This window comes from Asterias rubens, chromosome 10 (genome assembly GCF_902459465.1).
Source record: "Asterias rubens chromosome 10, eAstRub1.3, whole genome shotgun sequence".
In the NCBI taxonomy this organism is placed as follows: domain Eukaryota; kingdom Metazoa; phylum Echinodermata; class Asteroidea; order Forcipulatida; family Asteriidae; genus Asterias; species Asterias rubens.
This window is the reverse complement of record NC_047071.1, coordinates 4575771-4814401: the sequence shown is the minus strand read 5'-3', so window position 1 is coordinate 4814401 and position 238631 is coordinate 4575771. Positions and strand designations below refer to the sequence as shown.

The following is a 238631-nucleotide window of genomic DNA, read 5'->3' as shown; positions in this document are numbered from 1 at the left end:
TTTATCTGGGAACTGATCCTCCCCCAGTCCCGTGGAGCCAACATTAGTTAGGAATGATAAAAGCCCCTTTTTTATTATTTATAAATAAAGATTATATTTTGTGATGTGATACAAACAGCTCCCTAAAGGACTTAACTTTGTCGCTCATCAATTTTAATATTTCTTAAGATGGCAAGATTTCTATTTGTTGAACATTTGATCCATTATAAAGTTTGTCCACCCAGGAGATTATGAAAATAGACTTTAAGACGAGCTTCAAAACCCCGAATCTCTAGAGACTCCTATTTGGACCAATGGGTTAAGTGCACTTGAACTTCAACATTGAACAATGTACATAGTAGGTTATTTATGAGCATTTGACGGCAATGTTGAAAGGAAGCATCCTGCTCTCAAGGAGCTTGTCAACAACCTTGAGGAAACTGCTATAGATCAAAGTAGAATCTAAGCATTTAGTTTATTTTATTCCATGACAGGTGTTGAGTACGGATTAAGGGATTAATATGAAAGGTTCTAAGCGGTAGGTTAGGGAAGTCAACATAACTCATCGTAGATCATATCCATGGTTCAACCTCACAATAAGACAGCTCAACTTTCTGACCTAACTTTGATCATTAGCAAACAATATATCACAAGAAGCAAGACGACTACATACATTGGGAACAACTCAAACAAAGTTACTTTTAAGTGCACACAAAATATTGAAATATGGTGGGATGGCTAGGCCAATCACACAATGATTCAGCATCTTCAAATAAAACTCATATATTGTTACCCATTTTGGTGTTCCATTAGTAATTTACACTGTTGAGCCAACAGTGGTTTACAAAAGCATAATAAAGCATTCCTTCATAAATCTGCAAAAAGACAAACTTAAGTCCAGTTTGCAGAGGTGAAAGGACCTACTTTATTTTCTTATGAACAATCCACATATTCACATGCTCAAAGCTACATTCTTGAGACTCTAAGTTCAATAAACACCAATGTATTCTTTTCTACAATGATGCCATCATACAATCAGTACAATCAGTTTGAATCAGTTAAAGATGTTGTAATGACAACTCGTTTACTTACGTCTCAATTCAACTTGAGATTTCTCAAGTAATGTCCTCATCATCATCTTGAGTACTTGAGACAAAGTTCACCAGCTGGTCAAGGTATAGATGTCTTCTATTGATTCAATAACTCAGGGAAGCAAACACCTCTTCTGAAGTGCCTCCTATTGTGGTAAAATAAACACGTAATGTTTGGTCATCATTCAAAAAACTTCAATGGTAGTGAGGTTTGACCTTTCGAAAGGTCAGAGCCATTTCAAAAAGTGAGCTACAATGTTTCAACATTTCATTTGTTGATATCTCCTGCAAAACTAATAAAAAAGGGAAAGGGAACAAAATATTACAGATAAATGGTTTCTTTTCTGTATAACTTGACACCTTCACATCTTCTCATCAAAAAAGGCAGATACACTATAATGTTTTAAATGACCAACTTATCAATATTAAATGAGTTTAATTTGAATTCCTTATTACATTAACTGTTTAAAGTTGTTTTTCCCAAAAAAGGGGCTACTTCATAACATAAAAAACCACATTCATTGCCACTTCTTGTGTTTGATTTCAGTCTCAACCACAAACAGCCTGGAGTGCTGGGTCTGAACACTTAAACCACAAGTAGCAGGTGATAAGCTTCAAGACCACCAGGTTAGATGCCTCTCCTTTTGAGAAGTCTTGTATGGGCACCTTAGAAGATGTCCTCAAGATAGGTCATGTCTGTAGAGGATCATCTTAAGATTTGTGCATCATGCCTTAAGGGCAGCTGGAAGTAGGCGAGAGTAATTGGTTTAACAAGGTCATGGTCAGTGCGGTCACAGTAGCCATACTCAGGCCAGGGGTCAAGGATGATGGTCACTTAAAACTGCAAGTAATTTCACACAAGATATCTGAACTTTGACTAGTTTGGGTTTTGCAAAAATAGTAAGTGGCTGGACGGATGTTTTTACCTTAGCAGAGTCTCTCTCGAAAGGTTTTATTTCCAAATTTGAACAAAGGTTTCTAGCAATCAATCCTTAGAATACAGTTTCACAATTTGCTATGAAAAGTCGCCATCTTGTAGGGCAAGACGCATGTGCGTCATTCCCGGTTTGATTTCTAAGACACATGCACCCACACACGCACGCACACGCACCATCTTGTAGGTCAGATATTTGAGCCGCGTGACGTCATACTCAATACGGTCTATTAGTGTTTCTCGTGAAAGGTTTGTTTGTGTAAGTCATTAAGTAATAAGTTGAATACAAGTTATAGGCCTATAAGTTCTGCACAAAAATGTCACTTTGACAGTTTTATTGGTGCAAGTCTTTAAGTGATAAATTGAATCACAGTTTCCAGCCCTTGAACTTCTCTCTTGACTTGAAGGGGCACAGCAAATTTCCCTAAGGTAAGGGGCACCTCTATGAAGAAAATGTTAATTTGTACAGGACTCGTGGACAGGGCACCACAGCAAAAGCACAGGGCACCACATCAAAAGCACAGGGCACCACAGCAAAAGCACAGGGCACCTCAGCAAAAGCACAGGGCACCACAGCAAAAGCACAGGGCACCACAGCAAAAGCACAGGGCACCACAGCAAAAGCACAGGGCACCACAGCAAAAGCACAGGGCACCACAGCAAAAGCACAGGGCACCACAGCAAAAGCACAGGGCACCACAGCAAAAGCACAGGGCACCACAGCAAGTGGGCATTTTGAGGCCTTTTTGAAGGAAAAAAAGTTCTTTAAAGAGAATCTTACTTTAACATTGCATCTTTGAGCAAAATTAGATTACTGTTATAACTACATCATTTGAGGCACTTGAAAGGAAGCTGTGCAATCATTTTATACTTGACTCAACACAGCGATCTTACACAGGTGTTGGCATCAGTTGATCTCTTGCTAGGGGGCTCTTTACCCCATGTCACTTTCCCAAGAATCAGCAGTGGCGTGAAAATATCATATAGGCCTATTACACAAATACTCTATGTTTTGCTTAAATGGAATGAGTGGGGCTTGCATTGATAAGAGAAATAAACATTACAATGAATAAATAAATGTTGTCTCACCACATGATAGAGGTTTAAGGCTTTAAAAAAGAAGTTGGGTTTTGCTTTAATTGTTTCTGTTATTAATTTTTTATGTATATTGTTCACAAAATTTTGCAAGCTTCCACTTTCACCACTGATTTTGCCATTTTTTTAATAAAAATTCTTCTCTGTGAAATACTTTGGGAAAAATTTCTTCTCAATCAAAGGTGAACAAACGGTAAGATATGTGTTTTATTTTACTCAATAAAAGAGCTTCATTCCCGCATTTGTCTACAGTACGGTACAAAATTACACCTAGAATTTGAAAAATGTTTCTCAGTGAGTTCTTTGATAAAATTCCATCCATTTCTCCTCGTCCTTGGTGTAACTATTACCACTATGGGAGAGTATCTCAATATCTTGTAAGTGTTAAGTGGCAATCTTTTTGTCCGTTAGCAAAACAAGAGTTACTGCCTCCCATACAGGCACAGTGGGTAGTATCACGTCAACACATACCCCCAATTATAATGATTAAAAACAATTTCCACTTCTGTCCCAGTACCTTCCTGTTGAAAAAAATGCCCTATGAAAACAAACCAACTCAGTTCTTAAGTGGGTGCTTGTTGAAAAAAAAACGTGGTGCATGCGGGTAGAGTAAGCATGTCATGCAGTGCGGTCTTTAGTATGCCGTTGGGTACTTGGCAAAACGCGTCATTTGTTATTAGTGAATGTCATGTGACAGGTGGGGAACTGACTAGGGAGCTAATCTAAACAAAATTGAGCAACATTTCTGTTTAGGATGAGGCGAGAGTTAGAACGTGATAGCTCAGCTTCCTGTATTTTTCTTCAACTATTCTACAGGCTATAAACTGGTTGAGATGTATTTCTCCCTGAAACTTACGGCTCCCCCATGAGCCAGGAGCCTCAGGCCTGGAATTTCATCTTTAATAGGGCAAGGCCATTTTCAGTTTGCAAAGGGCACTTCCATTGGAAAATCTAACAGTCAAGGGAAACTTTGAAGGAGCACCAAGGCCAAGACTAGGGGCAATGGAGGCCATGGTCTGCGTAGACCTTTTCGCAAATATTGGGGCATGCGCATGAAGCTTGGAATTAGGTGCATTGTGGTCTAGCTGGTGATCAAATTTGATCCATATCTATCCCACAATGTACCTCATTCAACAGTCTGCGCTTGCGCAATGGTATTTGCGAAAAGGTCTATATATATAATTCCAGGCCTGGAGCCTTATTAAATAGTTTCTAGAAGTAGTTGAGATTTACCTACTAGGAAAGTACGTTTTGCCAAATGTCCCTCTCTGGGAAACTGCTCTTTAGCGGATAAATTCATATAATTAATATCAATTCAAAATTTCAAAAACTACATTTAAATTTTATTTATTGGGCAAGTTGTTTTGACAGTGCACACTTGACTTGCCTCTGTCAATGTCATGTCTGTCAACTGGCCTGTGCAAAATCAATAGATAAAACCTTTTTTATATTTTTATTAATAAGTAGATGGCAGTTTATTAGTAGCTTTTGACAGGACGTGCACAAATTAAATTCCCCCAAACCTTTATAATATTTTATGATTTGTCTGCCATTATTTCACTGGGTGCATCAAGCTAGGAGGAGCAACTCCAACTTGACACAAACATACGGGTAAACATTGCCCAGTTTTCGGACGCAAGTCTCCGACCCTCGCTTGGAAAACAAACTTCGTTTCTGTAGGTGACATTAATTTCGATTATGTCGACAACAATCATCTACTAACCTTCTTCAAGAGTTCAGCACCGATCTGAAACCTCAATATGAGGGGAAACTTTCTGACAATGTGTTCTTTCTTTCTTTCTTTCTCAATCAAGAATCGGAATTCCCAACACGGACGTCAACAGGAGAGTCAATTATCTGCGCGATGGACGATGGGCGGGGCTTTATTCGTTAGCCTAGGATCGAGACGTTTCGCTTGCGTATCAAGACGTTTGACATGAGTTCAAGCGTTATCTTTTGCTAACTGCGTGCAAAAACTAAACTGGATTCAATGCATAAACGTACATACGAAGACTATAATAGACTCTGCAAATTGACAGACTTTCGGCCAATCAAAATCCATTGTCAAGTTATAAAACACGTACGGATACACGCTTGAACAGGTTGATCTTGTTTTGGCGTAATTGAAAATAAAGGGTAAGGGAGAAATTGCACAATGGGAAATATTCATGAGTCATGCTTTATCACAAATTGCAATCTTTTAACTCGGGGTTTACCCAAACATCAGGGACAAACAATATCCCACGTTGGGCTCTCTTTCAGTCTTATCATAGTCACCATTAAATCGACGTTGAACAAGGCCTACCCAACTTTCATGAAACCATAACTTAAGAAGCTTTGAGACGTTGGTTGTTTTCCTGCCTAAATCACAAAATCGTAAGATCAAATGAATGTGGTCACTGACAGATAGAGGGCGCTATATCAAATGTTTGCCTGTATTGAGGATGGCTTTACTTCAGCCAATCTTGAATAAGCTTGTTAAATACGAACCAAGCTGTTTTATATAAGTGTTGTATTGCTCTTGAAAAGGTTAAAAGGAAAATTTAGAACAAACAGCTATAGTATACCTTAGTGCAAGTCCTATATTATGATTTATATCTCATATCTACGAATTAGCATGAGCCATCTACGACTAAATGCCACCAAGTCAATTAGCACAAGACGTGAATACTAGTGAATTCCTTTTTTCTTTCTCTTGTTATTGGTTTTGTGTAGATGTGTATATCCATAGAGCAAACTCACGAAAGTTCGTCCCTCCCGTTTCTATTTTTAGGACAGGGAGATTCATCAAGGAGGTTTAGCGCCATCTGTTGGTTTGAAAGTGTTAGTGCTTCAAGTGGAGTGTTATCAAAATGATCGGACTCCCACCCTAAAAACACCGGGGCAGACAAAGTCAACAAAATAAACTGTATTGTAAATGATTTAAAAAAAATTATAAATGTGTGCCAATAACAAGTATAAAAACGTATCAAACATGTGTACAGCCATTTTGCCCTTGATGTAGTCTCAATTCAAGCGTGATCTTATATGTTTAATACAGTTGCATCTAGAGTGCGCCTTGACTGTAGACTACGACAGACGTCAAAACTAGGGCAAATATTGAATTAGTGATTAACGAAGGACACTAATAGCCAGATCCGATATTGATATGTGATGTGAATGCTACTTTGGCCATGTAAACTACTACGACTAATACAAAACATGACATAACCTTTATACATTTTAAGGTGATTTTCGGATTTAATCAAGCTAGTCGAGCTAGTTGGTTGCTACTGCCGTTGAACGGCAACAAAAATTCATGCAAAAACTGTGAATGATCATATCAATTTAGACAAGGAAACCGAATACATAGATATGGTTTTGCCTCGGGGATAAGGATTGCGATAGCGATTGGCCTATTGAACAACAAAGTTATAGGTAACTCCGACTATAAAATGATGAGATGAACTTGAACTTGACCTTGTTCCTCGCCCATAGCCGTTGGTCAAGGTTCGCGGCTTCCTTGATGATACGTTAGAAAGCTCACCTCTGCCGCTTGCACCAGTCTATTTCGGCATACCAGTGGTATCCTGGAAGATGCCGTGGATGATAATAATATGGCGGCAATGGTATAGTGTTTGCTTGTCCCTGTTGCCATGAAGTCGGCGAGTACCACCTTATGCATAATAATTTTGGTCAATAAATCGTAACCATATACACGTACCATTATTGAGGCGAGTCATGCAGCTATTGCCATGTGCCTTGAGTATCCAATGCTTTTGTACAAGGTACAAGGCTAGCTTTTCAGTTTCATACACCTGTCATTGTTGACTGATTGACTTGTTGGGTTCGCACTTTACCTGGAATCTTTATTTTTATGGAACACTTTACTTTACATTCCTCAAGATATATTGTGAAATCTGTATTGCTGTGGTAAGTCTGACATTTTTATTGCCCAAATTTTCACTTCACAGTACGTGATATTTGAAAAATTATATGTTTACGATCTTGTTTCTAAAGGTCAATGGGTGGCTGTGGCGAGGGACGGGCTGGAAGTGTGGGAGGAAACTGGTGGGGATGTTGTATGTGTCGGGTGTTTTAAAGGCAGTGGACACTATTGGTAATTACTCAAAATAATTATTAGCATAAAACCTTTCTTGATGAAGATTAATGGGGAGAGGTTGATGGTATTAAACATCGTGAGAAACAGCTCCCTCTGAAGTGCCATAGTTTTCGAGAAAAAGTAATTTTCCACGAATTTGATTTCGAGACCTCAGATTTAGAACTTGAGGTCTCGAAATCAACCATCTAAACGCACACAACTTTGTGTGACAAGGGTGTTTTTTTCTTTCATTATTATCTCGCAAGTTTGATCCACCAACTGTGAAGGCTAGTCTTTACAATTAGTCTTTAAAGGCCACCTAGCAAGGCAGTGAATGAGAAAGTGTACGTTTGGTAGTGCTTCAGAAACCATCTTAAAGCCAGTGGACACTTTCGGTAAACATTATTGTCCAAGGCCCACACTTCGTGTATCACAACTTATATATAAAATAACAAACCTGTGAAAATTTAGGCTCAATCGGTCATGTGTGACAAGGGTGTTTTTGTCTTTCATTATTATCTCGCAAGTTCGATGACCGATTGAGCTCAAATTTTCAAAGGTTTGTTATTTTATGCATAATTATGTTGAGATACACTAACAGTAAAGGCTAATTTGTGACAATTACCAATAGTGTCCACTGCCTTTAAAGATGAGGAGAAGAGGTGGTGGTGGGTGCTACCGTGCATGATGTGGTGTTGGACACTTCAAGATACATCCAAAAATTATATTTGCATTTGAATAAGCAGTGAGTTGATGTTAGCTAATGGATCACATTTCCCCATGTCCTCAAAGCGTATAGCTACTTCGAGGTACACAAACTACCGACATGAGCAGTAAACCAAGACTTTAATGTCTCTGATGTTAAATTCCTAATCCTAAACTCTCTGCCAAGTTCAAAATTTCGTAGCTTAAATAGATTGGGTTTTTCTAATAAATTGTTGTACTTGGTTGATGAGCGTGTTTAATAGCGACTGTTTCGACCAAAATTGAACCGAAAGTAAATGACCAAGATCAACAGGAATTATCCACATCGAAAAAGCAATTATTAAAGAACCCAAGTTTCGGTTCCAGAGATAAGTCTTCCCGTTACACCTCTTGGTTTTCACGCATTGGATTTCCTCAATTTCTAGAATTGCTACCTATTTAGGTTCGAAACTATATTCAGCCTGGGAAGATACAATGGTAGTTAAAAAGTGTAAATAGAACACGATTGTGTTTGTGTGGTGTGCATGAAATGTTGGGGAAAACGGATGGGCAAGGTCACGCGAGTTTGTGGTCTGGTATACCCGTATCAAAACATAACTATTTCCTCAACTGAATGACGAATAGAAAATGTCCCCCAATCACCGACTATTGATAGGCTACCCGTGCACAGCCATTAGACCCACGGCGTGGACATCACACTCTCTATATACGTAATTTGTTATTTTGGGGGAATCAATTGCATAAAATATCGTATTTTCAGCAAAAATTAATTCAATTTCAAAAACACGCATTCAAATTATCCCCTAATAACTCAATCACATTTTGGTTTGTTTGTAAACATTCAGTTTCGTTTTTGTGAACACATGATGGTTTTGTTTTAGTCATCATATTCCAATAGGCATTCATACATCTTCACCTTTCTTCAGTTTAAGTTCTTTAATCAATTAAACATTTTAATAGAAGTGAATGGTTGACGCTGGCTTTCACAAAATTGAAAATCTTTGCCGCATAATTATGTTCTTAATTGACCAGTAAATTTTTAAATGTTAACCTAAGTAACGAATGAAGGCGATTATAAGTTGTTTTACATCAAGTTTTAAACTTTTCATTCCATCTGATTATTTCTACCTCCATGATCTGTTCTAAATTCATCCCTTAATCAAGCATTAATACTGCCTATAATAGTTGTGAGGTCAAGTTTGCTAAAGGCCCTGTTGGTGTTCCAAAGTAATCAAACCATGCCAAGGTGAATTCACTTCCGCATCTGATTGTAACTAAGGATATCTTGGTTGTGCATTTGACACTTTCATCAAAAGTACAATTCACCGCGGAAGTGTCTGTACAGGAACCCATATCAGCCATTCTTTCAGACAATCCAAATATTGCTGGTGAATCATCTTCGAATGTTCGTACCAAAATTGAGAGAAGAAAATTGTTCTTATCGGTGCCTAAGTGAGGAGTGTTTGCTGTGTTCATGTATGAGCAAATTTCGTGTTTCCAATTTCAGGCTCTGAAATAAAAAATGGAGGTAAACTTGTGAAGCGTGGAACCAGCAACTACTGACTGGTATTGAAGACTAGCGGTATACGGAGAATTTCCTTCAGTTAAAACACAAAGTAACGGCAACATGGCGAGCAAGAAGGAATTGGCCAAATTGATCAAAGCAGATCCAACGGCTATTGAGACTTACATGCCTCAAGTTCTGGAGATGATAAGAAATGATGAAGACGATCTCAAGAGGAGCGATGATTTAAGTGATGCACTTACAAGACCAATGCTGAAAGAAGTCAAAACAAAGTAAGAACCTTTTTAACGTACATCATTACTTTTTTTTTTAAGTGTGAAAATAGAAGTAGCTATGTCAAACTGCAGCCAAGAATAACCTACGCTTTAAAGTATGCCATAACTAATTCCATGTAAAATGTTGCTGAGCTATTGCAGGATTTTATTTGAAATGCCATTGCCCCTCTCTCTCTCTTTTAAACTCATTCCCCCCGCCCCCCCCCCCAATATTTTACCCCGGTTGGAGAGGACTTCAAATTGGAGCTTAACTTCAATGGATTTGGGAGTAAACAGTTTTCTAATATTTCACTTCTTTTTCAGGAAAAATAAATACGAGAACCAAATGGTGGAGTTATGTCAAGTTTGCTTTGAGAAAAGAACAACTAAGTATTACGAGCTTGCTGCTGAGATGTTTAAGGACAAAAAGATTATAAATTGGAAGGTATGTCTTAAGTTGGCCAAACAGGAAAGAAAAAGACAAGCCAGACAAACTTCGACTTTAACCATCTTTGAATTGAAAAACAAGATTTCTTAAGTGGGTAAAACCAAAATTTATAATTGTTATCCCCGATGCAAATTTCCATGATCTGTTAACCATTTTAAAATAAGAAGAAACTATAAATAAATAGTAAATTTGCGGGTACAACCATGTGTAAATCTCTTAGGGTGGGTGTTGGCTCTGAAAAGAGCCGGTTGTGTCTAGACGTTTCGAACAGTATACTCTGCTCGTCTTCAGGAGAATTTTAAAATGTTTGCAACTCGTGCTCAAGATTATTTCATCGAATATTATGACATTACATTACAATTTACATAAAGGCATATTTATAGCGCCCGTTCAAAGATCGGAGTGCTTTAAAACACTGACGTATGCCTATTTAAAGGCAGTGGACACTATTGGTAATTACTCAAAATAATTATTAGCATAAAACCTTTCTTGGTGACGAGTACATGTAATGGGGAGAGGTTGATGGTATAAATCATTGTGAGAAACGGCTCCCTCTGAAGTGCCCTAGTTTTCGAGAAAGAAGTAATTTTCCACGAATTTGATTTCAAGACCACAGATTTAGAACTTGAGGTCTCGAAATCAACCATCTAAACGCACACAACTTCGTGTGACATTGGTGTTTTTTTCTTTCATTATTATCTCGCAAGTTCGATGACCGATTGAGCTCAAATTTCCACAGGTTTGTTATTTTATGCATATGTTGGGATACACCAAATGTAAAGGCTATAGTCTTTGACAATTACCAATAGTGTCCACTGCCTTTAAAAGATCCAAACACAAAAGAACTATAGAAAGGTAAAGCACAAATTTGTCGATAACTTTCTTCGCAGGAACGCATCCCATTGGCTGAGAAACTGATCAAAACGTTTGAAGCTCCAGTGAAACTCATCAGAACTGAAAAGGACGATTGGTGGGGTAAAGACATCAAACCAAGTGACACCGAAATAGGCAAGGCAATGACGTCATGTATCGAGAAAATGATGGAAGCATTTGAGTAAGTTCTTAATAACAGCAGATAATTTCAAAAACATATTATGTCACTAAATTAAAGACTGGGCCCAATTTCATAGAGCTGCTTTAAGCAAAAAATGTTGCTTAAGCAAAAAAATCTTTGCTTTGTAAAATCAGATTACCGGCTAAGACTCCACTCAATTGTTATGCTAAGTAAACAACAGCTAAATATTAGTCACAAGCAGTGGACATGGCATGACATTTTTTGCCAGTAATATGTGTTAAATAAGCGAACTATTTTCGTGCTTAAGCAAATTTTTTGCTTAAGCAGCTCTATGAAATTGGGCCCTGATTATGCAGTTATTACACTTTACTTGTTAGCTTATAGACCCTCTCAATAATTTGTTTAAAGGCAAAGCATATCTTCAGTTTTTGGAACTTTTCAAGCGTTTTAATCCTGTATAGGCCGAAATGAAAATGTATACAATCATTTCAAAAGGTGGTCGCGTTCTATGTAAATAACTTTTACACAAAATTCTCTTTAACTATTTTTCAGCCGAGACAAGATTTTGAAGAAAGTGAGCAAATTCATGGTTGAGGTCATCGTGGTCTTCTTCAAGGCACCAGACGATTTACAAATTGTTAAAGCATTGGCGTTTGTTTCAAACTCATGGCATACCATAACCTGGGAGGTAAATATCTCAACAAACAAAACAACAAATAATATTTTGGTAACTTAGTTCATTGCTGACATGTGGTCATGATATTATTTTTTTTCTAAACAGGGGACAGAAAATAATCTTGCTGAGATTATACGTGCCATGTGTGTGTGGATTAAATCGGGAGACTTGGATTTGGAATCTTCATCTGGTGACAAAGTAAAAGCCATTAATAGTACATTAGAATCGTCATTAGCAGGTGCTGGGTAAGTAAGTAGATGTGGAGTGTGTATTAATTTGAAATATTACGGAAATGCTCTAATATTGCATGTATTTCTCCAAATTGATGTCATGTCACAAATGTGAGCACATTCCAATGGTATATTCAATCTTGTTCACATTAATTTGTATCATCATTTTGTGATTATTGCGTGTTAAAGTTGCTCCTTAGACAAAAAAAAATGCGACAAATGCCCTTGTAGAAGGCTCCAAAATAAACTGGAACTTACTTCTTTTGATTATTATTATATATCACTGTGTGTTTTATTTCTCCATTCTATGTGAATTATTGAATAAAGTTAACATACAATAAACAGCGACCTCTATTGAATTCCTTCTTTTTTTCTTTTTCAAAAGAGTTTAATCATGTTAGATGCGGAACACCACATGTACATTTCTTTTGAGTAGTGGTTGTTCTGGAAAGAGCCGATGGTTAACAACTCAAAATTTCTACCAGTATGATCTGATCACTTCATATAAGAGCTATTGGAAAGCTTGCAAACAGAGTTATGACTAAATCGAAATGGCACATCTGACATTTTCTTCAACTTTATACTTTTGTTTGATATTCAGAGCACCATCAAAATATGCGAAGGAGTTGAATGAAATATTCCAGTTTGTGCTGACACAGGAGTTGGACGGTGAACCGTACTCAGGATGGGGGCTCATAGCGTTGACTATCTGCTCTGCATTCGTTATTAAGGTGGGTCAGTCAATGGGATTTCAGGCATTGCTTGGTGAGGTATCAATTTTGGTTTACGGTTATAAGCAGGACAGTTCTTTTCTTGTCACCCGAATTCCGAAAATCTACCCCGTGGTAGTAGAATATAAAGGAATACAAGTTCTAAATAGAACACCGTCTCCCTGTTTTTTTTTCCCCTAAAAGGTAGTTACTACTGACGGTACATGTAAATCGCAAGAAACACTTCAATTCTTTACAGTAGAGGACCCTCCCATGATAAGATAAGATAGTCATCATTGATTCTGTAAATCACTTAATTCTGGAAGAGGAACAACAACTCTTTATCAATCATTCATTCTCTGTCCTCATCATCCAAACAGTTGATTCCTAATTATTTCCCCACAGCACTGTGGTAACGCAAGGGCCATCAAAGACTTCATCCCGGGAGTGATGACGATTCTTAAAGGAGACTGCGAGACGTTGGTTACCGTAGCATCTGGTTGTGTTACAAGGTTCTACCAACAAATAGATCTACTCGCACCATGTGCTGATGATGTTATAGAAGTATTCCTGGCTGGGAAAAGTGACATGATTGGCCGTATGTTGTCTCAATTTTACTTCAAACTGTTTACAACACAACACAATATTCTATAATATATTGAAGGACATCTTTCAGTGTTTAAAAAAAAACCTGCAAACTGCTTTCAAATAATGCTGTTATAATTATTGTGCCGATATAAGTCCTAATTGTATAAGTGCTAGCCACATCAGGTTTTTTATACAATCTCAAAATGACAATTTTAGATCAACACCAAATTAGTTTTTCAGACTTTATTTAAAGGAACATTACAGAATTGGTTTTTGCTAACAAAACTGTTGCTGGCAGTGTACTTTATGTAATCCACCCTATACATTAACTGACAAACCTGTCGAAGTTTGAGATCGATCGGCCATCTAGATCACGAGAGAATGGTGAACAACCGATTACAAATTTTGCTTTGCATCGATGCCAAAATAAAAATGAATAAAACGCTCACTGAGCGATCAACTCCAAACGCGAAGTAAGATTATTTATTTCTCATCAAATATGACATTTCAGACATAAATATTTCAAGGGATGTTTTCAACTAAATTTTTATCATCATCATTGGACCGTGTAAGTTTGATGTAAATCTGTGATCTTCAGGATTTTTGTTTCTTACCAATTCTGTAACGTTCCTTTAAGGTGGTGTTCTTGTAACTTTTCTTGCTCATTTGACAATCCTTGATGAATTAGTTTCAAGTTTATCTTTTACTTCTTAACCTTATCAGTAAGGGGCTTATACTTTCAATAATTGTTGGTTTTGCCACACACCATGACATTTTTAAAGTTCTCCTTGAGAATTATGGTCAATAGATGTTTATTTTACCTTATTTTACAGTTGTTTTGAAGCCTCTATATGCCGCAAGTCCAGAACCAATTCTGAGTAGGTTCGACAAATTAGCTGAGTATATGGAAGATATGAATCAATCCAACAAAACCTACATGTATATGTTATGGGATGACGTAGCCAAGGATAACGCCAAGGTATATATGATAAGCCTTTCTAAAAGTCATTATTGGTAAAGTTGTAAATTATTTGAATTGAAAGTGTAAAAATGTGTTACCATTTCAACGGGGTTAAGGTAAACAAACCGAGTGTAACCCAAGTAACGAAATACTTTTTAAAATCATCAACTAACCATTCGAAAGTTACTTGGTAATTTAAATGGAAGGTATAAGTTTGGTAGTTTAAAAATTAATGGCAATAAAAAACTTTTAGTTAGAAGTACATAAGCTTTTCATAGTTTTCAAACCCTCACTCCAGTTAAATTTGTCTTTTTTTCTAGTTATTAGTGCCTTACGTCGATCTGATGATGGGTGACGTAACAAATGGTCAGCTTTCTCATCAGGTTCTCATGGTCCTAGGAACTGTGTCGATCAAATTCCCAGAACTCTTTGTCGACAAGATCGACAAGTTGTTACGGGTGACTAAGCAGACACCACACACGATCCACGCTGTAGCCAAGGTAGTTGCAAGTGTCGGCCAAATTGATGAGGTAAGAGCGATACTGCTGCTACAAGTAGAACTCTAAAGCAGTTTGAACTTCCTGCGAATGCAACTACGAAGCGAATTTTGACGTCACAAGTCAAATTGAGCTGTTGGAGCTCAACTGATGCGACGCTGCGAATTTGTGACGTCAAAATTCGCATGAAGTATGAATCTGGCTTTTACGTTAGGTATGTCATTTGCTTTTATTGCTGTTAGCAAGACGACTTGACCTCTTTTGATACCCAGACTGTGTTCGAAAGCAAACTATAGTACAGCGATGGTAACTGAAAATTTCTCTCTGTGTTTGTACAGAAACAAGCTGACCGTTGCCTCAAAATATTCACAGACAAGCTGAAGACATCTGACGACATGTGGATTAGTACCATCTTAATGGAGATGAAGAGGGTTGGCCGAAAATACGTAGAAATCTTGAAGAAGTACAGAGCTGTTATTGAACCGTTTAAGACAAGTCAACAGATGGGTGTGCCTGATCTTATACAGAGTTTGATAGACTTTATGGAAGGTCGGAGGTAAGATTAATTCATTTCTATATTCGTAATTAAAACAAAGCCCCCCCCCTTCCATTATAACAGACGGTTTAGCACATAAAGCCAGCCTATGATAACTTGTCAAGAACAAATGACAGTGAGGCAGTTGAAAGTGTAATACATTTGTTTTCAAGAAGAAGCAATAAAACAATTTTTTCACAAGACTTTCATAAGTGTTTCAATCATGGCCACTTATAAACACATTGTAGTACCGTTGAGGTAAGGTTTTGTATCACAATATGGGTGCATTCCCTGGGTCGACCCCGGTGTGTGGCGGTTTTTTCTTCCAGGACGATCGTGGGTAATTATCTGCACACGTTCGTCCTGGGGAAAAAAAACGCCACACACCAGGACGGGTCGACCCAGGGAAGCTAAACGAACGCACCCTATGTTTTTCCAGCTTGGAAACTCTTGCTGATGAAGTGGACGAAGTCAAAGATGACGTCAAGACCTTGGATACCCGAGTAACCGTGACGGAGGAGAATGTGGATCGACTTGATAAGACTGTAACAGAGCAAAGCCAGGAGATCGACAATGTGAAGAACGAGGTTGTGGAACAAGGTGAAAGGCTGGACGAGCTTGAAGAAGTGGTTGACGACACGGTGTTAAAAGTTGACGAAATCGATCACAAAGTTAGTATTGTCAAAGACCTTTACAAGTTTATCAAACATGGCTACTTATAAAAGAGAAGACAATTTGTGTCAAAGTTAACTTTAGATCCAATGAACATCAACATTTTGTATCACATCTTTTAAATTCAGACGATCACCAATGCACCAAAGTGGTCACGAGACGTCTCCAAGCTTCTCAACCCCGAGCATGAACACGATTGGAGGTACCTGGCTATCCGTCTTGGCTTCACAGGAGAAGATGTCCGCAACTGGGCACTGTCTCCAGACCCTACGATGGCCCTACTGGCGGAATGGTACACTGTACATAAGAGTAGTGAAGCTACGTATGCTGTACTGACTGCATTACAGGATATGGGTAGAGAAGATGCGTCCGCCATTGTGGAGGAATCATTGCAATCTGCAGGTATGATGACGTAGATTGGTATCTCCAGTTAACACTGGTTACATTATGGTGTTTTCACGGCAGACGAATTATTCTATACATCAATACTTTTACAACGGTAACCAAATTAAGTTGCAGGTATGATGACGTCATAGTGATGACGTTTTAATAGTATCTCCGTTTTAATACTAGTCACTTTTTGGCGTTCTCACAGCAAACGTATAGTCTTCAATACATCAACATTTTAAAAACAGCAAACACATTTCTTTCCAAATAACTTGGCATACACTACAAGTTGTTTTAGGGTATTGTACCAAAGTAGTGATTAATCCAAAACACAAAAACGGAGTCGGGTAATTAAATTTTAACCGAAAATTGATCATGATATAAAAAAAAGCATTTGGCACATCAAAGCAATAATTTGAATTTTCCGTGTATGCTAGATGCTCTGGTACCAAAGGCTGCCCCTGACATGTCAGAGAAACCCCCTCGGGTCTTCATCAGCTACCAGTGGGATCATCAAGCAGAGGTGAAAGTCATCAAGGAACATCTTGAGAAAGCTGGCTTTGGTTGCTGGCTGGATATCGGTCAGATGGGAGGTGGTGATAGCCTTTTTGCTAAGATCAACGACGGCATGAGAGCTGCAAAGGTAGTCCTCTGCATGTGCACTGAGAAGTACTCCAAGTCGGAAAACTGCAATAAAGAGGTAAGCTCTAAACGGCACATGAAAGTCATTGAAGATTAAATGCCTGTTGAACTTGTTTTGTGTACTTCAGAGTAGTACACAGTACACTAAATAGAGCCCGGTGCTAAACAGAATTAAACTGTACAACGAGTCCTAGCGTTGTACGACAAAAATGGTGTCAGAAGTGGGATGTCATTTTTAATGTATGTTGCAGTATTCCTCGTTGACGTACCCCATAACATTCAATCCATGCTAACAATGAAGCCTTTTATTCTATAACAGGTAAATCTCGCCAACCTGTTGAACAAGCCAATCATTCCTGTACTCATTGAGAAGACAGCTTGGCCACCAGCTGGCTCTATGAGTATGTTGTTTGCTCAGCTTCTCTACATCCAGCTTTATAACGACAAGGAATACATCAGAGGAGACAAGTTTTGGGAAGATGCCAAGTTTGCCGAGCTACTTGGACAGATTAGTTACCATGCTGCTCCGGATGAAGACATGATCACTGACGGTAAGATTTCATGGAATTCCTTATAAATCAGCCTTTAATATTTAAAAGTTGGCAATAAAACCATCCATGATGCCTTCACAAAAATGAACGAAGTGCCATTCTTCATTGTCTTATTGTTGTTCCTTTGTCTCCTTCCTTATTTACAGAGTATCGCAACTGGGTGCCCCAGATTGATGATCTTCCTCAGGTTGTCAAGAAAGCGGATAGTACTCAACCATCAACCAATTCATCCACGCAGAATCCGGCAACACAGGATCAGGTAAAACTCAACTCTATAAATCTCTGTGGATTATAGTCATCACTATGCCACACCTTCTATACGATGCCCAGCCGTTGAGGAGCAGTGCTGACTTGAAGACCTGTTGACAGCAAAGAGAAGGCTGTAAGATGTGCCCAATCCTGACCAAGCATTTGAAGAGTAGATGATGGACTCGAAAGAAGAAGTCATCATCGAACCTATAATTATTTTGTACACAAACCGGGACAAAACCTTCCCAATTATTGTTTCTGATTTGTTCCTCGTGACAGGTGGATGAGTTGATCCCGCAGGTGTTTATCTCCTACCAATGGGACAAACAAACTGAGATTAAGAGACTTTACTCTCGATTGACATCACTGGGATTCAGCTGCTGGCTTGATATCCTCCAGATGGGTGGAGGAGATCCTCTCTACTCGAAGATCGATAAAGGAATAAGAAATGCAAAGGTATTCTAACATTCTGAAGTTAGTGTTGTTGCAACATTTTTATTTGTAAAATGTACTTTAGAGATATTCTAAAATGTTGAAGCTAAATATGAAGCTTTGTGTGACTTCAACATTTTAATGTTGTAAAATGTGCCTAAGAGATGAAACCTTAACATGAATGAGCAATATTTCGTTTCCACAGGTTGTGGTTTCAAGTGTGACCCCAAAGTACGCCCTCTCAGCAAACTGTCGTCGAGAGGTCAGCCTTTCCGATGCACTCAGAAAACCCGTTATCCCGATCCTCATGGAGCAGATGACGTGGCCTCCAGAAGGTCCAATGAGCATGCCCTTTGCGCAGCTTCTCTACATCGACTTCACCAAAGAGTCAACCCAGAAAGATTTCACCGATAACAAGTTTGATGAATTGCTAGAGAAGCTCAAAGAACACGCAACAGTTGAAGAATTGGTCATTCAGCAAAAGCTACCAGCAGAGGGCGGTCAAGAGGAAAAAACAGAAGAAGAACCTACAACTAAAAATCCCAGTCAGACCGTAGAACAAACGGGAGACAAACAACCCTTGAAACAAGTCCCGGATGTAAATCACAAGGAAGAAGCTGCAAAGTCTCCCGATAAACCTGAGCGGCCTAGATCAGCATCAAATGGCCCCCAGCATGCTCAGGTAGTTCAACCAGAAAGACCCAAATCTGCTCCTGCAAAACCAAAGAAATCTTCGTCTGTTTGTGCAATTATCTAAAAAATAAAATAAAAAATAAGACAAGAGTAGACACGAATAATTGTGTTTTTGTGACTATTACCTTTATCTTAACGTTTACAAATAGTACTACATTTACTATTTGAAGATATTGTTGGAACAAATACTATTTTTGTTTTGAAGATATGATATATTTTTGCTAATATACGGCACGAAGAAAATACAGAAAAGAGGCGTGGCGGACTCGTGCATATATTTCAGAACAAAATGTCTGTTTACGTGGCGTGGTTTCAACGGGCGGGCAGCCATTTTGTTTTCCCCCGCTATCGCATCAACGTATCATGACGTCACGGAGACTGAATGGGTACAGTAGCGTGACATAACTGATCAACTCCTAATTTCGCTCTTTTATTTCACACAAGATGACAAACTGTGAAAGAATTATCAAGTTTTGTACCAGTGATATTTAACTCTGTTGTTTTAAAACCGAGTCATATTTTTACGTTTATGGGCATGTTCGACAGAGCAAATATTAATTTGTTCACAATAAAAATTGAATTAAATTGAACTGAATGATTTACGAACAAAACATTACTGAAGGCAACACATTAATTAAGCATTCTGAATGTATTTCAATCATTAAAATTTTTAGTTTGTTATCATACTTATTTTAAAGTTCACCGCTGAAAGATGTTTATATATTTTGAATAGAATTTACACAAAAGTATTATGAGATTTAAAACATTTAAATCATAAAGGCACGTATGAGTTGCCCACACTTTCAGTCCGTTCTGTAGCCTATTTTATTTTACCCGTAAATTTACATTTCAATTTTAAATAGCTATTCTTTTTTAGATTCAAGAAAGTTGGGCTTCACTAAGTTTACCATCTACAGGTGGTAGTAAAAACAAAACAAAGGAAGTATTGTCGGGATCCTGAAAGTATATTCCCTTTATACAAGCCATACGAAAACATTTTTGACTGTCATATTGTCATATTGGCTTAAAAAGAAAGATTATTGTAGGTTTTTTTTTTTTTAATTAACATAATCTTTCAAACTGCTTGCAGAGAAAAAAAATTATAAAACGAAAATTCCTTTCGGCGAAAATCGGGCCATAGAACTTTTATATAGGAAAATATAGTAACGTAATGTAATGTGCGTGCGCACAACTTTGCACAGATGTATATAGACGTAAAATTTTAACTATCGTATTAGCAGATTAAATGCATATACGTCTAATTATTAACATAGTCTCATTTGCACAAGACTTCGTTCTATAACGGCATGACGCTACAATTGTGACTCGGGTATCTTTAACTTCAATATGGAAGTGGCAATATGGTAACATCGACTTACAAACTTGTGGGTAAAGCATGCAGCTTTTTCAGAACCTATCACACTGTATCTCGTCTGAGGTTTAACGGGAAAACAAGTGGTGTTTTGTCCTTATATGTGTAAAATAAAGAAAGTAAAGCCATCGGTCTATGAAAAGGGGCGTTTCTAAGTACAATGAGGCTGTTGAAAATAAAGTAAAAAAATATTTCAGACGATATTTGAGTAACTTGTGGTTATTAATTTCAGGTAAGATAAACCTCCAAGCTAATTGTTTATCTTGGTACCAGACTGTTCAGTTACGCAGCTTATCTCCAATACTGTAATATTAATCGAAACCAATAAATAGAGTTTACCTCAAACAAGGTCAATTAATCGGATCCAAACAATCCAATAATAGGCGTACGAAGCCTACCCTACAAAACAGTACGTTTCATTGCAATCAGTTCCTAACGTGAAAGCATATTTTTTGATGGACATTGATGGCCATTAAAAAAAAAAAAGTAACAACAAAAAACACAATTTTTAAGAATATCTTTGGAATAATTGACACGCCAGTCAGAAATGGTAGAGGCAATTCAATGCTCTTCTCCCCAGCCCCTCAAAAAGGGGGACTTTGAAAATGAAACTTTGAGAACAAAAATTTGAAAGTCTAAACTGTCTCAACGAACCTTACTTTCCACGGTAATACAATATTTGGAATCTAACTTCACTTTCACTTTGACCCGTGAATGGCAGAAATAAAGCCTAAAAAGCATTGAACCGTTTGGCGGTCTGAATGGGGGCGATTTGAGCAAACAAAATAAGCCACCGATTCGTCACTACTCGGGGAACACTCTCTACTTCTAGGTGACCCCCAAATACATAGTGTGGTAGCCTGCTTTGCATAAGAAAGCCATGAATAATAAGAAAGGGACAAAAGCCTTGAGTAGAAGGCTATACTTCATGACGGAGTCGACGGGCGTGGTGTATGCCCAACCGTATTATAATGAAGTCCACTCAACCATGACCAACACACCGAGGACTATTACACCATTTTCATGTATTGATGGAATAGACAGACGCCATTTTTCCCGTTTCGTTTAATCTGTGAACCTACATTGGTTGTTTACTATGAAGTTAAAGAGTCTCTGGTAATTACGTGTTCGCCATTGTTCAACGTTTATCACAAGATACCAACAATCACACGTCATATACGACTGTAGTTTTATAAAGAGATAAAAGAGGACATACCACTGATTGACGTCCGATTCGGCTCAAGCACCATCCGTAACACGGATTCTTAATTGTTTGATTTATGGTTTGGATGACATTTACCTTGGATGATGTTTGCTTCTGTTTAAATTTCGACCCTGAACCTCAAATGGTTGGCCAATTGTAAGGTTTTCCTCAAGGAGGAGCAGACAACAAGAAACCTGTCAAGGAAAGATAAACCACAGCAAGACATACAGTACAAGTCATCAACAGATGAAGACACCAACGGGTTCTGTGGTTCATCTCAGCCAAAACATTTAAATTGAAACATTTGGAATTATTATGGCGAATGCGGACAATATTAACGGGAATTCCCAACCAGAAGATGCGCCCCAAACATCCTCCCAAACATCAGCGGGTGCAGGTGGAAGGAGGTACCGTAAGAAGGACGATAAACGCGGCAGTGGGCAGTCTCAAGATTCATCAAATACACCGGTAAGTATATAGATGAACCAATTTGCAAAACTACATGCTCAACCGACTGTGGAACTAGTGGAAACATCAGAATGAACATCATTGATATGAAACTCCCTTCTATTATCTTGTTTTCCCAAAACGACCCGGTAATTTAAATTTTTTTGTTTTGTTATTTAGTCTCTAAATACACAGGTAAGTAAATCTCAAAAAAATTGACAACCATAGTAATGGAGATGTTATGGATTTGAAATATTTTGTTCCTATATTATAATTATATTTTAATTTCTTGTTTGCCAATATGTTCTGGGTATTTGAATCAATGAATAGCTGTTGTTTTTTGTCTCAAAAAGTCTTTGAATCCTTCATGCTAAACTAATATTTTAAGTTGAGTCCATGAATGAGTCATTATACATGTATTTCATTGGCAGTCGTGAGAGAAACTTTACCATCACCAATATCCCTCACCCAAAAATATGCATCCAAAATATTAAAGTCTATTATTAAAATATTAATGATAATTTCTGGATTTATATATTTATGGCGCCAAATTACCCAAAAAAACTAATAATAATTACCGTTATTTGTTGCTAGGAGATAAGATGTACAGTACGAAATAAAACCAATTAGCCCTCATCCATCTATAATACTGAACAAGTAAAAAGAGAAATGTTGCTTCAACCAACCAATTGGCCAAATAAATATTTGTCATCTTAAAAAAATGATTTTATTTTTTCATTTAAAATTTATTCTTTGAAGAAAAAAGTTCTTATCACAAAACAGTGAGTTGTACAGCGTCTCATTCTCACTCAAGTTAAGCAACCATAGTAAATATGAGAGTAAAGACATTATTTATCTGAGTAAAGAAATTATTTTGTAGATGATGCGGACAATTAATGATTTTATGTATGCATAAAAATTATCCCCCACATACATCATACCCACTACACAGGCAGCAAGCAGTTGCTATTATTGTTTACTTGTATGACCTTTGACCCCAAGGAGGTAATTTTGAACGGAAGTAAAGGCTGGTTGCCATGCAACCACTGCTGCATATCATCAACAGGCTGTGAAATAAAACGCGTTTAATTTTCAAGCTGGGCATAAGACATTACTATGCAAACAATGCTATTAAGATGACTCCACTCATAAATTATATTCATATTCATCTTTTGATAGCAGTTTATTCAGAATGATCACTTTAGGCAATTTGATTTTGTGGTCAACATTTTATCAAAAAAACAATTTTTTACTGCAAACAGGGAATTGATAAAACCAAATGACTACCATGAATATCCTAAACTAAGACAGTTTGCATCGGGACATTGACAATTAAGTTACTATGGTGATTTAAAGGATTCCATTTGAGATTGGATTTTTGTTTTCTGGTACAAAAATTGTACCCATGTTGGATTCTAGCCAGTACGATTTACAATGTATTTGTACCGGAAAACATGATCTTATTTAACACTGCTGACATTTCAATAACAATCTATAAAACCGACCTGTGAAATAAACAGTATTCACTGACCACACTGACCATGTTCTGAAGAATTACAAATGATTGATTTGTCTTTCTCAATTTTAAGGGAGGGTTTAAAATAACCATGTTCTGCGTGGGTAAAATTCATTATTGTTGAAAAGGAGACAAATATTGTAGAAAAGAGAAAGGATGAATATCCATATCTCATGCCTGAATTGTTGGATTATATTTAAAACTGAAATGCCTTCGGGTGATATCCATCAACATCTAACACCATGTAAAAACTCATCACCCAAACTGTTGGACTATCATTATGGTGGTGTGCAAGACCAAAATGTAAAGCAGAATCAGTTAGTCCTCAGTCCAAAACATAGAGCTATATATATTGACTAGAGCGCTAACTTGCTCTGCGTTTTGAAGCCACCCTGGGCGCAGACATGTTTGGTGTGTTGCGTGAATTCAGAATTTTAAGAGAACACACATTGCCGCGATTATTTTACATTCGGCGTGTGCATATGCGTACGCAACTGTCCACTCGCGTACGTCCGCGCTACGAAAACCGTAACTTCGACTTGGTTGCCGTACTAAAAAAAGGTAAACGCGCCTTTTAATCATGACGCTGCCAGTTTGTGCGCTGATCAGCAGATTGTGCGTTCACATTTACGCCATTTTTTGCTTCGCTGGCACATAGAAAAGAACAAACGCACTATCATGCAAATAGCCGTACAATTGCCGTACAAAATTTCAAGCTTTTGTATTGGTTTGTACATAAACATGGATGCGCCCACACGGCTTCAAAACCTTAGTGCGTGTATAACAGGGTGTTAGCGCTCTAGTCAATATATATAGCTCTATGGTCCAAAACCACTTTTAAACTCTGGTGGTTTTTCAGGATCCTGTAAAGTATTTGTCCTGATTCCAACAGAATCAAACAAAACATGCAGTTAGAATTCGATGAGTTTGTGACTGTAAGGGTTAAGAATAAAACAGTAAATTTGATTGGTTTTAAAACAATTTACACCAGACCAGGGGTTTTCCATAACTTTTTCGGTTACTAGCCAGCAGCAGGGCCAGTTTAGCTTGTTATTTCACTAGTCAACCAGCTTTTCACAAGTCAACAATATTTCAAGTAAACATTTTTTTCCCAACGCTGAATTAGCCAGCAGGAACACTTGAGATAAGGCCTGAAGACCAGTGTTTTAAGGAAGAGCCCTGACTGTCAAATGTTTAATGAATCACAGGACTCAAAGATTCAACACCGGGAAGCAAGGGTAATAAACCATAAAAGGACTGGGATAAGTCCACTCAATATATAATTCTGTAAAAAAATAACTACAACTTGTACACAACCATTGAAAAGAATTATAATTATGCATTCCAGGCATAGCTACGGTGTGAGAAAATCCATGCTCGCTGCTGCGTATCATTGCTGAACTTCCTGACAAAGACTCAATTCTACATGCAAGGTCATGGTCCATGGAAACTTTCAACAACACTATGCGCATTTAATATTCAACCCTTGTGTTGTGTTGTAAATGATACGCAAGCTATAGGTGTGTGACGCCTCCCCTAGATGCAGGTTCATTTGGACTTATTTATTTGTTAACACAGACTACCCGACACCATTGGGGCTCATTTTTTTTTGGGGGGGGGGGAATCTACATGACCTTCTGGCTTAAAATGTTTAATGGCCAGAATTGCTTTAAAAAAAAGACCAGAATCAGAATTTATTTGAGTACTAAACTAAAGGACATGATCTCATTAGCCATAAGGGGTCAAGTACACTTCGTACAAAAGAATTGAAAGTTATTTTAACAGACTCAATGCCAACATTTGAAGATGTCATTACACAGAGTGAGTGAGCTATTGTTATTCAATTGAAAAACACAAGACCACCAGAATCATGAACTTGTCAACTTCCTAAACAGGGTACAGTGTACTAAAAATGTAGTTTAAGGAACTCAGTTTTGGAATTTTTGTTAGTATTTGGCTTTTCCCCTCTGACAGAATTTGTGAAAATGTACTCACATAAAATTCTCTTTGTGTCTTTTTCTTTTCAGTCTCTGAGAGAAAAGGAAACAAATCAAAGTGATGCAGATATTCAGGTAGGACTTACATGGTCTCATGAGTAGAGAACAACAAACCAATTACCTGGGACCTGTCTCAAACCTCGGCTTGGGTTCAGGCTTGGTGGTTCAAACAACAGCAGACAAAGCTTAAGCCAGAGCCCAAGCGGAGGTTTCAATTGAAAAAGACCCCAAGTAGGATTGGTGTGAAAAAAAACAAATTAAATCATGTCAGTGTTATGTAAGGAAGATAAGTTAAAGACAAACAAAAATCAAATTTTCTAACAAAAAAATCTCAAAGTCAGTGTAATTTAGTTCAATTTGAACCACACAAAGCAAAGAATGTCCATTTTCCTACATATTCTAACACACTGATTTTCAATGTGTCAAACTTAATTTTTTTGTTTTAATATTGGCCTAAATTGTTGACCCTAGCAGAGTCTTCTACTCAAAACCTAATCTTACTATATACTCAATTCTCACCTTTTTTGTCTTCTTCATCCCAGAGGATCAAGCTTAACCGTCTTAGCAACTATGAAGTCGACGACGTTAAGATGGCCAACGTCTTTGGTTCCAAACCAACTGATAAGAAAGCAGTCAGTAGTTCAATGCGTCTTAACCCTCTCTATGACCAAGATGGTACAGTCGAAGTCTCCTCGGATCAAGCTCATGTTGCTAAGTCTTCAGATACTGCCAGTCAAGACTCTGGTATCGGCAACATGACTTCTGCTAAGAGTAAAAAAGGAACTTATAAGCGACCTAAGAAGGCTCAGGATGAGGACGAGGAGGAGCTTCCAGTCAATGATGCTGACGGGACTAAGATAAACTACAGCAAAAACTTTAGATTTGGGAGGCCAGCGGAGAATGGAGTTCAAAATGGAGCAGGAGTTAAGAAACTTGTGAGTATAAAATTTAAGTAAGATTTTAAGCTTTACATTGTGTAGAAAGAAAGAAATAACAACCCTGTAGACTATCTTTTGGAAAAAATTCTGACGTTTCAAGCAATGTACTCTACTTGTCTTCCGGAGAAAACTTGTTATTAACTGCACTGCATGAATTGTTATCAAAACTTTAGGGGCCGATTTCACAAAGAGCTAAGATTTACCTAAACTGTGTATCAATCTTAACTTCTAAGCAAAGTGATGTCACAATAGAAATATGGCAATACTAACCGGTCATCTTAACATGCATCTTCTTAGTGTTTTGTAAAACAAAGAGGAAGAATAAAGACATTTCCTTGATCAGTTAAACTAAATGTGTATACTTTGCCTTTGCACGACATACCTCTTAAGAGTTACATGAACAAACATGTCTTCTTAATTTGACATTTTAAAGGTTCAGAAATAGACATACATCTACAGTATTGATTAAGACTTTGTAAAATTCTTTCTTTGTATAGTATATTGTTTCCTTCAACAAGTTTAATAATGTTTTCTCTTTTCTGTTTGATTCAGACAACCTTTGGAGTTGTAATGCCTTCCAGAGTCAAGCAAGTAAGTAAACAGTTATTTTCTCAAAGATCCCTTGGGTTTTATCGCTTACTCCAGAGCAGGGGTAGCTATCCTCCGGGTATGCTCATTTATAATAGATGTTAAATTTGCATCGGGGATAAAGAATATTAATTTTGGTTTTTACCCATACACCGATGTGTGTTAGCACTGTATACTCAGTACTATGCTCATTTACTGAGGTATATCTGGGGTAAAGTGATTCAAGTGTGGAGATGAAGTCCGTTGATCCCAAGGATTGCCCCCGGGAATAGAGTACTTGTAAAATGTAGTGTGAAAAAGCCTAAAGAGTTTTGTCCTCTTGATGACATATAAAATTGCTTTGTCTCAAAGTTTAAGAGAAAATCTGGCGAAAACCTGACTCAACACACTTACCTTATTTTTAATGCCATCCCAATTTTTCCCGCTATTTTTTTTAGAACACCATCCCCAAGAATCAGCTGGTTGCCCCTGGTGACGGTGTTACCCAGTATGCACTGAGTGAACAAGACAAGAAAGCCAAGCCAGATATTGAGGCTGCAAGACGTCGACATGAGATTAGGAGAAGATGGAGATATGTCATCATTCTAATTCTCATCATCTTATTCTTTGGTCTCATTCTTACCGTTGTCTTGTACTTTGCCACAAGAGCACCTTGATGTATACACTGAAGTAAATCTGACCCTATTTGTTGCAAAAATATTTCCATGATTCCGAGTTAAGAACTTTCCTGTAACAAGCACTTAAACAAAATGTTTACAATAAAGGTCAAGAAAGGGCTATGTATTTTACCTTTCATTCGGTGACAAACTTAAGATGAAATAATTTGTTTGTTTGATAAAACATCCCAAAATCTTGAAGATTTATTGAGTAGGATCATTTTTCGTTTAGACATCTCAGTTTAATGTTTGTAATTTGTGTGTAATCACAATATATAGCCAAAGCACATTGTGTGATGTCACAAGAGTAAAGTCAAACCTCAGATCACTAATAGTAGTGTCTCAAACTAGAGAAACAAGACTCACGCTTACCAAGTACAAAAAAAATCTTACTTGGCAGGAGCTGGTAAACATCCTAATTCCTTGTTTACATTATTGCGATCTGCTGAGCAAAGAAATTTGCAAAAGTAGTTCTGCTTGACAGTTTTCAACGTTAACCTTTTCAAAAACAAATCAGGGCCCAATTTCATGGCTCTGCTTACCGCCGAATTCTGCGCTTACGATCGCGATTCCCCGCTTACGTGCAAGCGCCAAATTTCTGCGCTAGCCTTGTAAGCGTAGAATGCCTAGTAACATGGAGTACGCACGCGCAGAAGCCCAAATTCGCCGCTAACCCGTGAAACACGCTTGCCGTAAGCACAGAATTCCCTGCTTCCGTAAGCGCCGATTCTGTGCTTACGGTAAGCAGAGCCATGATATTGGGCCCTGTTGAACATTGTAATTTTGTTTGCCCTTTATATGCTATACATTCTTAAAATATGTGTGTCATTCAACATGAGAGTAATGTCTGCTGTAGTGTTTTATATTCTTGTTTCTCACTTTTTTTATATAAAGTCTATCTGTGTATAATGTTTTGTAAAATTTCAGAAAAAATACTTAAAGCCAGTGGACACTATTGGTAATTGTCAAAGACTAGTCTTCACAGTTGGTGTATCTAAACATATGCATAAAATAACAAACCTGTGAAAATTTGAGCTCAATCAGTCATCGAAGTTGCGAGATATTAATGAAAGAAAAAAACACCCTTGTCACACGAAGGTCTGTGCTTTCTGATTACGAGACCTCAAATTCTAAACTTGAGGTCTCTAAATCAAATTCGTGGAAAATTACTTCTTTCTCGAAAAATACGTCACTTCAGAGGGAGCCATTTCTCACATTGTTTTATACTATCAACCTCTCCCCATTACTCATTTCCAAGTGAGGTTTTATGATGATAATTATTTTGAGTAATTACCAATAGTGTCCACTGCCTTTAAAGTGACTTTTGGTATCTAGGTTATTAGATTTTTTTCATAATTGGCATTGTATTTCAAGATGGTGGTTATTAATGCTATGGTTGAACTCTCGTGGCCTAAACATATAATTTATAACATTCAACTATTGCAAGTTAAATGTTATGTCTATTTTGTTGCCAAGATACATGTATATTGTAATAATGTGCAAAGAAAACCACACATTTTTTACCAGCGGCTGAAACAATTTAAAGTTTATGTGTAAAAAAGAAATTGTTTAAATTTATTATTTTCTTGTAAATGTAAAAAATATATGGAAATGTGTTATGGATAGACTGAGTACTCGGCATTAAGAGTGCCAAAAAGCTCGGCGAATTTGAGGCTGCAAACAAAACATCAGATGAACAAGTAAGAATGGAAAAGAAAAATATATCAGTAACTGATTATACTACAAATATTTTATAATTCAATTGTACTCTTCCCCTGAGAGACGAAGTACAATGCTAGTGTAAAAAAAAAACCAATAATAACAACAACAACAAATTGAGAAGATTTCAATCTGACAGTTCACTGATTATCAAGTTTCTACTAGTATCAATCCTCAACAAAAAATGTCTTCATTCGAAAGAAAAATGAACGCAATGTATTAAAAAGATAGTGTTTGTTAATAACTGGAATATATTCATGCAATCTATACTCGTGTTTATAAATGCAAGTCAAGAATGGGCAGGGCAGGCCCCTGAGAAAGTTGTCAAAGATGTTTTATAATAATATTGTGTGGCATGGTTTTTTTTACATCTGTACATTTATAAAGATAAAAAACTTGATTGGCAGATCAAGTTTCTAGTGATCCAGGAAGCGATATCAAAAAACTAGAATAAAATAATGGATATTGCTTTTTATTACTCTCCTTAAAATATCAAACATATTAAAACATGATTGTTTAAGTTTCTATTTTAAGTCATTGTACAATTTAATATTTTTATTGTTAGTGGTCTGTACAATGGTTACTTATGAAATTTGTAAAGGAAATAAAACATATTTGTTATAAATTATACATGGCAACATTTTGTTTGAATCCTTGGTGAATTTTAAAAATATTTTATATAAAAAATAAGGATCTCAATTAGGCAATCAATAATCTATCAAAATAAAACTAATAATTAATGAGAAGCATTTTATATTTAAACTCAAAGAGCCAGTCCAAATCAACCAAGTTTAGTTGCAGATTATAGTAGATTTGGTTAAAGATAAAAAGTCTGTATAGTAGAGCTCCCTCCCAATATCCAAAAGGTCACATACCTATACATATACCAGCTATAAAAACCCATTTTAAAACTTACTTTGTGTTTTAAAATGTTCGTCCATGGAACTAATTTTAAGCCCACTTTCGCTTTTTGCAAAATGAAAGTGGCCTTGCCCTCTCAAACAGATTTCCGCTGTAACTAAAATATGTCTGCCCTCCATAAAAATAGTACTTTGAATACTATATTAAAATTACACGAATTTGCAAAGAAGTCGGCATTTAGTTAATCAAATGACCTCAAGATTCAAACTACAACCACTTCTTCAGCTCCAAAAGTCCCTATACAGTATCACTATACCTCATACATATTCATGACCGAGAGTCGAGTTCTCATTGGTCCATTCGTCACCACGCGCCAGGTGTTAATTTTGTTAATTACCAAGCGCGCACGTGAGTATTCTCGCGCGCAAGTGGTAAATGCGCATGACCCGGGAGCTATCCAACTTGTCATGCGCACAACCATTGTGCGACGTCATCCCTGGGTGCTGTTCTACTGGTCATGCGATGTACGATCGTGGTACTGTAAGTTTTGTATACACGCACGAACAGCGCTCTCTTAGCGACATCCAACACATGAACAAAATTTTGTTTCACAGTCATCATTTTCTCTTGCTCAAAACTCATGTTCCGGTAACTGCATATGTAAGAAGTATAGTCAAACAAATGTAACATGGTTTGTTTCGGGTGACTAGTCGATGAGCTCCCCTCAGTATTTGGCTTCCAATACCTTGGGGAGCTAATATCGACTAGTCACCCTCAAACCATGTTATATGTTTGTATATTATTCCATATCTCCAAAGACAACAAAGTCAATTTGCACATCCTCGTCTGTCACCGGTACACTGCCACATATCTGCTCTTTGAATGCCAATGCGATTGTTTTAGGCTTACCGATAGGATGCTGTGCACAACGTTCCTGGTACTTGTCATAATATCCTCTGCCTTTCCCAAGTCTGTCTCCGTTATGAGTAAAACCGAGACCTGGAACTATGATCAGATCAAGCCCTCCTAATTCAAACAAACAAAACAAACAATACAAGAAGGAATATTATTTATGTTGATGGAATGTTTTTCATTTCATTTATTAATTTTGGTTGTGAAGCCAAGTACTCTCAGAAAAGCAAAATTAATAACTGTACTAGCCAAGAACCAAATGGAGAGAAGTGTCGTGGCCGAGCGGTTAAGAGCACCGAATCCAAACTGTGGTGTTTCTGATCAGCAGAGTGTGGGTTTGAATCCCCAGCCGTGACACTTGTGTCCTTAAGCAAGACACTTTACCATTGCCTTGCCTTTGGATGGGACGCAAAGCCGTTGGTCCCATGTGGTTTGTAACGCATGTAAAAGAACCCAGTGCACCCAAAGAGAAGGGGTTCGCCCCGGTGTTCCTGGTTGTGGCTGCTTAATGCGCCGCAGCACCTTGTAAACCCTAATAAAAAGTGCTACATAATTGGGTCTCAGAATTCATCACTGTAATAACCTATCTTTCTGGAAGTTTGTACATGTATACTCATCGCCTTGAGTACCTTGTTTGGTAGATACGTGCGCTGTATAAGATTTTGATATTATTAAGACCAGTAAGAAAGTTTCAGTTTGAGATGTGGGGTAAAAACTCCAGAGAATTATTCCAGGGAAAACCCACACAATCATGCAAGTGGGAACTGAAAACTCAATCCACACAGTGCCCTGGTTTGAACTGGGACCCTATTTAAAATGTATAGAGGTTGGTGGAAAGTGAGGAAATATTCCACTTAAAGCCAAACCCCATCCTGTAGGTGTTGCGGTTCAATACATTCACTAAACTTTAAACTTGAATTTAATAGTGTCCATTAAACAGCTCAAAGCTTCCCTTGCCTTTGGTCTTTACTCCCTTCTCGTTTTGGTACCAGAGTATTCTTTGGGTATTACTTGGAATCAAATTTTGGAATTAAAGCCATTGGACACTTTCGGTAAACAGTATTGTCCAAATCCCACACTTCGTGTATCACAACTTATATATAAAATAACAAACCTGTGAAAATTTAGGCTCAATCGGTCATCGGAGTCGGGAGAAAATAACGGGAAAACCCACCCTTGGTTTCCGCACGTTTCGCCGTGTCATGACATGTGTTTAAAATAAATCCGTAATTCTTGCCATCGAGAATTTAAATTGTTTGAACGTTTTCTCAAAAAGTAAAGCATTTCATGGAATAATATTTCAAGAGATGTCTTTCACCATTACCTTCTGTAAACCCTGTAAATTATTTGTAAATCTGTGAACATTTTTTTATTTTTTTTCTGTACCGAAAGTGTCCAATGGCTTTAAAGAAACTTAATCCAACCTGTAGACAGAGCATCTTCTCTATCCTCCCCCTCCCCTGGTTGCTTTATCTTCCACTTGGTCAACGGCAACGTGGCATAATCATCCATGGAGTGAAGCTTCAGCATGTCCATCCTAGGCCCAATGTATTGAGGAACGAAACATTTCTTATTGTTTGCAAACATGTGTTCTAGAAGACCCTCTGTGTTTACTTCATCTGAGGTGCTGAGGTAGACCGAGATACGTTGGCTTTGTTGATATACTGGATGTGAAATAACCTAGGGATGAAATATACATTGTACACTCAGTCTTAAAGGCAGTGGACACTATTGGTAATTACTCAAAATAATTACTAGCATAAACCTCACTTGGTAATGAGTAATGGGGAGAGGTTGATGGTATAAAACATTGTGAGAAACGGCTCCCTCTGAAGTGACGTAGTTTTTTCAAGAACAAAGTAATTTTCCACGAATTTGACTTCGAGACCTCAGATCAGATTTAGAATTTGAGGTCTCAAAATCAACCATCTAAACGCACACAACTTCGTGTGACAAGGGTGTTTTTTCTTCCATTATTATCTCGCAACTTTGACAACCAATTGAGCTCAATAATTTTTCACAGGTTTGTTGTTTGTGCATATGTTGAGAAGATTCGTCTTTGACAATTACCAATAGTGTCCAGTGTCTGTAAGGAACGGGCTGATTTTAGAATACAATTTTTCAGAAATGTAACACTTAAATTCAAATCTTACTGCTGTCTTTACCACAATTCGCACGCCAGGCTTGGCTTGGAGTTGGACGCCTGTATACACAACCATGACAACACCTGTTCATTACCTGGTTTTATTTATATTTTTGATGAATTCATTCATAATCATATCATATAGGATTATAGAAATAAATTGATAACTTTCCGTATGGGTGCGACTATGGCGCCACCACTTTTTCAATTATTTTTACAAAGAAAAGAGGACATCTCATTCATTGAGGTAAATTAGATACTATATTATTTCATATCGAATGAAAAAGTGATGGCACCATACGGAAACTTTTCCCATGTGGTATTGTCAATATCACACATCACTCATCAGTCACTGCGATAGTTGCGATAACGTAACCCTCCTCCCGACGGCTGCACAGGCCGGAGGGTTACGAATTTTCGAATTTTCAACCTGGGACATTTTTTACTCTTTCGCTCGGGGATTTGGTAAGTTTTTGTCATTTTTCTTCAAACTATTTCCTTAATGGTGTTTTGAGTGATATGGTAGGATTCATTAGACATTTGAAGGTCATGATTTTCAAAGTGTTAAAAATGGAGCAAATCTGCTGACTAGCTGTCGAAATTGTATGTTTTTAACCATTTCGCCCTGCACACATTGCGGGAGCTTCGTAACCCTCCGGCCTGGCGGCCGTCGGGAGGGGGTTTGTCCTTACTCTATGGCTATCGTAACTATCACTGCGCGACTGCGAGCGAGTCGTCTGCAAACGGCATAAAATTAATCGTTGTATACTTTGAATTTGGACTTCATAGTATTTTAAACGAACCTATTCTTAATAACTATTACCTTCTGTGTAATGAAATCCGATTGCCGTTTCTTTTCTTCGCTTGACAATGAAGCTAACCGTTGTTTAATTTCACGACGAAGCAGACCTTTTGCTTCACGTATGGCGGCCGCCATCTTGGTTACTGATCTAACTACGCGTCGTTGGTGGCGCTATGTAGCTCTTCTAAAAATTACTGGCGGCAGAAGAATGAGAGGGGAGTTCGGAGGCGTCAAGCGGGTTGAGAGATGAATTTCTCTAAGAGAAAGAATAAAACACTCTAATTCAATTTATATTAAGTGCCAGCAATAGGCTTTATTTCCATGAGCGGTAATATTTCCTTGACGGGCATTATAGTATTAGCAAGATTGACCTGGTTCTCACAAAGTTCTTATTAATACTTAGCCGGCCCTATATGCCATTCTGTCAACCGACTCGACTCAAAGAGGAGCGGTTCGATTATGTGATCAAATCTAGATAATTTAATTCTTCTCGTAAAAAAAATTTGACATAAATTTACAACATGTATTTACATTAGCTTCATACTCTTGATTATGACAAAATATTGGTGCCAGCTTTTTCTTGGGGAGGGGGGGGGGTAACCAATGAACGACGCGAGTCATCTCAGACCCCATCGTCAATCATCCCCAAAGTAGTCGTGGGATATTGATTTTGGGATGAGTAAAAGACCTAATACACCCTAAAAGACAATATACCGCCACACCTGTGCACATTTTCGTAGAGCTGTCTAAGCATTAATGTTAATCACAAATAAATTATGCTTACAAGAAAAGGGTCCCCAGCTAAAATGCCATCATAAATGTACCAAAATAATGTAACTGGTAACCAGCTGTTTGGGTTTGCTTATCAGAAAAATGTTAAGCAAGTTTTGCTGCTTTAGCAGCTCTATAAAAAAAAAGGCTCTTACCCAGCCCAAATTTTATTCCGCTGCTTAAAGGCAGTGGACACTATTGGTAATTACTCAAAATAATTATTAGCATAAAACCTTACTTGGTAACGAGTAATGGGGAGAGGTTGATAGACAAATAAAACGTTGTGAAAAAAAAATGGCTCCCTCTGAAGTAACGTAGTTTTCGAGAAAGAAGTAATTTTCCACGAATTTAAGAGGTCTCGAAATCAAGCATCTGAAAGCACACAACTTCGTGTCACAAGGGCGTGACAACTTCGACGACCAATATTGAGCTCAAATTTTCACAGGTTTGTTATTTTATGCGTTGAGATACACTGAGTGAGAAGACTAGTCTTTTTAAAACAATTACCAATAGTGTCCCGTGTCTTTAAGCAAACCACCCTGCTTAAAGCCATTGGAAACTTTCGGTGCAGATTTACAAATAACTTACAGGGTTTACAGAAGGTAATGGTGAAAGACTTCTCTTGAAATATTATTCCATGAAATGCTTTACTTTTTGAGAAAACATAGAAATTGTGATACACGAAGTGTACGGGACTTGGACAATACTGTTTACCGAAAGAGTGGCTTTAACAATTTTCTGCTAAAAAGAGCAGGATGCGTGTACATGTGGCATGGTAGTTTGGCTGTAACCTTATTCTGGTAAGAACTTTGTTGTGCTTATAGCTACCTTTTGTGGTAAACGGCTTTATGGAATATAGGGCCCTACTGTTCTTTGAAGAAAACACACCCATATGGGCTGGAGACAAATAATAATGCCTGTAGATTTAGTCAATAGTACAACAACGATGAATCCTAAAATCATTACAAAATATTGAAACCACACCCCCAACAAAGACACTTTTCGTTTAAAAAAATTCTACTAATAAAATAAAACTATGTATTGATGATTACAGGAATTGTTTCCAATGTTGTATTAGAGTACGGCGACACCTTTCAGTCGCTATTGATTTGTGGGGCGTTTGGCCTCGCCTCTCCCCACTAAACGAGCCAGCTGCTCCAGCACAACATCCCAATTAAATCTCGGACAATTTTTTTAATCAACACATTGTTATTGTTCAGATTGTCATTGTTAGATTTATATTGTTTGGAAGTTGTAATAACAGTTCTGCCCTATTTACGAAATGAATCAATGAGTATAGGCCATAATTTATTCGCATCACCCCGGCCAAGTTTTGATGGGATGGGATTAACCTCGGATTTTCATCATCATTCAAAAAATAAAACTGTTCGACTTTAAAAACGAATAAAGAAAATCACATTAATGGAAATTATGGGTGGGTTAAAACGTCAGCCGTTCGCGTGTCACAAAAATGGAGGACAATCTATTTTTCCTGGCGTTAAAAAAAAATGGCTGCCGTAAAACTTTTGCGTGTATTATAGCAGGTCATCCGAAGTGGTCAAACAAGTATACTAAGTGGTCAAACCAGCTTGTTATTGAGAATAAACTATAAAATAACAGTAAACTTGCGGGTACAGCATAATTCTCTTTTGAGGGAGTGTTGGCTCTGAAGAGCCGCTTTGGTATCGACGTTTCGAACAGAACTATGTTCGTCTTCAGCAGAAAAGCTAAGTTAGTAACGATTTATATGGACTCAAATTGGATACGACCAGTAGGCCTACCATTCTCATATTTTTTACAAAACTCAGACTGGACAAGGTTAAACTCAGGTAGAAGGTAGAACTCAGACTGGATAAAAGCAGAACCATTCACATCACAATCGTGAGGGTATAGAAACTAGATGAAACCTGTTACATCCACATTATTGCAAACTAAACGTGCATCACCGCAATAATCTGAAGGACTTTTAATGCAATAAAACAAGCGCGAATGAAACCGCTCAATAATTTCACACTTCTGGACACTGTGCATTTATTGAGGCAGACACACCCAATGTATTTGGTTCACATCACGTCAGTAGTGCGCACACATACATTTGAGGTATCATCGCCGCCTTAGTGTCCACACATTTCTTATAATTTGGTGGACTCTAAATCCGAAGGAAATTATGAACTTCAAAGTAAAGATATCGAATTTGTTGTTGACGATATTACTGATTTTCTTGCTAGTCTTCTCGCCGTGTAATGGGCGGTCTACTGGAGCACCGACTGAAGCCTGCACAACCCTCCTACCACAGCATGATTCTACCCAACCCATGCCAACAACAAACCCATACATACTTCAAGTGGTTGGAGGGACTCAGATCGGGCCTGGAGGTACCGTAACAGGTGAGGTTTCAACTAATTTATTCAGATACACGGCAATGTTTCATGAGTGAGTATCTAGTACCAGTGAGAAACGAGTCGAACAAACACAAAAGCTTTACGTTTAAAATAACTGAAATGTTTCCGAACTTGTAAATAAATTGTGTTTTTTTTGTGTGTGTGTGCATATTATTGCAGGATGATGGTATACATGGTCACCCCTAGTTTTACAAACGTTAGAAAAGAATGTTGAAACATAGCGTAATGTTAGAAAAGAATGTTGAAACATAGGGTAATGTGTTTGGTGTCCCCAAAACATTTTCATTTCAGTTTATAAAAAAAAAACACTTTTTTTTACATTTTCCCCTACGCAAATTATTATTTACGGGCCAAGCCCCAACAGGCATCGACTGTGCATTACCAACCAACTCGAACGATCGAAGCTCTTAATTCTGACTTTATTGTGTTGATTGAAAACTAGAGGATAATAATTAATACTTTTCAAATGACACACATTATTAAAAGCAGACACGAGATTATTTTCGTTGGGGACAAAAACAAAAGATGAAGGCTAATCATATATATTGCTCTATTTCCACGGGTAATCCGACTGGCTGTATTTGGGCTTAAAGGCACTGGACACTATTGTTTTATGAGAGAGGTAATTTCTCACTCACATAATACAAGACTTCAAGCTTGAAGCATTTTTAGGAATCTGAAAGTACACAAATTTGTGCAACAATATTTTTTCTTTCTTTCATTATTTTCTTGCAACTTCGATGACCAATTGAGTCAAAATGTTCACTGATTTGTTATTTTATTCAGTTGGGACACGCCGCAAGTGATAATACTGGTCTTTGACATTACCAAACGTGTCTGGTGTTATTAAAGGAACACGTTGCCTTGGATCGGTCGAGTTGGTCTTTGAAAAGCGTTTGTAACCGTTTGTTATAAAATGTATATGATTAGAAAGATATTTTAAAAGTAGAATATAATGATCCACACAAGTATCACTCGAAATTGCGTGGTTTTCCTTTAACCTCGTCAACTAACACGGTCGGCCATTTATGGGAACACATTTTTGACTCCGATAAATGGCCGACCGTATTAGTTCGCAAAGTAAAAGGAACACCACGCAATTACGCGGCATATTTGTGTGGACCATTTTATTCTACTTTTACAACATCTCTCTCTAACCATATGCATTTTATAACAAACGGTTACAAACGCTTTTCAAAGACCAACTCGACCGATCCAAGGCAACGTGTTCCTTTAAAAAACAATCCCAACATTTGCCGCATCTATAAAGGCCTTCAATCTGCCTCATGTCAAACAATAACTGGAATTTCTTTGTTTGAATTACAATCTGTTGGCATTGACAATGTTGACAAACCCTTAGAACTCATGGTTTCCACGATGCAACAAACAATTGAACGCGCATAGTAATAATGAGAAATTATTGATTAGATTATCAATGACGACGTGTATAGATTTTGTACATGATGCAGGGCTGCACGCTATTTAATATTGAGAAAATGAAATTAAATCAACATTGTTTGATAGTTATTGTTGGATATCAACCATTTTGCAAAGAGGGAGGGCCTCTATATTGTAGGCGGGGGCGGGTCGGAGGCATGATATGCCCCCCCCCTCCCACCCATGTCCGTACCCCGGGTGCCACCATCGTCCCCTTATAAAATATTGACTTTGAGATTAAAATGTGGTGATAATTTCAATAATTTGAGATTTATTTGTGTTCATACAACACACGGACAACTTTAGGCATTACTTGTCTTCTTTACGTTCATCAGATTTACCTTTCAACATTGAAGCCCTCTTGCCTTTCTAATAAATCCAGAGAACTTTAAAACCTCTGAAGGAAAGTTATTGACCAAAGAATAGTTATACATTATAAGCTGATTTTTGGGTCGTCTTCTGAAAAATTGAATGTGATTGAAAGCTCTGGATAAACTGAAATATAATTCCTTTGGTGAAATATTGCGGTTGCACATGAGTACTTACTGACCATGGTATTATATATTTTTTCCCCTTCTCCTTTGTTTCAAATCGTTATTTCTCAATTCAAAGTAACCTTGAGGGCGTCTGGATCCCAAGTTTTCAAAGGTTTTCTTCTTCAAGCCCGTCGTGTTGGACAGACTGCACCGTACGGAACGTGGGTTGGCCTACCGGCAAACACAAGAGTCACGACTTGTCAGGTTGCTGGAGATACAGCAACTCATTTAAACACACGGTCTAAGACATCGCTAACATTTACATGGCAGGCCCCTAACACCAATACAGGAACAGTGGAATTTTAGTAAGTATGTTATTTTTTAGCTATGAGCTCATCAGAAGTTAACGTAAACCCAGAGATGTTAAGCAAAAACGAGTTATTTGAAAACACACTTTTATGACTTTAGCCAAACCCAAAATGGAAACATTGTTTTGTGAGTAGGCCTTCACTTTGTACAGATTTGTATTGGAATTGGTTATTAAAATTGGTTATAAAAATGCTTTCAAAATTGAGCCCACCCTTGTATAACATCAATATCTTTCACGTGGGGGTATCTTTTGGTTCTTTCGTTGTAACCATTTAGGCCTAATCATTATTTGAAAGAAGACAAAAATTGAATTGTTCAAAACTTTGTGAGAACAATTTCGGTGGCATTTTATGCTTTGGCATTTTTATGTACATTTTTTGTTCAGCTTTGCTTGATTCTTTCTATTCCCAACCTTGGTTTGCTTTTCTTACTTTAGCGCGACGGTAGTCCAGTCTTATACAATTTTCTGGGCCCCACTTAGATCGGCACAAATAACAGGTAAAGTAGAACTCGTATTATTAATTTCATTACAGTCTTTTCTTTCAATAGAGGGAGCTATATTTTGTAAGGGCGCCCTCTGTAGTTATACAAACAAACAGTTGTCATAAATCATCAAACAGGTGAGATTTATTTAGTTTGATCGGTGGGAAAGTACAATCCTTTCACTGTTTCCTGAGAGAGTGCTTTGTCTTCAATGTTTTCATGCATGTATTTCTTTATCTTATTAACTGTGTTGATCATCAGTGTAAAATAGAAATGACTAACATATTTAAAGTAAACAATTGAACATGAAATGCAAATGGCACTCCGTTTCACAACTTATTCAGTCCATACTACAGTACATGTACTACCTCCATGTTCAGTTTAAAGATTTGGCAACTTGCTAAAGGATGACCCACAAAATATGCTGTAATTGTTTTCTTTCTGAAATAGGTCACAACTTCAGTTGATCACAAAGCAAAATACTCCTTTACTAATTACTGAAACACAAATTTAATATAAGTTGTGATGAAAAACCCAATCCCACAAATAAAATTGTTGAGAAATCACTTCAATTTGATTTATTTGTAATACCAAATTGCATAGTTCTTAGTATTATTGAGCTTTGTTGGTCAATATTTCTCTATTGTTCATATTACTTTACTCCCTAATTTCAGTATCGGGTTCTTCATCTGGTGGTAATGCTTGCTCATCAAACCCTTGTCAGAATAATGGAGTTTGCAACCCGCTTGGAACAAGCGGGTTTCAATGTTCCTGTCAACAAGGATTCACTGGAAGTGTATGCACAACACCAACGAGTAAGATGAGATAGTTTGTTGGATTTGAAACTTTGCATGTTTTTCTGTATCCTTGTCATCCGTAGCCCACCTTGTTGGGTTGTAGTGGTATGGCTTTCTTTTAACATTAGTCTTATCATTTAGTTATATCATTATCATCATCATCTTTCTACTGTGCAGAAAACTCCTCTGGAGTATACTCGCAGTATAAGCGCGAATAGCAAAATTTCAAGAGAGGGCGCTGTTGAACCCACACAAAGGGCATGTGTGCGCACATCGTTCATGACAACATACACTACGGTAGCAAATGCCCCATCTACCTACCCATATTGCATTGTGGTTCGTAATCAAGATAAACTTTATTGGATGGAGTTAACTAGCAGGTGCAGACGATAGTCAATGGTGACTATGACTATAACAAAATAAGAAGACCAATGTCCATCCATATAACAGCCCACCAAGGTGTCCCATGGCATCCCTTACTTTGCTATGTATAAATTTACGTAATTTTTCAATAAGTGGTTGGTAGAATTGTTCAAGAAGAAGAAACAAAACTTAATTCCAAATGGCCATCATGTAATTATTTATCATTGTTTTCTGACAGCAGGTAGCGCAGTGTGTTCTCCCAATCCATGTCAGAATGGTGGCTCTTGTGTGGTTACCGGTGCAAGCTCATACAGATGTAACTGTTTAACTGGTTCATCGGGGAGTGTATGCCAGATTATAGCACAAGGTATAGGATTTAAAACTCTTGATCATTTCAAATGTTCTAATCTTTCTAGCACAAGGTATAATAATGACTTACTCTAATTTGTTTACATGTTTATTTGCTTTATATGTTTAGATTTGTTATTTATCTTCATATGGCATGTTCGTTTCAATGTTTTTGTTGTAGGAAATGCATGTTCATCTAATCCATGTCTGAACAGTGGGCGTTGTTCTGTGGTTGACTCGACATACGTGTGTTCATGTCAATCAGGTTATACAGGTCTGCAATGTCAAACTTCACCAGGTATTTAGATTTCAACCTTTTAAAACCATCTTTACAAATCATTCCCCATATTTTGTCCCAAAACAATTTAAAAGTTAAAATCTACACATAAAGCTTTCTTTAGCACAGAATTTTAAATAAACTGGGTGTCGACAGCTTTGTAGTAATCTGGCAAAACTTTATCTGCGGGAATCAGTCAATGCTTCATTGTTACTCAATTCTAAAGGCACCACAGTGCAACTTTGTTAGAAAAAAAGATGACAAGATTCACTTATAGTGAGAGTCAAAAAATCACAAAGACAAAATATTTTTAATTTAGGTCTAGGTTAAACCGGTCACCCTTACTCTCTGATAACTGAATGTTTACTTAATTCCAGTTCCAAGCCCAGTGTGTTCTCCCAATCCATGTCAAAATGGTGGCTCTTGTGTGGTTACTGGTGTAAGCTCATACAGATGCAACTGTTTAACTGGTACATCGGGGAGTGTATGCCAGACTATAGCACAAGGTTGGTATAACAAAGTCTTTAAAATCTTGAATAACAAGATTCCCGATGCCACCATCTCAATCCTAAGCCGGTTTTACACTTTGTCTTCCGATTCAAATTTTCACCGTCTTTTACAAACATCCCTGCCTCCAAGAAAACGTTGCAAGTGCACTCGAGTGTGAAAAAAATTCCAACAAAATGACTGGGATATTGAAACTGATTTTAAAACCAGTTAATAATTTCTGTTCTTTTAGGCAATGCATGTTCCTCCAGTCCTTGCTTTAATGGCGGGCAATGTTCAGTGACTGGAGGGGGATCATCCTATGTTTGTGCCTGCCAGGCAGGGTACACTGGTCTACAATGTCAAACACGAAGTGAGTACTCTTAACAATTATTTTATATCCGCTCAACCATGAACAAACTTTCACTTTAAGTTGTACATCATCTCAGATTCTGCTATTAAATGTAAAGCCTTTAGCTCCTGCCTTTGTAGATTGCAGTGACTATTACAAATAGTTAAAGACAAAGCGGTTGTCAACATTTTTGTGTCTTTGGATAGTTTTTTAAAACTGAAGTACCTTTGCACTGTTCTTTGTTGTGAAAATATGACCGTTTGAAATGCTGTAATCTTTGCCAAATATGTGTACCGGTCCAAGCTATTTTTCTGCCAGTGAGAAAACCATATGAATAACACTACAAAACATAGAATATTCTTTTGCTGAACTTTTTTGTAAATGAACTTCAAAGCGTTGACTTGTATAAAAAGACAGGAAAAGAAAAGAAAAATAAGTAAAAACATAATGGATATTTAAATGACAGGATTATGTCAGTTTTGGGTGAGTCGAGTATAAAGAATGTGAGTTGTGATTATGAGTGAATGATAGGACAGCATTTTGTTTATTCCACAAAAGATGCAAACCACATGAAACACTATGAAACATTGATAGTGTAGCTAAAGGAGAGACTAGAAACCCTCCCCCCCCCCCCCCCCCCACCCCTCTCCTTGATTGCAATTTTGGTCATTGATCACATTTTGGTGTAATTTTGTTCGGTTGGCACACTGGTGTTTCTGCATGTTTGTCATTTCTTAACCCTTCCACTATTAACCACTCACTATCATCACATCATTATGCATGCTTTTTGTTCTCATACGTTCACTCTTTATTTCTTGTCATGCCGTTGGATAATCTTCTATTGGTTGGTATTGGAAGAAGAAAGTTTGATTAAAAGTAGTAGAGAGTTGTGTCGAGGTAGAAAATGCATATGAAACAAGCTCAACTTTCAAAGGTTTTACGGAACTCATTCACGATTTGCTTTTCCCAGCCCCCAACTACGGTTCATGGTGAATACATTTTTGGGTTCTCTTGCAACCAGACATACTCTAAAAAAGCTGCATACATTTGGACACATTGTCTTCAAATTGATTGTGAAATTCCTGAAGTAATGTTGGTATAATTTCCTGCTGTCATAGCAAGCCAGTTGTGTAGCCCCAGTCCATGTCAGAACACGGGTTCGTGTGTAGTCAGGGGCACCTCATTCCGATGTTACTGCAGGCCTGGTACAGAAGGAAACAGATGCCAGACTGTAACACAAGGTACTTGACTATCTAGTACACTTATACCCTAGCAACTTGATACAGCATTGGTCTGAATGAACGAACTGCATTGTTTTCTACACTCTCATTGATGGAAATCTTAAACCTCTCATCTTCAAGCTGTAAGCTTTGCCAGCCACATCTTCAAGAAGAGACTCAGGGAGGCAAAAGACAACATCTAAATTAACTTTATTCTGAGCACGCACAAAGTTCATTAACAAAGAAATTTATCTGGTCAGTCTGCTGCCACCTTTTGCCCCAAAAAGTCGCCTTTTTCTTAAATAAAGCAAATTCATAAAATCATCCCAATCATTTTGCAAAATGCATCACTTGCTGAGAAGTTTAATCTGAGGAGAAATCGGTGAAATGGAGCATTAAAGTTAAAAGAATGAATCATGCATGTTTATGTCAGTCATTTGTTTCAATTAATGAATAAATTTTTATAGATTTAGTGACTTTCAGTGGATGTTTTGTGAGTGTCGTATTGATTTTTCTTGTGGTAGGTAGTCCATGTTCCTGTAATCCTTGTGGTAATGGTGGCCTGTGTGCACCAAGTGGAACATCGTTTCTCTGTACATGCATGCCAGGGTTCACCGGCGTACAATGTCAAACATCAAGTGAGTTTCAGTCGTTTTGGGCAAAGTACGATTGAGTGAATGCGCATGAATGTGAACACAGGTTTTCTTACAAATAAACACCCCAACCCACTCAAAACCCCCCAAATCAAAAAGACGTTACGAACAAACTAATTTTTAACAAGGCAATCACTAAATGCCCCTCTACGTCGCCGGTGGGGCATACAACAAGATTTTAAACTCTTTCACTTCTAGCTTGTGGTAAAGTAACAAATAAAGGGTTCCTTAGACATGATAAAAGTTAAATTAAGTGGAAACCACCCCAAACTTGCCTTGGTTGTTCTTTACAACCACATCATTGTTTTTGAGGAAGGTATAGTTTGGAGAAGATAAAATACATAATTGCAGTTCTTTGATCTGAAATATTTCACAATTTTAAACTAAAATGTGTGTAACCAGTGCTGTACCATGACTTGAAATGCTTATAAATGGTTCTACAACAAGGCCTATGAGAGAGTCTAGCCTTTGAAATGTTGAGCTTGTTTTGTTTCAAATCTATGTAAAAACAAAAAACCTGAACAAAATAAAACAAAAATCCTGCTGCAACTGCAACCGAGCCTTCGACGACCACCTACTAGATCTACCCCTCCCACCCCACCCTACAATTTATAGCTTGAATCAATGTATTACCAATCATTTTTAAGCACAAAGATTGATGACAATGATGGAAGACGGAAATATAAAAAAAGTATTCCAGGTGCTGGTGTATAAAGTCTAATACCCTTACAACTTTAATAATTGACACTTGTGTAGTTGTTTCCCTCCAAGAATGTAGGGCTACAGAAATGTTATATCAAAAATTTTGCAACTTTACACAAAGTTATTTACAAAGTTGAGTTTTATAGTATATTATTTCACAGTAAAGCTTTGCATCCAGCAAATGTTCATGTTTTGACATTACAATTTGGATTAAGTATGAAACTGAATTAGTGTGAGAACGATATGCATGAATGTGAGTACGACATCTCAGGAACCTGTCAAAATGACAATTTTTGATTTTTGTTCTCTCTAAGTTTGGGTTTTAAAGTCTCAAAACTAACTTGAAAGCAGACTTGTTTAGTTTAGGCTTTAAAGACCATCATTAGCAGAGATTTTTGTTTTCATTCGCCAGAGGTGTCTTTCTGTAAGACATGGCGCACTACAAATGTCCAATATGAGATCGTTATTTATGGTATAATGATTTGATGTTGATGGAGATCAATCAGGACGATCACGATTATCTGATTGCGAAATAATGTTGATCAATGTGTGTGGTGATTAAAATACTGACTGTTCATCTGGGCCTAATTTCATAGAGCTGCTAAGCATGACAATTTGCTTAGCATGAAATTTTCGTACTTGATAAAAATAGGATCACCAACCAAATTTCTTTGTAATTTTTAGGATAAGCAAACAACAGTTGAATACCAGTAATAAGCAACATGCAACAAATGGAAATTTGGTTGGTAATCCTACTTTTATCAAGGAAGATATTTCATGCTAAGCAAACTTTCATGCTTAGCAGCTCTATGAAATTGGGCCCTGATGTCAATCGTGATTTGACAAATAAATCTGTAACCAAAATGAACAAAAATTCTTCGTAGTTTGTTAAAATGTAGAGCGATGCAGTGAAAGTCAAAACATCATGACTGTAATTTATCTTTTCGGTAACGAATCTGATTTTACTTTCCAGATCCAGACCCAGTGTGTTCTCCCAATCCCTGTCAGAATGGTGGCTCTTGTGTGGTTACCGGTGCAAGCTCATACAGATGTAACTGTTTAACTGGTACATCGGGAACCGTATGTCAGACAATAGCACAAGGTATAGGATGTAAAACTCTTATTTCAAATCTGGTCAATACTCATGCTTTATTTTCACCCTCTTTAACTATCATCAATGAGAAACACATTTTTTAGAGACATTCTAGACACACGTCAAGTGGAAGAGTTCTCTTAATATTTCAGGGATATTTGCGAGAAGGTTAAAACTTCATTTCTTTAATAAAAAAGGTTAATATTCAGATTTTGTTTGGCGAGTTTTCTTTAAAAAATAATCCACTGATAACTGAACATTTACTTAATTCCAGGTTCAGTGTGTTCTCCCAATCCATGTCAGAATGGTGGCTCTTGTGTGGTTACCGGTGTAACCTCATACAGATGTAACTGTTTAACTGGTACCTCAGGAAGCGTATGCCAGACTATAACACAAGGTACAGGATTTAAAACTCTTTACTATTTAAAAATTTCTAAATATTCCTCTTCTTTCTAATCCACTTTTGCTTTCATGAATGAGTAAATACTTTTTAGTTAAAGACATTCTTGACACACACATGTCAAGAAATGTTGTCTTAATATTTTTGGGGAAAGTTGAATAGGTTAGAACTTTATTTAATTTTCTTTTTTTTCAGATTTCATAAGTTTTGCTCAATGAGTTTTCCTCCAATTGTCCCTCTGATAACTGAACATTTATTTAATTCCAGGTTCAGTGTGTTCTCCCAATCCCTGTCAGAATGGTGGCTCTTGTGTGGTTACCGGTGCAAGCTCACACAGATGTAACTGTTTAACTGGTACCTCAGGGAGCTTATGCCAGACTATAACACCAGGTACTAGACCAATGCATCTTCATTTTACTTTCATCAGTTAGAACATCATCAGTGAGATGCAGGGTCTAATTGCATGGCTCTGCTTACCGTATTTCACGGGTTAGCAGGGAGTTTTTGCCTCCACATTAATAAGCATTCTTTACTAACACAGCTAGTGTAGAAATTTTGCGCTTGCCAATCAGTAAACGGAGAATGGTGATTTTAAGCGCTGAATTCGGCGGTAAGCAAAGCTATGAAATAGGACCCTGTCATTTTATCTTCTGGTACACAATGACGGTTAATTTGTAAAAACCAATAAATAACCTTTACCATTGTTCAGTTCACATCGTTTAGCATTGACTTTTTTATGTAAGTTTTTCTGCCATTGGTCATATTATTTGAACTATTTATTAAAGTGTTTGTTTCCTTTTTTGTTTCTCAAATGTAAAGTTTTGTTTAATGTTTTTGAATTAGTAGTTTGATGTATTTTTGATTGTTTTGTTGTATTTGTCAAATTTGATTTCTGTGATTATTTTATTTGTTTTGTTTTGTGATATTATGGTTTTCTTTGTAGTAGGCAATGCATGCTCTTCCAGTCCTTGTTTAAATGGCGGGCAATGTGCAGTGAATGGAAATTCATATCAATGTGCCTGCCAGTCGGGGTACACTGGCTTACGATGTCAAACAACACAGAGTGAGTACCATTCTATTTGGTTGTATTTATTTTATGTTTATACCCAGGTTCATCAACTCCTTGCTCCCAAAACCTATGCCTGTATGGATCTACATGCCAACTTCTAAGTAGCAATTCTTTCCAATGTGTGTGTGTATACGGAACCAGTGGAACATTCTGTGGAAATCTTGGTAATAATAAATATTATTGACTATAATATAATAAAAAAGAAGACAATGGTTTTGTCTATCTCCTACATGTATGTACCCCGTGGTGGTGCAATTTTTGTGTATTTTATGTCTTCAGTTTTATCAATATTGTTATCTTGTAATGCCACATTATTCAGCTTCGTGCTGCCAGTTGCTTTTTTAAATAAAAATGAATGAATGAAAATGAATGAATACTCAAGAATACTCAATGTCACATACTGTTAAAATAATCAAAAAAGTAAATAAAAAAAAAAAATGTTTTAACATTTAGAGGATAAAATTGCATATCTATCATAACTCATACATTTCATGAAATCGAATTTAAACTTGGGTGAGCATGTCAGACTGTTATCACTTGTGACATTAATTGTGCAAGGAGCTCGATGGCTTTTAAAGCATTTTAGTCCAAAATATAATTAAAATTACTTCGGCAATCTATGCTTTTATGAACCACATTTTAAGGGTCAGCCTTTATAAACCGATATCATGAGTAACATTTGTCAAGGTTTCTTTGATTAATGCAAACAAATACTGACTATTATTGACCCTAGCAGAGTCTTTCTCTTTAGCCTTCAAGAAAAACTCTGCTAGGGTACAAAACCTCGGGCCATTAACTATTTATTGCACTTATACCATAGGTCCTTTTGACTGGTAAGCATTTTGTAACAGCTAATTCTATTTATAGCGTAGATCCTTTTGGTTGGTAAGCAGTTTGCTTCAGCGTATTCTATTTTCTTCTTTGATTAATGACAGACAATGCATGTGGATCCAGCCCCTGTCTGAATGGAGGCCAGTGTACTGTAGTGGGAACATCTTATCAATGTGGATGCCAAACAGGGTTCTTAGGACAACAATGTCAAATCAGAGGTATGTTAGTTGTAGGATTTGGTTTATCGCCATTGTAAACTTGAGGCAACTCGAGTGGAATTCGAACCAACAACTTTCGACATTTCATTTCATTTTTTTGTTTTCTATTTTTATTCGCCAGCAAACATAAACAAATTGTACAATCAAAGGATCTACAAGAATAAACAATACAAATTTTTGTCAAGAAGAACTCAAACATGTTAACACTAACAGTAAACAATGCAAAGCACTGAGGCAATCCCGCTGGGCGGACATATACAGTAACATGTTTTTTTTAACCAGCAAATTAACAAATTCAAATTCCTGATGCCTCTTAAATTGGTGAAAAATTCAGTTGTGACTATATGAGTCAGATGAGAAAGTTAGAACCACTTTTTAAAGATGAAACGATTCCTTGGAAAACACTAAACATAGTTATGAACCATAGAACCTTAACATGAAGAATTTTCTTCAACTTTTTATGACAGAGACTTCATGCAGCAGTAATCCATGTCAGAATGGTGGCCAATGCTCAGTGTCTGCAGGATCAGCATTTACTTGTACATGTCCAATTGAGTACAGAGGCTCAGTTTGCCAAAGTAAGTTCAGTTATTTATTTCACAGAATAGCCCCAAAGTAAGAGGTTAAAATAACACATCCTTTTTCGTCTTTACCAACTCACACCTGTTATCTTCATGTTATTTCCTTATTAAATTTGAATGATTTCTATTAGTGATTTCTATTTCAGCTATTCAATTTGTATTATATCTGCGTATATATAATGAGTAAGGTAGATGGCCTTTAGCTTTCGATCCAAACCGGACCTTCTTCAGAGGCATAAAACAAGTACCAACAAAGATATATCCATTTATATATCTGCGTATATATTGTATACATTTAGGAAATTAACTTTTCTACTCTAAACAACAATGTACCAGTTGATTGGCCTACCAGATGACCACTTTGGTCATTTTTCTGACTGCTCTTATATACAACTTGGCCCTTCCTTGGCCCTTCAATGGCAAAACGGGAAAGTTACATTTTGAGAAAAGCAAGTAAAGAGATAAGCTTTTTTGCCATAAAAACGTGGTGAAAGTGCAAAAAGAGGCTTCAATCTAACCCATGTTTGATTTATTCCCTTAGATACGGCTTGTTTCTCTAACCCATGTCAGAACGGTGGACAGTGTTCATCCCTCAGTGGGGCGTATTCTTATCAGTGTGTTTGTCTCTCTGGATACACGGGTACAAGAAAAAAGAGGCTTAACAATCTAACCCAATGTTTGATTTGTTTCATAGATACGGCTTGTTTCTCGAACCCATGTCAGAACGGTGGACAGTGTTCATCCCTCAGTGGGGCGTATTCTTATCAGTGTGTTTGTCTCTCTGGATACACGGTTACAAGAAAAAGAAGGCTTCAATCTAACCCATGTTTAATTTATTCCCTTAGATACGGCTTGTTTCTCCAACCCATGTCAGAACGGTGGACAGTGTTCATCACTCAGTGGGGGGTATTCCTATCAGTGTGTTTGTCTCTCTGGATACACGGGTACAAGATGTGAAGGTAAGTCATTCCAAGATGTTGAGATTCAATGTGACTCGGAAGTCAACTCTATTGATTGTTAAGATTAAAAATAGAGTAAACTTATTGCAAACTGCTTACCAGCTAAAAGAGCCTATGGTATAAATAGAATTAGTTGTTTGCAAACTGCTTACTAGCGTAAACGATCTGTGGTATGAATGCACAACAAATAGTTAATGGTCTGACGTTTCGACCGTAGCAGAGTTTTTCTCAAAGCCTTCAAGAAAGACTTTTTTAAGGTCGAAACATCAGGCCACTTACTTTTTTTTTTTTTTAAGATTAGCAAAGCTTTTAGATTTGTCATTGTACTTTAATTTTTGTTTGTAACAATGGCTTGAAAATATTGCATATTATTATTTATATGTTGTCAGGAAACAGCATGGCTTTAATAAAGTTCTTGCATTGCATGATCGCATTAACATTTTGCTGTCTTCATAGTGATTTTAATTTGGTTTGAACAAAGACGGAAACTAGAGCTGAAAATGAACCTGTGACCTCAAGATTACTTTGTCAATTTGCAGGATTTGCAGAGCTTTAGATTGTTTCATTGAAAAATTTAGATTTCATTTGTCGGTTTACTTCTCCTAAAAGTACCTATATTAAACATTCATTTTGTAAAGGTGTTCATTTATGAAAAATCAGGGCCCAATTTCATATCAAAACGCTTAACGTTTTTCTGCTAAGCAAAACAAAAAGAAATTGGTCATAAATGGCATGTATGATATGGTAAACTTTTTCTGGTGAGCACACATTGTGATCTACTTTGTTTATTTGTATGCTTCAGTATATCCCTGGTCTTCTCTTCATAAAAACGAAATATATTTCAGGAACGAACTATCACCCAAACTTTATTCCAATGGGTATATGAAACAATCTTAGTGTGCTAAGCAATGGGTATATGAAACAATCTTAGTGTGCTAAGCAATGGGTATATGAAACAATCTTAGTGTGCTAAGCAATGGGTATATGAAACAATCTTAGTGTGCTAAGCAATGGGTATATGAAACAATCTTAGTGTGCTAAGCAATGGGTATATGAAACAATCTTAGTGTGCTAAGCAATGGGTATATGAAACAATCTTAGTGTGCTAAGCAATGGGTATATGAAACAATCTTAGTGTGCTAAGCAATGGGTATATGAAACAATCTTAGTGTGCTAAGCAATGGGTATATGAAACAATCTTAGTGTGCTAAGCAATGGGTATATGAAACAATCTTAGTGTGCTAAGCAATGGGTATATGAAACAATCTTAGTGTGCTAAGCAATGGGTATATGAAACAATCTTAGTGTGCTAAGCAATGGGTATATGAAACAATCTTAGTGTGCTAAGCAATGGGTATATGAAACAATCTTAGTGTGCTAAGCTTGCTTTTTGTTTGCAATTTCGTTTATTTAACTTCTATAAAATGTTCTGCCCTATTTGAATCATGAATATTGCTAACAGTTTTGTTTAAATGTTGTTAACAGTTGTTCTTGCACAAGCTTTTATTTATCATATTTTGCTTCTCTTTTGTTATTTTGCTGTTATTTTGCTGTTTTTATTTTGATTTATAGCTCAGTTAACCGGAGGTTGTTCCCCAAATCCATGCCGCAATGGGGGCCAATGTCAAGTAGTCACTAGTGGCCTGGGGTATCTGTGCACTTGCCCCAATAACTTTATGGGATCCGATTGTTCCCAAAGTGAGTCTAAAGCAGTACTTTTTTGTTAACAAGTTATAATTTTTTTTACAAGTATTTCAATCATTCTCTAGCTTTACTCAAACAGTTTCTATTCAGCAAACAAATGAAGGATTGTGAATTTAAGTTCAAAGGTTAAACTGCCAAAACCGGTATTCTTGATAAAAGAATAAACTGTAATTTCAAGAACACAGTTTTTGTGTCACTCCCTAGAAAATATTTCTTTTAAGATTTTTGGGAGTGAATAAGATTTTTCTTATTTCAAGAATACCATTTTTAGCATTGTACAACTTTAAGTTTTCGGCATGCACGTCATTGTTTATTTTCTGAAACTAAACACCCCTTGCATGGAATGGCACTAGCCCAAACATCACCCCCTAACTGAGATCAATGAAGACCTATCATTGGCTGAAAGTTGTGTGCTGCATGTGAATGTGTGCACATTCCCATTGGTTGACCTCAGGGATGAAGCCAATGCAATGGGTCTAGTATTAAGCATGTTATTGTGCAGTGCTGTGGTTAATGTTCACTTGGTTAGCAAGAGTACTTCTTAATGTTAAGTTATAGTTACAATTAACACTCTGAACTTTTCAACTTGGAAGTTCTCATGAAAGTTTTATACTTCTGAGAATACAAACACTTCTAAGATTAATTGATTTACTTGTTTAATTTGCAGCCACCCAGCAATCCAAAAAGGTCCCATTTGGAGCCAGTTTGTGTGCAAAACATGTTTGGTTGAAATATCGTCAAATTAAAAAAAAAAAATTTGCTTGATATGCCTCAAGACCGAGGTCCTACTTATCCTCAACAATTATAATTCTTGTTTTCTGTTACAGTAAGGAATCCATGTTCCCCAAATCCCTGTATTAATGGAGGATCTTGTACAAGTCCAAATGTCAATACCTTCCAATGTGAATGTACTACTGGATGGACTGGTACTGATTGCTCTACTCGATCCGATGGTAATGTAGTACACAATGTCACCCCTTTGCCAACCCCTAAAGGCCCCCTATCCTACATCCATGTGCCTCCACCTCTTCTTAAAGCCATTATACACTTTCGGAACAGAACAAAAAAATGAAAGTTCACCGATTTACAAATAACTTACAGGGTTTACAGAAGGTAATGGTGAAAGACTTCTCTGGAAATATTATTCCATGAAATGCTTTACTTTTTGAAAAAAACATTAAAACAATTATCAATTCTCGACAACGAGAATTACGGATTATAGTAAACACATGTCATGACACGGCGAAACGTGCGGAAAAACAAAGGGTGGGTTCTCCCGTAATTATCTTCCAACTCCGATTGAGCCAAATTTTCACAGGTTTGTTATTTTATATATAAGTTGTGATACACGAAGTGTGGGACTTGGACAATACTGTTTACCGAAAGTGTCCAATGGCTTTAACTAACCCAAGTGATTCTTGCTTCACATTATGAAGTTCATGCCAGAACCATTTTTTTCATGTGATTTATTTCCCTCTGTGATAAAGTCACATTCAACAAACTGTATCTGTAACTTTTTATTTAATCAGCTGATTTTTGGTTGTTAAAACCAAATTTAAGAATAATGCAATTGCATTCTGATTTCTTTTCACTGTTTTGTCCTGACTTTACACGGGTTTATTCCAAATTGTCACAGGTTTGTTATTTCTTGTATTAACGGGCGATCACACAAAATATAAACACTATCCTGTGACTATATTGTCAGCTCTACCAATCCTGTACACCTTTAAAGACTATGGACACTATTGGTAATTGTCAAAGACTAGCCTTCAATGTTGATGTATCAACAAAATAACAAACCTATGAAAATTTGAGCTCAATCGGTCATCGAACTTGCGAGATAATAATGAAAGAAAAATAACTCTTGTCACACGAAGTTGTGTGCGATTAGATGGTTGATTTCGAGACCTGTTCTAAATCTGAGGTTTCATAATCAAATTCGCGGAAAATTACTTCTTTCTTGAAAACTATGGCACTTCAGAGGGAGCCGTTTCTCACAATGTTTTATACCATCAACCTCTCCCCAATACTCGTCACCAAGAAAGGTTTTATGCTAATAATTATTTTGAGAAATTACCAATAGTGTTCACTGCCTTTAAGCATCCTTTATGGTTTATTTAAGTCCTTAAGACATAAGTATTTAATTAAAAAAGACAACTCTTCTAATCAGGCCCATACAAAAATCTGCAAAACACTTAATGTAATGACTGATTTTGTCTCGTAGCTGTTTGTGCACAATCCAACCTATGTCTGAATGGTGGTACATGCCAGCCCAATAATGGAGGGAGTTTTATCTGCCAGTGTGCTCAAGGATTCGATGGCATCAATTGCGAAAGACGTAAGTTTAAAGCTCCTACAGAAAAAATATTTAATTTTGATTGAGAGGTGGCTTATCAGTTTTAATTTTAATTGTACTGAAGAGTGTGAAAGCATCTCCTGTCATTAAACATCGCAAAATATTTGTTTTTTTAACAATTGTTTTTGTAAAATCATTTTTGTGAATTATTTTTTATAAAATAAGTGGCAACTGATCGTTGCAAGAAACTTCACAACTATTTAGGAAATCTGCAGTTCACTGGGTGGCAGCCAATCAAACTTAAGCACCACAAATATTTGTGTTTATATTTATACCCGATGTACCTTTTTTAAGGAAACAACAAAATCTGTTTTTTAAAGGGTTTTTTTAATGAAAGGTATTGACTGTTTGCAAGACTAACAAGTTTGTTCACATAAATCTCTTTTTTGTTATAATAATTAATAATGATACATGTGTGACTGATTGGATCTTTAAGATGTTAATTACTACTATTTTAGATTCAGCAAACAGTTAGGTAGAAAATGACATTTGAGTTAATTTTGTTTTACGCAGAAATTTCCCGATGTTTGCCGAATCCCTGTGTAAATGGAGGAACATGTCGGATATCTGGATCAGCGTTTACTTGTAGCTGCCCAACTGGCTATGTTGGCATCACATGCCTCTTTCCAGGTAATAGTGGTAGTCTTAATGAGTTTTAATGCACAAAGAGAGCTATGCCACAGAATGGCTGAGAATTTTTTTTACAATAATTAATATTACAAATTTAATTTGTTCTTTTAATGATGGATATTTATGCTTTTTGTTTATCAGATTTATGCACCCCTAACCCCTGCAATAGAGGAGCATGTAGTCAAAGTCTTGGCCAATCAGCATACACCTGTACATGTAATGCTGGATACAAAGGAGAGCTGTGTAATGTACAAGGTAGGTGAATCCTATCTCATTGCTTTGTGGACTACTCTCTCGTAAAACACAAAAAAAGTAATTATATTGGCCCAATTTCATAAAGCTGCTCAGCAGAAAATACTACTTGACAAGTGTCTTTGCTAAGCCAAAATTGAGTAGGGCACCAGCCTCAACAATGCAAACTTAATGCAGTTTTGGCTTGTCACCAATTTCTGCTAAGCTATACCTTTCTATGCTTAGCACATTTTTGTGCTTACAGGTTTTATGAAATTGGGCCCTGGGGTGGATTTCACAAAGAGTTAGGACTAGTCTTATCTCGAGTTAGGACCAGTAATACTCGTCCTAACTTAGGACTATCCATGCAATTTGTATATCTCCTAACTCTTTGTGAAATCGACCCCTGGGCAGTCAGTATATTGACTTTCATTTAAAAGAAATAATAATTTGTTAAATAATTGTTTGTTTTTATTATTTCAGCACTGTGCAACCCCAATCCGTGTGTGAATGGTCAATGCACACAGAATGATCTAACGCTTTCGTTCTCCTGTCAGTGTAATCTTGGATTTCTTGGGACTACCTGTGCTCAAGAACGTATTGGTAAGAAATAGGGTGGGGTAAGACTAAGGTGTGTCTAATTTTGGGATGAGTCGGTTTGATTTGAAAAAAAAAAATAAGCCTCAAGTATTAAGGAACAGCACATCTCACAGTGCATTTTTAATGTTTATATTGCCAGTCGTTAAAATGTTATCAAACCAAAGTTTGTCAAAGCCCTTTATTGGTTCTTATACAAAACAGTCTGTAAAACATTGTTTCAGTTCCTACCCGATTGCGCGAGTTTCCCTGGAATAATTTTCTGGGGTTTTCCACCCACATTTATTAACTGAAACTTCCTTATAATAGATGTTAAATTTGCATCGGGGATAAAGAATATTAATTTTGGTTTTTACCCATACACGGATGCAGAGATACCAACATACACGATTTGGGCGTAGCAAATACGATTTCGAGCCGTGACTACGACGCTACGATAATACTCAATAAAACACGCTAAACAAGCCGCCCAATATAATTTTATTAAATCGTACAATACATGCAAACAACGCATGAACTATTAAGTGGAAATACAAATTAAGAAAAATATCAAAACAATTGTAACAGAAAAGAAAAACACACTTTTTATTTTAGAACGCAGTGTTGAATAATAGCGGCCAATTCACTCGAAGAATGTACGTGTCTCGACGTAATGATTGTTGCGTGCCCTCCCCCGCTGGCTGGCCGGCTGAGTGTGCATTTTTTACGCTAGTGATTGCTGCAAGATCGTACCCATTGATCTCTATTACATGATGGGGAATAGTGCACACGTGCGTGGGGAATGAGGTTGTGTGTGAGCTAAACGTGTCACAGTAACCTCATTCCTCATGTATCCACTATTCTTGTGCCCACGCTGTCTGTACATGTACTTCATCGAAGCTTGGCAAAAAAAGTACGAAATAATGGCGACAAAAAAAGGAGACCTTCTGAACAAAAATACCTTCAACTGAGTGGCCTGCGAGGTCTAAGCTAGACAGTTTTTCATGTTTTCCTACCAGTAATTGTAGCGCCGATGTCCAGACAATGCCCAAAATACGGACACGTATTTTTTGCCCAAAATCCGGACACTTTTTTTTTTTTTTTTTTTTCTCTCTCCCAATAGCTTGTTGTTGCATTTCTGATCATTAAAACAAAAACATTTAAGTAAGGCCACCCTTTTTTATGTTACATTTAAGTAAGGCCACCCTTTTTTATGTTACATTTATTTTTGAAACATAGTCAGAAGATGAGGGAAATCAGTTTTTTTTTTTCAAGTTTCTTTTCACTGGCCATTAGAAACATTTGTAGCTGTTCTGTTGATGCATACAGGTAATTGTTATTTCACAACAATGCCTGAAAATGAGCTAATTAGCATTGTAGAGAGTAAAAGAAAGATCGGTATAGGGAGCCCAAGCTGCGCTCGCCCTTAACATTTGGGAGATGCTACTCTTTTTTAAAATTCAATGTTGGCATCTCTGCGGATGTGTGTTAGCACTGTAGACACTCAGTACTTCTCCTGAGTCCTTTTTTTTTTTTCTTCTTTTTTTTCACAGGACTCGGGGGAAGTACTGAGTATACAGTGCTAACACACATTGGTGTATATGGGTAAAAACCAAAATTAATATGAAACTTCCCTCCTGGAGTTCTTGGCTTCACAACCAGAACAAATGAAATCAAAATCTAGATGAAAATTAGTTGTCTTCGGTTTTCATTCCAGGGCCTTGCGTTGCAGTACCGTGTCTCAATGGTGCCATGTGTCTGGAGAATCCAGATAAAATCAACTTTGAGTGTGCATGTGCTATCGGATACGGAGGAACGTTGTGTGAGGAAGGTAAGTTCAGCTTCGTCTTAAGCAAAATCTTATTTTTAAATTGTCCAATAAAAAGTTTGAAATCTTGAGAAATGAAGAGTTGGTACTAGAAAGTATCATTTTGACATATGATTGTTTGTTTTTTTGGGGTACACCGTGCATTTATCTTTTCTTTGAAGACATGCTGGAAAAGCAGTTAAGGGTATTAAAACCTAAGCGTTATTCCGTTATGTTTAAATATTTCTTGGTTAGTTTCAAACTTTTGTCTGCATCTTACTGGACTTCATCTTCTCCTTTTCATAGCTATACTTCCAGTCTTCCAGAACTGCCCAATGTTTGAAATTGTCATCGTCAAACTTGACGAAGCAGAGAATTACTCCACAGTAGACATGGGTATCACAGCGATTGTACCCGATAGTCCACCCCCAACGCTGGAGGTCATCACTGGACCGAGCATTCCTGGACGGGTCACATACAGTGAAGAGTTTAGAACTGGAGTAGAGGTGGTGATAAAAGCAACGAGCCAAGTTGGAATGACCGCAGAATGTCATTTCATTCTCATCTTATTTGGTATGTAATTCATGTTCTTCAAACTCGTTTGGCCAGTTACAGGCAGGGCCTTTTCCAACATAGCACCAAGACTCTGGAATTCACTTCGGGAAGACCTCAGACAAATGCACAACATCACTCTCTTCCAATAGAATTTTAAAACTCCCTTGTTCATGCTTGCTTTCCCAATAATTTGACAATACTTTTACTTAACTTCTACTAGAGCGGCCTCTTTGAATGGTCTACAGGAAAGTGCACTTTACAATTGCTGTATTATTATAATTGATTTGAAAAAGTTTTAAAGTGGAAGCAAATAAAATTTATATTCTATTCTTTAAAGGATTTTCATAGTATTGACTTGCACATCTTCTACCTACAAACTCAGATTTAAAAAATTTGAAACTGGAAATAATTTCCCATCATGTTTTTTTCCCCTCCCAGATGATCAAATGCCATCGGTGCAATGTCCAAATGATGTCATTAAAGTAACCTATGCAGCATCAGACATAGTTGAGTGGGAACCAGCCACTGCCACAGATAACCTAGCCCAACCATCGGAAATAACCCTGAGCTACAGTATGAACAGCGGCACAATCTTCTACTCCAATGTAGATCCATTACCAAGGACTGTGACAGTGACGGCTACAGACACTTTTGGGAATAAAGGAATATGCAAGTTCAATGTCACATTGATAAGACCACCAAGTGAGTTGTCATTAACCCATCACTATCGGTATACTCTCATGCCTAACTGGCCTTCACCACGAAATACCAGACTGTGGAGACTAAGTCCACAGTACACAAGCCAACATTGGTACTCTTATGCCCAGCTGGCCCTCACCACGAAATACCACAGAAGATTGTGGAGACTGAGTCCACAGTACACAAGCCAACATTGGTATACTCTTATGCCCAGCTGGCCCTCACCACGAAATACCACAGAAGATTGTGGAGACCGAGTCCACAGTACACAAGCCAACATTGGTATACTCTTATGCCCAACTTGCTCTCACCACAAAATACCACAGGAGAATGTTCAGACCGAATCCCAGACATAAGAATTATTTACTTCTGACTTTCTTAGGGCAGGCGGTAGAATTGAGCAAACCGGCAATAATTGTCAAGTGTTCTGGATCTAGAAGAAGCTGACTATTTTTTTAAAAGAAACTAACTCGAGTAAAAGTTTACAGAGAGTCACTATTTTGTATTTTTTTGGGAAATTAAATTTTGAGTAAATCTCGCATCATTTTACTATTAATACTCTCCTAGATTCCCCATCCCCAATCTTCCGTAACTGTGAAGATGGAGAGACCTTCACATACCATCTAAGAAGCAACACCAACGTAGCGTACGTCAGCATGGAGGCTATTGAGGCAGTGGACTTCTTGGGGAACCCTGCTTTCATCCGTCAGGTAGAGGGCCCACGGATCGATCTACCTGGTGACTTAACTTATAACAGCATCTATAGAGAGGGACAGAAGTTTGTCTATCAAGCAATAGACCCCGGGACCAACCAAACTAGGATTTGTACGTTTTATATCAAGCTACTAGGTAAGTGAAATTTACTGGTGAGTTATTTTGTAAGTGCTGATCTAAATAATGCATCTCTTAACAAGACTGTGTAGGCCTACTCTAGCACCTTCAAAAGTGTAGAATTCTGATGAGGCAAACTCCAATAACAACTGAGAAGAAAGTAAACCTGAATAAAAATCTTTCCAGAACAATTTCCTCTCTCACTCAAAGGTTGCTACTTGGTTCTTGTTTTTTACTAAAGGGCAGAATCTAGGTTGTCTGTTTAAAAGTGAAATATAGTTGTACATTCTTATTTTCTGTTGCTGGTGGTAAGTCTACATTCAACATTTCTTTCATTCAAATCCAGACAGCGAACCCCCCAAGCTAGACTGCCCTGCAAATATTGCCGACAGGACAACCGCTAGCACCAAGGCGATTTTCTGGAATCAAGCAGAAGTGACTGACAATCTAGGATTGCCCGAAGGTGCAACCATCTCGTATGCTCCTAAAAATGGCACAGCCTTTGAAGCTAATGAGAATGGTTGGTCTTATGTTGTAACAGCATCGACAACAGACACATTCAGTAATGTCGGGGAGTGCGAGTTTTCTGTAACATTGTACAAGTTTGGTAAGTGGATTATTACTGGACTAATTTTCTCTGTTCGTTTATGTTCACCAATTGAGTTATTGAAGATAATTGTATTTTAGGAAATGATAGGTTGACTTGCAGAATCTTATTGACTTCTGGATAACCAACCATTACTTCATTCTGTTTATCATCATTAAATTAGTTTGATAATTTAAATAAAGAATTATGTCAGGCCTTTTGCAGTAGTACAGCATGAGAGCTGATGAAAAACTTTTTAATAAAAATTGACGCCTTATAGTGAAATTATGAACCTTTTTCGTTTTTTACCCTAGTAAATTTCCAATTAATAATTGATTTTTCACTTTTGTTTGTTTTGTTTGCACACATTATAAGTTTGCTACAGAAAAAGATTAATAAAGAACCATTTATTATCTTTTGTTTACAGACATTGTTTGCGAGACATTTCCCGGCTTAGCCAATGGATCAAGTGACTGCTCCGTGGCCTTAGATGGTAGGATGGAATGCCGTGTGTCATGTGACGATGGATTCTTCTACGCACCAGCGGACAATCGCTTCAAATGTCTGATCACTTCAACTAAAGCTATCTGGAATCCGTCACCAAACATCTTTAATTTATGCTCTCGTAAGGATAAGCAGAGATATTTGTCTACTTTGTTAGTCGTACTAATTTAACCTAAAAATTTTTCTAAAATGCTGATCCAGTTTTACCAAAATTACACCCTCTGTTTACTTGTGTTCTCAGACTGAATTTTTCCTGATTTCAGGACTTTTATTTCAAAATTTTTGTTTTCGCCATCAAGTTGTCTCAATAGGCATGGAATTTCTATTTCGGTAAGAAAGACAGCATTAATTTGTCCAAGCCCCTATTTTGAGCAGAGATATTAATAATAATACGAGACATTCATATAGCCCGCCGCATAATGTAGGAGCCTCCATGTGCAACACAAACCATAAAACAATGACATCAAGTTTACAAGTATAATTTCAAAAAATAAAGATTCAAACAAAAGTGGCTTGAAAATGTTACTGGAGTCAGCTTGGCGAATCTGAAGATATAAGTCGTTCCATAACGAAGGTGCAGAAAAGTGGAAGGCTCTTTGACCATCATTTAGACTGATTAGTGGACAAAGTAGTCAAAAAGATAACAGAAGAAAGGAGATGACTGACAAAGAGGAGATAACAACTCTGTTAGGATTTTAGTTCTACAACCTCAACATGAATGTTTGTTTGTATGTTTATTCAGGTCCAACAGCTGGAAGCAGCATCAGTAAGACAGTTACAGCAGTGTACCCTTTCGACTCAAGCACTTGCGACGCAACCAACAAAGTCTTTGTTTCAAACATAGAAACCAGTATCCAAACAAGTCTTAGAGAATATCAGATGTGCGAGCGAGGTTACGCAAGAGCCTGTACCCCTGGAAGTGTGACGTCTCGTTGTGGTGTGGTGTCGTCTACGAGCCGGAAACGACGACGTCGTGCCTTCACTGATTTGACTGTAGATATTGAGATCGAGGCTCCGGCTGCTTTTACCGGTGGATCGTCTCTGAGTGAAGTCAAGAAAGACGTCGATGATCTTGCACGGGATATCATGAGGCTGATTGATGACAAGATTCTGACGTTGATGATCAACTCTGACATTGTGGCGAGGATTTCATCTCAAGTTTCATTGGAATACAAGTGGACGTGCCCTGATGGATACAGCAGTGTAACAGGAGGATGTGGTAAGGATTTTTAAAATCTACTTCACCTAACATTACATTTTTCAGAAATCCTGTTTAGGGTTTGCCCTTAATTTTTCCAATGACTGTGGCCAGGTAGGACCAGTTAGCTTTTCATTTTAAATGGTCCGTCAGCTTTTGCACTTGTCCATAATTGATATTCAATAGGAATGCTTTTCCACATTGAACTAGCCAGCCAGACCACTATTAACAATAAAGTGACTGGTCCTCATGTGTTTTAACTGGCATTTGAACACTGTAAAGGAAGAATGTTGGTGTTGATTGATAACAGCAAATTATGTTAGAATCCTGTTATACTCTATTTTGTTATTTGTTTCGTAAATGATTTAACCCTCTAGATCTTTGAAATGTCTTTTCAGTTGCATGTCCAGCTGGCACCTTCTTTAACTATACATCGAGAGAGTGTCTATTCTGTAGAAGAGGCTACTACCAAGATCAACCTAAGAAAGGAGGTTGTATCCCCTGTCCAAGTGGTCACAACACAGATCAGATGGGAAGTCAACAAGAAAGTGATTGTAAGTTGTATTGTGTCTTTACCCTCACACTGATGTGTAAAAAACTGACGGTGGCTCAGCTAGAGCAAACGAGTCAAAATGTTGAGACCAATTAAGAAATCACTCCGCTAAAGTAGCAGTCCCAGTCGATTTTCTACTTTCCGCCCAGGTAGTAGTTAAAATGCAGGACAATTCTTTTCAGAACTGAGAAGTTTCCCCCAAAAATCAGAAAAACAGCTCTCTAAAGAACAAACTCAACCTTAAGCAAGTAGATACACACATGGTTTTACCGCAAACCAAATATATATATTGTAGATCTTGTAGATCTTTATAGAAACTTCTCCAAATATGGAATGGATTGACAGTCCTCATATTAATCTCAAACGCTTTAAATTTATCCAATATCTGCTCATTGTTATAGACCAACTTAACACCAAGTTTCTGAGCAAAATCTAGTGCTTCAAATCATTTGTTTGATGTCATTCTTCTTTTCCAAATCAGGTGTTTCAAACACTGCACAGTTGGTACAAGAGTGGACGCCATTGCTGATCGCTGTGGTCGTCATAGCTATTTTATTATTCGTCATTCTTATCATTGGCATCATGTGCATCTGTACCTGTATCCCATCATCAAAGAAAAAACATTACAGAGAAAAAGATCTGGATGGTTCCCTCTCAAATCTCAAATACTTGAATAAAGCTTACGAGGAAGATTATGAGAAGAGTCGTTCAAGAGGTCTCCATAGATTAACGACGAAGCGTCAAACCTCACCCAGTAGGTCATCTACAGCGACCGGCTACATTACAATGTCCACATCCAGGGGATCCCATCATCAAGGTGATATGATATCAATAGACTCAGATGAATATCGGCAGGATGTCCATGACGGACAGACAACACATTATAATCATGGTAATAACCGCAAGAGGGATTCTGGGGAATCTTTTGGGCATGTGTCATTGGCAACGTTGGCAAGTAATAACAGGGGTGCTTTTAGACCGCCTTCTCCGCAGCAAAGCTCTGTTTCTGATTCACAGATGAGAAGAGAACTTCCTGATACTGGGCTGTAAACTTAGAACTTTGTCATGCAGTGGCCATTTTGACAGATACCCTGTCTCAGCCACTACAATTATGCCTAATGCATAACAAAGAGACCAGACTGCTTACTCTTTGAATCTGGTTTTAATTGTATGTATGTTAGTTGTTGAAGAAGAGAAAGAAAGATAGAGGTGCTGAGTTAAATGTGTATTTCAAATTCATAATATTTTGTGGTTCATAGTGTTTAATACGTAACTCAACACCACATCATTTGACATCTTAAAGTCACATGAAACGATTCACCAAATTTAAACTGTTATCAACTTGTGTTTTAATTGCTATCTTAACAGTCATCAAATGTGTGACTTTTCCCTTGGAATGAGTGTCTAACACAGACATTGTTCAAGTATTAAAATTGAAGTGTATTTTGGTGCAATGGTGGGACAAGCATTAATAAAATTGTTTTCTTTTGATTTTGCAGAAATTATCTAAATTGTGTCCCATCAGTTGAAGAGTGTACTTTGATTTGTCCCACATGGAACTAGAATGTACTCGGCTCTACCAAGCAGCACATATCAGGATAGATCCAGTGTTTCGTTTTGGCAGTCAAACCTTAAGGATTTATGGCAAAATTAAATTGACTTTTTTAAAGTAATTATCCTTGTGGGTGTTTTCTGGCTACTCCTTGTTGTTATCTTTGCCCGCCACTAGAGGGCCCCCAGACCTAGCCTTGGACTAGAAGGACACTTGGCTTAAAGCCATTGGACACTTTTGGAACAGAATTTTTTTTTTTAAGTTCACAGATTTACAAATAACTTACAGGGTTTACAGAAGGTAATGGTGAAAGACTTCTCTTGAAATATTGTTCCATGAAATGCTTTACTTTTTGAGATAACATTAAAACAATATCAATTCTCGATATTGAGATTTACGGATTTATTTTAAACACATGTCATGACACGGCAAAGCGTGCGGAAACAAGGGTGGGTTTTCCCGTTATTTTCTCCCGACTCTGATGACTGATTGAGCCTAAATTTTCACAGGTTTGTTATTTTATATATAAGTTGTGATACACGAAGTGTGGGCCTTGGACAATACTGTTTACCGAAAGTGTCCAATGGCTTTAATGTGCTGTATTTTATATTTTCTAAACATTGCTTCTTTGCATGCATTGTTGGTTGGTGCAAGGGAGCATTTTTACTCATTTTAATTTAATCTCAGCAATATTTGCTAGGCTTGATTAGTTATCATGGGCTTTGGTGGAAGTTATTTGTAAATGCTTACAGTAAGAAGGTTACCAACAAAAGTACAATCTTAAACCAGTGTGACTCGGGTATCTTGCTTATTATGTTTGCTTGGTGAAATTTGGCCCAGAAAATACATTTGATAAACCGAGTTGGATGGGACTACCTTTCATCGAGTGTTTCCCTTAAAATATTTCCATTTTAAATAAAAAAGTTAATTCTAGTATCTTAAATGCTTAGTTTAGGCGTAAAAAATTATGGATACATTCGTTCTGATGACATTTATTCCATTCTGTAAACTATTTTAAATAAATGATTCATGTTTAACTATCTTCTTGTTCTTTCAAACTGTTCTTCCGTTTTAAAGGGTGGCACCAAATAGTTTTCGTGGTTTATAATCTTAGAGAATATCTTCAGAGTTGCTATAATAATTAAAAGTGCATCAACATCTCCTTAATTTGTAGCATTGAATGATCTTGATGTAGTAACATTGTGTATTTGTAAATAGTTCTTCTTTTGTATTGACTTACTGAACATTCATTTTGTGATTTTGTTATTCTGAACATCGATTAAATTAAAATCTCTAAACTGACACATGAGCAAATCAGAAATTAGAGGCAGGTCATGTAAATTATCATAATGAGGATTTTTTTCCCGCTTCCCAAAAATATTCTCAATTTTGGCAAATACATAAACCTTGGCAAAATGTTAATCAATATTTAGGTTTTATTATCTCGAAAATGTAACAAGTAATGTTTTGCTAAATTGTTGGATGGTTGGTGTGCTTGAAGGAACTTGCTGTTCTCCAAACTAATGAATTCTCAACATTACACACCCTGGGAAATGTTAAAATTGTTGAAAGGGAAAACAAAATGACCAAATAATAATATACAAAAACCCTTAATTGTTTGCTATAAATGTTAATTTTTAGTTTTGAATTCCCATTAGAAGAAAGGAGTTTTTATATTTGATATATTCAAGTACTGGAAACTGTGTACATGCAAATATTTAATTTATCATTATAAGACTATCTTATGAGGGTCAATCAAAATATAAATATTCAGATATCATGTTATCATTTATTTCATCGGCATATTTATTTTATGATTACTTTTACTGTAATTTTTTAAAGGAAACTGTAAATTTTAGTCCAGTTAGTGATAAAGTACACCACCAAGGGATGGTACACGTTTGGTATTTACTCAAAACAAATATTAACTTAAAAACTGACTCGGTAACATGCATTGGAGAGCTGTTGATAGTATAAAACATTGTGGGAAACGACTCCCTCTGAAGTAACATAGTTTTTGAGGTAATTTCTCACTAAAATAATAAAAGACTTCTAGCTATAGAAGTCTTTTATTATTATCTGAAAGCACACACATTCGTCCAACAAGGGTGTTTTTTCTTTCATTATTTTCTCGTAACTTCGATGACCAATTGAGCCCGAATTTTCACAGGCTTGTTATTTTATGGTTATGATGGGATACACTAAGTAGGAAGACTGGTCTTTGACAATTACCGAACGTGTACCTTCCCTCTAAAGGCAGTGGACACTATTGGTAATTGTCAAAGACTAGCCTTCACAGTTGGTGTATCTCAACATATGCATGAAATAACAAACATGTGAAAATTTGAGCTCAATCGGTCATCGAAGTTGCGAGATAATAATGAAAGAAAAATAACCCTTGTCACACGAAGTTGTGTGCGTTTAGATGGTTGATTTCGAGACCTCGAGTTCTAAATCTGAGGTCTCGAAATCAAATTCGTGGAAAATTACTTCTTTCTCGAAAACTATGGCACTTCAGAGGGAGCTGTTTCTCACAATGTTTTATACCATTAACCTCTCTCCATTACTCGTCACCAAGAAAGGTTTTATGGCAATAATTATTTTGAGTAATTACCAATAGTGTCCACTGCCTTTAAGGGCTAATCCACTTAGTATCATTTATTGGCCCTATTTATGGGGCTAGTCAGCCGTGTATGGAGTTTTTATAGCTGTAATAAAATGCATTGTTTTGAACGAAATTATATAAAACATATTGTCAGTTTATCAATATTTGTATGTTCTGAAAATATTACAGTTAGTTTCTGTAAGCGTAATAAATCATCGATAAGCCACTGTACGTTTTCTTCTAGTCTTCTTCATTCTCTTTGGGAAAATGGGAAGGAAAATCTTGGAAACTTGCAAAAAATAGTTGTTTAAAAGGAAATTTAGTATTTTTGTCAACAATTCATGGGACAAAACAAGATGTATAGATAAAATGGAATATCTAAAACGACAATTATGATCATGAAACCTTTTAGCCCAACCTTTGGCTTGGGACTAGAAACCAATGTGTAGATTTAACATCTTCTGTCGATCTTTGCAGCACATTTGGATAATTTAATAGGTCACTTCCAACACACTAAAAAAGACAAACCATTTTATACGTATATGGTGAAGTAAAAGAAGCCTCTATAAAGTCAAAATTTAAAAGAAAAGAAAAAACACCTTCAAAACTTTGCGAGTCCATTATAAATAGCAGACTGCAATGGATGTGTAATTAAATTAGTGAACCGAATGTCCGGTGACTACATAACTGAAGGGTCGAGCTGTAGTTTTAAAACATGCGTTGAATATGCAAACCTCATAATGCAAACCTCACTGTAAGTCCATCTGCTAAGGCCCATATGTGGACAAATTATGCACTTGTAAAAAGCATGAAACTTCATACAATTGATCTTAAAATTTAGCCTACCATATTCCTCTTGGATGCCAACTGAATGGTACGGGGCGAGTCCAGTCTCAGTCTAGCAGAAGGGTGTCGCGTGCGGTGCGCGTGCCGAGGGCTGCCTTGACAGTACAACGTGCTAGACAGCGAAAGGCTGGATGCAAAATGCAGCCGCCGTCACACCATGTGGGTTTGTTACGTAATGACATTACATTTCTCTCTGTTTGTGGGCGAGGTCAATCACTTGCGGTGGTCCAACAACAATGTCAACAGCTCAAACAACAAAACAGAAAACAATCTTAAAATGTTTGTACAAACATACGCGGGGAAAGGCCCAACTTGTATTGACTGGAAACTTTATTGTATATAAAGTGATATAGTCAATTAGATTTGTTTTAATTAGAAATGAATAATGAATTACAAACATCTGCACCGTGTGCACATGGTTCTTTTGGAACCCGTTATAATCAATAAATTTGCATTCGGTGCAGAGGGTCGAGCGCAGCCCGCGATTTCTAATTCAATGCATTTCACTGCGATTTCTGTGATTTCTAATTCACTAATTCCCACCAAAATTCACGGCATCATTATTTTTCCGAAAATATCAAACGCAAAGTTCAACAACTAAGTCCATCCCCCAAGCGCAACTCGCCCCGCCCCTAGAGAGCCAGCCATTCGTCACACTTGAAAGTCCACGTGTCACAAAAGCAATGAATTTTAAAACAAGCTCCCCAAGTTTCTAAACAAAAAACATGTAATGTGTAGATTAAGTTTTTTGGTTTTGCTTTTTCCCCTCCATATGAATTAAACAGTTTTGAAAAAGGAGGAAAAAAGGAATTAGTTCATTGAATAGAACACGTATTAAAATGTTGAACCATATTGGAAGATCACATTATTTAGTTGTTATACAAAAATTTATTTATTGAACGAACCGTGTTGTTCTACCTTTTCTTAATAAGATAGAGGGTCTCTCTACTGTCGGAAAATAGTATGGTACCGCGTTTTAGAATAATATATTAAATTCCTTTTTATGTTGAGACGTCTAGGTACCTTGAAGCATTGGCGACGTGGACCAAACTGGTGCAAATTTTTAATCTTGCAGCCAAATAAACTATTGTGTTTTGCTGTGGAACGTTATTAATACATGTTTCACTACATCATCAAGAACATGAAAGTGATAGCGGTTATTTCAGTGGCCCTCGTGGCTCTTGTTTACCTCCTACTTCCGCAGACAACGGAAGCCGCGAAGGGACCAAAAGTTACGCAAAAAGTAAGTTCGTCAAAATGGCAAATGCCATTACTTTTTTGCACACACAGATAACTAAGAATAATACTAATAGTATACACATAATGAGTGTTTATGAGTGCAATGGTGCGAATATGTTCATGAGTTGAAAGATGGAATGTTCTATTCAACGAGGCGGAGCCGAGTTGAATGGAACATTCCAGCTTTCAACGAATGAACATATTCGCACCATTGCACGAATGAAAAACATTCATTATTTGTTTTATATAACAACCAAGTAGATCTTTGTCATTTTGATTGAAAGATACAACTTTCAAAACAAACAAAGCGTAGGCCTACAATTTTTAATTGTAGAATCCGAATGCTAGTATTAGTAATTTTACAAATATTATTCCTTGCAGTAACACTGCTGCGTTACAAACACACGCGCACGCAGTGATGTTTTTACTCAGCTTTTTCGTTCCATCCGAAAAGTACCATTGCACGCTGGCAGCGTGCAATGGTACTTTTCGGATGGAACGAAAAAGCACGGTGAGTGACTCAGCGTGCAATGGTACTTTTATTTGCTATCACGTGACGGACAATCCTCCAATCAAATGGCAAGGATCGGCTTGGGTGTTATATAATACTTAATAGCTAAGACTAATGGTAGGCGCTCATCATGGTATAATTAGTAGTAGGCAATTTACCCGATATTATCCTTGCCCTTGCTTTAATACAAATAGTTGTTTTGGTTTAAACTGTTGTGATCCTGCCACAACTTTTCATTCGTTTAGTTTAGATTTAATTTTAATAAATACTATAAATAGACGTCATTCGTTAGGTTAGGGAAAGATTTTCTTATCCCACTATTTTGTCACCAATTTTGTCACCATACCAATTTTTACCAAACAAAGAAATATCTTGGATAATCATTTGATATTATACAATATCCGGCAACCACTTTTCATTCATTATGAAATAAAAAAGTGTTTAATTTATTAATTTATTTAAATGAGCTAGGCCCTAGTCCTTTTTGTTTAAAATTAAACTTAATAAGTTAAAGGGATTGAAAAAGTGGTTTTACTTTGTATACTTTCATGAAATGGCAGTTTGGATAACAGCAGGATGCACTCATGCAATATGGTGTGGGGTCGTTAAACTTCATTGTGGATATATTTCTTACCATCAAATTCTGTCGGTTATTTTTTTAACAAACAAAAATGAAGATACACTGCAGCTGCACCTGCATACAAATTTAAAACAGTCAATATTAAATCAAAATAAAGCAACACAAAATACCAATATTTCATTGGATTATTTTCCAAATTGTATTTCAAAGGACTAAATGAATTTATATATTTATTTTCCAGGTCTTCTTTGACATGACAATCGGAAAGAAAGAGGTCGGTAGAATCGTCATCGGAGTTTTTGGCAAGATTGTCCCTAAAACTGTCAAGAACTTTGTAACATTGGCCAACTTACACAACCTTGAAAAGGATACGGTGAGTTAGTAATTTAGTTTTAGGGTATTGTTTACTCATGAACCTGATAAATCTGTTGATATTGTAAGTTTAGGCTCACATCTGTTTTATCATGGCTATGCACTTTGGTTCTTGTTTTAGTGTGGTGCTGTATCTAGGTCACCAGACCCAAGCTCTGGTGTTGGCATAAACGAAAAGAAAAAACAAAAAGTTATACTTATTGTGAATGTAAATACTTGTCGAACATTAATTAGTTGCAGTTTGTTCTCCACAGGATATAAAACTTGACCGCGGTTACAAAGGGAGCAAATTCCACAGAGTCATTAAAGATTTCATGATCCAAGGAGGAGACTTTACAAAGGGTGACGGGACTGGTGGTAAGTCTAATAAATGTCAAAGGTTATTGAAGCGGAGTTCCATTGTACATCTGTGTTTAAGCACCAATCGCAAGATCTGTTTGAATTCCACTAACTGTCAAACATGGTAACTTTCACCAAAAACAAAGTGTTAACTTACTTACAACATGTCTCAACTGTTACAAAATTTAAAAACAAGACTTCCAAATAGTTTACCTTTAACAATTTTACTTGAGAGTATTTTTCCTAAAACAATAAGGAGACTGTAACTTTCTACTAGACATTTCAAGGGGCACCAACACAAGGAGAAGGTGTACGAAGGCAACTGCCTCTTATTGTGAATTATTAGATTAGAAGATGATATCAGGGCACCCCTTTGATCAAGACAATGTCTGTGTTCCGATACCTGTGCACATTTGTTCACAAACATCTTTACCCTTTCAAATCTTTTCAGGCAAGAGCATTTATGGTGATCGCTTTAATGACGAGAACTTCAAGTTGAAGCATTATGGACCTGGATGGTTGAGCATGGCCAATGCTGGACAAGACACCAACGGCTCTCAGTTCTTTATTACAACTGTCAAGACTCAATGGCTTGATGGCAAACACGTCGTCTTTGGAAAAATCATAGAGGGAATGGTGAGAATGTGTTTACTGAACTAAATTACTCTCAATCCTGTATCATTAATTGTTAAAGGAACATGTTGCCTTGGATCGGTCGAGTTGGTTTATAAAAAGTGTTTGAAACTGTTTGTTATGAAATGCATATGGTTAGAAAGATGTTTTAAAAGTAGAATATAATGATCCACATAAGTATAACTCAAAATTGCAAGGTTTTCATTTTACGGCGTGAACTAACACGGTCAAAAATTTGACTCTGATAAATGGCCGACTGTGTTAGTCGACGAGGTAAAAAGAAAACCACGCAATTTCAAGGCATATTTGTGTGGATCATTGTATTATACTTTTACAACATCTTTCTAACCATATCGATTTTACAGAACGGTTACAGAACGCTTTTTAAAGACCAACTCGATCGATCTAAGGCAATGTGTTCCTTTAACATCAAATAAATAAAGTGAGCAAACCAATGATACTATACTACAACATATTACATTTGATACAGATACGTGTAAGAGATTCATTTGAAAATACGCAAAGAGTTACAATTTCTAATGGATACTGGGAGGTTGTTCCACATTTGGGGTGCAACATAGGTGAAAGTCCGGTTATATCGGAGTGGAGAAACATGCTGATCTTGCAAATATTGTAACATATTTATCATCTTTTCAACCCTTTCTTTAGGATGTTGTGAGAAAAATAGAAAATACCGAAGTGAACAACAGCGCTCCAAAACAGGAAGTCGTAATCGCAGACTGTGGCGTTATAGAAGTGGATAAACCATTTGCTGTAGCCAAGGAAGGAACACCATAAATCTATTTAATAGTATTTCTCTGTATCGCTCTCACTTTTTCCTTTGCCTTTGTTTGTCCTGTTTAGGATATTTTTTTCTTTTTCGATACCTTAGTGGTGAATAATACCATGTGACCAACTTAAATTCTGAAGATAAACACAAGCCTTAGTCTACACTGAGGCACTTGAACCAATTGTTTCCACGCCTTTGCCTTGCAACCAACTAAATGCTCTCAAACAGACCTCACAGTTTTGTAATCGCTGAATTTTTATACTATTCTTGAAATTACCAAGAGGATAGCGCAGTTAAATACCTTCTGTATCAGTATTTGGTTTTGCACTAATCTGGTAGTCGAGTTACTATTTCTCACTTTTCAGTTAAGATGGTTTTTGTAGTAGCATTTCCTACGTTTCATAAAACCGTTTGCAAAAAAGAAGAGATATTTGGCACAGAGAAATCTTGCTGAATATACATGCATGCAGTAGAAACGGGTAACCAGTCAAAATGTAATTTAAAGTTAATTTCGTATGGCTGGTTCCTTGCTTATTTTTCTTAGCAGAAACAAATACTTTTAGCACAGTTTACTGTCTATCAGCTTCTCGTCATATGTTTAGTGCAAACACTTTGTTTTATGTAAAGTAACAACAAGTAAAGTATTGAATGTTGAACATTTGTGCGCACCTTTTTAATAACTATTGGGAACAATTTAAGGGACCTCGTGTCTAGATCCTTGACTACAAAGAAAACACATGCTTAACTTTAAGCAAACATTCCACAATGTTTAATCAGGTCAATAAATGTAGCTAGAGAGAATTCTAGAACAAAACAACCCCGTTTAGATCTGTCATTTAAGTCACTTGAAACAAATTTAAGCTGAATCTCTTTTTCTCATAATAAAGTCTGTTAGCAATAAAGTGTTATTTAGAGGGGAAAATCAACAGTTACCTGCTGATAAAACCAAGTGGTACCCTACTTATCTTGTGTGCCTTATGATGTCATAATTAAAGGGTACCATATTGATGACTCTTGGCCCTTTGTTAACAATGTGTGATTAGATTAACAGGATGTCGTGGCCAGCTGGCCGTGGCTGAGTGGTCTAGGGTGGTGAACTTTAAGTTCTGTCATTTACAGAATGTGGGTATGAATCGTGGCCTGGTCAATCTGGACACTTTTCTTGAGCAAGGCACTTTATCATAATTGCTTCTCTCTACCCAGGAGTAAAAATGGGTACTGGAGAGAGGTGGGGATCCGGGATTAACCTGCCATAGACTGGCTTCCTGTCCAGGGGAAATATAAATATTTTCAGTCGTTTATTGTCAAGGAAACTGGATCTAAACATCCGCCTGATGAGCCATATTGGCTCAGGACAGACTTTGCTAAGTAACATCAATACTTGTGTCAAGCCGTATCCGAACTAGCGGCTACAGCTATTGCTACGACTGTTGGCATGGGTTGATCCAGCCAGCGCCGTAGCCCCCAGGTCAGACACAGCCTTACCCTCTTGTGATGAGGGGGAATGAAAAACATGCCAAATGGGGAATGAAAAACATTCCAAAACCAAAAAATCATATTGGAAAGCACAATCCTATTAAACTTGTGATTTTCCTCCTTACAACCTCAGTTTGCATCGTATTTGGTTACATAAAATGATGTAGCATTATCTAGTATGTTTTACTGATAAAAGTATTACTGTAGTTTGTGAGTAACAAAATCGTTTAGTGGCAGCGTTTATTGGATTTTCATTAGTAGAAGGTTATGCATACTATAATAAAAAAAATGTAAGACTAGAGTATTTTTCATTTCGAAATCATTTCTAAATTTTACTTGCCATGAGGATGCATAGCTTCATTTTACTGGTCACATTTTTTTGCCATACTTTCCTTTTAAAACTAATTCAGGTGAAATAAAAAGGACCAATGTTATTGTTGCTCTTTAGTCACTAGTCTGTTTGATTTTGAGAAAAATAAACTTCGTAAAAATATATTTAAAAAACATTTGTGTGTGCTTTTTAGTTACTGATATGTTTAATTTGGAGCAAATAATAAATGAAGATAAATAACATTTGTGCGATGTTTTCTTAATTTTAAATAAACTTCAGATGGGGGAAGTCCGTCTGAAGTTATTGCTGAAGACTTGAACACTCTTTGATTGGTTGGTTTTGTTTAAAACGTAACAAATTCATTTCGAACCATGTTTGTGTGCCATAATTAATTGTATCTGAAAGTTAATTATCGAGAGGTATTTCGCATGATGTATGCTACCATGGCATAACGTCACGGCATGAACTAGAGCGAAGCAAGATTGAACATTCTCTGGGGTTTGATAACTGAACAATGCCACACTTAAAGGCAGTGGACACTATTGGTAATTGTCAAAGACTAGCCTTCACAGTTGGTGTATATTAACAATATGCATAAAATAACAAACCTGTGAAAATTTGAGCTCAATCGGTCATCAAAGTTGCGAGATAATAATGAAAGAAGAAAACACCCTTGTCACACGAAGTTGTGTGCGTTTAGATGGTTGATTTCGAGACCTCAAGTTCTAAACTTGAGGTCTCGAAATCAAATTCGTGGAAAATTACTTCTTTCTCGAAAACTATGGCACTTCAGAGGGAGCCGTTTCTCACAATGTTTTATACCATCAACCTCTCCCCATTACTCGTCACCAAGAAAGGTTTTATGCTCATTATTATTTTGAGTAATTACCAATAGTGTCCACTGCCTTTATTATGTTAACTCATAGATCGTGCGTGATCCGATGCCATTCATCCATAGCTCGTGACTGGGCGTGGCTTTCTAAACTTTTAATGACCTCAGCCAATGGGAAGACAAGATACAAATTATAATAGTTCAGAAAACCCAAAACAACCACTGCAGCATGCATATGTGTCGTAGCGCCGCCGCGTACTCACAACGGTCTGTTGCGGTCGTCAGCACACAGACTACATAAAATACATCTTTTTCGGATTAACAACATAAGTTTTATCAGGGTTTCTATTTCTACCTCCATGGTTTTATTAACTACACTACAGCTGCTGTATCGAAACAGTGGTGAGTAGATGTTAGCTAAATCAATCAAGTCATTAAACAGTTTATAGTTCGTCCAGAAAATGAACGCTATCATCTGCAGGCTTGTTGACCGCAACCAGTCCAACTGTCATTTTATTTGTTGCCATAATTTATTGCCATAATTGTTTGCCTTATTCGTTTGTTGCATTTAAATTATTGTTGAACCACGGACATCGACTTTAGTAAAATGTTTTATTATTAGGTGAGGCCTTATAATTTTTAGTGAGTGGTATACAAATTACGTTTCCAGACAAGTGAATACTGTAGATGAGAAAAATGAAAGTCATATTAATATTATTACTAACTAACTGTAAAAAGTGTAAACAGTTTTAAACACTTACAGTTACACTAATTAATAATAGTAGGCCTATTATTAGAGAAGACTTTATTAGTAACGCTATCCTAATGCTACAAAGTTACATGGATATGAATGATGGCACAACACATTGATCCTAAATAAAATGAGTTAGATAGTCAGCAAAGCATTCCTACACGCCTACTAAAAATTCCTAAGAAACACAAACTAACTTTTGTAAAGAAGACAAAGAAAACATTTCAGTTTAAGGGAAACCCCTCGCGATCGGGTAGGAACTGACAACCCAATCCACATGCATGGCTAGGGTCCGGGAATCGAACCAGGGTCAAAGTGCGGTGAAAAGCAGGGAAGAATTTACTGATGAGCCATCCCGACATTAAAAATGTACCTTTATGATGAAAAACATGACTCCCTCATGTCCCATGATTTGGTTTTTTTGCAAACACTTTACTTCTAGATAATTAAAGAAGAGCAACAATGGACAAAATCAGAATGCCAGCATCCTTTGAGCAGTTTAAACGCTCAAGGTTTCCCACCGAAGATTCCTTATAATACTACAGACGCCAACTTAAACAACAGCAACAACCAGAAGGAGCTTTTGGAAAGGAACATATCAACCACCCTCACTATTCCTAGCCCGTTTTCTTCATCATCTCTGCCTGCTACGATGATCTCCTCAGCTACGACCCAACCAAACAGTATTCCTGTAATGTCATCTCTGCCCTCTAATCTGATTTTCTCCTCGGCCCCTACCCAACTAAAAAATATTCCAAATCCTAGCCCCTTAACTTCAGCTCTGCCCGCCTCAACGTTCTTTTCAGCTCCAACTGAACCAAATTTGACTCCTAAACTAAGCCCCTTAGCTTCATCTCTGCCCTATATCATACTCCCCACAGCCCCAACTGAACTGAATAATGATCCTAATCTTAGCCCCTTCCCTTCAGGTCTGCCCTCCACTATGTTCGCCTCAGCCCCTACTCCGCCCCCTCTTGCCAAACTCCCATACGCCAATTCCTTTGAACCATCTCTACACCCAATTACAAGGAAGAATCTTGGAAAGAACTCAACACAGTTCTTAAACCTCCACTGTGGACAAACATCAACAGACATCCCCTCATCTTCTAAGACAAATCCTGACCCATGTCCAGGACGATCACCGACCATAGACAAGCTGGACATTGATGGTCAACATGTTACTGATTTTATAATGGATGGACACAACGATGAGTGTTTGGTGCAGGATGATGCTGAGGTGAAAGGCATTAACCATCCTGCTGAGAATGCTGCAGAAGATCAATTTGCGACAAATTCCCCTCAAGGTAAACTTGGTGTGTTCAAATTTATTGTATTTTTTTGTCGTGATGTGTTCTGAAGCTTTTTGCATTTATAACGAAAGCCGTAAAAATGTGTGCTTAGATTGTTTGTCTTTGGAAGCTTGGGCGACTAGTGTGACTAGTGTCAAAGTCATGACTAATAAAAGCGCGACTATAACGCATCGCTTTACAAATAAATTGTACTTTTTGGGCAATGGTTAATATCTCGGTCTGTATTGTTCACTTAGAGTGTAACAATACTTCTCTGCCTGCCAGTCCAAGACACGGTTTTGCCTTCCAAGATCTTGACTGTTTGGAGAATTTACCAGACGTTGTGGAGAACTTGTCTCATGCACAGAAGCAGCAAGCTGCTGAGATTGACAAACAGCATCAGATTCTTGCTGACAAGAAGGTAAGACTGTGTGGCTTTCTTTACAGTACTTGTTTAATGTGTCTTCACAATGTCTTCAAAGAAGTCACCCAAATTGTACTACAAAACTAACAAGCAGCCGTAGCAGCCAATATTCTTCACAAGAAGACATTGTAACACAAATAAACAATCAGGAAAAGGGCATTTAATTTTGCTGTTGGGATTAAAAAGTTTACAATGTCTTTATTTCTGATGTAATTTCAATTAATCTTCAGTTCACAACCAGTCCCAGATCTAGTTCTCTTTTCTCAGTTTATTTAAACTGCAACACTAAAATTATTTTTCTTAAATTCTTTTCCCTTTAAACCTGTCTTACCACTGATGGAATCTCAAGGAGACACTGAAGAAAGGTATGTTTAATCTTGACAATTTCATCACAAGTATCTTTTCTTGTCAATATTTGTTTTGTTTGAAGGAGATGGGGTCAAGAAATCTTAAATTGTTAACCACCAGATTTAAGACGAGTGAAAAAATAAATAACTTAATTATTTCTTTTTGAAGTCCAAGATAAGTTGCAGGACATTTCCGATGAGCTGAGTCGATGCAAGAGACAAATATGCTTAGCAGAGGAGGAAACAACTGAGAGATCAAAGAACTGCAAGACGTTACAAACTGGTAAGCTTCTTCAGATGTGTGCAAAAAGAACTCCATCTGAAAAACAAGTTTCTTGTAAGAACATTTTGTAAGGAGAAAGATCTTATTTTGCATCTTTGGGATACACCATGTTTTAATCTCTTCTGGGAAGACTCGTGATAGGTCTCTGATAAAACAGTCAGTTTGTTTGTTCTCAACTTTTTGACTAGTGTTTTGTAGTTGGCATTAAGAGACAATTGTTTACATTATAAGGTCAACAAAAACATGTGTTATAAATTTTAAGTTGAAAGCCTTTTATTGAAATAATGATGGCTAATTTATTTACAACTGGATAAATGCTTACAGAAATGACCGTCAACAAGTAAAATTTAAATATAAATTCTGTTGTTTTTAGATATAGAAAACGCCTCTTTGGAAGATTTGCAAAATTCCAAAAGAATTCAAGAAGTGGAGCGGAAAATGCAAGAAAATGAAAGGTTTGTTATCACAAATTTTTGTAAAGTTAATTTTGACAAAATTTAGTAAGACAAGTTTGTGGAAAGATCTGCTTATATTCAGTGCATGAATTAAATTTTAAAAGGGTGCAACTGACTGGTCGGTTTCAATTCAATCCAATTGCTGTTAAAGACTGATTGGTCAGTTCCAATTTAATCCATTTCTGTTAATGACTGATTGGTCAGTTCCAATTCAATCCATTTCTGTTAATGACCGACTGGTCAGTTCCAATTCAATCTCTTGGTTACTAACAAGAATAACAATTTCTATTTCATGTTATCTTGTAGACTGTTTGCAGACTACCATACTAAGATGAAATCTCATAAACAACTCGTTAGTGAATTGGAGTCTGGGATGACTACTCATCTTGAAGTGAAGAAACAACTGGAGATTATTCAAACACTCCAAGCTGAAAGTAAGATACCAGGGGCAGATTTCACAAAGATGGTCCTAACTTAAGACTAGTCTTTAGGAGTCATTACAAAACACTAAGGCTTTGCCTAAGTTAGGCCGAGTAACTCGTCCTAACTCGAGATGGTGTAAGATGTCATTGTGACACAAAGAGAAAATTTACCAAGATTCAGCCTCGTAATTAGCGAAAGTCCAATCCTTTACTCCCTCAATAACAATTTCTTGGATTTACAAGTTCAAATAAGGAAGTCAAACAACTTGACAGCATAAACATTCAAAATGACAGCACTAAACAAAAATTAATAGCTTTGGAAAAGTTGTTTTAATACTCCTTTAAAATGTGTACCCGGGTTTATGATGAATTGTCCCGGGGGAATCAAAGTACATATGAACAGAGATTATGCCAATATTTATTTGTAAATCACTTTGTCATTTCACCAGAGACAATGATGGAGAGCGAGTTATTAAATGTCGGTAGAAGAAGCGTCGATCCGGAACTGGAACTGCATCAAGATCTCAAGACACTTAAAGAAGAGAATCAACATCTTACTACGAGTATTAACAAGACAAAAGCAGGGGTAAGAGAGTTCATGAGAAATACCAGAAAATTCAGAGGATTTGAAATACAAAGAAGCTTTTGTCACAAGAAGTTTTTTTGTGCAAGTCCAAATAGTAAAAAAAAACTTCAAAGCTTTTCAAACAAATATGAAAAGCTGTTTTGATTATTTCAGAATGTTTAAGTATGACCTTTGTCTATCTATTTATCTATCTAGCCTATGCCACTCCATAGCAAAAGGAAGGCCTCTTCATCACCATTCCACCTCAATCTTTTTTGTACATATCTGTACATAATGATTTATTACTACTACCATTCGCCAACAAAATCATTCCGATCTCTTATAGTATTGTTGTCTTATTGGTTTGTTTGTTGTGTTTCAGATACGAACTGAGAAGGCTAAGCATACGAGCTTAAAACAAGACACTGAAGTCCTTCGTGTAAGTGCATTTAATACTCTATAACATCTACTTTGTTATATCATACAAGGCTACATACACATTTGAAAAAATGTTTGAACAATAAATGTTGTTGATGTTAAACAATATTTTTGTCTAATAAACTCAGACTTGTCATCACAAAGCCTTTAGTTTGCTAATCCCCAAGAAATAATTATTTGTTTAAAGCCATTGGACACTTTCCGAACAGAAACAAAATTAAAAGTTCACAGATTTACAAATAACTTACAGGGTTTACAGAAGGTAATAGTGAAAGACTTCTCTTGAAATATTATTCCATGAAATGCTTTACTTTTTGAGAAAACATTAAAACAATATCAATTCTCGATATCAAGAATTATGGATTTCATGCTCCTTCGCTGCGCTCATACGCATGAAAAACAGTTTCACTTTATTGTAGGACACACAATAAACACACCTTGAAAACATTATTTAGTTTCAGAATTTATTAAATCATTGGAGTGGGCCGTTGTTAATTATGGATTTATTTTAAACACATGTCATGACACGGCGAAACTTGCGGAAACAATGGTGGGTTTTTCCGTTATTTTCTCCCTACTCCGATGACCGATTGAGACTAAATTTTCACAGGTTTGTTATTTTATATATAAGTTGTGATACACGAAGTGTGGGCCTTGGACAATACTGTTTACCGAAAGTGTCCAATGGCTTTAAGCAAGGTCGCCACAAACAAGGCTGAAAGCCAATCTTGGTAAGGAGTTAACACTTTAACATGTAAGCAACTCGAAAACCTAATGGTAGAAATTGATATTCCTCTCAAAACAGTCTAGAATTGGGATGGATACACCAGGCAAGGAGTTCCCAAAGAAATTCAGTATTTGGGGTAAAGCTGTAGATCAACAAAACCGAGATAGTTGAAGACAACTTCTTTGTGGACTGGTTTCTGGTTCATTAATCGTAATGGTGATATTTAAAGTTCCCTTCGTCATGTTTTACTTCTTCAGAAACGTGCCCATGCCCAGTTGACTCGTCTCAAGAAGCAGTTAAAGGAGGTACAACTAAGAAACAAACAGTGGCATGATGAAGCTTGCCAGCTTGAGGCAAACATCACTAGACTGCGGAAATTCACAGAAGAATAAAGTCTAGATGCAGGTCTTCCAAAGGTTTTGCCATCTTTGATTTATGTAAATAATTGCTGGAAAAAGTATGTAGAAAAGTATGTTTCAAAGAACAGGATTTGAAACTTTGCATGAAGAGTAATTAGGTGAGGTTCGATGTTTAGACTCGGAGCATACTCATCGACACACTAAGTTGTCAACACTGAAGAGAATCAGAGCATACTGATTGACACGTTAATTTGTCAACCACCGGTTCTTTTCAGAGCCAACAATACTCGAAAGGGAGATTTACCAATATGGTGCTATCGCAAACCTCTCACCTAAGCTGTCACTGTTTCCTACTGTTTCCTACAGTAACAAACGACAAAGTAACACACAGCAATAATTTCAAATACTTTTCAAAGCATCACAGTTATTTTATTAGTACTCTTAGTCTCCAAAATTAACATTCATTTACAGATTTAATTAATCTACCAATGAATCTGCCCAGCACCTGTACCAATTAAGTCCCTGTACAAAGCAATATTACATTCACTTAATGGACTAGTTTAATCTGCATCATAATTTACAAACATGGATAACTTCAGATTACAGGGCACAAACAAACCAAAAAACTCACAAAAATGTTTGTAAAATCTGGGGGGGGGGTTTTCTTGTTAAGGAATTACATTCTAATGATACAGAATCAGGGCCCAATATCATAGAGATGTTTAAGCACAAAAGGAAGCTAAGCACAACAACATTATGCTTACCGTAATATGGTTACCAGCCAAACAACAAAATCACTTTTACAATCTTTGACTGGTATCTTGCTCATACCTGCTCAGCAGAAATTTGTTAAGCAATATTTTGTTTTTAGGCAGCTCTATGAAATTGGGCACAGGAAACATGTTATACAGTGCCTTGATGGTTAAGACAATGGACACTATTGGTAATGGCCAAAATCCAGTCTTCTCACTTGGTGTATCATGCATTAAATAACAAACCTGTGAAAGTTTGAGCTCGATTGGTCATCGGAGTTGCAATATAACTATGAAAGAAAAAACAAACACCCTTGTCACACGAAGTTGTGTGCTTTCAGATGCTTGATTTCGAGACCTAAAATTCTAAACTTGAGGTCTCGAAATCAAATTCGTGGAGAATTACTTCTTTCTCGAAAACTACATCACTTCAGAGGGAGCCATTTCTCACAATGTTTTATACTATCAACCTCTCCCCATTACTCGTTACATAGTGAGGTTTTATGCCAATAATTATTTTGAGTAATTACCAATAGTGTCCACTGCCTTTAAGATGGGTTCGCAGTCAAGTTTAAGCCAGCATACACCAGGTAATCACACACCCTTGTCAGACAAAACTTGTGTAATTGAATTGGAAAACCTCCTTATTTGCATCCTTATTTTTGTGATGTATTTCAACTTAATTGTCACAGAACTGTTGCCTCTTGATTTTGTGATTACCAAATCCATCGACCTTGAACCTGCATCAAAACTTAGTTTTAGCACCAATTTTAATTTTAAACAGTATCCATTATAAGAATTGCAGAAAATTTGGTAAAGCAAAAATGTAAATACACTGCATTTAGTTTGAGTTGTTTCTTGGCATTGATGTTATACAAGAATTGAAAAGGAAATTCTAATACATAGCTTACATGGGAAAATATTTGTACATTTCTAACACAGATTGGAAAGTTAATGCCCCAGCATGACTTTTCTTGCCCCTTGTCTTTGCCTTGATGCCCCTTTAATACTTTCACTCATCAAAAGTTCTTCGGGATTCTTCCAAAAATGAAAATGCCCCTTCGAAGATGAAATTCCAGACTAGTAATAGAGCCATAAATCTGATCTGTAAATCATAACAAATGAAAATGAAAGACAAAGTTCTGCCAGTCTATTATTAGATAATTGTTGACCCAGAACAATGTTGGTAAATAAATATACCTAGACTATGACAATAGATTCATAACAGATTATTTACAATGGTAAAATAATAGACAATAAATACACCAAATACAGTGCAGTATCGTAATTTGTAATAATAATAATAATAAAACAAACGGAGCTGCCAACATTTTTATCTTACAATCAGATAGATAGGCCTACTTAGAATTATATTCAAAATAATAGGAAACAAGTTTCCATAATCAGGGAAATTTACAAATTTGATTAGTGGAAATATTGATTGATGTTCAGAAAACTCTCTGCAGAATGAGAAAGAGAGGGAGTGGGCAGCCCTGACCTAAGAGGAAAAATCAAGAAGCATAGGTCAATATCATCCTATAAATATATTGGATTTAGAATCAATAGGTGGATTAAATAATACTTACTCAAATTATAAACTATGATTAGGATTTCAAATATGTGTTTCCTCAACCTCTAAATAATTTGTGTCAGATTGCACTATAAATTTGAAAGAATATTCACAGAGATGAAGGAGGAAAAACAATGACACTATTGTTTCAATTTACACGACACACCTTCAAAGAAAAAATGCAGGAGATCATATATTTTACCTTTCATTCCAAGCATGGTTTCACAATCCCTACCCCACCCACAGACTCCTAATACAATATACTGCCCTCGCTTGACTATCCACCTCACTATTTATATGCAAATTTTTGTCTGTAGATACTGAAGAGGTTGTCAAGAGATACTTGAGTATATGTGACAAATCAAAACCTAGTACATGTACTCGGAAAGAGCCATACAGCAGTGATTAGTAGTCAATACATTTTGAATGGTTGATAAATCAATAATTTGTAAACAGATGATAATCAACACTTAATATAAATGGCAAATGATCATTACATCATAAATGGCTGATAAATCAATACATTACAAAGGACTGATAAATCAATGCAATATAAATGGCTGATAAATCAATACATCATAAATGACAGATTATCAATGAATTATAAATGTATGAGTATCAATGAATTATAAATGTCTGATAAATCAATACATTATAAATGGCAGATAAACAACACATATGGTTGATAAATCATTACATTGTAAATGGCAAAGAGTCAATACATTATAAATGGCCGTTGATCTATAGGATATAATGGCACATAATCAATGCATTATAAGTAGTTGACAAATCAAAACATTGTAAATGGCTAATAATCAATGCATTATCAATGGGTGATCAATATATCAATTTGTCATAATTAATGCTGATCACCACCTTCAAAAGCGATAAATTTATTCAACATTTATTTTGTAAGATTTGCGGTAAAAACATAGAGCTAATGCTATATAGCTCTCTGGGTAAAAACCATTTGAGCAGGATTTGAAACTTGACACGATTGAAAAACAATCTAGTAAGTTTAAAGGAACGTTACAGAATTGGTAAGAAACCCAAATCGTGAAGATCACAGATTGACATAAAACTTACAGTCTAATGATGATGATAAGTGAAAACATCCCTTGAAATCTTTCTGTCTGAAATGTCATATTTGATGCGAAATAAATAATCTAATTTCGCGTCTGGAGTTTATCGCTCAGTGAGCGTTTTATTCATTTTTTGTTTTGGCATCGATGCAATGCAGAATTTGTAATCGGTTTTTCAATACTCTTTGGAGACCCAGATGGCCAATCGATCTCAAACCTCCACAGGTTTGTCAGTTTATGTTCATGATGGATTAACATAAAGTGCTTACACTGCCAGCAACTGTTTTGTTAGCCAAACCAATTCTGTAATGTTCCTTGAACAGTAACACCTAAGAAATGAACTCTACAATGAGGATTTTCTGAGAATACTGATCAAAACGTTGATTTGTTACATCAACATCTTTACAGAACCACTATAACTCAAGAGAGATTATTGCCACGGTGCTACTGCAAACCCTACCAGACAGCATCAATTTAGTACCTTTATCTCTGGAATGTTCAACGTCAATCTGAAAATCAGACAAAAATAGCAATTAATGAACAGACTGTATAGAAATCTAAACCGAGCTGTACTCTTGCAGCGTGTTAGAGAAGTATTGATGTAAAGTTGCAGAGAAACACTTCCAACTGCTATCACATTAGTTTGGCATTGATTAAAACAGAGGAATAATAATAAGAAGTTAAGAGTGCACTCGTCTCTTGAAATATCGCTAAGTATACATACACCAAATGAAAGTCTGAAATGGTAAAACATGGTTTGTTAAAGGCAGTGGACACTCTTGGTAATTACTCAAAATAATAATGAGCATAAAGCCGTCTTGGTGACGAGTAATGGGGAGAGGTTGATGGTATAAAACATTGTGAGAAACGGCTCCCTCTGAAGTGGCATAGTTTTCGAGAAAGAAGTAATTTTCCACGAATTTGATTTCGAGACCTCAGATTTAGAACTTGAGGTCTCAAAATCAACCATCTAAACGCACACAACTTCGTGTGACAAGGGTGTTTTCTTCTTTCATTATTATCCCGCAACTTTGATGACCGATTGAGCTCAAATTTTCACAGGTCTGTTATTTTATGCATAATGTTGAGATACACCAACTGTGAAGGCCAGTCTTTGACAATTACCAATAGTGTCCACTGCCTTTAAGATAACTACATTCATGATGTACTAAGTACTTTACATTACCCCATCAACCATTAATATTCTAGTGTCTTTACACACACATTATATTACAAATGCTCACTTCAGATTTTACATTTAGTTTATTGCCAATGTGTTTTTAAAGGCGCATTAAACATTCAATATTAGAATGGAGTGATTAGTGTACAAGGTATAGCTACACTAACAAGTTAATTCTATACTAAACTAAATATGGTTAGAAAATGGAAGGGGGGGGGGAATTGTCTGTATGTCTGAAACAGTTTTCATTTGTATTTAATCATAAGAAATCCACTACATTGGTTTAGGAAAGTTACTCTACGTCATTTCAACCATCAAGTTTTCGGAAAATATAGTCTTAAAAAAAAAAATTCTTTCTGATGATTAAAATGTTTTGAAATAGATGTCAGAACTGTCACATGTTTTTGTTTGTTGATTTTGAAGGGAAAAGAATTCCAGTTTCTGGCAGCTCGATAGCCAAATTTTGGCTTCACTTTAAAGACAGGCCTCTACTGAATTAGCAACTACAGCTTCATCACCATGCCAACATTGGTTGAAGCATAGGCTGCTCTTAGCAACACCCATAGCAACAGCCAGAGCCACAGTCACCTCTTCAGACACAGCCTTAGCAATGATGCAGTCATCTTCATCTAGTTCCCTGTATGCATATAGTTTATAAACAACCACCATACTTTTTAACCTTCCAGCCTCGCTTTGGACTGCATATTATTGAGTGGAAGGAATACAAGATGGCCGTATGATGACTCCAGTCTTTCAAGTCGCAGCTAATGTTAGGACAATATGAGGCACTAAAATGGGCACTAAAAGAGAAACTACATAACATGCACTTTGAAATGTCGATTACATACTGGGTGTCAATTAAGCGTCTTTGGCTACACTGTCTTTGGCTACAATAGCGTCAACACTGAAGAATAGGACTTTTTAGCCATCTGGCTATAGCCAAAGCCCATGCTCAGACACAGCCCCAGTACATTTAACAATCTATATCCAACTATTATACTTTCTACCATGATGTTTTCATTTTGCACTTTTAAAGTTGTAGAAATTTTGTTCATCAAAGAAAAACAAAAAATACAATCCATGTTGATCTAAAACCAAATCCTTTAGGAATGGAACCACTAGGTAGGTGCAATATTTTTTTAACTATTATTGTGCAACAGTCATAGGTTTTATTAAAAATCCAGCTACTTCTAAATCTACTACAAATGCATTTCTGTTATTTCCGTTGCTCAATATCTGCTTGAACTTTACCTGAAACACAATCCACACTTGACAAATTGTGTCTATTTTGAGATTAGGCAGAAAAGATTTGATTGCTTCATAGACTGAAACGGAAAAGTCACACAATACTTTTTTCCCCCGCTGGCTGGAAAACTGATTTCAGAGAAGTCCGAAAGCAGTGTCAAATTTCATTGAGAGATAATTCAGCATTTTAACCCTCTTGGAAAAGTCATCCTTTTAAAAATAATTACTTAAACTGGCGTAATAATAAATATCTTACAAATTATAATATACAAAAAGACATTGATAATTAACTAACTTATTTCATAATAAAAAATATTATAGTAAACGCCGAAAAGCATTTTAGTAGTGTAATATACATACAGTATTATCTCAAATTATTGATGAGTTAAAGACAATTATACACGGAAGTTATATTTCTTGATGACAATCTGTTTATACAACCCTTTAGCCGATGAAACTTATCTTGAAATCACCCTAGTCAGAAAAACTACAAACAAAAGTTTCCCATTTCAACAAATTTTCATTTTTAAAAGCACAAGAATCCTACGATGTCTGTCTTTTTTCAACATGATAACATACCTATCATCAAACAAGTGAAACTATCAGAAATGCATTGTCGCTTTTCAAAAAAAAAGCTTAAATTTTAGTTTCCCTTCTTCCGAGAGGAAGCCAAGCAACCAGTCTCCGAAGTCTCCTTTAAAATCTTCCGATCCCAATCTAGAAGTAAAGCCTGAATCTACTGTCTCCAACAGGTAGGACAGATGGCACCAAGTCCCCCCTAAGGGAGTCTTAAATACCCTGTCAGTAAGAAACCAACGATGCTGATTGGTGATCACTACGTCCCAATCCATACACTCCAGGGGCCAGGTTAGGACCCCAGCATCCTCACATCCTCCAGCGTTAACCCTTTCAAGAAGATTTATCTCAACCAACCAGAAATCCCAATGAAAGACGCTGGCTGCGATCTACTTGATTCAGGAAAGATAGAGTTTTCTATTCTATGGATGTGAACTGGAGGCTGAGTTTTTGGATGTAGAGTTTACTAGTTCCATCTGTGATTGGGAAGCAGGTGGTCTATGTTTTCATTCAAACCCTTCATAAACATTTACAACTGGTTACAAAGCCAATATCCTGCAATAGATTGTTCCGATCCTTGATAACCTTTATCTATGCTTGTATTGTATTGTATTGTATTGTATTGTATTGTATTGTATATAAGAAAACAGCACCCAACTATTTTAGCGCATTACAAAAGAGCAATAGTAACACACTGAGGGGCACAGCTTCACAAAGCCGCTAAGCAACAGTAGTAAGAAGTATCTGCTAAATACAACTAAGCTGGAGGAACAGCTGTACTCAATTATGTGAAGCAAACATTTTCCGTTAAGTGCTAAGTAGTCCCAAACTATCTGACATTAATTTCTTATAAGAAAATAATACTCTGTGATCCCGACATGATAGAAGATCTAGAGGGCGCTCTGCAGCAATATGTACGACTCCGGCATCACCTGCCATGACCTACCAGCAATCAGACAGAAGATACCAAGACCCAATTTCACAAGCCTGTAACATGTGTAAGCACAAAAACTTGCTAAGCACAAAAAAAGATTACCAGCCAGAATACCACACAGTGACAAGCACAAAAAAAGATTACCAGCCAGAATACCACACAGTGACAATTGCTGCGACTGGTAATTTCTTTCCAAGTCAAGAAATTTGCTAAGCGGCATTTTCTGCTTAACAGCTTTATGAAATTGGGCCCAGTAAACCAGTCAGCAATGGACAAAGTTAGCTCAATTTGATAAACAAAAACTAAGTATTTGATAGATCCCCCAGGGTTCAAGGACGATTATGGACTGGGTTCAACTGGGTTCCCTCTCATATTTGAGCATCTATTCACATATGTAAGAATGTTATTTTCTATGAGCCAATATTTGGAAAAGCACAGAACATTTCATGCACACATAATTGTTAATATAATGCTTTGGTAGTTCAAGAACTTTCAGCTTATCGCAACACTGAAAGAATGCTTTGCAGTCGCACAAAGTTGAAATGGTGTACATTAATAAATATTAAATTTCCCACTTCAAGATCCAACAGAAACACCACCAGAGGCCTAGAATCCTGGTCCTCCGACTCGCTAAAATGCAGCATATAATTCCGGACCGATGGATGAGTTTCAATACTAAATGCATTAAGCAATACTACACTTTCATTGAGTAAAGTTTGTGAAACTAAATTCCAGAAATGGCTACATATCCTTCAGAACCAGCTAGTGGGTGCCTACCTACCCGGAGGCAGTCCCGATATTAAATCCTACATGCACATAGATATTGAAGTATATATTGCAGGATAAGTTTCAATAAAATGAGCTTAAATCGTGTATTTTCAGTCTTGAAAATAGACTTACATTGCTTTGCCTCTTGGCCACAGAACAGAAGTCGGAGGTTTTTGGGGGGAAGCAAATAGTCATCCAAGTCCAAATGTGTAAGTTGCACCACAAAATGAGTGCAAAGATTCCTTATTCAAAATGAAGATTGTGACATTACTTTGAGTTCTAGGAGAAGATATTTTCAAATAGCAACAATCATGCATTCTTCTTGACCAAATCTATAAAAAGTCCAAAGGATTTTTCCTCATTTTGTGGAAGCAAGGCCCACATGCAATACATGTACAACAAATTTGCTTATCACATTAAAATATTGCTAAGCAGAAAACGGTTAACCAGTCAAAATTAAATAAAGTTTGCATTATCTTGACTGGTGTGGACTGGTGCCCTTTTTTTTTTTTTTTTTATCACCCAATAAATTTGCTATCAATATTTTCTGCTTACAGCTTTTGGTTCCAGTTTGGTTTTAAATAGGTGAATGAATTTGTTACCAAACAGCGGATTTCTGTTAAGTGGCCATTAGTCACTGCATGTAATTGTATCAGAAAAAAAGGCTCAATTTAATTTATTACACAACATAAAAATTAATAGACATCGGGATAAGGGCAGTACAAATTGCAACAATATTGAGTTAGCTGGTAAACAAGCATGGCTACTAGTCACCACATGAAACTGGTACCAGTTCTAATACATGTATACAAACATAGTGTTATATATGGAATCATTATTCATACATACAGTACCTATTTATATAAAATGTTTTTATGATATACACAAAATGGCAGAGAGAGAATGGTCCCGCTGTCACTGAATACAGCACGTTACTTGGGTTGTTTGACAACAAATACATCGTTCATTCATTGGTCGAGGTGGTATGAGATCCAGCTCTTCATCGTCGGGTATTTCGTCCAATCGGAAGCCATCTTTCAGAAGCTGCTGTCTTAGATCTTGGGTTGTCTGTTGATTCAAAAGATAAAAAAGGTCACTGACTAAAGAGAGGGTAAACAAAATCAAAATTATAAAGAAACTGAAAAATAAATTCCTGAAAAACAATTTTTTTTATTTACTTCAACTTATAAAACGAAACTGTGGGCAATAACTCACAAATGTTTGTCAGCAAATAGTAAAAGTATTTCTCAAACTTAATTTCAAAATGTCAGTTTTTTTGGGGGGTGCAGCTTTATTCAAGAAACCAGTCAGCGATGTTTGTGATATTAATCTCATTAAGAAGTTATGGTAGTCCAACAGAATTGAGTCAACATTTAAGACTTTATCACCCAACAAAAGACGAGGTTTTTTCCTGAAGAGAAGATCTCGGAGAATATAATCACAAGAAAAAGACACAGAGACGTCATAGTTCATTCTCCCTCCGTGAGAAAAATGAGAGTAATCTCAGCCCCCACAAGGATCACACAAAAAACCTTCATGACAAATCTTACTGCTAGAGTTTTTATGTCACGACGCCAAGGCAATCTTGTCTTGTGATCTAAATTCCTTGAACCTTTCCTGGATTGGTATGGTTTATATGTGAGCTGTCCTTCTAGAGTGCAGCCAACCTGGAGAAGAGTGCTACAACCTATAGTGTATTTAACTGGGTTTTGGATACTACTTGCAATTTACAGGGGGTTTAACCCCCTTAATACCGAACGATTGAAAGTATCACACTGATCCATTCGACTGGATGAGAATTTAATATGGTTTACTTTGCTGTTTAATACGGTGCAGGTTTTTTTTCTAATTTATTTCTAACTGGAGAATACCATCCCTCCCCTGTAAAGAATTAAGGGGTGTGTCATCAAACAATTGACAATAGGTCTTTTACATGAAAACAATAAAATGGCTTTTGAAATCCAGTATAAAAGGAACAACTCTGCTTTTTAAAACATGTTTTTCTTCTGAAAGTTTCAAAATAGACTTAAGTTTTTGTTGACGCCACGGTCATCATCATGAAAAAGTTGCAATTACATCTATTTATCAAGTAAAGGTCTAACTACATGTAAAGGTAAAGGTTCAAGAACCTTTACTTCTTTAGACAAATTTGGAGACAAACTTCAGGGAAAAGGAAAAAAATGGGGGGGGGGAATAAAAGAAAAAACTAAAAATCAGCACATAATGCACAAACACTTAATTTAAAAAAACTACGGATATAAAAGTACAATAAAGTGCAGTTTTGCTGTTGGCCGAACACCTACAAAAATATCCCCTAGGGTTGTTTAAAATTTGGGTAGTAATGGCAAGATACAATCCAGGTAAAATGAACAAGGTATTTATAGACACTTTTTCATATCAACCACAAACACTCAGTGCTTTTCAGCATTTGATGTTTCAAAAATCTTTTATCCACTTCTTGCTTTTTCATTTTATACATTAAGCACAATCTTAAAACAGAATTGATTCCTTCAATGAAACACAATGTGACTCGACCTCCCCAGTGATTTCAGCCACATCTTTTTCTCATTTTGTTTGGGGGACGGAGACGATAGCAAAACATCATAAGAGACTATAGGGATTCTGTATACATTGAATGATGACACAATCAAAGATGACCAGGTTTAGAACCCACTGTTGTCATTGCAACGTTCAGCAAACTCTGACATTTCAAATATCCAGGTAGATTTTGATTCAACCTTGCTCTCTCGACGGATCAGGAGGGAGAGTGGGGAATATGAGAATGTAGGAACATAGAAAAACAGACATGAGCGAGCTGGAATGCAATTATGTTTGCCTGACGTGAGGAGTTGTAAACTCCACGCCAGTATGTCATAATTCCAAGAGGAAAATGAAATGATCATTCAATGTGGGATGGTAGAATGTTCCATATCGCTTCTCTTGGCCGTCGGACTCTCAGACATGGTGACATTTTTAGCGGAAGTAATAGTTTTGAGGATTGATTAAAGCCATTTGATGAGAATTTTCATGAGGTTGTGATAAAGTGAAAGGAATGAAACTAAATCAAGCTCTACTTTACATTAGGGTAATTCCATGTCAATTCAACCAAGAATTTCCATTTTGAAAGTTAGGGATCAATACAATAGGGACCCATGAGAAACGGTAAAAGAAACCAAATATAGGTGATGGTGCAGAAGCTATTGCCTCATGCAAATCATACACGCGTCTTTAAGATGATGAATTTTTTTCTGATTGTAAATAGAATTGGCTGGATTTCTAGATGAGATTGAAATCTGGTCTGGAGGCTGTCAGGGCTCCAGCATCTTGGGCAGAGGCAGGTCTCCAGCGTCTTGGGCCGAGGCAGGTCTCCAGCATCTTGGGCCGAGGCAGGTCTCCAAGGCGGGTCTCTAAGGCACAGCTAGGTCTCTCAGACTAGGCTCATTATGTCTTCAACTGAACAGTAGCAGCAAGGCTTCATGCTTAACACCCACTTCCACTCAACATTCTTAATAATGCAGAGTGGAGAGACTATTGTGCGTGCTGTATAACGCTGGAAAGTCATCCCATTTGAGATAAGTCCTTTAGAGATGGGAAGCATTTGAAAAAGGTCACACATTCATGTCTTAAATGTCTTATATTAACTGCAAAGTCCAATTTATTATGTAGTGTACCCGAGGAGCAGTAAAATTTGTTTTGCCCCCTCCCTCTTCCCGGTGAAATATGATTAACAACACAGCCCCAAGAGATACAAAGCCAAATAAATTTAAAACATGATTTACAGACCATCCATAAATATTTATCACTTCTGAAACTTATCCTTCATGTTCTGCATCTGGATAATCTCAAAGTTTTATTTTTTACATCTTCTTGATTCCTTTCTTGGTAGTAACATGATATCTCAAGATCAGCCATTTGTCATAATTTTGACTTTCTTATCTCCAAGAAAAGGTGACTAGGTACCTGCTAATTTATGCACATCATTCTGCCGTGGGGTGCGAACTTGTAATGTCAAGGTGTATGATTCATCTCCTGTACAGACGCCCGATGGCCATGAAATCATCACAGCATCCTTGGGCTCCCTTCCCTCGTCGACACCACAATCTCAAAGGTGCAACCTCGTCAAACCATCAGACCCAATCCTCAGCCAATATCCCCACATAGATATTCACAGGAGTGAAGGAATGAGACTGACTTATCTTTGCAGTGCATCAGTTTCTAACGAGGTTGTAATTTGATCTTAAATCGAGTTAAGCTGGTCTAGGAGGACACTTATACTCAGCCAAGCGCGGATCTTAAGATATAATTAGCTCGCTGTACGGATGTGTGCTCATGTGATTATAAAGATGTTTCTTACACAAAGCTTTAGATTAATTAACCTTTTCCTTCCGATAACTCACAGTTGAAGGAGCTTAGGGTTTTATAAGATGGGAGCAGTAACTTCTTCAGAATAAGGAGAGTTGTCATCTTCATCTTTATGCATATTGAATAGATCGCCTGACCCAGACGAAAAACTCATTACAGCACAACTCGTTACTAGGAAGTAATTAATGAAGCATCACAAACAATCCTCCACAGACGTTCACAGTAAACATGTATTCACAAATCAAATTGCCGAAGATACTTTCGTGTAAACATTTGTATGAAACATTAACGACTAACGCTTTAATGCACTAAAGAGAATTCACCTTAAAGGCAGTGGACACTATTGGTAATTACTCAAAATAATTATTGGCATAAAACCTTTCTTGGTGACGAGTAATGGGGAGAGGTTGATGGTATAAAACATTGTGAGAAACGGCTCCCTCTGAAGTACCATAGTTTTCGAGAAAGAAGTAATTTTCCACGAATTTGATTTCGAGACCTCAGATTTAGAACTTGAGGTCTCGAAATCAACCATCTAAACGCACACAACTTCGTGTGACAAGGGTGTTTTCTTCTTTCAATATTATCTCGCAACTTCGATGACCGATTGAGCTCAAATTTTCACAGGTTAGTTATTTTTACACATGTTGAGATACACCAACTGTGAAGGCTAGTCTTTGACAATTACCAATAGTGTCCACTGCCTTTAAGTAAGAGGAACGAGAGTTATTTTTATCATTGAGTATCAAATGACAGCAAATAGCAAACCAACGACAATTTTAAAATATGAATCAAGGATCAAAAGACTTATCTTCATCAGCCAAACCTTCTTTAAAGTCAAGAAATTTTCCTCCCGTATCAAGTTACAGTTTGAGTTTGTTAGTTCATAGTTCAAGCTGATCTTATGTATTGACTACCTTGCAATGTATTGACTATCTTGCAATGTGGGAGCATGGAGGTAAAGTAACCCTCAAAAGCCAAGGGTTTTCTTGTTCCAATCTATCAATTCTTTGACGGGAACACTCATGTAACTTAATCTTTAACTTTCTCTTTGTATCATCCTGATGCAGAGGTCCCCTAAGTATACACAGTTGCGTCTTGCCTTGGTCGTTCTTATTGACACAGGACGGGCCTGGGTCGAATAGAGGTGTTAGCTGTGTGCATCCCAATTGATGCAACCAACAGAAGTGTCGCAGGAGGAGAAAGTCTCAAGCTACATCGATGGTGGTCAAACGTCTGCAAGGAAGGAACTTGTAGACTACAAATCATGAAACACTTAGACAAGATAAGGGTTGGGAAATGATTAGTCTTGGTTTCAAGACCTTTGCATGGATCAATTCCAATAACAGATTGAGTCACTATCCATCATTGGTAGTTTGCATCAAATGGATCAATTCAAACAACAGAGGGCATCAGTATCCTTGGGTAAATATCCAGCTTTGTCACGCTGATGAATTCAAAAACAAAAAGTGCACCTTCTGTCGGGTTGACACAAGTATTTTGTAAGATAGTTACTTGTATAAGATAGTAACATCTTGGACCGAGACTAGGAGGTGATCAGACAATAGAGAAATTGATTGGGAAAGACTGCCCTCTTTTGTTCTCCTCATCAAATGAAAGGAATAAAAAAGAAAAACAGGAAAGATTGGAACTCTAAGAGACAGTATCCCTACCCCCAGCCACCCACGCAGAGAGAAACTGAAAAGACGAAACATTGATGTATGAAAGAGGAAACTCCAGAATCAAATCAGCAGCAACTATTCAATTCAATAAATCTATGCAATTTGCCTCCTCTCCCACACACAAAAATCGGTAAAGAAATAATCAAAGAAATTTTACAAAGCCCTGGGGGAAAAAAAAGGTGTCCATCCTCAAGAACAGAATAACCTAAGATACAGTGTGCCACACTCAACAGCAATTTTTGATTGGAACCCATGAATATCCTCTTACAAAAAAGGAGTTACTAAGACACTTTTTTCCCAGCCTGGAAAGTAAGATTATAGCAGTTGTAAGTTGAGACATATACATATAAGAGCTTTTCAGTGTAGCATTCAACATCTGCGCAGGGAAAACATCATCATAAGCTTTTAGGTCGGACTCAATAATCTCATGCCTCCTCTTATTCTGAAAGACTCTTATTCTGAAAGAGTCACTATGGTATAAGGTCGTCGTATCCAATTGGCGGCTACGGCTTAGAGCTATGACTGTGGCTAAGGGTGTTGCTAAGGATATCCTATACTAGATGATGAAGCAGTGATCCAGCCATAGCCATAGCCGCCAATTCAAACATGGCCATAAGATATCACAACCCCCCCAAAAAGCACAAACTGCAAGGAAAGAGAAACATCCCCGCCAAACATAGCAATTCGCTGAGGTCAATACAGCTGGTCTTTCGTGCCAGACTCTTTTAATGGGATCAAAAATCTACTCACTCGTCTTCTTTATCTTTAAGCTTGACCTGCTTCCCATCCTTTCCCCTGATTCCGTCCCGAGTACTGAGACCGTACTTTGAGTTCACAGAAAATGCTCCATTAAAGCCAAGTACGTGTACAATTTGAAAGGTGGCGCTAAAAGGACCATTTACTCAACTGGACTTTGGCTCCGGGAAAGTGAACCAAATCTGTTTAGTTTTGCCTTGTTTTCTAGAGAAACCTGTGGCCATCAATACATTGTAGGATTGGAGTGAGTGATAAACTAGCTGCTTTTATAAAGCTATAAGGAAGGGAATGAGTGATTGGAAAGGGGGGGGGGAATGAGAAGTGGACTCTTCCCAAGAGGGGTATTAATAATAATATTTAAAGTGCAACAACTGCTCCGACCTTCTAACATATTTGATAAATATCCCAGAAAGCACCAAGCAACACTAATTTGGATAGGAAAGTTGAAATAATCAGCAAAACCTCTTCATCAATAAAAACCTCAGCCTATAAAGCCTTACATCAAGAATCTTAGGGGAAACAATGCTGTACTTGAATACATGAAAAGCCGGTGAAGTGGTATCTTTCCTCGCCTTCCACCTCTAGGACCCTGGTTCAAATCACTCAATTTGTTTTCAGGCCCTACCTTACTGCGTGGGCTTTCCCTAGAATCATTCTCTGAGATTTTCCTCCCACATCTAAAATTGAAACTTCTTTCCTTGTCTTCTCTCCAGGGTCCTTGGCTAGTACAGTGATGAAGTTTGCTTTTCTGAGAGTCCTTGATTTCACAACCAGAATAAATTAAATGAAACAAATGATTCCAGGTAAAAGGGCCCTGGTGGAAGGGACAAGTTAAAAAGTCAGAGAGGTAAGGGGTAAGTCCTTGACGAGTAATGATGTGGTCAGGTTTTGAATGTGTAATGATGTGGTCGGGTTTTGAATGTGCAATGACAGAAATCAATCATTGTAGACGCAAGAGGAATTATACAGGGCTAGTATACACACTTAAAATGTGCAAAGTCAAAGGAAGCTTTGAACCTAGCAACTGTACTTGAATAATTTTCCTAGCAACTCTAAGAGATGCCATTGATATGAGACAAAATGACATCCCCAAATAGCCGAAGAATGACTTGATGAATAAATATCAAACTCTGATGTTTTCCAATCTTGCACTTTGTACCATGAAAAATGCATCAAAATAAATTCAACTTTCACTAATTGGGTTTCAGTGATGCATAACAGAACAAACAAAATAACTTGCAACGTGTATTTATTGTAGGTAATTAGATCTGTCAGATGATTCAAAAAAAAAAAAAAATAATGCAAGTTGTTGTCAGCCCTTACACAAGATTTGTGCCGCCATATTGACATTTAAACACAAGTACCACATTGAAATTGATACAGTCCGAGTAGTGCTGTACTAAAATACATTATGGAGGATCTATCTAATGAAAGCCATGTATAAAACATGATTTGCGTGGCAATATGAGCTTGCTAATTTAAGTGGTACGTGGTCACATTGTATGATTAGTAATGTATTAGGTAAGGTCAGAGTAAGACCTTTAGCATGCTACGACCAACCACTATACACAAACCTGAAGATTAAATAGAGAGTCGGCTGTAACAGAATTTAGAATGCTCCCACGCTAAGTATGAATGAGAATTAGTGACTATATTAACTCTGCATACCAAGGGAACATAACACGATATCTCTGCATATTACACTTAATGGCACTGCCGTCGATTTCACCAAACTCTTCCTAATTAAAGACTAATCTTAGGACTTAAGACGGGTCCCAACCCTGCACTGTAGCATGCAGACATTAAGATTAATCCTATTACTCGTCCTAACTCGAGATAGGATCAATCCTAGTGTTTCGTGAAGTCGGCTGCAGGACACGTCAAAGACCAGTTATCTCACTTGGTGTATCCCAACCAATGGATAAATTGACAACTCCGTGAAAAATTGGGCTCAATTGGTCATAGAAATTGCAAAAAAAAAAAAACACCCTTGTTGCACAAATTGCTGTGCTTTCAGATGCCAGAGTAAGGCTTCAGGCTTTGAGTCTTTCTCATATTCAAGTAAATATTTTAGTGAGAAATACTCTTTCTCGAATTCAGAGGGAGCCGTTTCTCACATTGTTTTATACTAGCAACAGCTCTCCCTTACTCGTTATCGAGTTAGTTTTCAAGCTACTATATATTTTGAGTAATTACCAAATGTGTCCAGTGCCTTTAAACACTAACCCAAAATTTTTTTTTAAATGCAATATGGTTTAACTAATTTGTCTTATCAACTCCTCTGAAGATTTTGTTAAAGAACTTTCTTCTAAACAAGCCATTTAACAGAAATCCTTTCCAGGTCTTACCAAACACCAGAACACCCAACACATGTTAAACAGACACTGCAGACCATTGGCACAATTATCCGATTAAGAAATGAACAAGTTAAATCAGGCATGGTCAACCAAGTTAGCAACTGTTCCAATTGAAAACAAAATCCCCTTCTTTCTCTTGATTGAACTCTTTCACTTTAACAAGATTTTCCCCGCCTTGCATTTCTGACTGATTCAACCGCCACAAACGTCCTCGCTTGAATGTAATAAAGAGCTAGACACATTCATGAAACGCAGACCAAGCCAGCTGGAAAATTCTCGGCCAAGAAATCGTGAGATAGCAAGTAGATAAGATTGACTCATTGCGGAAACGGCCGACTGTCTAAGATACACAGCCCGGAGAAGCCTTTGTTGTGTTTAGCATCCCCCCATCCCCCGGTACCTTTTATAAGGTTTATGGGAACATGGGTAGAGGCACAATATGATGAGAGTTTTCAATTAAACCAAACCTTTTTTCTTCGATGAAAACAGAGGATTGATATCATTGCAATCAAAAAGCTTTATTAAAGAGTCTTTTGAACAAAAAAACAATCTCCATTTTTTGCTACCGATATAAACTAATCCATTTATGTGAAATATGTCTTTATACTATTGAGGATAAATTAATATTATTGTCATCCCGGGGCTCTCATAAATATAACATTTTATTATCTGTAGTAATTTAGGTCTTATAGTTTATACAATTCAGAAACTATAAGCAATGACAGAACTACATAATTACTGTTTCCAATTAACAAATTCTTTCTTGAGCATGGTAGAAGGTAAACTCCAATCAATACATCAAAGCTTTGGGGAATGCTTGAATTTAAACCAAATGTATTGTTACATTTTGTTGAGTGTAGGCCTTCACAAAATCTTGCAGTAATTTAATAAATATGTCTATTTCACTGCAGAAAAGTAAGATAGCCGTTTAGGAATAATTTTCCTTTATTATACCAGAAAATAATATTAATTTAAATAGCTACACACTTGGTTGACTATGCTTAATAATTATTTCAAGCCAGTATCTTGATGCATCAAAATTATGGTAAATTTTATCAATTTAATCAACATGGTTTCTGGAAGGGTTTCGTTTACTTTTGTTTCTTTTATATTTGTATAAAATTTAGTCTATGGTGATGGAGGCCTAAGTTTACAAAAAAAAATTAAACATGGATTTTTCAATTTTTTTCTGATGAACTAAAGTATGTGATCAAATGATTCAAGTGGGAGAATTTGTTGTGAAAATGGCGTCCAATAGAAAAGGCTGTAAACACTAGACTGCAACCTGGTTCCCTTACTGCAATAACAATTATGAATACTGGTTTTAATTACACCCTAAAGGGGCCAGACTGGGCTAAATTTCATGGCTACAGTTAATATGGAATTCTATAGACGATGTGACCCACGTTTACATTCAAACCGCCCTCTGTTGAAAAAACACTGTACGCGTCATGTTTCGCCGGGCAAAAAGACGCGTAGTCATGGTAAGATTGCATACACTTTCTAGCCGGCTGCCAAAACACAAAGGTTTTGCCCGGCAGTATGCGCGCGAATCATGTTATGGTTTTTGAGTGACGTTAGAGGTCACATCGTCTATTTTACAGTCACATTTCTCAGCGTTTAGGAATAGGTGCCAAATTGATACGCTCATTGTGTAAGGGAGTAATGCTCACTAACCTGCTACCTGGGCCCATTTTCAAAGAGCTGCTAAGCAGAAACTATTGCTTTACAATTTTCTCCTCAGACAAAATATGCAGGATATCAGTTACATGTACGACACATGACATGGCATTTTGGCTGGTAACTTAGCAAGCAAGGTTTTGTTGTACTTAAAAGCTTGTTGTGCTTAAGCAACTCTATGAAATTGGGCCCAGAAATAGGCTTACATAAAGCGAAGAATTGTCTTCAACCCGTAATGACAATTCTTTTCTTACGGTAACCACAGCAATGCAACTAAAGGCTTTGTGTTTCCTCTCCAGTCTTGACTTATTTACATTGATTGCACAATATGGCATCAGTTAGATACAGATCTATTATTCTATCACTAATCAGCTGAACAGACGAGCCTCCTACAGGAATACATGGAGTCTCTGACTGATATCGAAGTGCGACAAGCCGTGATGGAAAACCATCTATGGGGAATTTCCCTGCAAAGTACAGTGCACCTAATCAGGAACGAACCCCCAGATGCAGATGCAGACGCTTTTTTACAAAACAGGCGCAGCCATGAAAATGATGTTTTACCCGTTTCCTATACAAGCAGATGTTTTGAATTGTTCAGTCCTATGATTTGTCTATTATTTCACTTTTTACAAGCTTGTGATAAATTGTAACGTCAACATTTGTACCGTTGCGCAAATTCCCATTTTCTCATTTCAAAAAAAAAAAAATAGTTTTTAGTATGACATATGTCTTTTGTTACGATAGCTAACCCACAATCATTAAAGCTCATACAATTTTACATGGTTTTGATAGGGTCAAAACTGCATGTTACATGTATAATTAACTTTTCAATTTTACGAGGTTTGTTGAAATATATAAAACTAATTATACAAAACTCAACAACACTTGTGAGAACAAAGAGCAATGTCATAAAGAGTTGCGATTGTCAAATTGGTAGTAAGATGTATTTCCAATGGCTCAATCTAAATCAATCAGCAAAATATGATGTCACAAACCACAAACTCACCTCTCAGTAAAAATTAAGACCAGAACAATTTGATTAAAAATTACAAGTTTGAAACAAGTTACGAGTAAAACTAACCCGAGGTGTTTTGTCTGGACCCACACAGACCTTAAAAGCAAAATTAACTGACAAAAAAGAAACGTCAATTTCAAAATGATCTCAGTTTAATGTTTGTGTATTTACCTAAAGGGATGCAAAACTCATTTTAAAAGAAATATACACATAGGGTTTGAATTAAGTTGATGTGAACAAAACTTGTAAACAGGAGTATCTTCAGAATAAGCTTTTAAAAGTTTGCCTTCGGACATAACAAATTCTGTCAGAAGAAAGATTGCGGACATTGAATGCTAAAATAGCCTTTGGGGGTCGTCACTCAATAGAATCTTTTGAATACACTTTATTTCTTGGAAACTTTCAACCGGGCAGTTTTATAGGTGTCAATATTTTCTTCAATTCTTTTCATTTTAGGCACTCTTTGAAAACCGTCAAGCTTTTAAAGCCATTGGAACCTTTCGGTACAGAAAAAAAAAAAAAAAAAAAGTTCGCAGATTTAGAAATAACTTACAGGGTTTACAGAAGGTAGTGGTGAAAGAGTTCTCTTAAAATATTATTCCATGAAATGCTTTACTTTTTGAGAAAACAGTAAAACAATATCAATTCTCGATAGCGAGAATTACAGATTTATTTTAAACACATGTCATGACACGGCGAAACGCGCGGATACAAGGGTGAGTTTTCCCGTTATTTTCTCCCGACTCCGATGACCGATTGAGCCTAAATTTTCACAGGTCTGTTATTTGATATAGAAGTTGTGATACACGAAGTGTGGGCCTTGGACAATACTGTTTACCGAAAGGGTCCAATGGCTTTAAAAAACGGAATGAAAATACAAAATGACAAAGGCAATGCCTCTTGATGTTTGTACAATGAATGTAGTCTACCCACACAAAATATGTAACATCCTCCAGCATTACCAATGTTACATCACAGACAAATTAAAGACAGTGGACACTATTGGTAATTGTCAAAGACTAGCCTTCACAGTTAGTGTATCTCAACATATGCATCAAATAACTAACATGTGAAAATTTGAGCTCAATCGGTCATCGAAGTTGCGAGATAATGATGAAAGAAAAATAACCCTTGTCACACGAAGTTGTGTGCGTGTAGATGGTTGATTTCGAGACCTCAAGTTCTAGATCTGAGGTCTCGAAATCAAATTCGTGGAAAATTACTTCTTTCTCGAAAAACTATGGCACTTCAGAGGGAGCCGTTTCTCACTATGTTTTATACCATCAACCTCTCCCCATTACTCGTCACCAAGAAAGGTTTTATGCCAATAATTATTTTTTAGTAATTACCAATAGTGTCCACTGCCTTTAACACAGATCCTAAAGAGGGAAATATAGATCTTTATTTTGACCTTTTGGTTCCCCCAAAGCCATAACTGCCTTGGGAACATTTTATCGCAGTTGTGCAAAAAGCAAAACATATAGCTCCATTCTTGTTTATTTATTTCCCAACTTCAAAGCAAATAGGCATCAGTCGGCATCTATGTATGCACACAGAAAAGTATAACATAGAAAGCTTCCACCGACGTCAGATGACGACCCTGGATTTATCCATTTTTAAATTTAAATCAAGCCGATTAAAGGAATAGGCCTCATACTTCAAAACGTAGCTCCACAAACCTTGTAGGAAAAAATACTGAGCGCTTTAATACGCCCCTCGTGTGATAGAGCACTATATAAGAACCTAATACACAATCTAGTATTACTTCTTGATGATGTGAAGAAAGTAGAATAAGATCACCCATATGAAAAAGAGCCTTTCTCAAGAATCAAAACAACCAACAGCAGTTGGGTCTGGTGTACTAAACAGCTAAACCCTTCAATTTTCAAAACTCATCCAAGTTAGGTTTGGGAGTAACCAACAATGCTTAAGGATTATGATAGATATAAGAGGGGTTATAAGACAAGGTGCTAAGCGCGTAATTGAGACTAATATCAATATTAATAAGGGTTATAAGTCAAACTGCTAAGCAAGGAATTGGAGCCTAACATCAATGAGATAGGGTTGTAAGTCAAAATGCTAAGCTCATCGCTGGAGCTTAATATCAATGAGAAGAGTTATAAAATTAAAATCACTAAGCGCATAATTTGAGCTTAGAATGTTTGTACTTACCTGTGATGGAGCAGAAGACAGGGCTACGATATCAAATTCATCTTCACTGTGGAGCAAACAAAAATCACAAATAATACAATGAGTTAAAGCCATTGGACAATTTCTGAGCAGAAAAAAAATAAATGAAAGTTCACAGATTTACAAATAACTTACATGGTTTACAGAAGGTAATGGTGAAAGACTTCTCTTGAAATATGAAATACTTTACTTTTTAAGAAAACATTAAAACAATATCGATTCTCGATATCGAGAATTACGGATTTATTTCAACACATGTCATGACACTGCGAAATGTGCGGAAACAAGGGTGGGTTTTCCCATTATTTTCTCCCGACTCCGATGACCGATTGAGCCGAAATTTTCACAGGTTTGTTATTTTATATAGAAGTTGTGATACACGAAGTGCGGGCCTTGGACAATAATGTTTACCGAAAGTGTCAAATGGCTTTAATAGAGTCATGTATGATGAAGATAGATTTTTTATTTTTATTTTATTTTACCAGAACATGGAAAGATTGGTAATGGTTTATGTTCAGGGACCTTTCTGCAGGTTCAGGGAACTTTCTGCAGAATCAGGGAGAGTCTGCAGCTCGAATAGATCATATCCTATTTCGCAATGGAGCAAAATATTACAGACACTAATTTTCTATATGGACGTTTCTAAGTAGATTTTATAAAAGATTTGCAATTTTGACATTTAAACAAAACATAACCATTGGGATTTTTAAAAGTATCCAAATAAACAGCAAATCAGGGGTGATGCCTGTGTGATATGTTGTTTCTTTACACCCCCCCCCCCCAAAAAAAGGGGGAGAAGCAAAGGAGCCGCAATTGATTTTAACCGCTGGGTAAAGATCTGGCAAGTTCACTTCCCAACAATCAATAGCAGATGAGATTGAATTAGCGTAACTAGAAACGACCCCTAGTTTAACTGAGCTTGCAGCTGGTCAACAATCACAACTTTAAAGCGGAAAATGTTTGCGTTTCATCTTATTGGCCCCCTTCTCTGCGAGGTGAAATTGTTCTCTTACATTATTTGAGTAAAAATGAGGCACAACTCTTTATTTTACATCTATTAAATTTGTTGATGTAGCCACTGCCTCTTCAGGCTGCCAGTCAAGCTAAGTGGTCCAGTGGCTCTAGAAATTACACTTGGGGCCCTTTTTCTGATTACATTAAAACAAAAAACTGTTCCAGGAAACAAAACAAATGCAATCAAGGGAAATAAACCAGTAAGAAATGTTTGAGGGCAGTGGACACTATTGGTAATTGTCAAAGACTAGCCTGTAGACAGGTCACAGGTGGTGTATCTCAACATATGCATAAAATAACAAACCTGTGAAAATTTGAGCTCAATCGGTCATCAAAGTTGCGAGATAATAATGAAAGAAGAAAACACCCTTGTCACACGAAGTTGTGTGCAATTAGATGGTTTATTCCGAGACCTCAAGTTTGTCTCGGAATCAAATTCGTGGAAAACTACTTCTTTCTCCAAAACTATGGCACTTCAGAGGGAGCTGTTTCTCACAATGTTTTATACCACCAACCTCTCCCCATTACTTGTCACCAAGAATGGTTTTATGCTAATAATTATTTTGAGTAATTAACAATAGTGTCCACTGCCTTTAAAGTGACAAAATAATTTGATGTGTTTAGAAAGAAGCCTAAGTCAATATTACATAAATTCTGTATCTTCTAAAAGCTAAAAAGCAACCCTGAAGTAGACTGCTTTCCCAGGGGTTAGGTATAATTGACTGTATGTACGTCACTAATACCTTCAATAAGATTAAAACCACTCTGCGGAACACAATCTCATTTCCCAAAGTTCGTAAACTCGTGGAAATTGCTTGTGTGAACATTTTTAGGGTGACAATTTGAAGACGACGGGAGATTAAGTCTGTAAGTTCAATGTCCTGCTGGACGGATATAGAGTGGACTGAAAACTCAATAATAATAATTATAATACTCAGTTTTTATATAGCGCTTTATACACCATGTCTCAACGCACTCCACTACCCCTGGTCATGGGGCCTTAAACCATCTCTGCTCCCTGAGGAGTATACAGCCTGCGCAGCCAAATATGTAGCGCACTAAGCTAATCAATAACATGAACCATCTCTGCCCTCACAGGTCCCCATTTACCCCTGGGTGGAGAGAAGCAATTATAGTTACAATGTAAGTGTCTTGCTCAAGTGTCATGACCGGGATTCGAACCCACACTCTGCTGAAGAAAAGCACCAGAGCTTGAGTTAGGTATTCTTATCCGCTCAGCCTAGACAGCCCACAATATAACATTAATGCATTTTTTTTTTATGGGGAAAAAAGAAGAACAAGAAAAAATTTTTATTGAAGGAAAACAAAAACTTTGAAACAAAAAAATTATTGACTGAATATTGTTGACTAATTTCACACGCTGAACGACCTCTTTCAAAACGAAAGACAAAAAAAACAACATCTTGCTTAACCCCTTTAAGTCGGATGATGTGTACATCCTCCAACTTAAGTTTTCTAAAATGGCTTGAAAACGGAAGCGTTTTTTCCTGCCAGGAAGTCAAATCCTTTGTGTACGCTTTGTATCCAGAAATAATGGATAGGATAGGCAGGCGTAAGCCCTCTGCGTGTCGTGCAAGGGGTCAATAGTGTAGGGCCACTGATTTTCCGTTTCAGAAAAGTGCAAATTCCGTTTGGCAAAAACATGAATTCCGTTTCAGGCACAAAAAATTCCGTTTCATGTTTTTTTAATTAGATAAAAGGTTGTTTAATACCCAGGGACACACTTATAAAAATCAATTTGAGATAAGTTGCACTGTTGACTTCGTAAAATGTTCATTTGAACTGACAAATTTTAAAAAAATACTTTTTTTTATAATTGTGGATTATTTTGTATACTGCTGTTCTAAAAAGGTTGCACTGTGACTGCAGTATCAATGCACATGATGTGATAGACTTGATTCCAAGTCTAAAACTGCAGTTGATTCTCTGCATCAGCCACATTGTAGGCTAATGACAGGAGTGTATCCACAAGAGGGCGCTGTTTCAGCATGATCAAAGACTTGGGAACAAGTCTATGGACGTGACCATTCTCCATCCACAAACAAAATGTCAGCCATTTTGTTTTCGCTTTGGCAACAGAATGTTGACAGTTTACAGTTTTATTTTAGACCTTTCCGAGATGAAAAAACATTGTATGTGTTCTTATAGATCATAGGTAAGCTAGTTTGTGTATTATTGTTGGTAAAAGAGAGGGAGAAAATGCAATTTGGGTGAACAAAAAATGTTTAAAACGTGCCGCGAATAATGCCCTTCGCTTAACCATGTTAACAACGTGTGTACATCATGTGTGTAAACATTGAGGATGGTGTGGTGTGAAGTAGAACAGAATGATCCACGGTTACGATCTGGTACTTTTTAATGGTCTGATTTCTGATGCCTTTTTAGTTTAACAAAAAGAATCTTAATAAAGAATGCAATTTCAATAGTTTTGGCGTCACGAAGAAAAAAAAAAAAAAAAAAAAAAAAATCAAATTTTCTGAAATCCCGTTTTCCGTTTCAAAGGGCGGATTCCGCGAATTCCGTCCGTTTTCCGCGATCGCGGAAAATCAGTGGCCCTAATAGTGAAGAAATACTTTTGAGACTGACAATGCATCTGAATACATGATGAACGGAGGGATCAAATAAGACAGAATCTTATCCAGGAATGGATACAGGGGTCGATTTCACAAAGATAGTCCTAACTTAGGACTAGCCCTAGGAGTTTAAAAAAAAAACTTAAGACTTGTCCTAAGTTAGGACATGGAGTCCTCCATGGTTAGGACAAGTAACTTGATTGTGAAATCCACCCAAATTCTTGAAATCATGTTCTTTTTTCTTCTCAATCATTCATAAATAAATAATCAAAAAAACTACAACCGAATTTGTTGATGAAAATTTCTAAAAGTTGTTGAGGGTTGATGGGATCTCACAATTGTGTTCATTGAATGCAGTTAATATGACTTTAAATATTTACTGGACAACGGAAGAGGGGAAAAAATATGAGTCACTACTTAAAGACAGTGTACACTTTTGGTAATTGTCAAAGACCAGTCTTCTCACTTGGTGTATCTCAACATATGCATAAAATAACAAACCTGTGAAAATTTTAGCTTGATTGGTCGTCGGAGTTGCGAGATAACTATGAAAGACAAAAACACCCTTGTCACAAGAAGTTGTGTGCTTTCAGATGCTTGATTTCGTGACCTCAAACTCTAAACTTGAGGTCTCAAAATCAAATTCGTGGAATATTACTTCTTTCTCAAAAACTATGTCACTTCAGAGGGAGCCGTTTCTTACAATGTTTAATACCATCAACCTCTCCCCATAACTCGTTACCAAGTAATGTTTTATGCTGATAATTATTTTGAGTAATTACCAATAGTGTCCACTGCCTTTAAAGAAAAATCAGCGTCTGTGGTTCTGGTTCAGGCCACTTGTCCACTCCGAGCAAAATGTAAAATGTCACAGCTTTGGGGACTCTATTACCCATGAAACCCCTGGGAAATATTCACTCAAATCCGGAGACAGAAATAAGAAAGGGACAATCTTTCATCTTTTATGTGTCTTTATAGCTTCGGGGAAGTAGATCGCTCGGGACTTGAGGTGATAGGCCCTCACTCGCATGCAATGCATTCCTAGAATCCAAGATGGAATACAGATGTACAATTGAGGCAAAATCTTGTTTGATATCTAAAGAAAGATTAATCATGGAATCGTTCAACATCTAAGATGGGATGAGGGCAGAAGGGAGATGACCGAAACGAAAAAGAAGATGAGATGTCACAAGGAACGGAGAATAAAAAGGAAGACAAAAGTTAGCGATATGGAAAGAGAAACATCCTGAAGGAATGACCATCTAGGAAGGATTCCCGAGAGAGGATTACCAATAAAGAAGACAAGGTTTCTAGGATTAAATCTTATAATCCGTCAAGTTATAATCATGTTTAAATGTCTCTCAGGCAAACAAAATAATTCATATCTTTTCTACTTGCAGCTGTGCTATATCCTAATAAAACCACACACAATTTGGGATAAAATCTTACGAGGTTTTAAAAAAGAAAAGATTAGTTCAGTTGCATGTGATGTCTAATCGGATTTCCTAACTCATAAATTATGCATTTGCGAAGTTCCATCAGGGCTTCAATGTGAAGATAAATAATTGATGAGGAAAATAAATCCCTAAATCATATCGTTTGCTGACTGCACACGCCTAATAAGAAGTTGATTTAAAAACCATTCTCCACCACAGACTTGCAATTTCAAATCATTTACACAGTTTTCAACACAGATTTACATTATTGATTAAAAATGCTCCCACACACAGATTTATTTAGTCTCTGTTTACAATCTCTGGAACTTTGTTATGATCATGTCCCCCTATTGCAGAGCTTGCATCTTGCAATCAGGGAGTTTTCAGACAACAATCAGGGAGATATTTATGAATTACATTCAACATTAAGGGGGAAGTTTTCATAATCAGGGAGATTGTCAAATTTAGTCATCAGAACATGAAAAGATTGGTTTATTTTCAGGAAACTTTCTGCAGAATCAGGGAGAGTCGGCTGCTCATGCTCAAAAACTGAATTTGGTTAAATATGTTTTTTTTTCCCTACCTAAGAAGTTGATAGAAAATGTCGAGCAGCAAGAATCCAACCAGTGGTCTACTTCTGCATCATCCCTCGGGTAATCTAATAGGCATTATAGCGTCTTGTACAGATTCTTTCCTAGGAAATGTCTTGGGACCTCATGAAATATTGTGACAACTCTAAAAAGCCCATTTGCAATTATGCTGTAAACTTCAGCTTGCTACATGTATGATTGCCAACGTCGTGTTTGAGGCACGCTCGGATGTTACTGGCAAAAAGATACATCAAATGTTGTGTCGTCTAAGCCCTTACTTTGAGAGATACTAAGGAATGTAAGAGAGAAGGTGGAGGAGATGAAGAGGTTGAAGTACAAAACTCGTATCAAATGTTGTTAAAATACTTTTCCAAGTCGTTTTTAGAATGTACGCGCTTCTGAAGTATCGGTGTCTATTGACCAACTTGCACGCACGTCACACACGCTGACTGTGCTACGCTCACTATTTAGGAAGTCAATGGGTAAGTAAGAAACACTGCAGTGCTTAAAATGAACACTAGACTGTATTTACGAGAGCAATGACTCCCAAAGTAGCGCAACCAAGATTGTGATGATAGTCAATGCCCTCTTAACAACAATATATTTATAACTGTAAAAAAATTACCACATACAATTGCAAACACACACACAGACAGAAATTGGAAAAGTAAATTGTAGCATTACAGAACAACATCCCGTTAACCTACATATCAGAGAGAGCAGATAGAACTTAGTCTACAAAAACAAGACTAACACACTCATGCAATCCACTAGCGATATTAAGTGCACTTAACTGACCAAGAACAAATAGGCCATTCGCCCCGAGGCAGGAACAAAATTTCGTACTTTGTTGCCGCCAAAAACGCTTTCATTACCCAGATTCCCCTTGTGGTTGTTGAACAACTGGGGACCTTAAACAAATTCATGATCCTGGATTGTTTCCTTGGTTCATGAGGAGATGGCAGCCTTTCAAACGTCTTGTGGAAAGAATTTTTGTTTTCTTAATTTTTAACACCAGACAGAAAAGGAATAGCATTGGTAATTTTATTTAATATACACATTCAAGAAACTTTCTTGCGATTCCCTCAGCAGAAAACCAGTCCCAAACCAATCTTGAGATGTACAGTACAATCCCCAAAAGTGCTTTAATTTAGAGAACAAATTCAACGGAAAGATACCCAAGAAAATCCAACCGAATCCTCCAGATGGTTTTTCTTGAACCGACCAAACTCATTTTCTTGTGGATATCCTATCCTATCTTGTTGCACATTAATTCTACTTTTCCTGATGTATGTTTTTATCAAACATTTCTGCCTTCTTTTCCAAGTAGCAATGTCAAGTATGTTTTACTTGAGCTATGACAGTTTCACAATTTCCTCTTGAGCATGAAAAGTTGTTCAAATAAATCAATAAAGACAAAGGCATCGTATTAAATCAGAAATAATGTTAACCCTAATAAAACAAAACAAAACTGAAACTTCTACATAAAAATAATAATTTGGTAGTGAATTGATTCAACCGTAAAATAATACAACAAGCCGCTGAAACATCATTTTTTTAATTTTGGGGGAATTTACAAACAGTAAAGCGTTTTCTGTTGGGTGATCAAGGGTCCCCATTTAGTGGGCATGTGTGCCTGTTGAGGGTTTCTCTTTGCACTAAGTTGTATTTTGATGTTTGTGCAAAAAACAGAAAACTAGAACCCTTCGCAATCCCACATTAACGTTGTCATTGAAGGAGAAAATATAAATCACAATTTAGAGGTCTAAATAGTCACAAGCAATCGGCACTATATAACGAATATTTACAGTCTAAATGTTAATGTCTGTCTGAAGGCAGCCGGGCATAATCAAGTCCGGTAAACATGAGCGTGTGCAGTAGGGGAAATGAGTGGGCACAAACTGCGTCACTCCAATTAAACCATCCGTATATCAAAATAACGTCTGTGTTAATTGGATTTTCACGCCACATTTCTGACCGAGGAGAGGGGGGCAGGAAGAGGGAAAAGAGGGGGGGGGGGGCAGGAAGAAGGAAAGGGGAATGAAAGAGGGTCGGGAAACTTGCGACTGTTTTGATAATTTCTGAGATGGTTTTCTGATAAGCATTGACATAAGGAACTGGAACGTACCCTAAGGCAGACTTCAGAGTTTCATATTGAGGCTGTGCTAGATTCATTATTAAAAAAAACAACTTTTATTGGGTGCGTTTTGTATCACGATAGAGCTGTCTTGAGATTCTTTTCTTAAGATTCTTTCTGGAGACTCTTTCTTGATTCTCTTTATTCAGAGGATTTAGGTCAATGCACACCAAGGAGGAGGCGACTTGACAGGAGAACTTTTATTTTAAAGATTCATAAAAGAGCTTTCAGGTCTGATACTTCACGGAGGCAACGAAGGCGATTGCCTCCGTTGCCCCTGGTCGTTGCCTTGGTGCCCATGAAATTCTCCAGTAGAAACTTACAATTTCCTCATAGGGTGCCCTTTACCTAGGAGAAAATGCCTCGGTGCCCTTGCCCTTTCAAAAATGAAGCATACAGGCCTGAGCTTTCATTGTTTAGAGCTTAATTACAAAGAGCTGCTTAAGCACAAAAAGCAGCTCAACCTAAAATAAGTTTGCTCAGTCAAATTTCATATGCCCCTGGTTCACAGCTTTGCTTTAATAGCAAAGAAATTGTTTAAGCAAAGAAATGGGTAAATAAATTGGTTAAAGGCAGTGGACACTATTGGTAATAGTCAAAGACCAGTCTTCTCACTGGGTGTATCTCAACATATGCATAAAATAACAAACCTGTAAAAATTTGAGCTCAATGGGTTGTCGAAGTTGCGAGATAATAATGAAAGAAAACACACCCTTGTCACACGAAGTTGTGTGCGTTTAGATGGTTGATTTCGAGACCTCAAGTTCTAAACTTGAGGTCTCGAAATCAAATTCGTGGAAAATTACTTCTTTCTCCAAAACTATGGCACTTCAGAGGGAGCTGTTTCTCACAATGTTTTATACCACCAACCTCTCCCCATTACTTGTCACCAAGAAAGGTTTTATGCTCATAATTACTTTGAGTAATTACCAATAGTGTCCACTGCCTTTAAGAGCCAACACTCACACAAAAAGATTTACACATGGTTGTACCCGCAAGTTTACTATTTATTTATAGTTTCTTCTTATTTATCGACACCATGCAAAGCTTCAAACAATACTTGGTTTAAGATTAATTCTGCTTAACATCTTTATACAATTTGACCCCGTTAACACCTGCTTAACAGCTTTATAAAATTGAGCCCTGTTAACACGCAGTTGAGACCGATACGGTTCTCACAAAACCCACACTGAATACTTCACACTCAGCAATAGTGAAAACCGAAACCCTATATCGATCCTACGCCGTGCAAAGCCTCAACTACTGAATTGATTCACACTGTTCAGAACATCATAAACCCGTTGTGACAATTTGTCAGGAGAGGCAGTTTATGGCAGTACAGCAATACTCCATAAAAATCACATGAGGTTTCACATGAGATTTCACATGAGGTTTCACATGAGGTTTCACATGAGGTTTCACATGAGGCTTCACATGAGGTTTCACATGAGGCTTCACATGAGGTTTCACGTACAGAGTAACTTTTGAGTCGACGTGACATACACATCATATCAGGCACATACTTCTTAAAAGAACATTACCTGTCAATAAAACACCTGCAGAAAGTGCCAAGGCCCCTGCCCGTAAATGATGCCACTTTTTCTATTGATTTATCAACAAACGAAATTGCAAAAACCATTCAGTCTTTAAAACCCGAGAAAAAAACTAAACATGTGAATATTTTTAAGTCAAGCAAAAGATATTGTCGAAACAGTGAGATTACACCAGTTGTTTTCAGAGCCAACACGCCTTCCAAAAGAGATTTACACAACCACAGCATCAGTGTATAATGGTTAGCATTTTTGTACCTGACAAAATGTTTCACATCCCTTTTTTTTCAAAGGATGACAGTATTTGGGACATTTCCGGCCAATTTGTTTTAATAGCATTTACCGTTTTTTTCTTCTTCTTCTACCTTGAAGGAGGAATATAAATTAAAGTCCAAACCGTGGACCTTGTGCAAGCCAATACGCTCGTCCTGCCCCGGGGCACCCAAACACACTTCTACTGTCAGTGATATCTTTATCACTTCATAGATTCATTTAGACATGATCCTGTATGGATTCTAAGGTCTTAGTGAAGCTAATAAGCTCTTGGTCAGTTCCGGTTTGAAGCTCGATTGGGGAAGGGGTCAGGTTCTGGAAGAGAGTTGTCACTGCAAGGTTTTTTAATCAAGGCACTGTAGTGTAAGGTTACTCATAAAGACACCACAGATATGATTTTCTGACAGATTTTTCTGTGACGTGTTTGTTTGTCTGTATATTTTGTGATTATTAGGCCTAGTTGTTCTTAATTAGGATTCTAGTGCAGCTGCATCAACCTGCCATGGTACCATTGGTACATGTATGAGCCATTGAGATCATGTTATTAGCCATGGTGATAGCTGTGTAAGCCATGGTGTTAGCCATGGTGATAGCTGTGTAAGCCATGGTGTTAGTCATGGTGATAGCTGTAGGCGATGTACAAGCCATTGTGATAGCTGTCTTAGACATAGTGTTAGCCATGCTGACAGCCATATAAGCCATTGTAATAGCTGCTAGCTTTGGTGATACCCTTGGTGTTACATTTAGCTGTGTTAGCCATGGTGTTATCCATGGTGACAGCCATGGTGACAGCCATGTTAGCCATTGTAATAGCTTCTAGCTTTGGTGTTACCCTTGGTGTTACATTTAGCTATGTTAGCCATGGTGTTAGCCATGTTGACAGCCATGTTAGCCATTGTAATAGCTGCTAGCTTTGGTGTTACCCTTGGTGTTACATTTAGCTATGTTAGCCATGGTGTTAGCCATGGTGACAGCCATGTTAGCCAATGTAATAGCTGCTAGCTTTGGTGTTACCCTTGGTGTTACATTTAGCTATGTTAGCCATGGTGTTAGCCATGGTGACAGCCATGTTAGCCATTGTAATAGCTGCTAGCTTTGGTGTTACCCTTGGTGTTACATTTAGCTATGTTAGCCATGGTGTTAGCCATGGTGACAGCCATGTTCCATGTTAGCTATTGTAATAGCTGCTAGCTTTGGTGTTACCCTTGGTGTTACATTTAGCTATGTTAGCCATGGTGTTAGCCATGGTGACAGCCATGTTAGCCATTGTAATAGCTTCTAGCTGTGGTGTTACCCTTGGTGTTACATGAAGCTGTGTTGGCTATGGTGTAAGCCATAGTGATAGCCATGTTAGCTATGGTGTTAGCCATTGTGATAGCTGTGTTAGCCATGGTGTTAGCCATGCTGACAGCAGTGATTATAATTGTGTTAGCCACAATGTTTTAGCTGTGATGACACATAAATGTAGTCTTAGAAGTTTCTCTTAATTTAGACAACTTGTTTTATTCATCTTATGTATTGGAAATGAATGATTTTGTAATCCTGTTTTTAAATTTCCAAAGTGTAAATCCGGGTTTACACCATGTCCTGTACTCTGTCACCATGCACCAAGTTTAAAATATTTTTAATTTTTTTATATATAATGACAAAATCTATTGAACACAGAAAGCATCAAGCATGATCCAAAATTAATTACTTTGATCCAAGTGGAGTTGACGATAATTAGTAAGGCGGATGTAACTGCCGAAACATCAATATCAAAAAGCACAAACTAATTGAGAACATATTCAGAATTTATGGGTTAACTCTTGAAAAACAAACATGTGAAGTATTTGAGAATTTAGCAGTTACCAGTAGCTGAAGTAAGTAACAGTCATGTAATTTCAAAGGATTGGACTATGGGTAAGGGCGGCATGGTTTAGCAAAAGGCTTGCTGTGATCAGACTGTTTCATTTATCTAACTCTTCATCCAATTTGCAATTAAATTCTCAACACAAAGATCTCCCTGCATCAACACTAAACATACGGTTCTTATTGAACTGGTTGAGGGAAAGGAAATAAACTAATCCATTTAAATATCGGAACAGTACCGACGCTATACCACTCGAATAATGTAAGCATGTATAGAGAGTCACAAGAGAGGAAAAGTCTACTTGAATATTCATGAATCAGATCACTTCTAACAAAGGAAACTGGGGACAACAGGCATGGATATAAAAAGGTTGTTTAAAGCCATTGGACCCTTTCGGTTCAGAAAAAAAAATAAAAGTTCACAGATTTACAAATAACTTACAGGGTTTACAGAAGGCAATGGTGAAAGACTTCTCTTGAAATATTATTCCATGAAATGCTTTACTTTTTGAGAAAACAGCAACGTTAACGAGAATTACGGATTTATTTAAACACATGTCATGACACGGCGAAACGCGCGGAAACAAGGGTGGGTTTTTCCGTTGCTTTCTCCCGACTCCGATGACCGATTGAGCCTAAATTTCCACAGGTTTGTTATTTGATATAGAAGTTGTGGTACACAAAGTGTGGGCCTTGGACAACACTGTTTACCGAAAGGGTCCAATGGCTTTAAACTTGAAAGAGGAAAATGACATTTGTAAAATCCAATATTAAAAAATTAAGGAAATACTGGTCTTATGAAACTCCATAGCATTGCTGAATGGTCTCAGATTATTTCCGCACAACACAATCGAGCCAACGCTTACTCAAATGTCACCTCCGCAAGCCAAAGAAGATGGCAAAATTAATTCCCAGCGCTGCTTTTCTCTGTTTGCTGATAATTCCCCGCCATAATGTGTGTGACAATAAGACCTGGGGATTTGGGTCATTCATAAACATACTTATCTAGGGGAAACTAAAGTAATTTGATACCTGGCGTGTGCTTGTGCATTTCTGTACAACCTGGATGAATCAGTGGTTAAAGAAGTAAAGAGAATGCATTGGACACCGATTTCTTGTCTATTCTGTTAAGATTTTTGCATCAATAGTCAATAAAAGCTTTTGATGATAGATGTTTTATTGATATTTTAAATTGAAAATGTTCCATTGAAGAGAAGGTGTTTGTACTTTGCTTTCACCAGTGATGAACAAACAGAGTCTTAGAGCTCCACTCAAAAAAAAAAAGGGGGAAAAAGAGAAAAAATTGAAAGTGTGTCTAAGATTTTAAAATCCTCTTAGTTATTTGTGAATCATGCACCGCATTAAATATTCTAAAAGGTCAGTTTTCAATAATAGAATATTTTACAATAACGAGAATGCGGACTGAAATCCAATAAGAGAGCAACAAAAGAACGACCAAAAATAACTCATATTATTGTACCAAATAGCACAGCACTTAATTAATAAACTAGAAGCAGTACAAAACACTCTTCTAAATTGACGTTTATAATTTCCAACAATAATAACGTTCCCGGTGGTCAATGTCTATGCCTCACCACAACAACCCTAAGATTGAAATGTCGACTATGAGGCCCTAATTTTTCCTTTCTTCCCCATGCCGCCAGAAGATGATTTTGTAATTTTTATGGAGTCATGCATCCGAAGAGCAGTTGAAGGCAGAGGAAAATCTCTGTGAGGATTGAATCACAGCTTTGCTATTCAGTAGCCTTTGGGAAAAACAGAAAAAATATCTCGTCACAGGAAACTAAATTAAAAAGTAGACATTCTTTTCATCAGCGGTTACTTCTGAAGAGGCATTTTCCGGTAACTAAAGTTCTTGTACTACAAATGTTTTTCATTCAGGTTGATAAATTAGAATTGTATGATTTACCAGGCAGACCTTTACGATACATTTTTCTTATATTATGACTTTTGTGGTGTTTTACAGCACTCCGCAACTGCTTCAACTTCAGACGAGAGACATGCTCAGATTTATGGGGGACGTACAATTTTGCAAATTGGAAAGCGATCCATTTTCTAAATTGCTCTTGTTCGGCAGCCTCTGCCTATCTGACTAAAAATAGAACATCTCCATCTCGTAGGAATGTGCATGCACGCACTGGCATTATTCTTCTCGCATTCTCTCTGGATATTAAGGGCAACTCATTCAGATGGTTTAGTTCCAGATAAAAACTTTGTACTGCATTACTTTCAGAGATTTCGCTCTTTGAGTTCTTCATTTTGGGAAGTGCATAATGTGGGATAAAATAGTTCAAATTCAAAAGTTTAGAATCTTTTTTTAATCTCTTTCATATACTTTGGGAAACAAAGTTTTTGAAAAACTGTCAATGATAAGAGGTGGCTAATTAAAAACTAGAAAATTAATCACTTGTCAATCCCAATTAAAAGTAAGGCCACATATTGCTTTCTATTCTACAGGCCAACAGCTGGGTGGAGCGGGAGCATAAATCTTGGGAAAAAATTACGCAAAGTTAATTTGTATGTCACCTAATACGTTGTTACGTCTGAGCTGAATCAACAATTAACGTTAATAACAACATCAGTGAGCAGGACTCTAATTAGTTTGAGCTACTCAAGACATTTTGAGGAAGTAACTCAAACACTTCAAAAAGCACAAGAAATGCGTGTTTAGACGTTCTTTATCTTTGTCAGGTGACCAGTTCAGAGAATATCTACTGCAAGTTGATCAAGAGATAAAAGAAAACAAATTTGAGCCCTCATTTAAAAAAAAAAGGGGGGGGGGAAAAACACCACTATTATAGGCAAATCGGGAACATGTGCATGCAACCATTACATCTTTATAACCTGTTCAGTAAATAAAACTGGGTCCAATTTCCTTATTTTTATCTGAGAAACTTTAATTGAATCATGTAACCAAATCACTACAGATGTCCATGAAAAATCCTTTTAAGGTATTCTTCAAATTCACTTAACTCACAAAAAATTGATGGCCAAGAGTAACTCTGACACAAATCGAATGACCAATAATTCTTAACTCTAGGACAAAAGCATTTGGTGTGAAAACTTGCTTCGCCACATAATTGCTTCCGATCACCCCCTCTAATTTTTTACACTCAGAGGTTTAAAATGAAATCTTATTGTCAAGAAATGTCCCTCAGCTTTCTACAGAAAAAAACCCATCAGCATGCGAGTCAACTTTTTCTGTGTCAGTGCAGGTTTTACGGTAAAAACAAACCCTCTAAATAAACCCTTCAAATCAGGAAATAAATAACAAACTTCAAAGAAGACTCTGTCCATAAATGCAAGGTGATGTGTAGTCTAACAACAAGCCAGCTGTTGGCTACATGTCTCAAAATGTGTTTGTATAACATCGGCACAACGTCGACTTAACACTCATCAATCCGCAAAACCAAACTCCTACCTCAGATCGGAAAAAAAAAGTTTGGGAAAAAAAAACACTTCTTAGCTATAAACCAAACCACTGCGAAATGCTGTGTTTACTCTCCAAACTGAAATCAATTTGGGTTTGACGCAGAGCTGCGGTGAAATGTTATATTAATTTATGGGTTCGGTGTCACAAGCGATATTCTGGTCACATATACAACTAAACAGTCTGAGTTCAAAATGTGGTTCACTACTCTCTGCACTGACAGCTACATGTAACTTTAAGAATCTTCTCAAGACAGTTCTCTAAGAACAAACTCTACCTGACAAGTAGATACACACATGGTGTTACCGCAAACCAAATAATACATTGATACCTCACCATGCAATGCCTCAAATCCTATTTAAGAATCTTGCAAAGTATTCATCATAATAATAATAATAAATGGCTTTTATATAGCGCCCTTAACCCCAAAGGGTCCTGAGGCGATTCACAGAGGTTAACAATATTAAGCAGATACAGACCAATTTAAGGAAAAACAAATTAAAGAAGAAAAAAAAACAGATTGAAAATGCTTAAGAAAATTACAAACGACCAATTATCATTGATAATGGAAGTAAAGGTTGAATGAAGCAAATAGTGTAACCAGCTCGGAGAGAATAATGCAGGACTGGAATTTCATCTTTGAGAGGGCACGGCCATTTTCATTTTACAAAAGGTACTTCCATTGACAAATCTTGAAGTCAATGGATACTTTGATAAGAGGCACCAAGGCCAAGACCAGGGGCTCATTGGCCTGCCTGTTATTCCATGCCTGTAATGATTGGATCTTAAAAATTAAAAATGTTTAAAAATAACAAAGTGAAACTGTGAAATTCTCATCACGTCACAAGTTGGATTGTATATATTTTGATAACTACTGGTTCAAAATGGATTCAATATTCCCTAATGATGTCAACACATTCAGACGTACATTACTCTGCACATATTCCTGCTGTCTGGCATCATCCTCAGACTCTTCATAGTTGGTGTATCTCAACATATGCATAAAATAACAAACCTGTGAAAATTTGAGCTCAATCGGTCATCAAACTTGCGAGATATAATGAAAGAAGAAAAAAACACTTGTCACACAAAGTTGTGTGCGTTTAAGATGGCTGATTTCGAGACCTCAAGTTCTAAACCTGAGGTCTCAAAATCAAATTCGTGGAAAATTACTTCTTTTCTCGAAAACTATGGCACTTCAGAGGGAGCCGTTTCTCACAATGTTTTATACCATCAACCTCTCCCCATTGCTTGTCCCCAAGAAAGGTTTTATGCTAATAAATATTTTGAGTAATTACCAGTAGTGTCCACTGCCTTTAAAGATCAAACATGTACATTACTTCGTTTTGGAGGTGACTAGAATTACAATAACATATTTACTTTCAGTATACATCAAGACACATTTGCAAGCTGATAAATTTGATATTATTGACTTCCACCTCAAACTTTCAAATTTTTAACTACTGCCATATTCATAAGCTATGATCATTCTCTCATTGATCAAATTATCATACAGTTAAAAATATTCATACATGCAAATTTCAACTTAGCATAATGCTCTTATTGGTCAATTCATCCTAAAAGTTAAAAACATTCAACTCAATGCCTTTTTTTTTTTTAAGTTCGAAATATTTTCTCAATTGAAACTATCCTAACATTGAAATATACCCATCTTATCCCTATTCATAAGCTATCGTCATTCTCTCATTGGTCAAACCATGAAGAACCTTTCTATTGGTCAAATGATCAACAAATCAAACTCCTCCAATGCACAAGTGCATCCCACTCATTCCCAGCCACACACTGCACAACCAAGGACTATATTTGTGTGCATCACAGGGCACTCAGTCCATTCAACAGCGAGATGAATTGGTTGTTGTGAAAACTGACAAAACAGCTAAGCAAACAGTTGAATATCAAAGTCCTGAATTATTACCTTATTGATTAGCACAAAATTCAAAACCACTTCTACTCACACCAATCAATGTCTGTCGTAAGTTTTCAAAGGGATTTGCGAGTTTCATGCATGACCATGGATTTCCCTTCGGACACTGTAAGTTTACAAACTCTGCTTTGCCATGGAGAATACCACGTCAACCCGCAATACCTCTGGGAAATAACGTGGCATATCCAGCCTCAATCCATCCTGTATTTGAACAATACTTTCTATGAACGGTTCTATTTCTATACTTTTACCGCCGGTCAGGAGTGAAAATCCGAAATCAGCCAAAGATTGAGCGAAACACATCCCTATCCTAATGCCTCGTTTACACAACCGGAATGACCAAACAGACAAAGTTTGCAATTACCTACTTATTTAGGACAAGTCATGCGTGACTTAGGCTGTATTCCCACACGGCTGACGTGACAATGTACACGCTTTCTGGCACTAGGCGTCCATTAAATGACTCCTGCAGCACGCAAACAGCAACACGTCTGTAGGATTGCGAGCTTCAAATGCATAATCAGTGCCATGATTCAGGAATGTTTTTATTCTTTTATTTGTCATCATATGCAAACTGTGTCCAGACAAATGCAAACAAGAACTACGGTTCTAATTAAAAAACACAGTTCATAATTTATAATCAACAATATTGAGTTTGCCAAACTTTTATATCTTCTGGATTATATACAAAGTTTTTATTTGGTTATATCATGGAGGTCTATTTCTACCTCCATGGTTATATGCAAAAACAATTTTCTAAGAGTTCAGATCCTACGAGCTTCCAGGGGCCTCAATAGCCTGGATTCAATTTCTACGACTTTTCACTCCAATCATGAGATGAACGCTTATGGCTTTAACTTGAGTTCAAACAAATGACAACACCCCCTCCCCCCCCCCCCCCATTATGACTGCATGTATGAAGACCCAGTGCTGAATGGGGTACACAATAGGTCAATATTATCATAAACTACAAACAAAGCCGCTTTAATTTATTCCAAATTAACTAACTTCATGACAACGAAAACCGAAAAACGGTCTTACGAAAGACTTTAAAATAAAATGAAAGGATTAAGACACTCCCATGCAGCATTAGAAGTCTGTAGCATTGACTTACACAGCAAGATTACCACAAGCATTCTAAATCTATTATGCACCGCGCTTGATGGGTTCGGTTAACATAGATGCGTTTCACACACTCGCATCATTGAAACCTGCGCTCCCTGAGCAGAACACCTACTTGTAATTTTGTATCACTTTCATCGCTACATCAAGTGGCTTTAATCCACACTGCCGGGGTACTTAGAGATGCCAATAAGGAGTATCTTGGAAACTACTGAACATGGATTTATGGAGGTGAAAAACCGCTCAAGTGTTCAGGAAGAAATAAAGGATCTCATTACACAACCCATGCTTTCGTAACTACTCTAGCGAGCTAAGAATCTTTTGAATTGGGTACGATGACCATCGACTTATAGGGGTGGTTTGAGAGATCGAAAACATCAAATGCATACTTTCTCTTGGAATTTATGAAATAGTCTATTTCTAATAATTCCCCAGGAACTTTTGGAGTCTTCATTGTTATTCAAGCATTTGTTATTTAAAAGTATCCTATCTTTTGTAAAGGGTTGTTTTTATGCTGCATCCCCCATGCCGTCGTCTCAGACGTTTGTTGATCATGAAAAATATGCACATTATACAAATATTTGATGATAATATGGTCCCGACTCCCAGGAGATTTCGCCCATCTTATCCATAAAATATTTATCCCAAAATTACTTTAAAACTCACAATTGCTTACAAATACTCAGTGTGAAAATGGTTGCTGGGCAAAAAGTAGTTTAAAATATCACATGTATAACTTAATTTAACAGTGTAACCAACTAAGAAAACAAATCTGCAAGTATTTGTTTTTTATGAGTTACTTATTATATTGTCTGACTATAGGCAATAATTAGTTATTATTTCGAACTGTCTAGACAATATCACAGATTATATTGACTGCAGAGGCAATGTAAGTTAATAATTTCCGGCTAGTCAATATAACTTATTATCACTGTTATTGACTGGATAGGCAGTAGCACTTATTATATTGACTGGCAAGGCAAAACCATTGTTTGTATTGACCGACTAGGCAATTTTAATAAGAGCAGAATAAGAAGAAAGTTTTCTTTGAAAATTGTCTTCTTCTTAAAACTACTCAAGAAAGCTTCCTAATAATTAAGAGACCATGCGTCTTACAAATCTCCATCACTACTTGTTAAGAAGAAACATGGCAGCTTTTTCACACTGCACCATATACTTAACCAAGGAAGGAATACTGTTCTGAAACAGAAGGTCCACTTTTATTTTAAGATTTTATCCCAGAAGATTCCTTAACACCAGTTCAGTCCCTTGCTATGATAATGTCGTCTTATAGCCTGCACGACCCCCCTAAGGGTGTGATTTGCCTCCCCCCCCCCCCCAACCGGTGAATATCATGAATTAAGCATTATCTCATAAAATTTAATAAAATATTCAATTGCTGCTGGGGGACTGAAACAGAAAACACTTACTGCTTATTGGAGTGTAACGTTATTGACTCTTTGACCCACATATAAATGTATTTTGTGTTCAATTATGCACATGATGCATGAAGAATTCGACCCATAATGGGGCACCAATAAGGAATTATGGATTTCTTAATAACTTTTCAGATTTCCAGTCTTCAGGAGAATTTGTCTACATATCTTCTTTCCTTTATCATTTCCTAGTCTTTCTGAATGGTTGATATCCTACAAAACAAATCCACACTACAGTAAGATTGTTCAAAACTGGCCAGACGGTGTTAGGCTCGAACAGTGTTTTAACTCTATCAATTTCAGATAAAAACCAAGAGATGACGACCAATGGAGTACCAAAGATTTGAAATGTTTTAAAAGGGTGAGAATTAGAGATGGAAACAAGTCATGCAATAAATACAATTAAGTAATTCCATACATTGCATCTTGAATTTTTGAAGACAGAAGTACAGTCTTAAAGGCAAGATAAAACTAGGCAGTCTTTTAATCTGTACATCCCATGAACTCTGCATTTACGTTTGTTCAAGAGTTATGACTTTTCAAATATTTAAGTTTGATTTAATGTCAAAAGACACCTTATGATGTCACCATGACGTCAATAAATTTGTGTTGTCTCTGTAGAGTCTTGGAAAAATCCTGAAATGAAATTGTCTGGTGAGCGCCATCTCACGTGGTCTCTGCTGACGTCATAATGGTGAGGTAAAACAAAACATAAACAAAAACTCTAACTTCGTCATGAATTCTATCCCCCTACTTAAAATCCTAATGGCATCAGGGTTGCTCAACTTAACTCCAATGAAGCATTCTAATTATCGGATATAACCTCCCCGTTTCTCTTTGATGCCAGTAATAAGCAATCCACTGTAACTCATTATCACAGAGTTCAGAATTATCAATAAAGGGAAAGGGACACCTGCAAGACAACAACTCATGCAAATTAATGGTTTGCTTTGATGCAAGCGTTATTTGTGAATTTGCTACTATTTTGCAGATGAAGACATATCATGCATAATAATGCGGATTTCATTATAGCACTGAATTACAAAACATGTTCAGAATGATATACTGTATCCTTAAAAAATGCACACTGAGCCTGGTTATTGCAATATTCTGATTAATAAAACAAAAATAATATAAAAAAAATCTTCCTGAGGGAAACTGATGGAGTAAACTAACTTTAAAATAATTTTGGGTTGAACAAACAAAAATTGACTTGAGGGAGACTCCTTAAGGTGATCCCTCTGCTGCCACTTCCTGGGTTGTACCGTAAATTTTGGTGCGATGGCTTCTGACTTTCACCCCTGAACAAAGATATTGACAAAATAGTGAGACTGCCAACATGACAGAGCTCAGTAGGATTTGAACCTTTGCATGGTGGAAACACGATATAGAAAGGTTTGCGGTAACACCATGTAATGATGATCTCTAATGAGTTGTGGTGGTTCTGAAAAGAACTGTTGGGTTCAACTCGACGTTTCGATCAGTATGCTCTGATCGTCTTCTGGAGAAAGCTTGACTCTGATGCTGCATGCTGCTTAAGTACTGTGGAGGCGGATTAGCTTGGTGATGCACGAAATAAAGCGGGAAATGGAGCTCGGTGATTACAGAGCTAGGACACAGTAAGAGTGCCTAACGTTAATCCGGATGTCGCAGGTTCGTCCCCTTAAAAATTCTCTAAAAATTTTTTGTCTGTTGAGCAGGGGGACATATCACTATTAGACAAATTTGGGATACCATACTCTGAAAGAGTCTGATGGAAGCAAGAGGGGTTTAATAAATAGCCAAAAATAATGCCATGGGGGTTTAGGGTTAAACTCCAGCATCCATCCCCTCCACAAATGATGTTTTAACAAAAAAAAAATATTATCCCAGAGTCTCTGAAAACACAATATTCCGGAATGTAAACTTTACATGAGAACTACATATTTAGCTATCCTGCCTGACCCTCACAGTAACAAGCTATAGGAGGAAGTAGTTAAATTCGCCCGTAACAAAATCCGCTTTTCCATTGACAGTGTAAACTGTAGACATCTCAGGTTGCCTAGCCGTTGACTGTCTTCAAGAAGGGTGAGGACGGAAGGGATACAGAGCAAGCGATGATGAGAGAAGATGTTATGATACTGTGACATCAGTAACGTGCTACCAATTTCATGAAATAGGTGGGCGATAAGGCGAGAATAAACTAGAGTGGCTACTGTACGATCGCTATCTCGGCAAGTCGTCCCTTATATCTGTCTTTGCCGCTGCAGTATCAGTGTTAATTGAGGAGTTTGTCTTGATTTTGAGATAAAATATTCAACCCAGGCAGAGCTGTAGTTTTTTATTAGGGCATGGAGGTAGAATTATTATTTTATAATTATTATTATATTATTTGCCATAACAGTACAAAACAAAATACATTGACAATAATACCCCGAGATGGGCAAGGGACAACAAAAGCAAATACATACTATGATCCATAGATCTGTTGCCCCACATCTGGGGTACACAATAAACATAATATTTATTTTACAAATATAGTACACAAAGCAATAATAAAAGCAGATAATTATACAACCGATAGGTGTCATTCCTAACAAGAAAGTCTGAAACTAAAAACTAAATTTTAGGAGGTATATTGACATTTTGGCATTTCCACCTTTTGATAAACCCCTGGAGTTCTAGATTCCAAGGAGCTTTTAAGAACAGTATCCTCAGTGCTAGAGAGGTAGATCAAAGAGCAGGATTTATTTATATCAGATTATAATGAGAGTCATTCTCGTCACCGATCGGACAAAAGCCTGAATTCGGATAAACGTCTGAAATTTCCCAAGCATGGTTTGTTCAATAGGAAAGTATAAAGAGATACAGAATTAGGTTGGGGTTGAGGGTGATTATGGGGTTTGGAATGAATTTGAAGACCTAGACAAAACCTACGTATACCATAACAGGGACTTCCAGCTTTTAAAAAAAACTTTAAAAAAACAACAAACATTCCCTTAACATTTCAAATGACACACAACAAAGCCTATAATGAAAGATGCAAAAAATAAATTATGAAACACATTTAAAGAAAGTGGACACTATTGGTAATTTTCAAAGACCAGTCTTTTCACTTGGTGTATCTCAACATACATAAAATAACAAACCTGTGAAAATTTGAGCCAATATTTGAGTAATTACCAATAGTGTCCACTACAATTAACGTGGAATTGTACTTGAAAGGTTACAAATATTAAGACACTGATTCAAGTCCAAGTCATCAAAATTTTCCAAGGTTTTTTGAAAGTTTCTTAAGACATTCTCTTACCTTTCACTGTCTATAGAGACCAGAGGTTGTTCACTAGGTTGTCTATCTAATGCTGTAGTTTTCCATGGTACGGCTAGTCTATCTATTGAGATCAAAGCTGAACGCTTTGGTTGCTGGTCAATCAATGCGGACGAGTTGTTACTCTGTTGTCGTGGTTTCTTTGGACTTTCTCTTTGTCTGCCCGCCTCCCGCTTTCTTGATACCTCTCTTTGTTTTTCTAAAAAATCAAAATGAAAATAAGAAAAACAGTTTGAGGTCCTTGTTTTTTTTAAAAGGTTCTGGTTTGTTTATCAGCATTTCTCATGTCTGGCCTGCAAATTCCCTTTGAGTAGACAAGGCGATTTTCTTTTTTTTTTCACTGGAAAATCTTCAAGTCTATGGGAATGTTTTTGAAGACCTTTATGTCTTAAAACTTGAGTCCTTCTTAAGAATTAGAAATGATCTAAATTGTCTTATTGGATGCAGTTACTTCAACACACTCACAAAATTTACAATGGCACAGAAATAAGGTATATCAAATCATATGTTTCAGATTAACTCGTCATAACTTTAAATAAATGTAATATAATGAATGTCTGCTTTAACATCACAGTAGCCTCTTGCACATAATTTTGATTTTTGCAATTTTAACTGAACCAAAGCTCCCTCAAGGCACACGACGAAGCATACTAACTCATGCATGAAACTTATTCCGTTAATAACCCCAACAAAAGATGAATAACACCTCAGATTTTTAAAATGAAACTATGGCACCAGATTGAAACAGCGTTTCATTGACAATTTTGTTCTTCTTCGGTAGTCTGTTTCCTGTGTTTCTAAGTATCAGGTGCTTGTTAATATCACGTTACGGAGTCCCTTTCACTCTCACTTGGGGAGTCAAATTTCAATAAAGAGAAGCCAACTCAATAAACGATTGCATCGGGGACGAGGCATGGCCCATGGCTACCCATAATGCCTTTGTGACGGAGAGAGCAATGCCGACAGGGAAGACATAGCAATTAAAAAAAAATCCCAACGTCAGTGAAGTGGTTTAACAATGAAGTAAGAAAATCAAAAAAGGAAAGAAAGGCAGGTTGGATTGAGTCGCGACACGAACCATGACTTAAATGTCAATTGGACTTTTTTTGACGAGCACCACGTTAATAATCTAAAACTATTTGAGGTCTACTCCTGGACATTTACTGTAAATGGTTGTTGGGTCCCAATTATTTACGCCTACTGCTGATACTTTTTATGATCTCTGTCATGAGGCAGAAGCATTGATCAAATTGGATGACCTATTAAACTAACCTGGGAACGAGTTATAACTGTTCATTTTTGTTAAATTTTCTTTTATGCAAGTCACCCAAAACAAGGCTAAAAGCCACTCTAGGTTAAGGGCTACAAGGAAGAAAACATAGACATGCAGAAACTCAGTGGAGCTGAAGGTAGGAATTGACATTCCTCTTGAAAGATGGAAGATTATAGGATGAAGGGAAACATGCACCAGGCAAGGAGTTCCAAAGAGATGCAGTACGAGGGAAAAAGCTACTGGAGTAGCTCTTTGTTCTACATCACGGCACAGCCACAGTATAAGGATGAGAACAAGCAGAAAGCCTGGTCTCACGCTTAAACACCATGACAGGAGGAACATTTTGGGTTTTGAATGTATACAGTCTATTTCATGAAGCTACAGTGGTTGTGAAGCTTTTACTGACCAGTGTCCTCTGTACTTTCTTAAATATTATTAGTTTGAGATTCAGTTCAAATTCTTCAAGAAAGTATACCACCTCTACTTTTTTATTATTATTATTTTTTTTCTTCAAAAAGAGAACTACATCAAACCTTATGGTTTCCCAAAAAAGTGAATACTGTTAGCTTTCAACTGCAGTGAACAATTTTGACTAGCAATTTTGCATATTTTGCTATAAAAATAGTTTTATGCATGCTGAATGCGAAAATTTAAAGTACCAAATGATGATTTGGGGTAGCAACTTATATAATTTGTGAACTATTTTGCTATGCTATACAAGGGAAATCAGTCACTGCACTTTAAACAAAAACGATAGCTACAAGAACGTGGGTATAGGCTTACTTTGGATCATGGGTAAAATACATTACTCAGTAAAAACACATTTCTTAAACAAATTGCGTGAAACCTCTATCCCATGACTCTATATTACTGGTATAATAGCGTACAATTTAATATTCCCTTCAGCTAAACACAACACACCATACTGCAATTAAACTACACTAGAGGTTTCCTGATCAGAGTAGAGTGTATTGCCCTGCACTAAGGGGAAATAACCTACAGGTCTCAGCCAATCAATCACTGTCACACAGACTTGGACATTGCCCCATATTGAAGAAAAGGGGAAAGAAATTAACTCTGACAAGTTCAAGAAAACATCACAAATACTTGTTCTGGAACAGGTAGGTAGGAAATTAAGCTGTGTAGTTTAAAGATGGATAATTGATCGAGGAAAGTAATGAATATTAATTTATTCAAACTTAGCCGAAGAGTTTTTACATGGACCTTTTAAGACATTTATGGAGTAAGTATTAACTTACATGAAAGGTCCCACAGCCAGTCAAATTGAGGCGCAGGAATGGACAAACAGTTAACAGACACGTTCAAGCACTTAAGATGTAATTGGCTTTTCAGTGCAAATAAAAAGGATACAAACACACTAGTGTATTGCACTTTTAATCTATTTTGATGGCACATAAAATAATGCCATAATCACTTTCCTGGGTTAAATTGGGTTTGATTTCTAACACTGAAAGTGTTTATCGTCCTTGGTGTTTGAATAGTTTGCATTCTAGCATAGATTTTGTATATAGTGTATGCACTGATTCATGGCTTACCATCGACTTGCACGCAATAATTTAGAGTGACAATCGTACGTGCTGCTACTTCGAATGCATAGAATGTACACATACTGTAGTAAGTACGTGCATGTTGCAAGTTTTATGAAGTTGAGCTCCATGAACAAAAATCAAACTCTGAGTAACCTGGGGTCGATTTCACAAAGAATTTCACTTAGGATAAGAGATATCAAAAATGTACAGCTAGCCCTAAGTTAGGACTAGTAACTCGAGATAAGACTAGTCCTAACTCTTTGTGAAATCCACCACTGGTTTATTGAATGAACTTACTGTTCAGTAATTATTGTCTCCCACCTTGTAAAAAAAATAAAAAAATGAGTAAGCACACCAATAAACATACGCACTGTCAAACTGAGAACAATTGAACACAGCGCCCCCGTTTGAAAGTTATGCATATCAGTTCCCGAAAGTAAAAACTCAATTTGAGATAACAATTATTTGAAATAACCTTTTCAAGTGATTTCTTAACTCAAACCAGGTGGAATGTACGTTTTGTTACCATACCAACCAAGTTAAATTGTCCAAAAAACTTTCCTGTAGCAATCGCGGTGCAGAATGTGCTCTTTAAAAAAAGAAAAAAAATCAGCGTTAACACGCTCAAAAATTAGCGGTTTAAAAATGTATAAAGTCACTCTCCAAGTTCCTGTATGAAAATGAGTCCCTGAAAGCCCTTTTCCCCCCTTATGCAATTAATGTACAGGTGAAGAATACACTAAAGCTAATGCATGTCCTTAAGCAGAGCTTGTGTCTCTAGTACAGACAAGTCATCCCATCTAAGACGCATACATCTCTTCCTCTTCCCACATCCATTTTTCATGGGCTGTATTTACGCCTTGCAGCAATAAATCCCAGACGTCAACCAAGGAATGAGGAGGCCTTATTGATTTTTCCTCGTCTTCTTTGAGTACCTACATCTGCAGTCTTACGTCCTGTATGGAAGACGAGAACATACAAATCAAGGGGTGATGTTTCCCCCCCCCCTCCCCTCTCCCCGACGAACCTTTTCTTAAGATGACAAAAAACTCAAAGTAGGTTGCCACTTCCAATCGTTGGAGATGAATAGATAGAATCATCGACAAGTAAGAAAATCGACGGTAGATGTTGCAACCCCTCGATTTCTACTCTCGAGTTGACATCAAAAGCCCGGATTTTCGCTACTTGTAAGAAATTAAAGGTTAAACCAATTGAGGCCTCAACCTTATATTGATGTTAGGAGACTTTTGTACCCAGTCTTGTTTTGTAGGAAAGGCCGGGTAAGGAATTGAATCTTTCTGCTAATATTCATTCTGACGAATAACATGATTGGGATAATTGTGAATTTATGCAGATTGTCCGGTCACGCATGGTTTGTCACGATGAAACTTTTTAGTGAGTTAGGTTTAATTCAAAGTTAATCAACTTGGGTAGTGTATTACTCATGCAGAGTGATGACGCATTGTATTAAATAAAGTGCAGACCCAAGTGCCTATTTCATAATTCTATCGAAGTTTCTGACACATGAATAAAGAAAACTGTTAATGGTTAAGTTACAAATGTGTGGCAAAGATGTTGTGATAATAGACAGTCAGTATTTCATCATGCCATCACGTGGAGTTTTATGCTTTTTAGCATTCATCTAGGCCTAAATAAGCAATTTTTTTGTAAAGCACCCATTCACAATTGACAACACTTTTAGGTTAAACATGTATATTTGAACATCAAAACATGCTTCTAGCGTCTGACCCTAAAAGCAAAATTTACAACCATGTACAGCAAGTAGGCAGTACTATTTCAAATACTCCCAAAGTGTTTGTAAACAATCAGAGTTGTTTTTCCACTGCCGTTCTTCGGCTCTAGCTGACGCACTTCCCTGCCAGCAGTGGAAATATTTCATAATAAATTAGTGATCGTGAGAGTGGAATTACACGTCTGCAAGACAAGATCTAATTGTTTTGATCGGTGCGAAACGCGGCCATCACTCGACCGACAGTCTACGAGTGTCAAAACAACCCTTATCCTTCCATGACATCACAGACGGGAAAGGAGTAAACGAAAACACAACGCAAGACGAAAGGAGCGTCCTTTAAACATTATGATACCCATTTCTCATCTGCTCCATGTACCCTGAGGCGAGCAAGATGGGAAGAGAGAGGAGGGGGGGGGGGAGTCATAATGTATTGATTTCTAAGATTAGGAATGAACGTCACCATCAGAGATCCACCAACACACAAGACGAGAAAATTACATTTGGACGAAAGCTGAAGGTACAACACTGACACTGTGTTCCGTATATTTTATACGTGAGGACTCATACATTTAACTGATTTTCAGATTCAGTCATGAAACAAATCTTGTGTATCAATGTCAGAAACTTAACGAAACTAGGCTAAACACTAACTCTTTCGTGGGAGGGAGTTCAATAATGGGAGGAAATCAGGTCGTTTTTACTATATCACTGAATGAAGATTCCTGAATGTGTTAAATTAAGAACCACATTTCACTTCTACTGTCTGCTTCCTAAATTTCATCTGTGCGTCTTCCCTAAGCTCCATCCCTAAGTCAGTAAATACATCCAAAACGGTTTCAAACCGTGCATTGTTGCATTGTTTGTATATTATTTTATAAATTTTTTTCGAATGCAAGTGTACCCTCAACTAAGCGAAATAATTATTTTGGTAAGTTCTTCATGAAGAAAACATTTTAGATGAAAATAACTCAGGGGAGATGAATGTGAGAATTTATATTCCTCTTAAAACAGTCTAAATTGTAGGATGGAGGGAACACATGCACCGGGCAAGGAGCTCATACATGTAAGAGATACAGTACATGTATGTGGAACGTACATTTAATATGAATAACTGAATACATCTGTAAATGTGTTAAATTGTACTGTCTGTATCCTAAAGTTCATCAGTTATTGGTAGAAATTATTTGAAACCATTTTGTAAGTGTTGACCGTCCTGTACTTTTAACAGGGTTGGTGGGGGGGGGGATATCCATTTAAAATTGTGCATTTAATTCCCCCAAGAGGTTAAGGGTTGGGTAAAGATGTCAACTTGAAACTCCTTGGATATAGTTGGCCCCCCTACGTACGTCATAAGTTGCCTGAGAGAATCTCACAGCTTACTCAAGACTAATTCCTCGTCATCCATCAAGGAGAAAACAGACTTCTGAATGTCCAGGTAATTACCTCCGAGACTGCAACCCTGATGCTCAGCTTGGTTAAAGCTTCTGGATTGAGTGGAAACGCAAACTCAAAGCTAGAGCGTTGTGATTATATATTATTATTATACTAAGAGGATTGAAAGAGGCTGATGCGGAAGGGAATTCTGACTGAGTTAAGTTGCTCATTATTGCGTGATTTAATTAGGGTACGGTGTTCGGTTTGTTATAATCAAGGGATAGAATAAGCATCAAGGTGAAATACATTAAATGTCGGTGAACCAATCAAAATGTAAATCTGGGTGGAGTGAGAATCTCCACAGGTTTGTCCTTAAAGGTAGGATTACAGATTGGAAATAACCCTGACCTTAAATACCATAACATCTATAATTGCTGTGGGTGCATGGGTTATTTAGAGGCCTGCTTTAACCAAAGAATGAACCCAAAACAAATGGACAATAAAGTTGCCCTTTTCTACAAAAAAAATCTTCATCCAGAACCCAACAATCCTTCCACTAAGAACCTTTTATAATGTCTTACTTCAGGCCTGGAATTTTATCTTTAAACATGTTGAAAGGGCAAGGCCATTTTGATTTTTGCAAAGGGCACTTCCATTAGAAAATCAAAGTCAATGGGAAACTTTTGAAGGGGCATGAAGGCCACGACCAGGGGCAACGGAGGCCATGGCCTCCGCAGCCTTCATGTAATTCCAGGCCTGAAAAGGTGTGATCGGAAATATCTATTAAGCTTCAATTCTCAACGACGGGATGAGAAGACGACCATCGGTAATCATGATCATCATCGTCATCAATCTTTTTCCGGCCTTGGCGTTGAGACTTTTGAGACCACTTGGAGCCTGGGTATAATAACCGTGCCTACAGAAGCCGGTAACGGATCAATCAAAGAAAGAAAAAAACAAAGGAATGGAATTTCACAATGAGGACCGATTCCTGAGGGTACTATCAAAGGTTAGACTTAAAGTCTCATTTCGATCTTGATTTCACACAATTACCGCAAGGCTTCTCCAGACCAATTTATTCCTGTCAATGATTTTAAAGAATGATGTGTGAATTATACAGGAATGCAAGAATGTTTTATTGGCCTCACATTTCAAGGATAGTGTGGAGTATTTCATATAAGAATGTTAAAGGAATGTTCAAAAATTAAGTGCCAATTAAAGAGTAAAGCAGAAAATGTCAAATCTTAATGTGGAATCCATTCATGTTACATTGACGATTGTATAAGTGGGTGAGGTTTTGTGAATGACACTTAAATGACGTCCCTCATTAGCAACTGCCTCCTCAAGACAATGAGATGAACTAGGCTAATGAACGTGTTGTTAATTGAAGCCAACTTGTCTGATGGGGTTTTGAAAGACTACAAGTACATTTACACGTTGATTTACACCAAAGTAGTAAGTTCCTAAAATAAAGTGCTACCTTAAAGAGTCAGTTTTCAATAGATGACCTTCATCAAATTTCATAACGCAGCTTCTAAAGCAAATGATCAAATGGTGCATAATATAAATAATAATAGTTACAACATTTATAGAGCGCTTAAATACACGTATGTTTCTAAGCGCTATAACCAGGCTCATCAGATTGACAAAACAGATGGGTTTTAAGGAACTATTTAAGCATCCAATGAAGGTGCTGCTTGAATGCGGGTGGGTAGCATGCTCCAAGTATTAGAGCTATGACTGAAAAAAGCATGATCGTCATAGCATGTCATGGTGCGGGATCCCAGTGAAATGGTGTTTTTGCTGATAGCCTTATTCCAATAAGCATAATTTTGTTGTTCTAGCTTTTGTAAGCAGCTGTACAATGTATGTAACTGGAACCTGGTTGGCTTCCAGAACTACACTGAATATGAGATCAAGTATCAACAACTTTTATTACAAGTTTGTAGTTTTTGGCATTATTACACTGTCAACAATATTATTGCCTCAAACCACCTTCTTATGGATGCAATTTAGATCAAATTCCTAAGAGAAATGCAGACTAAACCAATAGACCTAATCCGTTGTTTTGTAACAGTAGAATGGTAACCGTATCCGCTGGTGGGTCATTTTGCTCCATGACCACTGCCCTTCGCCAGGATCACGTGTCCATCCCTCACACTATCCCTCGATCCTCACACTACCATCTCTACACATCTCTACCTCAATCTAATGTAATATAATGTGTGACACGCAGGCATCCACACTCACACCGACCCTACTCTCCACTATTTCTTAGTAATTTCCTTTAAAGATTCATGCTTGAAGACGCCTGGCCATTTCACAGCCAGGATCCGCGGGGAGCGAGTATCAATTACAGCGCCTTCAGATCACTCAAGCGGAGGGCTCTCGTTCCAGGCTTCCCAAAACTTGGCACTCGCTTGTAATTAGATGGTCCCATGCGGGTACCAGCTTATGGTGAGGGTCAAATGATTCTCTGTTACAACTCCAGGCGAACCCTTCTAGCCCTTTCTGAACTTCAAACTGAAAATGTGACCAACTAAGATGTCATCATTTAAAGGGAAACTTGAGTTTGCTGAGGACTTCGTTTGATGTCGTCTCCAAAACCATCACTTGGAAAATTTTGCATTTATGCAACTACCTGACTACAGAACACAAAGAAGGGGCGTACAAGCAAATCTGATCCAATAGTATCCAAGACAAAGTTCTAACTTTCACATCATGACTCTAGTGATCAACTTGAAAAAGCATTCTGGAGGACCATGAATCATTAACAGTGGATGATCAGAGCATACTGATCGAAACGTTCTTTTCAGAACCACTCCAACTCATTTAGAGATTATCATTACATTGTGTTACCTCAAACCTTACTACATTTTCTTTTTCACCATGCAAAGTTTCAAATCCTACTTTGTGGATATTTTACCAAATAAAACTCCTAGTGCAGAGTCACATTGGTGCAGATTGAGAAACAGTGTTTGAATTACATTAAGAAACAAGTCCTTACCATTAGCAGTTTGACATTGACCGCGATGTGGAAATCCGTCGTGTGAAATCATTAATTGAATTTCAACTGGAAAGGGGCATTCGGCATCCATTAAATATTTTAAAAAAAATTCACTTCACTGTACATCATGTGAAATAAAATGTACAGTAATAAATTGAGTGGTATCATCAATAGACCCAAAGAGCCAGCCAATAGGTGATATTTTGAGGAGGCAACAGAAGCAATTGCCCCTATGCTCATTGTCACTGCCTTGGTGCCCTTTGAACTGATCCACTAAGGCATGGGTCCTAACACACAGGAGTTCCTATCAGAATTATTCTAGGTAATATTGACACAATTTATTAAGACCAGAATGCTTTACTGCAATCAGTCGAACGATCAGATAGTAAGTATTGTTTATTAATTGATTTATAGTAGCTTTGATTCTGTTTAAGTTCTTTATGGACTGCTCGGACCTTTGTGTATCTGTACAGGATTTTCAGCCCAGTATTAAAACCAACGTGTTCTATGATAAGCAGGAACCTTAAATTTATTCACATGAACAACCACTCAGTGTTATAATCCTTTAGAGATCATTTGTTTCTACACATAATCATCATCTTGCGCCCCGACATGCCAATTGTTTTTTATATTTTTGAGTAAATTTTTTCTCAGGAAGAATGTCTGGAAAAAAAAACAATAGAAGAAACATTGTCATGGTTTTTTTTTAAGTGGAAGCTATATCAACATGGGAATCATTTGGAAATGTTGTTTCAGGGCATGACCGTTACTTTTGACAGTTTGGTTGAGTGGAAGGTGGTCAAATCCTGCGACCATTTCCAGCTCAGCAATGAGCATTTTGGTACAAGTGGCTTGTAGCAATGAGCATTTTGGTACAAGTGGCTTGTAGCAATGAGCATTTTGGTACAAGTGGCTTGTAGCAATGAGCATTTTGGTACAAGTGGCTTGTAGCAATGAGCATTTTGGTACAAGTGGCTTGTAGCAATGAGCATTTTGGTACAAGTGGCTAGTAGCAATGAGCATTTTGGTACAAGTGGCTAGTAGCAATGAGCATTTTGGTACAAGTGGCTTGTAGCAATAAGCATTTTGGTACAAGTGGCTTGTGGCCACCATGGTCTCTTGTTGATATAAAAGAAGGTCAGTGCTGTACAACAATTTGAAAGATTTCCATTAAAACAATTGTTTACCTCATCACTTGGACTTGAAATCAATTAATATTAGTCAATTTTAATACTATATTATCAATTTTAATATTTGAAAATGAGGGTACCACATATAGCACCTCCGATCTCTCCCCCGTCCGAACCCATGAGATGTACATCAAATACAATAACGTCTTCACAGTATTCACTCTTGATCCAGGTCTTCAGTTTAAAGGAAGCCACTCCTTCCATTGAAATTGTTGGCCCTAAGAAATTGTTATCGATCGCAATGTCTTCTTCTTTCTCTCTGTGAAAATTGCTTTGCCTCTGCAATTCCAGGTATGTGATGAATCAAATTATCTATGAATTGAGTTAAAACAAAATCAACTTCCTAGACAGAAATTCTACATAATGTACAGTACCTTGATTGCAATTAACACAAGGCAGACCCGATATAGTTCATTTTCAATGGAGGCACCAGAGAAAATGAAAGCCTTGATGCTTCTGAAACGTCAGCTAGTAATGTTAAATTCCCTGATGGAAGTGCTATGCCCTTTCGTAAGGTAAAACTACCCAGCCCTTAAAAGACCAAAGTACCTGTCTAATCTGATTCAAGTACATCACATAACACTGCATCTGAAATAATTTATTTTGAAGTGAACAATGTGCTTTTAATGTGCAAGTAACAGAAGTGTTAGTATTTTTACCATGGTCGTGTATTAAATGTAGTGTGGTCGCACTGTTGGAAAGGATTGGTCGGGGTCATGGGTGGCTGGTCATGGGTGGCTACACGGGGGTCGGAGGACTGGGTTTTTTTTCCCAAGCCTGTTGGTGTTTTGATGTTCTTATGTGACCGGTTTTGGCTGGTGCATTTTTTTTTAGTGACAGGTCTTTTGTATTTTGTTGCTTTGTATTTCTAACTTAACTTACTTTGTAATTTTTAATAGTTTTGATATTGATTGTGTATACTTGTAATTGGCCAGTGGATGTCGAGTTTCTATGTTTTTTAGAAGGACCTTCCTGTCCTGATTGAGGATAAAACATAAATTATAAAAAGGGCAGCAAAAAGGATTTATTCACACTATCAGTGTATTGAACCTGTACTATGTCTCTAACCTCTAACTCTAAGCACTCTAATAAATAAAGTGCACATTATTTTTTATCTTATTTATTTCAATACCTGCCATGTTCATTTCACACAGCATCGACTACACCACATTGTATGAAGTGCTACTGAAAGCATGTAAGAACTGTCAATGTGTTAGGGGCCTCGTTCTTTGTAATATCTACACACTGTGTAGGGTTGACCTTCAGGCTTTAATTATTCTCAGCGGCGCCAAGACCATTCAGTAACACATGCAGTATTATATCAATCATTCTTTACAATCATTCTTTACAATCGTATAGTGCAATTGTACACCACACAATATGGATTAAAATCATAGTGAAAAAATGATATGTTGTTGCACAAGGGTACTAGCCTACTAAGCTTGGGCGATATCACGATTTTATCGAATATCGCGATATTAATTTGGAAACGATTTCGATATCGGATGGATTGGGTTTTAATCGAAATATCGATATATCGCGATAATCGCGATATATCGCGATATATCGCGATATATCGCGATATCGATTAAATATCGCGATGTATTTGCTAGCTGAGACATCTTGCACCCCATGGAATTGGAGTAAAACCAGAAGAATAGGTTATTAGAACACCTCTCTTATGCTAGGACTGTCTCTTCTACCAGTTTCACTTGGAGTTTGAAGACTGATGATGTCAAATTTGATTAATCGCGATTATATCGAATACCGCGATATAATGTCGGCGATATATCGTGAATAAAATAAATCGATATCGCCCAAGCTTAGGTACTACAAGTACAAGTCTATTTTAGTTCAATGTCCCAACCCAAATATTTAACTACTGCACCCCTGACCCTGCCCATGTACTGGGACAGCCCTATGGGTGATTATACGTGTAGGGCCTATTTTAGGTACAGATTTAAAGGGAAGGTACACTATTGGTAATTGTCAAAGACCAGTGTTCTAACTTGGTGTATCTCAACATGTGCATAAAATAACAAACCTGTGTAAATTTGAGCTCAATTGGAGTTGGGAGAAAATGATGAAAGAAAAAACACCCCTGTTGGACGAATTGTGTGCTTTCAGATAGGAATAAAAGACTTCTAGACTCGAAGTCTTTTTTTATTTTAGTGAAAAATTACCTCTACTTCAAAATCTATGCTACTTCAGAGGGAGTTGTTTCACACAATGTTTTATACTATCAACAGCTCTACAATGGTCACTACCGTCAGTTTTTAAGTTAATATTTGTTTTGAGTAATTACCAAACGTGTACCTTCCCTTTAACACAAATTTGGGAAGCTATGAAATTTCTAACTTCGCTTCTTCGTTTGGATATTGCATCAAGTAAAATTAATACCAGGGTTTTAGCCAGGATTTTTTTTTAAATAGTGTTGAAATTTGCTGGAAATTTAGAAACAAATGGTTCACTTACAATACATTTCTAAATGACAGATAGATCAGGGTGTCGACATTTAAAACACCCAGACACTCCTCTGGCTAACACTAAGCTTACAACATCTGATCAGCACTCAAATTAAAATCCCTACCGTTGAGTATCGGATGTCAGTAATATCATTACACAGTCGTAGCCAATGAAAAATATCAGAGGAAAATTATTGATGTATTCAACATTTTTTGCTTTGCAAAAGCCACAAATTGTGTGGGTGGCGAAATGAGATGGTGAATTGGGAGTTCCATACAAAGCTCGAGTTTCATACACGAGGGCATCTCAAGGTCACAATGCATTGCTGACATTGTTCATGTACAAATCATTATTGAGTAGATGAGTCAAATTACTCCTGTAAATCATAGTTACACTGTACATCAGGGCTGAGAGTCATTGCTGACAAAAAGGTCTGAAACTATGTTTCAAATTTACGGTATTTTGAAATTATAATGTTTGTCATTTCCACCTTTTTTGTAGCCCCTTCTAAGTACTATAGATGTAGATCTTAGTGCAGTGAGTTGTTTATAATTGTGTGAAAAACAGCTTATCCTCTTCACCAGTCAAACTTTTAAGTTTAAAAAATGTCTGAATTCAGATGTCAAAAGAGAGTATTCAGGCTGAGAGTAATTGCTGACAAAAAAGTCGGAAACTACGATCTAAATTTAAGGAGGTTTGTTGAAATGATGGCATTTCCACCTATTGGTAGCCCCTGGAGTTATAGATTTCCCAGAGATTTTAACCACAGTGTCTCAGCACTATAGCAATAGTGTAGCGCACAGTGAGTTGTTTATAATTGTGTGAAAAATAACGGTCTCTTCACCAGGTCGACTTAAAGCCATTGGACACTTTCGGTAAACAGTATTGCCCAAAGGCCCATACTTCGTGTATCACAACTTATATATAAAATAACAAACCTGTGAAAATTTAGGCTCAATTGGTCATCGGAGTCGGGAGAAAATAACGGGAAAACCTACCCTTGTTTCCGCACGTTTCGTCGTGTCATGACATGTGTTTACTATAAATCCGTTTATTCTCATTGTCGAGAGTTTATAATTGTTTCAATGTTTTCTCAAAAAGTAAAGCATTTCATTGAATAATATTTCAAGAGAAGTCTTTTACCTTTACCTTCTATAAACCCTATAAGTTATTTGTAAATTTGTGAACTTTTATTTTTTTTTCTGTTCCGAAAGTGTATAATGGCTTTAAAATGTCCGAATTCAGATATTGTACATGAATAGTCTGAAGCATCCCTGACATGTACGTATGGTATATAGTTTAACAGACAAGACATTTAAGATATATATCTTAAGATTCAAGTCTCATATGAAAGATGTGACTAATCCGTTTGAGGCAAGGGTACAGCAATATCATGTAACTAACACGTCTTCCTGAGGCTGGGCCGTACACTAAAAACATGTACAACTAGCTTGAGGTGAGGTTAGTAAGATTTTGCATCAAATTACATTCATGTATGGCTTCCTTTATTTGTGCAGGAAAGGAGATGAAATATGTAATATGTTTAGAACAGATGGGAAGGTGAACCCAATCAATTAGTACAAAAAAGCACTTACCATTGTATCATTTCAAATAGTACAAGTTTTTCAACCAATCCCCAGTTGGACCTTTTTCTTAAATTAAACTGGTTATTCTTTAAAAGAGACCAATTAAAAAATAATTGTGTAAACATGCAATTTGTTTAATTACATTTCTGTATAATAATTTTTTTTTTAAGGCATTGTAATATTTTTATTTCACTTACTTTTTTAAAACTATTTTAATTAGTTATGTTTGTCCCGCCTGAAATTATGCAAATTTAAACAACGAATCATAAAAATTTAAAAATAAAATTCCAACAGCCTGATATTATAAAATATTTTACTAGTTCAAGGGCAAAGTTCTTCTTTCATTCAAGTAAGCTTGAATTAAGGAGAATGAAAAGTACAAGAATTAAATTTATATTTCCACTGCCCGGGCGGGAAGGGAAAAGGAGGGGGTGGTGGTAATATTATCCCTTGAGCTTCAGGATTACTCCAATCTTCAAGACCCCTAATCCTCCACCCTCAGTCTCCCAAAAGACATCTTGAACTTACCCATTTTGATTTGTAGAGGAGATGGTCTCCTGTAGGTCTTCAGACCATTAGGGATTTTGTGTCCATTGATATCTCGCTCCAAGATTGCACCATTAGTTTGATTCTTTATATGAACCTGCAAGATAAAACAACTTATCTGAGTGAAATGCAACAAAAATTATGCTAAATACTTCAGAATTATACAAGTTTCTTGAAAATGTGCAAAATGGGTGTCCCTTACACTGCACACTATCACAATCTTAAGAATTTCATTACCTTTTTTGCAAAATAAAATTATATAAATTCCTTTAAAAATTTTTGAAGTTGTTTAACAGGCTGCTTTTTGAAATACATCATTATTATAAATCAGATGGCAACAATTTCATCACAACAAGCTTTCACTTTTGGAGAAAACAAAAAATGACAAATACAATATTTTTTGACCCCAAAAATGTAGGTGTTATGTGGTATAAGTTATGCCAACTATTATTGGGCTGTCGTTTCGACCTACATGTGTCCCATATGTTAAAAGCCTACAAACACAAGGTGGAACTATATTTAAAAAATACAGAAAGACTCTGCTAGCGCTGCTAGTGCTACACTAGGGTCATAACATCAGGCTGTTGACTACTTTTTAAAATAATATTTCACTCTCACAAACTTGGCCTTACAGCTTGAGCAAGATAGTCTTTTCATTTTCTCAATTTGTTTTGGCATTTCACACACTAAAAAATCATAGGGTGAGAATTCAGAATGAAGTTCAATTTTGAAAAATTTACAATCTTGACAACTCATCTACTAAATATTTCAATAAATAATAATACAAATTTATCAAAGACAACCTACCACTGAACACGTGCAGACAGGGGAGCTGCGGATTTTGGAGTTTTTCATCAAGGCTTTAGCTTGTTCCGCAAACATTGTCAGATATATGTGTACAAACTATTTCTGGAAACTGTCTTTAACTGATGCTCAATGACAAATGTCCGAAAACTTAAGATTTCCTGGCAATTATTATCATCAACGGTTTTTATGAAAACCTGTAATTTAAAAGTAAACCTCAAAGCATAACTCTATTTTGAACAAAAAACCTCTGCTGACACTATGAAACAGATTTCTGTAGTAAACGCTGTCATCACACACACAGTCATCACTCGTCATCGGATCCCTCGTCATCTAATCTATTTTATAAAGAGCAATATATTGACATAAATCCCAAGCATCCGATCACGACAAGTTCAAGATGGACCTGCTGAGTTGACGTAACAAGACACTGTGACATCACCTCCCTCCATGGTGACATGAAGAACAGTGGCTTCAAGTTTAGATGGTATTAGATCGACACGCATGTCATGGCCATTGGCAATGAGCATGTTCAGAGACTGGCAGTGACTTGGCCGGGGATGTTCAATGTTGACATATCAACTCCGCCGGAGTCGGACTCATGCCAAAAAAGTAATTGGTCAAACATTGTATTGGTTAAATAATTACACTAACCTTCACGTTGTCGTTTATACAAGTAGAATAACCACTGTCTGTTTCTTCCTCATCCATTTTCTTTCACAAAATATGGCATAAGGGGGCAGTAAACCTTGGTTCATCTCAGCTTTTTCGTGCCGTGTTCTGCCATCTGTTGTTTTGTGGATCTCCGGATTGTGAAATTTACAACCGCCCTCTGTCGTCAAATTTTGTCCAGTTCAGTTCCGTGTTCACGGCCGTTTGAGTTTTGTTTTGTCAGAAACTAGTAAGAATAGATAAAACAGCCGTCAATATTGTTTTCAGCTCGTTCTAATAGTTGTTTGGGTCAATGTAGATTATTATTATTACAATTAATATATTTTTATCAAAATTTACATTACATAAATTATATTTCAAATTATATAATTATTTTGCTACTTTATCTTTAACAATAATTTATTTTATATTGCCGTACTGTTAAATTGATTTGTATACGATAGTTTTTAAGACACAGCGCATGCTCAGTTACCTTAACAACAACCGACTCGACATCATCTTCGACCGATGCGAACCAGAACTTCCACAAAGATTGTGATTTCTTAAGAATTTGTTTCATTGAAAAGCCAAAATGCCGGTCAAAGGACCGGTAAAAACAAAACAGGTATGTTTCGTTCTATTATACTTTGCAGCAAAGCAGTAATTTGTTTATGATTCCATGTTTACATATTGTTTTCATTCAATCAACACCTTGAAATGAATTGATGAATTGAACTGACAACGTCGTCATCGAATCGACGAATGCAAAAGTTTAACTTGATTGATTGTTGACGGTCCTACTAAAAGCCGACAACTCGCCGACAACGCCGACAACAAGTCCAGAGCGCCGACAACTCGCCGCCAACAAGTTTTAATTACCTCAAAAATGGCCAATAAACCATAGATGTATTAGAACTATATGTGTTCTGTAATATAAACATAAAGTTAATGGAAAAACTTCACAAAAAGTGTGAATTTTTAACCAGAAAAAAAACTTCACTTGCACGAAAAGCGGTCAGACGCCATCTTGGCTTAAAAACCGTGTTTGGACCAGACCATTATGATACGGGTAGATTTAGCACTTGTCAACAAAAGAGGGCGGGCTTCATGTGAAGACCTTCACTGCAGTGTGCACAGTGCATGACGCCCGCCCTCTATTGCTAAGTCTGACTCACCCGCATCATAATGGACTGGTCCGAACACGATTTTAAGCCAAGATGGCGTCCGACCGTTTTCCGTGAACGTTCAGTTTTTTTTCTGGTTAAAAATTCACACTTTTCGTGAAGTTTTTCCATTAAATTTATGTTTATATTACAGAACACATATAGTTCTAATACATCTATGGTATATTGGCAATTTTCGAGGTAATTAAAACTTGTTGGCGGCGAGTTGTCGGCGCTCTGGACTTGTTGTCGGCGTTGTCGGCGAGTTGTCGGCTTTTAGTAGGACCCATTGTTGAGGAAGGATGATGAAGATGAAGCCGAGGGTATCCCAAGTTTGGATCTGGCTACATCCTCATGCCTTTTATTAAATTAATTACAGGAGCAATTTTGAAACTAAGGCCATCTTATAATAATCTTTTTCATTTCTTTAATTATTTGTACACTGGCACAGGCCCGATTGTGACTGTTTTATTTTTTATTTTGATCTATATTATTAATAAATTAATTAGTTAAATAAGGACTAAAAAGCCGAAGCTAGTCTTTCCCTTGGCTCTGTTAACATCTCAAGCAAGAAAGAGGGGCACCAAGTCCAAGGCAATGACCAGGGGCACGGAGGTGATTGCCCCTGTACCGAATGACGAAATATCAATTTTCACTGTCTTTACCGGTCCTACTAAAAGCCGACAAAACGCTGACAACGCCGACAACAAGTCCAGAGCGCCGCCAACACGCCGCCAACAAGTTTTAAATACCTCAAAAATTTCCAACAAACCATAGATATATTATAACTAAATGTGTTCTGTAATATAAACGTAAATTTAATGGAAAAACTTCACGAAAAGTGTGTATTTTTTAACCAGAAAAAAACTTCACTTGCACGGAAAGCGGTCAGACGCCATCTTGGCTTAAAAACCGTGTTTGGACCAGACCATTATGATACGGGTAGATTTAGCACTTGTCAACAACAGAGGACGGGCTTCATGTGAAGACCTTCACTGCAGTGTGCACAGTGCATGACGCCCGCCCTCTATTGCTAAATCTGACTTTCCCGCATCATAATGGACTGGTCTAAACACTATTTTAAGCCAAGATGGCGTCCAACCGTTTTCCGTGAAATATAAGTTTTTTTCTGGTTAAAAATTCACACTTTTCGTGAAGTGTTTTCCATTAAATTCATGTTTATATTACAGAACACACATAGTTCTAATATATCTATGGTTCATTGGTCATTTTTGAGGTATTTAAAACTTGTTGGCGGCGTGTTGGCGGCGCTCTGGACTTGTTGTCGGCTTGTTGTCGGCTTTTAGTAGGGCCCGTCTTTACTCATTGGTTCATCCATACTTACAATTCATGATTGCTTAAAAAAATAGATATATATATCCTCCACTTACCAGTTTTCACACTATTATGCCTTTTTCTTTGAATTGGGAAAAAATAATGATGCCATATATCAACCGATGCCCTAATTATCTTCAGTTGTTAAAATGAAGTATGCAAACATATATTAAAACTTGATGGACAATGAAATGTTCACACCACACACGGATCTTCACTGACTTCAACTGGCCCATTTGTTTTGAGTTTTTCCTGTTATCACGGCAAACAAGAAAGTATTGTTTCCCGGTGAAGCCATACAGGGAAGAAACATCTGCAGTGACTACAAGTGTTCTTTGAGACTCTGTGTATGACTCTATAGCCAGCAGTTGTCTTCATTTTATTCAAAATATTTTTTTATTAAATTTTAAAAATTACCATGGTAACTTGCAAAAAATAGAACAAATTTAAAAAAGTGTGAATAATTACTGGCTTTCCAATCTGATTTTTATTTATTTATTTTTATAATTTTTTTTCTTAATATTTATAAAAAAACGTATAAATAAACAGTGATATTTGGATCAACAAGCTGATGTTTAAATTTTAATATTAATAGTAATATTGATATGATGGTTAAAAAATAAAAATCATCAAAAATATTGGAAAATGATATAAGGCACATGGCTTCTTTAAGCCTCTGTATTTTTTTTCCTGAATGCTCAGCAAAATATTCAGTTCACATGATTTGATCATCGTGAATTGTGAATTGAAATAGTGTTTGATGAAATTTTTTCGGTGGGCAAATATTTTTGTATGGCCTCAACATTATGACATTATTTTCGTACCTTGTAGAAATGCCTAAAATACCAAACTTTTTGCATTTACAAGTGCAAATGACCAGTGGAGCCTTACGTGTTTCTAAGTTCTGGTCAAGTGAGAGGAGACTCTTTGCTTGGCAAATAAAACCACACAATTTTTATCTAGGGACTGTTTACATCGCGCACAGAGAGGTAAAAGATTTGCCACGATTTTAGGGACACCTCGAAAACAGGACCTCCTACGATATATATGGTTGTCATCAAAAAGATAAGCACTTCTGGACCAGCACCCCCCCAAAACACATAATCTCATGTTTCTGTCAGTTTCTTTAAAAAGTTCAAGTTATTCAATGTTGTTCTCTTTAGTTCTCTTAATAAAATAGTTTGTGAAATTAAATTATTCTGCTTGTTCTTCCTATCATAGGCTGGAGGGGGCACAAGTAGTCTCAAGGTTGGCAAAGGCCGCGTCCCTCGTGTCAGTATGGGCGGTGCCAAAGTAGCTCTCAAGGTAAGTCTGACAAGAGTAAGTCTCAAAAGATAAAAACTGCACAAATTCATCAAGGTAGCAAGATTAGCAACAGAACAAACGTTTGTTATCTTCATCTTGAGTCTGTTCCATAAATATTATTTTTTATGTTAGGTACATCACAAGCAATACTCGCAAAAAGTTGAATCAAAGTAAAATGTTAGGATATATTTTGCTCTTTCCTTGAATAAAACATGTATTTTATCATCTTTTTCTTCCTAGGATGATGTTAGAGATGACTTGACGGAAGTAGGAGAAGGAGCACATGGCGAGGAATGGATGCAGGTAAACTGAACGGAGTTGTCCTATTATTGAATGTACTAATCAAACAGATGATCCAAACAGGTGGCCATGTTACCACTCCCCCTTACAAAATACAATGCTTAGGTAATGGTGTCCTATGTTCCCTGCTGGTTCTCAATGTATGAATTCTAGAGAGTATCAATACGAAGGACGCATAAACACCAAGTCTGTCTTGTCTTCTAACTTGCAGCTCAGGGCCCAATTTCATAGAGCTGCTAAGCACGAATTTTCTTAGCATGAAATTTCTTCTTTGATAAAAACAGGATTACCAACCGTATTTCCATTTGTTGCATATTGATTGTTACTGGTATTCAGATGTTGTTTGCTTATCCTGAAAATCATGTGGAAATTTGGTTGGTAACCCTGGTTTTTTATCAAGGCAAAAATTTCATGCTAAGCAAATTTTTGTGCTTAGCAGCTCTATGAAATTGGGCCCAGATGGTATATCCAAAAGCATGTTTTAATTTTGAGTGTGGATTAGACCCTGAGAATTACAACTTACAATTTTATTATGTGAGTGGCTAATAAAACTAACGCAAGTCTTCAGCGTTTCTAATTGTTTGAGTTACTTCTTAGTTTGACTTGTTAATAACACACAAAAATGAATGAAATATAACAACAGAGCAATTTGTATTGATGTTCTTTACAGACAAAGAGTCTCATCAAACCAGATGACCAACTTGATCTGGATGAAGTGGTAAGTAATAAAACAAGTTGTAAAGCTTCCTTTCATGTACTTATTTAGTAAAATAGAGTTCAAGACACTAATAGTTTGGGCTAAATTTCCTGGTTCTGCTTATTTTAAAAGCAAAACAAATCAGTGCTCATTCTAACAGTTGATTATTAACTAGGAAACATTGTTTTGATGTACTTTTTGTCAAGGATTATATTTGTTTTTACTTTGTAGCAACTGAAGGAGGAATTCACTCGTATATTGACAGCAAACAACCCCCATGCTCCACAAAACATTGTCAGGTATAACTTCAAGGTAAGAGGATAACTCTGAGATTGAACATAGAGTAAAGTTTACTTCAAGTGATCCCTTGTGGTTTACTTGATCATTTTCACATCAGTGTAAAAAAAAGAAGAAGTTTTACTGCAAAAATGTGTTAATGGCTTATACTTCGACCCTGGTAACTGAGCTTGAAAACATGTTTGTAAACGCATTTGATTTTGTGCAATTGTACCTTACATCTTTGGTTGTTTGACAATATCTGGTAAGAAACATACAGCCTTGTCACAATTTATTAACTGGTTGTAACATGTTGGTATCTATACGCCTCTCTTAATACTTATGCATGACTTCATAATTCTTACCCAAAATGAGGCTATGGGCGCACTTCCCCATCACTTGCAGTGGCTGCGCCCATCGCCTCGTTTTGAGTTAGCATTGTGACGTACCTCATGCATTTATATTAAGAGAGGCGTATGACCTTGTTGAGCTCACATCATGGCATCTGCAGTGTTTTGAATTCATTTCACCAAACCGTTGTGTACAATCTTCCATACAGGATCGATCCTTCAAGCAAACATCTCATGTTGATCAGCTCGCTATCCACTTCTCATTGGATGGTAACATGATACATAAAGATTCAGATGAGGCCAGACGACAGAAAGCTAAATATGGAGCTGCTGAGAGTAAGTCATAGATTTATCATTTACAAAGTCATGCGTTCTCAAAAAAGCATCATTGTGGCGCATTGTCTCTGCACTTAACAGTTTCTCATAGACTTTGTACACAACTTTCTCTGTTGAGCACCCTAGTCTTTAGAATTCCCCTATGGAGTCCTTTTATTTTCCACTTTTTGTTTTGTCCTTGTTAAGATACCAACAATGAGCACACCAGACCACATTACTCACTGACCTATTGTACTCTATACGACAACACAACACAACATAAACCAAAGTGACAACTTAGTTTTAACTTTGTGGTAGGAAGTGAATTAAATCCTGTCACTTGATTTTGTTCAGAATGAGTTTTGAAATATCCCAAAATATTTTACATCATAGACGAAATTCAAAAGTCAGATGACCAAAATTTAATAACAGTTTGATGAGCCAATTTTTTTTTTTTAGCACAATGAAGTATAACATTTCTCAGATGTGTTTCAGGAGGCAATACAATATGTAATATATCTATTGAATATTATTGTAAAATTTCTCACGGTATCATGGTAGTTCATCAGTGTGTGAGTTTGATTACTAACGCAGTACACCAGCACGTGTGTGAATCTACTACTTTTTCTTCAAACCTTGTCAAATGAGGGCAATTTTTCATGTACCTTGGATGCAACCAATGAATTCTTTGCTCCCACAAGAGACATTTTTCTTTCTAAAAGTATTTTACTATCCCAGAAAAAAGTGTAACAATCGAAATGTGACCGAGTTTTTTCTTTGAGTTTGCCTGGAAATGGTTTCCTGTAAATTGCCTCATAAGACATGGGCCCAACTTCTTAAAGCTGTTTGGCAGAAAATTCTGCTCTGCGAAATTATTTGCTAAGCAAGAAGTAAGTGGGATACCAGTCACAGCAAAAGTAAATGTACAGTTTTTTGACTGGTAGCCTATTTTTGCTAAGCAAGAGTTTTCTGTGCTTAGCAAGTTTTTGTGCTTCCAGGCTTTATGAAATTGGACCCTGGTCCTTAGACACATTTTTGCATTCTTTGTGATCCATTGTCAACCAAATAAGTTGACAATACCTGTGGTATTTTAAGAAGAGTTCATATTAGAAGGGAGCTAAGTAAATTTGAACCAAGCGCAAGAATCAGCGGTACAATTGTCCATCATGTTGACTAGTCTTAGATCGTGTGACTGTGTAGACTAGCAAAGCTTTCACCATGTGTGTGCTCTCTTTATTTTATCAAGAGTACGTCTTCTTGAAAAGAAAAAAGAGCGGCGGTAGGTATTGACTTCATATTTACCCATCGGTTCATCCACAACCATGGTCATTGCTCATCTGTCTAGACTCTGATTCTCACAGCATGTGTGTAGCGTTATCAACACCTGATATAAAACAACAAGTTTCTGAACAAGAATCAGGAGAGGGGGCTGTGTAATTGCCCTCGTAAAGGGTCTATGTAACTTTTGTAGGACAAAAAAATACAATGTCCACAGATTTACACTAAACTTACACAGTTTGAAGATAATGATAGTAGAAAGCTTCCCTGAAAATATTACGTTCTGAGGAGCTGTAGTATTTGGGAAATGAGTAAAACAATGTCATGAAAATAATTTTCGTCTCATGAGACGAAAATTATTTTAAGCATTTACAAACGTATTTTCATGACATTTTGTTTTACTCATTTCTCAAAAACTACAGCACCTCAGTAAGTAATATTTGAAGGGAAGCTTTCCACTATCATTATCTTCAAACCCTGTAAGTTTAATGGAAATCTATGGACATTTTGAAAAAGTACCCCAATCCTTTAATACCACGCCCACTCTAGAGAAAGAACTAACCTATGAAGTATGCATTGCATGTTCAAGTATCTATCTGCAATGTGCATTTAACTATTTGTTCTCAAACTTACATTGGTAAAACCAACATTCCCTTTCAAATGTTCATTTCAAGTGCTTCATGATAAGAAGTAACTATTTTCAACACCATCCAAAGCTTCAAACACCACTTAATTCATGGTAAATACAAAGAATGAATAGGCATTATACTAAACACATTTTCTTTGAAAATTGTCCTTAAAGGTATGACTGGATATGTCTCCAAAAGCAATATATATTATTAAAGTTGGTAAAATTATCAAGAATTCTTTCAAGAATTCTTTCAAAAGAAAACAGAAAATGCTGTGTTGAGATATGAACCTGAAAATCCCTTTTTATCCCTACTAATTTTGGTCAGCCATAGTAAAACTTACTAAATTTCAATGTAGTAATGTAGTGATAACATTACAGCAATAGCTTAAAAAATATCGCCTTACTTAAAGCAATCATTTGATTGTGTATTTCTATTACAGATTAAGGGCTGCTCAAAGTTACCATAGGCCAGTGTATATGTACTTGAAAAACTACTTGTTTAACTCAGTATTTCAATGCCTAATTAAGCTAAATGATACTGCAAAGTAATAACACATTGTAACTGCTACTGAGGGACTTTGGGATGTTAAAGGTTGCAAACTAACTGGTCCATACCTTCCCAAACTTTTAAATATTCAAATGATAGAACAATGGACTCAGTGAATGTTTGCTGTCATTAGCGTCTTAAAGATCTCTTGTTTAACTCATTGCTTGCTTAGGGTAACAATACACAGTTTTACAATCAAACAGAAATATTTTTCTAAGATTTATGGTCTTTTAAAAAGTGACCAATCCAAGGCTTTCTTAAGAGCCAGTTTTAGTTTGTTTAGCTTATCACAGATGGAGCAATGTGGATATCATGTATTCTACATGTGGTTCAACTGGGCCCAAATTCATGCCCACTAAGTATTGCTTAACATTTTTCTGCTTAGCCGAAATGAGCAAGATACCAGTCACAAATATTGTACATGTAAACAATATTTTGACTTGTGCTTAGCTACTTTTTTTGCTCTAAGCAGCCTCCATAAAATTAGCCCCTGTTCAACTGTTCCTGTACTGAGCAATCCAAAGAAGGGAAATACACAACATGACATTCTGAATTACGAATTGCTTTACAATTGCCAACAGACAAAACCAACTCTACTTGTCTGTTTCTGAACAGTGTATTATTACCTTGATAAAATATACAACAAACAATAACAATTCTAACTGATGTCTCATTTTCATCCAGCAGAAAACTACATAAATAATCCATGTCAAACAAAAGTATATTTATTTCATGCAACTTTCCATCACCCAGACCATAATTAAATTGCCAATAACTCTGATTGAAGATGATCAAAATACAATTTTAGAGTCTTCTTCTTATATCGTGTCCACACAGTAGATGTTGTGTTTCAGCCAGGTCTGAACACAACTCCTTGCAATGTCATTGTACTATGCAAGGTCCTCAATTCTGCATTCTTGCACAAGTTGGGGGCATCTTAGGAGGTGATCCATAGTTTGTGGCTCTGTCCCACATATGCAGGTCACGTCTTCAGAGTCCAGATTTTATAGTGAAGATTGAGAAAATTAATTTTGTTTAATTTGTAAGCTTTCTTTAAGCTTTTAGTAATTTTCAATGTACCGACAAAAGAAACAGGTGACTTGGTTGCATCTTATTCATGACGATTTCAAACTAAAATCTTGATTTTGTTTTGAATTCAGCTGTAAGTGACCAAGCCATCAGCGAGGCTGAAGAAGAAAAGAAAGAAGAAGACGGAGAAGAGAAACCAGAGGTAGGACACCAGTGACTTACCGGGTACCAAGGGAATGCCAGGCCTTGAAATAACCCACAGCAATTGCTGTGGTGTCCTGTCATTTGGCTGCCAGTGCCCTTTGCAAAAACCCAATACAAAATTACATTACAGAGGAAAACAATATCATCCAAGTATTTACTGTCTTTGATTTAACCGAACGCTTACTTCACTATTCATATTTCAACCTCAAACTTTGCTAAGCAAAATTTGAATTTAGAGTGAAGTGTTGTTGCTTCATGATCTAAATGAACTTCTTTTTGATGATTCTTAGGGTGAGGAAGGAGCTGAGAAGAGAGATGAGGAGAGTACCCCAGCTCCTCCAAAAGGATCCGACCAGAAGTTAACCAACCAGTTTAACTTCAGTGAGAGAGCATCACAGACCTACAACAATCCATACAGAGTGAGTTATCTCAAAGATTATTGCTTTGTTCATAATAGGGAATTATTTGTGTTGCATTTGGTGGCATGTCTTGGGCGAGCAGTCAAGCGCACCAAACACAAGCTCTGGTGTTTCTGATCAGCAGAGTACGTGTGGGTTTGAGCCCCGGCCTTGGCACTTTTTAGCAACACACTTAACCATTTTTGCTTCCTCCTGGGGCGTAAAGCCGTAGGTCCTGTTGTGTAATGCATGTAAAAGAACCCAGTACACTTATTGTTAAGAGAAGGGCTTTTGCCCCTGTGTTTCTGGTATGGTTTGCTGCAGATTGTGCCACTTCACCTAGTAAACTGTTACATGGTGCTATGTAAATAAAAGTGTTGTATATATATGCACCATAAGTGTCTTCAAAGTAGGCAGCCGTCGATTTCACCAAACTCTTCCTAACTTAGGATTAATCTTAGGACTTAGGACGGGTTCAGTTCCGTTTCCAAATACGTAGGACGCATTGAACTCATCCTAAGTTAGGACGGGTTACTCGTCCTAACTCGAGATAGGATTGATCCTAGCGTTTCGTGAAATCGGCTGCAGGTACTTTAACAAGTTTATTTTATTGCATGTGTATTTCTTTGATCTACTTGTGTAGGAGCGTGCCACTCAAACTGAGCCACCACCAAGGGCTAACTTCTCCGCTACCGGCAACCAGTGGGAGATTTATGATGCATACAAAGAGGATCAAGAGAAACAGGTAAAGTCACATATTCTTTTAGAATTCCTAGATTTCTGTCAGATATGAGTCAGTTGTGATTCAAAATTATGACCTCATAGAGAACTCAGATTCTCACAAAGATTCTTACTATAAGTTTTATATCTTAGGAGTTGATACATTTTTTCCCCGTGGAAATATCTGGTTTATCTAAAAGCTATATCTTGCTCATTGTGCTACTATTATTTGTATTGATACAAAGCATTAACCAGATGAAATTTCTATTTTCGATTCCACACTCCACAATTTTCCTTATATTGCGCATAATAGAAAGCTATAAATTCATTTTAAGAACCATAAAGCATGATTTAAGAGTCATACTGTGGTGTTTTGAGAGCCATTAGTGGATGTTCATGTATGCTGGTACAACCCGATGCCGACCTAGGCATTGGAATGACAAAGTAGTATTAAAGGGAAGGTACACGTTTGGTAATTACTCAAAACAAATATTAACTTAAAACTGACTTGGTAACGAGCATTGGAGAGGTGTTGATAGTATAAAACATTGTGAGAAACGGCTCCCTCTGAAGTAGCATAGATTTTGAGAAAGAGGTAACTTCTCACTAAAATAATACAAGATTTCTAGCTAGAAGTCTTTTATTCCTATCTGAAAGCACATAACTTCGTCTAACAAGGGTGTTTTTTCTCTCATCATTTTCACGCAACTTTGATGACCAATTTAGTTCAAATTTTCAAAGGCTTGTTATTTTATGCTTATGTTGGGATACACCAAGTGAGAATATTGGTCTTTGACAATTACCAAACGTGTACATTCCCTTTAAACTATTTCAGTTGAATACTTAAAGGCAGTGGACACTATTGGTAATTGCTCAAAGTAATTATTAGCATCAAACCTTTCTTTGTGACGAGTAATGGGGAGAGGTTTATGGTATAAAGCATTGTGAGAAACGGCTCCCTCTAAAGTGCCATAGTTTTCAAGTAAGAAGTAATTTTCCACGATTTTGATTTCGAGACCTCAGATTTAGAACTTGAGGTCTCGAAATCAACCATCTAAATGCACACAACTTCGTGTGGCAGGGGTGGTTTTTTCTTTCATTATTATCTCGCAAGTTCGATGACCGATTGAGCTCAAATTTTCACAGGTTTGTTATTTTATGCATATGTTGAGATACACCAACTGTGAAGGCTAGTCTTTGACAGTTACCAATAGTGTCCAACATTCAACATCAAAATTAAGAAGTGTAGCAAATTTGATCTTTGTATTATGGTGACCTAAAAGCTTGTAACTGTATTGATTAATCTAATTTTTTTAAACAAACTTTTCTCCACCCCATGCTCTCGACTCTGCTTCTATCTCCTACATATTTAATTGCATGCAAATCCCCCCCTGGCTGACCCATGACCTTCAACCTCTGATGTTGACCTCTGTTGGATGTCTGCAACGATGAATCGCATAGGCTGAGGTTCGAAGACGAAAATCATTTACTAATTTAGTGATTGCCGTGGCTAACACTTGTTCTGTTTTTTTTTTAACCCATTTTTGGGTGCGTGTGTTACATAAGAATTAGAACTATTTGGATTTTTTTTGTTTTTAGTTTTTAGAGACCATCTTAGGGAGTTGCTAAAATGCAAGCTACATCTACTGTGGTTGCGGATCGTTCACTGCAAACACCCATTCCACATTTCAGCTGATCATATCATTACGCTTTGAAGTGTTTTATTTAGAAAACTCAAAATATCATACAAAAATCTGTCCTGTTTACAACAAAGTGGCATGTGATTCTTAAAGAATATTGCCAACAGCTCCATCAGCTTGTTGCAGTTGTGGTCATATGTTAAACACAAACAAGCCTTATAACTTTCTTAATAACAACTACTACCAATTCTAATGCTTTTTGTTCTATTTTAAAAAAGTTAACATTAAAATTTTTAATTGATCAAAGAATTTATTATGACTGTAAGTGGTGTTATCATGGGTTGGTTACCAAGAGTATCAAGCAATTTAGAATTCCTCAAATATATTTAATTTTATATAAGAACTTATTAGTCTTAGTTGAATCATATTTGTCGGTGTGTTCCACTGTGCTCTTAGTGGGTTTAGTCATGCAATACCCAAGCATTTTGTTAAATACTTATTTGCTTCTTTTTTTTATCATTGCTTAACCCTTAACAAGGTGTGCTTCTTGGTGTGTTTTTAAAAACAACTCACAAATTTTGTACTTTTGGTTTTCAAGTTTAGATGATGCTAAATTATAGTCCATAAATCTATTTGATTGGGGTTTTTTTCCCAAAAAGACAATTTTTTGTTTCTACTTTTTTAAATAAGTTTCACACAGCTAATAACAAAAATTATACCAATAATTTAATTACCAATAATTTTTTTGTTTTTTTGTTCATGAAAACATATTTTTGTTCTTTTCTTATGAGTTTGTTATCTTTTTCATGTTCACTAAAAAAAGCTTTGCCTTTAGAAAGTATGCAAGAACCATTTCAATAACAGCACACACCAAATTCAGTTCATAACCATTTGTAATACTCATTTATCCCTTAGGAAAAAGCCAAGGAAAAGAAGCAGAACATAACCAGCAAGAAAGACGAAGGAACGGCTAAGAAGAAGTTGACAGCCATGGAGACACAGACAGATGATATTTCTCGTATCAGTCATGCTGCTAAGATCGTTGAGCGAATGGTCAACCAGAATACGTTCGATGATGTATCACAGGGTGAGTAGAAAGCTGGAACAACATTTCAACCATGACACAATACTCCACTCTCCTGAAGACGAGCAGAGTAAATAATAATATTTAAATTTATATAGTGCTTTTTCACTCCCAAAGGGTGTCTCAAAGCGCTTCAAATTATTACCCCTGGTCACTGGGCCTTAATTCACTCCTTCAACCATCTCAGCTCCCTGGGGAGTATACAGCCTTGTGCAACAAATGCGCTACTCGGCTAAATCAATCACAAGAACCATCTCTGCCCTCACAGGTCCCCATTTACCCCTGGGTGGAGAGAGGCAATAATAGTTAAGTGTCTTGCTCAGGGACACAAGTGTCATGACCGGGATTCGAACCCACACTCAGCTGGACAGAATCAGCAGAGCTTGAATTCGGTGCTCTTAACCGCTCGACCACGATACCCCATAAACTGTTCCAGCCCTTAAACTTCACTCTTGATGGGGCACAGCAATTGTCCTCTACTAAGGGGCACTTTCTATGAGGAAAGTGTAAATTTGTATTGGAACTTTGCACAGGGCACCACAGCAATGTTTTCTTTTTTAGGCCCGTGACACTTCTCCACTCTTCCTGTAGCAGGCAGAGTAAACTGTTCACAACATTGAGACCACAACCGCTGTTCTCAGAGCCAACACTTCTCCCAAAAGAGATTGTTCCAATAAATATTTCATGGTAAAATATTCCTAAACCCAAACAATTACATGCTTTTCCCCTTTTACTATACAAGTTGCGGTACAGACTAGAGCATTCTATTGCATTGGTAGCAATCAAGTGTTCCAAAAAACATTTCATGATAATATATTCCTAATAACTGACTTCTTTCTTGGACAGATTTCAAATATTGGGAAGATGTGTCTGATGATTATCGAGATCAAGAGGGTACCTTACTACCCCTGTGGAAGTTCTGTCATGATAAATCCAAGAGACTGGCTGTGACATCACTCTGCTGGAATCCCAAGTACAGAGATCTCTTCGTGGCCACCCATGGATCATGTGAGTTGTTTAAATACATTGTGTCAGACAATCCAATAGTCCTTCCCTTCCTCCATGTGTACACATAGTAGAGCTGCCAGCTTCCCTTAATTCTGACAAAAGTTCCCTGAAAATAAACCAATCTTTCCATGTTCTGAAGAGAGATGTCAACTCTCCATGATTCTGCAGAAAGTTCCCTGAAAATAAACCAATCTTTCCGTGTTCTGATGAACAATTTTGGAAATGTCACCGATTATGGCAATTGTTTCTTATTATACTGAGTGTAATGCAAAATCTTCCTGATTGCAAGATTGAAATGTTGGCAGCTCTGACAGATTGACCCAATGCGCAGCGAAGCCAATGATTCTCAGAAAAGCAAACTTAATCACCGTACTAGCCAAGAACCTGATGGTAAGAAGACAAGGAAGGACGTTTCAGATTTAGATGTGGGAGGAAAACCCCAGAGAAATATTCCAGGTAAAATCCACAACGTCAGAGACAGGCACTGAAAACCCAATCTCCATAGTGCCCCTTGCAGGATTCAAACCAGGTTCCTACAGGTAGAAGGCTAGGAGTGATACCACTACGTTAACCCAACTGCACTTTTGATATCAAACAAATTCTAATAATTTCAATCCTATCTCCTACGTAGATGATTTCATGAAGCAGTCTCGTGGTATGCTACTCTGCTACACCCTCAAGAACCCGTCCTACCCTGAGTTTATCTACCCTACTACTAGTGGGGTCATGTGTGTGGATATACACCCAGAACACCCCTACCTAGTGGCTGTTGGGTTCTATGATGGTTCAGTGGGTGTCTTCAATGTGACAGACAAGGATAACAAGCCGATATACCAGAGTACAGCGAAGACTGGCAAGCACACAGATCCTGTCTGGCAGGTCAGTAATGTGTTCAAAAATGAATTTTACAAATGCACTGAATTTTTCAATATAGCAGCATTCTTCAGCGGTCATTTGAACAGTTTCCATTTACAATAAATACCAACATTTCTCAAATATATTGGAGTCACAATATTTCCCCCTATGGTCTTAAAAGGATGAATGAAAAAGAACAAATTAGTTAGTACTGCTTTTATGACTTTAAAGTTTCTTCATTTCAAGAGTTTCCATTTTGTTTTATACTATGCTTGACTTTTTTTGTGTGTCGTGATTTGCTTTTATCAAGTTAATTTCTTTTCCTGAATCTGTAGGTGGCTTGGCAAAAAGATGATTTGGACAACAATCTCAACTTCTTTTCTGTCTCGTCCGATGGTCGTGTTGTTGCTTGGACGCTTGTCAAGGTAAGTCATAAGTAGGATTTGAAACCTTACAAGTTGGAAGTATAATTAGGCGAGGTTTGCGTGACACCATGGATAATTCTCTTTTGAGTAGTGTACCCTGAAGACAATCCGACCATACGTTGAGTTGTCAACCATCGGTCCTTTTCAGAACCAACTCTACTCAATTGAGATTTACACACGGTGCAACCGCAAACCTGACCTAAGGTATGTTGTGATTTCAATTTAAGCCGTTCTAAGATCAATGAATGTAATTCTTTGCAAGTATTAATAACTTAATATTGATTGGTGGAGTTATTATTATTATTATTGATATGATTTATTTCAGAATGAGTTGACTTATACCGACGTGATTCAACTGAAGTTAGATGAAGCCCCTCAAGAGGGACCAGAAGGAACTCAGCTTACTCCACTTGGTATGCTTAACATTATTACGGCTTTAAACTTACAAGCAAGCTTTCATTCATGTGGTGGGGTGGTTCAGTATACAGTAAAAGCAGTATGGCAGTTTCCAAATCGTTATCACATAATATATGTAATTCTCACATCAACAACAGCTAGGAAGATCAGGATTAGTTAAAAACATGTCCAGAAGGTTGTACAACTTACAAGCATGTAAAAGTGAAAAAAAGAATCCACAAAAATATTATAAATAAGAAGATAAGAAGACAAAAACATTTGCAGAAAGTCTAGAGCTCGGTCTATGGGGCAACCTAGTGATTGCACACCAACCTGTGACAATCAATATTGTTCCAATGAAACCAAGTCGTAAAAATCAAATATTAAATATAAATCAGCGCTGGTGTACTGGTATCTTAATAGCAATGCTTCATGCCAAGTAAGAGCAACCATTCTTTGCAAACCTTGTGAGCAGACAACATTAAAATAATTCTTTACAACCTCCATCCCTCTCTCATCCTCCAGGTTGTGGCACATGCTTCGACTTCCACAAGCAGACTGACTATCTCTTCCTAGTCGGAACAGAGGAAGGCAAGATCCACAAATGCTCCAAGGCTTATTCCAGTCAATTCTTAGATACGTTTGACGCTCATCACATGGCCGTCTACAAGGTCCAATGGAATTACTTCCATCCTAAGATATTTATCTCTTGTAGCGCTGATTGGACGGTCAAGATATGGGATCACACCTACAAGTAAGTGTCCCTTTAGATACATACTTAATGGGATGACTGTGTTTTGACATTATTACTGGCTTTATTCCAGCTCTGTTGAATGACAAGCACTGTATGCTCGTTGCATTCCAATTCCTACAGTGTGGGTACAATCAAATAACTGCATAATTTGTATTTTTGTTATCATACATTGTTCACCATCCCTGATGAAATGATTTACAAGAGTGAAGTTTCTTCTTTTGTGTATATTGTGTTTAAGTGACCTTCTTTGTATCATAATTTTGTTTCCTTTTCTATTTGTTCAGGAATGGTGCGATGTTCACCTTTGACCTAGGTAGCTCTGTAGGGGATGTAGCCTGGGCTCCATACTCTTCTACTGTGTTTGCTGCAGTCACTGCTGATGGCAAGGTAAGGTTACATTCTACCAAACCATTGGGCTGTGTGCGAATAAATGGCTTCAGCTAACGGCCAGATCCCTGAAAACTCTTATTCTCTACTGTTGTTATTGCAGCCATAGCAGAAGCCAAAGGCGCTTGATTCCGATGCCTCCTCACAGCCACCCGATCAAATGTTTTAACAAGTTTTTGTTCCTCTTGTTCCAGGTACATGTATTTGACTTGACCATCAATAAGTATGAGCCGATATGTGAGCAAGCTGTGGTACAGAAGAAGAAGACAAAGTTGACTCATATAACCTTCAACCCAGATCATCCTATTGTCTTGGTTGGTGATGACAGGTAGGTCAAAGTTCAAACTTGTTTTAATTGGGTATTCATTAGACAAACAGTAAGGTGACCGAGCCTTCTCTAAATGCAGGCGTCGCCCTGTGGAATTCACTACCTGATAGCTGCAGAAAACCAAACTGACTTGTAACATTCAAGAAACTGCTGAAGACATACTTGCTTCGTGGACAGTGATTTATACTTTGGGCCATCTTTGGTTGAGATTTTTTTATCTGTGTTGGACACATCCTAGCGCTTTGCATCCTCTAGAAAAGGTGCTCTATAAGTGCCAGCGTGCTATTATTATTATTTAGCTCTACGGGAGGATTAAGAAAATGTGTTGAATTTGGAAAGGAACGGCAAAATATTCAAGAAAAAATTTGTTCAATTATCAAGAACTTGGATATTATATTCATGATGTTTTCCTTTTTTTGAATTTTGATTTGCTTTTCCTGAAATTTAAAGTAAAATTCACTTGTTAATTTATTGTTTGAATCCATGTTGTTTCAAACAGGGGTTACGTGACCAGTCTGAAGCTGTCACCAAATCTTAGGAAGGTTCCAAAGGTAAGAAACTCTGTCTAAAGGCTTACAATTTTTCCTTTATTTAAAGACACTTGACACTATTGGTAATTGTCACAGACTACTCTTCTCACTTGGTGTATCTCAACATATGCGTAAAATAACAAACCTGTGAAAATTTGCGCTCAACCGGTCGTCGAAGTTGGGAGATAATAATGAAAGAAAAAACACCCTTGTAACACAAAGTTGTGTGCTTTCAAATGCTTGATTTCGTGACCTCAAATTCTAAATCTGAGGTGTCAAAATCAAACTCGTGGAAAATAACTTCTTTCTCGAAAACTACATTACTTCAGAGGGAGTCGTTTCTCACAATGTTTTATACTACCAACCTCTCCCCATTACTCGTAATCAAGTAAGGTTTAATGCTAATAATTATTTTGAGTAATTACCAATAGTGTCCACTGTCTTTAAGAACTGAGGTTTTTATTTTAAGTAAGTATTTTTATTAGTCCATTCGTTTCGTTGAAAACACAAGGCTATACATGTACATAGACTAGGGCATGTCACAAACACTTTCTAAACATTTGTTTTTAAATGTGTGACATGTTTCTGTAAAATCGAAGGCAAGTGGGAGTTGGCAATTATTGTGAAAAATACCCTGTTAAATTTACTCTCTGAAAGCTACAAATAGCTCAAATTAATTCCATGTCAACCGATTCTGTTTGACCATTACATTAAATCTGACGGAACAGTTATGGGCTGTAACATTTGAAATTAAAGATGACTGGTTTCTATGTGATTAATCATGTCAACTAAACGTGCATTTTTGTCAACATTTCTAAACCCTCTCTCGACGAGAACAGACCATGAAAAAATTGGACTTGACGATGCATCAACAGGTATCCCTAAATACACAGGGTGACACTTATACACAGGCACACGGTCATATCATCCCCACCCACAAACCGAGGCTGTTTGCAAATGGCTTGATACACCCCACCCCCCCCTCCCCTAAAGACACAGTCATCACACACCACAAATCAGGACGGTTAATTGCAAAAAGGGTGACACAATCCCACATGCACATATGAACCAAGACTGTTTGCGAATAAACTCCCGAAATGTGTACTAATATTTTTAACCCCAACAATGTCACAAGATTTTGTCATATGAGCATATAATTTGGTTATTACAATTCAACAGGGACATCCCCAGCCACAGGCGGACTGCATGTAGTTGGTCATTGAAGCACAATGAATTGAAATCCCTACTTGGTTATGACCATAGATGAAAGATTAGACTTTTAACAAGATCCAAATCTTAATCACACACTGTGCAACATTCTTGAGATAAAAGAATAATGAAATTCTGTGTCTTGCAACGAGGGCACTTTGAACCGACTAGGCTATACACTTTGGGTTATAAAACTGTAATATCCTGCACAGGCACTTGGCACCAAGTTGTTTATCAAATAGGCACAATCATACTTTATAAATGACAACTATCAATAATAAAATAAACAGGCATTGTACTGCTGAGCACGATGTTGTAATTTGTGCACAGAAGTAAACCTCACGAACAAACACCATCACAAATCTCAAGTCATCAATGTGTTCACACAATACATGTATTACTTTGAAATTCTGCAATGCACAGTGAAGATGTGTTGATCATCACAAGTATAATGGTATTGTTGCACAGTCTAGAGTTCCTGGTACTGTGTTACATGTATCTCAACTTTTTATAAGATTGAAATAATTAGAGCTAGTGATAAGGGGTGTTTAAAAAATAACAAAAAGCTTTGCTTGAAAATTTGTCTTTAAAACAAAACTCCAACCAGCATGGTGTTAAAGGACATTTTTTTTTCTCCAAAACAATAAAAATTGTGAATGTTTATTTGTGAAGTTGCTCACAATATAAACGGGTCCACCATAGTACCCGACTTGTTTTTAAACTTAAATTTGGCACAAGAATTAACGTGTATTTAAAACCATTTATTTAACTTCTTCCTGAACAGGACAAGAAGGGCCAAGAGCTACAACGAGGGCCAGAGCAAGAGATTGCCAAAATGGATAAACTTCTTGCCTTGGTGCGGGAACCATCCAACAAAGACAAGAACTGAAGGAACTAAAGTCAACAGAGCCCAAATATTGTAGTAATCTTTGAACCTTATTACATCTTGGAACTGCTTCAGACCTACATCGACCATTTTCCCTAAATAAATCTTTTCAATCCGAATGTTGTTTATGTACTTTATTATGTCAATCAGAAGCTATTGACCCATTTCACCTGACGTCATCATCAGAAAAATCTTGAATGCGCCATACTGGTGGGCAATTTCACTGTGTGTTTTCATATATAACTCTATGCGAAGAGTAAGCTCTGCGTTATGCAGTCAAGTGCACATTTTAGACGACGCGGCGTTAATACAAATAAACCTAACTTGCCCACCAACATGGTGAGCGTGGCACCAGTCGCCGCATGTGACGCGCGTGCAAGGGGTCAATACATTTACCTGCAAATGTTCAAACATTGCATCCAAACCTCCGGCCTAATGGTTTTTGATTGATTGACAGCAGCAAACAACAGCAATTACACCAATTAAGTTGGCAATGATAGCATTGTCTTGGAGTTAAAACATTTTCCCACATGAAGAAACTCTGGTTTTGATCAGGGTTGTTTGAAACCAAACCTCTAAGTGACCATGGGAATACACATGTACAAATTTATGTATGCCCATATGAAGCATGTTTGTGTTACATTCACTTTGTAACTTTATATAAATGTTGAACCATCAGGTTTTCACTATGAACTTAATTCTTTTAAAAAATATTTCAAAAGAGATTTTGTTTTTGTGTAAAGATACTTGTACAAATATTTACATTTTGTTACAATTCTGTTTTGTAAAAAGTAACATGTTGGTTATTTTACCACAATAAACCTCAGTATTTCAGCTTGAACTTCATCTTAAAGCTATCAAGAGTTATTTTAAAAGCTTTTGTTAATTTGTGTACATACTCGCTTCCACTGTCTTTAGTATACTGTATTTTGTAATTTCAATAATTTTTCTTAGATGAAATACATCTATTTCTTCCGTCCATTTGACTTGCATCTAAAATTGTATTTTAATAATAGGTAATTAATTCAAAATATGCCGTCCACAATAAATTTGACGATTGGTACTCCAGCCATATGGCCATTTTAAAAACAGAACATGTTGAATTGGTATAATGACCGATATTTATGGTTTTGTACACATGTACTGCTTTCAACACACCGAAGTGGAAGCTGTTGTTTATCAACTGTAACATACCACAATTCCTTTGCCATTTTTAAATGAAAAATAAAATACTTTGTAATCTTACAGAGGTTCGGTTTTTCTTGAGTGATGGATTAAAAAATGAGAGATTCATGAAGCAAAATTGACTTTGTTAAGTTTGCTTTATTTTAGCTAAGTTTAATATAATAATAATAATAATAATAATAATAATAATAATAATAAGACTTGTAATGCGCACATATCCACCCTGCTGGGTGTTCAAGGCGCAGAAATAGTTCTTGCTTACAATGACTTGTGGCTCTTTATAATTTCAATACTGCTAAGGACAGATTTACATCCGAATCTTTGAAAATATAAATTATGTGAGGCAATCGAGTGTTTGACACCAATTACATCTATGTTTTTACGAATGAAATCAAGATATTTAGGGTTTTTTATCAAGTAATAAACCACAAGGGAAACTGAAGAATTCTGGGTTGAACAAAGCAAACTTGACTAGAGTGAGATTTAAACTGACTGGCATCCCTGAACAAAGATATTGACAAAATCAGGAGACCGCCAACTTTCGGTCTAGATAGCTCAGTTGGTAGCACCTGCACTTCAATCCGAAGGTCAAAGGTTCAAGTCCTGCTCTAGCGGATTTCTTTTTTTTAAGTACGTAATTCAAAAGATGTATCCAATATTTCTGCACGCGTATACATGTACACATTAAAAGGACTTCATGCACAATTTCAGCTGCATTATTTTCATTACACTAAATTAGTAATTTATGTGAATCTGCTTATCCATGTCCATAAAATCTGCTTCATTCTTCCTGACCAGGTTAGGGCTTGATTACATATTGTATTTAAACACACTCCTTAAGCAAGCTTAGCCTTAGCCAATACATGTACTTAACCCTCCTACGTGTGGACTCATTTTTTAGTGAATTAACTAACCATCTGAAACTTTCAACTGCACATGTATTGATGATGCAAAGGGTGCTCTAAAAAAATATTATAACTGAGAACAGCTCCCTCACTAGGTCAAAAATACGACAAATTGTTTTTTTCTGACTCCATCTCACAATGTACTACTATCCAACTTCTCCTTCTTCAGTCTATCCTTTTGCTTCATGTCTTCCAAGTATTCCTCAAACTCTTTATCTGTCTTCTGTAAGAAGTTGAGTGATCTAAAGTGATAAGTCTTCACTTCTGCAATCCTGTCTAATCTATTCTCCATGCTCTGGAGACTTCGGGCAAACGTTCTTGGGACTCGGACAAGATCCGACGTCTTGTAACCTTTCTCTAAAATCAAGTTTATCTTGGTGTCTATGGTTTCATCAGAGAAGTGAAGAAGTTTGGGCATCCGGTCGACCAGAACGAGCACGTCTTTGTAACTTATTGAGAGCTTGTCCTGCAACGACTGTATCCTATCTGTGATGAAGCTGGTGCCGATTCTAAGAACACTCGGACAGAATCGAATTATCTTAGTGAGGGTCACTCCAGTGAAGCCCAAGTCAATGAGGTTCTGCACCCTGTCATCTATCTCCTTTATAGAGCGACTAAACGTAAGCGGGTCACAGCGCAGCATATATCTCAGACATTTATCAGGATTAAGCATCGGGTCGTGCTTTAACAGTATCTTTCTCAAATGCTCTCCTGTGCTCTGGATACCATTTCGTGACCGGTAGAACAGGCTTGGAGTGAACTTCATCAAGATGTGCATGTTCTGAAGTGTGAGATTCAACGTCTGAGCATATTCCACATTCTCTTTGATCATCGAGAGCGGGGAAGCAAAGAATTTTGGAACCCGTTGAAGAATGTTCAGGATCAGTAAGCCATCCAAGCCAAGATCTTCTTGTAAGAATCTAACATGGCCTTGTATTCCAAACATGTTTACTTTAAGAAGCTCTGGCGACTTCTTCAAGATGGCGACTATCTCCTCATCACTTAGATTCAGACTCTGTAGGAACAGTACGTGGTGTTTAACGGTAGATACATTCTGTCGTAGAACGGTGGGTCTGAACTTCTGAAGATGGTCACAATCGATTCCGAATGAGGTCAGGTATTGCTTTGTTTCTTCATCTGGGGGACCTCGTTTTGCTGCTGTGACTGCCGTGGTCGTATCGCTACATAATCCCCTCGTCCCCAAAATAGAAAATTGTGCTGATTGGCAAAGTTGTCTAGGATATAACCTTCCATCACAAACTGTCTGGATTCGGATGCTTGGAATCGACCATAAAGCATTCTTGTGTTTAAAAAGACATTCCACAATGAATTTCATCTGCAATTTGACTGATTGAGCTACGGCCATGATGTTAGACAAACGGATGTAGAAGTCATCAGATCATTGTCTCAGAGTGATGGTCAATAGAAGACTCCTTATCATCAAGACTTGCGCAATATGGACATTCATTCAGTAACTGCAAAGCCACCTAGGATAAGTTTATGGACAGGCTCTCAAAGAAATCTGAAAATAAAAAGTACATTGAAATGGTTTTTAAATTTTAATTTTAACTTAACTTAATAATTTACTTACTTGAGAACTGAGCAGGAAGGGATTTTTTTTAATTCACTCATAGCGCACTAAGTTAATTTAAAGAAAAAGCTGGTTCATGTTTATCATTAACTCAATACTGAAACTAGAAATAACTAAGACACAATCGTTTTTAAATATGCGCTTAAACTCTTTAAAGTGTTGTATGTAAGCCTGCAATTATAAACTGATTAACATTATTGTAGTTTTAACATTATTAAAGGCAGTGGACAATATTGGTAATTACTCAAAATAATTATCATCATAAAACTTTTCTTGATTACGAGTATTGGGGAGAGGTTGATAGTATATAACATTGTGAGAAACAGCTCCCTCTAAAGTGACGTAGATTTCGAGAAAGAAGTAATTTTCAACGAATTTGATTTGGAGACTTCAAGTTTAGAATTTGAGGTCTCGAAATCAAGCATCAGAAAGCACACAACTTCGTATGACGATGGTGTTTTTTCTTTCATTATTATCTCGCAACTTCGACGACCGATTGAGCTCAAATTTTCACAGGTTCGCTATTTTATGCATATGTTGAGATACACCAACTGTGAAGACTAGTCTTTGACAATTACCAATAGTGTCCACTGCCTTTAAACTCTTTCAAGTGTTGTATGTAAGCCTGCAATTATTAAACGATCAACATTATTGTAGTTTTAAAATTATTAAGTTGAAACCCAAAAATGTAATTTGATATACAATAGGCCTACAGTTCCTGAGTTACATTATTTCTAGTGATACAATAGACCCAGTTACTTGGGCGCTGTACTCCTTTTTAAAAACAAAAGGAGTACAGCGCCCCAGTTACTGGGTCTACTTATAGTACAGACAAAGATTACAACCTGTGTTACTGCTTGGGCAAAAGGTAACCAAACAAATGTACACAGATGGTTTTTTTCATATGAGCATTGCATCAGTACATATTTCAAATAAACTAAAACTTTATAACAACGCATACGTAAACATGGATACTAATAAAAATGGGAAACACTGCAAAGAAAGAATAACAATACAACAGAAATTAATTTCTTCACCAACTCTTTAATCGACAACAACTCATAACTGAAAACATAAAAAAAAAACCCAAGATCTTGTTTGGGTTGAACTCAAAACCAAAAGTTGAAATCGGTTGAAACCTTTTCACGCTTAATGACCCCTAAACTTATTTAACCAAGTGAAAATAGACATTACACATTTTAAAAGTTTTAAAAAAGCATGTAAGTTTAGTAATAAAAAGCAAAATACACTTATATAGCGCTTTACCGAGAGCCTCAAATCGCTTTACACAAAAGTAAGCATATAATTAAAAGTAGGCCCGGCAAAGAATAAAAAAACCACAAGAATGTAAACAAGTAAGTAAAAGAAAACACTCTGTTATTCAATAAGATGTTAATTCCTTAATCTTGTTAAAAAAAAGTATCAAACCCTGTAAAATACCTTTCCAATTATACAAAGAACTCCATTTTATGACCATATACAAACACAAAGTTATGGCAATTTTAGTTTCATCGAATTTGAAATAATTTTGGCAATTTATTTAATGGTAAACTATACCTTAGGGTATATGATTTGAATTACGACTGCTCAGGCCCATTTTTCAACCATTTAACGCAGAAGTCTGTAACCTTCTTATCGATTGTGTCTAAAGGGTGTTAAGGACAATTTGGTTCATGAAGAGTCTTATCCAAATACTCATCCAACTTCTTTATGGTTTACTGCTACCCTGTCATTCATGGTATTACTATAATGTTTGACATAACTTTGGAAGGAAAATATTTCGGTAGTCCTGGAAATCGGAGTAAGTCTCAGCCAAATACATACATGTAATTTTTGGTTTATTTGTTTATTTATTTATTTCCACTCAAGCAAACAACCAGTCATAAGACATTGGCTTTGAAGAAAATAAACACATTGAGCGGTGAGCCATCTAGAAACCCATAGGGCTTGTATCGATGTAATTGACAATGGGAAAGTGGGTGTATTTATGCAAAACTAGGAATGAAAGTTTTATTTACAATATTTATTTTCCAAATGCTTTTCAGGGAAAGCAAAAAAAACCAAAAAACAATAACAAAAAATTGATAATAACCGTGAAGAACACTGGGCCGACGACCCCGACTCAACCTTTGGCAAACACAGGGTAATGTTTAGAAACAATTATGTAATATACTGTACTGAAAAGTTGATGCGATTATTGAAAATAGTCATTGGCAGTCAGTGCCTCCACTTGCAATTCATCTACTGCAATAACACTTCAGTATTTTTGTGTCGCACATGAATACATGAACCTTCCTGTTTTGTTGCAGCGAAGCCAAGTGTAAGACTGCCAGTTTTCGTCACCAACTTTAGTTTTCATCCCTAGGTCTGCGATGCTTTCAAGCACCCTTGCCATCTGCTTACAATTGTTCTATGTGATGTATAGGGGCCACTGATTCGCCTTGTTTCGCTGAACTCTGAATCAATGTTGGGACATTTTGCATTTGTACTGGTTCGTGGTTTACATATACAGCCGTGCGTGCTTCAACGCTGTATGTTTCGCAATCTGCTCTTGTTTTGTTCTCCTTCTCTATCTCAGCTAATTTCTCTTTAAGTTCACAAATTTCTTGTTTGCGTTGATTGATCAGTTCATCTGTTATTTTGAGTTCTGCCTTCACCTTCATATACTTTTTCTTTGGTACAAATTCAGTTGTAACTTTCTTGCGTTTGTTCTTGTTGGATAGTTTCAGGCACTTATGGCTACGGTTCAGTTTTTTCAAAGTCTCTATGCTTTGATCAGGGTCAGAATGCAAAGCAGGTTTTTGCTGCAATTTTTCCAACTCCTTGACCCGTTTCATTAGCAGCTTTATCTTTGCATCTTTTTGCTTCATGGAGTCTTGTTTTCTTTTGATATCTTGTTTGAGATACTTAATCTTATTTACTTTCTGAATATCCACTTTCTCTCGTAATTCTTTGAACCGTTTCTGATATCTCTTCTTTTCTGTGACCCATCTGTGCATCACAAAATTTACTCTTTTCTTCAACTTAAATTCTTGAGGCGTAAGTTTACCACGTCTGAGTCTTGGCAAAGGTTCTGAAACGCCTGAATGTCCTGGAGAAGAGTCTGTTGTCTGTTGGCTGGAAGGTCCAGATTCAAAGCTTTCATCTTGCACTGCCAGTTCAGGATCTGGTTTCCGAGGTTTTGGGGTTCTTTTCTTTGTTATTAGCTGCTCAGGAGATGCAAAGGCAGTGAATGGTTCGTCACAGAGTTTCACAAATTTAACTTTATCGGTCTCTCTTCCTAGATTCTTGCATGATTCAAATTTTTTAAGAATTGGTTTCAAAAGATTGGCAGTCGTGCATGTTGCTGCTGGAAGTAGTTCAACGAGAGCACGGATGGTCTTCACAACTGACTTCTCATGATCACAAAACAAAAGGAGCACATGTCCGATCTTCAAGTCTTCTCGCTCAGACGGGGCAGGACTATACAATTCCTTAAGATGTTGAAGGGCACGTCCTGGCTTTGCAGGGGATGGTGGGACTTTACGTTGTTTCCGCATGGTTGCATCAGCAAAGAAACCCTATGGATGAAAAGGGAATGAATAATGAATAAAACAAGCTGTTAAAGTTGCGTTTAGAAAATTACACATTGGAAGTTGAGAAAAATATTAACTTATTCTAGGCCTACATTCAGTCTTAATGAATTAAAACATATTTTGAAAGCTCTTACTAAAAGGATACCAGACATTTAAGCATTGTTTGTGAATCCCAAAAAGGGCTTATACTTGTCAAACCTCCATCAAAATTGGCCAAGAGATAGAAAACAATATTGTTCACAAAATTATTATTATTAAAGGTTTGATAAAGTTTTTTACTAACCTTTTGGTGAATTACTGAAGGTTTTGATGAACAAGAACGAACGCCAAACTTTGAGTATATTTTTACAACACTTCCAGATGCCGCATCCAGAAAATTAGAGAAAAAGGTTTAAGTTTAAAAAATATTATGTATTGTGTATTCTGTCTTTTAAAAAAAAGAGACTTGTCCTTCTATTCTTTATTATTTTAATCAACGTTTGACTCTGTTGTTTTTGTCACGTAAAGTATGCAATTAAATATGGCACATAATTATTATATAATACTTGTGTAGGGTAGATGGCCTTAGCTTACGATCAAAACCGGCCCTTCTTCCAGAGGCATAAACAAGTACAAACAAATACATACCAATTTATAGAAATAAGGAGCAAGGGATAAAGAAAGGGAAGGGATCCAGAAATAGCGGGAAAATTATAGCCAATCAAAGTTTCTATTTTAGAAACAATTAGTGGCTATGAATCAATAGGAGTAAAGTGGTGAGGACAAATGATGGTCAGTAAATGCATATTGTATGAATGTCAGGGAACCATGAAAAAGGGTAGAGCAAGCTGGCGCTGCATCGGGATGCAACTATTCTAACAATGGGCAATCAAAGAAAAACAAACAAGATCAAAGATAGGATGATATTGATAACAACAATAGGCAAGAGACACCTGTGTAGAGAACATAACAATAACATACTTCGGCTCTGCAAATGGATTAACCAAGATATTTTTTTTAAATAGCTTTAATAAACTTACATTCATTCACAAATGAAATCAATACATTTGATTTGACTTGTCTTACTCTTGGGACTTTTGTATCGACAGGAAATTTTATTTACCAATAAATACATCAAATAAATTATCAGGTAGAAGTGAATAAGAGGGTGGTGGTGGGAATAATATTTATACATTTATTATTGATATTTGTAATTTGTAATGCCACAAATGGGACATGCCCGGTTTCCGGACAAATCCAGCACAGCCAGTGTACTGTTAAAGCCGAACTGTCTGTTGTGGCACTGTCCACCCCTGTCCGACTGTGCATGGCCCGAAATTTCTAACCCCAATATCTTGTTAAATATTTCATGGCATTCAGTCAAATCTAAAATTCTTTAGCCTACCTTGAGCCTTGCAATTGCACATACTTCTAGAAGTTGATACTAATAATCTGTTTAAAAAAAAATCTTACCGTTTACTGTGCTGTGGACCGTTTTTCCCGACCGACTGCATGCAATTTTTTCCTTTTTCGTCATACCATGGAAGCTGCCATTTTTTAATTATATCTGTATAAAATGCTTTTAATTTTAAATCTTTTTACAATTGTCAATAGATCATTTTGTTTCAGCTAAAAATCAAAATAAAAAATTGAAAATATATTTAAATGTTAAAATGGGAAAAAATTATAACATTTTATAACAAATATTACTTAATAAAAAAATATTTTTGTACAAGGCTTGAGGTCAGCAGTCGCAGGTCATGCACTGTTGTCTGGTTCGTACAAAGTTCATTACATAGTACGCAGTCAAAACAGATGAGCCAGACTCACTTCAAGTTTTCGTCATTTCTGCTTGCGTTGCACACACACTCCACTTTTTCTGACACGACAGCTGTGATTAAACGTGTTGGTTTTGTGTGAATCTCATCATTGGTAAGTACCTTTCAAGGCTAGAATCCAGCCTCAACTTGAGACTCAGCTGAGGACATTTTAAGGTTTTCGTAGTTATTTTAATATTTGGGATCTGATTTTGAACACAGATATGAGTATGATGAGTAGAGATTTAGACTTAGTAGAGAATGTTTACTTTACTTTACAGTTTTTTTAGTATTTAATTTGTATTATTAGTTAAAAAAACACCACTCCAGGGAAACAGCCCTGGGTAAATGGCAGAACCAGTTACTGGGGTGCTGAACTCCTTTTTTTCTTCAAACTTGTCGTTACCGGTCGTATTTAGCCCTCTTTTCTTGGTAGGCCTAACCGACAATGACACATTTTTGGAGGGGGAGAGGGAGTACAGTACAGGGCCCCAGTAAAAACTGGGTCTAATTTAGAAAAACTAGAAAATAGCTCAGTTTGTTATGTTGGTAGAATGGCGGATCGTTAATTCAGATTTTTCTGTGTTCAACCCCAAAACAAATAGTAATAACTGCACTATATATATATATACACTTCAATGTAGGCTGCACAATACACCACTTGCTCACTACATGTTTTTCTTTAACTTTTGAATTATTATGGACATGATTATAAAACATGATTATCATACTATTCTTATGGTTTTTCTCAGATTTTTTTTTCTAAAACCTCCTGACTGTTTAAATCTGGCAATCATTTGCTGGAGACGATGTCGTCAAAATTGGAGATTAACCTTCAGAGGTTATTGTCAAGATGTGAATCGATGGCCGGAGAACAGAATCATGGTGATTGGAGGTTGGAGAAGGTACGGAAAACTAAGACCTCAAAGTCTGTCCTGAAATGGAAAGATGGAGGGTTGAGGATTGGGGGGGGGGGTGTCCCAGTTCGGTTAGAGTCTTTACTTGTACTTCTCAATCAAAGGATGTGGACAGATCATACTCGTAGAACTACATGTATGATGTTAGTTCTCAATGATAGATCTAGGGGTAGACATATGGCAGCCCTTGTTTTTAACACAAGTCAACACATATTTTAGGTGAAATATGTAGTAAAGTCTTTCTGTTAACAAAGTTAACAAATATGAATTAATATTTGTTCTGTATTTGATATTATAAAAACAAATTAAAAGTCGGTTATCAAAAAAAAAGTAAAATTATCAGAGTTATCTTTTATTTTATTAAAGTTTGTTGGTGCACTTCAAGAGAAACTTGCAGAGCTGAAAAGATCACCTAGGTAAGTTTGGTAATCAAGGAAGACAACCGTTTTGAAAATGGAAAGCTTTCGGTACTTAAGTACTACAAAATTCGCTTCATGAAGTTGACGGATGGCGGATAATTGAGGGCCGTAGGCCCGCATAACAAGCTTACTACTTGGTCCGGGTACAAATGAGTGGTAAAGTGGCACCCCCTGACCCAATAATCAAAACCCTTCTCTGTCCCCAAATGAGATAGAACAAAATCAGAATTGAGTTGAACATTAACTTGCCACCCAAAGAGTCTTTGCACCCCCACCCCCCCCCCCCCCCTGATGAAAGTGTCTGGATACGCTAGTGGAGTGGAGGATTGAGGTCACAAGTGAGCCTCTGGAGTTAAGGGGTGGCACAAGTTCCATCTCTCATGTTGACATTTAAGAGGATTTGTATCAAATGACCTTTAGAAAAAAAACTTGTTCATCCTTTTGTTTCATCAGTACATGGTCAACTCATCACTCATCGGATAAAACCTTGTGGCACTGACACTTCATTATTAATTGTTTATAATATTCTTTGTATTTTTCAGTTTGCCAAGTGAAGAAGCTCTGATTGAATATAATAAGAAGATTGAATTCTTGAAAGGACTTATTCAAACGCAGAAATTGGTAAATAACGATTTTTTTTTAAACTTAAAATCTGTGGGTTTTTTTTCAAGATTTTCAAATCGCAGCAATATCCCTTGCAAAACCTGCACAAAAGATTTGACTCCCAAAATGATGGAAGTTGTTGATGCGCATTGTTCGGAGGTGCATTCCACGGTGTGTAAGGGGTCTATAGAAATCAATAGAGCCTCTTGCATAATGCAAAAAGCTACCAGGTATGCTGAGGTCACGTGCACGTTTTTACGCCCAAAGGCTGCTATCGTCCAATGATCTACCTCCTTTTGGCCTCAGGGATGGGGCTTTTTGAAAGTGTGGCGTAGGCATTGGGTCTTTTCGGCTACGGTTTTATTTAACAGTATTCATACATTAAAGTACATTGAGATTTGTCATTTAATTGTGATTCCTATTTTTTGCATAGGTCAAATTCTTTCAAAATGATTGACTAAAATGACATCTTTTCCTATTATCCCCTAGTCTTCTGCCAGTGAGAAAGCCATGGCAACCCAACTCCTAGCTCCAGCCCTTCACTCATCAATCCTAACCTCATCAGAATCTAAGTCTAACGTCAATCCACCCTCAACATCCTCTAAAGAGCTACATCTACAAGCAACGTCAAGATATGCAAATGAGATGAGACGAGAACTCTTGGGAGAGGTATGCTTTCAAAACAGGAGTACATTGTTTTATGGTTATTATAATAACCCCATGCCACAGTTCCAATACAATTTACATTTTACAAGTGCCACCTAACCAGAGGGGAATGGCTGTGCCCCCTTCAAGGGCAATGTTGAAGGCATGTTATTGTTTTTTATTCGGCAAGAGATAAATAGAAAGGTACGAATTATTACAAATATGAAACCAGTGGAATGGAGGCAAGTGTCTTTGTTGCCTGAAAGAAGATTGTTACCTTTGTGCTGTGTAAATGAGTTGAGAAATGTTGACTATTCCTGAGGTGTTTTTTTGTGTGGTAAAGTTGAATGTTTAACTCCAGTTTTTTATCCTTTATTGTAGCCTGATGATGCGGCTGAGAATGGAGTTAGACATAGAAGGTAAACAGAAACAAAAAGAATATATTATCAATATTTGTCATAATTTACTTTTTTACCACAATTTTTTCAATTCACTATTACTCATATTCAGGAGATCAAGTTATGATTAAAATCTTCTTGAAATTCACTGTTTGTAAGCAATTAAGTTGATTGTTTTTTCTTTGAAATAAAAGATAAATTATCAGGTTGGCTCAGCGATTTTCTGTCCCTGCCTTTCACCTCTGTGGACCCCGGTTCAAATCTCACCTCAGACCAAAGCCTTGAATGTGATTTAGCTTTTCAGACCCCACCTGATTGCATGGGTTTTCACCGTTTGGGAGTTTCCTCCCAAATCTAAAACTGAACATTTTCTTCTCATTCCCTATTTATCCTGTTATTGGCTCCCTTCTTCTTCTTCTTCTTCCTATACGAGTACAAGCCTCACATGTGAGTAATATCGTACTATGAAGTGCAAAAGTAAGCAGGCCACAGGAACATGTCGGTAAAAAAAACTCGCAGAAATACATGAAATAAGGTGTATTTATACAGATGCAGGTAGGCTGCTAGTGCAAGTAAAAGAAAAACTGGTGGCTTAACGGAGCCGTAGGCTGGACAGCCGGCTCTGGAACTGGTCCAGTGATGGAGCTGTCACAACAGTGTCTGGTAGGTGGTTCCACAGACAGATGGCGCTTGGTATGAATGAGTGTTGGTATACAAGTAACCTGCAGTGGTGTTGGAGGAAGCCTGATCTTGATGGAATGAAGTAAGGTGGTCCACATGGTATGGCCACAAGCCCATTTACAATCCTATACACCATAGTTGCTTTGTTTTGAGCCCGTCTCTCACGAAGAGTTTGCCATTTGAGGTCTTCTAGCATCTTGGTGACGCTGTGCCGTTGATGGAAGTCGGCCTTGACAAAACGAGCAGCACATCTTTGTACCATGTCTACTTGGTCAGATAAGTCGGTTTGGTGGGGGTCCCAGACTGTAGAGGGATACTCGAGCGTTGGACGGACATAGGTCTTGTAAGCCTGCTCTTTGACTGTGGCTGGGCATCTTCTGAGGTTCCTTTGGAGAAAGCCTCTGGTGCTGTTAGCCTTCTTACAGATGTTATTAATTTGTGGCTTCCAGCTCAGTTTGCTCTGGATGGTGACGCCTAGATATTTTGCTTCATCTACAGTCTTGAGGGTGGTGCCATGGATGGAGTACTTGGCATTGATGATGTTTCTTTTGTTGGTGATTCGGAGGACCTCACACTTGTTAGTATTGAAGGACATCTGCCAAGTTTGTTCCCAGGCTTGTAGTTGGTTAAGGTCATCTTGGAGAGCAACAGCTTGTGCTGTTGGATGTGTGGTAAAATAAACAAATATTTTTAGCTCCTTTGTTTTTAAACTTAAAAAAAAAAGTGAAACTTTGACGTTAGTTTAAAACAAAAAGTTTGTTTTTCCACAATGATCCTCATGACTTTTCATCCCATCCTCAGATTACATGATCTTGAGGATAAGGCATCCTCAGAAGATCTTGACGTTGTCTTGCAACATCATCATAGCATGCAGGAGAAGTTAGCTGAGGAGATGTTATCACTTACAAGAAGTCTTAAACATAATACAGTAGTAGCCAGTAATATCATCAAAGATGATAACAGGGTAAGAAATAGTGTCCTGAACTTTTCTGTAGTTGTTAAGGGGGATCTGAACAAATCTTCCAAACGGGCATGGTTCTTCCTACTTCATACTTCAGTGCCATGGTTAGCACTTCAGTTAGCATTCTTTTGACTGTAGAGGGCGCTACATCATTTACCTATGAAAACATGAAATATCAGTTCTTTTCGGAACCAACATTACTCAAAAGAGATATTCTCATGATGTTGCTGCAAACCTTTCTTATAAACATACCCCCCCCCCAGAAGTTAATGTGGGAATTTGACTGGAAACTGAGTCATATAGAGTGTTTTTTCAACATTTTCTCCCTGATAAGATCTGGTACCTACTAATATTATAGAACGATCTAAGCTTACATCTCAAGAAACAGTGCATTGCCCACTTAACTAGAGGGCGTTTGAATGAATGGATCTACATCACCATAGAATGTAGTCAACATATTGTATCACAAATTGATGTTTTTTTTAGCGTCATGGACTTTCGCCAACGCCATATTTCAATCATTTCATGTTGTTTACCGCCATGAGCACTGGCCATGAGTGTCTAATAGTAACAATAACACTAAGTTCACATTTTACCCTAGCAACGAGGTCAAAGGTGAAGCCAAATACTATTAACCCCCTGGTCACTGGGTCAATATAAATCATGCCATGTAATAATCTCATTTCCGTTTGGAATAAACAAACTCCCCAAAATGAGTTATTTTCATTGGTTGTTCAGATGTAAAAACACTCATAAGTCCCGGAAATTGTTTGGATTGATTTCAAATTGTGGTCGAATCAATCTTGTTAGCGGACGTGCACGGATTGGACCGTGAGAACAAAACTGTGTACTTGATATAAGGTTGAGTTTGTTTTGTTGTGTACCTTCAACAATTGATAGGATCCTGGTTTGTGAATTCAGAACAGAATCATCATCATTCAAACCTTATACTGATGGATCAAACGATATTGAATAAAGTTCAGAGACATAAAACACAAGGTTGTGGGTTCAAATCCTACTAAGCTTACCGCTGATTTCACAATGACTAGAATAAGTATTGTCAGCTAGCGACTATCACAATTTCTTGATTTGTGCATTTCGTAATCATAGACGTTAAACCAATGTTTGTATGAGATATATTGGCTTTTGCTAGCTTGGTGTTTATGAGCCCCTTTTGCCGAGTTCCTTGATGTATTGTTGTAGTTACACTGCTAGTTACTGAATCACAATTCATGATTTGTGCAATTCATAATCATAGACGGTAAACCAATGTTTGTATGAGAGGGATTGGCTGTTGCCAGCTTGGTGTTTATATCCCCTTGTGGGAGTTTGCTGAGTTCCATTGATGGGAAGATCATACAAACAAACAAAATGTACTTCAAAACGAATACGACTTAATCATATTTGGTTTAACTTTTTTTCCAGAGGCTTGGTGAGACGGTTCAGCTAGCAGACAGTAACTACAGCAGACTGAAAGTAGAGAGTGAGCGATTACAGCAGCATACACAACGAGCTTGTAACTGGTGGTTATGGGCAAGTCTTCTCTGCGTTACTATCATCTTCTTATGGATGATCGTCTTTATAAGATTCTTCCCTAAGCTTAGGTAACCCCGCCTTGCCTACCAATGACTGCCATTTTATTCATGTTGAAGCTGGCCTGCTACTAGCAGCCATGTCCTCCAACTTGCGTTACCTCTGCCTCCAACTTCCTCAAGTGTTGCATTCTATGCGTGTACTACTCAAAAGCTTGGCTGAGATTTCAAACTTGGTACAATTTTCACAGCACTGATTATCATAAGCGCAAATTGTACACTTAGCAGAGGATTTCATTATTTTAAAACATATTTTACTAGTATGGAAGGAAAGTGTGCTAGTGTTTTCAATGTTGTAAAGATTCTTTGCTTATAGTTGGCCAAGAATGATGATTGTACAAGTAACTGTAACAGTGCTTTGAAATGGGGTCCAAGTCACATCTACCTGCCATTTCCTTATAGTGGGTGCGTTCGATTAGCTTCCCTGGGTCTACCCCGCGGTGCTCACTCGGGTGGGCCCCCTGACAAGAGCTAAACGAACGATCACTCAGCGCTCTCGCAGTGACGTCATGCACCTTGGGCCAGCCCCCAAGTGACCCACTCCACAAGCAGGGCACTGGGGGCTGACCCGGGTGAGCCCCTTGAATGACGTCAAAACTAATCGAACACACTGGGGCAGACCGGGGATGACCCAGGGGAAGCTAAACGAATGCACCCAGTCCAAGTAACCTTATGCCTGCCATTCTAAGAACAGGTGGCCAGCACTCCTAATAAGTTCAGGTAGCATGTAAAAAGTAACCCTAGCCTGAGGTCATCACTGTATAAGGTACAGCTCATGATCAATCACTTATACAAACTAACAACATTGAACACATTTCTTGATACTTTGACCCCATGGTCAATTGTGACCTACTTACAATGATACTGAAGTGACGAAAATGTTACAGGCAAAATCGGTTTTACAAACTAAAAGTTAAAGCATAATATCGACCTGTTTACAATCTAGCCAAATTGAAGCTAAAAGCTTTCTCTGTAATTGTAAAGAAAATATTCAGCTGGTAATTGTCCATAAATGTGATAATTCAGTTAAAAGGTAGTGGACACTGTTGGTAATTGTCAAAGACTAGCCTTCACAGTTGGTGTATCTCAACATATGCACAAAATAACAAACCTGTGAAAATTTGAGCTCAATCGGTCATCGAACTTGCGAGATAAAAATGAAAGAGAAAAACAACCTTGTCACACAAAGTTGTGTGCGTTTAGATGGTTGATTTCGAGACCTCAAGTTCTAAATCTGAGGTCTCGAAATCAAATTTGTTTGAAAATGACTTCTTTCTTGAAAACTATGGCACTTTCTCACAATGTTTTATACCATCAACCTCTCCCCATTACTCCTCACCAAGAAAGGTTTTATGCTAATATTTATTTTTGAGTAATTACCAATAGTGTCCACTGCCTTTAACACATACATACTATTATCCCAAGGGGATTGAATCATATTGATAGTTTTTGGTGACTTTTGAGTTTTGGTTAGGCCCTTTTAGTTATTTATTAATAAAAAAAACATTAATAATTAACATTATTAATAAATTACATTTGAATTTAATCTTCAGGGAGTGGAAACTTTATCAAAATAAATAACTTTAAAACTGGACATTTTGAGCTGTGATGAAAAATAGGATTTTGTTTGAGTGATTCTGAAGATTCAAATGATGTGTTTTTCAGACATGATAATATCAACTGGCTTTATCATGAAGCTTAGTACAAATCTTGGGAATATGTTAAAGGCAGTGGACACTATTGGTAATTGTCAAAGACAAGCCTTCACAGTTGGTGTATCTCAACATATGCATATAATAACAAACCTGTGAAAATTTGAGCTCAATCGGTCATCAAAGTTGCGTGATAATAATTAAAAAGGAAACACCCTTGTCACACGAAGTTGTGTGCGTTTAGATGGTTGATTCGAGACCTCGAGTTCTAAATCTGAGGTCTCAAAATCAAATTCGTGGAAAATGACTTCTTTCTCGAAAACAATGTCACTTCAGAGGGAGCCGTTTCTCACAATGTTTTATACCATCAACCTCTCCCCATTACTCATCACCAAGAACGGTTTTATGCTAATAATTATTTTGAGTAATTTACCAATAGTGTCCACTGCCTTTAAGGGAGATGGTCACAGTATGTTCAATCTTTTAAGACTGACCAATTGTAAATATGATACTATAATTAAATTAATTGTGAAAAGAAGTATGGTGTTTCTACTCTTCATTGTCTTTGATTACATTTCATAGAGTGACAATATCTCTTGTGATTAAAATCAAGATGGAATTCTTTCATGCTTTGAATAAACTCAGCAATTGAACTGCATAGCCCCCTCTATTGGTCATGAAATGCAATTTTATTCAAGTCCGAGGTTTTTTCATTATTATTAAATAAAAAGAATGTGCCACATTTTGAGTAATGATGGAGAAAAATTGTTTTGATAATTGGGAGCTTTGTAGTTACCGCATCTCTTAGAAAGCTACCTTTTGATTGATGGTCGAGGCATTACAGCATTCTGAGGGAAAAATACCTTCTTTGCCGTTTCTTCGGAAGAAGTAAATGAGAGTAAAATGTCATGTGACCTTGACATCATCAATCCAAGGAGACAAACACATTGTTTTAGTTTTGTCGCATTGGGCAATGTGCATAGGGCAATTTAATGGATCCGTCTGCATGACGGTTGTGCAATTATGACCGGAATCATTCATTTGTCGTCTGAGGTAGATGTGATGGTGTTTATACAATATGGATGAAGTTCTGCAGTAGGCGTATCAACAGATGCGAGTAATGTTGTGTGTGTTTGGGGTGTGGGGATGGGGGGGGGGGGGGTCCGTAGACTTCATCAACCTAGATATGACAGTCAGGGAAGCTTCCATTCCATGAGTCTGGGGTGACTTCTATTGTGTATTTTCGTTTCGGGGGCTGTCCAATAAATTGGAGAATTATGCTTTTAGTCTTGCGAGCGTTAAACCAGACACAAATCTTTGATGAATTGATCATTGGGAGCGTGGTAAATTTAGCTTCGTTAGCTGTTGCTTCTTCAAGCTAATAACAGCAACCCCCTCTCATTCAGATATTGGTTTAATGCCTACGCAAGAGTGAGCAGAATGACAAGTTAAAGGCAAGACTTAAGATGGACCAAGAACAATCAAAGTAACCAATGAGAGATAGGGAAAGAGGGAGACTAAACACAAAAGGAGACTTCGATTACGATCAACACTAACAGATCAGTTGAGAGACCAGACTTGTACAGGGCATTGTGATAGGAACCAGCTGGGGATTGGAACCTGTTACATTCCGATTGCAATTCAAGCACTGCATTCACCAATACATTGCGCTGATAACCCCCGGCCCCCCTTCTCAATCCTCAAAAATATTGGGGAAATAATACTTAAGAAAGTTTTAAAATAATATGAGAGGCTGTGTATCACCTTTGTCTGAGATGTAAACCATTGTTTGTTATTTGTAATGTTATCCTTTTATTCAAGTAGACATAGTACTTCATCATAATGCCCAATCTTTTAAATCTGCTAAGGAATACTGCTTAGCAGAAATCAGTTAGCAGTCATGATTTGTCTACTGATTGTGAATGGCTCCATGCTAATACTCGTCCAGACAACTATTTTGATGAACAATATTTCCTGAAGTTCTAAGAAAGTCAAGTCTCCAACAAGCCCTCTGATAAACATTTCTCACTCGGTTCTCCCGACCAATGTCGCCCATCAAATACCAGGGTATTGCTTTTGGTAAAGACTTAACTGTTACATGTGACAAGTACGAGGCTAGAGTACCCTTTTCCCTGCCCATCTGCTTGGCTTCAAATGGACCATTAATAGAGGCTTTATTCATCTTTCATCACCCTATTCATCATACCGCATATACACCAAGATCTTCCCAAACTTCCAAATTCCTGTTTACAATATCTCTGTTCCCACCAGTGGTCCATGGGTGACCCCGCTATGGTTAAGGTCACTGTACTGTATATACGATGGAGGTAAATTTAACAGCGAGCTTGCTACAATGTGTTGTGAATTTACAGGGATTTTTTCTTTTAACTACACATCATCCAAGGCCTGGTTTTGCATTTTGCAGTGCAAACATGAGCATGTATGGTGGTTAAAATTGGTCAATATTTTACTTTAATTGTACTCGTCCTTCCAGTAAGTAGTAACTTCTGTTTTTAATTTACTGAGAGCCATTGAAAATATTCTTGTTTACCAGGCCTTTTTTGATAGTTCATAAATGTTCACACCTCAGACTTTGATTCATCATGATTTTGATGTAGAATGATTATCAAAAACTTCAAAGGTCTAGAAATGTTCTCTCAGCCAATGACTCAAAAATGTGCACCATTAAATCAATTAAAAGGTCTCAGCATATCCTGCTTGAGATGTGTATCAGACTTCTATTTTTTACCACTTCAATTTGCTCCAGCACATTGGATTTCGGACCTAGCAATTTTCAAACCTGACTCGCAGAAATGGGCAGCCTTGGAGTCGAGCTGATGGGCTAGAACCAATTCCCGGTAAAGGTCAATTGAAAGACTAGGGATGAGATTTGCCAAATGTGAACAGACCAGGAAAATGACTTTCAATATGGGGTTCCCCTAATTCTAGACTCGGAACCTCCGCAATGTACAATTCAGGAGGTTCAAACATCAACAGAAACACAAAGCTACAGATTTGGGCAAAACTTGCTTAATTTCTTCTCCCCTTCTTTTGAGAAAAGAGAAGGCCACCAGAAAATCCTGAAATTGGAACAAATCCTGATAATGAAAACCCTCAACAGTATGTCCCATCTCAAGGAAAAAACCCGTTAAGCAGACACTTCAACATTTTATCAGTATGCTCTGATCATCTTCAAGAGACCTTTCCATCAACTTGTTGTAGTTTCAACCAAAATATTTCTCCTTCAAGAAATGGTGTGAAATATAGATGCATTCCACAGTGCCTTGGTGTATTGATCAACTGTAAGATAAATCTTAGTGACACCCGAGTTTTTGATTTATCAATTGAATAGTCACCAAACACCAAACTGATCTGTATAAATAGGGGACCTTTGGACATCTTGGGACCCAACAATCCTAATGACAGGTTTTTATTTCTTAGTTTTTCTTCTTATGAGAACTGTTTATCTTCAGCTCACATGGGGTATGTCAGAGTTTCAGCTGGTCACTGTCATGGGTTGGAGTTTTATGGTTGTTTGGAATGAAATAAGACAGGTTTTGTACACAATCTTGTCAGGATATGAGATGTATATAGAATAGTGTTGAGTGGGTGTTCCTATGAGGTAAGATTTACGACTTGTAGTTCTGTAAAGGAAGGTATGGTTGACAAATATGAAATAGCACATTCTAGAAGAAGAAAAAACGCTCTCTGAACTGGATTTGGTTGCTGAAGAACTGTTCTTTTGCTTTGGTAGTTTTAAGCAAACATTTTTCAGACTCATAAGCTGAAAAGTAAAAATTTGTATCTCTGGAAAATATTCGTTCAGATCTATGTTGACTATATATATTATTGAACAACCTAATAGTAATAATACAAACATGACAATTAAATCAGTTAAAAATAATGAAACTATAAAATAAAAAAATGTTAAAATAATCAAAAGCCACAACATAAAGAAAATGACAAAGAGATATTCACATGGTGTATACTGCAAACCTCTCTTAGTTATACTTCCACCATGCAATGAGTTTCAATCTTACTTAAACAGAAAATGGCAAGCGAATCTATTTTAAGATGGCTTGGTTTGGTTAAGGTGACCTAATTCAATATGAAAAATCTGTTGTCAAATTTCACCAAGTCTTTGAAAATTGTACTTAAACTACATGGGCCAATGTGCGACACTGTGACCCAGTTTACACTGAATGAGAAATCTCATCCTACAAATAGGTCCCTTGCCGCCTCAACCAAACAAGGAAATTCCATCTCTTCCTTAACTCTCACTAGACTTGAAGTCTCTCCTTTCCATCTAAGAATTAATGCATCAAATGCAGCCGCAGAGTACACTCAACAAGACCGATCATTAGTCTTGACAAATGCCCCGAGGTTTGTAAATTTACCTGCGACCAAACTATTAAATCATGTGAAAAAAATGTCTCTAGCTAAACAAATTTGTGGAGCTGACATTAAAATTACACTGTGGCTTGTGTACAAAGTGCAGCCCCTGCTCGTAGAGTCTGTAGGGTTTTGAAGTATGTTGACTGATTATAAATGCAAAACTCAATCTGTTTTCAATGATAGAAATGTTTATCGGTCACATTTTCAAGACTTCAAACGCAATGAATGTAAGACATCTAAGTACATTGCATTCTTTCTTGAACTTTAATTTGAAGTAATTAAAGTCTTCTCCAAGATGACAGCATTCAGCGGAACTTCATTCTATCATCGTGTATATATTTAAACTTGTTTCTCTGAATCATTGTTGCTAATTCTTATCTAAAGCCCCATCTGTTCAAAGAAGTGAAGTCTAACTTGTCCAAACTCTCACATTATGTCACTCACATTTTCAATGATTGGACAACACTTACAGGAAAAGTACAGAAGATCACAGATTTACATCAAACTTACAAGGTCTAAAAATTATGATAATAAAAAACATCCCTTGAAATATTTCTGTCTGAAATTGATGAGAAATAAATAATCTCATTTCGCACTTGGAGTTTATTGCTCAGTGAGCGCTTCATTCATTTTTGTTTGCATCCATGTCATGCAAAATGTGTATTCGGGTTTTCACTAGTTTCTCGTGACCGAGATGGCCGATCGATCTCAAACTTCTAAAGGTTTGTCAGTTTATGTTTATGGTGGATTACATAAAGTGCTTACACTGTCAGCAACTATTTTGTTAGCTAAACCAATTCTGTAATGTTCCTTTAACTCTCTGATGTTAGCTCTGATGGCTAGGACTCAGACAGCTTTTTTTGGAGGGCTTCCAAATGATGTCCAAAAATGGCTGCTTCAGTGCAAGTCTTCAGCCAGATCTGTTTACAAACTGAACATTCAACCTAGGGCCAATGTCATAGAGTGGGTAAGCATAGATCAATCTCGCTTAGTAGAAACAGGTTACCAGCCAAAATATCATACACTGTTATTATCTAATTGATAACAAGTTGGTTATCTAATTGCGAATGGTTCCCTTCCAAACTTTCGCTCTAAGCAGCTGGCGCCCTGCTCCTTCATGGAACATCTGAATGCAAGTCCTTCTAAAAGCCTGTAAAACTGTCAGAGAGAGATAATCCAATTAATCCAATTTAATCAAGAATAACTTGCTTGAAACAATCACAATATCTTTAAAGATGTAGCATTAATTTATTGTATTATTCGCCCATAACAATGTCATCTTAACAATAAATGCTATTTCAAAATTTTACATATCTTTTGCATTAATAGCACTCCATTTGGGCATCAATCATAGTAAAGGCTTTCTAGGCAAGAATGTACATTAGCAGCCGGTTCAATATAGTCCAAAATAGTTGCGGAATATAAGGGTAATACTTGGGATGCTCTTGCCATACCTACATATATTGATTAATGATAATACTTAAATAGTTACATAAAGCGTATATTTACAGAAATGCATGAACTTATACCTTGTGTCAGTCAACAAATATTTCAAAACTGGTCTTGTCTGATAAAATTCAAATAACTTTTACTTTTTGAGGATGTCAGTTTTTGATGAGTGGATAGTATCTTTTAGCTGATTAGCTGATCAACAATTTTCAAGTGGATCGTTAATATGTTAAGCCTGATGGATCAACAACTGCATGTGGATCAAATGAGATAAGGTATGGATTAAGGATTGATTTACTTAAAATTGAGTGCATTACAAAAATGCTCTAAATAAATATCCCCAATTATCCCTTGTCGTTTTAATGTTTCAAATTGCGCAAAGTCAGTTTTGAGAGGAAATCCAGTGGATTGCTTATTTAAGCAGAGAAAAGGTGTTGATTTTCTTTGAGGATACTAGGCATGAGCATTACTTTTTTTTTTCATGCACCAGCAGAAGTTCTGAAAACACCCATTTCAAAATCAACATTCAGCTTTTATATTGTCGACCAATCAGCAGCTATGTAGCTTATCACATGCAAGTATAAATTACTATTCATGAGCTCATTTGCATGAGATTAGCATAATTAATATCAGTGTGGTTTTACAAATGACTTTACAATTTACAAATTTATTCTGAAATGTCAAGGGACCACAAACGCAATTTCTGAAATCAGAATCCATGCATCTCTACAGCAACCCATTTTTTATACATGCTTGACAAATATTCATTATATTTACAATATTTTTAACAATTTAATTTGTATAATGAATACCAATCATAAAATAAAATACATATTTTTTATACCTATATACAAGTATGTGAGAGACGCCTATGGTTGAATACAGTATTGAAATAGGGTTAAACTATCGGGGAATGAATGTTTACTATCAGAACCAGTTAGTGGGATAACGAAAATGAGTTAATCTTAAAACCACCAAAAGGTTCGTTCAACTTTGAAAGAAAGCAATTTGTTCGACAAGAACAAACAACCGTATAATAATTTTCATCAAGGAGTGCCCATATTAAAACATATGCCAAAACACATTTCTAGCAAGTCACATTTTAAAGAATGTAAAAAACAAATACAGATCACCATATAGGCTACCATTAACTCAAAGTTTTATTTAAAAAAAAAATCACTGGACATTTTTAGTTGGAGTGAGAATCTTTAATTGGCCTTGAGATTTTCAGTTGGACCAGAGATTTTCTATTAGACTGGAGATTTTCAATTGGTCTTGATATTTTCAATTGGATTAAAGATTTTTCAATTGGGCTGAACATTCTGTTAACTGTTAGTAATGCAAGTTCTCAACTAAATTCCTTCTAGATCAACTTGGTCAGTAGTCTGTATTCCACACCACATGAAGATTATCCTCGAAGAAGAGATGTATCTCGGAAGAGATTATCTTAAAGGGAGGGATAATCTTACAGGAAGGGATTATCTTTTTTTTTTTTTTAAAGGGCTGAAGGCCAAAAGGGCTTCCAAGAGGTTGTTAAAATTAGGCTGAACATTTCTTTAAAAAAAAAAAAAAAAACTTTTTTGCAAACTTTTGCAAAGTTGTTACAAACTGACCAAACAAATTGACCTGTGGTTTTTATAAGCCAATTTAGCTTTAAATATACTACAGTTTCAACCCTCTCGGAGTTTACTAGATGTTAGTTTTGCCTGTCTTACCCACCGGACCACTGAGCTTGCTCGATGGCTGGAGGGAGTTCAAATCCTTCCGTGTTATATAGCAGCGGGTACCGTAATGATTTAATAGATGTTAGTTTTGCATCGGGGGATAAAGAATATAATTTATTTGTACACTTACACTGGATGTGTATAAAGCACTGTACACAGGGATATTCTCTAAGGCTTTAATAGGCCTGTAGTCTTTGAGACGAACTCTGTATTACAGTTGAATAATTATACCATAATGACTTCTTGCAAATTCCATAATAAATTCATTATTTCATCAAGCAGAATCCTTTTATAAGTCAAGAGTATTTGGGGAGGGGAAGCTATAACTGTTACTGATCATTCTGTAAGAAATTGTCCTTCCCAAGATTTATTAAAGTTTCCTTAAAAAAACATCAAAGTATAAAAATGACCAAGACTATATTTTAAGGTACAGACCATCGTTTGCTAAAATATTCCCAACCAAAATATCTTCAATCCATTTTGGTGTAAATACTGTGCCAAGTTACTTTTATAAAGTCTTGATATTTAATCTAACAATTTTTTTCAAAAGGCTATAAAGTCCTATATAAAACATAATATTTTCAGAAGTAAAACAAAAAAACATTTGATACCATACAACCCTCAAATATACCAAACAAAAAAAGTAAATATCATAAAAGTTATTCTGCTACTGTACCCTGATGAACTTAACTCTCACTAACGAAAATCCTCTACAACAAAAATGCTGTTGCGTTTGTTTCACAGTACCGGTAACCTTTTTAAGAATGACAGCTTAAAAATGACAGGAAAAATGGTTGAACAACTTTTCGATGTTTCAGTCTGTTGTTTTATTCACCTAGGACTACGCAAGACAACGCCACTGTCTATAGGATGGTATACAGGGAGGTTTAAAGTTTATTATATTCACTGAGTCAGCAGAAAACACACCAGGGGAGAAAACTGATCTTCGTCATCATTGTTTAGTAATGTTCTCGGTTAATGACCCATTGCAACCTCCCTGCCATGGGATGTAGCCACGCCCCTTAGGCAACCCCTTCACAGACACTACATATGGGGAGTATTTTACGCGATGCACATTTTGTAGCTGGAGCATGAATGTGCGTAAAGGGCTGTCTTGAAATGTGATCCCCCAACGCATGATTGTAGCATTGACACTTTGCTATATTTTGATTGGATCAGGACAGTCACATGCTGATGAGTCACTGGTGGTAATGACTTGTGATTGGTTACTTCTATTAAGCTTTGAATTGGTAAAGACAACAAAGCTGCAAGTCACCTCCAAATCAGACAACATTAATACAAATTAATATATATTCAGAAATATTTCAGCCCTACGTTGGGGTGAAATGCAATGCCTTCTCTTTGCATCTATTTCTCTCATAAACACTCTATCAAAAGTCTCATAAAAATAGATTTCCTATTACCTTGTTTTTTTGTGTTCAAAGTTGATGAAACTTGATTAGAAGGCACATAATTATGTTTATTTTAGACCACTTTTTAAGAAAGTCTCACTCATCTTGCATTAGTTTCCAGCAGTTGTTGTCACGTTTTACATATTATGGAGTCTTAGGCCTTAACACCTAAAATTGAATTAAAATTGGAGACTAACTTCCACACTGCAAAAGGGAAATTCTTGATTTGACTGGAGGTTTTTTTTTTCTCCACTCAAACACAGCATCATTCAATCCGAGTGCCCATAGGGAGTTATAATGTAATAGCAGCCCCAACCTTATCATCCAATCACTTGTATAAAGTGCATGCTGAATTACTGCAGTAGAAAGTATCTGTTTATTGATATCTCAAAGATATCTTTTTCCGCCACCTCTTCATTCCCATTTTCTCCAATCAGTCGTCACAGAGTTACATTATAAAGCTGTTGAGGATATACGTGCTGTATCAATCCATGTCAATTTCAGTCAGTAGGAGCTCATCAGTTACAAATATGGAGTTCTTCGCTCTTTTTGCAGGTTTCACACACTACTTCGCAGCACCACTCAAATCTGCAGTTACAGTTTCCTTTAGATGTACGCACCATAGTCTGGTAACCCCTACCGCAGCAGAGTAACGGACAGCCGTCTTCCTCTAGGCTGGTCTTATTGCAGAGTCTACCATGGGTCCCTACAGATCCATGTTTCTTGTTTGGTTCACAGTAATCCATGGCCCTCTGGAGGTAGACTAACTCGAGGTTAGAAGGCTTCTTGGGCTGATCCTTGCTCGGACGTAGCCGGCGGCGTTTCCTCGAGTACACCATGAACTTAGACTCCGTGTAGCGCTCAAAAACAATTTTTCCAATCTCGTTGAGTTTGGGCATTGTGTTCCAGCAGACTTTTGAAGTGCAGGAGCCAGACACGCCGTGGCATTTACATTTGACTTGCATGTTGGTGTCGATAGTCTGGGGGTGAAATTCAAACAAAACCGAAGATTACATCAATATTCTCTTTAATCTCATCTAAGATCACTTATAGAGATAGAGAGAAAGAATTGTTACAAGAGTCAAAAATTCAATGATACAGAAATAATTCAAAGGGAAATTGTATAGATCTTTTTTAGTTTTTTTTTTTTTTTAAGCCTTTGAGAAAGACTCTGCTAGGGTCGGAACGTCAGGCCATCAACTATTATTTGCATCTTTTTTTTTTTTTTTTACAAAAAAAAATTGAAATTAAAAGTACATTTTCACTTCTTATAACCAGACAGTGACCAAGATGACTACATCCTTCTAAAACTAAAAACGCGACGTAGGTATTCAAAATATTAGTATGCCAGGACACCTAGAGCATTTTCCAAGCCACGGCTTTGGGCTTAGACTCTGGCTAGGGCTCTAATAGTTTAATGGAAATGTGTGCTTTCAGTATGGGGCTTCAGACAGGCCAAGCCGCAGCCAAAGTCCTGATTCTGAAAAAGGCTGTAAGTTTTTAACTGATAGGCCTACATATTTTTGTTGTTGTGTTTACTCTACTGGTGAACTGACTCAATAACATTAACCTTAAATACTTTTATTATCATGTTATGCCTGTAGGTTGGCTATAAAGTACACAATTTGAAATTGGGAAGAGGGAATAAAAAGAAGCAATAAAAGGTGGTTATTTGTATGGACAAACGTGGAAATGAGGAATGTCCCCCAGTTTTGACCACAACCTATTCAGTCTTCGAGAACATTTACCTTCAATAATACAGAGAAATGTTGTACATTTATTATTATTAAATTATCGTCTCCTCATCCACTCCACCCCCACCTCCCATCTTTTCCCCCGCCCCCTTCCTAACCATCTCCTTCCAAAACCACCTGAAGTTGTAGAAATCTTTAAGAATATTTGAATCTTTGAAGAAAAGACTCGGTCCATGAATCACTCTTTGGCCTCTAGTTTGAGCCCCTAGTTTGAGCCCCTCGCCAAACCACCTTCATCCATGCTTCCTTGCATGTCAGACAGCTCAAAACTCGATCCCCCAATGGGCAGTGGTCAGGTAAATTATACAAACGGGAACTTGTTAAGCCAACCTAACAAGTGTTTCTTTTAATACATGACAAATCATAAGGTATGAACAGAGGAAACGTCTTAATTGGGAATGAATTATCTCCGTCGGGGTCAGCGAGGGTCAACTAGTCAAGACAGGTGGCTGGCCAGGTCTTAAGAGGGTACGATCTGTCTGCCAAGTCTGTCAGTTGTAATAGTTCATCTTACTTTTGAGACTAGATGGTTATTGGTTAAACCCCATTGAGTCTGTCAGATGGAGTTGACAGTAAGCAGAAACTAGGAGGCTAGTGGACCTAGGGTGAGTCAACTTCATTTTGGTGTATCAGGCCCCTCTATGAACGTCACTTAACAGAAACACTAATAAACAAGGAATCTCTGAAAATGCACCTTATTTTCAAGGATAAAAACGAGTTTCTTAATTAGCTAATGGGTACTTAAAGAAGAGGAGTTTAGTTTCAGCAGTGATTTTTCCCTTTTTTCAAGAAATTTTGTTTTATGGGCATCTGCTGAAGTTTAAAAATCAATGATTTTTCAAAAGTTTCTTCCAGACTTTGTCAATTTGACTCTGTTGGCCCCCATATAATAACCTCTGACTTAATATTTCCTGAGGGAGATGGTCAGATACCTGTTTATCACTCTAGAAGGAACTTTATTTGTCTGAGACTATAATTTCAAAGGAAATGACGTCTAATTGGGCAGATGACTACGGCCACACTTTGCCAGATGTAAAAGTCTTTCAAATTACCTCGTTAATAAGTGATAAAGCTCAGACACTTTGCCTTCTAAACTCATTAGGATAGAAACTGTTGATGGTTGATAAAGGGGGATTCCTACTAAGGCACAAGAGTAAATAACTTTGGAAACAATGGAGTTGTTTTTAAAGGTTTCACTTGTTTCAAGAAGAGATGATCATTGCGTGCCAACAGAAACTCTCATTAGGCCAGAAGTTGTTGATGGATTGCAAAAGGTGATTTTCTACAAAAGTAAGCAAGTTTAGAACAATTATTTGCACGGTTTTGACTTGTTCCAAGAAAATATCCTGTACATCGATGCTGATGGGTGGAGACAGAAAGAAATAATGAAAGTCTGCATGCTGCTAGAGGCCAGATGTAACTAATGTGAACAACTGTGTTTTAAAGACAATGGACATTATTGGTTATTGTCAAAGACCAGTATTCTCACTTGCTGTATCTCAACATATGCATAAAATAACAAACCTGTGAAAATTTGAGCTCAATCGGTCATCGAAGTTGGGAGATAATGATGAAAGAAAAATAACCTTTGTCACCTGAAATTGTGTGCGTTTAGATGGTTGATTTCGAGACCTCAAATTCTAAACTTGAGGTCTCAAAATCAAATTTGTGAAAAATTACCTCTTTCTCAAAAACTACGTCACTTCAGAGGGAGCCGTTTCTCACAATGTTTTATACTATCAACCTCTCCCCATTACTCATTTCCAAGTAAGGTTTTACGCTGATAATTATTTTGAGTAATTACCAATAGTGTCCACTGCCTTTAATAAAACAGAGTTTGAATGTATTATGCCGTTTATAAATCAATAAAGGAATCTACTGCATGAAAATGGAAATCCATGCATTCAAGCACTTCTGGCTACAAACTATTAACAGTCATGCCCAACATTTAACAAAAAACAAAATTTTTTGAGCTTTGGACTTCTCAGCTCCAAGGAAAATTGTTATATGCAAACTCAGCAGAAGGTTGAAGTGCCATGTAGATCAAAGAGTGTGATTTCTTAAGAAGAAAAAAAACAACTACTGCAAACCAAGGTCACATATAAAAAGGTCTGAATTCAGTTACAAATCTAAACATTCTCAACCTGAGTTAACCCCTCTAATTCCATCCACAAAAACATTGTACAAACTTCACATAAACAGCAAACAAGTCTCCAAGCAGATGATGAAATCAAAATAAAAAGTATTTTTCTCGTTGGCGCCATATTGTCGGGTGAGATGATGAATCGCAAATTAACCTGGCGACAATAAGTAATCCCTCTACATCTACAGCCTGACAACAGGTAAGTAGAAGAACAGTTGTTGTTGTTGTCTAATTATACACCCATTACGTGACTAGAAACAACTGTTGAGATCCTACACGAATGAAATGAGCAACTGAAGATCTGAAAGGTTGACGAGACTAAGAAGTGATTGATTAATACAGAGAGAATATTGAGCAGCCCAACACGCGACTGGATGGAAGGCGTTTTAGTATTGGATTCAAAATAACACAGGAAGTCATCTTTATAAGAGCCTTTCAATTCACACGAGAGCAATTTAGCAATACAAGGGTCTCTTGCTGAAATTGAGCCTGGTTGCACAATGTTACAGAACTTCTCCTCTTGGAAAAGAACAGCACTGTTTGAACTGTCCGAAGAACATACAATTTATAAGGTTTCACTATAGGGACCTGTGCTAAAATAAAGCAAAGAACCCCTGCAATCAATTGTATACATTTGGTAGAAGAAAGGTTGCAATAAAGTAAACAAAATCACTTAATAAGTTTTCAGTCTAATTCACTGAATGACAAAACTCTGATGAAGACAACACAAAATCATAAAAATGTTGCTGAAATCCAAAATCAACGGTTGTCACTACTTCTGTAAGGTTAACAACTTTTGATACCATAATCAGAAGAAACAGGAGTCCTGTTTGACTAGTCTCATGATCATCAGCAATCAGGTGGAGAGGATGCTATAACAACCTGTTAGGATGCTAGGATCTAAAACTAGTTTTAAAGCCATTGGAACCTTTCGGTACAGAAAAAAAAAAAAAAAGTTCACAGATTTACAAATAATTTACAGGGTTTACAGAAGGTAATGGTGAAAGACTTCTCTTGAAATATTAGTCCATGAAATGCTTTACTTTTTGAGAAAACGGTAAAACAATATAAATTCTCGTTAGCGAGAATTACGGATTTATTTTAAACACATGTCATGACACGGCGAAACGCGCGGAAACAAGAGTGGGTTTTCCCGTTATTTTCTCCCGACTCCGATGACCGATTGAGCCTAAATTTTCACAGGTTTGTCGTTTTGTATATAAGTTGTGATACACGAAGTGTGGGACTTGGACAATACTGTTAACCGAACGTGTCCAATGGCTTTAAACTAGAATGAGGGAAGTTACACCGGAGCAAAGTGTCAATTTATCATGAGAGTTTTCATTGGGTGTTTATCTAGCACCCCTTAGTACTACCCACTGAAGAGGTGTAGGTTATAGCATGGAGGAAGGAATAGAAGGAGCTCGAACGACCCGCAAAACCGCAGAGTAACAAAAGAATGCCCCCGTCTATAACCAGTGGAAAAAGATAGGAGACCTCCAGCTGGACGGCCGATTAACGAGCAGGATTAGATCTCTTTGTACAGAACGTGCGGTACCGCCAGTCTGCGCTCTTGCCTGCGTGTAAAGTTGAATCATTGGAGACAAGAATTGTGAATATACACGTTTTCATTTACAGTTTGTGGTGTTTCACTGAAACATCATGGCATATTTTTTCATTTTTTTTTACTTTCCGGTCACTAGCGGTGGTTCAAAATTTGGGTATTAGCACACGAGGGTGGTTGGTATTCAATTGTGTTTTTCGATTTGGTGAGCACAAGTGTACACAATTTTTATCAGGTCTCAAAAAAGTTGTTTTTCTGTATTATATCCATACGACATACGACACCATGGTTGAGTGAAGAACCAAGTGTGCACGCGCAAACTCACATACGCCAGGTCGCCCATTGTCTGTATAAGGTATGTCGGTGATTACGAGGTGTTGTTAAACGACCGCGGTACCGCAGGTTCGACTTCGTTCGAGCTCCTTCTATTCCTTCCTCCATGGTTATAGCACCACAGGAGTGACCCTTGAGGCACCCTAACCCACTCCCCTCTCCCCCATCACTGCCACCTATTGACCCTAATCATGTACAGGTGCACTGCATGTTTCTGTAACATTTTTGGTAGAGGTAAAACATTCCCTTAAACTAGGCCCATCACAGTATATTTCAGGTCATTTTCTCTAATAAACTAATAAATTACACAAGGAATTTATGAATATTTTCCAACCAAATTACAAGTGGAATACAGGAACCTACAGCTGAGTTGGATATGGGAGGAAGACCGTTTTGGTTTTGGGGTTTTTTTTTTTGGGGGGGGGGGGGGCGGGGGGTATTACGTACTGTCAAAAGAAATTCATCTTCTGTGAAATATTCAGAAAAAGAACTGTTCGATACAACAGGGTTTTATATGTGCCGTGCAATATATGCTTTTATCACACTCTTGTTGCTATGGATTGACCAATTTTTATTGAGGATTCAGGTTTACTTGAAGATAGAGACTGTATGTAAGAAAAAGGCCGAACAGGAAACATGGGTTAGCAAAGACAGGATTGTTGTCTTTTTATTTGTGGGTTTTACACCAGGATTTCTTTTCTTTGCAGGCACCTTTTTTACTTTTGAAAATTAAGCATAAAAAAACATCTCAATATACAAACTAATATTATTATTTAACCAGAACACCAGATGTCCTGTCCAATTGAAATGAAGGTATCAAACGACCTGTCCATAGTTATTAATTGTATGCGAAAAATATAGCGTTCTGTTTGAAGTCGCCGCAACCTTGAGGAACCCAAGTCCTAATGGTTTATCGCTACAATTTATCTCCAAACCCAACAAAACCTAAAAAGCAATTTAAATTTAATTGCACCGGACTGTTTATAATTGGAAATTTGTTTACAATAAACAATTTGGCAACAATGTTGCAACTTTTCAACAATTGGATGTAAGAGCCGTGCCTTTTTCATACCAAGCCATTCAATTTGGGTTTTTTTCTGTACTTTCAAAAGAAAAGTATCGACTGGTTTTCATCAACTTTAAGATGACAACTGTCTTTCAATGGACTGCTTGCATGTCCATGTTCTGCCGTCGATTTCACAAAGAGTTAGGACTCGTCTTATCTCGAGTTAAGACGAGTTAAGACGAGTAACTCGTCCTAAGTTAGGATTAATCTTAAGGTTTGCATGCTACAGTGCATGGTTGGGACTCGTCCTAAGTCCTAAAGATAAGTCTTAAGTTAGGAAGAGTTTTGTAAAATCGACGGCTGGGCTTGTATTTATTGTTTCTACATTGAATGGCAAGTATTTTATACAGTCACAGTTTAAGTTTTGTTAAATCCAAAACAGAAAAAATGAGATGGTTTGAGGGTTTGTATCGACAAAAATGTTGGTTTGCAGAATGCAGTGAAGATAATCTCACTGTCTCAAACGTCATTCATTGAGATCAAAATAACTCTGCCTTTTCTTCACATGTTAATTGCACCATTCTTGAAGATGACACAAACAAGGTCCACATCTCAGGATAAATAGAGGGGTATCGCGACAACACTGTCATCTCAAGAAAGCAAAGCTCAAGAAAGCAAAGAATGTTTCCTTCTTCAGATGAAGAGAAAAAAACCTCCAAAATGATTGATCATCTTAAATGCTGCAGATGGTCCGTTAAGCGGAGTTAAATAAAGTGAAAAATGGAATAGGAATTCATTCAAAGGGAAGCTTTGAATAGACAACCTGTTATGTCAACATCATTCAACTCTTGGTAGACCACAAGGACTTCAGACAATTGAGAAAACCGCTAGGGACAATCCAGAAAAACGGCTCAAACACTCGGACACTAACAAAACACCACCAATTGCCAATCATCCAATTAGACTGCTATTTCTATGAGCAGTCGCCCCTTGTGATATATCTCAAATTTATATCATCATGGATTTTGAGACATTACGTATCAGACCCGAATCCACCACAAGGACTGACATGGACTCACTGTCTAAAACCAGGGCTGTATTATCCACCATCATGGCCATCCAATAAGATCAGAAATCACAAATTCTTCAGAGGTGTTCAAGTGAATAAAATGATATTGTGGAATTGAAGCCCTACAGGTAGGTGGATCAGGATAAGGTTGTTTCAGGGTTTCATTAATTCATAGAAACCTCTAAATCTTCATGGACCCCCTACGGAGCTCCCTGTTTCGATATACCGTATACCCATTGTTCAGTTCACATTCTTGTCATCATTAAGAACCCCCGATATAAAAACCATTGTCAACCACCAGGGCCCAATTTCATAGAGCTGCTAAGTAGACAAATTTGCTTAGCATGAAATTTCTTCTTTGATAAAAACAGGATTACCAACCAAAATTTCAATTTGTTGCATACTGCTTGTTACTGGTATTCAGCTGTTGTTTGCTTATCCTGAAAATCACATGGAAATTCTGTTGGTAATCCTGTTTTTATCAAGGAAGAAATTTCATGCTAAGCAAATTTTTGTGCTTAGCAGCGCTATGGAATTAAGCCCAGTTCTTTCAGAACCACTACTCAAAAGCAATTTACACATGGTGCTATCACGAACCTCACCTAACTTAACATTGTAGCAACATTTTCTCAAACAAACAACCACCTTTGAAATTTGATTCTTAACTTTGAAATTTTCAAAGTACCACTAAAAGATTTTCAAACAATGCATTTTTTTCACTTCATCAAATGATCCTTGATGATATTCTGATTAAATTTTTTGTAACCTGTGCCAAAACATTCACAACCACGGACCTTCAAAAGGTTAAATGTTTTCCAAAATGTTGCTGAATCATTTTCACATTATGATCTTTATAATCGCCTCTCACCTCCAGGCAACTATGACGTTTTTTCATAGAATGTTTCGAAAGCCAAGTGCAGCGTTGAAGGAAGACAAAAGCTGAGTGACAAAACATATGTTTTCACAAAAGCCTAATCCTGCAATTACCGACCGCTTCCCCTCGCATCAGATATTTTTAGACTGGATCCTCCCCCAGAACAGACATCCCCCTCCCACCCAAAGCAAGACTGTCAACTTGGGTGTGTGTGTTTGGGAAACATCCACAATTGAACAAATCCACGTTTCCTGAGCGAAAAACACTGGCCGCTGAAGTACCCAAGATTAGATCGGCAGCAATTGTGTTTGTACGAGGGTAACCGTTAAATGTCATTATAATGTGTTTGTTTCGTTGTTAATCATCTTTTAACGCTGCCGCCCCTTTGAGTCAGCGACTAGACCTTCAAACTTATCAGGAGAAACATCATCAGTGAAAAAACCCACACTCATTGGTACCCTGCCATCAAAATGGCTACCTAGATTTTTAGGATTAAGGAACATTTACAGCGGAAAGCAGAGCTTTGATTCCTTTAATCCAAACAGAAAAACATTTCTTATGAAAACAGGATAAAAAGTGCACACCCACAAACCAGACAGGTCCGTCTAAAATGAACATCAATTGAGTTTGATTCAGAAAACATTCCATTCTTTAATCTCCTTTTGCTCTACATCATTTCTCAGGTTTCTTCATCCTTCCTCAAGAACCCCAAACAAAAGCTACCAGTGAAAAATATTGCCTTAACTTAAAGAGACAACCAGTGGATTACCAGAGTAGTGCCACGCTACCTATTATTGGCCATAGTTGACTCTCTTTTGAAGGATTACCGGGTACCGACTATTGACTGTACTGTGCTGCAGAGGTGCTATTGTTCCCTCAATGGCTCCCAGTAACCTCTACAAGTCAGTATCAGTTACAACTCAAGTGGGGGTCGATTCAGTTTGATGGTTCTTTAGTGCTAGGTGCATTCATTCTGCCCCCTCCGCCAATCCCCCCCCCCCACAACCACCACTAGAACTTACTGATTCCCACAAGAAAACTTCGGCCATGTTTAAAATCTGTCTGCTAAACAATCATTTTGATTATTGTTAGAATAAGAATGGGCAAACTAAACTTCTTTTGGAACCCTTTGAGTCAATGAGCTCATTCAATAATAGAAGCACCCTTTACAGTATAGGTTCCCCAAGGAACCGTACCTGGTCCCAATTCCTTTGTTGTCGCCTCCAGATTGATGCCTCTTAAAAAACAAAGAGTAAGGGAAGGAATGGTGATATGGAACAGATTCAAGACTTTTCTAGCCCAATAAAGACAATTTGTGTGGTCCCCCTCCCCATCACCCAGCATCACTTAGATGAAAGGAATAAAGTGCAGACCCCGTGAGTTCACTCACAAAACAGAAACACCCTTTACAGTGTAGGTTCCTCAAGGAACAGAACCTGGTCCTAATCCCTTTGTTGTCACCTCCAGATTAAAGGCAAGAATTAACGATGGTGACTATATTTAACAGATTCTAGATTTTCTACGTCATCACTCGAATCAACAAGAGGGGATGTGATCGACAAGTGAGGTAAAGAAAGACTGAAGGGAGGCTCATCTGGAACTTTCTTTCATCACAAGAAGAGGGCGAGACTGCTAGAAAGATAAGTACAAAGGCCACCGGAAAATTTCAATATTAATCAGTCAAATAGCTTGCCATCAATATCACCAGAAAAAGGACTGACCACTCCCTGAATGGACCAAATGCTGTCAAGTCAGGAATGAGTATGAGCAGAAATATCAAATTTTTATATCACAAGAGGGCAGTTTATTTGCAGGCCGGAAAGATAACAGCAATGAAAGATTCATACAATTGCAGAGTCAAACTCTTTGCCAAGAGAAGTAATCATCTCTCCTTACCACTCATTACATCATCAAGGACGAAGCATCATGGTTAAGGGTCTGGCTTAAAGACACAGGTGTCAGGACTGGGACTCGAACCAACAATCTGATGATCAGAAACACGGGAGCTTGAGTTTGGTGCTCTTCACAGCTTGGCCATACCACTCATTACATCATAATAGAGGGTGTGGCTTTCTAGGCTGAAATCTAAAGCAGAAGATGAGGAAACTGAAGATGACAGACTTCAATATCAACCATTGCAAGAGACGTCTTGGCTCAAAGAACATTACATTGTTCTCATTTCATGACCATCGTCACATCAGAAGGAGGAGTGGTTCACACGTCGGAAAGAGTCTTCAAAGGAAGCTAAGATACAGGAAACACCATCATTAATCTTTGTAGAAGTTCTCTCTAAGACTCGGTTGTAACAATACAGACAAATGAAGAGGTTCCTGTTTGCACAGAAATAAAGATCAGACAATTGTATCAAGAAAATAGCAAGACTCTTTACAAGATTGTTCTCACAAATAACAAGATTCTTGACTTGTACAACAGTTGTCTAGTATAAGTGCTTGAACTCCAGTGACTGTCTGGAAGTGGTACAAACAATTTGCACCATAAATTAAATGTCTCCTAAAGGATTTTGCTGATAAATTTAGAAGTACTTTCAGTGAAAGATATGTCAACCTGTTTGCACATTGTCTGGTCGTTGCCTTTTAAAATGTTTGTCGATATTTTTCTTCAGAAAGGCACAAGTAATTTTTTTCCTTTCAAAAATCAACCTATAATTTTTTAAGTTCAAACTACAAATGCACTGCTTCCAACATCAAAATGGCATTTTCTGCATTTTAAAAATATAAAAAGTACTGCAAATGTGTCAATGACAGAGAATTATTACATGGCTGTACCCACAAGTTTACTTTTATTTATAGTTTATTCTTGATCACACTGTGTTGCAATTGTGTGTTTAAAGATAAATTGTAATCTTTGTTTGAAGATTTGTCAACATGACATTGTCAAAGGATAAACATGCTGTGAATTGTAACAATAACTGACATGTGTCAATAACAATATCTTATTGATAATCGCATTATGAAGCATGTCACTCAAAATATGGCTAAGCAAACAGAGAATGGCAATTACATACAGTGCTGCTAATAGTGCACTTCTCTTTAATTCAGGCATAATATTTTGTCTAAGAAAACAAAAGCAGGAATATTTCATTAAGTACAAGGACTGAACTAGTACACATGGTATTTAGTCTGCTAAAGCTTACAAGCTCCAAAAGCTTACAAGCTTTAGCAGACTTTTTTTATCTAATCACCACATTGATGAAAATACTTCATAAAAATGGCACAATTTAAACCAAGACATGGTCTCCGAAGAAACTGTGTTAAGTAGACTCTTTGTATTGTTTGGACATGCCTACTTAACCCATGCCTAGCTAATAATCATTGGTCCAAGCAGAGGACGTGTATTGGTGTCATTGGGATGTCACTGACTAAACAACTTAATCAAAATAGTCTTAAGAAAACATTGGACTTCCCTGGAAAAAGCATCTTAATATAAAACAAAAAGCAACAATGGGACAAATGAAATAATGACAGAGCATTAGGAGCAATCCAATCTTGTTTTTTCTAGCAAGCAAAAGGTCAAACATCATATAACACAAGGTCAATATCACAATAGATATGAATTGGTGCGTTATGTGAAAGGGGACTCTACAGTCACCCATCCATGCACCGCCTAAAAACTCAGGGACATAAAAGACAATAAGATTCTTTTATCTCAAACCACTTCCTTAATCTCCACCTTGTGATGGGGAAGTAGATTTATCATCCAACCGAGATGATCCTATAGGCTCGGGAGATTAATGAGTCTCCGTTATATGGGATTAAGAATTATGTTCACATGTTGGATAAGAAAGGATACCTCTCCGTTGTCTCAGAGTCTTGTCCTCCATGGGAAAATGTTTAATGGAGAAGTCTCAGTAAGATACAGGACAATGACCCCCGGCCTTGGGGGGGGGGGGGGTCGGTATGGTTACCAGAGTTTGTAAATTGGTTCAACAACAAGAAAGCGAACTGTAGGCATTGGTAACTAATGCTGGTAAGGTTGTCTATTTAAATCTCAGGGCCAATTTGTATTTAAGCCAATGTTCAGTGAGGCTAAGATGTAATCTCAAACATAACTGTTCAAAAAGCTGAATAATGTTACACCCCTTCCAAGCTGGGCATTCCCACCCAGGCTAAGCACATCCAGCCTGGACACCCCAACCCAGCCTGGGCACCTCCACCCAGACTGGGCAATCCCACCCAGCCTGTGGTCCCCCAACCCAGCCTGGGCACCCACTCCACCCTCGGCACCTCCACCCAGACTGGGCAATCCCACCCAGCCTGTGGTCCCCCAACCCAGCCTGGGCACTCCATCCACCCTCGGCACCTCCACCCAGACTGGGCAATCCCACCCAGCCTGTGGTCCCCCAACCCAGCCTGGGCACCCCATCCACCCTCGGCACCTCCACCCAGACTGGGCAATCCCACCCAGCCTGTGGTCCCCCAACCCAGCCTGGGCACCCCATCCACCCTCGGCACCTCCACCCAGACTGGGCAATCCCACCCAGCCTGTGGTCCCCCAACCCAGCCTGGGCACCCCATCCACCCTCGGCACCTCCACCCAGACTGGGCAATCCCACCCAGCCTGTGGTCCCCCAACCCAGCCTGGGCACCCCATCCACCCTCGGCACCTCCACCCAGACTGGGCAATCCCACCCAGCCTGTGGTCCCCAAACCCAGCCTGGGCACCCCATCCACCCTCGGCACCTCCACCCAGACTGGGCAATCCCACCCAGCCTGTGGTCCCCCAACCCAGCCTGGACATGCCTAAAAAAATAAACAATAATATGTCAAGTTTAAAAACATAAAGCATGGTTAATATTCCAACATGTCAGAAGCAATTCAATATAAACAATTCGTGTAAAAAATATAGAAAAATACACATTTCAATAAGAAACAAAGAAAAATACACAATTCAATGTACAAAAATGGGAAAAAATACACAATTCAATGTACAAAATATTTAAAAAAGCAACATATTTCAATGTACAAAATATAGAAAAATACAGAAAATATTTCAAGTTTAAAAACATCATTCAAACAAATTATTTGCACTTCAATGCAATATGGAGAAATTTAAGAAAATCAAACAGAAAGATTAAATAGTCACCAGAAACTTTTGAGAAAATAGAATTAAATTGCAAACTGCTGACAAACCAAAAGGCATAAATGGAGAAAAAAATAGCTCATGACCTTACCTTACCTAGCAGAGTCTTTCTCGAAGCAGAGAAAGACTCAGATAGGGTCAAAACATCAGCCGTCGATTTCACAAAGAGTAAGGACTCGTCTTATCTCGAGTTAGGACGAGTAACTCGTCCCAACTTAGGATTAATCTTAAGGTCTGCATGCTACAGTGCAGGGTTGGGACTCGTCCTACGTCTTAAGATTAGTCTTAAGTTAGGAAGAGTTTTGTGAAAATCGACGGCAGGCCACTAACTCTTTTTTTTTTGAGAAGGAAATTATAAAATTAAATCTCACCCTCAGACCCGACTCGTAATTATGTTGCATCATCAGGTTGGCGCCGGAATTATCGCTTGCACCGTTGTCCGTCGTATCGATGAAATCTCTTGTGAAGTACATACCGTAGCGGATATTATCCGAGCAGCCACCCCATGCCCAGTCCTCTATGCCGCTATTCTTACTGTGTTTACGCCCTTTACTTTGGGCGCATCCACACTCTACCACCTCTCCGCTACCGCAGGCTCTGGTGACGTGGAAGGTTATACTGGCCGAGGTCATTCCTTGAAGAAACGCCATCTCGGGGTTTCCTAGTGGTAAAAAAAAGAATGGTAAAAAAAAAAAAAAGGAAAAGGAATTTATGTATTTCATCAGTAAACGAAAATCCAATAAATTGATAAGCCAAGTGTTACTACAAGAGGGCTTCACTCTTTAAACACCATGCTCCTCAACATCCCTCGATCTAGACACACTTGGGGAGACTTGGGTTCTTTTAAAAAAAGATTCACACAAAAACGTTTTTATAAAAAAGTTAATGGCCTGACATTTCAACCCTAGCAGAGTCTTTCTCAAAGGCTAATTGAAAAAAACAAAACATGGACAGGTAACTAAGTGTAACAAAAGCAGTGAAGTGGAAATACATAAATAGCGAGAGAGAGAGATTCAGAACGCGCCCAGAAAAAAGTCATGGGTACAGACAAATTGTGTTTCACACAGGGAGTCAGAACAAAAAAACAAGTTGTAAGATAAAGATTTCAATCCTGACATGATCAAAACCAAAAATTTTCCTGCTGTGCTAAAACAATATGTACTGCAAAACCACTTTTCATTGTTTGTGCAAAGAAAGGGTCAAGTGATAAACAGAAAGCTCAACAATTGGTCATTCTTTATAAATAGCATTCATTAATCAAAGGGAAATTCACAGCGTTTTCACCCAAAGTGGCTCCAGCAATGTATCTTGATCAAGGAAATTGCTAAAGTTGTCCGGTAGCGAGTCATTGCACAACGACTGTCCGACCCATCTCCCGAACGAACCCCGAACAGACTCTGACATGTCAGTAGAATGGCATTGAGACTGTTGATATGAGTATGAGATTGCTGATGTCCACAAGGGAGCTTCCTTCCCTTCAATAATTACAAGATTCAAGACAAGGATGACGGTGGTTTCCTTAATAAGGCGCGAAGGTGTTAAGCCACAAAGTGGAGACACGCGGCCACATCAACACGTTCTTCTGCGTTTTTATTACAACAAAATGTCAATGCGTCCTTGCGTTGGGGAGGAGTTCTGGTTACAGAACGCGGTACTCAGAAACAATTTGAGTTGATATACATCAGGATGGGTTAATCGTTAAATCCGAGCTATCGCCATGGTAATCCATGGGATTTATCATGGAACAATTTTAATCCTGGGAGCTTAAAACACAAAGAAGAAGATCAACTTGTTTATGAAGTAGTCACAACGTCTGAAAGATTTAAATAAGTAAACATGTTGTAATAGATGGAAACACTGTATACCTACTACTTTCCTGAGCTCTATTGTGACAAAAATCACAGGCATGTTACTCAGGTGGGATTCGAACCCACTAGGCCATCAAGATTGCCCGATAGCTAGAGTCAGTTATTTCAGGTCTTTGTACACTACACTTGAACGAACTACACATGATGATGGAATCACACTTAACAAAAACATTTTTTTAAAGTCAAAGTCGGACCCTAAGACGACTCTGATCATAGATTCTTTAAAATAAAACGGAAGACAGATCTTTTCTCAAAGGAGCTGATCAAATAATATCATGGAGACAGGTGGGGGAACACTACTATAATTGTACCCCTCTGACTTAATCGCTTCTTATTTCCCACTGTCTCCGACCCATTTATCTTTTGCAATGACGTGGAAATAAAAAATAAGTGCAAAAACAAAATAACATAGAAACAGGGATTTCAGAGCATTTGTCATCACCTTTTGAGACAAATTGAGGAAAACAGTTTAGAGATTTCAGGAAACTTATGATCCCAACAAAGTTGCGATGTTATTGGACTGACCGTTGAATGTTTGTTCCTACCCTACAGCCTGCGTCTTGAGGATCATAATACAGTCTCTACGGTCTTCAGATTAGACTGGGCAGGAATTACAGGCAGACAGACCAAATCTCCTGGATGGACCAGGCAGACTGAAGCCACTAGTGTTACCTCCTGGACTCGGGCTCAAGCTCATCGTCACATCTTTAAACAGTTTGTTGTTTTTTCCATTGTGCTGTCTTTGATTTAAAAATAATTTTACTATAAATTTACTTGCAATTCGGCTGATGCCGCAATTTGTAATTCTGTTAATAAACCATGAATGAAGTAATGAATGCATGAAAGGACATTACTTTTGTCACAGTATGACTTCTGTATATTCAGTTTGCGGTAACACCATGTGTATACATCTACACGTACTTTGATGTGTAGATTTGTTCTCAAGAAATTCATCATCTTCCGTTACTTTGCAGCAACCTCCTACGACGTGTACTCACACATAGCAACAAGCAGGTGCAGACAAAACTCAAGTCATAAACTTGTACATGACTTCTACACTCATTCATCTGGAATGTTTGTGAGAGAAACAGTCAAGTTTTAGACCAGAATGTTTTCTCAGAAATCGGCCTGTTTGCATCAGAATCAAGCATCAGATTTGTAAAAGTAAGTGTTCAGACGTTTTTAAATAGTAGGTCACTTGCTTTCACAAGTGTCACAATTTCGTATGCTTTGAGATAGCACCATGTGTAAATCTTTTTTCGATAAGAATAGTGTTGGTTCTCGAGATGAACCGTTGGTTGACAACTCAACGTTTTGATCGGTATACTCTGATCGCCTTCAGGAGGATGCTGGAGGTTGCTAGATGCTACTTTATCGTAAAGTTGATCAACAAAATTGAGTTGTCAACCACCAGTTCTTCACAAAACCAAAATTACTACTCAAAAGAGATTTACACATGGTGCTACCTCTCATATGATTATATCCCCAATAAATAGTCATTTTTACTTAAAATAGTTTAAGAAAAGACTCAGAAAAGTCTCATTAAATTTCTCAAGGACATTCTTCCGTCATCTGTTAGAAGCAACGAAACCTTGAACCTTACAAAAGCAAATAACCTCTTGTTATCAATGTTAAATTTAATTTTAGACAGCTTATAAAAAAGCTGTTTTTAATGTGAATCCCATTCACCCTCATCCCCCCCAACCCCCCCCCCCCCCCTCCCCCACCTGGATCCGGCTTTGCAATCCACCACGTCACCACAAACTAACCACACAACTGTCCAACTAATCAGCTCACCAAACATTCTCCCCGACAATTTAAAAGAGTTCCTCTTTTATTAACATTGTAAGTTTTCTCACCGACTCCCGCTGGAAATTCAGAGGAAATCAAAGAAAATCCTCTTGAAAAGTAAGTGAACTTTTCGTCCACACTACCGCTGCACTCACCCAGGTCATGAACTTGCCAAGTTGACTTTCCTTCAAACGTTGTGGTTTATATAAGTAATTGTCACACGACACTGATTTTATCAGAGAGGCATTATTAAACCTCCGCGGCTCCAAATTACAGAAAGTGCTCTTGCGGACTTTCCCAAGATTTTGCAACAATCACTTTTGTCCCCCCTCTGGATATTTTTGAAATTGATAAGATCTTAGATTTTGCCAGGAGAGGAAAATCAGTCTGAGATCGTTTCTCATGACTTGAGTTGGAATTCAAAAGTTTTAAAGCTTTACAAAAGTTTAACAACGCTTTCAAAAGTTTTAAAACGCTTTTGTTACTTTAAAAAAAGCTAAATTCAACTGTAAATCAATATTTTGAATAAAAAAAGGACAATTGATGATTGCCTTCAAAATAATAGACAACCAAAAGCTGAAATTCTAAGCGAGGAAACCGTTTTTACAAATTTGACGTCGGTCTTCTCCATGTCATCTCTTAAAAGCTGGGCCAAGGTCGCACCTCACATATTTGGGAACTAGAGTCTGAAATTAACTGATAGTCATCCTAAAAACATGTACTAGGTACCTGCAGGCAATATCTGCCTCAAGACTACAATTGGTCTGTGTGCAAACTTGGAACTTTGGTGAACATCTACTCCCGACTTTCTGGAGCACATATTATGACTGAGAGATATTAAGGGAGTTTTTAATTTAAAATCTACAAAATAAGTCTAAATTTTCACATTTTCTCATAATGAAGTGTTAAGACGTCTCTTTTTTTTTTACTGAAAGTCATATTATACAGTCTATATTGCAGCCAATATTTGTTTCTTCACTTTAAAAACCAATCAATAAATTTAGGTCATGTTTTGAGTTGACCCTTTTTTTTTTTTTTTTTTCATTAAACAATTTTCCCAACACTTTTTCTCACCGAAACCCGTTCCCACAAGCTGAAATAAAAACCCCTACAGATAGACATCCAGAAACTCTTTTCCCCCAATTATTAGTAAATAGTTACAAAGAAGAACTGACAAAGTAGTACTGACAGATACACTGTAACAAATACCCGACTGACAAAAACAGTTTTCAGACAAATGAAAATGTCAGACTCGGTCGAGTCAATCGAGTAAACCCCCGGACAGACTCGTACACCCCCGAAAAAAAATTGTAATTTGTTGCAAAATAGGGTTTCTGAATTCCGCCAAGGAAAAAGTTTCTGGCAAAGAAGTTATTTACAAGGCTGATAAGAGAAGGGTATTGATAAAATGAAGTTTTTCAAACTATTCTTTGCCGGTGACCCTTTTAAACCTCTGTTCAATACATCATGACTTACAGCCAGGGGGGCACAAACAGTTTATAAAGGGCCACAAACAATTTTCAAAAGTTTCACAAATTATGATATAATCTATCCCGCCCCGTTGCCAATGGCACAAAAGTACTTTTTTCTTCTTTTAAAAACCTGAAAGTAAAAGATCTTCGCCAGCGATACCGAATGTGGGTCAGTAGGCCAGAAAAAAGCGATGGAGACTTTACCTACTTGACTCTCTGTGGTTGATTTTCTGTAAAAGTCATTTTCCTTGCATTTAATTTTTGCTTCATCTATTACAATTAGTTTACGCACTTACAGCAAGACACATAGATACAAAGTAAACACATTTTGATTGTTGTATTCTAAATGTGATTGTCCTAGCTGTTTAAACTTTTGTAATAATTGCCAAGTGGTGAGAGATCAAACGCTTTGTGTAAGATAAAAAAGTTAAGGAGGTTTGGGGTGTCGGGGTAAACATTCCACCAGAGTGTAAAAGTAATGAAAGGAAAGTCACTGAATAAACAAAAAAGTTGGTACTTTCGATTATCAAAGACCAAGTGACAATTTGTGGTTATTGATGTTTTTTTCACAACTGTTTGATGATTTAAATGCAATTTTAGAACTTTAAAACTGTTGAAATTATTATCGGTTGAACCATCAGTACTGAAAAAAACAACTCCTCTGAAAAAAAGTTACAACAATGATGATCAGGAAATTCTTACAGAATGTGTTTTGGGTTAAAAGACAAAATAAATACAGGAGAGCAAGGTCACGAAAATGGGCAAAGGATCTTTTAAAAGCTTGTTTTGACATTCTATAATCAGTCCACTAATTATTTGTATAAAAAGTCCTTTTGGAAGAGGGAGAAACAGACAAGGGTCCACAAGAAACTCCAAGTACAGCCTTTTATTTTCACCATCCGTCATCCTTTGATGACAGCGATGACTTAAGCAAACCCCGTTCATTCGACACCACATTTAATCGAAACCGGCCCTGTGCCACCTTCGCAAATTCTCGCTAGCCAAATCGTAGATAATTCCTTCGTTAAGGGAGTGACAGGACTTGGTACTTTATCTGTTTGTGACACAGCGGCGAGGAGAGAAGATAGGTAATGACGGATCCAAGTAGGGTAGGAAAGAGGAATGACATAGTCATGTTCTCTGAAAAACAAGTTAGGGATTGGACTGGGTATTGTTTCACTCTGGGTGGACGATGAATGATATATTTTTATTTGGGTCTTGCCATCTCTTACTCCCTACAACATAAAGCTAAAGTTACTTTATCGTTTTAGACATGCAACTGATTTGATACTTTTCATCCCCTTGGTCTGATGAAGTAAGTTCAACAATACACCCACTGTTAACTGAGGTCTTCAATTGTGAAATGGTAATTATTTGTTACAATTTTTTAAAACAATACTTACAAAATGTACAATATAATCAGTCAGTTTAAAACATTTTGATCCCTTTCTCTAAAGTGTCTTGAATTAAACATCCCGAGTGTGTGAGAAATTTAGACGAGTTCAGAACAAACTCCTGTGAAGTTCTGGCTCACCCTGGCAAACTCAAGAGGCTGCCCCAGGAATTAGCCACCCCTGCTTAGTTAAGCGAGGTAATCCCTGGGTTACATGGGGTGTGGTGGGGTTGAAATCCCTCATGAGCTTTATGATTCCCTGGGAATTAGCTCTGGTGTGAACAATGCTTTATGAACTGAAGACCTAGAACTGACTACCCCTAGCTGCTCCGATAGGAATTCCACTTTCCAAGGATGATGGAAATATTTATCAACATGACCTCAAGACTTGTCCCGACTAATTTAAGGTGAGGTGACAAACTTACAAATAAACTTCCCCATAAAAATACATCATAATTACAAGTGTCACCCCAAACCCCCGTACCCTTACCCCTCTACAAGTCACTAATTAAATTTGTAACCGGATTATCAAGTCCAAGACCTACTTTCTTCTTCACACATCTTTGGCTCCTTGCCACGTCTTCCCGTTTCTACATTGCGTGCCTACAGAGCCTCAAGAATCTTACCAAACTGCTCTCTTCGATAATTGCCTAGAACCGGGTGAATCTCCCCCACACCCTGATGCTCTCCCCGGGGTCATTAATCCCCCTTAATCCCCCCCTTGAACTATCAAACCTGTTGGTCATCCCAGTCCCACAAACAATAAGTAAGATAGGTTCTCTAGGATGAGCCAATGGGATGTCAACTCAGGCAGGAAGTGGGATTTGATACGGTTTGCGATGCACAGTGCGGTGACTTAAGCTGCGGTGATAAGGCCAGGAGAGGGGGGGGGTGGGGATTTTTTCTTCTTCTAATTTTGTCTTTGATGTTTGTGTGCTGCCCCATTGGGGTGATGAGAGGTATCTCTAAGGAGGCTTTATCCTTGAATCTATAGCTGGATGGGGGACTGGGGGACTGGGGGACTAGGGGAAGGGGGCAATGCCATGGGTGATGCTTGCCCTTTATAAGCTGTGAACCCGTGTTCCTGTGTAATCGAGTCTGATTGACAATAACAACATGACCAGAAACACAAATTAGGGTTTGTCCTTCGTATTCTAAAATAGAAACCCACTTGTAAGAGTTTAAATTCACACCAAGACGAATCAATGTCTTCAAACTTAACGGCGTTCAAAATGTTTAACCGAGTGAACAAGAAAGTCTGTTGTTGCTTTTTTTTTTTTTTTTTTTTTTTTACATTTCTTCAGAATCCAACTTCCTCTTTCAAAATCTTCTTAAAACTTTCCTTCCTTTGAGTTTATCTATCCTCAGACAGTCTGTGTCGTTTATATTTATTTCAACCTCACAACTCTTATAATCAGGTCAGTGACACCCGTCTAAAAAAAAAAACCAAGGTTTCTCCAGAAAAGCTTTCTCCAGAAAATGTGTAATGTTTATTTCTCCCAGGGCTCAATAAATGAACTCACTGAGAAAATAAAGAGTCTGACGCTGGCTGAATTTCCATTGTCTGGAAAAGTTACTTGTTGGCTACAAGTTGGTAGCTCTGGGTCCAGTTTTATGGCACTGTCTGCTGTAGTATTTTGTGTTTACAGTTACCATTCTCATTCACAATGCTTGAGATGATTTTATTTGTATATGTCAAAGTTATGCAATAATTCTTGCTAACATGAGTTATGCTTACCGAAGAGTGGAATGTTCATCTAACATGTGTTTCGAAGCTATGGCTACATCTTTTGCTAAAAGGTACTATATTCAACACATGGTGATATGGAGATCTAGCCACAGCCGTAGCTGTCTGCCTTACAATAAACAAAGCAGTACCATAAAGTTGGGTTTATAATTAAGACCAGTTTGGAATCAACCTGAGGTCCTGCTTCAAAGAGCTTCCGAAAAAGAATATTGCTTATGAACTTACTAAGCACAACTTCTAGCAGGAAACCAGTAACACATAACATGACATTCATTACGATTGGTATCCTTAAGCAAATCTCCCATAATGGTAAGCAGCTGTTTGGTCTCTCGGCTGTACCTCGCCAAACTTAAAATGCTACAGTTAAAATTAAAACTTTCCAGGAATAACTATTCAGAACTTGTATTCGTAACACAGAATACATCCTGAATGCTACCAAACTCAACTTTACCTCAAAGTCACAATTGATATTAAGTTAATCCTCCAACAAAATGTAATTGTTAAAAGAAAACTTTATAATCATAGAAAGAAAGAAGTTTCAATATCTACTAAATTTTCAACAAGTTTAAAGGATCATTCCCAACACCCTTTCAAATAACGCAGTCATAACAAAAATCCCAGAAGGGTGCAACAAGATGAAACTTTGAAGCAATATAAACCTAACCTATTGGTATACCTTACGCAAGGTCAAAATGTGAGATATATGACCTTTGAATTTACCTAGCAGTCCAAGTTGATCCATCATACCATGATTACGCTATGCCCAAACATTGCTACCCTGTAACAAAATTACCCAAACAAATTCAGCTCACACGAAACACCTGTTCCCCTGAATACCAAATTCTTCATTGACCAATTAGAACCATTTGGCCTGTCTGGTAGGTGTTAACTGACCAATTAGGATCCAGGTGTAACCCGCAGTCACAAGGTGTTGTTATACCACTCCTGTGGGGTTATAGGGGGGGGGGGGGGGTGATATGAAAAATGTCTACCAATCTTTCTCCCTGATGCTAAGGAGTAAGGCTATCATGAAGGTGTGAAAAACTAAGTCTTCTGTAAAAATATGGACTTGAAATAAATCCCTCATCTGAAGGTAATCATTTTATAATTTATTTGGGAGACTTACTATCAAGATGCCACCTGTTTTCAGCTAAACCCTTTCAACAGAATCTAAAAGTACAGAGCAGTAAAAGTGACCCCAGCTCTAGATTCTGTCTGGCTTTGTTGGTCTTCTATATTTTCACAGGAGTATTTTTCAGCTTTTGACAGGTAAACCACATTATATTTGTCATGTTAAGAAAATGCAGGAATGTGAATTACACGTGTATTTCCTTAACAATCTGTCCTGTCCACATCTTTGTAACTTATTGTTCTTCCTTGATTATGGCAACGAGTCACGTTTCCCTGCCATTATATTTTCAGAACAGTGTTTCATAAAAAATCATATAGGGAGATTGTGTATCCGGGGATTCCACCTAAGTTTGAGATACAACCTGGGAGTGAATTTGTGTGTAGAACAAGAACATGATTTTCCCCAACCTTTCTCAACGACAATGAGTAAATCTCTCAAAACATAGAATGAAATGGCGACTGATAGAGTTAATCCCTCTGAAAAAAAAAGAACTCGAAAATTATTTTTCCCATCCCTTCTCAATTAACGATATCCTTAAAACCCTGGATGTAGTACCAGGGTAAAGCAAGACAACTTATCAAGACCTTATCATTCAATCGTTACTTAGACACGCTGGAGTTTTCAGTGTACTACAATCGCAAATCCCTTGGGTGTGCTTTGAAAGTTTTGTCCAAACCCCTAAGATCATCTCCATACCCCGCCCTCTGGGAAGGCTCCTGAGGATTAGCTTAATCCATCTGAGCTCATCATGCGTGGGGTCCAATGAACCAAGCTTACCCTAAACCCTTGATTAATGAGTCACTGTTTGTCAATAAAATGCAAGTTATCTTTCATCATTGCGAGTTAATTTGCTAGCTTAATTCTCAAGGTGTACTCATGGGCTTTTAAAATCTTTGGTTCACATCTATTAGTACAGCCTGAAAATTGAAAAGTTTTCCTTGGAATCAGGCTGAGATTTGTCATACAATCGACTAGTTATTTCAAAACATTTAACACCCACAACTCTGGTTACAGGCTGCCAACTGCCCTGATGTAACATTGACATACATGTAGCTCAGTCTATGGTTAAGATTCTCAGCAAGAAGAGGGAGTTGGGGTGAAGAATGAGGCAATGTTTTAAGGAGCAAGAAAGCAGACGTTTTATTTGAGAGAAAACAAATAAGGAATATGAAGGTCAGAGCCCCAACCCCTTTTAGTTCTATCTTTTAAACAAAGAGAAAAAATTTCAAATGAGAAAACGTTCATCTATTCAGGCCTGGAATTTCACAGAAGCAATTGAGGCCATGCCCTCTGTTGCCCTGGTCTTGGCCATGGTGCCCCATCAAGAGTTCACCATAGGCCTAGACTTATAAGATTTTCTAGTTAAAGTGCCCTGTGAAAATGAGAATGGCCTTGCCCTCGCAAGGATGAAATTCCAAGCCTGTCTATTCCTTCCTCGTTTTCCTTCCGCGTTTCGCAACTCGCCCCAAAAACCTCAAAATGCTCGAGGCCAGCAACCTTCTGCATGAATGTTTTCGCAGAGCTTCAAAGCATTTGCCAGATAACTTGTAAATTGTTGATTTAACAAAACCAGCACTCCTTGTCATTTGGAGTACATTCCATCCATTCATTTCAATCAAAACTCGTAAAGTTAGTTGTTTCACTCTCACAGATAAAATTGATAGGCGAGACAAAAACAACGTTAAAACTTCACTTAAGAATCTTTAGAATTATGCAAGAGTCCTTGGTCGGAATGGGTCATAAATTACATTTTGTAAACATGTTTTATTGATGCTTTGTCCTTCTAAATGGAACTTGGGTTTCAATGGTGGAGTCTGGCTGGCTCATGAATTCCTATATTACCCCCTAGTAGGCCTCTACATTACAATTATTTCATTATTTTTACCATTTTGCACAAATCCTGCTTTCGGCAGTGGTTTCTAGAAATAACTATTCCATAAATCTTGCAAGGAAACCACCATTATACAACTTGCAACATGGAAATACAGTGTTTCTTGCTAACCCAGGAAAAACTTAAAGTAGGGAACTGTTGTCTGGATCAAGGTAGTGAAATTAAACCCAGAGTAAGTTGTGGAAAATCTTGTATGTTCTGAGAAACCTCAAAAAGTACTTGATGCTTACTTGATTTAATATGATTAAAACATTTAACTTTTATATGTTTGCAAGTTTGTTATTATATTAAAATTTCTCTTTGTTTCTTTAGACATAACTTCACAAAGAAAAACACTCTCTTTAGATCATCACACAAGCAACTTTTTCATTTTCCTTATAAGAACTATAGACTTTCTATGTCCAAACTATTACCGGTGTGTAAAAGGAAAGGAAGAGTCGTTAACCACACGTTCTTTTCACAACCAACAGAACTCAAAAGAGATATTCACATCGTGTTACAGCAAACCTCTCTTAGTTATACTTCCATCATGCAAAGTTTTCAAATTCTACTTTAAGAAAAGGGAAGCAGACTTTAAAATTGATGTGAAGTATGCATGTAGATATCAGCCTTGCTGGAGTCTGATAAGTTATATTTTACATTGACATAATAAACACATCCATCAATGTCTGGACTGATCAACAGGTAGAAAACCTGACATCTTACTTCCTTGCAACGGTAGCTTCAAGAAGAAGAGGCAGATTTGTTTCATTGGAAGAAAAGGACACTGATATATTTTGAGTTTCTCACATACTTGGCGCAGATCTAGGATAACTGTACAAATGGAGAAAAGACGAATGACATTTTGGGGAAGGAGGCGGGGGGGGGGGTTTCAGTTTGCATCATAACACTAATCTTGTGTTGCGGCAAAACCTTGAACCCCATAGGTACTAGTTTAAAAAGTGGTTAGTGCAAAAATGATGTCATCAAATTGAAAACCACAGTACAAAATAAGAAACAAAAAGAAGCACCCTGTGAGTTTAATAGACAAAGGAATAGATCTGTTTCTAATAGAAGACAAGTTGAATACAACAGGTGCAAAACAAACAACGCTTAAGGGCCCTTACTCCAAATCATGTACAGCGGGCAGCAAAAATGATCTGCCAGTAAATATTTTCACCAAAATGGTTTAGACACTGGAGGAAACAAGTGTCTCGCAAATCTCTCTGCACTATCGGACTGTTTCGTAGTGTTACTATCCCCCAACACTCGGCCCAAGTCCCAAGGTGTTACAAAGGTGTAATGGGGTTGTTCATATTTTGCAAAAAAAATCAACAGAGCGTAAAGAAAGATGAAAGGATAGGTCTAATTCGTCTCAGGTGATGGTGAAAATTGGAGGAAATGAGAAAATAGGCGTGGGTCATAAACGAAATTTGATATTTTTGTTAGGAGAAGACGAGGGAGGGAAATGCGTGCGTTGGAGTCGTCTGTTGTGGTCGGGAGCAATGCCAGACAGTCAATGTACTGTTTGGGGAGAACTTTGGGATAAAGTCAGGCAATTTGACGACTTATGAAATATGCTTTTAAAATCTTGCATCAGTAACTTAAATTTCAATTTTTTTATCTGTATGATGTAGTGAGGAATAGTGAGAGATTTATTTGATTCATTTAATGATGGGGGAACTGTGTTATGCTCCAGGATATGTCTCCAAATTTGTTTAGCATAGAAAACTTTCGCTTAGCAATAAAAAAAATAGTGAGTCAATTTATGGTTGGATTTGTGACTTGTTTCCTGCTTAAATTCTAGGATTCGAGATAACATTCAGTGCGTTAGTATTTAGGAAAATACCATAGATCATAAATAAACAATTTTTGGGACTGTCTCACCGATCAAGGTACAATTCATAGTAATCCCTTCTATCTTATTTGTTTCTCTCCTGAAGACGATCAGAGCATACTGATCAAAACGTTGAGTTATCAACCACCAGTTCTTTTCAGAACCAACAATACTTAAAAAAAAGAGATTTTCACATGGCGTAATACCGCAAACCTCAACTAATTATTCGTTTTCAGTAAATTCACTATTAAAACACTCATCTGGAATCAACTTTTTGGGGAGTTTGGGGCTTTTACTTATCATAGCGGACACAGAAGATGATTCTTTTTTCCTTTTTTACTTTCAACACTCCATCAGTAGCACGTAGCCTTGTAGATTCATTTACGCATCTAGTTAAAAACATTCTGCCAAGTCTGATTAGTATGTTACTAAAAAAACTGAAAGCACAGGAAACTTTGCATGTTACCAATTAATTAATTGATTGCAGTTTGACATTTTGTCAGAGGGAAAAAACCCTGTATGAATTGCTCTCAATGTTATCAACCACCAACTCATGTGCTTAAAAATTAATAGTTCTCCATTTAAATTAAAGAGATCCTGTTGTGTGCTTTACATTTACAGCAACTTTATTTTAACTTGAAATTCCTTGGACTCAAGTCCCAAAATTGTCTCAGAATTAGCCCACAACTGACTTTTTGTTTATAAACATCAAGAATAATCACATCACTTTTATTAGATCCAACAGCAATGACTTTGTGATGTTGACAGACGACATCATCCTTCAAACTTTAATATTTCCAAAAACTTAAAAAAATGTATTTACTGCTTTCAGTCGACAATTTCATTCCCAACCTTTGCCTAAAATTGTAAATTTCTAGCCTAGATATTTATAAAAAGCTCCATACAACACCTGTATCAGGTTAAGACATACATAAAACTAAGAAATATTCAATATAATACTTTAATGAAACTGTTGACAGACAAATAAAACCACTTTGAAATAAGTATTAGTCACATTTGTTGTGGTTTTCTTGTCATTATCCGGCAAGCCTTATCATCAGGTGATGTTGGAATACTTTTTCTCCAGAGCCCTATATTGATCATAACTTTGACTATGAAGAGAGCAAGGTCATATCCGCGGCTCACTCAACATTTACGATCACCTTGAGCCCAAATTGTTTGATGTGTACAGAAGGTGTTGGAGTGTGACTGCAGTCATTTTGTGGGAAACTTAAAAAGGTTGAATATGAATATCGTTAGAATAGGACCACCATTCTTAACATCTCTGGTCAACTCTTCCTTAATGTACATACATTATCTTGTATTAATGTTCTCGTGGCAGACAACACATTTGAATAAAAAGCTACAACCAAAAAGCCTAAGACATGGTGGAAGAAAACGTACATGTATGTGGGCCTAGAGTTTTCTTAAAGGCAGTGGACACTATTGGTAATTGTCAAAGACTAGCCCTCACAGTTGATGTATCTCAACATATGCATAAAATAACAAACCTGTGAAAATTTGAGCTCAATTGGTCATCAAAGTTGCGAGATAATAATGAAAGAAGAAAACACCCTACCTCCATGGTCACACGAAGTTGTGTGCATTTAGATGGTTGATTTCGAGACCTCAAGTTCTAAACTTGAGGTCTCGAAATCAAATTCGTGGAAAATTACTTCTTTCTCCAAAACTATGGCACTTCAGAGGGAGCTGTTTCTCACAATGTTTTATACCACCAACCTCTCCCCATTGCTTGTCACCAAGAAAGGTTTTATGCTCATAATTATTTTGAGTAATTACCAATAGTGTCCACTGCCTTTAATGCCCTACCTTGGAATGTAAATAATCATTCTTGAACTTTGTGGTTCAAGACAAGAACGGATGGTTGAAATGTTGTGTTTGGAGAGAAAAGAGTTTTACAGCGCTTATGGGCACCTCTTTGCAGGAAATGTGTTCTTATTTCTAAGGGCACCACGGCAATGACCAGAGGCAACGGGGCAATTGGTGACATGAAGCCTCCGGCCTGAGCAAACTCCCAGCGACATTTCATCACCAAATCTATCAAGATCTCTTTCAGGAGTAACTCTCAGTTCCTGAACCCCTAACTTGCTGACAGCATCCCAAAATATTAACACTTTGAGCCCGGGGCAATAAAAATTCAACTTGAAAACAAATTTTCTCAGGGTGTGTGGTACCTCGTTGCAATACTAACAGCCGATCCCATGGGACAATATCGCCAAAGATTTATTACTTGAGAATATTTACAAACCTGACGTTCGTTTTGACTTCTTCGTCTTTTATTTCAAACTGAGAGCTGTGATATTTCTCATCAGCCCTCTGTATTTCAAATCAATCACATCTGAACTCGCAACAGTTTATTGACGATCTCCCATCAATTTTGTTTTAATGCCCAAACGATAGGTTTGCCTAGGTCAGGTTTTTCTACAAACGGGACTAATAAATTGGCAACGCTGGAATTTATAGGAAACTATAAACGGGGGAAAATATGTTGATAATTTGCTTTTTATAGGTAGGCTTGGTACGGTTTTAATATTCCGGTCACAAGGGTGTTATTCATACTATACCAGGGGAGTGGCGCTTGAAATATTTTTTTTAGTTTGGAGAACTTTATCTGGCAGGACTTATTTACAAATATCATAAGGCAGAGCTGCTTTGTAGGCTTATGAGGGGCAAGATACGTTATAGCTCCACTAATCGAATAACAAAAAATTGCTTTAAAGAAGTTTTTCATCTTCAGCATTTGTTGTGATTAAGGCAATTGGAATATTCAAATGTGTATAAACTAAAATAAAAAGAAGACTTTTCACACACGCCGGTACCATTCCATTTATCACCAGAAGGTGTCACACCTGCCATAAAATCTCAGGTTTTTCAATGCTACAATATTCATTTGTCATTTTGAAAGAAATTTGAGGTGAATGTCACCCATTGCACGATGCACCTGTCTCGACAATTATGACACATCAAGCCTGTCTGCAATCGGCCCTCAAAGCAACAAATGTTACCAGTCGCACACAAAATGGGAACAGTCAAAATGCAACCACCCCTTATGTCTCGACTGAACATTGTTTTACTCACATGGACCTGAAGAAAAATGCTTTGAAAATACACAAGCTCACACATCTTATGTAAACCGCCAATAGAACCTATCATCACAGCCTAAATACCACAATAAGTAGTCCTGTTACCTGACGATGACGACCACAGACGTTGGTGGTGTGTACCTCCACCATACCATGACCAGCTTGGTACATGTCTTTCAACTACGTGCCCTGTTCAAGTTATTAGAGTTTATGAATATGGAATGGGATTATAGCAAATGTCTTAAAATGTGTCTGGTAAATAGCCAATGTCTGGAAAATAGTTGGGAGAACCGTTGTGATGTTGTGGTAAGCTACACAGAGACAAAAGTTGTTGGTTTTCTCAAATTCTGCCATGTTCCTAGGCTTTCAAAAAGATAATCACTTACTGCCTGCCCCCCTCTCTTATAATAGCATTAAAAGGTTGTGTTGTTTTAGTAAAACACAGAGCGACAAACACATTATAAGGCGTTCACAAGAAATCTGCTTTTGGACAGATTTGTGTCACTATGAACCAACAAACCCAATACCCCCCTCCCACCCTAAAAAAAGAAGATTTTAAAAACCTATACAAAAAAAAACAAAGCTGAAATTCCGAAAGATACCGGTGAATGTCCAACAACTTTGCAGTTATGAAAACCCAACGTCTGTTCAGAATCTGAAATGAGAACACACATGTAGTTCTTTTCCTGTGACCAATGACCAAGCTTAATGCTCTTCCTAAAGTCAATAGTTTATCTATCCACCCTTACTCTTCAATACCTACCAATGATGATGTGAAAATCACTCATTGATACGTAAAACCAAACTACATCTGACTTGCTCCGGAATAAGATAAAAGCGTCGAGGGAAAGTCAACGTCAAGACATCAGTAACACTTCACTCAAATATCAATCAAAATGCAGACAACTAAAATGTGAAGTTAGAAATCTTTTTTTTTTTTTTTTTTCCCGGTGGCCTGTAGCTACACATGACTTAGTCAGCTTTCATCTTAGAACTTTACATAAATGTAGGTCAAAGATAAGAAAAGAGGGGACAAGACACGTTCAACTGAAACAGACATTTGTACAAGTGTGGGAGAGTCAATGGCAAATGAACCATGGGTTTATTGCACAAAGATAGCCCTAACTTTGGATCGCGTCCTGGCGTTATTAAAAACTTAAGGCTAGTCTTAACTCTTAGAGAAGTCCACCCCAGTTTCTCAAGTTCATCTTTTCTACTCTTGGTTTCTAGTTCCTAACCTAAAACCTTCTTAAAATCTCCTCATACGCATTTGTATGAGTGTGAGAGAAGCAATGGAGAACAAACCAGTTTCTTAAGTTCCTCTTTTCTAAATCCTTGATTTCTAGTTCCTAACCTGAATCCTTCTTAAAGTCTCCTCAAACCATAACTCTATCTCCGTCTGCTCACTCATCAACACAGTCTGTGTATCTTAAATTATACTCTTTTTATTTTTTCCTTTTTTTTAATGAAGTTCGGAGGTCAAATTACAAAACCACCTTCAAATTTAGCGCCATAAGCCACTCCTCCTGTAATCTTGACAAGAGATCGTTGCCGACGGGTTCAATGTGGAGAAGTTCCGTCAAAGGGAGGCATGTTCCTGTAAGCTGACAATGCATGCCCAACGGGATCTTACCGCTTGTACTGATAGATTAAAAACTTGGAAGCAAACCTGGGAATAATGTGGACCATACGAATGTTCCCCCCCAGCGCTCCATTGTGCAGGTAGCCATTATTTGTGGAAGGAAATCAGCGGTAATACGATCAATTATCGGTTTCAGGTGGGAAAACACCTGATCTAGACGGATTATTAACTATTGCATCACTTAAATTATATGTCGAGCATACTCTGAGAAACATGTCCTTAAAACCGAAAACCTTCTTCTCAACATTACCATACTATATGCAGGCCTCCAAATAACCCACGGCACCCACAGCAATTGCCGGGGTGCCCTGTGCTTTTGCTGTGGTGCCCTGTGCTTTTGCTGAGGTGCCCTTTGCAAAGTTCCAATACAAATTCACATTTTCCTCATAGAAATGCCCCTTACCAGAGGAAAATTGCTGTGCCCCTTCAAGAATGAAGTATAAGGCCTTCTATAAAATAGCTCTCTCTCTCTCTCTCTCATGTTTTTGCACAACTGAGAAGATACGTTTATAAACAGTTTACTCTGTTTGTTAAACATGAAAGCATCAAACTTTAATGACACCTGTAGGTCCAAGTACCCCTCCATGATCCACTACCCCCTCCCCCATCATCCTGTATGAGATCTCAGACATCTAATTGGTTAGTCCATGGGTTTCAGGTGTCTGCCTCTATCAGGAAACGCACCGGCTGATGATGACGTGAACCAGAACGGAACTTCTTCACAATTAAGCCGGCTGTGTCTCGTTTCCTCTGACATGGCTCTTAGAATGCCAAGTTGCTCATGGTTGGTTAGGTAACCGGGGGAAATTATGGACGTTGCGTTCCCTTGGGGGGTTCGTTTATTAAAATTGACTTGTGTACGATGCAAATCGGTGGAGATGTTAACTGGTACAACAACTCTGTTACCAGGAAATCAAACACCCCTTTGAGTAACCCTACTTTGTTCCAACTCGGTTTCTCAGAATTCATTGCAATTATGACATGGTAACAAATACGCTGTTAACAATTTGGAAAGAAGCAGGATTCAAAAGAAATACTTTGACCCCTGTATCTTGGGAATATGTTCTGGGTCCAATTTGACTTTGCTCTCCGTAAAAAGCAAAGAACCCGTGTTACGGAAGCAGGGAATTCCGTGTTTACAAGAAGCTAAAAGAGTTTTGTCAACTCCATCTTGGATTGTGAAAAGGAATGTCAGTAATACTCACAGTTTATACAATTACAACTACTAACGGTATATAAAACCGACAACCCTGACTCAAAAATCCCGATGACACCCTGGACTAAACACTTCCCCCACTGGTAAATATTCCAAGACTTTTTTGATACATTCAAACCCCAGACCAGGATATTGAGTCCAAAAGGGGATTTAGATCCTTCACTTTTCTTGTAATATAATACTTGAGATGATAGAAATACTTCAGCCAAGCCCACCGTTAAAGATTGATCGGGAAAAGCTTCCTGGCAATCCCAACAGAGCTTGAAAAAATGAGGAAAAAAATCCCGGCTTGGATCCATGGGAAATGTAATTTGGAACGTCCCAGTGGTTGTAATGATAGCCAAATCTATGTACAGTGTGAGCGATAACTGATTATGACTGAAGGATATGGGAGGTGGGGAGCTATCACTCCTTCCCTTTATTCCTCCTGAGATCTTTAAACAACAAACTCTCCAAAATGATAGGCAGAATACCCCAAAATACATGTCCCAATGCGCATGATTGGCGCACAAAGGATTCTAAATGAAATCTGATTCTAATCAAACGATCAACCAGTATGGCGCGCTGGTTTTAAAGCAGCGCTGTACGCAATTTTAAAATTTTGGCACAATTTCAAAAGCATGTTAGCACAATAACTTTCTAAGCACAGAAAATGCTTGCTTAGGAAAAATAGGTTACAAGCTAAACTATCGTACTTGATAACCATTGCCATGACTGGTACCCCACTCATTTCTTGCTAAGCAAAAATTTCTGCTAAACAGCTTAATGAAATTTCAAGCTGTTTAGCAGAACTGTATGTAAACTACAGCATGGTGTCAACCTTAGCAGCTTGATTTAAACGTTTTGTTGACTACCCGGCTTCCAAAGATGCACTGCAGTATCTTTCCAGACCATGCTTGTGCATTTAAGGCCAACCGATCGCGTGCAAACCAGTTCGTCCAGTTTCTTGAATGGAAGACGATGCCAAGTTGACGAACATACACACTCCTTCTCAGGATTAATGAGTTTCTGACTCTCAGTCTCCCAGGCATTCTCTCCTAAATCTTAAGGTTCAATAAATAAACACAGTGTAAAGAGATACCAGAGTTAATCATACGGCATATACAATGTGGTTAAAACTAGCATTAGACTGTCTGAGACTATTAAGAGCTTCAGAGAACTTTCCAACCATTGCTCATTTTTCACTTGATCTGCAGCAACTTGCACTTGACGTGACCCTAGATATAAGACCCTTACGGTACCCTTCTCTCCGAGACCCAAGCAGCCCTTAATTAGTCTCCATTCACTGTTTCCGCTCAGAGACTAACCCCCCCCCCCCCTGACCTGACCCACTTGCCCCTTTGTGACAAAGACTTTGAACCTGTTACACTCCAGATGAATAATGGACCCCCATTTCGAGAGGGAGTTTTAGGGGCAGGGGTGACCTGGGGGTCCCGCTGCTACTCCTCCCTAAAGATTCAGAGAATTTTATATCTTTACAGGAAAAAAATTCAAGCTACGTTTTTTTCCTTACATGTATGTCAAACTATATTTCCACAGCTTAGCTTCTGATCTTTGCAGGAAGGTATGGACAGTTGTTTTGTTTTTTTTTTCTTGGTTTTTTTTCTTCAAAAATATGATTTTGAGCAGCAATCTTTATTTTCTAATTGTGTATGAACGGAGACATTTAAAGGCAGTGGACACTATTGGTAACTGTCAAAGACTAGCCTTCACAGTTTCTGTATCTCAACATATGCATAAAATAACAAACCTGTGAAAATTTGAGCTCAATCGATCATCTAACTTGCGAGATAATAGTGAAAGAAAAAACACCCTTGTCACACGAAGTTGTGTACGTTGAGATGGTTGATTTCGAGACCTCAAGTTCTAAACTTGAGGTCTCGAAATCAAATTCGTGGAAAATTACTTCTTTCTCCAAAACTATGGCACTTCAGTGGAAGCTGTTTCTCACAATGTTTTATACCACCAACCTCTCCCCATTACTTGTCACCAAGAAAGGTTTTATGCTAATAATTATTTTGAGTAATTATCAATAGTGTCGACTGCCTTTAAGATAAATACATGCATAGATTATGCCATTTCTAAAATGGAGTAATTATCAAAAATTTATAAATGGTGGCAGTCAAGTCCTAATTTTGAGATAGACTGAACATACATTGATACCTCACCATGCCATGCCTCAACATCAGTAACAACTGCTCTCCTTCACAAAGTTTCTGATCCGATTTGTTTTTAACAAGTTACATGGATTTTGGCTTGGCTGTGTTCTGATCATGTGACTGCTACAATGACTTCTACAATGACTGCACCTGTCTACACTATACTAATACAGCAAGAGAGAACTCGGTGCCAAAAGTCATGACGAGTCGATAACACAAACTATGATTTCCAATTGTTTGAACTTTTACCCTTTTCCAGATTTAGCTGTTGTGGAATGACTCGCATAAATGAAGAGCATCCAGTTGTATGTTCTTGTCAAGAACACACAGTCAAGTGTCCAATACTATACCCGACAAAACGACCTTGGGAACATTTCTCAAAGATTCTTGGTGAAAAGCTGCATTTCCTGAAGGGTAGTTCAACAGCCAAATAAACCAATTAACATCAGAAATAGAAGATTATATTAATATGAATCCGGCGACATAAATCATATATAATTTGTTCTTCCATCAATCACAGTCATATTGTATGAGTCAAAACATGTAAGATTGGGACAATTTAGGCGCTTATGGTTCAAGAAAGCTGAAATAGAAGACTTGGTATGAACTCCAGCCAATGTGTTCATTTAGTTATTTGTGGAATCATAGATAGAAAGAGACCTCCAACACAAGCTTCCCCTTCCTCCTCCAAGTCTTAAAAAGACACAGTGGTGCAGCCAGGGTGGGTGCTGTAACTATCCCTGCCCACACCAGCCTAAGTGTTCCACAAATGGCGAGGAGTAAAACATCAGCCAAAGTCTTGTCTTCTTTGTGCAAGGTCTGTAAAAGCACCTGGATGAAGTCTCCCCCCCCCTTCCCCAGCCGCCCCTCCCCCCACCCCATGAAGAAATCTACTGGGTGTTATTAAGTGCCAGCCAAATCTAGCACCATGAATCTGTTTGGTATTGTGTAAACTCCTCTTTCCTTTCACATAAAATTGCTCCTTCGTCCTTGTTGGATGCTCTTTATTTTGAAGCCGGATGGATACGTGCCGATTTTTTACCATGTAGACCGAGCACGATACAAGGGTGTGACCGACGTCAAATCCTTCCTCCGCCGTTATATTAATCCAACCTGACCTACTATGGGATGTTTTTCATTAAAGAGCCCTATCTATCGAATAAATCGCACAAACTTTTTGAAAATCCCATATAAACTATGCTGACTCACTAAAAATTGTAACAAACGCCAACAAGTCCACTTCCTGATGTTAAATTTAAATGGTCATTCCCATTACATGACCGTTCCTCTCTATTTCTCAATTTTCACCCCATTTTCGTCAATTTTCACAAGCTTTGTCATCCAAATGAAATGTCAAGACAGATTTAGGAGTAGGGTTTGATGAGAGTTAACAGCCGGAAATAGGCAAATATTGTTCAGCTAACAGGAAACAGTAAATAATACTTATGACTGCGGTTTTCAACCATTTGTCACTTTTCAGGTTGACACAATTGTGTCAAATTGTTTCAAACTTGGGAGCTAGTTTATTCTGTCCAACTTTTCTGACATGATCATAAAAAAAACTGATACACAAGACGTTTATTAGAAGAGACCTCAAGCGGAAACACCATTCATAAATGTATATGTTTGTGGTTGACATAAATTTAAATGTTTTGACCACAAAGGAATTTATGCTCTGTGTTTCTGAGAAGATTTATTCATTTTTGAGGAAAAAAAGTGATGTAAAAAATATTTTGTTTTCACGCAACAAAAGCAAGCTATGGACTACTTGTATTGAATGCTTTACAAAAAGAATTACGACTCCACAGAATATACAATGCATAAAAAACACAACATCATCAGGTAAAATAACCTGAATATGTCTAAATACTTTCAACCAATAGAAAGGCTCATACAAGGTATGCATGAGTTACCAAAGAACATATGAAAATCAACTCTAAACTCTCTGCCCGATGAAAATCAAGAATCAAAGCATCATTATAATATTATGCAAATTGGGAACCAAATACTCCTGACCACTGTTATGCCGAGTCTTGAATTATATAAACTTTCTGACTAATGACAAACCACAAACATTCTTCATATGAACAGGAAGAGCAGCATTATGCAAATAGGGTGGAAAAACACTTTTGACCAATCAAAATGCTTTCTTCTGTCAGGACTTGTCTGGTGAGTTTATGCATCCATTAAAAAAGTACACTCACCCAAAGTTTTTTTGATAGATTTATTAATTGATAAATCTACAGAGATTTGATATATATCTCACTTTGTAGTCTGAAAGGTTAATCCAAGTGAAACTGGAATGTCATTCTGAATTTATTGTACCTTTCTAGGAAGTTAGAGGGAAGTTTGGAGTTGAGGTGAATCTTGGTGGGTGTAGTGTGGGGTTAATGTAAGGCTGGTGTGGGGGTGGGAGAAGGGTATTCGAAAGAGGATGAGGATTGTGGTACATGCATTGATCCACCTCAATTGCGACTACTATAGGCCACACCTTTGATGTAGGGTTTCACATAAATGAACACTTTTGGGTGTTCTTGGCGTCTTAAGCAACAATAAATCAACTTGTTTGCTGTAGGGTAGGTAGTCTGATGCCTTTAAGATTGCTGCTGTTATATGGTTTACACAGTTACATTGAACAAATGTTCAAAACAAATCTTATTAAATCAATCCAGAATTGTGTTTGAAGCCAGGAATTACCAGAACATTCATTCCCAAAATCAATGTCAACGATTTGTTGGAGGGGCGAGAGTTGAAACATACCAGAGCAACGAACCACCCAGACTTACCGGTTGCCCCCAAACGTCACTCTTACCACAGTAATTTATCGCTTGTTTTCGTGACAACGATGATCGCCAGTATTAATAGGTGGTTTAGGTGATTTAATTTATGGATGTGAGTGACATAAACAAGATTCAGAGGTGGACCAATTGGTAGAGAAAACAAGGATTGTTACCTGTACAGGTGTTAGTGATTGATGAGGGTGTGTCGCGGCAAGGGTTTAGAAAAGACTTATCTACCTGTACGTGGTGGTACATGATGGGAATAAACAACGGAAAGTAGCTGGAAAATATCAGAGAAACTACCAAATATCGTAGAGTGATATTTTATTTTATTTTCGAGTACAAAATGTAGCCAACCCAACAAATATTATGCTGAGCAGAAGGTTACCAGTCCAAATACTACATGTCATAATATGTACATTCTGTGACTGGTTCCCTTCTCATTTCTGCTAAGCAAAAAATTGCCATGCCAAATTTTCTGCTTAAGCAACTTTATGAACATAGGCCCAGATTTGCAGCCCATTGGTTGAAGACTGATGGGGACATAATCAGAAACTAAACGAATCACATGAGGATGAAGGAGGACTTTGTTTTGGAAAAATATGAAAGTTATTGCCAACATTTCTATGAAAATAGGTTTCAATTGTACTGCCTAAATAACTGATCAGAATGACTGATGATGTTGTTTATAAGTCATTACGGATTGCTGTTCATGGAATGGACCATAAGTTCACAAATCCATTTGTCAAACAAAATAAGAACCTAGAGACCATCCTGGAATATCTTGTTGGTGGTAAGAGCCTGGTCAAATGACCCCTGACTGCACTGGGCAATATTTTAAACCATGTTTCTCTCTAGGAATGCCAAAAGCAACAACGAGTCTTGATTTATCATGACCGGATGGGTTTTAAAAAAATACCCACGTCTGTAATTGGTATTAAATAGAAAATGCCAAATAAAGGACAATGACTGGTAGGATAGTTCTGTTTTGGGCTTTCTATTTAATTTCAAAACATTTAAATAATTGATTTGTTTTAATTTTTAATTTGTGGTTTGTATAAAAATGCGAATGGAATGCCATTAATCCAAATGGAGAGCAGTTACACAAATTTCTTCAATTTCTATTATTCCAAATGGATTAAAATTGCAGTAAGATTCAGACGAGTTGCTCGGAAAGTTGTTATTCTAAGAATGTCATTACAAGCATTGGAATTTTCATTTTCTTGATCTAGTTTATTACCCAGTGCAGCTGACATCACAACTAGTTTATGACTTGACTTTTGCCTTAACACCAAAGTGTATTAAGCACTGCATACTCGGCACTTACCCATGGTCCTGTGAAATGTCCACAGTATCACTCTGGTGGGATTCAAACCAACAACCTTCGCTATGCTAGAGCCGATGTTTTACCACTAGACCACCAAGCTTACCCAGTGGCTAGAGGCAGTGTGAATCTTATAGTTTTAGGAGCGGGTACTGCAGGTGACTATTATACAAATATTGACTGCTTCGAGTGCTATGGTTAAAACTATGACTCCCGAGGTGATCCCCGGAGCGTTCTATTTTCCCGAGGCGAAGCCGAGGGAAAATAGAACGCTCCGGGGATCACCGAGGGAGTCATAGTTTTTAACCATAGCACTCGAAGCAGTCAATATTTGTTTTATAACACCCCAAACATTTCTAAATACTGTACTATTATTATTAAGTTACAGACCTGAATGCTACAATCCACGGACGACGCGAATACAGATTGCAAACACTTTTACTTACTGTGTTCAATGTAGTGTAGTGCAGTCCGACACTGGTTACAGACTATTAATTTATCATCCTCGTACACGCAACGGACGTCTGGGTACTGCACGCCGTGTGCTAGTCTGTCGGACTAGCGCACGGCGCCGTGTGCTAGTCTTCGGACTAGCGCATGGCAAACCGACGCACTATCACACGGCCGTCGTCTAGCAAAACTAAGACATGTCATGTGACGCGCTCTAAACCAATGAGCAGACAGAATACTTGCAAGGGGCGTTATAATAAAAACAATTTCCATGTCATTGAAGTATATGTACAAATCTGCACACAGGATATAGACAAATAGGGAGACCGCCAACATAGGGCTTGATAGCTGAGTTGGTAGAGCAACGGCACGTTAATCCAGAGGTCATTGGTTCAAATCCCACACTAGTCAATTTTTCTTTGTTCAACTCCAAATCAAATCTGTGCACAACACAATACATTCACTGGATTCAACAAGCACAAGTTCAGGCAATTTATTTTATGAAACCTTCATATTTTTGCCAAGCGTCTGTCTGGGCTTATATTGCATAGACGAAAAACAAAATGGCTTCGCCATACTAAAAGCTACACAATCCTTTCCACTTGAACTGTTAAGTAAACTCTGACATTCACTTGAGTTATGGTTCTTTGAGAGGGTGTTATTCTTAACTTGCTTGGGTCAGTAGAAGAGGTGAGGAGGAATGGACCCGTTGGGGAGTGTTATTCAACTCATGCCATTCATCTTGAAGGGAGCACAGCAATATTGCTCTGGTAAAGCCCGGTTCATACTTCCTGAAATTGCGAATGCAATGTCAAATTGGACGTCACTCCCCTGTTTTTCGCTGCGAATGTTTCGCAAGGGTTGAGTACAGTGCAACTGTTCTGAACGATTCGTTGCAAACTTGTGACGTCAAATTCGTATCGCATTCGCATTCCCAGGAAGTATGAACTGGGCTTGAGGGGCACCTCTAAAAGGAAAATTTTGTTGGAACTTTGCAAAGGGCACCTAAGCAAAAGCACAGGGCACCACGGCAATTGCAGTGGGTGTTGTGGGTTATTTGAGGTCTTCATTATAAACAAACAATGGATGGTAACTTATGTCTATATAGAGAGCTTCAGGCCTGTATGCTTCGTTTTTGAAAGGGCAAGGGCACCAAGGCATTTTCTCTTTGGCAAAGGGAACCCTATGAGGAAATTGTCAATTCCTACTGGAGCATTTCAAGGGCACCAAGGCAAATGGCAAGGGGCAACGGAGGCAATCGCCGCTATTGCCTTCGTGAAGTATCAGGACTGGAGCTTAGTTTTTTAGTTGAAGTAAACCCAAAACAGCCAAATACAAGCTTAAGCTCACTCCCATCAGTTTACAAAACGCTAACTCATGAAAAAACATGGGCAACGAACAGGAGCACACAAGTGTACCCTACAAATTAGTATTTGTTCTCATATGTCATCACTTTGATTCAAGCAAACTATTCTCAAGCTGGGTTTGATAAAAACATGCTTACGGGTGAGCTAATTCTTTCAGCATGTTTCCCCCCTACTCCTATCTGATAAAAGTGTAGTAAGTTTAGACTAGCCTAGCCTCTTGACACACCCACGCCCGTAATATCCCAAGTGACTTTATGCCGGCAATGTAGCGATCTGAGTAGCACAAAAGGCTCTGACCTACCGACTTCCTCTCAGTTTGATATGTTGAATAAGAAAACTTTACAAAAAGAAACGGTTCAAGTTTTAAAATGCTAAGGACTTATGCACACTTCAAGATTCAATTTTTAAATAGTCAGTAAAAGTATCAAAATTGTTTTTATATTGAGAAGAAAAAGCTTCTTTTTTTTTGTTGAAAAAAATGTCAAAAGTGTTGGACAAACACAGAATGTGTTTTTCAACGTTATTTCATTTTGAGTCATGACTCTTAACCCCAGATGAAGTGTATATCCATCAAATTTGTCAAACTGGCTTACTGCGAACAGTTTTTAACAAAGTATTCCAAAAAGTTTTGACACATTATACGACTCAGAGGCACAGACATTTTATTGCAACACCCACCCAAACCTGCGAGAAGAAGGAGGCCTGAAATGAAATAATTTCTAAATTGAAACTATCTATACATCAGTTTGAAGTAGTATCATATTACCAAAACATCTTCCAAAAAGAAAAAAAAACACTTTTGATCATTACAACCTTAGAATGGATGCAGCAAAGGTTGGCAAACAAATATTTGAGTTTGATACTGAACTCTGTCTGTGCAAAGGTAATGACAGAGTGGACAAGTGTTTTGGTGCTGGGGGAAATGAAGAGGTAATCTTCTCCAATTCCATGGTAATTAGATATGTCGTTTTCAAATACTGTTTCTATTTGATGTAATCCTTAACCAAGTATCAAATTGCAGAAGTACACCTTGAGATTCACATGACTTCTCAAATTTGAAAGTTCTGCAGTTTTATAAACTTCTCAACAAAAATTTCCCTCAGATAACAGTAAGTATACTAAACCCAAAATCAGACTACATTCGGAATCCTCTTTAAACACTCATTTTATTGGGAAAAACAAATTACTATCAAACTGAAGCTGTTAATGACAATCATTTTGTTGTTGATGAAGATCAGCAGAATGTAGTGAACAAAAACGCTGGTGAAAGAGTGTGACTTAGCATTTTGGCAACTTGACAAACAACAAGTGAGCTGCATGAAGGAAGAAGTTTATTTTGAAAATATTAATCATAATTTCAGACTGACGCCGAGGCGTCAACACCTTTATCCAGGTACGTATCAAAACAAGATCTTAATACGATTGTTGTTTACTTGTAATTACTGCCCTATATAGCTTAGAAACTTATCACAGCATTGCATCACTGTTGAAGAAGAAGTTGTAGGCATTTAACTTTTCACTTGCACCTATTCCCCCAGACTAACCTTAACCCCAACCCCAACCATGTGATACAAACCTAAGGTTTCTCTTGTCCTATATTTTTATTGACCTTTTGTTTTTACATCATCACACTGTCATCTATGATGTAAAACAATGGAAACCTGCATCTATTCACGCGCAGCGGAGAGTATTGGCCAATGAGCAACCTTCTATTTGACCTCAGAGGATGCCCTACTTAACCCCAACCCAGACCCAATGTTGTTATCGTCATAGCTTGTCTCTTTAAAACAAAAGAGAAACACAAACTACCTTCAGGTGTGGCTGCAGAATTATTGTGTTATAAACACAGGAAGGGGAGCAGGGGTTGAGTGGCCGGCATAAAGGTGTTCTTAGTGACAGGGGGAAGGGCGGAGCGACACACCGTATATTAGTTAGAGAACTTCCGTTCTGACACAAGGTCACTAGAACAGTTTCTTAAATCAGGGGATCCAGAGAGGCAAGTCGTGGGTGGATAGAGAGTCGAATCGTCCCCATGAGGTTTGGCACCTGTGCCCGTGATTAAAGTAAGGCACATTGGGGATAAATTGCTATACTATGTATCTTCTAATGTTACAGATTCTCTGAGGATAGCCTGGGGCAAGTCGCCTTCATGCCTCATGGTTGAATGGGTTAATATCCTGATATGCAATAAGCATCGATATCTGTGTCTGTCATTCTTGAAAAGTCCCAGTTGTAAAACTCATTTTTGCTCTGTCTCCTCTTTGTGTTTTTTGTGTAAGACCATATCTTGGTAATTTGAGGGAGCTTTTCACAAGTTTCAAAGGCGTACCATGTGAATATAACTTTGTCCTGAGCAAAACACACTTTAATCCAAATATTGATTTCATTCAATTTTTAGACCCATGAAATACAAATCAATCTTTTGAAAACATTACTTGATTGTCGTTGTTGAAACAGACCTTGGTCTCTCCTCTTAGTCTAGAAAAATATATCTTCCGAAGCACTTGAAATAAAACTTGACCAAGAAGTACCACCAGGGACAAATTCATCACCTGGACTTCAAGAGGCCATTGGGAGAGTCAAGATTTTTATTATTGATCATTGAATGTGACACCATGGGTCAAGTAGGTGTCCACTTTATGGCCATAACTTATGGTCCCTAAAGAAACAATGAAGTCAACAGGAAGTCCTTCAAAGTGGTGAATTTGAAGTTTCAGTGAATTTATGGAATTCTTTGAAAAATAATGGGCAATAAAAATGCCCTATTATGTTTTGGCCACTTCAGACCCTGTTAAAAATATATATACCTAACTTGACCGACATAGACCAATAATAAAAATAAATAATAAAGGAAACTTGTAATGCGCCATGTCTGTCACAGGTGACACTCCTGGCGCAGGAACCCTAACAAAGCTAACAACTGAAGGAACTAATTAAACAAAATAAACAGCCCTGTTTTTACCAATAATGGTCAAATAGCTATTGAAACAGGATGGGGTACATGGGAAACATCATGATTTAGCCTTCAGTTTTTTAACTAAATGAGCCAAAACAGGCAAATATGGCTGAACATGAATGAACTCTCACTTAATTACTACACCTGCGGGCCCGCCCTCCTTGCCCTCTGTATGAAATCTATAGAGGGAAGGGGGCATGCAGTTACTGGGTTAGAATTCACAATTCCTTCTACAGCCACAGACCCGCTGTGATGATGATGACACAGCCCTTTTACAAGTTTTTCAGTTTTCAAGATTTTATCAGTAGTAAAAAAAATCAAACTTTTTTATTAATGCAAGATGAAGTTGCTTCTATGGCATGGGGTTGATTAGAGAGTACTGATCGAAACATTGAGTTGTCAACTACCGGTTCTTTTCAGAACCACTACTCGAAAGAGCATCTACACATGGCGATACGGCAAACCTCACCTTATTGTACATTTAGGCACATTAGTTTTTTATAACAAACCCATACCTCCGATGAAACTCAACTACCAACTTCTCCAGCCCCAGGTATCTGATTGACACACTACCATTTCATCACCCACCATGGGAGCTGGTATCATTGTCAAGACTCTATTGTCATCCTTCCTTATTGTTATCTGTCTCCAGCTACCTTCTTTTTCCCCTTTTCTGTGAGCCACAAGGGACCCACAGTGCCCATCACAAGTGTCTTGTAAGTGGTTGCTGTCAAACACTATTAACATCTCCGGTATTGAGCCATATAGTGTTTCCTAGTCAAGCATAGATTCATTCATCAACCCAGCATTGGTCAGAGAGAACAGGTAGTGAGTAACTGAATATGCCACTACGGGTGAGTTTCAGGTATGTTATGGATTAGGGAAGATATTGCACACTTTGTGGTGCAATCGGGCAGTAAACTAGGTTCATCTGGAGGCAATGATGCAGCAAAAAGTAGCTTCAGAGATGAAGGGAATGATTCTTCATTCCCTTCAAATCACATAGTAATAATTCCAACTTTAACACTACAAACTCCTTCAGTTTTAGAATCTAAATGCAGACTCATAAAAAACAATATTTAGGATGTATCTGGAAAAAGTTTCAAAAGCTCTTAAAGATTTTAAGAAAAAATTCCTCAAGAATTCACATTCACACAAGCTTGTGGATAAGAACATCTTATCTTCTCTCATTTGATGCCCGTCTTACTTTCTAGCTCCATTATTTTTCTTTTAGGAATCATAAAGGTTTGTCATAAACACAAGCCAAAATACATAAACTAGGTGCCATAATACTGGATTGCCCTGGACACTAGGCTGGGCAGCTTAAGGGATTTCCAAAGCCCACTCTACCCGTGGGATATAGACAAAGTTTTTAACCACATGGATCACCCGAGAATAAGTCCTGCCCAAATTCTTTCAAATTTGCAACTAGAACAAGATCAATTTCTTGACCTAAATTTGTGACTTTTCAAGAAAAGATACAGCTACATCACTTCAAGGAACTGACTAGACACAGCAAAATAATAATAAGAAAGTCCCGGTTTATGTCTATAGACTTGAATATAAACCCATGAGTAATTTCTTTCATCGTATATCTTAGGCTATGCCTCCTAAACATAAACTCAGACAATGTTTGGACTAAGCTTCACTGTGACTCACGATGACATATCGCTAAAATATCTCCGACGTTTCGTCCTAACACAGATGTTATGAATGTCCCTCTGTTATTAAGTTTCACAGGAAGATGTTAAAAATACAGGAAAGAAAAGTTGGGTGTCCATATGAAATGTATTAGTAAAACACAAGTAGGATGATGTACCGGACATGTAATGTGAAGACGAAACCAAGACAATAGCTTGCCTCACAAAACACTTCTTATGTTTCAAATAACTGTCATTCTCTTTTACCCAAGAGTGATAATCATTTACTACAGTGACAGAAACTGAAGGAACTGGACCAGTTCAAGACATATTTAACCCTTTTGAAATCCGGCAGCCACAAGGAACTCTCTTTGATCTCTCCTCTTCCAGCAACAAACAATCTCCTTACACTGATTTTAAAACACCCTATATAATCAAACAGTTTCACTCTCCACCACCAACTCAAGACACTTCCAACTTCTGAGGCCTACTTCACACAACTTCTATTTTGTTGTTTGAGGTTCCCACACACAAATTTCCAAATCTCAAGATTTAGGGCGCACTAATCCGTAGGTTGATCGAACACAACGGGTTGTATGGCATCCCCCAACAATTCAACTGAGATTTTTTATATTTATTCCCATCCGGTTCGGAACCGTTTCTGTTTCCCTTCAGAACCTTTCTTCACCTCATCGAAGTAAATCTCCTATTCTGTAAATGTATCCATTGATCTACTTGTTCCCAAGTTTTGGTTTTCAGGGGGGGGGGGTGATTGGGATTATCAACCCCACCTAAGAGAAGATGAAACGACTTCTCTGACATCCTGCATTGTTTCCCTGTCAAACCACTGACTTTAGCGTAAACTTACAAAGCTTGAGACACAAAGCTATTTGCTTCGGAAGGGGTAAACTACTGAACATGACTCAAGTTTTTGGGGAGGAAATTCGCAAGACCGCAGGGCTCTTATCTGAACATTTTCGCTGGACAAGAAATATATAGTTTTTTATTGGACCAGAATCAAAATGAGAATTTGTTTTCTGACATTCACACATTTAACAGCACAATTAGTGCCAGAAACAGGATGAACATGAAATGGAAAGAAATTATCAGTTTTAGATGTGGGAGGAAAACACCAATGGGGAATACCCACGCAATCAGGTAGGGACTGAAAATCCAATCCACATGCAAGGCTACGATTTGAGGTTGGATTTCAAACGTCCACAGGGGTGAAAGGCAGCTTGAATGGAAGCATGCTTACAAGCACGCTTACATAGAGTGTATGCTACAGGTTCACAGGGAATTTTTGCGTGTGCGCGTGCTTGCTCCACGTTACTGGGCATTCTTCGCTTACAGGCAATGCAATAACTCGGCACTAGCCCTGTTAGTGCAGAATGATGATCGTTAAGTGCAGAAATTGGCAGTAAGCAGAAACATAAAATTAGCCCCTGTCAGATGATGATTGCATGGAGAAATCCATTCATTTGTAGACCTTTCAGTGTGATACTAACAGACGAATTAAAAAAAAAAAGGTTTTCCCCATTAGATAAGTTACTGTTAGCGATTCTCCGAACAATTCCACAGAATCAAACGTAAGAAAGCAGATCATTTGTTCCTCGCAGACAACACATCTACGCGAAACAAACTCCACAACAGCATCTCTTCCACTTAAATGCTCTTGAAAATGTGACTTTTCCACTTATTCTCAGCACTTAAGACATTTGTATTTTGTCTCTGTTACAAAAGCTCCCACAGCACAAACGTCATCAAAGTGAGCCCTTCCATTAAAAAGGTAACAGTAAGCAAAACTTTCATTGAAGACGGATTTGCATTCAGCCTTCATCCTTTCAAAGTCTTTCTCATTAGAAACTACCAGGTTTCTTTGAGGTAAGCCAGCTAAAAAGATACCCCACCCCCACTCTTTATTCCTCTTGCCTCATGTTGACAGCCTTAACAGCGTTCTCTTCAATAGAACAATCTTCAAGACGTCAATATAAATGCAGATTCAAAGAGAAGAAGGTCCTGGCTTTGCTTGTAGTGTAATAGACACTCTTTTTTAAAACCAGGGTTTCTCAGAATGACATTGTCTTTTATCAGCTTTCTAATAATAGTAGAAAAGGTTGTAAAAACGAAGGACAGATGTTGCCAACTAAGGTAAAAGCTACTGCCACTGATGTGAAGAACCTTAGAAATGAAGTTTTAGTTTGTTTTGTTTTTCCATGACAACTGTTTTCAATCAAAATTGATGATCACTCTGATGACTGCGCTTCTGTCCAGCAGATAACCTTGTGGAGTGAAGGATAGCTTGACTTTGAAAAGACTCATTCTTTACTATTCCAATATACATTCTGTCATTATCTGCACTGAACAAATTATGTTTAATATTTACCTTTGAAATCAAATTAGGATTTATTTCTCTGAGCTCTCTTTACAATTTTAAGCTCAATCTTAAACCCAATATACACATATTTTTTTAAGTCACACTTGCATCTCATTCCAATGTTCACATAACTATGGGTGTTCTTGTAAACAAGAAGTTTTTAGAACAAAAAATGTTTGATGGAGAAGATTCCAAAGATCAAGCCTCTAAAATGTTTCATTTTTAACAATTTTCATGATGTTTTATAACATTCACAAAATATGAAACATTGATGAAGCACCAGAAAAGAGGGACCCCATGGGTTTTTAAGGCCCAAGTACATTCTATGTTTACCCCCCCCCCCCCAGATATGACCTCACAATTTGACCTCTGTCGTAACGCAGGAATGTTCAAGGTTACTATGTCATTGTTCGAATCAGCATTCTTTTATTATTTTAAACTACTGTGAATAAACAAGAGTAAACAAGGTAATTTATAGGGCCTAGTGGCTAGGTATTTATCTTCGTATTGGTAACTGGTTTAACTGTATAGAGTTTAAACAAACATTTGTATGTAATAAATCAAGCGTTTACCTCCATATTAATGACATCCTAGACCAATAAGGGTTATTCTTAAACTAAAATGATGAAATCAAACTAAAAAGACTTTACCAAGACTTTGGAAAAGGTAAGTACAAGTAAGCAGTAAGTTAAACCCTGAATTGCACATCAAATAGTTTCTTCTACTACATACAACACTGCAGAGGGGGCGTCTTAAAGTCACCCAGATGGTTTGTCCAAAACAGAAGGGGCATCCAAAAGAGAATTGTGTACGATTACACTTTACCAAACATTGGACACTTAATACCCAGGTGTTATTACCTGGGTGATAGATAACTTTACTTTAAAACAAACCTTTAAATTGTTAGTGAAACATTTCAGCTTCACTTTAAAATAAACTTCTGTTATAAGCCATTTCTTTGCTTGAAACTTTTCCAGTAAATCCTGATGCACTACTACCATTTTGTAACAAGCCAAGTGATAGCACGATAAAACAGCGGAAATACGGCTTTAGCCGTTTCTTCCATATCCCGCCACTATCTCACCTACCAGAAATAAATAGGTCAGGAAATGGGTATGGCTGGGGTAGATGAACCATGTTTGTGAAATGCTGCACACCAATGGTATGAAATTTCCGTGCCGCCTCAAACCAACGTGTCGTAGGTATCAATGCGGCAGGCCTACCCCCTTCCGAGAGACACTCCCAGTCTCTAACATGGAATGACTCACACACAATATCTCTTTTATCAAAGGCCAAATCAAAATGTCATAGTGTAGGGATATCCTCGTTGCAAAGGTTTCTGCCACCGATTCTGATTGAAAAGTACGCAGGAGAATTCGTAAATTGCACTACTTCGGTCCAAGCATACTGTTCAGCTGTTTCCACATACTTTTTAAATAATGTACACATTTTTCTAATTTGTCCCAATCCTGTATATGAACTTAGAAATCTTGACAGCTTAACTTATGAGAAAACACAGATGTCAAACTTTTCACTTTTAAAGAGCAGAGCCTGATTATTTGGACTTCTACAAAGATGGGATTGTAAAAACTATGACATTTTTAGGCTCATTAGCAATTGCTGAGCTTATGTTTTTTCAGAAACAGGTTGCCTTAGAAGAACAGCCTAAAAAGACAGTGAAAGTAACTCTTCATCCCAAATTTGATCACTGCCTAGCATCAAAAGTGTAGACTTAACTGTATAACCCTTGCTCTCACCTATTAGTAAAACAAAGTTTTGCTTGCAATTTGGCCAAAATAAGTGCGCATCGGCACGCAATTCCAAATAAGTGCGCATCGGCACGCAATTCCAAATAAGTGCGCATCGGCACGCAATTCCAAATAAATGCGCATCGGCACGCAATTCCAAATAAGTGCGCATCGGCACGCAATTCCAAATAAGTGCGCATCGGCATGCAATTCCAAATAAGTGCGCATCGGCACGCAATTCCAAATAAGTGCGCATCGGCACGCAATTCCAAATAAGTGCGCATCGGCACGCAATTCCAAATAAGTGCGCATCGGCACGCAATTCCAAATAAGTGCGCATCGGCACGCAATTCCAAATAAGTGCGCATTGGCACGCAATTCGTGTGCATTAGCCCGATACTTTAGCTTACAAGTGCACGGGAAGAAACCCTGCATAGTCTAACATTTCGGGAGTCAAATGCTATGTAAAGCTACAGTGAGCTGTAAATCGTCTTGCGTTGACGAAATCATGACTTCAGACAACCCTACACATCCATCAATTATAACAATCTCATTCTCCCACATTATAAGACAATCAACACCTGATCAGTTTGTGGTTTCCACAAAATGCAAAGAATTACAGCAATGCAGGTGAAGCATTTATGGTCAGACTTGGGCATCTGCCCGCCCCTTCCCCTTCTACTTTGATTTATTCTCTTCTAACGCAATTCAAAATGCCCATGAATTAAATAACAGCAAGCAAGGACAATGGATGAAATATTACTGTAGTAGAGATGAAGAATGGAAGATGGCTAGGGTCTGAGAACTTTGGTTACTTGAGAATGCCAAATCTTGTACTAAGACAATCAATTCTCATGGGATGGGTAAGCCCTTCCCACAACATCCAATCACAAAGGAAATTGCAGGTAAATTTCTGTGTTTCCTACAGAGTTACTCTTCCTTGAAATAAAAATCATGGAAGTCACTTTTTTAAATTCTCTCTTGGAATAATTTTCATCAAATGGACAACTAGTTACAATTGTGACAAAATAAAGAATTTTGACAATGAATTTACTTCTTTATCACATTTCAGAACACATTTCAAATGTACAAGACATAAACTTAATAAAATTAATAATA

At 37.3% G+C, this 238631-nt stretch overlaps 10 protein-coding genes across 18 annotated transcripts; 6 read left to right on the top strand and 4 right to left on the bottom strand.

The window, feature by feature from the left end:
* The first annotated feature begins 9218 nt into the window (after positions 1 to 9218).
* LOC117295983 lies at positions 9219 to 20589 on the top strand. The gene is made up of 17 exons (XM_033778812.1): positions 9219 to 9682; positions 9989 to 10109; positions 11003 to 11166; positions 11680 to 11815; positions 11909 to 12048; positions 12635 to 12764; positions 13149 to 13341; positions 14165 to 14310; positions 14613 to 14822; positions 15128 to 15345; positions 15764 to 15995; positions 16125 to 16398; positions 16821 to 17083; positions 17345 to 17576; positions 17723 to 17835; positions 18105 to 18281; positions 18463 to 20589. The coding sequence occupies exons 1-17, from the start codon at positions 9513 to 9515 to the stop codon at positions 19012 to 19014; spliced, it is 3471 nt and encodes a 1156-aa protein (XP_033634703.1). The 5' UTR covers positions 9219 to 9512; the 3' UTR covers positions 19015 to 20589.
* A 757-nt stretch (positions 20590 to 21346) lies between these two features.
* Positions 21347 to 28240, top strand: LOC117295252. The gene is made up of 5 exons (XM_033777796.1): positions 21347 to 21994; positions 25517 to 25561; positions 26029 to 26421; positions 26977 to 27015; positions 27450 to 28240. The coding sequence occupies exons 1-5, from the start codon at positions 21842 to 21844 to the stop codon at positions 27666 to 27668; spliced, it is 849 nt and encodes a 282-aa protein (XP_033633687.1). The 5' UTR covers positions 21347 to 21841; the 3' UTR covers positions 27669 to 28240.
* Positions 28241 to 29282: 1042 nt separating this feature from the next.
* Positions 29283 to 34240, bottom strand: LOC117296028 (5-formyltetrahydrofolate cyclo-ligase-like). The gene is made up of 3 exons (XM_033778875.1): positions 34127 to 34240; positions 32585 to 32840; positions 29283 to 31274 (listed from the first exon to the last, which is right to left on the bottom strand). The coding sequence occupies exons 1-3, from the start codon at positions 34238 to 34240 to the stop codon at positions 31048 to 31050; spliced, it is 597 nt and encodes a 198-aa protein (XP_033634766.1). The 3' UTR covers positions 29283 to 31047.
* A 2932-nt stretch (positions 34241 to 37172) lies between these two features.
* On the top strand, positions 37173 to 64458 carry LOC117296026. 5 transcript variants are annotated; one of them, XM_033778873.1, is made up of 31 exons: positions 37173 to 37263; positions 39328 to 39556; positions 39997 to 40058; positions 40718 to 40858; positions 41442 to 41570; positions 41733 to 41849; positions 42206 to 42334; positions 42568 to 42687; positions 44411 to 44524; positions 46215 to 46343; positions 46609 to 46731; positions 47002 to 47124; positions 47845 to 47967; positions 48739 to 48852; positions 49320 to 49430; positions 50279 to 50392; positions 52924 to 53049; positions 54321 to 54434; positions 54966 to 55082; positions 55224 to 55337; positions 55797 to 55916; positions 57607 to 57720; positions 58003 to 58269; positions 58690 to 58953; positions 59518 to 59799; positions 60128 to 60388; positions 60795 to 60992; positions 61614 to 62090; positions 62468 to 62623; positions 63104 to 63439; positions 64122 to 64458. In XM_033778873.1, exons 1-31 carry the CDS (start codon positions 37191 to 37193, stop codon positions 64130 to 64132), a joined length of 4908 nt encoding a protein of 1635 aa, XP_033634764.1. In that variant the 5' UTR covers positions 37173 to 37190; the 3' UTR covers positions 64133 to 64458. The 5 variants fall into 5 exon arrangements, with proteins under 5 accessions (XP_033634764.1, XP_033634763.1, XP_033634760.1 ...); XM_033778872.1 differs by having other exon boundaries at positions 63104 to 63514; XM_033778869.1 differs by having other exon boundaries at positions 63104 to 64458.
* A 4185-nt stretch (positions 64459 to 68643) lies between these two features.
* Positions 68644 to 73854, top strand: LOC117296027 (peptidyl-prolyl cis-trans isomerase B-like). Its single transcript, XM_033778874.1, has 5 exons — positions 68644 to 68868; positions 70197 to 70328; positions 70582 to 70684; positions 71118 to 71302; positions 71969 to 73854. The coding sequence occupies exons 1-5, from the start codon at positions 68743 to 68745 to the stop codon at positions 72095 to 72097; spliced, it is 675 nt and encodes a 224-aa protein (XP_033634765.1). The 5' UTR covers positions 68644 to 68742; the 3' UTR covers positions 72098 to 73854.
* Positions 73855 to 88307: 14453 nt separating this feature from the next.
* LOC117296030 (protein FAM219A-like) lies at positions 88308 to 141998 on the bottom strand. 2 transcript variants are annotated; one of them, XM_033778879.1, is made up of 5 exons: positions 141850 to 141998; positions 140374 to 140488; positions 125629 to 125845; positions 102923 to 102968; positions 88308 to 89963 (listed from the first exon to the last, which is right to left on the bottom strand). In XM_033778879.1, the coding sequence occupies exons 1-5, from the start codon at positions 141904 to 141906 to the stop codon at positions 89811 to 89813; spliced, it is 588 nt and encodes a 195-aa protein (XP_033634770.1). In that variant the 5' UTR covers positions 141907 to 141998; the 3' UTR covers positions 88308 to 89810. The 2 variants fall into 2 exon arrangements, with proteins under 2 accessions (XP_033634770.1, XP_033634769.1); XM_033778878.1 differs by lacking the exon at positions 141850 to 141998 and adding an exon at positions 141199 to 141753.
* A 352-nt stretch (positions 141999 to 142350) lies between these two features.
* On the top strand, positions 142351 to 163223 carry LOC117295908 (dynein intermediate chain 2, ciliary-like). Of its 2 annotated transcripts, XM_033778699.1 has the most exons (20): positions 142351 to 142471; positions 145566 to 145649; positions 145890 to 145952; positions 146620 to 146667; positions 146878 to 146958; positions 147482 to 147608; positions 151204 to 151274; positions 151567 to 151695; positions 152318 to 152419; positions 153856 to 153861; positions 154950 to 155121; positions 155965 to 156126; positions 156758 to 157005; positions 157317 to 157406; positions 157732 to 157819; positions 158328 to 158556; positions 158841 to 158943; positions 159138 to 159271; positions 159771 to 159822; positions 161795 to 163223. In XM_033778699.1, the coding sequence occupies exons 1-20, from the start codon at positions 142439 to 142441 to the stop codon at positions 161897 to 161899; spliced, it is 2127 nt and encodes a 708-aa protein (XP_033634590.1). In that variant the 5' UTR covers positions 142351 to 142438; the 3' UTR covers positions 161900 to 163223. The 2 variants fall into 2 exon arrangements, with proteins under 2 accessions (XP_033634590.1, XP_033634591.1); XM_033778700.1 differs by lacking the exon at positions 153856 to 153861.
* A 116-nt stretch (positions 163224 to 163339) lies between these two features.
* Positions 163340 to 170681, bottom strand: LOC117296006 (myosin-3-like). 3 transcript variants are annotated; one of them, XM_033778838.1, is made up of 2 exons: positions 170605 to 170681; positions 163340 to 165508 (listed from the first exon to the last, which is right to left on the bottom strand). In XM_033778838.1, the coding sequence occupies exon 2, from the start codon at positions 165350 to 165352 to the stop codon at positions 164120 to 164122; it is 1233 nt and encodes a 410-aa protein (XP_033634729.1). In that variant the 5' UTR covers positions 165353 to 165508; positions 170605 to 170681; the 3' UTR covers positions 163340 to 164119. The 3 variants fall into 3 exon arrangements, with proteins under 3 accessions (XP_033634729.1, XP_033634731.1, XP_033634732.1); XM_033778840.1 differs by lacking the exon at positions 170605 to 170681 and adding an exon at positions 170537 to 170577; XM_033778841.1 differs by lacking the exon at positions 163340 to 165508 and adding an exon at positions 166615 to 169137 and having other exon boundaries at positions 170605 to 170664.
* A 267-nt stretch (positions 170682 to 170948) lies between these two features.
* LOC117295867 (vesicle transport protein USE1-like) lies at positions 170949 to 177637 on the top strand. Its single transcript, XM_033778651.1, has 8 exons — positions 170949 to 171063; positions 171701 to 171853; positions 172232 to 172281; positions 172827 to 172905; positions 173377 to 173556; positions 173914 to 173951; positions 175413 to 175575; positions 176998 to 177637. Exons 2-8 carry the CDS (start codon positions 171758 to 171760, stop codon positions 177178 to 177180), a joined length of 789 nt encoding a protein of 262 aa, XP_033634542.1. The 5' UTR covers positions 170949 to 171063; positions 171701 to 171757; the 3' UTR covers positions 177181 to 177637.
* Positions 177638 to 184837: 7200 nt separating this feature from the next.
* On the bottom strand, positions 184838 to 202294 carry LOC117295980 (protein Wnt-7b-like). The gene is made up of 2 exons (XM_033778808.1): positions 202011 to 202294; positions 184838 to 188776 (listed from the first exon to the last, which is right to left on the bottom strand). The coding sequence occupies exons 1-2, from the start codon at positions 202287 to 202289 to the stop codon at positions 188315 to 188317; spliced, it is 741 nt and encodes a 246-aa protein (XP_033634699.1). The 5' UTR covers positions 202290 to 202294; the 3' UTR covers positions 184838 to 188314.
* Positions 202295 to 238631: the final 36337 nt, after the last annotated feature.

Coding starts and splice junctions, on each gene's coding strand:
- LOC117295983 (XM_033778812.1), top strand. CDS start 9,513: ATGGCGAGCAAGAAGGAATTGGCCAAATTGATCAAAGCAGATCCAACG. Junction 12,765..13,148: donor GCTCTGCATTCGTTATTAAG/GTGGGTCAGTCA, acceptor ATTTCCCCACAG/CACTGTGGTAACGCAAGGGC. Junction 14,311..14,612: donor TAGCCAAGGATAACGCCAAG/GTATATATGATA, acceptor CTTTTTTTCTAG/TTATTAGTGCCTTACGTCGA.
- LOC117295252 (XM_033777796.1), top strand. CDS start 21,842: ATGGCGAATGCGGACAATATTAACGGGAATTCCCAACCAGAAGATGCG. Junction 21,995..25,516: donor AAGATTCATCAAATACACCG/GTAAGTATATAG, acceptor TTTTCTTTTCAG/TCTCTGAGAGAAAAGGAAAC. Junction 26,422..26,976: donor GAGCAGGAGTTAAGAAACTT/GTGAGTATAAAA, acceptor TGTTTGATTCAG/ACAACCTTTGGAGTTGTAAT.
- LOC117296028 (XM_033778875.1), bottom strand. CDS start 34,240: ATGGCGGCCGCCATACGTGAAGCAAAAGGTCTGCTTCGTCGTGAAATT. Junction 32,841..34,126: donor CGGATTTCATTACACAGAAG/GTAATAGTTATT, acceptor TTTCATCCCTAG/GTTATTTCACATCCAGTATA. Junction 31,275..32,584: donor AGAAGATGCTCTGTCTACAG/GTTGGATTAAGT, acceptor TGTTTGAATTAG/GAGGGCTTGATCTGATCATA.
- LOC117296026 (XM_033778869.1), top strand. CDS start 37,191: ATGCCAACAACAAACCCATACATACTTCAAGTGGTTGGAGGGACTCAG. Junction 41,850..42,205: donor GCAATGTCAAACTTCACCAG/GTATTTAGATTT, acceptor ACTTAATTCCAG/TTCCAAGCCCAGTGTGTTCT. Junction 60,993..61,613: donor CATCTTTAATTTATGCTCTC/GTAAGGATAAGC, acceptor ATGTTTATTCAG/GTCCAACAGCTGGAAGCAGC.
- LOC117296027 (XM_033778874.1), top strand. CDS start 68,743: ATGTTTCACTACATCATCAAGAACATGAAAGTGATAGCGGTTATTTCA. Junction 68,869..70,196: donor GACCAAAAGTTACGCAAAAA/GTAAGTTCGTCA, acceptor TTTATTTTCCAG/GTCTTCTTTGACATGACAAT. Junction 70,329..70,581: donor ACAACCTTGAAAAGGATACG/GTGAGTTAGTAA, acceptor TGTTCTCCACAG/GATATAAAACTTGACCGCGG.
- LOC117296030 (XM_033778878.1), bottom strand. CDS start 141,273: ATGTTTGCGGAACAAGCTAAAGCCTTGATGAAAAACTCCAAAATCCGC. Junction 140,489..141,198: donor CTGTCTGCACGTGTTCAGTG/GTAGGTTGTCTT, acceptor TTTATCTTGCAG/GTTCATATAAAGAATCAAAC. Junction 89,964..102,922: donor TGTCTTCTGCTCCATCACAG/GTAAGTACAAAC, acceptor TTGAATCAACAG/ACAACCCAAGATCTAAGACA.
- LOC117295908 (XM_033778699.1), top strand. CDS start 142,439: ATGCCGGTCAAAGGACCGGTAAAAACAAAACAG. Junction 151,696..152,317: donor CCTACAACAATCCATACAGA/GTGAGTTATCTC, acceptor CTACTTGTGTAG/GAGCGTGCCACTCAAACTGA. Junction 158,944..159,137: donor CAGTCACTGCTGATGGCAAG/GTAAGGTTACAT, acceptor CTCTTGTTCCAG/GTACATGTATTTGACTTGAC.
- LOC117296006 (XM_033778838.1), bottom strand. CDS start 165,352: ATGGCCGTAGCTCAATCAGTCAAATTGCAGATGAAATTCATTGTGGAA.
- LOC117295867 (XM_033778651.1), top strand. CDS start 171,758: ATGTCGTCAAAATTGGAGATTAACCTTCAGAGGTTATTGTCAAGATGT. Junction 172,282..172,826: donor GAGCTGAAAAGATCACCTAG/GTAAGTTTGGTA, acceptor TGTATTTTTCAG/TTTGCCAAGTGAAGAAGCTC. Junction 173,952..175,412: donor AATGGAGTTAGACATAGAAG/GTAAACAGAAAC, acceptor TCCCATCCTCAG/ATTACATGATCTTGAGGATA.
- LOC117295980 (XM_033778808.1), bottom strand. CDS start 202,289: ATGGCGTTTCTTCAAGGAATGACCTCGGCCAGTATAACCTTCCACGTC. Junction 188,777..202,010: donor ATTACGAGTCGGGTCTGAGG/GTGAGATTTAAT, acceptor TTTCACCCCCAG/ACTATCGACACCAACATGCA.